Raw genomic sequence first — 231,386 nt, 5'->3', positions numbered from 1 at the left:
GTATGATTTGGGTAGAGGGTCTGTGAGTCGGTGGTCATGGTGACCCCTGCTGGAGTTACCTTTCCCCTAGTTTCTTCAGTAGTTGGCACCGTACACAAAGCATCCTCAAAACATTCTGATTAAATGTTCTCTTCAAGGTTTAATTGGACAAATATCCTTGGTTAAAGGATACTAAATGTTCGTTCTTCTGATTAGAGGTGGCTAAGTGCACAGAGAACATCTTGACAATACAATCTTAGCTAAGTTTCAGAGTTAGTCTTCAACAGTATCAATATGTGTATTACCTGTCACTTTTCCTTCTAAAAAGCCCTTCTAAGCTATTTCATTCTGTAGTTTCTTGAACAGATCTGCGTATTTGATCATTCTTTGTGTGATGCAAGTATGCTTTATGGAAGTCCTTTTATGAACAAACTCAAGTTTTCTTATACCCATGACAACTTTGGTTTAAGTCTGAGGGTATTTTGCCTTTGAAAGGTAGGAAGGGGGGTCTGGCTTAGGAAATAAATACTTTGGCAGAGCAGTAGCTGCAGCTTCTGTTACATTCCATGCCGTGTCTGATATATAGAACACGGAGGTGATTCCAGTTGGACACAGACTACCCTAATTAGTTATAACAACCCATCTGCATGTATAGAGATAAAAATACAAAAGTATTCTTTTACACATTAGGAAGGTACAGTGAAGGTGAATTAGGTTATTTAATCAAGGTTACGTCATGGAGCTTGGAGGATCGTTACATGTTCCTCCTCCTCAGCCTTATATTTAAATCTAAACCTTGACTACAAAATCTGTTGTAAAGCCACACAAATGTCTAATTGCTTAAACTGGCACTCAAAAGCAGATCGCTGAATTAGGCAGTTCTACTAATTCTTTGATCTCGTGGTAAAAATTAAAACAAACATGTTTATCAGACAGCCTCCGGATTTTAGAATAAAATCAATCCAAATTCGGTGCAAGTGAAGCTCAATTTGATGCATCCTTTGGATTATCACAGCAGCTCCCAAAGCTTCACAACTGACAATTTGTTGATGGACATGATGTGAGATCAGATTTTTTAACCCTGGGGTAGAGGAATACCTTACTGAATTGGCTGCTCCAGGCCAAATTCCACTAATTTTACCCTCTGTGGAATCTTTTTAAATCAATGTATTTTTTCAAAATGCATGTTAGAAAACAATTTTCTGAGCAAGTGTTTTTAAAGTAATTGCCCTTTGCTCCTGAGATGTCAGTAACAACGTTTGAGTAGATACAGAGCCACTGCAGTGGAGCAGCAAGTAAATTTGGACACAGCCATTTGCAAGGTGGTGTTTTGGAGTCAAGTGCTTGATGGTGCAAAGTCCACTTACTGTATGGACAATTTATCACAAGTATTGGCAAGGTTTCATCAAGAGCAATTTCAAATTTAGTTGATCTTTTGTAGTGAGTAAAATTCAGCAAAGAGGTTATGCAAACAGGAAGCAGTCCTTATCAGCGGCCCAGCTTTGTTTTAAAGATGGATTAAAAGAATTTTCATAGACATAAAGATCAAGAAGTGGATGAAAGGTTACAAGCAGGTCCTGCGAGAAGGATTAATTCACAAAACATTTTTTTTTTCCACAGAAAAGCTTGTGAGTTCAGGTTTTGAAGATCCTTAGAAGTAGGAAGCAAAATAATACGGCAAGTGAAAGTATTTGCACAGAAGATTTCAGAGTAGAATCATAGAATCATAGAACAGTTTGGATTGGAAAGGACCTTTAAAGGTCATCTAGTCGCAAGAAGCAGGGACATCTCCAACCAGATCAGGTTGCTCAGAGCCCCATCCAGCCTGGCCTTGAACGTTTCCAGTGATGTAGAATAACAACTAAAGAAACTAAAGCTATTTTACAAGCAAAGAGAGTAGGGCCCAACAAATAAAGCTGCTAAACATGACTGTATTTCCTCCTCAGCCCCTGGGCAGCTGAGTAAATTCAAGAACCATGAAGGACCACCAAGTACAGTAACATTTTATCTGCAGCTGTTGAAACCGAGTGGTCTATCAGCCAGCTCTTTCCACCGGCTGACACCAAACAGGCGCACCCAGCGTGCAGCAGCAGATGGCAGCCGTGTTCCACGTAAAACCTGAGAGCGCTCAGTTCTAGGAAAAAATTCCCCAACTACCCCTATTTTTTTTTTCCTAACCCGACATCACTTCAATGAATCAAATAATGAAAGTTGCTTGGTATGTAACTTTTAGGCTGTACGCTGCAGTCACTTCTCTCAGCTTAGCTCACAATCATGCCCCTCGTTAGCATTAGAATAGGTGGTTGAGATGCTTACAGCAGTATCTCCGCATCCTTCCTTGCTAGTCCACTGAGCTCTGTTCTGTTACAAACACGTCCCTCATTTCCTCAGCCTGATGCCTGACAGCTGCCTTAGGTGTGAGCTGGGCTGGTAACCATCACTGCGGTGGTGATACACAAATCTCGACAAACCCCTTGCTGGTCAGCAGAAACAGTTAGCGGGAAGACTTGAGTCCAAGTATTTAAAGAAGTTGTAAAAAGAGCTTTTCTACCAGAGAAAGATTGTGAGCCATTCCCTCACGTGCAAGTTCAGGTAGCTTAAAACACTGAAGATACTCAGGGACTGCAGTAAACTTTTTTTCTGTCTTTTACTTATTGAGCCACTCATTAGGCTTCATGCTATCAAGATTTTCTTCTACAACAATGAATGCTTATTGACAAATAGAAAAATAGAGATGTTCCCAGATGAAATTTCCATACAGTCATAAAGCTGTATGAGTTGAAGCTTTAAGAAATGCACTTAGCGTCCCAAGGTTCCTGATAAGATTGCAGAACTGGCAACAGTGAAAACAATTGAAAGTAACTGAGGGGGTTGTAGGAATGAATGCAAAGGGAAAAGGCTCCCCTCATATGGGGAAAGTGAGGGTTGTGGAAGTTGGAAGAAAAAGGCAGTTAGCACAGCAACTTTTCTGGAAGTTTAAAAGAACAAAAGAAGCAAGAGGAGGGAAAGACGCTGGAGCAGACAAAGATCTAGATGGGGAGATTTGGAAAGAAGCATGAGGGGGAAAAGGATATGAAGGAAGAACAGCACACATTCTTCACCATGCTCACAAGACAAGGGCTCCAAGGACAGCCCTTGGAAATATCCATCCCCAACGACATATCCACGTTGCTCCACCACCACGTTGCTCCATCAGTTTTTGCTGACTGCCATTTATGTGCACCATGCCATAAGTCGGTAGGCCGATTCCTCATGTAATTACTGTTACATGATCAGCTGCATTCCTACACAATGGCCGCCACGAGTCTCTATTTACCTCCCCCTTTGTACTTAAATATCACTTAAAATGTTTTGTGTATTCATAGATTTACCACTTTGTAAAGACTGGCAGTTGAGTGCCTCATAACAAAATATTGCCCTCTCTATACTGAACACAAAGGCTACTTCTGGTTGTCTATAGGGACAGACTTAGTCTAACATTTTGGGACAACTTGTAGAAATAAGGTTTTTATTTCAGTTTAATCATTTCTGCTGCTTGTGAGAGTTCTGGTCTAAAGCTTACAGGAATTGCATTAGTTTATATACTTTTGACATCTCCTTTGGATTCTTGTATATGCAAATTTCTTTACATTATTTTTTTTTCTTACACACATAATTGAAGCATATTGGACTTCACTCTTACAAACTTATTTGTCCTGCTTATCAGTGAAGAGTTTACAGTGTATCTCCAATCTCTCATTCCTTCATATTATCCTGTAGTTAAATAATAAGGCCTTAAAGTAGAGATGAAGTTTAGCATCCATTTTAAACCCGGTATCTGTAGCGATGTATTTTAGTCCATTCTGTCAATTCCATCAGCACTACTATAAACAAAATTGAAAATGCGGATTAGTCTAGAATCATTTTTCTCCCTCTGCTGGACACTGATAGCCATAATACATGAAAAAAAAACCCCAGAATTTGGACAGAGTTATGTTAAATGCACATATGTTTTAAATTTCATCTCTATAAAATTGGAACGGCCTTTTTGATCTTGGATCTTGTTTACACTAGTTCGAGTGCCTAAATCAAGCCTGTGGCACCTGTCATATGCTGTTTGTCACTCATAAAAAATTGCATTTATATTTGCAACTAATAAAGTTGGCAAATTCTTGGATGCTGAAGTTATGGTTACACCTAGAGGCTAATGATATATAACTATAAAAACATGTAATGAAGAGAGGGTTGTAATTGCAACAAATTTACAGCTAACTGCTTGTTACAAGTTTTTGTTGTTATGAAAACCAGAGCGGGAACAGGACAATACTGACTGTGATTATATGCAAACCATCTGGTGCTAAAGATGTGTATGTACAACGTTTGAGAAACAAGTGAACAAGGTATGCGTACTTCTGATAGCAAAGGGAGTATTATCTTGGTTTTTAAAAAATCCTTTGAATTATTATCTCCTGATAAAACATTAAAATTCAAGAGCTTCTAAATGTCTAACCACTCACTTCAAAGAGTTAACAGATTAAAAGATATTTTTCACTTTATAGAAATGTGGGCAATTTGTGTTTGTTATTCAACAGCATTTTTTTTTCTTAGTTTAGGGCCCAACCTCACTCCCAGCCAAATCAATAGAAAAACTTGAATTTGGAACAGACATGGCACTAATAATGAAGCAAGCCTCACAAGTCAGTAATGCTAAGTGGAATATCATGCTTCTTCCGTCTCCTTTCAGTCCATGACTTCCTTCTGCACTTGACAAACACGGGTTGTTCTAGAGAACAACAGAGACATATTGTTCTTGCTTCCTGTAAGGTGATGTAACTGCAATGCTGAATGGATTAACACTGAATCTGCATTTTGTGGAAAACGACGTTATTTAGAAAACACTGATTGCCATTCAGACTGTAGCAAGAAACAATAACCTACTGTATCTGGCAGATTAGCAAATATTAACTTTTCCCTGTAAATTAGCCTTTAGTTTGCTCGTCGTCTTCCCACCCCATTTACCCATTTCTTATCAGCAGAAGCAAATGCCAGGCATATCTCGTCGAAAAAGAGGACTGCTCAACGCAAAAGCAAACAGAGCTACTGGAGGTACTGCAGTGACTAATTTTTCTAATTATTCCAGAATTGATCCTTGGTCTACAGAAGTAATGGAAAACAATGATACAGGAGCAGGCTTCATGCCAACAAGTTGATTAGTCTTAACGAGATCAGTTTTAACAGGAGGGACCTGTTGAGATGACATATAAATGTAACTATAAATATGTAGAGTACTATTTTTCCTCCTTTTCTCCTGTACCTATTTAACAGAGACCCCTAATAAAATTTAAAAATTGAATAAATCATCCAGTTTCACAGTATTTCTGTTCAAAAACTGACCTCAGAAGTTTCAAGTCAATTCTGAATTCCTTAGAGATTCCCTCTTAGCCTGCAAATAATCTGAAAGTTTGGGGCGCTCTCCCTTTACATTATGTGTTATTTCAAATGTCCAAGGATCTTTTCCTCGACTTGGTGGCCTACCACCGAAAGTTAGCACAGCTTTTGGCTGTGCGCTAGTTATTCCAACTATTTGCTTTTCCATGAAGAAATACTTCTGTTCATTATCAAGTGCTCGAACGTTCTTGACGGGCAAATTCCTACATGTGAGAAACCCGACCTATTTAATGAAAACACAGGGGTAGCTCCTCCGTTTCCAGGCACACCGCTTGAAAAACCTGCGGCTTTTTCCGCCGGGCGGAAAAGCCCCACGGGGACGAGGCGAGACTCGTCCACCGCCGCAGCTCCCACTCGGGACAGGAAGCGACCGGAGCACCGGCGCGGAGGGGAGGGCGGGGGGGTTGGAGTTCGGTGATTTCTGCCCGGAGGCGGGGCCGCAGCCGGCGGGAGGCGCCCGGCGCTGGGGCCGCCTCGGCCCGCACTCGCGAGTGGCTTCGCCGCTGCCGCTGGGCTGTGAGGCGGGGGCGCCCGGGAGCGATCCCACAAGTGGTTGGCTCCCCGCGGCCGAGCAATTTCTTCGCCCGGAGGACAGAGTCAGGTCCCGGGGGCGGCAGGAGAAGGAGGCCGGGCTGCCGGGGATTCCCGCAGGTGCGGGGGAGAAGAAGGGAGCGGCGCGCCATGGTGCTGGCGGCAGACACCCAAGGAGGCTGTGCTCGTCTCCCCGCCTCCGGCAGCCTTCGCTAGCGCCCGAGAGGGAGCCCCTCGCTTCAGCCCGGCCGCTTCTCCCCTCCAGCAGCTCGGCGGGACCGTTCCGGGGCGGGCGGCGCAGCATGGCATCCGCCTAACGCCGGCCAGCGCAGCAGAGCCCGGGACGCGCCGCGGAGGCGGTGGCGGCTGCTCCTCCGCCGCCGGGATGAGCGACAGCAGCGAGGGGATCATCAGCTTGCCTGTGCCCAGCCCTCCCGGCGGTGCCCCCCCCTGCGAGGAGGTGCTGGGCAGGCGAGCGCAAGGGGCCGACTTGGCCGCGCCGCCGGCCGGGACCCTCTGGGCTGAGGACGGCGCCGCTGCCGCCGCCACCGCCGCCGGCGGGCCGGGCATCCAGGCGCGGGCCAAGGGTGGCGGCCGGCGAACGGCCGTCACCTACGTGATCAACGAGGCGAGCCAGGGGCCGCTGCTGGCGGCGGAGAGCGGCGCCCTGCAGAGCCTGCGGGAGGCGTGCGAGGCGGTGGGGGCCGCGCTGGAGACCCTGCACTTCGGCAAGCTGGACTTCGGCGAGACGGCGGTGCTGGACCGCTTCTATAACGCAGGTGAGAGCGACCCGCCGGGGCTGATGGCCGCCGCGGGAGCGGAGCGGGCCCGGGTTCGCCGTCACCTCCCCTCCCCGGGGGCCGGCCCGGGTTCGCGGCGGGGCCCCGGGGAGCCCCCGCGCCTTCGGTGACAGCCGTCGGGCGGCCACGGCTGTTCCGTTGAGAGGCGAGGGCGCGTCAGAGGCTGTTTTTGTGGTGTTCCCCCCTCCCCACTTAGCGTGTTTTGGGGAAGAAACTCCCTGTCAGCAAGCATGCCGTGAATCAGCGGCCTGTCAGCACCTTGTGACTGCTTACCTGTGGGTTAAACATGACCTGGCTGTTTTCTGCCTCCCAGCAAAGTGCAGGGATGCAAGTTTTTACCGACTCGCCGAGCCCTGGCTCGAGCAGGCGGGAGCTACGAGGCCCCGGGGGCTCTGAAGAGCAGGTTTGGCACCGGCCCTGTAGCCTGGCAGTTCCCTTGGTGCTGACACAGTTGGTTGTTGGAACTTTGTGCTTCAGATATTGGTTGCATAAAATATTTATGATGGATGGGCTCGAACAAAGAGTCGCGCGTGCCGGTGCGGTTAGTTGGCGTGGGTGCCCTGTGCTGCATCCTCTCACCCTACTTTGCCGGCTTTCCCGGCCCTGGTACTGTAATGCCTTCATTGGAAGGTCTGGTGACCCGAGGTTGTGTGTTGTGATTTACCTGGCCCCGTTTTTAAAAATACTAACAAAAAAAATTCTCCTTGTCCTTTTTAAAAATTTATTTTATTAACAGGTATATCGTGTGAATGCTGCATTAGAAAAAAAAAACCCGCTTAATAGATTTGTAAAGACTTCATACAACTAAAATTACAGTACTGAATTAATGTGCCTTTGCTTTAAAAAATTGGAAGCAGGAAATTGACCTGACCTACAGTTTCAAGCTGATCGCATGCCATGGTTTTTGCGATGTGAAATACATGCAAAAAATCAGCATTTAAAAACTTTTGGCTGATATTGTAGTTTTCCCCTCTCCTGAGGATGAGGGGAAAAAAAAAAAGAAACCTCTGGCAAGATTTTAGCCAGTTTCCAACAAACACTCTACAGGATGGATGTACGTACGCGGGTCATCTCTTTGAAACTCCACAAGCTTTTCCTCCTGGACTGCTACTTTCAGTTTGGTGGGGTGGGCGATTCTGCAGCGTGCAGTAGCAGCTTATTCCTTCTTGGCAGAGCTGTGTCTTTAGTGGTAACTCCTCGGAAGTCAGAGGAGCTGTCCTCGCAGGTGGAAATAGGAAGGCTGTAGAGTTTCATTATAAATCCTATACTCTCCACGTAGAGATAAGAGAGACTTTCAGATTTCAAGCACCCTGACACCTCTTCATTCCAGGGCAGGTGAAACCTTTTGGTTCTGTTGTGGAAGCAGCCTCGTAGTGAGGTACTCGAAACTGAATTATCTGTGGTGGTTTTGTGCCTCTTACGTTGGTTAATTTCTAGACTCTGAGCTGCGCAATAGGCAGGCTCTCAGTAGTTCACGGAGGCTTTTCTTGTAATGGGAGATTTGACTTGAAGTGGGCCCCTTTTAATTCTGGCAGTAGGCGTCTGGCATATAGTGCTACATAACTGCACAATTATGTAATGTAATTTGCTTATTTCAATGGCTTTTGAGCAAACTATCTAAATGTGAAAACATTACTTTTTCTTTCAGTACTGTGTGGCTGTGGGAATTTAGTCAAAGTATTGCAAAACAGGAAAAATACTTCATCATTCTGCTTTAGTAGCAAAGCCCATGGACGTGCAAAGAGCCAGAAGAGAAATATCCAGCTCCTGGACTGAAGAGAGCAGGGTGTAAAAGTTTGTGTCTGCTCCACATATACTCTGTACTGTCTGAGCTGCACAGTCATAAACCAGCTGCGGTCCCAAAACTGCATTGTGCTGCTGACTCTAAGGCTGAACTTAGGTCTAGAAGGATCTGTGAGTTTTCGTACTTGTTTCTTTATTCCAGTTGCATTTTATACGCGTGCTCTCTCTCTCTCTCTCTCTCTCTATTTTTTAAGAACTAGTTGTTCTCCAGAAACTTTAAGCTAGTGAAAAAATGGCTCTCAGGTTAGGAACAGAGCAGTGTTAAAGACCAGAAGGTGTCAAAGGTGAGGAATGCAAATGGGGAGCAGTGTAGGCAGCAAAACGAAGACCCTCATTGAGGGTGTAGCTATTGCACAGATTTTTAGTCTTTTTTTTTTAACTGCTTTAACAGAGTGGTAGAGGGGAGCATTCATAGGTGATCTAAACTCCTTCCTTTTCCCCTTTCTTGTCCTCTCTTTTGCTGTGTGCGTTCAGTGATCAAAGATGGTATTAGTAATATCGATGAAGAATGTCTGAACACCCCATTATTTAAATAATGGGGTGTATGAAAATAGTACAGCATGACCGAATGTCAAATAAGAACTTAGCAGTAAAAGTATTTTCAAGTAATGGTTAATTGTTCTTACTGGTATCAGGTCTTACTGGACCCAGTGTAAAGGCCAGCTACATTACGAAAATAAGTAGTGATGTGATTTCATTAAGGTTTGGAAAAGCTAGCTTTTAACTGTGTTGGAATGAAATAAAACAATAAATCTCTCAACTCTTGTAATGCATATAAATCAACTGTGATTTGGGGGGGGGGGGGGAGAGCTAAGTATAGCATATCTGTCTGTCATCAAGCCTTCCCTTTTTAATATCTTCTTTCCACTTTGTATCACATACTCTGAACTCCTGGTGATCTCTGATGTAGGTTCGCTCCATGCCTTTCACTGCTTCAAAGAGAACTTCAAGGAGTGTTAAATAAAATCTAATCTCGGCTGTAAATACCCATCATCCGCTCTAAATGTAGATTAGCCTACTAATAATCTTCTTCTGCTATCTTCAGTCAACTGATGGGCCTTAAATGCTGAGACATAATTAGCAATGCATATGATTAGTGAGTGGGTCTCAGCTATGTATAATTGAACTATTCAAGCACCAAATATTAAGAATGAGCCTACTGTAGCATTTCTGCTTACATGGTTTGAATTCCGCTTGATTTCAGCAAAAAAAAAACCAAACCCATAATTGCTTCTTAAGAAGCAAGTGTCAAATCAGCTCTAGAAATTGTTAGTAAAGTGTCTGACAAAAATAGAAATTTCAACGTTTGTCACATTTTCCTCCACTGAAAAAGATAGTAGGGTGAGGAGAGGAAAATATAGTCCAATGTCTTGCAAAATTTGATGTTTGCTGAGCTGTCTCAAGGATTTTTCCTTCATGAAGAGAATACTTAGAGTCTTTATCTTTCTTCCCCCTGCCTCTAGTTGTATTTAGCTGCTGCAGGTGAATTGCAGATTCTATTTCAGCTTGATTTCTAAACAGTTCAGGAATGTTCAAGAGTCAGGCAATTAGAGACATGCCAAAGTACAGCAGGAAAACTTTTCTGCAGTGCAGTAGATAGTAATGGTGTTTTAAAAGTTACTGTAACCATTGACATTTGTAATTAAATGCTCTTTTCTGTACATTATAATGACCAGATCTGCATATCCTTTTGTGTGGTTTTTTTTTTGTTGTTGTTGTTGTTCTTTAATTGCTCAACTCCTTTTAAAAATTGAGCCGTAAATAAATATGAATTACTTTGAGTTTGTTTGGCTTAGGTAGGTGTTTGTTTTTTTTTTTTTTTTAATTAGGATGGTTTGCTTTCTGTGCAGATCTTTATGCAGTCATTTTGTATTGCACAAATGCACCAAGGACTAGCTGAACAGAGAGTTTCAGAAAATAAAAAAGGTAAAAGTACTGTAAAAGGGGAAAAATAGGATGAATCGTTAATCTGGATCAGCTCTTCATGGGAGGGAGGTCCTCTAAGACAAGGAAAGTTATTCACACAGGCTTTTAGGATTAGGCAGGTTTTTGTTGGTTAAAGAGATGTCTTGTTTGACTTGTAATCTGGCACTTACTTTTAAATTGTATTGATTTTTAAAGAGCAGAGTAAGTTAGGGATGAGCGTTCAGTTGACTGGCAAGACAAGTGGTGTACAAGTGTCAAAACTGGGATAACTAATGAAGCAATAGTTTTGGAATGACCTGTGGAGTACGATACTGTAAAGGTGAAAGTTGTGCTTTTTCTTCTTCAGGTTAGTAATCTCATATTTTGGGGGAGAGACACCTTAAGGAGTTAGAGGGAAACCTTATCGGAAATCTGTCTTATTCTGCAGTACCTTCTCTTTTGGAGAATCTCGCGTTCACTGGATAGAGGGATCACTTGTTTAGTATTTTCAGATGTGTGTTCCTCCTGCTTGTCTGTCTTGCAAGATTAAGCTACAGAACATCTTCATCTTGTGAACATGTAACATTAGGTTTTTTTTTTTTTTTGGAGAATGGTAATTTGTCAGAAGCACAGTATCAAGCATTCTGACTTCTGTGTACAATCTCAGAGGGACTGATGGAAGATAAAGATCACACAGTCAGTGACTGAGGAGGATCTGAGTTTTCTAATCAGTACAGTCATATATTTTAGGATGGTTCTTTAATGTTGTCTTATATTGGAGAATTTCCTTTTCTTCAGCTTCTTATGCTCAAGTTTCATGAATCGGTGGGCCTTCATTATAGTGTTTTGTACTAACACTGTTATGTGGGGCTATTGAGATAATTTCCCAGAACAGCAATGATTGACTAAAATAGAGTTCATCAAATAACAGATAATAAAGTAGGTTGAGTCTCTTATCTTTGTTTCTGGAGCTCAGCATCATTGCTTTTAGCATTCATGTAGGCTTGAGCTGGAAATTGTCAGCATTGGCTTACTGGGCTTAGAAACCTACTGTGCAGTGTGCTTGGGGAGAATCTTGGTATGCAAAACAACAAAATCTTCAGCGGGCCAGTACATTCATTTGTGTGAAAGTGAACTTTGCTTGGAAGGTGTTCTACACCTAAATTGTGTTTGCAGACTTTTCAGAACATTTGTGGATTGTGAATTCATAAACATTTACAGACACACAGAAATACAGTAAAGCAGTACCATGGCTTAACTACATTCTTGCGGTTTCATACTATTTTTCTCTAAATATGTGAAATTCTGTGATGCTAAATTGGTTTTTTTTTGAGGTGATTTATGCCTTTATGTAAGTTTCCTGGAAGTTCTGTGATTGTGACACACTAATGCGGACTCTCCTCTTAAATCCAAGAGAGGTGATGTTCTTTTCAAAACTGATATTCTTGATTCTGGTGGCTGAGGTAACTTTTTTCCCTGGTAAAAAAAGGCATTCTTCCTACCACATTAGCTGTTTGGAGGAGCAAAAACCCACTACCAGAGAGAGAGTAACTGCAAGCTTTATTCTACTCCCCCTTATCTCTCAGAACAATTAAGTTTATTTCACCACTTTTTTTTTTTTCCTACTTCCTGATCATTTTTTTTTTCATTTCACTAACACAGTTTTGTCAGACACTTGAAATACTATACATGCTTTCTGTGATTATACTGCACTTGTATCCATCACTTCTTTTACTTTTTTTGACATTACGCTGTCATAGCAGTTTGGAGCTCAGCTGTGCAGCAAGAGCTTCCTCTGATCTCTCCCCCAGCTGAGAGGCTTGCAGAGCATCTATCGTGGGTGCCCTGGGCACAGAAGCTGACGTACCAGTGTGAATTTCCAGCCACTTCTGTAACGTAAATAATATTAAGGGCATGCTCACAGTGATATCAGTGACGCACCTGGATAGATAGTACACATCCAGACTTTTATTGGTTTATTAGAAGTTACAGACTTTTGAAAGGTTACCTTCTCTTTTAAGTTCATCAGAGTGTTTTTCAAATATTATGTGCTGCATAGTATTTGAGGTGATGTGAGAAATGCAGGTTATGAAATTATTAGGGTCTCTTAAACTACAATAAAGATGTAAAACTCATCGTGAGGTGTCCATATGAGCAGTCATCATGAAAGTATATTTCCGAGTGGAGAAAAGGCTGAATGGAGCTACATAATGAAACTAATGGGTGACATGGTGAAGGGAAGAGATGTCGTCCAGAGGGACCTTGACAGGCTGGAGAGGGGGGCCCGTGCAAACCTCATGAAGTTCAACAAGGCCAAGTGCAAGGCCCTGCACGTGGGTTGGGGCAATGCCAAGCACAAATACAGGCTGAGCAGAGAAGAGTCACCATCCCTGGAAGTATTTAAAAGATGTGTAGATGTGGTGCTTAGGGACATGGTTTAGTTGGTGGACTTGGCTGTTGGTTTACAGTTGGGCTTGATGATCTCGAAGGTCTTTTCCAACCTAAATAATTGTATGAAATTGTAAGAGAAGGGATCAAGAGCAGCCCTGAGGAGAAAGACTTGGGGATGTTGGTGGATGAGAAGCTCAACATGAGATGACAATGTGCACTTGCAGCCCAGAAAGCCAGCTGCATCCTGGGCTGCATCAAAAGAAGCGTGGCCAGCGGGTCGAGGGAGGTGATTCTTCCCCCTCTACTCTGCTCTTGTGAGACCCCACCTGGAGTAGTGCGTCCAGCTCTGGAGCCCCCAACATAAGAAGGACATGGACCTGTTGGAGCGAGTCCAGAGGAAGGCCACGAAGATGATCAGAGGGCTGGAGCACCTCTCCTATGAGGACAGTCTGAGAGAGTTGGGGCTGTTCAGCCTGGAGAAGAGGAGGCTCCGGGGAGACCTTATAGCAGTCTTCCAGTACCTGAAGGGGACTTGTAAGAAAGATGGGGAGAAACACTTTAGCAGAGCTTGTTGTGATAGGACAAAGGGTAATGGTTTTAAAATAGAGGGAGGTAGATTCAAACTGGACATAAGGAATAATTTTTTTACACTGGGGGTGGTGGAACACTGGAACAGGTTGCCCAGAGAAGTGGTAGATGCCCCACCCCTGGAAACATTCAGGGTTTGACTGGATGGGGCTCTGGGCAACCTGATCTAGTTGAAGATGTCCCTGCCCGACCCAAACTGTTCTATGATTCTATGAAATGCTTTTTGAGAGTAATGCAGAAGAAACCCTGTGACTGATTTTTCTGCAGTTTGCATTTCTGTAGCTCTGAACAGGATATGACTCCTGAAGTTACCATGATAAGAATTTGACTTCTCTTTTAATTTGCCTTCTAAAGTAGAGAAGCACAGTACAAATGCTGTGTATGTAGCAAGTGACAACAGCATGAAACAAATTGTGTTAAAGCCTAAAGGATCGAATGAAAAATAAAAGAGGCCTTACTATGTCATTTAGCACCATTATGCTCATTAAATTTTCCTGTCTGTTTTGGTCTTAAAAAAAATTATGTTAGGCAAGTGAAAGTTTCTGGTTTATGTCAGTTCATTTTTTTTAATCTCTCAGTAGAGAAGTGCTGAGTTTAAGCGTACCCTGCAGTGCTAGTTGTTTAAAACTTGTTCCTTTTTTTTCCCCCAGCCGTCTGGAACAGTTGCTGTTTAGAACTGCTGTATTTGCATGCATGGGTAACCTGCAAGCTGTGCCTTACTCCCGAAGAAACAAAAAAACCCAAACCTCAGTGCCTCAACAATAATAGGAGTTTTGCACATTTGTGGTTAATAAAATGAAAGTCATTTCTGGGATTCCCATCTTTCATTGTAGGCTCCCTGCTGTATATAGTCCCCAAACACCCACTGCCCAGAGTAGTCTCCTACCACTTATTTTGTATGGTGCCTCTGGGGGTTTACATTCAGCCATACAGACACACTCTGAAGTACAGCATTTGTTAGGATGAGATAGGCACACGAAGCAGTCAGTGAAGTCATCTTGTACAGCAGGATGTGTGAGACAAATGACAGCAGAATCTGTTCTGACAATTGGGGGATTTTCTGGTAATCACTGATGGGTGGATTTCTGTAAGAAGTTTTGTAATTGTTTGCATTCCAAGAGAAAATGAACCTCAGGCTGAGCTTGACACACAGGCACAGGCGGCTTCTTTTTAATGTATATTACTTTTTTTTTTTCCTCTGAGACCAAGTTTGATCCTTAACTGAAGCAGATATAATACCACTTCCAGTTGTGAAGAGCTGCTGATCAACTACTAACAATGGCATGCCAGAGCTGAATTCTCTTCTAAATCATGTTCACTTTTATTCATAACCTTTGGGATGCATTTCATTGCAGTATGGAGCTTAGAGGTTTCCCACAGGCTGACTCATTTGAAGTCAGTGGGAATCAGCACTCTTTCAAATCTCACAAGAAACGTACATTTTGATTTAGGAACTAGATATCCTTGTAAAAAATTGGCTCTGCATTTCTCCCTTGCTATAATAAAGTAAATGAGTTGCTCTGGGAATGGCTTGCTCATGGCATCATTGATGTCTCTTGCTGAGAGTGCACTCTGGGTGAGTAAGCAGCTGGAGGTTTCAGTGGTGAAGACAGCTTTTCAGTGATGTCTTCACAGAAGAGTTATCTGCAGCTCTTGCAGAGAGTTTTATCTAATCTTCTTCGCCTTTACACAATACCTATCTGATACAGGTATAATGCTGCTTTCAGTACAATCTTTCTGGCTTACTAGGGGCTATAAACTGAAACCTGCACTCTGTGAAGCGTGAAGATGCAGGTTAAATAATTGTCAGGAGCTGAATGTCTTCCAGCATCTTCACGTGGAGTTATATGCTTCCAACAGGAGTGTATTCTGCAGTGTGCAAGAGTGCCCAAGTTGGTTGTCTGGCCGTAGCACAGAAAGCCCTGGGTGTGAACAAAGACTCAGTGATGTATCAAAAGGAAAGAAACACTTGTACTGCTGTAGGAATTCATTTATGGTTCTGAAGTGGGGCCCCTCTGCTTGGGATAAATTTATCCAGTTATGTTGACACAGTAGCAAAGTGCTTCATTTAGCTCCACCATGGAGGCACACCCATAAGATTAAAAGCTCCTAGTTCCACTGCTCCACCTTCAATATGAATTTTTTACAGTTGCAAATGCTTTTAAAAGCACAACAGTACTGTTTTTTCTCTCTAGAAGAGTATCTCTGAGGGGAAACATGCTAGATGTACGCCATAATTTTTTGTTTTATTGGTTTATTACTGCCTTTCAATGCAGTATCTAAGATAAGGTTCCTAGGGGAAGGCTGAGAAACCTTACAGGTGATTCATACAAAAATGGATTGACTTTAATCTGAACGTGTGTGTGCTGACCACTGTTTCTGCTTCCATGTGCTGGCAGGAACATGGCGTGCTGGTGAAACCCAGGTTTTTGGTTGTGTGCTGTATCCTATCTTCACTTGCTCCTTGCCACTTGTGCCATCGGTGGAAGTGATGTGCGGCGTGGTGAAGGGCAGAAGCTGTTTGCCTCCTGAACGCAACCTTGTCTTCCAGATCACAGTTGGAAATGAGAAGTCTTTGCCAGGCGGTTGGTGTGAAGAACTGGGATTCCTTCCAAGTCTCCTTGGGAGTGGGATTTGGTCAGTTCCGAACACTATCAGCATTCCTGGGTCAAGTGCAATTGCAAAAGGCTCAGTGATACTGTCCAAATCACTTTCACTAGAAAAGAAGTGGTTGTTACCTATGTAAATAAACAGAAGTCCTGTTTATTTGTGTTCTCTATTTCCCTGAGGTCAGTTTCAATTTTTGTTTTCTGTAGAGCTGAACTCCACTGGTACTTGGAGTCCTTTAACATGTAGTCTCTTACAGGGGTTTTCAGTGACCTTGCAAATCATGCAAACTGCTGTGCAGAAACTACTTTCTTTGCTCATGATGATGAAACTTATTTCGGGAGATAAATGTCCCTGATCAGTTCATTCAATATTTGTGTATTATTTCAAGACTGTATTAGCATGAGAAGCCCATATGACTTCCATAACTGTTCTTTATGAGTATATGTTAATTAGGAGAGGAACAGAACTTCTTAGAGATTTTTTTTTTATTTTTAAAATTTTTTAGTTTGAGACTGCATAGTTCAGAAGCTTGGTGGTTCTAGTTTCATTTCATTTCTACTGGAGTTTGTTTTTTTTTTTTTTTTACTCTTTTTATGTCTTTCAGAGTTGTCATTGAGAATTTTGCTGATTTATTAACCAGGAGCAACAACTCAGCGTATAGTGTGTGTTGCATGTATGATGCGTAGGATAGATTGCAGAGCAAACCAGAAAAAAAGTGGCACTTCCAAAGTGTACAATCTTGTACAATAGCTGTAGAAAGCAGGATTTTTTTTTTTTTTTTTTTTTTTTGTGAAAAGGGTGCCTGTGGAGGGAGAAAAGAGCATGTACCCTAGAGCTGTAAAGGCAGGAGGGGAGGAAAGGCATGATTACTCTTGTGGTGCGAGCAGGCTGATGCAGCCAGTGCTGTTATCTTTGAGGAAGCGCTGGGATCTTGCAGCACTGCCTGCTTCTGGTTCATTCTTGAGGGATTATGTTCTTTCCTATCGCTGGATCAGTGAGCAGAGGACTATTTGTTCCTCTTCCTCTTGCTCTCACAGACCAAGGGCAGCACAGAGGTACCCTGACTTCCTACAGCCATAGGTGGCCATCTCTGGCAGCAGAGTCTGAACTTCACTGGCATTGCTGAGTCCAGGTTACAGTAACAGAGAAGAAAGTACTTCCTGAACCCCTCAGTGTGAGGAAGGAAGGCCTCTGGCCTGGGTTAGACCTAATGGGTGGTGTACACTGGGGTCTGGACAAGCCTTCTCCTGGGATGGACCCCGTATGGGTGACACTGCCCAGGACTAAGACTACATGATGCAGCCCAGCCCAGCCGTGCTGACAGCTTTTTCCTGGACTGGTCTCGGGGTGTGTGGCAGAACTCTGTTTGCAGATGAGTTGTCAAGTGTCTCATGGGCTGGATTTAGCTGCCTCTCAAAGAGCTTGTATTGAAGCTTTTACTCAGGTACGTTTATTTCTTTGAGGCTTGAGAACAACGGAAGTTCATGGAGGTCATTAAGCATGAAGCAGTTTTAACGTGGTTTAAATACCTCAACACACTTGGGTTTATTTCACAATTTTGAGGAAAATGGAGAAAGTGTTAAAAGTATGCATTCTAAAAGTGTTCCACAAAAGAAGCAAAAAAGTAAGGATACTTGCCAGTAATTCTGTTACCAGAACCCATGATCTCCCTTTTCCAGCTGATGCAAAACAGCCAAAATGCAATAAAAGTGCTAGGAAAATGGACTAATCTGAAGCAAGGGCTTCTGTAACAAACACTGCCAGATGGGTGTGTAACTGGAAAACTTCCAGTACCTTTTGTTGCTTAAGTGCCTGCATTTTGGTCTGTTTTCTGCAGTGTCCCAGAAGTGTCTCTGCCTTGCATGATCAGTGTGTTGACAACCTGATATTTTGTCTCTATTTATTCTCTGTTGAAGTACTTTAATAGTAGCTCCAGTGGAAAAATTTCCCGGTAGGCAGACTTCCCAAGCCTTGGTGGATTTCAGTTTATGCTGCATCTGGTTGCAAACTGGCAGGTGCCTGTCTTCAGGATTTAATTCAGTTCATAGGAAGTTATTTATTCCTTATCTGTTACAAATTGAAGCTATTGATTTAGAGCTACTGCTGTAGTAACTTCTAGCCGTGCTTGTGCAGTAGAAATGTCTGTTTTCCGATGCTAAAAGGCCCAGTTGACACGGCATGTTTTCAAATAATCTTTAATGCTGATAGATAAAGTAAGGTTACAATCACTGCAGTATGCACATCAATATCAGAAAAGAGAAATATCCTCCTGCTGCCTCCCTCTAGCTGCAGTGCTAAGTGGGGAAAGAACATCATAAAATCCATTTCTGCATGCAGTTACTGTCAATAAGCAAGACTGCTGCAGGAGTTGAGTATATTGTATCCCTTTGAGGTGCAATCCCATGGCAGCTGAAGTGGATGAAAAACTGGACTAACACACTTCTCCCTGGCACTGCCTTCGGCGTTCGGATAGTTTTGTGATGAGGTAGGTCAGGGAGCCGACCTGATTGCTGACTCAGCGCTTTATTTCTTTCTGGTTAGCTTTCTGTTGAGTAAGCTCTTGGAGCTGAGCACGCGTTCCAGGGAACAGACCCAGAGCAGGACTGTAGCAACCTGGGTTGAGATTGCCTAAAGGTGTGGTTGCATGTTATTCTTGATCTTGTCTCGTTGGGTTGCCTCATATCCTTTCCTCTTCCGGCAACGGTGGCTAAGGAGGGTATTTCACGTTGGCTTTTGGCTGTGCCAGCTGGTTGTAGTCTCAGCCTGATGTTTTTCAGAAACTTTCAGTTTACAGGAAAGTTTTAAAACATTGCTTGAGTTTTGCTCTGAATTGGAAAAAAACTTCAGGGCGTTCCATCAGCTGAAAGTTCAAAGGTTCTGCCACTCAATTTGAAATTTGCGACCACATCTCTGCTAGCAAATGAGAGCATTCATGAGTACCACAGCTCAGTTGCCTGTGCTGCTAAGGTGTTAAGCTTCTGGCAAGCTTTTGGCCTGGGCCAATGAGTGGAGTCTTAGTAGCATTCCCAGTGGCCAGTCTGAAGGCAGCAACCTGAGGCTAGGAGAATTTATGGATGTAAGCCATTGCATGCCACTTGGTCGTCATGCAGAAGTGAGGTCTGGGGCATGTTTAATCATTCAGCATTGCTTTACTTGTTTCCTATTTTAGGTGTAGCAAGTGTGCTCCTTTGAAGAGCCTTGAAGCTTAGATTGACAGCTGAGGACGTGCAGAGTTATGGGAGGTGGGTTAAAGATATTGCATCTGTGAGTGCACAGTTCCAGCAGCTATCTTAGCTTCCAAATTCACAGTCTGTCTTGGAGCACTTAAACTGAGCGAAGGGCAGTGGGTAGCTATTGCAAGTCTTAAGCCTCCATAGTCATCAAGCAAATAATCTGCTAATATGTGCTGACTGTTGAAAAGGAATCTTTCCAAAAAAGACTTTATAGAACAAGATTGCAAGTAGCCCATTTCCATGTCTTTACCAGCATGGATCACTAGTTCCTTTGTATCTGCACGTAACATCCAAAAAGTCACGGCTGAACATGATGTAAAAATTTTATTTTTCATTTTAGTACATTTGGACTTTCAGTCCAGCTGTAAGGCGTAACTGAAAGAGCACCTCTCAGTTCCTCTCTTGTTAAAAAAAAATATTATTCAGGGATTCATTTCAGCATAATTTAACTGCTCTGTGTTACTGCAGTTATACTGAAGAGCTGTCGAAGTGGAAAAGGAAGCAGCTCTGCTGCGAAAGAAAGAAACGAAGTTTCAGGAGCTTAATTTGGACTCATGTTACTGTAAATGATTTGTTAAACGCTGGCAAAATTGGTTCCTAGGTTTCATAATTTAATGTGCTGGCCTTTGTATCTAGATGTTTTTGGACAAATCTCAGTATTCTGCAAAGTAAATGGGTGGTTGCTCTGCTCAAAATGAATGTGTGAGTAGGTGGTGGCTGTTGTCACCTTTTTTTGTTGTTGTTTTTACAGTGTCTCTAATGTTTCTTAATCCTGAATTATTCTCTTTCTCCTCTTTTGAAGTTGAAGAAGAGGCTGAATCATGAGAATTCAAGTGTTAATACTGTACAAATGCAAACCAAGATGCGTTTCTTACCAGCTGTAAGAAGGTTATTTAGTTTGTGTAAAGCTGAATAGCTATTTCACTGGCAATTATTCAAAGACTTGCATCTGTATAGCTTTCCTATTCACATCAGTAATTGTTGTAGGAAAAAAAGAATTCTATTTTTAGTATAAGTGGCTGTTATCTTAGCAGTTCATCACTTCAGCTTGAATGGAGCTTGAAGCCTAAGTTGGATCATGCAGTTAGATCTTGCATACAGAGTTATTCTAGTTAATTGGTAGTGGGCCACTTGGAATACTAATTGAATTCCAGAAATTATTTGAAATGAAAACATTTTTACCCATACATAGAATACAGAAGGCGTAGAAATGGAAGATTAAATAAATCACCTGTTAAGTACGCAAATGGTCATTCCTCTGATTTTGGCTCAAACGTCATCAAACATTCTCTTGGACCACCAATTTAGCCAGTTGGAATTGATTAATTCATAAGCTTATTCTAGTATCATATCCTTGTTTCAGTTGTGGTCTAGTTAGTGTGGGTTTATGCTGTGGTTCAAGAAATCTAGGTGATGGATTAGTTTGTGATCTGTTTTCTCAAATAAAATATTTGACTCTGTTTCTATGCTTTTGGTGCTTGTTCTTACTCAAAAATATAATGCCATGCAAGACTTAACATGTATAACTTCATTTGTAGCTATGGTGCTAGTTCTGTTTCAGAAACTACTACTGGAATAAAAGGTTTTGCGTTTGGGGTTGGTTGGTTTTTTTTGGGTTTTTTTTTGGTTTTTTTTTTAGACATGGAGTTTGGCACTGCGAGGTTGGTGGATGTCCGTATGTAAAGTGACTTGCCTGAGGTTTGGCACTGGACTGTAGCTAGAGCTGAGGAGAGAACTCAGGTTTCCAGAGTTTGTGAGCTGCTGGCTAGGTCAGATGTGCTGCTGCTGTGATCCTTGGTAACTTGGATATGACTCATTTCTGTTAAGACAAGAACTTCCATGATCCTTAACATCAAATCAGAATAAAAGTTTTAAAAACTCTTACAGAGTGATTGGATATTTGATTGTACTACAGTAATTCTAAATCAGTGTTGTGGCAAAATAAAAGCAGCTTTTGGTACTGGAATTGTATGCAAAGGCAGTTTGCCTTTGGAAATAAAGTTTGAGCATTTGTGCATTCATGTAGAGAGTGACAAAGCAGCAGTAAGCCAAGGCTATTCTTCTTGCTGTAAACCTGAATTGAATGAGAATGAAATCATAGCTATCGCGGGCCACCTGGAGTTACCATTGACAAAGCCAAACGCAGACTTGCTTATCAGACCTGTTTAATCTCATTTTGCAGCAATTAGCAGCCACCATGTCAAGCGTTAAGAATTTGACTCGAATGAGTCATATCCGTTTTCTGGTGTGGGATGCAAGAGTGCAGCTACTGGTGAGGCCGGGCAGTCGGTGCTGCCCTAGTGGTGCATGGTGTGAGCAGTAGTAATTTTTAGGTATATATTATTTTCTGTATTGGTTTGCAAGTTAAGAGTTGTTCCTCAGGAAGCTTGAGTGGGAAAATCCAGGAACTTAAATGCTGAGTAACTTCTTACATGCACTCACAGAGTTATTTTGGTACAGCAACTAGTGTAAAGTTTTGTCTTGCTCTTACCCTGACAGGCTTGAAACATGAGGGGTAGCTAAGTGATCTGTGGATCTATACGCCGCTTGGCTAAAGCAGGGGGGTCATTGCTCAGATTCTGAAATTGATTTCAAACCTGATCTGTGTAAAAAGGAAGATGAACTTAAGCTGAATAAAGCAGCCTGGGTGAATCTATGTCTGTCTGAACTTAAAGATGTTCTGGGTCTAATAAAGCTGCTATGCCACCAGTTCCAAACATCTGGTGATGGTGCACCATGTGCTTAAATTAAGAAGCTGGATCTGAATCACAACTTGCACGAAAAACTACTATACTTCAGCTTCGAGTACATCTTCTAAATTAATTTCAATTTTGTAAGTCTAACTTTCTCAAAATCTTAGGTTTTCCAGTTTTTCCTAGATGAGGGCTTGATTTTATTTTATTTTATCCAAAACTTGTATAATTATTGTCCTTGGAAACCGGTGAGAGATGAGGTTTACAAACAGGCATTCCAAACGCCCTTGTAGCTAGCAATACTACGTGCTCTGTCGTCAAACTCATACAGCTGCAACTGTGTGCAAGGCTGCATCTTTACTTCTTTCTGCTGGAAACAAACTCCTCATCCCTGTTAGCTTTTAACAAGGCCCTTTAATTTTTTAGAAGGATTCAAGGCTTTTGTGTCGCAGGGCAGGATTACTTAAGTCCACACTGTGGAGCGCTTTGCAAAGTGGGACACTGGTTCTGGCTAGATCTTCTGTGAGTTGTTGCGAGAGAAGTAAGTGATAATGCTGTGTACCATGTTAGTGACATGTGTCAAGTTCTGATCGAGGGTTGGATTTTTAATTTCTGAATACTCCAAATTATAGTCTCATTTTTAAATTTGAGAATTTATTTCCGGTATGAAGTAGGTAGGTTTATACAGTGGTCTTGGTGGAGCCTAGGGGATCTTTCAAATTGAGTTTAATCAAGTCTGCAGTGTTTACTCTGCACTTTCCCTGTGTTGACTGAGGTAAATTGATTTGTGTGGCTGAGTGCTGCCGGTGGCACAAAGGATTCAGATTTTTCCCTTCTAGATTGCAAGGAGGGCAGCAAGCAAAACTTGTGCTTACAACTTATAGATCAATAAGGTTTGACCAAACCCTGGGAGGATTGTCCTGCCTGCTTTCAAGTAATGTTTGACTTGTGAAGCATTACTGCTGATGTTAAGTGAAAAAAGCACCTTAACTGTCATTCTATAGCTTGCTTTTGCTGATGAAAGTAAGTGGTGGTGGTTTCTCTTCCCCCCCCCCCCCCCCCCGTTTTTATTTTTTCTTTTTAAAAAGACGAGCTAGAAGTGGATAAAGTATATGAGATGTGGGAGCAAGACTGGTATATCCTTCCGTTTTTCAAGGGGTTTTTTGAAATGGGACATAATAGGCTTTGTAAGGTGCAGATGAGTAGGAAAAATTAGAAATAATCTTTTGATTTTAAACAATATTTAGGATATTGCATGTAGACAATAAATCATAATAAATTCATGTGCTAGAGATGGTGAATTTATGGTTGTGCCTGTAGGGAAAGAATGTGCTTGGCTACCTGGAAACCTGTGAGCAATGAGACAATTAGTAAAGTGGTGTTTTTATGGGTTTATTTTGAGGAATATTGGTCAGTGTGGTCACTAGACCGATTTTAAAAGCAGATGAATAGACAGAGACACAAAAGGACTAAATGCTGCTGGGCATGCTTATTTTCTAATCTTTTAGGATGCCTGACAGAGGTTAGAGCTATTGTGAATAGATTTCTGAAAACCTCATGAGAGTAATAAATAAATAAAAATGTCAGGAGTTATTAGGAAAGAAATAGAGGAAGAACTAGAAAAGTCACTTGCTGTATAATCCCTGGAAACATTCCAGACCAGGTTGGATGAGGCTCTGAGCAACCTGATTTAGTCGAGGATGTCCCTGCTCCTTGCAGGGGGGCTGGACTAGATGAAGGTCCCTTTCAACCCTAACCATTCTATGATTCTGTGATTCTATACCTTTATTATTGCATGCATCTCTGCTCGTCTCATTTAAAAATTGAATTTGTAACTTGATGGAAGACACAGACAAGGGAAAAAAGGATTATCAGAAGCATTCATGGAGTTGTTTCCATTTGGATGGAAACTGAATAGATATAGTGTCTTCAGAAAGAAAACAAAGGGAAAGGTGATGTAATTTAAAATCAGGAATGAGAAGGAAAGAATGATTAAGGGACAATTACTCACTTTTAATTTTTGTCCTTCTACCTCTTATCTGGAAGCAACTTTAGAAGAAGCTAAAGGAAGCACTCTTCCATACAAAGACAAAATTAAATAGTCTTCAAAAGGATTGAAATTTGTGAGGGATGGCATTGCTGAGACCCATTATGCATGGTGGACACATGAAATGACTTAGGAGCTCTTCAGGCAGTTCAGTTTCCAGAGCTGTAAGGGTGTACCAGGTGGCTCTGCAGTTGCTCTGTTTCTTTTCTTTTCCCTGATAACTGCTGTTGGCAGTGGTAGAGATGAGATACTGGACTAGATGGACTTTTTTGATCTGAGTTAATGCTGCTGCCCTTAAGACCAAGCTGACGCAGTTCATTGACAGATGATATAAATTTTCTAACAAATTTTCTAGACAAATGGAATTGTAAATGTTTTCCAGAAGTAGAGGCAAATGATGACGATGAACAAGGCTGACATGCTTAATGCCAGGTGGAGGCAGATACCAGCTAATATAACCTGATTCACAGAAGCACACTAGTTTACACTGGGTGAGGACTTGGAAGGTCTGGCATCTGAAATAGCAGGAAGACTGTCCCTAAGTGTAGTGCCAGATGGGCTTTGGGATGTTTCCTGTGCACTGTTGCGTGGCCACCTGGCTGGCCTCCTTCACTTCATCACGGTGGAGCTCCAGGAGTTCTCCTGTCAGGATGCTTTTCTCTGGCAGTAGCTCTGCATCTTTAATTTTTGGGTCACTTTCAAAGTGAAGCCAGGGAATTCAGTGTTTAAACTCATGGTTTTTTTAAGCATTAATTCCAGCAACCTGGAACTGAGGCCTGTAGAATCAGGAGGAGGGGAGCTAGAATCTCCTGAAGAGTGTGTCTGAGAGGACTTCCCTAGGATGCACTGAGACCTTGTAGGTACTTCAGGCAACCTGGGTTCCTGTGAAATTAAGCTCATCTTTGCTTAACTTCTTCCTGGTAACTATGCTCTGTAATGATGGAGATATCCTTAGGGATGCTTTAGCACACTCTTTTCACAGTCCAGTTTCTGACAACTATGTTTTTCTCTTTGTGGTTAAAGTGGTGCTTGTAGATATGTTGGAGGTGGGTACAAGCAGTGGATAAATGATTTCTGTTGGTGTAGCTGTTGTTAGTAAAGGATACAAATTAATCATGGCTCTTTGAATGGCATTAGAGTCATAGAATGGTTTCGCTTGGAAAGGACCTTAAAGATCATCCAGTTCCAACCTCTCTGCCCCAGGCAGGAACATCTTCCACCAGACCAGGTTGCTGAAAGCCCCATCCAGCCTGGCCTTGAACACTGCCAGGAATGGGGCATCCACAGCTTCTCTGGGCAACCTGTTCCAGTGCCTCACCACCCTCACAGTAGATCTCTGGATATTTTGCCTTCAGACAACTTTCTGCCTATGGGAAGGGGGTTGTTTGTTTTTTGAAAGTATCAGTAACTTAATGGCTTTTCCCTTCAGTAAGTACCTTTGACTTAAGTGGAAGAAGGTTTGGTTAATATGGAGTACTTCTGAAGGCAACATCCTTCCTTATACCTCCTACAGTGTAACTGTCTTGTAACTCGGACACATGAGGAAGGTTTTGTAGAAGGTTCTTCTCAGAACTTCTTTTAGTTGATATGTGTGTGGAGGGGTATTATGCAACCCTTAATTTGTGCAAAAACACAAAGTACATCACAGACATCTAGAACGTGCTGGAGTAAAAGGAGCACTTTCCGTGGGATATCTTGTTTTACTCTTGAGCAATTTGCTTTCTGTGCTGACACAAATGACAGTGCGGTTGAGTGTGGTTTGAGCAAATTTTCCATTTTGTCTTTTCATTTCACAGAAATTTCAAAGGGGAGTTTTCTGCCTGTTTTCATCCATTTGATCCAGCTAAGAGCATTTTCTTGTAAAAAGTAAATAAAATGAGGTCTCAGGCTGCTGGACCTGTTTGTTGTCTGCTTCTTTATTGTAAATATTAATTTTGATATTTAATGGAAGTTGCTCTGATATAATCAAAATGTGTTAGATCAGATCTGTGTACGCACACTGTTTGGAATACCTGCAGTGTAGATATTGGCATAAAAGCATTCCTATTTTATTTGATTTAAGCATCATTAAATTGTTATGAATGCATTTTAAACACAAAGAAAACCAACAAAGTTAGCATCCTAATCGTGTGAAGTCAGAAGCAGCAGTGCAGTATGGTTTTTGTTACATGAGAGTAGTGTGGCTTGCAAATACAAAAAGGGCAATGCAAATCACAGAAGAATATAGAAATTGGCAGGGAGTCCATGGAGTCACTAATCCACCTTGCGCTCTAGGGATGGATCAGGTCTTGATGCCCCCACCTCACCATAAGAAATCCAATCTGTTATTGGAAATTTCCAGTAGGAAGGAGTCTTCAACCTCCCCTAAACCCTGCATGGACACAGTTGCTTTAAAAGACAGACTGTCACCAAAATCTGTTCTAGGTCTCCTCTACTTTGGAAGCAAATGTCTTCTAAGAGATGTTTTTTTTTTTAAAAAAAAAAACTACAATGTTATCTTACGTTTTAATTTAAAGTAAATTTTTATTTAGTGTTACTCTTCTTTTATTGTTCACAAACACAGGGAAATTTAATTGCTCTTCTCCTTGGCAGCAACTTTATATGCAGTGAGGAATTATCATATGACATATCCAGCAATAGTTTATTTTTTTTCTCATAGATGAAACAACTCTAGTATGTTCAGTCATTCCTCCTTAATCATGTGTCTTTAAATCTCTTCTCACGGTTTGTTCCTTTCTTCTGGATACTTTGTCAGTTTGACTTTCTTCCTTCAGTTATGCCCCAGATTGTGCACAGTACTTCATTTGATGCCTCGTAAGTGCTCAGCAGAGGAGAATAATGATGTCTTGTGTTTTTCGTGTGAAACTCTCCTACACAATGTGTGGGGTTTTTGCGGTCGCCTACAGTGCTGGCTCATTTGTTCTATGACTGTTAGTACATGCAAAAAAAAGCCCCAAAAAACCTTTGTGTGTGTTTATATATATATATATATATATATATATATATATATATAATTTTTCTTCTTCTTTCCTCTATGCTGTCTAGACAGTTTTACATTTTATTTCAGGATGCCTAAGCATAGAGAATAACGAATACTCATGTTTACTGAGTAGTGTCAGTCTCACTTAAGAACAAGTTCCCCTCCTGTCCCTCAGAGTGCTTCCCAAATGGCTGCTGTAGACAAATTCTAGCCATATGAACATACAAGTCAGGAATGCAAGTATGACTTTGCACAATTTCTTGTGATATTGCATTGCAGTTTGACAATCAATCATGAGTAAATGCTCTCATCCTATAAGGAAAAATCATGTGATTTTTACAGAACTTGGATACATTTAAGAGCGAACTATAAAAAGTAGGAGCGAGCAGTTTCCTGAGTCCTGGATCCATGGGCCTTAAGTTTAAGCAGCACAGCACATTGCCAACTTGATAGTTGTGATCAGATACTTTAGATGAGACTTCTCATGTCAGTTTTTTAATGGAATAGGAATTGTTACAATTATTTTGCAGCAGAGCTGCTACAAATGTACTCCTTTCTGGATCAAGCCTAATGGATAAAGACTTGTGTGCTTTTTAAGAGATGATGGTGTTTTCTATCGGAGAACGTAGTACGTGAGACTCGTAAGCCCTTGAGCATTTAGTTTTCTCAGTGTCTTTCTGTTCCTGAGAAAACAGGGGACACAGCAGTGAAAGTGCTACAATGCAAAGATTTCTGTGGAAAAGGTGGTGAGAACCAAGGATGGTTAGATGTATTTTGTGCCTTTGGTTATGATGAGACTTGGGCCCTAAAATTCTCAGATACTGTATTATTTATGAAAGATATTTTCTTCTTACAATAGGAATATTTTCTTGACTAAGCGAAGACATTTAAGGAATGTGTTTGTTTACATATCTTAGAATGCTTCTGCTTCTAAATTTTCAGAAGCCTGGGAAGATCCTCATTTTGTCCAGGCATTCCAGCTTCTGTTCATCATATTCCTGAAATACTTTGTATTTATTTTTCAGTCTGTGCTCTCTGCTTGTGAATATTCTATGTTTAAACCATTTTTGGTATCATTTGGTCTTATGGTACCAGACAAATGGGCAGGTAAGGACAGCTGAAGTTCAGTGATGGTGAATGCAAAGTAATATAATATGAAGAAAAGCAGCTCTAATTATTAATACAACATTAAGTGCTGAATTAGTTGTTACTATTCAGCTTTCTTATTAGCTCAAGAGTTTTCTGAAAATGTCTCTGGATTGCTGACTGAGAAAGATCAGACATTATTTGACCCATTCTTATGATATCTGCAACATTCACTGCTAGCTTCTGGCAGAGAGGAGATACAGAGCTGAACAGAGCTTTGATCTGATCCCTCTAACTGCTGCAATGAAACCCAGTTTCATTGGTTGGCTGATTTTGGAAGCTTGGAGGTGGATCTCCCTAGCCATTCTTGTCACAGGGAGCTGCTCAAAGAAGCCAAATACATAACCATGTTATAAATGAAAATAGTCAGATTATATTAGAATAAAAAATAAAATACTTCTCTTCTTAGGTGGAGAAAACTTTAAGTCACTAAGACAGAAATAAACAGAACAGAATACACAGAAATAAAAAGAACTTTCGACCAACTTTTCCCCTGTTCATCCTGACCTTGACGTGGATTGTTGTTTCCTGCCTTGGTTTTAATGAATTAAGCATCTTTGGAGCTGTAGCAAACTCTCTTCCTTTAGACTTTAGGAAATCTTTCCATCACCTCTGAGGCCTGTCTTGTCGCTTTTTGTGGGACTCTCCTTTCTTCTCTGAGCTCTTCTGTCAGCATACCCGTGGTCCCACAGGTACTTTCTTCTTGGGTAGTTTCAGTCACCTCTTTGGAGAATGAGTAATCACTCCTTCATCTCATGTCTTAAAGGCACGTAACTTGGAAACGTAAACCAAATAATCATACAGATACTACTGCATCTCTTAAGGGTTTTATTTGTTAGAGGTTTTTTTTATCTGCTTAAGATCTTGTCCAGGCCAAAGGAGGCTTGGTCTTCATTGAAAATAATTTGCAGTGATGTAGAGCCTCTGGACAAAACTTCTAAATGTCGAAGTACTGAGTTGCTACAGCTTGCCATGTTTTCCTTGACTTTTTCTGTTGTGTTTGTAGATTGTTTAAAGACACGTTAATACTTGGTAGAGGTCCTAGCAGTTCCTAGCCCTGCAATGTGCTCAAGCCTTCAACTGAGCCTCGGTAGTTACCTCTTTTAGCTCTGAGTATTTTTTCTCTGATGCAAAGTTTGGAGTTGAGTTAATATTTAGTATTTGGTGTTCTTGGCACTAGGGAGCCTGTTTCACTGGGACTGATACAGATGCAGTGAGCCTGAAAGTATTGAGGTTATTTTTAAATAAATGGCTCTTTGTTTGCTTGTCATCTCTTATTCTTGCCTGATCCTGAGTTCCTCCCACATGCATCAAGCAGAGAGTGGGTTTTTTCCAATTGTTGGGGGTTGGAATCATGTGATAACATCACAGTCCTTTGTCTTGGACCAAGAGAGAGTGGATTTTTTGAATCATAGAATGGTTAGAGTTGGAAGGGACCTTCAAAGGTCATCTAGTCCAACCCCCCTGCAAGGAGCAGGGACATCCCCCACTAGATCAGGTTGCTCAGAGCCGCATCCAACCTGGCCTTGAACATTTCCAGGGACGGGGCATCCACCACCTCTCTGGGCCACCTGTTCCAGTGTTCCACTACCCTCATTGTAAAGATTTCTTCCTAATATCTAATCTAAATCTATCTCCCTCTATTTTGAAACCATTACCCCTTGTCCTGTCACAACAGGCCCTACTGAACAGCCTCTCCCCATCTTTCTTGTAGGCCACCTTGAGGTATGGGAAGAATGTCAAGCTTTCTTCTTTTCATTTCAGCAGAAAGCCTTTATATGTTGTTCCAGTTGTCTTCAGATCATTGATATAATCATTTAGATTTTGCCATGTAGTTTGCTGTGTTAATTCCTACACACTCCCTGTTTATGTTTGTCATCTACCTTTTTCACACCTCTCACTCCTTTTCTAACACCTGTATGAACTTTCTTTGTGCTACCAGTTGGTTGCCAGCTTCTGCTGTTTTATTTCAGTAAGTCCGCTTTGCTTTGCTCCCATTAGCCATGGATTACAGAAACAAGAGGTTCTTTTCCCTTCACATCCTTGAAGCATAGTGCCATCAACAAGGCCAGGGTTTCACTCGGAGGCTCTCAGTCTAGGATACTGTGGGATCAGTTGTGTTGGTTTTTTTTTCTCCTCTTTGTTTCGATGGTTCTTCTTGGTGAAGTCTTGCACTCGCTTTCATGAGAATGTGAGCAAATTAGTTGCAAAAGTTGTCAGGAATCTAAGAAGCACCTCGATAACATCGTGGAAGAGTGCAAGTTTCTCAGTGCTCCTTTGTGACAGCGGAGCAAACAGCACGAATCAGTTAAATGTTTGAGTAGGTGCTCCAGAACATCGTGATTTGTAGGTTATACATTTTATTGTGATTTCTGGTTTAAATTTATACAGGGGCAGCTTCTATTTGCTCTTGTGCCACCCTGTCATCCTTTAGCTTAAGTAGTTCTTCTTTCTTACCTTATCTATCAAGAAATCAGCAACTATCAGTGTTTTAGAAGGATGAAAGGTTGCTTTTTAAGTGATTAGCTAATTTATTTTTGTTATGGAACAGATTCCCAGAAATCTAAATTGAGTCACTTACAGAATCTGTCAGTATGGGTACAGATGCTTAATTTTAGGTACCTGTAATAAGGTGGATTGCGGGGAGGAGGTTGTTGTGTATGTGTGTCTGTTTATTTTCTATATTGTGCTTCAAGGAACTCTTTCTCCTGTGATATGTTCTGTTTGGGGTTCCTGAAAAAGTGGATGTTGCATCCATGTCCATATGGAGGATAACATTTCCTTACCCACTGGACAATACGTGACTCTCAACCTTTAGCAGAATTCACGAGGTGTTCAATCTCATTCCTGCAGATATTGTGGTGTCTGGTGCCTTCTTTTCGATCTGCTGGGAATGTGTGCTCAGAAGTTCCCCTTTGAGAAGATTGCAGGACTGGCTCTGGTTTGTAGTTCAGTGATGCAGGATCTCTGCTTCCATTTCATAACAATGAGACTGCTTGAGCCAGGATTATTATAAGGATCCAGAACCATAATCTTTACGCTACATAAGAACTAGCACGTGTCCGTCGTGTGGCTCTGTCTTAGTGCCCTTGAGCATACTTTGCACATCAGTTGGAGCTTCTACACATACTGTGCTTTTCTTCTAATGTGTGGCATATTTAACTTGCCTATATGGTCATTACCCACTTTTGTTTCCCCATATTCAAGTCTAGGCCCCTTTATAAAGTTATTTTTCTGGCTAGCCTCTCCCAACAGACTGGCTTGGCAGGATGAGTTTCCTGGGAGGTCAGCCTGTGTTTAGGTGTTCTCACCTCAGTCGCTCCTATCAATTGTTTCCGGTCTTGGAGACGTATGAGATGCTCTTGACAGGAAATGTCTGATTCCAGTGATGCTGACAAGTTGGTGACGCTGTGGTTTGCATGATTGAACCAGAAATACCAAGCTGTACTGACATAGTGCTGGGATTTCCAAAGCAGGTTTCCTACCTTCTGGAGGCAGTCTCTGGGCAAAGAGGAAGATGTCTGTGCCGAGCATAGAGTAGAAGTTGAAGTAGATAAGGATGTTGTTTGCTTGTTTCTGAAAGCCTACCCGCTAGCAAATGTCACCATAGTTTGTTAAAACCATTGTTCTAATGCTGAATGGAGAGCTGCTGCTACACTGTGAAAAACATTTAGTGTTCAGACTTGCACTAAAGTAAATTTTGTCGCAAGTCCTCCTCCTATATCTCTGTCAAAAGAGTATCTTACTGTGTCTTTAGACCCCCAAGTGGAAAAGAACCCTAAATATTGGTCTGTCTCAGAAGTTGCCATTATCAGCTTTCCTTTTGCCCTGATTAATTGTCAGACAATGAATGGAAGGCAACGGCTATGTGTATAATATGGATTAATCAGAAGATAATAGCAAACATAAACATTCATTAATTGTATATCTGCTCTGTTTGTATTATTTTTCCTGGCAGCACTGTAGTAAGCAGGTAGTATCAAAAAGTAGGGCGTATGTGTATAATATCTCAGAGCATGTTTAAACATTCTTCTTTGCCTTGTTAATATTTTAAACAAGATGTAGGAGATGAACTTTGACCACTGCATTTCGTTTATCGCTTTCTTGGTGACTAAAAGCATTGGTAGCAGCTGAGAGCAAACAGCTTTATATCCACCAGTGGACACTTAGTTTTCTTGACCGTGTTATTGTGTATAATTTTAAGTTTTTACCATTTCTTAAGAAAGGTTAATTAGTAGAGATTTTATATTTGAAGTTCTCAGTCTTTGTACAGATAGCTTAAAAAGAGCTAAGTGGATTTAGACTACAGGTGAGAATTGTTGGTAACACAGTTGTAATATATGCCAAGCTTCACAGAGATGTGTCCTTTCCCACTGCTTCTCAGGCAAGAAGGGTTGAGTCGGCTGGTTCCAATTCCATCTTGTGAATCTGGTTTCCCAGGATAATAAGAAGCCAATTCCCAATGTAGTAGTATTTTGTTCTCTTGAATGTGTGACGTGTGTTTCAGGCTATTGTTTGTATAGATGTTCATTAGCCTAATAACAAAAGTGTGACTGCTCGGTGTGTGGCTATCCAAGCGAATCTGTAGGTAAGCAGCTTCATTACAGGCAGCTTGGTTGCTGTCAGCAGCAGGTGGAGCTTGGGATGGTTTAGAAAATGGACACCAAGAGCTTACTGAGCTGCCTGCTGCTGCATTTATGCTGCTTCTGCTACCCAAGCCAAAGCTAAGCTCTAATCTCATGCTTATGTTACTTTTCAGTCGCATCTGTGTAGGCATGCCAGTTGTTTAAGGAGGTGGGAGAGGTTATGGCTAGACTTATTTTATTGTTCATAAATGAGCAAGACACAATAACTTACTGTGAGATTTATTACAAAACTTTTTACCTGTAAGGTCAAAGACGCCTAGCAAAGGCAAAGACCATACTGTCCCTCTTTTCTTTAAATATTATCAGTGGTGTGTAACCAAGTCCATTTTCATGAGGTAGAGAAAGCTAAATTTAATCTTGTGCTCAAGACCAAGGGATAAAATTTATTCTTTCCAACAGCCTGTGGGACTGCAAGAATGACAGTTCTTCCCTTCCCTGTCTCTTGCTCCTGTTCTGCGCAGTGTATTTCCATACCCACCATGCTCATTAGTCTGCTGGAGCCTGAGCAGACTTTCTTTGCTGCAACATGGAAGATGTGTGAGAGCATTTAGAGTGAATTGTCAGTCCCTGGTCTTCAGAGTGCTTCACCCTGAGGGCTTAGGTCTTGAGAGGGCTCCACTGATTCCGGTGCTTCCTCAATTAGTGTTTTACTTGCCCTGAAACTGCAAATACTTGATAAGTAGGTTTTATTCCAGTGTAACTGTAGAGATAGTTCTTCCACCTTTATTGAGATATAATTTTGCCACTTGTGAAATTATATTTTCCAGTTAATGGAAAATATATCTTCCACTGCAGGTGGCTATTAGACTATTTCATCTGCGGGAAATTAGAGTGAGAGCCTAATAAATGGAATTCTGGCAGTTTGTGTTGATGACCAAACAGGTTTTTTGGGCTTAGCTAAATCCTGGTCCTTTCAAACTACTGCGAGTTTTCATGTGTGTTTACTTGAGTTAGATTTGACTTGAAAACCATCAGACTTGCTCAGCTTTGCTAAACTTCTAATCACACTTTATACAACTGAATACAGCATTTAGCTGCTTTATAATGCACTTAACAGTACATTTCAGGTGCTTTGTAGGAATGATTACCACTTCTCTTTTTTTATGAGCTTGCATTTGCTGCTTTGTATTTGACTTTGAACTTCTGACCAGTGCTCCATGCACTGATCTCTCCTTTGGTCAGAGGAATTTCTCTCCTGATATTGTGAAAGCAGGTTGTCAGAAATGTGTCTGTCAGAAGAACTGGTTTAGAGTATAGGTATTGGGTAGACACCTGGTCCAAAAGTGCACATGCTTTTTGTGGTTTGTTGGAATTGCAGGTAAGAATTGGGCTGCTCGGAGGGCTAACCTGGACTTTAGAAAACTGGTGTCTTTGTTATGAATGACAACTTCATCGTAAAAAAAAAAAAAGTAACTGCTAGAGGGAGAAGGAAAACTTCACAGAAACTGAACCTATTCTAAGGAAGTTACTGCTTTATCAAATGAGATTATCCAGAAGATCTGGATTTCGCAGAAGTCTTAACATGTAAAGGAAAGAGATCCTCCTAAGTTACCTAAGAAATACAAATAATGCATAAGTAATCAGTAGTATATAAGTAATCATATATAAGAAATATAAGTGTCATGACAAAGTTTATACCAGTGTAATTTTTCTTATGAATGTTTTCTTATTCATGTGGTCCTTCCCTCCTCTGTTTAAGTAACTCAAGAATTTTGGTTTTGTTTGGGTTTCTTTGTATTGCTATATAGGAATATGTAGCAAGGACCCAAGAATGTTCCATACAGTGTGGCCCTGAGTCTGATTGGTTTTAACAATTATGTTAAATGGATCTGACCAGCTGATCTTGACAGTAATATATATACACGTATGCACATATATGTATTTTAAAGAGTTATTCTTTCCTTTTTCATGATCCTGGGAACTTGCCATTTTAACATAGGATTTCTCAAGTATTTTCTGTATTCTGAGTTTGATCAGATTCTATCACTTTATTTTTCTTTTTAAAGTAATATTTCTCTTTAAATCTTCACTTTGCAACTGTAGTGAGAACATATTATCTTGCAAGATTTGAGAATTAAGTCAGGACAAGCTGTGCAAACTTTTCTACTCAATGTAACAGAAGTGTATCATAGACTTATAGTTGGTCAAGATTAGACTTTTGTATGAATAAGAGTAGTTAAAAATAGAGCTTATATTATGGCAACTCCCTAAAGAAAATAAACAAACAAGCCCTAATCTCACTCAAACAAAATATAGTAGCAATATTGTCATTTTTGTTTGGCTTTTGTGATGTCTCAGTTTCCTAAAATTAATGAAAGTCAGTGTATATATGGTTTTAGCAATGCACTGACTTTTTTACTTCAATAAATGTGTTTGATGAAATGCACACTGCAAACATTTGTTTGAAATTGGACAGAGGGGGACTCTTAAAACACAAATTATGACACTTTTAGAAAGCATAATTTAATATTTGGTTTTTGAGGGTAAAAAAAAATTCCTTTTTAGTACCATGGTAGTCTGCTGTCTTTTAATCTTGTTTCCTGAAGAGCCTAAGCTTGTATAGGTAAATGTTATCTATTCATCCCTCTGTGTTTATCTATCCTTTCTTCAGCTTTTTAGTGACTTCTAAGCCTGTAGGCCAGTTACAGTAAAGTATTACTGAAGAGTAGATGTTTCAAAGATCTTACTTCTCAACATGTTGGAGAGACTGCCTTGCTGCCCTCCCAGTTGAGAGCATGGCCACAAGGCTTATCTTTTATTCAATATCTTCATTGCAGTTTTGATAATCTAAGGAAAGAGGCAAGGTGGAAGTTGTGGTTAGAGGGAAAAGCTCTTATTAGATCAGTTAGAGCAGAGAAACTTCAGGGTACGTAAGCTTTTGGCCTACAGAGCTTGTCTTGCTACCTCTCTACTGGAAACCAGGCAGCTTTTTTTTTTTTTTTTTCCTTTTCTCCTTGTTCTATTCTTCACAGAACTACATTTCTTTGAATACTTTTTTTTTTTTTTTTCCCTGAAAGAAAAAACTTAATTGGGTGAATAGACAGAAGGGTGCTTGCAGGAGAGGTGGAGATGAGTAATTTTTCTTGTTTTGCTTTCTTGATCCCACAAGCCTTTTGCAGTGGAAGTATGCTGCCTGTTATAACGGAAGCCATAGGTATTTCTGCTGACACTTCGTAATTGCCTCCTGTTTTACTTTTACATTGGTGTGGATCTGGGCAAGTGAAACACACGTTTTAAGATAAATTGTGGACTACATTCCTTGCTCTGTTAGCATTTGTGCATATGCTTGATTTTATTCACGCAGGTAAAATTTATTATGAAAGAATTTGCCACACAATAAAGTTCTTATGTATATGGGAGTTTCTATGGGTTTGACGCCCTCTTTCCTTCTCTTCTGTTGTACCTTGTCCTTTTCTCTCTGTGAATCAAAATAGATCTGAATGGCAGTTTACATTGGAACTTTACTTTTTCCTTTATTTCAATTTACAGCTATTTTCTTCCAAAGTTCTAGTATAGAATCTGTATAGTATGTTCTGCAGTGATGTACATATATTGCATTAATTTCTATTGCAGCTTGCACAGAGGGTGAAAATGTGCATCAAATGTAATTTTTTTTTTCTTTTTTTCCATAAGGTCGTCAATTAACCGAACAGGTTTTATTCTCTAAGGCATCAAACAAACTTTTTGCCTTTTCTTGATTAATGATGTTTTACCCATTTTTACCTGAGGAAATGAAGGTCTCATTTAAAAACAAAAGGAGGGGGAGGAAGAAAGAAAAGAAAAAAAAAATTAAACCACATCCTGCTGATTATATTCAAAATTCAGACAGAAGGGCTAAAATGGGGAAATCCCTCTAGATCTCTTCGGTTCTTCTTATCTAAGCAAACTATGTGAAGAGACATGGCCTAGAAACGTTTGACATAAGTGTGTGGCATTGACAATGAATTTTTCATTTCTTTCTGCAGATATTGCTGTTGTAGAGATGAGTGATGCCTTCCGTCAGCCTTCCCTCTTCTACCACCTGGGAGTCAGGGAAAGCTTCAGCATGGCTAACAATATTATCCTCTACTGTGATACAAACGTGGAGTCTCTGCAGTCACTGAAGGTAACTTTGAATGGAAAAAGGGATGTGGTGCTGGGGAAGCCACAGTTGGTCCAGCTCTTGAAATGAGTTCTCTGTTTCCATAGGAAATACAGACTCCACTTGTGGTTCACAGAAGAGTTGTAAAAATATTCTGAGGCCTGGAAAACATGGCGACAGTGAAATGCTGAAAATCTCAGCAGTTTAGTTTTCCCAAGAGAAAGATTTAGCTGACTTTATCATAGTCAGTTAAATACCGAGGTGTGAAATGGCTTTTTACAGAAATAGAAGTTTGACAAATTTCAGATGAGAAATAAAATACATAGTTTTGTCATTCAAGGGAATTACTGGTGTTTGGGGTAAATTATTACAGTAATAACAGTTGGGTGAGGATGATAGAGTGTAGGGGGCAGCAAAATTCTTAAGTTTTAGCTCCTGTATAAAGTAGCAGTTTTCTGGCCAAACCTATTGGGGCCACAGATGGCGTCTGGTATTCAAGGCAGCCCTGAGGAGAAAGACTTGAGGGTACTAGTGGACGAGAAGTTCAACATGAGCTAGCGATGTGCGCTTGCAGACCAGAAAGCCAGCTGCATCCTGGGCTACATCAAAAGAAGTGTAGCCAGCATGTCAAGTCAGGTGATTCTGCCCCTCTACTCTGCTCTCGTGAGACAGCGCCTGCAGTGCTGTGTCCAGCTCTGAAGCCCCCAACATAAGAAGCATATGGACCAGTTGGAATGGGTCCAGAGGAGGGCTACAAAGACAATCAGAGGGCTGGAGCACCTCTCCTGTGAGGACAGGCTGAGAGAGTTTGGGGTTGTTTAGCCTGGAGAAGAGAACGTTCCAGGGAGACCTTATAGCAGCCTTCCAGTACCTAAAGGGGGCTTACAAGAAAACTGAAGAGGGACTTTTGACAAGGGCATGTAGTGATGGGACAAAGGATAACGATTTTAAACTGGAAGAGGGTAGACTTAGATTAGACATAAGGAAGAAAGTCTTCACGGTGAGAGTGGTGGAACACTGGACCAGGTTGCCCAGAGAGGTGGTAGATGCCCCATCCCTGGAAACATTCAAGGTCAGGTTGGATAAGGCTCTGAGCAACCTGATCTAGTTGAAGGTGTCCCTGCTCACTGCAGAGGGAGTTGGACTAGATGACCTTTAAAAGTCCCTTCCAACCCAAACCATTCTGTGATTCTGTGTCTTGCCGTTTACATCAGATACCTGCAGGATTGCTGTTCTGGAGATTACCAGCAGTGTAGCAGAGTTAGTAAAAACAGAACTTATGCCTCGTTCTCAGAGCCACAGTTCACAGTACGGTAGGATGATTTAAGTCAAGATGGTGGTTTAAGATAATCTATGGGGCTATGAATTGTGCAAGTTGATACTTGCTTCCTCCTGCTAACTCTGCTAAAGGTTTAGTAACTTCCATGGGGATGGGGGAGGCAACTTGCATGGCAGTGTTTTCAGTTACTTCCCCTCCCTCAGATTCATTGGCTCTGATCAGGAGGTGGTTTATGCTATTGCACTTCCATTCTAGGCATTGCTGAAAAGAAGCATTTTAGTAAGCAGCTGGTGAGTCAGACTGCAATCTGGGCACTGCTGCCTCTCATAAAGGGTTTGCTTCCACTGATTCTGGCTGGTGCAGGATATTTGCTTTTGATTATGTCCCATTATTTGCAGCTTGGCCCTCTATTGGGAGGGACATACCTTGAGTAACTCAGTTTCTTCCCCTTGCTCTTCCCTCCAGACTTTCTTGGCCAACTGGATTGGTTGCAATCCAATTATTTTCTTTCTTTTTTGCAACACTAAGCGTATACAGATAAAAGCCTTAAAAATAAAACTGCTAATGACAAAACACCTATCTGTGGATATAATTCAATTATGCAAGTTGAATGATCTACAGTATAAGCAGAGCAGAATTTAATTGTACTGGGTAAGGAGCCAAATACCCAACTCCCACTGAAAATCACTTGGAGTGAGGCACCAGGCTGCCACGGGCACTTGGGAGGAATTTCTACTAGTTTAAGAGCCAGGCTTTGCAAGCAGGTCATGTGCAGGGTTCCCACTGATATCAGTAGAAGCCCAGTTCTGCGCAGGGAGACTTGGATGTCCCAGTTGCCACTGGTACAGTGCCCACTGAAAAACTCTTTGGTTTCCTTTAGCTTTGAGCTGGGCCTGTGTTTCTGCTTTTGATTGTTTGCCAGGAAGTGGTCAGAGAGCAAGACCCTTTCCGTAGTATTTAGTAACTGCCTGAAAAGGAGTAGTTATGGGCATGCCTGGGCACCTTCTGAGGCAATGTTTGTTCCTGTATTTGTTCCGGCCAGCAGATAGAGTAGAAGCAATGCAGGAGAGTGTGTGTAGTTTTAATCTTGTATAGAAGGTGGTGAATTCAAAAACTGAAATTGATAATGAAAATGTAGGAAATGCAAAACTGCAGCACGTGATTTAACTAGGGTACAAAACAACATAGGTAAACTTTTGCTGGTGGAATGTTCCTCTATGTGAACGTTCAGGTCATGCTGGATGACACTTTGAGCAACCTAATCTAGGGAAATATGTCCCTGCCCGTGCCGGGGTAGGGGGAGGGGATTGACTAAATATTTGTGTCCCACATGTCAAAAGCTAGCAACAGCTATATGTGAAACATGGCCCCTCAACAGCAGGAAGAACAGTCTTATGGAAGCCTGACTTAGACAAAACGGAAAGTACGAGGTGCCTTGATTTTGATGCTGTGTTTGTTTTTAACGGTGTGACGTAGGTGAAGTTGCTCAGCAGTCCCAGTGGCAGAGGTGTAGCGTAGCTGTCTGATCAATCTGGCAGGGTTATCAGTTGCTGAGATCAGAACTTGCTGACAAATCTTTCTGAGAGTAAGGTCACTGTCCACAAGTAGTTCATGCTTGGGCTGTACCACCTGGATTGGTGTACCAGAACCAGCTCTCTCCATCCATGTGTGCCCTGGCTTCTTATAATCTGAAACTTTAAATTTAAAATGTGAAGATGACTTACTAGAGCAACATGAATTTCAACCGATTTTGGAATATTTTAAAACCTTATAGAAATACTGCTCTTACTATTCTTTAGTTTCTTCTGCTGGCAGCAAAATGTTACTTGCTCTATTTAACTTCTTAAATATGTGTAGATGGATATTAATAGCCAACTTTTGAACAGCATCCCTCTAGGAAGATTTATATAGGGAGAGGTATGTACATGTGGTGCAGGTGTATGTGTGTATGTACAGATGTATATAAGATGTATGTATCTCCTTGGTTCCATAGTCATTTTTTTCTCTCCTGAGACAATACTTGATTTATGTTAATTTGACAGGTATAGAGAACATCTACCAACCAGCCTTTTCCTGTCATGTGTCTGTAAAGGCTAGGATTAGCAAGTCATGCTGATCAGATATCTTTCCTAGTAGTTGTTCAGTGCTATCAACATTATTCTTTTTCTTTTTTATTCCAGGAAATTATTTGCCAGAAGAATAATGTAAGTATGATTTCTGGATGCCAGTTGAATTCTAGGCATTTTAAACTTCTGTTCCATTTAATGTTGTTTATCTTATGTTTTCCACTTGAATCATTTAACACTCCCCTACTATATTTTACAGAGTTAAATGCAGAACTTTTGGAAATCCTAGCAGCAAATCTGTGTATATCACTTTGTTGCTAGGTACCAGGCTCACTTCTTACCTTGCCTCCATGTATCAGTGGTATTTTCCTCGCTGCCTTTACTTGTCTGTCATATTTCTTCACACGCCATTTACATCTGTCATTTTGTGATTTTTCTTTTTCTGTTGCCTTTTTCTGTATAGTGTTCTTCAGTGTTTTTTAAAAAATACCTATTGAAAAGGAGAGTTATTTGGAAACTGATGCTTATTTTAGAAACCCATGGCTGCACCTATGAAAATATATATATTTATAAAGAGAGAGAGTGTGTGTGTGTATTTATTTCTGGAAGTTGCGTCCTGGAGCCTGTTATTCCTAGTGCAGTGCAGATCCTGGCAGTCTGTCTGTGACTGCCAGTCATTTAAACTGTAGGTTTCTGCACCTTGGCATCCCTCTGGTTTCTGAGGTTGGCCTTGCAAATCCCCCTTCCCGTTTTCCCTCCCAAGTTCAAGGGAGGCAGAGCTGTGGCTGGAAGAACACTGCTTTCTCAGTGTGGTTTGTTCCGGAGTAGCGGGGCCAGTCATGTCAGAATAGATATCTGGCACGTTGAGTTGTTCTTGGCTTCACTTCAGGACTCACTGGTAGCCATATATACTAAGATAATAATTTTATAGCGGTTAGTCAGTGGTATGCAGGTATCTTGAGGTGCGATGTGTATGCTGTACAATTCCATATATTTGAATAAACTTTTCTTAGGGGCATATGGAGTATTTAATTTTAGAAGCTGGCCAGGTTTTATTTCCCACAGTGTTAAAACTGCCATAAAACCTACGGTATTCCTGGTTTTACTTTTTTATTTAACACTGAAATTCATAGATTAAGAATGGACTTCTGCCAGAATGAAACAGGATTCTTTGAAAAGGATGCAGGTATCTACTATGGCTGATGGAGTTTCTAAAGCTGGTTTTAAAACCAGTGCAAGCTTTGCCCTAATGCTGCATTTTAAATTACATACTATTTTTTTTACTTTAAAAAACAAGCAAAGGTTCTATACAGATTTTCTGTATAACACTTAACCAAAAAGTGCTTTTCAGAGACCCAGAGAATGCTGTGAATGACGTGTTAGACTAAAAATCTCTCGCCTTTCTCTAGTGAAAAGTGGGGTAAATGATCATTTAGGCCTTTACACAAAATGAAAGAGAACAGTAAGGCCTTTCTTGTAAATGAATGTATTGCATTCTGTATTTTTATTCTGGTGGCCCGGGATCTAGGGAAAATGATGTGTGACTAATGTAGTGTTCCTGGGAGGATAGAGGGAAGAGCTCTGCTAGCAGGAAACCAGCAGGACATGGCTGGTACAGTAGAATAAAGGGAGGGATGTTGTTGTCTTGTTCTATTTTTAAATTACAGCCCCGGAAACTCAAGGAGAGTACGATAACTTGGCCTTCATCTACTTGAGAAAGGATTGTTCTGATTCCCATTTAAATTTGGATAGGTGGCTGTGAAACTGTCATTTATCACTTTTAGAAATGTTTTGATGTATGCCACAAAAAGAATGTGTTCCTTGAGAGTCTCAGATGTTTTCAAGCACACCCACATAACATCTTTTCTGGGAGGAAGTATTTTCCCAGGGATTAGAACAGGGAAGTCTGTAAAACTGGCTTGGCAACTCTGCAAGTGATTTACTAATTTTCTTTTTTATTCTCCTTTTTCCTTCTTTGTTGGCATGGTGTCAGCCAAATTACCTGGAAGTAGACTTATCAAAATGTTGATGCCTGACTGACTATTGAATGTAGTTCTTACTTCGTGAAAATCATGTTTATTCACAAATCGTAAGACTCTTGGATAACCTGGTATGACAAAGGTGCTGTTCATGATGCTATAATTGTGATTCCCACCCTTACCAAAAATAGTCATGCGAATGATTATGTGAGGTTGCATATACAAGAAAAATGAAATTCACTTATGAATAAACCAGGAGTTTAGTCCTGCTGTTCTAGAACATGTTTTTTAATAGCACACAAACATCAGCCGTAGCAAGACAATAGTATCCCTGGCACCAGGGGATTAAAAAGACTGGAAAACAAGCAGGCGCGTGTGTGTATCTATATATATCTGTCTAACTGAAATGCCTTGTGTTTGCTTTTCCTGAACCTTGTATCCCTAAAACTAGTGGAGAGGGGAAAAAAAAAAAAAACCAACCCATTGCCAGCTGTTTTGTTCTTTGTTCTGACTGGATTTTTTTGCTTCCTAATAATAGTCAATACGATGTTGCATAGCTAGGATCAGCTGCCTGGAGCCTGTCAGGGCAGAGCAGTGCAAGATAACATAGGCTCATTTCCTGTTATATGTGGTTTTATAGCTATTTAGTTGGACCTTTTACAAATGTTGCAGTAATACCAAAACCATGCCTTTTTACAGGGAGTGGTATTTCGACAGGAGGCAGTTACTTTGATATTTGGAAGCTCAAGTTTAGTTTTCGCAGTTATCTGATTTTTGAGGTCAACCAAGCAGCAGAGGCATTCTAGAAATTACTAGTAAAGAGTTTCAGTCACAAGGAGATGTTGGTATAAAGGTTACAGTTCATAGCTGTACTTTGCTTGTTTTAGCTTACCAGTTTTTATTTCATCCTAATTCTGCCTGGCTTGAATCTTAACTAACTTTGGAGAAAAGCTGCAGGTCAAGTTCCAAATGGCCATTTATTCAATTTTTAAAAAAATTTCACTTGTTGAATCGGAGGAAGTTTAATGCGCACGCATTATACATACAGTTTGCAACCAGTAGCAGTAGGTAACCCCTTGACACAGCGCTCACCTTTCAGTTCAGGCTGCTTGCTTGCACCGGGTTGGAGCGATGGGTGGCCTCAGGAGCTGCGGGGCTGTGAGACCGCAGTACAGCCCATGGCCTTTTGTTAGTGTCTGCTTTTTCTGACACTTGGAGGGATCAGAGATTGTAGATTTTACCAGTTTTTCCACAACCCCTCCTAACTGCCTCCTGTTTAAGGTGTAGCTTGGGAAGCAGCTTGCTGTGGTGCTCCTTCAGCGGGAGCATGAGTGACCCTGGATGAGGCATGCCAGAGGCGTCTACAAGCTTGGAGCCTCCGTATAGGTACTGCTAGAAGACTGTAGATCCCATAGGATATGTTTAGCTATTGGTCTCTTTCACTGTGGAAATAGGGGGAAATATTTTTAATACTCCTCACCCAGCTGACAAATGATTTGGGGGCAGTTTGATTTTTGGTATCCAAGTATGTAAAAATGCTATCTGGTAACCTTCAGTAAATATTTTGTTGATAATTACAACTGTAGTATTTATTGTTATTTATGATACATCACTATCTCTTGCTTGTTCTTTCATTTTTTTAAAATTCTTTGACTAATATATTTGGCACATACTTTCCCTGGAAAAAGTTAGAATTTTTTTCCCTATGTGAATATAATGCAAGGACCATATAGAGTGTAGGCTGATTTTTAACAAGCATTTAGGATGTGGCATGGCTGCAATATAGTGTTATTAGTGGCCATATAAAGAATATATTCCCAAAGAAAATGGGAAGTATTTAAAAGAATAGACCCAGTCTCTGTCCTTCAGTTCGTTTGAGGTGTGAGGCTTACTTATTTTCCTTTTCAAAATGACAGCAAGGCTGCCATTCATGTGAGTGGGATTTGAAGTAAACCCAAACTGAGTCTGTATTCATTAAAACATCAGCACATGTTCTGTGTGTCTGGGGGGTGGAGGGAATAGATTTAATAACTTGATTTAGGATTTTGCCATCTGCTACGTGCAACACCATGTGCAGTCAGAGAATTACCTTTAAGAAAAATCTAATCAGAAGTATTGATATGAGAGCAGATATTTCTCGAAAGAGCTAGTAGGAGAAATGCAAAAAAAAGCTGATCTTAATTAGAGGAGAGTCAGCCAGAAGAACAGTTCCTACTGTGAGAGATGCTGTCTTTTTTTATTATCTCTGCTGGTTTTATTTATGTAAAAAAAAAAAAAAAAAAGTTACATTGGTGGGTGCTGACCTGAAGCTTAGGCAAGTAGATGGGATTCTGCCAGCTTCTCCCATCCATAAGTAAAATGTAAAGGTTTTGTTTTGTTTGTTTGTTTTTTTTTTTTTTCTTTGACACTTTTTGTCTTTGAAGGCAGCTCTCTTCTGTTTGTGGCTATTTGACTGTTAAATGATTCCAACAGGCAGTAAAGAGCCTCAGGGAATTAAGAGAACTGTACACATTTGACTCCCTGGGATTTAGCAGATTTTCTCCCTCCTTTTGAAGTAAATTCAAGATCTGAGAATTAATTGGGCAGAATTCAAATGCTCACGTGTCTTCTTTATCTGTACAACTTTTCAGAGAAAAAGCTTCTGTACTATGTCAAATGCATTTGTGGGGGAGAAAATAGTGTTTGCCTTATTGCATGATGTTCTTTCTGATAAGACATGGTCTCCAAATTGAATTTCCAAAAGCCTGCCCCTTTCAAAAGCAACAGTTCTGTATTAGAGAGGGGTATTGAAAGAAGGGCTGTTTTATATTCTTACTGCGATCATTAAGATATAACTATATGCTATGCATTTTTATTATCTCTTAAATGCAAATAGATGCTATATTAATTTATTTTCAGAAGCTGGGAAACAATATAAAACAAGAAGGAAGCGCTTAATATTCTAGTAGGTCTAGCTAGGAGCAACATAGTCTTAAATTCTGTAACTGTAGAGCTATTAAAACAGTCTTATGGCTGTATTTAAACTGAAATACCATGCACTCTAGAATTGTTTAATTTTGCACAGTAAGTGAGGAAGGGACATTAGAAAAATGTAAACCAATTAAAACACTTGCAAAAATTAATTACAGATTCTGTAACTTTGTGGTAAGCATTTATGCATGTGCAGCTGGCTCTAGCCAGTACTTCTGCCGCCTGATTAGTCTGGCTGATCTGGTGAAATGGGGTATGACACAGTCTTTCAGAAGGTGGCCTGATGTTGCCAGGTGCTGAGTGTGCTGGCCTAAAGCCTTCAAAGATACATATGTTCTTATCTCCTAGACATAACTAGTTCAGCTGATCTGAGAGCTCTGCCAAATTTAGCTTATCTAATGCCCTGAGTTCTTGTGCATCGGGCTGAACCATAGTAACTATCTGTGTGCACACTTGTGCCCTGTCCCAGCCCCTGATGTTTTCAGTAATGCCTTTCAGCTTACAACTCAGGTGACCTGCAATCACTTCGTAACTTTCATTAGTGCCATTTGAGCTTTTGAACCTTAAATAATGAGGCATTTATAAAGAAAGAGGGTTGGAAAATGAAACTTCTAGTACCTATTGTTCGTTGGGGGGACGGGGGGGAGAATCTATTCCCACCCACTTTTGAAGCCCCTTTATGCTACTCACAGTTTTAAAAGGTATTGATGTAACTGAGAATACTGCAATTGGAGTTAAGGTGTTGTTCCTTCAAAAATTGCCCATTTTTATTGAATAGCTTGATTCTCTTGCTTTCATTGTATGTGGAGTAGCAAGTCAGAGGAATGGATCAAAGGAAAACAACAATTTTGTCTTGGGTGCTCAGCAAACCTAGAATATAGAGTGAAGTTAGTTAGGATTAGGAAAGAATATCAGAGTTGAGATGGAGTGTTACAGGGCAGATGTTAATAGGGTAAGTGGAATATATGTAAACTTCCAAGTGGAATAGTGTGCGCTATGTCAAAATGTAAAGCAATATGTGAGCAGATAGGAAGTGTGTCTCAGGAAGACCACCTGATCCTTTCTGACCTCAGTTAGTGTAGCTTATATTTTGACAAAGAAAGTTGGGAAAGGAAGTAAAAGTGGCTAGACAGAGGTTGCACAGCCTAGGGATGAGGAAAGAAGCAAGTAATGCACTGTGCTTGAGGGAAGAAGGTGTAGAGCTGTCTGGCATTGGAACAGCTCCTGAGCTGCTGTGCCCACAGCCTGGTCCTCTCAGGCTCCCATCCCAATTGTTGCCCAAATGCAGTCAGGGTTAGGCTTTTTGTAGTTAGAAGCAGTGATGATGACAAAATATTTCTCCATAGTGGGAGACCGTAGACTTGATTATACAAGAGCAGTCTTGCCGTCACTGTTATCTTTCTTCCACCACCACCTTTAGTAAATAATATGTCTTTTGATTCTCTTTTTTTCTTCTTTCCTTGGTCACCAGAGCTACCGCATGTCTACCTTTGTCAGGTTCAGCTGTTAAATATCTAATATATTCTTTAGCTAGGAGAGTGAAACTGACATCAGTATTCCTTTTATTTCTTGACTTTACTGCATGTGGTTTTTTCTAGCTTTTTTTTTTAAAAACCTGTTTGCTAAGGAAATGAAACTTAAGAGCTTAATCTGTTTTCTTTTATCCTCCACCCTCTTTCTGTGTCTGCCTGTTTGTCTATCTGATGAATTTCAGGCAAATTTGAGAGATTTCAGAGATACAGAGATCCCCACAAAACATAACTGTCTAGGTTAAGTTAACGAACAAATTAATGCCCTGGCTGAGAGAAAGGCCATTGTGTTGCCACACTACTTGCCACCAAGGATTAAGGTGAGAGTCTACCTTAAGAAAAGTCCCTGAGAAACCTAGGGCCCCTCTGAACAACTGTAAATTGATTTTATTTTCTTCTGTTTCCTTCCCACCTAGTGGTTTCTGCTGTTTTTTACTGTTAGGTTCTTCCTTGTCCACTGCTTCCAAATATAGCTGGGTCTGCGTGTCTTCTATAGCAGGCTCTATAATATAACCAGCTTTGTTTTCTTCCCCCGTTAGGTAACAGGAAAGATGTATGTAAACTAATTTTTGTTGGCTCTCTTGTTCTACTGAAAATAGATCCCTGCTTCCTACAGAATGTGCACTTGGGATCACTCTGTAAGAGCTCTTGCTCAGTAATGGACTCGAGCCCTTGGCCTCTGCAGGAAGAATCGTTTTCCTGCGTGTAGGATTATTTATGAAGATTCTAGTACTGTCTCTGTAGGTGGGCTGACCGTTATGCCAGGATAAACTTTGAGTTCTGTGGATTTCAAAAGCTGGAAACATCCTTTTTCAGAGTTGATTTTTATTTAAGACTTTGGAAACTGCATGCCAGAGGTCAGAGAAGGCCTTACTGCAAGCAGTCTTGAATTTATTTTTAATGGACTGAATAAACATTAGGAAGTAAAATGTTTGCCCTAGGATATCTGTAGCTACTTCACCCTTTCTTTTGGCTCTGACTTCCCAAACTTTCTGCTTTATTTACAAAAAAAGGAAGGTTGGAGAATAGTGTGCCTGTGCTTAATAGTAGTTCCTGTGCCAATCACTGTCCACCCTTGTCCTGTAATTGCTGAAACCACTTCCAGCAAATTCATAATTTCCTCTCTACTTTTTACTGTGGGATTTGTTAGGTTTTAGAAGGGTCAAGGGTGTGTCCCTTCACTCTTCAGAGTGTGCAGTCGCCTTACATGTTAGCATATTCTTGAGCAGGACTGTCCATTCAGTTCTCTGTTGTAAAGAGGAGCAGTTTGGGTTCCGGCATCGTGCTACTTAGTTGCTTGTTAAAAATATTGTCATACACTTCCCAGTTCTCAAGTTTCCTTTGGAATTGCTGTGCTCATACATGGTGAAATGTGTCCTGGCTATTCTGCTGTAATAGTTTGCTGTTGTTGAAGGAGGAAGACCAAATTCATCCCGGTGCATGTGTGTGTATGCAGTAATCTCCAACCAAGTTCTGGGTTAGTTGAGCTCAGTGGGCCTCAGATAAATGCCTGCATCAATTAATTTTAAATTTTACAGAGTTTGGCTGTATCACTCGGAAGTGAGGATGGAGTTACCTTTTATAGCGAGGTCTTACAGTTTCATAGCATAATAGACATAATTCTTTAAAAAAAAAAAAATCCTGCCTTCTTCATAGCTGATCTCCGATCTGTACACAAACATATGTTTGCTGACATATCTGTATACATAAATTTATACAAACTAGGGTACCTCAATCCTTCCATGTTTTTAAAATCTAATAATGCATGTTAAAATGCATGTTTTAAGCACACAATTGGTAATGAGCATTTGAAAATTATTCAGTCACTGCTGTCAGGATGCATGGAGCTCAGCTTGCCAGAAGGGTCTCTGAAATGATGTCCTCATTGCTGTAGTGACTTCTGGGAGAGCAGAAGCAGCTGACCAGAAAGTAATTAACCTTGGAAGTAAATTAGGAGTACCAAAATGAAGAAGAGTCTCAAGAGTTGCTTCTTTAAGGCTTTTCTTGTTGGGCTGCTAGCTGCTTCAGTAGTGGAGTCTGAGCTTCAAGAACCAAATAGTAGAACTCCTTCTGATTTTGATAGTCTCATAGTTAAGAACCTTCAAAACCACAAATATTCAGCAAGCTTTCTATGTGCGTAAATCTGTACTTACACGCATACCACAGGCATCAGACAGCGTGCTTCCCTTTTTCCTGGAAGATAAACCTGAGTGATTTTTAATTTTTTTTTTTTTTTTATTTACAAAGTATCTGTCATACATTGATATATAGAAATAAATAAAGTTTAGCAATGCTAAGATGTTCCGTAAGGGATTATTCTGAAATATATGTGGTTTAAGTCCCACTGGCCAGGAAGGTTTGCTACATAGCAGGGAATTTAATTTGTCATTGTTACACTAAACTATTTGAGTCATTTTGCAGTTCACATGAGAATGTTTTCTCTACAGTTTTCCTGTTGAGACAACTAGCTTGTGTTATTGTTTTCAACATCTGTGAGCCTAACTATACTAAATTGCAGAGTGCTTACTCTCTTTTGAATATCAGTCGCCTTGAAAAGAGTGTACATCAGCTTCGCTTGGGTCTGCCTGCCGCTTCGGGGTGACTGGGGTGTGCCTTCAGAATTGTTTTGCTATTGAGCCAATCTTCTGAGTATTTTGAGGTCAATGTAATGCTTCTGAAAAGACTCATCTTACAGGAAGCAGTTCAGAGATGTGAAAGAATACATTTTGGGTGTATACTATTTGAGATTAAAATTGAGTTTATGTAATCCTAGCTTTCATAGATAAAAGCTTGGTCTTGCTGAAGTAAGCAGCAGATCTATCTCCCTTTGACTTTAACAGGTAAATTCTACAGGTAGTAGGATGCAGCTGTTTTACACTTAAGCTTGTCAAAACGTAACTGCCCTAAATATCGCACCTTGTTTCCCTACAGATGTGCACTGGTAACTACACATTTGTTCCTTACATGATAACTCCACATAACAAGGTGTACTGCTGTGACAGCAGTTTTATGAAGGGGCTGACGGAACTGATGCAGCCCAGTTTTGAGTCGCTGCTGGGGCCCATATGCTTACCTCTGGTAGATCGCTTCATTCAGCTCTTGAAGGTGGCACAGGCCAGTTCAAGGTGAGTTGTCTTTTTGTACCCCTCTGTAAAATTCATATATTCCTGCTGGCAATATGAATGCCACACTCTTGCCTTTTGTTGAGGCAAATTGATAATGAATAATTTAGTTGCACCAAATCCCTTCATTGACACTGCTCTATCAGTAAATGTTCCACATATACACTGGGGGAGGGCTGCAGGGCCAGAAAAACAAATGCAAGGGACCTGTCCCAAATTGCTGATGTGAAGTTGCTCCTCTCCAGCCAATATTTCCGGGAATCCATTCTGAATGACATCAGGAAGGCCCGTACGCTCTACACGGGCAAAGAGCTTGCAGCAGAGCTGGCGAGGATTCGACAGCGAGTGGATAATGTTGAAGTCTTGTCTGCTGACATTGTAATAAACCTGCTGCTGTCCTACAGAGACATCCAGGTATGAATCCTATGCTCTAAGATAATCTAAAACATAGTAAATTAAATTACATTCTCAGTGAAGTTTTTAGTGTCTTTTGCAGAGATGTGATAACACACTGTATGAATAAAGTGCACTAGTAAAAATCTTTTATAATATCTTCACTGATGCTTTTTACTTTTTTGTAGTTACGCTCTTTACAGTCTGCCTTTACATAGGAAAAAAGTGTTTTTATTTTATAACAGTTCCTAAAAAGTACACAACATATTGTAACTCTTCCCCACCTCAGCATTACTATGTGATGAACAGCCCGTAGTGTGCCCTACTGAAAGGCTGTTGTAGCATTCTGCTATTGATACGTATCATGTATTCTTTGCCACCGTGCTTGTGACATTTTTTATGGAAACATAAGATGTTCATATGCATTTCAGCTTCTGGAATGGTGCTAGTAATTGCTAACTTGACTACACACAATTTCAACCATTGCTCCTTAAACATTTTGAGATGGTTTGGTTTTGGTTTTGTTTGTGTCTTTTGTTTTCTTTAAATATGTCAGCAATCAAGCTACTTTAAAAACAAGTATTGAAATATTCTTTTATTTTGGTTTTGTGGCTCATACTTCCATCAGAGTTTTGGGATGCCTTAATTCAGATGCAGTTAGCCTTGTAATGTCTGTAGCATATGAACTCGGATATGTGTTCAGTCCCTGAAGCTAACTTTAATCATGAAATAGGTGTACTAAAATTTCCACAGGTCCATGCTGAAGCAGTACAGGAAACCAAATTGTGTTTCCCTGCTAAATATTGTGAATATTCACATTTCCGGTAAGTGCCAGCCTATTTGCAGTTTGAGATGAAGAAACTGAGATCCATTAAACTTACAGTGAATTAAAAGTACCTCTGAGTATGAAATGAGATGTGCTTAGTTCAAAGAGGAGTTTATATAGGCATATCTCAGTACAGTGACTTAAAACTTTGTTATTCCCTTGTTTTGGAAGGATTATGATTCCATTGTGAAACTGGTGAAAACTTTAGAAAAACTGCCTACTTTTGACTTGGCTTCCCACCACCATGTGAGGCTTCATTATGCATTTGCGCTGAGCAGGTAAGAATCTGCCCTTCCTTCCCTTGTTGAACAGTAAATCAGAACTGCAAACTTCACAGAGGGTTGGTAATCCTGCATGAAGTTCCCTACTGGAATCTTCATATGCAGATCCGGGCTTTTCACTGAAGCAACTTTGGGAATTCTGAGCTTTGTGATCAATCTAAGTTTCTTTTCCTCTCATGCTGTCAAATTCCATTCCTTTAGTGTGAATGTTTGATTTGTCTTTCCACAGGTTTGCATCATGTTTTTGTTTCAGTACCTAAATCGGAGCAAATAAATACCTAGCAGTGTTTTACATCTGTAAAATGTACTTTTTAACATTGCTGTATGAGTGGCAGTGCTGCAACGTTTGTCCTGACTTAGACATCACCTCATTCAAGTCTGAGTTCTGGTAGTGGTAGGAGACAGGAGGAGAAATTTAATCAAATGTCCAACAAAAGGTTTTATTGTATTATAATAACAAACTTATTTTCTTGTTCTCTAATAACATGCACAAAATGTGCCACGTGGAGCAGCATGTGCTGCTTTCTTTGGTTAAATGAGAGCCAAGCCTATATATTTATTTTTTTTTCTAGGATACTAGCAATTGGGCAAGGCACTAGAAGGGGAGTTTTTCAGAGGAAATGATAGAGATTTCTGCTCCCTTACAGAAAGAATTAATGTTTTGCTATTGACATTTAGAGGAGTAGACTTAGGTGTAGGCAGGCATTGAAATTCTCAAATACAGAAAATGTCTACACGTCTTTGTGCTTCTCACAGATTTGAATATTGTAATTCAGGTTCACTGAGGAGTCTCAAAACTGCATCTCATGTCAAAGTGATGTCAAAATGTGTCACGAGTAATTAGTTGAAAAAATAAACCTGTTTTTGAAACAAACAAACAATCAAAAAACCAAAATAAAAATAAAAACAACTATATGACATATTGTCTGAATAAAATGCCCAGATCTTTTGTTCCTTTATACCAGGTATATGAAGGTATAAATATTGCGCCCCTTTTGTTGCTGCTTTGCCATAAATATGCAGAGCTTTGCAGATTAAATAATCCGGCATTTATCTGCCACTTCTACATACCCTTCACCAAGGTCACTAGGTGTACCTTGGAGTTTTAACAAGTTATTCAGACATCAAGATCACCATTTTCTAAAACAAAGTCACCTTTGAAAACAAGACTTGACTAGTTTACTGGGGCGCTAAAAATCCTGTGAAACTGCAGTGTAGTCTTTTCAGGCGATCCTTATACTTCATTGGTTCTGTTGGGACTTCTTGCAGACTGAAAAGTCTGTTTTTATAGATTTGACTCTAAGATGTAGCCTTTGAGGGTATCTGTCATACAAAGAATCTACACAGCACCTCTAGAGGAGTTCAGATCAGATTTTTCTCTCCCTCCCTTCTCCAGATTGTACGTTCTACTGGAATCCATGACGGGCATGAAAACATTCATGCTTTGGTGTATGCCAAGAAGGAATTACTTGGGCTAGTTGTAGCTTTCTCCTTATTGGGAGAGGATGTTTCCTGAGCTAAGGCATGCCTGGAATACTCTGCATGTCTGAATGTTTGCCATGGAAGAAGCTGTCTCTCTTGCTTCTAATCCAGGTCACTAGTACAGAAGGATGGAGTGGCTCAATTAGTCAGGATTAGTCTGACCTAAATCAAGAAGGTGTATAAGGGCACTGATGATGGAAGAGTAAGCAGAAAGACAAATAGAGACCTCCGTCTCTGGAGACCAGCAAAATGTAAATGGCTCGTACTACAAAACACTGTTGTGCCTTCCTGGTTTTATTCTTGTTAAGTTTTGATCAGGATTAGTGACAGTTGATACAAGATGTGGAAGTGACCACCTGAAACTCCATTTTGGAAATTACCCTTCTGTAATGAAAGTCAGCTGGAACACATAAAGAAGCTGCAGGCTTACCCTTGTTGCTTTACTTGAGTGGTCACTATGAGATGAGAAAACAAAAGGAAGCGAAGCTTCGACAACTAGGCAAGTGATCATTTGGCAAGGGAACCAAAATAACACAGACCTGAAGGAGACTGCTACTTGCTTAGTCAGGAGCACTTGGTTTCTCTCCCTAGGGCCTGAGATTGGGAGCAGGCCCTAGGGAGAGAATTAGGATTGTCTATCTCAAATGAGTACCTCAGCCTTGCTGTGCCACTCTAGAAATACCTGGGGAGCCTACTGCAGCTCTGTAGTCTGAGGGGGCTTTTCCTCATTTGTTAGAATTTGGTCTGAAGTTTGGGAAGAGATAGCACTGGGCTTCGTTTGTCTTTCTCACCAAGTTAAGACATCAGTAGAGGTTGGGCCAGCATGTAGACTTGTTGGTTTTTTGCTCAGGAAAGCAGTTTTTCTCTGTTTTCTTAATTATTTTTGTTACGATTTAAGTACTCATTCATCTGCTGTTACACCTTCTGCTTGAGACAAACCTCTTCTCCCACATTACTCCCTTCTGGAGCTGAAAACCTGAGCTCAGAGCTCAGGTTCCCAGGTGTCACTGAGAATACACATGCTCTGATCTCTCAGGTTTGACATTGGCACTGCCTGTGCAGATACATCAAAACTTTGATATATTCTTGTAGAGGGGGATGAAAAAAATCCATTACTGAACCTCTGATCAAGTAGTATCCGCTTTAAGATGGCTGTGGCTTTTGATGTATTTCTTTTTTCTTTCTGAGGTAGCTTTCTTTTGCAAGCTTCTTCAATGCAAAGCTTGCAAGACAGACATAAAACCACTTTTATATATTGTCCCCAATTAAAGTTGTAGCCACTCAGATATTACAAGCCTTTTCTCCAAAAGAGTGTAATACTCTACCCAAACCCCTGAAGAATAGTTCTTGCTGAGAAAGGAGTAATTTTCTTGTTCAGTACACAAATACATTAAAAATTCTGAACTCTTGATATTGAACAATGTAGGTATCCAAAACATGAGTCAGCAGGAAGTGTCTAATGCTTGCAGTTATGTGGTTTATTTCTCTGAAGTACTTTCGCTAATATTACCTTATTGGCTTCACTTCCAGATCTTCCCTGTCATGGGAATTCAGTCTGGTTTGTGCTTTTTGGTTTTTTTTTTTTCTTCCCATTCAAAATGTATATTAAAAAAAAAATCACAAACATAAGATGGAGTATTTTTTTCCTTTAAAGCACAAATTACTATGAAAGAAATATTAGATATGAAACTGATGTTAATATCTTTCTATTCTGTAAGAAAGTAACATGATTTTTCTATGAACTGCTCTTAAGACTTGTGTTGTTGTCAGTGCTTTGCACTAGCTGATGCTTCATGAGAGAGAGGAAGTGTGTTTGGGGGCTTTTATAAAGGTGTCCCATAAAATTAAGAAAAGGAGGGGGGGAAAAAAAAAGAGGAAGAAAGGAAGAGAAAAAAATTGTCTATCTATAATACAGTCCCATTGTGTTTAGAAGTGCATTTTACATGGATGGAAGTAATATATATTCAAACATGATAATGAAAAAGTATTTCTTGTTAACTTTATTGGTTTTTAAATAAAAATTTTTATTTTTTTTAATAGGCGAAATCTCCCTGGAGACAGAGAGAAAGCGCTAGAAATTATGATTCCCCTGGTAGAACAGGAAGACCAAGTAGCTTCAGATATGTACTGCTTGGTTGGTCGAATTTACAAGGACATGTTTTTGGAATCTGGGTTCATAAATATAGAAAGTAGGGACAAAGGGACGTTCTGGTGAGTACTGTTGTCCTGATCTATGTCCTTTTGTGAGCTTTGGGAAAATATTCCTTAAACGAGAAGATGTTTCAGCAGTTTTTCATTCCAAATTTTTGTCATCCTTAAGAGATACACTGAAACTTCTAATCTTCTTTGCTTATTTGTTAAGAATAAGAGATTTATGTTGTTCACAGACCTGGTTATGCGAAGTTCCTGAAGTGCCTCAGAGACTTGGAAGTTTAGGTTGCTCTCATCAGAGTGTATTTTCTCCTTTTTTTTACTGAATATGAAATCTCCTATTTACTATATTACTCTTAGGAATTGAGCCAGACAATAATCAGCTGTGAATCAATTGGCGAAACTGCAGTCTGATACATATTAGTTAGCTAGGCTTAAAGATGCTGAGGTTTAAGTCTGCACTGATGTGCAGGCTTAGGAGGTACCACTCTGTACCATTCTGTCTTTGGCTTCCATGCTCACAAGCAATATGGGTGTTCCGAACTCATGCTGGCAAAAGTTCTATCACCCCATCGTCACCATATAATATATGCATAATTATAGTCGACTACACTACCATTGATAGTCAAAGCAACACACATTAGACAAGACTGATTCTTAATCTTAATTTTAGAGGCAAGAATCATGGGAGTATTTTAATTGCTTTTGAAATGCACTAAAACACTATCAGGTAGAGTAGGTTAAAAAAAAAAATATTTTCTTCTGTTTAATCTGTCAGGCTTTTAATTCCCAAATGTGACATACTTGAAATGGAGGCACTGGACGCCATTGTAGACTTCTGTCAGGATGAGCTGCTTTTCTCCATTGGGATTGAGGATACAGACAATCTGTGCTTCTGTATCTTCCACATCAGATCCTAGTTCTGGTCTTGTGCTCATCAGCTGCCTGTTGAAGTAAATGCTTAAAATGGAAAGCTTTTTTCTTGTTTATCACTTGTTTTCATTAAACTTCAGATTAGAACTGTCTTTAGTAGAAGATAAGATACAGTTGTTTACCATTTATGGCCTCAGAATACAAGTATGGTTTACAATTGTTGGTCATCCTTTACGGTCTTGTAATGCTTACCGGACTTTTAAAAGATGTTGAAATAACAGGAATGTAACATACTGTTCCACCCCCCCCCCCTTTATTTTCACTAAGTCAAAGTGCATAAGAAACTTTCATGATTCTATTTATAAACAAGAATGTTTTGCTAGTGTCATGAACTGATAGAAAAAGAAAACTATAGTCCTGTATACAAATACTAGAGCATTTCCACAAGCCAAATAGAATAATTAGAACTGACATTTGCTATTGTACATGTTCCTTTTTCCTCATTCGTACTGCCTTGTGAACAGATAAACTTCGAGATTTTTCAAACGTAATTAAACTTAGAACAATTATTTGTATAATAGGAGCAATTACTTGCTAGGATATTTCATGTAGCCATTTTAACACACTTTTAATAGATGCTTCTTAGCAATCATGATATTCATAAATCTCGTGAGGTGCGGTGGTTGTAATCAGGCACACCAGCTTGGCAAAGGACGGCAGGATCGGCAGCTCCTGCAGCAGAGTAGGATGCTGGCCAGCCAGCCCCTAAGTAATCTCTGAAGTCTCTGGCAATAAGGCCCAATACAGAGCACTCCATGCGCTGGCTGCCATAGAACAAGGTGATCTCTGTCAAGCCAGGCTGGAGCTTGGCCCCAAGCTGTACTGGGTGGGCCAGTTGCTTTTGGTTTGTATTTGATGCTGGATATTTATTTGAATTCTAGTGTCAGTCATATAGCAGGCTTGATGGGGCTGAGGAGTTGACTCATAACTCAGTGGAACACTCTGGAGAAGGAGCAGAGCTATTGTAGTGCTACAGCAGGCCACAACGGGGGAAGGTGTGTGCAGCAACAATGCCTCCATGATAGTGTTAATTTATGTTGAGATAAAGGTTGTTATCTCAGTCTTGGAGAAATGAGGATGTGGGAGAAGTATAGTTGTCGTGGTTTTGTTTAGTAGGGGGGGGCCTAAGGTGGTACCTTCTGTAGGAAACTGCTAGAAGTCGCTCCCCTTTGTTCAGTGGACTCGGCCGGGCCTAGGGCAGACCCGCTGCTGGCCAAGGCCAAGCCGATTGGTAGCAGGATGTTCCGTGATAACGCCTCTGCGATAACGTATTTAAGAAGGGGGAAACAGAAAAAAAAAAGAGAGAAGAGAAGATGTGAAGAAGCTGAGCGGGGGCAGAGGCGCAGAGGGGGAGGCGCAGGCCTCATGGGCCTTGCAGGCCTCACCCTCTGGCCTCTCACCAGGCAGCCAACTGGGCCCGACTCGGTTCGGCCCAGCTGCAAGAAGTGGAGAGGAGATGAGAAGTGAATAAGATGTAAAAAAAAAAGATCCTGAGAGACATCTACCAGCCTGTTGTGAGGAACGGCTGCAGACGCCAAGGTCAGTTCAGAAGTGAGGGGGAGGAGTAATGCGGCTCCTGGCCAAGATTCCCCTGCAGCCTGTGGTGATGACCATGGTGGAGCAGGTTGTCCCCCTGCAGCCCATGGAGGTCCACGGAGGAGCAGAGATCCACTTGGAGCCCGTGAAGGACCCCGTACCGGGGGAGGTGGATGCCTGAAGGCAGCTGTGGCCCGTGGAGGGCCCGCTGGGACAGCTGTTCTGAAGGGACTGAACTCTGTGGAAGAGATGACCCACGCCAGAGCAGTTCCATGAAGGACTGTGGCGTAGGGGTGGGACCCCACAACGGAGCAGGGGAGGAATGTGAGGAGTTCTTCCCCCGACCATGAAGCAGCGGTGTGAAACAACATGTGATGAACTAACCGCAACCCCCATTCCCTCTTCCCCCCTGTGCCACTCAGGAGGGGAAGGTAGTAGAGATAATGTTAAGCTTGGGAAGAGGAAGGGGTGGGGGGAGGTTATCTTGTTCTGTCTCATTATCCTGCTGTTTGTAGTAATAAATGAATAGTTTTCCCCAAGTCGAGTCTGTTTTGCCCATGATGGTAACTTTAAGGATTTCTCCCTGTCCTTATCTCAAACCTTGAGCTGTTTTTTCTTATATCATCTCCCCCTATTCTCTCAGAGGGTGGGGGGAGTGAGAGAGAGACTGTGTAGTCTGGTCCTGATCAGGGCTGAACTACGACAATAGTGAAATGCATAAGATAATGAGAGTTTGGCATCAGAACCAAAGCGTTGGGTTTGCAACAACTAGTAATGTAAAGGTACTTTGGCTTATTAAAAAAAAAAAAAGGAAAAAAAAAAAAGAAAAAAAAAACACGCGGCAGGCACTGTGCTTTCCTGACAATTAAAAAGCAGAATAGAAGACATCTTTTATGTAAATATGAGATAGGAGATGAAAGATTAATTATTAACTGTCACTTTCTTTTTGCATACTGACAGTGTAAATCAGACTTACCAAAGCTATCAAGTTGTTATTCAGATTTTTTCACTGCTACCTCCCTAATTCAGTATCTGCACTGCAACATTTTCCCAAATGTCAGCTTTCAGTTTCTTGATAGCATTTATAATTGCATCAACTAAACCAGCCTATACTTTATAGGGAGTCTTTTAAACCTTGCCATCTTTCTAAGGTGCTGCACGGGTTCCTCCAGTGATATTTAGGGTATGACAGTGTTACAGCAATTGCATCAGTTGAATTTAAATCAGCTCAGTCAACAAGTGTGACTTGTGAGTTCTTTGGGAAACTGTGAATATTTTTATTTGTTCAAAATTAATTATTACAGGTTATTTTTTTACTTTTTGTCTGTAAATTTTTGCTGTCCAAGCTATGTCGGTATAAGGGAGGTTTAAGAATGTCAGCACAGGATCGCCCAAAATATAAAATTATGCTTTTGTTTGTAATTATTTAGGAGAGGTAAATAGGACTAGGACTACAGAGGTTTAAGATGCTAGTATTTCTTGATGCGAATAGCCCGTAAAGGTGGCTGAAAAGCTGAGATTCTGCTGTGGGGAAGGGAGGTCTGGAAGAAACTTGGAAAGAAAAGGCAGAACCCAGGAACAGAAATTCCTAGGATATCCCTTCTGGTTTACTGAGTGTAGGTGACAAGGAGTTGGTAGCGGGGTGGTGTCTCTGACAAGAGAGGTCAGACACAGCTGGTTCCAGCCAGCTCCAATGGACTCATTACTGACTAAAACTGAGCACATCAGCACAATGCTAGTGGTACCTCTGTGATAACATGTTTAAGAAAGACTTTTTTTTTTTTTATGGGCCTCTTCACCAATTATTTCCATGGGCAGAAACTATTTTTCAAACTTAAGCTCATATCCACGACCTTTGCGTGTATGATTAACATTGTTTACAGCACAAGTATGCCCACGTGTTGATACACGAGGGATGCTTATTTTATCTTTAAATTTTGAAGTTTTGTATTTGTCTGTCCAAGAACTAGACAAAATGGGTAGTCATGACAGAAATTAGGCATTTGAGGGCAAAACAAAAAAGTGAAAGTATTAACTCTTTTATATTGGAACAAAAAATACTTACTGACAAGGTTTTTTGTTCTTCTGTCAATCTTTCCTCTCTCCTTTTCCTGATACTGTATGAGGATTACAGCATGGAAGATCTCTAGGGCACAAAAGGGAGTCCAGTTCCCAACATTTCTACACCTCCAAACAGATTACACCAGCTGATGGGTCTCTCCTAGCTTTACATGCTTAGAATCAAGGAGAGCATCATCCTGTTTGGTTGGCGGGTTTTTATGGAGTGGGATTTTTTGGAGTTAGGGTTTTTTTTGGTGTGGGTGAATTTGTTTTTTGGTTTTTTTTTTTTTTTTTAGTGAGCAAAGATGTTTTGTATGTACTTTCCTCCTTCTTTTGTTGTAACTCACAGTAGAAGAGGAACGGCAGATGATAAAAGAAAAGAAGAAATTGAGTCTTCTCTGCTCATCATGCTTTTCTTAGAGGACTAGACCCTTGTCTAATGATTAAGTTCTTTGGAGATGGGCAACTGGAGTATAGAAAGAGTATGTATGTAGCAGATTGAAGAGAAGCCTGTCTTCTAGTTTTGGAAACAGAGCTTAGACTAAAGGATGCAAAGTCTTGAACCATTAGAGCAGGAAAAACAACAAACCAAATTTAAAAAAAAAATTAAAAGCAACTGTAATCTTGGCCTACTAAAATCAAAATGCCTTTGCTTTGCTTATGTGTCAAAACATGATCTGGAAGGCAAATCCTTAGTTTTTGCCTAGATTATTTTTCTTTTCTTCCTTATCTACTAATCTTCCAGCCTGCTTCACATTTTTGTTTAATCCATTTGTTTGCTTGGATTTTTCCCATCCCTTTTAAAGGATTTCAAAACTCCATTACTTTCATTGTAGCGGAGCTGTGTTGACTGAATCTCTTGTGCTCCTTAACTCACATATGATAGTCTTGTTTGCCTTCTCCGTAGAAGGGAGTGTCTGTGCATATATATGTGCGTGTGTGTATATATGTGTATATATATATATACACACACGCATGCACATGCAAACATGTTCTTATTCTGTAGAACAAGTTTAAAGCACTGTAGATTTGCTGTCACTGTTGTCACCACTACTTGCATTGCTAGCATGAGGACAGTGTGTGCTGTGTTTGTGTGAAGCCCTTGGACTTCTGTAAAGACAATATTTTGGCTAGATGAATGCCACTGCCATTCCTCTTGCTTGCTCGCTTCCTCTTGAGGAGAATAAAATCTGGTGTAGTCCTTTTTTATGTTAATAGACACATAAGGACAATGTCAATGAGACACATAGTAAAGAAAAAAATCTGGAGTAGCGGAAGTCATAGCTAAATGTGAAGTGAGTTCCTGTATCCCTCGCTTTTGTGCTTATGTGTTTTGATGTGCTGGTACATCACTGTAGCAGATCCACAATAGAATCTAAGGTTTCAAGTCAACGAAAATTCATATATTTAAGAGTAAATTAATGAGCTTATTAATAAATATAACTGTGAAACAAGTCTCTTACAAGCTGACTTTTAAAAAATTCTTTAATCTCAAAGAAAATCGGAAAGCCAGTAAGATACTATAACTTTGCTGCAGTAGATGAGTAGGGTCTATGCTTATTGTGTGAGGGAAAATGAAATGGGAGGAGGATGTATAAATAACAGACTCCCAAAAATAACCACAAAGCATTTTTGGAAAACAGTAAAATATTTTTGCTTCCTTGGATTCTTACTGTGTAAACAGAGGATAAGCACTTAAAGTACCTAAAAGTATAATTATGTCCCTATTAGATCACATTATTTAGAAAGTAAACTTACATATTTGGTTTTTTCTAGGTTCAAGAAGGCATTTGAGTCGGAGCCAACATTACAGTCAGGAATTAATTATGCAGTACTCCTCCTGGCAGCTGGACATTGCTTTGATACTTCTTTTGAGCTGCGGAAAGTTGGTAATTATAGCTTGCAAATTCACAGTGAAATCGCTTTCTAGTGGAAGTATGACACCACCCACTGTCATGGGGTGGGGGGGAATATCTGATTGTTGTATATGAATGCTTTGAGAGTGAGCATGTAAATATTTAAGTTGGTCTCCCCCCATCACTGCTGATCACACCTGATTGCAGATGAGTGCTGTCATGGATACCTGTTTTCAGTCTCAAGGTCTTCACTGTTCAGTGATGCAGTGGCATCATTTGTGTGAAAGAGAGGAACACCGGAAGGGGAAATCCAGTTCCAGCTAGCATTCTTTAAAACAAACAAAACCTCCTGTAGAACTGTAGGAAATATGGACAAAAAGCCCATCCTAAGAGTGGGGAACATGCATTTTATTTGAGCTTGGGATGGGTTGAGAGAAGAATGCTTCTCATCAGATGTTTTCTTTGAGGTTTCCTGGATCTCTGTATTCATAGAATCATAGAATCACAGCGTGGACCTACAGTGGCACTGTGTGTCTGGAAGTAATTTTCTAGATAGAGAAGTTTGAGTGTGAAGCTCAGAGTGAGACGGTTAATTTCACATAGATAATGGATTCTCTGGTGTGAATGAAGGTGTTCATTTAGGCAGGATAGGCTGCATAAAGTTGCCTCAACTACTGTGTTTGGCCTTCTGTGAGTGGGTGAGATTTTGCTTCTTGAATTGGATAGAATGCTTAAATCTTCTACACTGAAATGTGAATTCTTATGCCAGTGCAGGAATAAAAATATATATGTTTTGGTTTCTAGGTAGGTTTTGAAAATATTCACTCAGCTGGCCTAATTTTAAATTAGATAGTTTAGTGAAGCTGGGCTGTAGTTGTGTCGTTTAATTTGAATCCTTCTATTTTAAAGAAACTTTTCAATTGCACAGAGGCTACAGCTAACTAGATTTGGACAAATTAACTGTACTGATGAAATCTGTGTGTTATTTGCAGTGATCAGATTTTTGGTATCATCTTCTCTTGAGTTTGTCCAGTGTTGTCTTCCCTATTGTTTGTAAGGAGAACACTACAGAAATTAAGATTCCTTCTTACTTAAGGTTCCATTCATGGCTCATGAATGATTTAGTGGAGAAACATTAGATTGGACATCAGGAAGAATTTTTTTACAATGAGGATGGTGAAATACTGGAACAGGTTGCCCAGAGAGGTGGTAGATACCCTGTCCTTGGAAACATTCAAGGCCAGGCTGGACTGGGCTCTGAGCAACCTGATCTGCTTGGAGATGTCCCTGCTTCTTGCAGGGGGGTTGGACTAGGTGACCTCTAAAGGTCCCTTCCAATCCTAACTATCCTATGATTCTATAGTTCTATATCCAGTAGCTATTTGCCGGAAGAGTCTTCTTTGAGCTGTTGGCATGCCTCGCTCTTATGTACACATTTACTCGGTGTCTGCTGAAAAGCCTTGATGTAGCAACCCCTCCTTTTATCTACTAGTCTCTATATTATTTTGTTATGGAAAATATTGTCAGCCTTAGACTGACTTAGCTATTTTAAAACAAGATTTCAAATGCATATATAGTATAGACCCTGTATGTGCCATTGGGTATTGATTTCTTGGTGATAAAACTGTGGTCACTGTTGATACAATGAGGTTGTCAGCTGGCTTTAGTTATGCTAGATTTTGAGGATAATTTCTTATTTTCTTTGTTATGGGCTGATGTTAATGTTTTAAAAATAAGCAAAACCACAGAGACTGTATGGGAAAATGTTGGTTTGTTTTTTTTTTTCCTGTCCAAAGCATCTCTTACGTGTGTGCCATTCTGTGGATGCCACTTGTTTATATGTGTGTGTACAAGACCATTTGTTAGCAGTAGTTAGGTTTGCCTGGCAGTGCTTCCAGTTTGGTATCCACCTGCAGCATTATCTGTAGCACGTGGTAATTAGAGGAAGTCTGTTTTCTCGTAAGAGATGAGAAGAGAGGTGAGAGCAAGCTGGTTGAAGTTCAGTCCAGGTTATGTGGAAATGATTGGTAGATTGTGAAAGGCTATAAGAAAGGATATGGTCCCTAACAGCAAACTTCAGAGAGTGTATGAGTCTGTAATTAGAAGATGCATATCTGATTACATTGGCAATAATGTAATACCTCCAGTAAAACTAAGAACAAGTCCAGTATCCAAAAGAATTTTTACCAACCTGCATCAGATCAGAAAATTTACCTTCTAAAAGTGTCTATCTCTACTTGCCAGAATAATAGTTCACAACTGGATGATCATGTGAAGCATTAATGAAAACCTTCCTTGTATTTTCTGAATAGTACTGCTTTTTTTAACTGTACAAAATTGCAGAGCTTTGAGACCAAAACAGAAATGCGGTGCTTTGCATTGACAGTAATGATTTCTGCAGGCTGTGCAACTGTGACACACAGAGGACCCAGTAATATGAATTGGTCTGTCAATATTTGAGCAAGGAAAGCAATTTATTTATAAACCCTTCATAGTAATATTTAACTGGTAGTATCTAGTTACTGTATCTTATTTTCTTCATAAGCTGTGGGTATATTCTTGGCTTTATAAAGACAATGGCTTTCTTGGGGTTAATGGTCCCTCTATTTTGTCTCATTTATTTTTAAGGCAAAATATTTTTGATAAAATATATTGGAATTCAGCTGCTGCTTTTTTTTTTTTTTTCTTTCCATGTGAATGCCAAGTTTGTCATCGAAGAAGAGAATGTCTTGACTTTGCCTGGATTTTCTCAAAACACTTTTAAAGACAGTGAAATCAAAATAAACTAGAGAAAAGAAATTATATGAGAAAACCACAAACTCAGACTGAAATTCATTAGGGTCTTCTCATTGCACATTTGCATAGAAAGGTGTGGTGTCCCCCACTCCCAGCCGCGCACACACACACACAAAAAAATCCAAACGCACTGGAAAACAAACCAACATGAAACAAAAAACTCCCACCTCTATAAGTTAGTTATACTCTTTTGAACCTATTGCTAATGTCTCTGTACTGCAACTGCATTTCTCCAACTTGCCTTTCAGGGATAAGTAGGTTTGTAGAGGAGCTTTGCAGAGGAAGATTAGCAAATTAGAGTGAGTTTTAGCACTGAGGACCTTGAATCTCTTGGAAGAATATGACGAGAGGCTGATGTTGTCTTCTCTAACGTAATAGGAGTCACTTCACAAGATACTTGGGTAAAACTTCCAGTTCATCCAGGCTACATAAGAGTAATGCTTACTGTCGCACAAGGTAGAGGAAACTTCACTTAGGATTTCCAGACTTGGTGACCTCGGATATCCTTAATGCTACACATCCATCCTTTCTTCCTCCGTCTTCCTACAGCTCTCCCTTATGCCATGGGCTGGGACTCCAAATCCTCACTATCACCAGTCTTAACCTCCTAACAAACGCTGCTCCCTGCCATGCCAGTGTCCTAGTCCATCCTCATGTGAGTTACACTGTTCATTAAAACCACACGCTCAGTTCGTACCTTGCTTTGGCTCTGTTGCCATGTCTGGGGCACTGGAGAGTTGTGATGGCTGGGCTCTTGCAGGTGCAGTGAAGCATTGCCGAGTGCGTATGCTTGTAAACCAGAGGCCGGTGCTGCTTACTGTGACAAATAGCTTCTGATAGCTTGTCAGCGGTCACCGCAGCTGTGAGTGCCATCACACCGAACTCAGCGAAGGCCCTCTGCACAGCTGAATTGCTCCCTTTTCCCTTCCTCCCAACCAAGGTGTACCCGTCTAAAATGATTCATGTATCCCTGGTGATACCAGTTCCTTTCTTCCCCTGTGATAAGGTCACATTCAAAGCCTATGGGAGTTAGTAGCTGTCTGTCTGCTCTTGTACATTGCTGTCATGTGGGTGTTAAGTGTTTTAGACATTCTAGAAGAGCCCTTCAGCCTTTGAGGATATTGCTGAGTAGAATTAGTCTGGAGTTCTGGGGAAGACTGTTTTCTTTTTATTATTTTTTTTTTCCCTCTGTTTACTGTGTTGTGTGGATAGCATGTAGGCTTTGGTTCCCAGAAACCAGCTGAAGTAAACACATTTAACAAAAATTCCCCCTTCCTGTCCTGCACCAATTGCATCATGAGACACAATATCTTCGAGCAGTCTCTTGACAATGCGTGTGTATATAGCACCCTGGCTTAAAGCCTTGCAGAGCTGATACACGTAGAGATGGTCACTGCTGTATGTTGTGGGGTTGATGGAGGTGATGTACATTCCATCATGTCTCAGGTAGATCTGAGAGGTTTTGTACAATCTGTTACATTATTTCTCTTAAGGAATAAATAAACAAACTTATTTTCCCAAGACGCAAACAAATGATGTTTTCTATTATTTAAGTGTTTGTATATTCTGTATGTTACTCCAGCATGACAACTTCTTGTTAGCAAGAGAACACAAAGTGTGAAATATGGACATGAAATACAGAAATACAGACCATTTGGATACACTTTCACATTTTAAATACATTTATTGTCTGATGTTGATAACTTAAAAATGTAAGCAATGTGAGAAAACAAGATTAATTTTGTAGACTGAAATGTAGTTAATGTAATGATATCCATTTTGATAAGATTCATTGCTGGTTCCAGAATGAGGCTAGTCTGCTAGCTACTTAAGGAAGGTTAAGGAAAAAATAATGATCAACAGTTGCATTGAAATTTCTTGTGAATACTCAGCCTTAATATCAAGGGGAGGGAAATGGTCATAGTTGAGTAGTGTGGGAAAAGTGAATGCAAGGCCATGGTGGTGAAGAGGCTCATCTTGTAAGCTGCAAATTTGCGGAGGATGTTGTAGCCTGCCTCACATTAGCTGTAAATATGTAGCAGCTTGCATGAACTAGAAATCTTCCTGAAGGCCACAGGGAAACTTGTAGTTCTCAGAAAACTTAGCAAGTCAAAATAAAACCTGAGGCTCTCCATAGTCTTGAGTTGCTGAGGGACGTATGAATATTAATAGATGTCTTTCATTGGGGTAGGACTTGCGGCAATTAAAAGAACATCACTGCTGGAAGAAGCCCAGTGGATCATCTGTTCCTTCTGCATGGGACCTTGTCTATAAAGGTAAGTTTGGGGCTTGGGGCTTGTAAATCAAAAAAAAACAAAGCAGAAAAAAACATAATAGGTGCCTTATTCAGCATCTGTTAAGTTTTTACAGCTATGTTATGTAGCCTAAGGCCCCAATTTACCTTTACAGATGAGGTCCATGCAAGAACATAGGTAATCTGACAGTGGCCTTGTCCTGACAGTGATGTCTTAAAGTTCCTTTCTTGAGGAGCCTTTGTAGGAAGAGGGGGAGGGTAAAAAAAAAAAAATTCTACTACGACTTAGGGTCTTTGGAAGGCATGTAACACTAACTGGTAAGTATGATTTCCATCTTACGTCATTGAAATGTAGAGGCTACAGAAATTTAAGCAATTAGTAGATTTTAAATCAGGGAAATGGTTATTATAAAACTGCATTAATACATTCCTGTGACCTATTATTCTTTTTACTACAGGAGTAAAGATCAGCAGCCTGCTTGGTAAAAAGGGGAGCTTGGAGAAACTGCAGAGCTATTGGGAAGTGGGATCTTTCTTGGGGGCCAGTATGTTGGCTAATGACCATGTCAGAGTGATCCAGGCTTCAGAAAAGCTGTTTAAGCTAAAGACACCGGCATGGTAAGGTCATAAAAGAGATCATGCACATTGCTACGTATTAAAACATTTAATTCCTTCAGCTTTCACGTTTGGCATTGTATTTAGCTGACAGGAAACTGGTTTTGTTTTTTTAACAGATTTTGCTGTTTGTGTATTGTTTCACTGCACTTTTACCCAGACAAGGGACTCTCTTCCCTTTTTGCCCTTACTCAGGAATAAATTTGATATAGGATCTTTCATTTGTTGTCTGAGAAGGGCAGATTCACCATTGGCTCCAGGCTCTTCTGAGGGCAAAAGGGAAAGGAGGAGTTGCTTGTAGGCACCATACTTCAGCAATTACATTCCTGAAGAGAAGTGAGTTTAGTCGTAACTGCGTGAAAGTTGTTGGAGATGCAGACAGCTTGGCTAGAGAGGCATGGATACACCTTGGAACACTGTGATGATTATTGCACATACCAGCTGTCTTAGGAACCAGCTGTATGGTGCAAGTATCGTCTGATTATGGTTGAGAAGAATGCAGATTAAAGTCCAATTAACAGAAGAGTTATAAATCTAGGGTTTAAGAAAACCCTGTAGGCTCAGCATCTGCTGTGCAAAGGCTGAGATGTGTGCTCTGACAGCAAGCTCCTGGCACCTGTTCTGCTTTGGATATAGGCAGCAAGTGAGGACCAGTCACCTACTCAGCAAGGGCTGGGATCCTGTTAGCTAAGGAGAACCAAGGCTCCTTTCTGATTAAAAAAGTTGTCACTCTTCCAATTGAAAGAGTGCATATGTCAAAGCCTGTATATTTTTTGTCTTTTTCTAAAAGCTAGAAAGTGTCTCCAAAAGCTGGTCAGAGGGGAATGTGTGTATGTGTGCTAAAATATGGAAATACTAAATTTCTTTATTGACATAGCATAGGAAACTGTCAAAATTCAGAAGTCTAATTTTCTGACCAAGTATTTCATAAATTCTGCTTACATTGTGTTTATCTGTAAGGTTTTCCATTTTTACTACGTGCATATTTTACTGAGAAGCTGGACAGCACTCTCTAGAAGTCTCCTAGTGGAGTTTTCTGGAGTTTAGGAGTGCCTGGTTGTCAGGATTTTATGTACCAGTGCCTTTGGGGTTTAAGTTTGTGGATTAAACTCTGAAAATACAACACACTCACTTGTGCTTCAGGAAGGATTTCTCCTGTGAGCAATTCCTTCTCAATTTGTTGCCTGTTGTTCAGCAGAGCCCACTTGGTGCAAAGTGGAGTAGATACCTTAAGCCAAACATCCCCATGGCCTAAGAACGATGACTGGAAAATGCACAGCTATGGAACTGTTTCCAAAAGGGCCTCTGAGTTTACATTATACCTTCTTGTCGTAAGCCTGGAAACAAAGTTTCCATTAATAGTCTAACTGCAATAAGGTGATAGCTGTGATAGATCCTCTTTAAGCGTATATATCTCATTACTGTAATAAAAATGGCATAAGATTATGTTTATGATTTTTTTATCGAAAATGCCAAGAGAAAGCTGTGTTATGAGGAGCCCCATGAATCAGACCCAGAAAGCAGAACAGTGGAGAGAGGGATGAGCTGTATTTAGGGGAGGCATTCAGCCCTGCTCTTGTCCTTTCCTAGCAATATCAAAAGGCCGCTTAGCACAGCTGTTGTCGTCTTTATGGGATAATCAATTCCAGAAGCATCATGTTTTAGAAATCTGCATTAAACAACTGCCAATGCCGATAAAATACAGAAGACAGAACAGTGTAGAAAGTTAAACTAGTGGACTTTTCACCTGAGTTTTTATTTGAGGTTGGTCACTACTGAAAAAAGTTTGATATGGGCTCATTTTGGTCCGTAGGTGGAGGACTTAGCTGTTTCATGAAGCTTTTGTGATTTAGGATAGGATATGGTATATGGCATCAGGAATATATCCAGGAAGGAGTGTCCCAGAACTCCATTTCTATTTGAGGTTACTAATGTAGCAGCTATGTTTCCAGTTCTAAATGGGGAATTGCTACTGTTAAAAGCAATCCTAGAGAACCAAAATCTTACCGGCTGCATTGATGTTATAATGATGAATTCTTCAGTTGTGGTTAAACGTAGAGACATTATTATTTACAAACTGTGTTAAATTTACTATCTCTGTATGCTTGGATGATCACAGGTACCTGAAGTCTATCGTGGAGACTATTTTGATATATCAGCATTTTAAGAAAATTACTCCGGAACAACATACGGCCAAACAGGAACTTGTGGACTTCTGGATGGACTTCCTTGTTGAAGCCACAAAGACAGATGTGTCTGTAGTTCGATTTCCAGTAAGTGGTTGTTTTGTTGTTGTGGTTGGGTTTTTTTTTTGTTGTGGTTTTTTTTTGTGTGTGTGTGGTTTTGTGTTTTTTGGGGGTTTTTTTTTTGGTTTTTTTTTTGTTTTTTTTTTTTAATAAATGGTGACATTGTGACATGGAGGAAATGAGCACAAAAACACTGCTTGTTTACCAGACACTAAACTGCTTGTCCAGAAGAAATGCATTGGGCCTGCACATTAGATCGGTTTTAATTGATTACACATGGCTACAATGAGATGGCACAGTGTGTTTCATATGAAAGTAATGAGGAAAAAAGTAAAGATAGAACTTTGCTGTTTAGTGTTGATACTGATGGGTATGCATCTAAAGCAAACCTTTGCAGTGTATTCCACGTGATACTATATTAAATGTGTTATGTTTTGAAGAAAATATACTTAATTTCAGTCTCTTGCTAGCTCAGTGGGCTTTGCAGACACTACTGCCAGATAAGTCTGTGCTCTGTTAGAGGTTAAAAATCAACCCAAGCAGTCAGAAATCTATTGTTCCAGCTACTAGACAATGTATTCCAACAACATTGCACTATAAATGTATATATATTTTTCTAATTTTTTCCACAAACATTTTGCTGAAAATTTTTATTAGACATCCTGGTGTTGTATAATGTCCTGAAAGTATACTGTAAAAAGATATTTTTTCCCCTGTATAAATTAACTATATATGTACAGGAAATAATGTCTTGGGTACTCCTTTTAGCTAACCATTAGCAAATATTGCTTTTCATTTTAAATAGCAGTTGCTATTGCCTTCCAGATACTTAAAGTGCATACTGGTTGTTTTATACTGTTCTTTTGGCTTCTGTGTGTAGGTAGGATAATAAACCATAAGGAAGACTCTAGTGTTGAACAGAAACAGCTCAAGGCAGTAAAGTGAAAGCAATGTGAGACTCTCTAGGGAGTCTGGTTCTCCTTCTCCAAGGAGAATGGGCATAAAGGTTTGCAGGGAAACAAAAAATATTTTGAGTCCTCTGGTTTTTGTAAAAGACAAGGGGAAGATGATCAGAGGGCTGGAGCACTTCTGCTGTGAGCACAGGCTGAAAGAATTGGGGCTGTTCAGCCTGGAGAAGGGAAGGCTCCGGGGAGACCTTAGAGTGGCCTTCCAGTACCTCGAGGGGGCCTACAGGAAAGATGGGGAGAAACTCTTTAGCAGGGCCTGTTGTGATAGGACAAGGGGTAATGATTTTAAAACAGAAGGAAGTAGATTCAGATTAGACATCAGGAAAAATCTTTTTACAATGCGAGTTGTAGAACACTGTGGCACAGGTTGCCCAGAGAGGTGGTGGAAGCCCCATCCCTGGAAACATTCAAGGCCAGATTGGAGGCGGCTCTGAGCAACCTGATCTAGTTGGAGATGTCCCTGCTTCTTGCAGGGGGGTTGGACTAGATGACCTTTGAAAGTCCCTTCCAACCCAAACCATTCTATGATTCTGTGCTCTTTTTAGATTCTTGATGATGAAATGATGCAATTAAATATTTGAAATAGGCTCTGACTTATGAAACTGTCCAAGTCAAATGGTTTGGATTTTTATTAAGAGACAAACAGAAACTGATGATTGCGATAGCATGAGCCAGAAGATAAACCCAGTGACCACATTATTTGATTGTGTTGTACGGGAAACTGTTCTGGTGTTGCAGACTGATATACATGATCTCTCGTAATACAGAAATTCTGTTTGTACCAATTCAGAAGGTAAATCACACCGTTCAACAAGTCAACAAAATGAACTTTCTTTTACCTCCCTTCTCCCAGATTCTTGCAAGTAATTTATTCTAAAATAAGTTTTTTTTGCAGATTTCTGTATTGTGAATTGTTCTCAGAGCTTGAACTTAAGGACTTCATCATCCATGGGTACTAGCTTAGCTCTCAGTAACTCTCTTAACTAATAGCATCAGTGTCATCATCCTCTTTTTGATCTTTAGAGGAAGAAATGACACAGCTTGTGAGTAATTTGCTATAGGATAAAGACCCTGGTTTGTGAAATGGTCTAAACCAGATTTTAGAAGTGACGCATTTGAAATCCCACTGGTTATCATTTACTAGGTACTCTTCAAAATTTGGCCTTGCACTTCTTCCAGTGTATCTGTGTGGTCATTGACTCTGTAGGAGGTGACGTGGCTTTGATCTGACTCTAAGCCACGGCTCTTTACAAAACTTTTTGCTTAAGTGTTTATGTGGGGTTTTTTAATAGATTTAGACTAAGTTGCCCCAGTCAATCATTTTTTTTCTTAAACCATTTCTTTAAACTCACAGAATTTCTCATTTGAAAATTTTTTATATTGAATATTTTGAAGATGATGTTTGACTGGAGCTTTTATGGGAGAGAGAAGGGCAGAACAAAGGAAGGAGATCATCAGTTTGTTAACAGTCTTCAATTTGGTCCTATTTTATAAATGTCTTTCAGCTAAACACTGAGGGCTAGAAATCTTCCTATGCATGCTGCAGTGGAAAAGAGTATATTTTTCTTGAATTAATAACAATACTTTACATTCTGAAGACTGAGAATACCTTCAGTACAGGCAATATAGATTTGGTGATTTAGACATCAGATTTTAACCCCTGCAAATCTAAAATAAATAAGTAGCTCTAATGAGAAACCACACTTGTTCAAATAGCCAAACTTTGTTGATTTTTTTTTTTTCCTTTAAAGCATGTTGGAAGCTTTAAAGGTCTGGAATTCTGACAGAACATTGTAAGTGTCAGAGTGGCTGACTTCATTTACTAAGTGGTTATGTTAGACTAAATCTTACTACATTGCATCTCATCTCTGGTTCTTGGTTTTGTTCCACTTGTTCCAGGAAGTTTTCTATAATCTTTAGCTGACAGCCTCTTGCAGTGGTGGTGTTGCTTTTGAGAAAATAATTTGGTCTGGTGACCACAGTTCATAGTGGTCTAAATCAAGAGCATTTCAGTCTAGCTCTGGGTTGATGTGTTGTTCTCATTTGCCCAAATGCACTTCTACCAAAAGATCATAAAGGTATACTATGAATACTGTCCACATTGGAGATGAACACTCTTGAATGATTGCAAGAGTTGTGACAGAAAGATTTTGAAATCTGTTAGTTGTCAGAGAAATCATTTAGAAAATTATATTATGTGCTATCAATTGCACATAATAGCCTTACCTAAAAAACTAAATTAAAATTTACTTTTTAAATCTTAAGTTACTGTGAGCCATACTAAACCAGCCCAGTACCTAAAATTTTACCTTTTGTTCTGTTTTCCCTGTTTTTCCTCCTATGGTATGACTACAGAAATAGTTTTAATAGATTTAAATACTTTTTTTAAGTTCTACTAGTTTGCACTAACTCTTAAAAATTCTTTTTTCTACAAGGTTTTAATATTAGAACCAACAAAAATCTATCAGCCCTCCTATCTTTCCATCAACAGTGAAGCTGAGGAGAAGACTGTATCTATCTGGCATGTGCTGCCTGATGACAAGGTATACTATGTTGTTTTCTGTAGTTATAACTTTTTTCACAGCTGGAAAGTATGCATGGTACGTAAGGCATATGACGTGTAAAAAGTTGCATCTCATGATGATAGATTCTGCAAAAGAGAAAAGAGTTTTATTAATGCACCGGATGATGCTATGGACATATGTTCTGTGCTTTTTTTTTTTTTTTCTTTTAATTTGGCATTCTTATTTTTTTTTCTTGAAGTTTGTCCTGTTGTGCAATGGATCTTTTGTCCCCATTTTTAAAAATAACTTGCAGCTTCTTTTGTGTTGTTTTAAAACCAGTGTATAATATACAACAAGCCTGTTACTTAAGATTTCATAAGTAATTTACAATATATTGTCATACGGATGATGTAGCATTTTTAATTTACTTATACAGACAGAACTGTCTCCTTCCTGTACTTGCAGTATTGCTTGTCAGCTGTGGTAAATACTCCTTCAATGTGAAAGTAATAGAGACTACTATTTTAAAATAAAAGCAGAATTGATCAAAAGCCAAAGAAGTACTTGGCAGAAGGATAGATAGATGCTCAGAAGGTCGAGAAATTGAAAAAGCTGGGAAGTCCGTATGTCAAGGTGTGAGATAGCCAGACATATTTGGAAAGCAGCTTAGAAAAACTGGAGATGCAAGGGGGGAGGCCAACCTAGAATGGTTGTTGCATTCTGGGATGCTTAGGAAGCAAAATGTTGGTAAGAGTGAAGACAGGGAGAGCGTCATAGAAGCTCAGAGAAGGATGGGAGCACAGAAACATTGGGGGAGTATATGAAGAGTGAATGGAGGCTGAGTCAGCTGGAGGCACAACTCTGGAGATGGTGCGATTTGCAAGAACTAGCACTGTTCGTTCCTCCGTGGCAGCATTTTGTTTGCCTGCAGGATAGGACAGTGAAGACCTGTTTTTCAGGTAATCTATCCTTCAGTTTTTGTACTTGTAGTCTGTTAAAGAAGAAACATTTTTTGCATGCCGAATGTATGAGGCCTTACTACTTAGAATTTTTGTTATGCGTTCATGAAAAAATGTAAATGGACAGTGGCTGAAATAGCATTTTTAGAGCACAAACTGAAATGTTTGCCTAGACCAATGAATTTCTGTTTATTTTTGGTTTATTCTGACTGATGTTTTTCCAAGTAGGTTCAGCCTCTGAGAAGAATATAAAAAATAAATTCATGAAATTCTTGGACAAAACCAAAATGTACCACGCAGTAAATAAGGTTTTGTCAGTACTACAGAGTAAACCTTGCTATTGTAAAATACCTGTTCTGAAAGTATTTCTGTATTTAGAATTTAGTCTATTTAGAAACTACTTGTACGTGAGTTTTTTTGCTTGATACTTTCAGCAATGGCCTTTTTCATAACTGTGTCACTTTACTGCTCCATCATCCTGTGACTAGGAGAAGGATTTGGATGTATTAGTCTGTACCTGTTTGGTGTTCAGTAGATAGGTATTTGGGCTTCGCAGATTTTGTAACTTTTGCTTTGTAGTGTTTTCTGTTATTGTAATTCTATTATTCCATTTTAAAAATCTCTTTATAAGGTAGTCTGTTCTACCTTCTCCCCCCACCTCCCCTTCCTGATTTGAGGGCGTGTATTTTTTGCAGATTACTGTGGTTTTTTGTTTGTGAGGGTTTTTTTGTTTGTTTTGTTTTGCTGCTATAGTGTTAATTAGTAGCATTAGACAAGTTCAGTTTTAAGTGCGTTTCCCTAGTATTTTTGCTCTGGACAAAATCCTTACTGTGGTGAGTTTATTCAGTAGCCCAGGATCTGACTGATACTCAGTGCAGGTATCCTTGCCCTGTGAGCCGTAATACCCATCAAAAGAGTGCCATGGGCAATTTGGTAGTTCCCCTTTCAGCTGTACAATTACAGTCTGTTGTTGCAAGTTTCTCAAAATCCTTAGAATCCATCAAGAACCTTACAGGGAGAAAAGGGACTAGAAAAGTTTGGAGAGACCAGCTTCCCTTTCAGTTGAATATAACCAGTATAACATTTGTCTTTGATAAGAGATTTTGTGAAAGATATAGATGTATGATCTCTCAGCCCGCTGCAGAGAGGAAAACTCTTACTTTGATCCTTACTAGGCTGAAAACAGGCATTTTAGGGGCTAATTAACAAGCAAAGACCCCCTGTCCCTAGTGCAAGGACAGGTTAGATAGCTGGGATCCAATTTCAATCTATCTGCTGTAGGTCTGTCAGAGCTCTACCAGCTCATGCTTCAGATTTCAGTTCATTTTGGTGCATAAATTAATGATTTTACTTGCTTTCCAAAATTCCATCAATGCTCTAAGCATAAGAATTGGGAGTTACGAAGTGTATGAACTTCCTTTCATGCACAAAGAAACTGAGTTTCTGTTTCACATTGAAACTGGAACTCAGTGGAGCCTGCAGCCAGCAGTTTTGTAATAAATAGGCAAATGACAGTCCATACCAGGATAAGTAATGTGGCCTCTTCCTTTTCCGTGGCTTTTTTAGCAGCGTATCTTAGCAATTTATGCCTTTAATAATACCAAGTTTAACATAAACAGATGCCTATGAAAATGAGATAGCGTTACGCTTTGTAGAATGCACATTACCTTTGCCTTGCAGTTCCCTAATTTTAGCAGCCCTTTCCGCATGGGGTTAGAGGAATGCAGCAGTGCTGTTTGCAAGTTTGAAATAGAACAGCCTGTCTCTGTTTTGCCTTGGCTTCTGAGTCCATTTTGAGTTTTGTTTTGGGTGGTTGGTGTTTTTTTTGCCTAACCAAAGAACAGATGCTGAATCTGGATAGCACGCCTGATCTGTTTACTCCAACGTATTCAAAACTTGGCAAGATCATGAGGGACATAACTTTTATATTATTTCATTGCCTGAGATCATCATGTGGTCAATGAAAGATGTATAAATCTTTGAGAGATTAGTTGCATGTAGGTAATAGGTAAAACTCACAATACTTGTGCTTCTTGTTATGTTTCTTGAGCATTGCTGCCTGTCAGGATGTATATTTCAACTTAGTTAGATTTTAGATTATTCTCAAAAGTGGGAATTGGACAAGTACCAATAGCTGATATCTGAAGAGAGTTTCCAAGAATGGAAAATTGGAAAGTGGCAGAGGTGATGTATGGAGGGAGGAGTAAAAGACAGTGCAGGTACACCCTCCCTATTGGCAGAAGGATTGAGTTGGTGATCTTTCTTCGTGCAAGAGAATCAGGCAACTCGAATACTAGTTTCACAAACACTTCATACTAGCATCCATTGCTACCTCCACTTCAAGATGCAATCCCACCTTTTCTTAATATCAGGCTGTTCTCCTGTCCATATACCCCACTGGAGAAACCTTTCCCCCCGTTTAACACTGAAAAGATACTGGAGTTACCGCTTTGTACTTTACAATTATAATAGTGCGATGCTTGTGCTTCAAGAAAGATGTTTGCTTGTATTTTTTTATGTTATATTAGGCATTTTATATTAGCATCACAACCTTTAATGTGATTTGAGCAGGAAGGAAAGCATTACAAAGGAGGAACAAATTGGTGTAGGAAGCCTTAAAGAAAGCCATTACAGCTGGGAGAATAATTTCCTCCATCATTTGCTGCACATTGTGCAAGTATTTTGACAGTGTATCTGTTCTGGCTTCTGTGTATTTCACTATTTATGAAATGTTTTATAAGCTACACATTTTCTGTCTTCTTTTGGAATGCATTTGATTTATGGTTGTGTTTGACACTGTGCCTTTATACTGTAAATTACCTCTCAGCAAGAAATGTCTCTGTGCCTTTTAATTGCTCCAGTCACTGAAATGCCAAATGATCTAGAAAGCAGAGTTTCTTCAAATACATTGCTCATTGTGATGGGGTCCCAAGGTTGCCAGGACTCTGAGGTGGTGTAGTTCCACCTTTTCCTGAAAGGAGAATGTTTTCATGAGAAGATACAAAAGGCTTCTGTTTCCTAGAGTAAAGTTTTAGTAGAATATAAACATAGAGCAATATGACTGTCCACAGAGAGAACTCAGTTCTGCTGAATGTGGCAGATGTAAATTTTAAAGATCTGAAAGTAAGTGAGGCCTGGCCCTTTTGTGTTTTCATAGGCTGGCTTCTTTCTTCCAGCCTTGTTTATGACTCCAGCAGCTCTTTAGTGGTTTTAGTACATTTTTACTGCTCTCTTTTGGATTCCTAGGGAAATAGTCTCCTTTCTGTTTCTTTGGACGCTTGGCCTTCAGATTTGCTCCTTTCCAGAGCAATTCCTTCTGCTTTTCAAGAATTTCCCACTTCGCTCTGCAGTGTCGGGCTTCCTGCTTGTAGCGCTCTCGGCCTGCCCTTCCCACAGGCCAGGGCACTGAGCATACAGAGCAGGTTCTTGTTATTCTCAGAGGTGGAATTTTTTTTTCCCCTACTTTCCAGAGGTTCATGCGTGACCCCAGGTTCAGCAGCCAGGCCAGGCTGTGCTGACAGCCCTTCTGATCTGTCGCTTTGCAGTTTCTGAAATAGTATATTGCATTTGTGGAGTAAACAGTGAAGAAACAAGCAACCCAAAACTACTGTCTAGAACTTCTGTCTCTTTGGTTTTGGGTTGGGGAAAAAAAAAAATGGCCTGAAGAATAACCGTTAAAAGTTATAATAAGAACTGTTGTAATTCAAGTGTTTCTCTTTCTATCTCTTGAGGTCTGGACTAGAAGATATACCTATTGGTGCTTCATTATTAAAAATGAATGTTTTATTTATTTATTTTCTTCTACATGTTACAGAAAGGTATCCATGAGTGGAACTTCAGTGCTGCTTCTATCAGAGGAGTGAGGTAAGTCACTTCCCTTTTCATGTTTTGAAACTAAAAGAGTAATTGTATTAAGCTGCTGTTGTGGACTGTGGTGGAGTAACAGACACAGAATTGGAGCAGAGTACTGCAGGTACTTTCACAGGTGCCCTGCTCTAAATGAAGCCCCAGGAGTCTTATTCCAGATTCAGAAATGACCACTTGCAGAACTCGTTATGTAAAAATTAGCAAACATAGCCTGTTAAATTAAAGAACCAATATTTTCAAAAAGTTGGAAGCCATTTACTTTATACTAACCAAGATTGAATTAAAATAACTGCCAATGTTTCATGTCATTTTACCTGAGTTCTGTCACAGCCAGGAGCTGCTTGGTGAATAGAATATATAAGTCAAGAAATAACATGTGGATCCAGAGCAGGAGGATATGAGGAACTGACAAGATCTGGGTGTCTTGCAGTATCCTAATTGCTTACCTGTTATTGGGTTTTGGTGTAGGTGTGTACATTTGAGTGTTTTGGTTTTTCTTTTTTCTGTATCTGTTCATGGGTTCAGTAGCAAAACTGTTTCAGAGAAGGCCCATAAGGAGAGGAGTCTGTCAAAGCAGGGTAACGGATAAGACCACAAAGTTAAAACTTGGAGATTGTTTGAGAGAACAGAAAAGGGAGTCAATAGAAGAAGAAGGAAAGAAAAAAAAAATCAACCCCACACCTCGGTTTGTGGTAGAATAGGTTAACATAGATTAATAAGTCATAGGATCACAGAACGTGTGCAAGACTGGCTCGACTGGATTAGAAGAGAACGATGTTACACGTTCAGGGCCACTTTTCTTTTCTTCAGCATGCTTCACTCTTTGGGATAGGGCTTGTTAGATAAGGACAAAGGAGGAGACTTTGCCATCTGTTTGCTTGGTTTCAGCAAAATGTTTTCTGTCTACTTGGGAGACGTCTTCTAGGGAGAGTTCTTTACTGGAGAGGGGGTTAGTCTGGATTGTGTGCCATATCGTCAGTAGAGAACAGCTGAATCTGAGCTACTGGGTCTGCTCTGCCCAGGTGGGACGTAGTGTGCGCCCTGTTTGACAAGGTCCAGCCTTACAATTTCTGTCTTCTGATTCTAAGAAAGTAGTGTTCTGCCACTACTGTGACCTCTTTGGATCAATTCTTTGTCTTTGTCTCGTGGTTTGTTTTTTTTTTTTTTTACTAGGATTTATCTATACTTTGTCATTCTGCAACTTTGCACTTTGGTGTTTGCTTTTACTGTAATTTAAAAAACAAAAAGTGTCCAGAAATCTTACATTCTTTTAAAATAGTCTTTGCTCTGTTCTAATAATAACTGTTCCATACACACAAAGCTGCTGCTATGTCTGCAGTACTTTTTTGCACAGATGGATGATTCTTTTTCCTTCCAAAAAGTAACTTAAACCAAACTATCAGTAGGCACAGAAATTCAGTCCTGTGGGATTCAGCTTATTTTAGGCAAAAATTGCAATGATATGCTTATTTCAGTCTGGTTTGGCTTTTGGTTACAGTATGTTTTTGTGTGCTTCTAAAAAAAAAAAAAAGAAAAAAAAAGTATTTATTTGTTGTCTCCCCCTCCCCCCGCCCTTACTAAACCATTCTGTGGTTAGTACTATTTCTGGTATACTCTCCTACATTTGTTATTTAAACTGTCAATTGTCATTTAATTTGTCAATTAAATTTCAAACCTGTTCATTTGGATGGATGTCCAGAACAACTCAGAAGAGCCAAGAGTTGCTGTGAATTCTTAAAGTCTTAGAAAACTCTCTGGCTGCCTCCATGAGGAGCTACAGGTGGAAATCTTTGTCTTATGCAAGTATAAAATGGAATAAGACTTTTTTTTTTTTTGACAAATATATGCAAGTTTCTGATTGCTTAATTTTTCAGTGTTTTTTAGGTTTTTTCCTAGTTTTATGAAGGCAGATATTCTTTGGAGTGGGACAGCCTTCAGAATTAGTCCTGTTTCTAATCTTTTTTTATATCCAGACTATTTTTTGCTCCTTTGAAGCTCCTAGACTTAAAGCAGTCTAGGAAGGGGGAGTTCCCAGCTTTATGAGGATTCTCAACCTTTCTAGCCTAGTAAGAGCCAGCTTTAGAGGCTGGCTTTTGCAGCCTTAACATAGAAGACAGGTCTTTGTACATCTTGGAGGCTGTTTCAGCGTCTTATTTCATAAGTAAGAGTTCAACTCTCAAAAATTGCTCTCTGAGCAGCACAGTGCTAAATCACACTATGCAGGGAGCCATAGTGGTTGGATTTAGCTTAACAAACTCATTGATTAGTGGTTTGTGTGCCGATTATAGAGAACTCTGCTTTCATCATATGCCTTCTTGACCTGTTAAACAGAAGTGTTTGTTATTGGATCAGGCCAGAAGGTACTGTTAAGGCTTCATCAGAGCTTTTGGAATATGGCTACTACCCCGAGTTGCTTTGCATCTTAGGTTATCCAGAAAAGTCCATAGTGTTCTGCAGAGCCAACATCATATTAGCAAGAAGACACCACCTTTATTTTTTCAGTTTAAAAATAAAAAATAAAGTAGCAGACTGAAGTTGCTAGACTACAAGTTGTTTTTTTTTCCTCAGTGTTTGGAACAAGCCCTGGATTACGAAATAACTGCTACTTGTGGTGTTTCCATGGGAGAGTGCCTCAGAGGTCATGCTGATGAATGTAGTGTTAGAAACAGTGAAAAAGTTGAATTCAGATCTACATCCAGTTTTCTTCATGGCTTAAGAATTGGCAACAAGGATGTTCATCTTCCATCTTGAGTTCTTGGAATCTGGTCAGACTACTTAATTACAACAGTGGGAGGTGTCTGTTCTGCTGCAGTTCTAGAAAACAGACAAAAAGTTCCACGGAGCTGCTTTTCTGTGGTTGCTGCCAATGCTCAACTGTTTTATCTGATGCTTCATCTGGATGTATTAGTTACAGTATTTGCAGTGTTTCTCATCAACTAAGGGGAATTCTGGATGCACACAGACATGCTGCGTCATGCTTCCCTGTTTGTCCTCAGGGTTTCGCAAATTCATCGCCAGTTCTGCTGTTGTAGAAGTCAGTGGATGCTACACGTGCTCGGGAACTGCCAGAATGAGGCATTTCCTGAGCAAATCAGCCTGTCTCTTTGTATAACTTGGTATTTTTTTTCACTTTTAACAATTTTTTTTTCAGGGAGGAAAGCAACATATAAGCAATGTAAACACCAACTTAAAGGCCTTAAATATTTGTGAATTTTCCTACCCTCTGTGTACACTCCACATTCTTGCCCTTTTATTCACTGCTGTGTTAGTCAGTGTCTTCTGTGCACGTCAGGTTTAAACTGACAGTTTAATCAGTAAAATGTTGAAACTCACATGGAGCTTGAAATGAATGAGTAATCCTGTTAATATCAGTGACTCCAGATCTGAAGAGTTTACCTATATGCTTGGAAAACTTGAATTAAAAGTTAGTTTATAACTGGAGACTGTGACTATCCAGATGTGTACACTACTTGGCACTTAGAAATTTTTCCTAACACAAAAATAAGTGAGTCACCACACCCAAAGGCAAATGTTCTTATAATGAAGCTCGCTCTTCTTGTAAGTAGCTTTATGAAAGGCAGGCCCCCCAGCTTGCCTAAAGAGCCATTTGTTTATCGAAAGTTACAGGGCTCTACAATAGAGAAGTCATAGAAGGAAGCAAGAATCAGACAACCTTGCACACCTGTTAAAGGTTGAAAATTACAAGTATTTCCTGATCTTTAAAGAAAAACTTACATTAATCCCATCATCAATCCTTTGGCACTACATAGAGAATACCATTCTACTTTTTTATGCTGTAAATTAATTAAAAATGTGATGGCTGTCTTGATCCAGGTAAAATAGATTGATTTCACTAGGACTGTGGGTTCTGTCCAGTATCTTAAGAATGTTCATAAGGAGACTTAATTTGTCTTGGTTTCTCAAATAATGTGTTATATTCCCTTCTAACACCTCTAGCCATCTTTTTTTTTTTTTTTTTTTTTGCCTTTTCTAATATTTCTAATATAGTAACAATAAATTATACTGCATCAGCTTGACACCTGGCACTCAGCATGTGACAAAGTTACAGAAAGCGCTATTTCAAATAACATTTAATATGTTCTATAAGGAACACAGTAATGACATGTATAAAACACTTCTGGTGAATGAATATCTTTGTAAGAGCTGCAGCTTACTTGGGGTAGAAAACTGACGACTGTACCAGAGTTTGTACCTCTTCTACTCTTCTGTTGAGACATCTATGCATCCATAAGAAAATGGCATATGTACTACTTCATTATCTTTGTGCCTTCGTTATAACAGATAAAACCAAAAGTGAAAAAAGGCATCAGTGGGCAAGGGTGGTAGAGTGATTTACCTCATTTTCTTTGATGCTTACTTAATTTCAAAATATTTTCCCAACATACTATCAATGTACCAATTCACAAGGAACCGACCAGAAGTGTTTGTGTTCAGGATTGAGCTGTGGCTGATTTCTAAAGCAGGAAGAACACATGATTTGAGTTCAAAGTCCAGCTTTCTGATGTGATCCTGAAAGGATGTTTCATCTTCACTGCAGGAGTGGAAATTAAGGGGCTTACCTAAATGCACTGAAGACAAAAATGTCTCGGGTCAATGGAAATAATCCTGTTAACTTCATTGCTTCTGCTCTTTCTTGGGCAATGTGTAGGGGCAAACTGAATGATAGCAAACAGCAGAATGTGAACTTTGGAGGATTGTAATTTTACAATAATGAAAATCTGTGACTTCTTAAGTTTAATCTGATGCTTTCCCGTATTAAATGGGTTGATCTGTATGGTTTGACATAGTCAGCGCAAGTCCAAGTGTGTCTTTCCAATAACATGTTCTGCTTGACTGTTCTTTCAGCATTTCAAAGTTTGAAGAACGATGCTGTTTCCTATATGTTCTACACAACTCAGATGACTTTCAGATCTATTTCTGCACAGAACTTCACTGCAGAAGGTGCGTCACTTGTTATTTCAGAAAAAAAAAACGTGGCCTGTGATGAGGAAGATGGTGTCTGTGTGCACAACAGGAACTAGCTGTTTCAGAACTATGGGGAAAGTTGATCTGAGCATCCTCAGTGATCGCCATCTTTAATGCAAAAGCTTAGTACTACATTACTCTGGAGATGTATGAGATTTGAAGGGTCAAAGTGCAACCTCAGACAAACTTTAGAAAAAAATATGATTACAAATTTAGAGTTGTTTTAGTTTGTTTTTTTTTTTTTTCCCCACACTTTGTGGGATTGTTTTTCTAATACTTATCATATTAAGGCTTACTACAAGTGTTTGTTGCACCCAATCCAAAAAAGCATCCTAAACTTAGAATGGACTTTCTGAAGTGAGAACACTTTGGGTAACAAGGTCTGGTCAAGATTTCTCTTTTACTGTAACTAAAACTTTGTTTACAATTACAAAGAAGCACACTTAATTTCCTTTACATCAGCATCATGTTTACATAGGTAAGATTGTAGCAGTACTCCTACAGGAAACTTGACAAGGGTTTGTTGTACAAAATTAGGGATGTCTCAGTTTCTCTAAGCTGTGTTTCTACTCCATAAGCTTAAAGGTTATGGTCTTGAATTGATCTAGAAGGCATTCCCAGACGAAATTCCATGTCTTTTTGTGCTAGAAAATGCTGCAACTTTACAAAAAATGACTGCAGCGCTCCTTATTAATGACTGTGGCCATTGCGCAGCCCAGTCCCTAGCTTGTTCTCTCATCCATTTTAGTTCATATAGGTTCATTTACCATGTTCATTCCCCTTCATGTCTGAGTGCTTGTTAGAAGAAGAGTAAGCAATGCCTTAGCATGCCACAGTATTTGTACTTGTATTCTTTCAAAAGGGTAGAATTCATATTTAATAATATATGTTTTTAATGGGAAGTTGTAAAATAGACTCAAGCAAAAGCTTGAAGCTAACCTTCCTGCACATAAAAACTCCTCCGAATATAGGCAAGACTTCTAGGCACGTGATACTTCAATGCTTTGATTAGACATGAAGAAATGGTAGTATAGGATGAAAATTTCACTCAATACATAGATTTTGAAATATGAATTCCATTAACAATTTCAGACATTATGGAAGTCTTGCACATTTAAAAGGAGTATGTAAAAGAAGTAGGAAAACTGCAGATTCTGACTGTTAATTCTCCATGTAAAGAAATGTGTTTTTTTTTCATTTTGCCAACAAACAAACTTTTACACTGAGTTTATACTTACTGTACTTAAGTCCTCTTTTGGTTCGTGCATTACTTTAGATAGAAGTGTTCTCTTTGTCCCCATACTGTCTCAAGTGTGTATTTGCTTTGCTTTTCTTCCTTTTGACAGGTTTTTTGACATGGTGAACAGTATCACTGAAGAAATAGGGAAGACTACAGAGGAAGGGGAGTGTGATGGAGACTCTCTAGAGGTATTTTTACTTTCTTTTTTCCCTAACATACGAAGAATTTTGGGCTTCTAGTGTAGCATTTCAGTTTTGCTGAAGGGAGTAAATTACTCATCCATTCTCTGGAAGAAGTTAGACAAGTTATTTTTTACAGAATTTTATCCTCTACTGTTTATAAATTAATGATACTTTTTAATGATTCTCATGTAGCTTTTTTAACCAGCATAGCTAAATCTCTCTTATTTCAGTTACCATAGTTGCTTGAGAAGGTACTCAACTCTGGAATGCTCCAGTTGTGCTTATTACAGAGTGACTTTTGTAACAGTTACTTCAGAGGGTAATCATAGTCAGGCATTAGCATCTGTTTAAATTTTAAAGACTGTTTGTTGTCTGTTTCATGCATCACTGGAATTGTGTGTACTTACATTATTGGCAGGTCATCTGCACAACAAGTAAGGATATAATTGTGGCAGGCGAAGGCTTGCCCGTGCTAGTCACCATCTGTAGGCAAGCATGGCGATGAACAGCAAACTCAGATGGTGTTGATGCTGCTGAGAGTCTGTTTATACCCTTAGCCCACTAACTCATGCTGAAGCTTAGGATGCCCTATTTCTGCTGCCACCCATTAGCTAAATTATAGCTTGGCTGGGAGGGTATGCCATTACGCACTGTATTCTCGCCTTGGGTTTCTGTCTGAACATACGCATAGTTAAAAGTGAGTACAGGGCCATTGAGTGCAATGCAGTACTTAAGGTGTTTAGGCTTTCTTTTAGGTGGCAGGCGACAGGGTAGAATACCTAAGCCAGTGTCCTATCACATGAAAATCTGGTGTTCCAAAGCTCTAGAGACATCCAGAACTAAATGAGAGAGTCAGTACCGAATAGTGAATACAGCCCTCTGTCCCAGTTTTGATGTTGACATTTTATCATACGTCTGAAGTCAGAGATAAGACAAACAGAAACCACGAGAGTGACTTGTGGGATAGAAAAATACCCTATAATGAGAACCTTAGGGTGCCTAGTTTATTTTAGCAAAAATAAAAGCAGTGGGTGACTTGATTACAGTGGGTTAGTATTTTTACAGGGAAAATTACCATGTGCTAATGATCTCTTTAATCTGTTGAGGAAAAATGAAATGAAATACAGTGACGCCAAAGAAATTTGAATTAAGAGGCATGACTTCACCATGAAAGTAATTAGTTGTTGGAACAAAGTAGTAAAAGAAGTAGTGAATTCTCTCTCTTATTAAAAAGATAATAACCTTTACTTGGAGGAGAAGAAAAAATGTTTTATCTATGTATGAGCTACTAGCCTTAGTGTGGGAGTGAGCGTCTGAAATTACACATCTGTGTTACACAAGAGGACACGTCAGGTCATCTATCTAATGACCATTTCTGGCCTGGCCTTAAACTCTTTGAAATTCAAATTCAGCCGAAATCACGCTTAATACACTACAGTCCTGGCTAACCTCCATTGGCACACTGCTGGCTGACCTGGCACTGGCAAAATTGAGGTTGTGCTGTTTTTGGAAGATGCAGTCAGGTCAGGAGAGAATCTGGGACAAATTAAGCGTATCCTGCCTTGCTTTCTATGTCTGTGTGGGAGCTGAAGTTCTCAGTTTGGGGCAGGGGGCCCTCTGTCGTCTTCTCTTATTTTTACAGCACCTGCCAGCAGAATTGCAGAAGCTGTTAAATAAGACCTGTAATTGTAACTGCACGGAACAGATGAAGGCTAGCTCAGCTTTACACTCTTACCTGAAACGGCTGCCTTAGAAGCCAGTGCTTCCTGTACAGTCAGTGGAGAAATATAGGTGTGTCTGCACAGTATCTGAATTGTCACCTTGAAGTGTTTTTTCTTTCCTTCTTCATAATCTGCAGAAAGCAACTAGTGTGCTAGATGCTTAGTTACCAGCACTGTGTCAGATGGAATAAATCTTATCCCTCTGTTTCATTTCATGTTGTTTGCTTGCTTTGCAGTATGATTATGAATATGATGAAAATGGCGAGCGAGTCATTCTGGGGAAAGGAACTTACGGCATTGTATATGCAGGACGAGATTTGAGCAATCAAGTCAGAATTGCTATTAAAGAAATCCCAGAGAGAGACAGCAGGTATAGTAACTGTGGCTGGTTCCAAATTTAGTGTATTACATAATTTCAGCAGTTACTAATTTCATCAGTAGCGTGATCACCAGTTTGCTGATCAAGCAGTACCTCTTCTATAAAGCTGCCAAGAAATTACCTGCCTGTGGTATGTAATGGTATTCCCTGTCTTTGTAACTAGATGTTTCCAAGTTGTGGAATAGATTGTGATCACTGAGAATTTAGATGTTTACTGCACTTTTTCTTTCCAAAAGAAATGTTGCTGAAGTGCAGAATCTCACTCAAAAACCTAGTCATAAGCCCTGTCTACTTAGACATGCTCAGGCATGTCCTTATAAGAGAACTATTGCATGATTTGTGGAGTCCTTTAAAATTCTGAGCCTGAATTGCTGATAAAGACATTTTCCTTTGCAGTTTGTGCATCATTTATTATGAAACCTCTTCATGTTAGAATAAATCATGTGGAATGATATTTTTGTCCACATTTTTTTAATGTGGGGTCTCTTTATGTATGCATTGCTCTCTCTCATTTATAAAGGTTGCCATGTAAAGACCAGATACTTCATGTCTTTAGTGCTTGTATATCTGGAGGCTTCCAGTGTATCCTATTTTGAATACATAGATTTCCATGAATATTGCAATAAAAGTGATAGCAAGTCTAAAGATAAGATTTTTCAAATGAAACTAACTGTATTAAACTGCCAAGTTATTATTAAATTCTACATTAGCCCTTGGTTTTTGTAGTCAAGTGTTGTACAAGCTGCTTCTTAACAGGTGACTTGAGTGCCTGGATCTTTAAAATGCCTCTCACACAGATTGTGAAATATTATCAAAGACTGTAACTGCGGCTTATGTTCAGGAAATCTATGAAGTGTAGGAAGTAGTCATTGCCATCATTGGTAACAGAAAGATAAATTGTTTTTTTTCCTAGTGGTTAAAGACAAAATTTTTTATGAAGGAAGCTCTTCTGATAAAGACAGTGCCCTACTTGGTAGCATGAGGAATCACATATTAAATGAATGTAGGTGAAATATCGAGTGTACCAACTGGTGAATTTTTGTCCATCATTTCAGTCAGGAATGGAATCTGTATTTCCAAGTTTCTTGTCTTTTTTGGTTTGCTACTATGACCTAATGGATAGCTTGTCCTTCAGCAGGATTTCACGTATTTTGACATGCTGTATTTCCTCTGTAGGAGGAAATAATTGTATCCTTGTTTGCGCAATGTTCACTCTACAACTGATATCAGGAAGGAAGCCGGTTTTACCCATCAGTCATCTTAAAAGAGAGTGCTAGTATTCAAAACAGTAAATACAAGAGGCTATGCTAACCCACCACAGCGGTTGTTATTCTTCTCGCTTTTATCTAGAATATATGTTCCTGGGGGTAAAATCACCATTTGTGGAAAATTAGCTTTATTCTCTACAACCTATCCAGCATAAAGTACTGTAATTTAAATTCTGTTGGAGCCTAGATGTTGACAGGAGACTGTGTAATAACTCTTATAAAGTTTTCTTTGTGTAATTTCCAGACTGCAAGGTCAGTAATGCCACCTGGTGTCCTAGGTCAGTTTATTTTTCATGGGTCTCTCTTGTGGGCCTTCCTTCAGTTATTCTGTCCTCACTTAGTTGTTCTTTTTCTTGACGTTTAAAAAAATTAATCCTTCTAAATCTTTTTGAATCCATGTGTATATTGACTGTTCTGTATGCATATGTGTGTGGTCTAATAATTTTTCCATACTTGGGATATTTTAAAGATACTAGAACTTAGATTATGGAAGGGGGAATCCTTCCATCCTGTATTTGTTACAGTAAATTTAACTTCAAGACATGTTAGAATTTCTCAGAAAGTGTGGCCTTATTCCATAAACAAATCTCTTGACTCAAAATAGAGTTGCAAATTTGTATGTGCAAAGAAGAAATTTGTTGTTTGTAACAACTGACGTTAATAGAAAGATAGGGTGAATAGAGCAGTAACTACCTTAAAGGAAAAAAAAAAAGCAGATTTTTCTTTTCTGATAGACATTGTAAAAGAATTTTCCGTGGAAAAAGTTTCAGGTTCAATGTTAAAGCATACTGGAAAAGAGATTATTAAGCAGATGTTAGTCTTTCATCTAGACTTTCAAAAATGCTTACAGGCTTCCAGGACAAATTTCAAGTATTATTATTTTAATGGGAAAGTAAGGAAAATTTATTCATTAACTTCTGATTAATTATAACCTGATGTTTCAGCACTTTGAAAGAAATCTGTTGAAAGAAGAGGATTAATCACTGAAGTTAATTCTTACCATTTTCAAAATAAAAATGACCATCTTGTGGATTTGTAAGAAATAATTAAGGTCTGAGTCAGAGCATCGCCAGAAGTGCAATGATTTCTGTGCAAAAAGCAGTAAGTCTTTGATACTGCTATATGTTAAATATAAGCTACTGAATAATTTACTTAATTGTCAGGAAATTTTAGGCAACAGAGACACATTCTGAAAGAAAATGAAACATTTCTGCAATGCTGTTACCCTCAAATTTATTTCCAGTGCTACAGAATAGTACCAGTGGCCATATCAACTTTCCAAGTTAAAGTAAAATCATGTTAGGTAGATAATAAGAATTAGCTTTCTAACATTTAGATTTTTTTCTTTCTTTGTACCTTCATCCCACTGGAGAATTTTCTTATGGCTTTATTTTATTTGCTAAATTATTTTAGTTGCTCAAGACTCAATTAACAGTGCAGTTTGAACGTGTAGGGAGAAGAATTAGAGGGGTCTTGTTGTTGCTCTGAATGAATATCCCATTAATGGAACTCAGGAATATAATCTCTGATTATCTTGCATTTCTGAATGACTAACAGTGTAGTCAGAGTCTTTATAGTCATGTGTGGAGAGGCAAGCCCAAACTCAAATTAGTTTTTAGTAAATAGACTCAGAGTTGCATAATCACACTTTTCATTAACCAAATACTTTCCTTGTTTTCTGCAACAGTTGTTTTCCAGAGGGATTTTCAGATGCCTTTTTTTTTTTTTTTTCTTTTCCCTCCACTTTTTGAAGAGTTCAGCTGCCACTTGTAGCTTGATGCCGTTGTTAGGGTGAGCTAATAACCACCTGTCCCAAAAGTGAGCGGAGCTCACAGGCACTTTTCCCCTAACAACCTGAATTGCATTTGTGTTTTGATTGCGTTCCTGGCACTGGCACTCTGCTGGGTCCAGGGACAGCTAACCCCTGGCTCAAGGCAGCAGGAAACTACCCCTCCTCCCAATAAATAAACAAAACAAAAGTCTTTGCCAATTCTTTAGGGGCCGAGAATGTACCAATGTGGATGCGAAGTCTATGCTGAGAGCAACCTGCTGAAGGTAAAAGTGGCAGTAAAACTATTTCTTTTGGTGGCAAGTAGCTGCAAGGTTAAGTTTGCAGTTGTGTTTAGTAGTCCCTCGGTATAAGCATCTGAGTATGTCTTCCGCATGCTCAAGACTCTGCAGCTCCTTCCTTGTCTACGTTTTGCCAGATAATGCATAGAATTTGGCAGCTGACCTGCTGCCGACTCACCTGTGGCTGGAAGAAGTGGATTAGGGCTGGTCCAGGGAGCACTTCAGCTGCTGAGCTTTGCTGGTGTTCCACACCAGAGGAGGATCGGACTCCAGAAACCTTATTGGCAAAAACACTACTGAAAAGCTTACATCTCTGAAAAATACTTTACCTTGGACTAAATTACGTTTGATGGAATTGCTTTGATCGGTTCTTACGAATATCTCCCATGAAATTATTCCTGTTTTCTTACTCTGATGGCTATCCACTCTTGCTTTTAGATAAGACTCCTACTTTAATCAAAATTTAAATCATTATTTGCTTTCATTATTGAGGTAGTTTCAATTAATACACTAACTTTATGGTTTACTGGTTCACTTTGGCACTGGTCTGAATCCAACCACTTGCCCAGCTGTTTATTCTCTTTGAGTTAAGCTGAAGAGGAGTTCACTTTTCACAAATTTTGTTTTGCTCAGTCTATCTACATACATTTATAACATTTCATGTGTGTATGTATACACAGTATTATATACTTTTTATATGTTATGTGTATTTATATATGACTGCGTAATTTTTTAGTATGTGGTGGTCATAACCACTGTTGTTAAATGCATCTAACACATAGTTATTTTCAGTGTAAATGTATTTCATGGGACCTATAATAGAACTTCAGCTACTACAGTAAACACAAGACTTTCCTCCCAAAGGTCAATATTGAATAAACTGCTTCTTTTCTTTCCAGGTACTCCCAGCCTCTGCATGAAGAAATAGCTTTGCATAAGCATCTCAAACATAAGAACATCGTCCAATATTTAGGTTCTCTTAGCGAGAATGGCTTCATTAAGATATTTATGGAACAGGTGCCAGGTGGTAAGTTGTGGGGGAGACTGGTTTGGTGATTGGTTGGTTTGGTTTTTTTACATTTTAAAAGTATAAAAACATAGAGTACTGCAACAAGATATATTTCAGGCAAATGTATTATTCTTTAATATCTCTTTCATAAATTAATGGGGAAAAACTCTGTCTTCAAACTGCTTACGTCCTTTCGTTCAGTATTTAGATAGGATGTGCTACAGATACAGCTCAGGTGATTGCTGTGGCAGGTGAGCTCCTTTTACCTACAGATCAGAGATGGTTTGTGGTCATCCTACTAGAAAGACTGTAGCTAGCCTCAGGTGGCTGAGCTCATCTCAGGTACTTAACACAAGAGAAAGGTGATGGTTGATTCTGTTTGAGACCAATAAACTCACAGCAGCCAGACACAACAAAAATCACACTTCTTTAGCTTAGGTTTTCGAGAAACTGTGGAGTTGGTGTATGTACAAAAACATGCATATGCACATCCATCTTTTTTCACTCTTTTACATCATTCCTCTGGGGCAACTTCCCTCCAGGCATAGGAGAGAGGTCAGCACATTGATTAGATGTGTTCTGATCTGCCTGCTTGAGGAAGCGTATGCTTCTCTGCTGCAGCTAAGGCCAGTGGAGATACTGAGATTCTCTTTTTAATTACTCAGACTGATGATGATGCAAGTAAGCATTTGCCTGGAGAGGCCTTTGGTTATAGAAGATGTGCCTACACTTGATTTGGGAATGATGTTTGTTGTTACTTGTTTTTTTTCTTTTTAGGAGAAGGTAGAATTTAATTAGATTTTTACTCTTACTTTTTTGTTCTGCAAATTATAGGTAGCCTTTCTGCTCTTCTACGATCAAAATGGGGACCATTAAAAAATAATGAGCAGACAATTGGCTTTTACACCAAGCAGATTCTTGAAGGATTAAAATACCTCCATGATAATCAAATAGTGCATCGAGACATAAAGGTAAGAATTTGCAGAGAATTAAGCCTGATAGTGTTATGTAACTGCATAACCATTTATTTGTCCTGTAATTTAAAAACTTTTTTTTTCTGAAAGTTGTTCTTTGTCACATACCTTCTCTGCTATTCTGAACTGTGGGTTACCTATGTGAACCATTGTCGATTTGAATTTACACCAACAAAATATGTTTGGTTGGTTTTTTTTTTAATTTTAGAAGAATTGACATATAGCCACTTAAGATGTGATAAAGTGGATATTTTAATTTCTGTTTTCAATGACATGATCAAACTTTCATAAAAGCTTATTAGAAGTGAAGAAGATTGTGGATGGGATATTAGCAGGTTTTTTTCCAAGAAGATTGCAAATGAAAAAGTTCCCCTTAAAAAAAAAAAAAAATTTTTTTTTTTTTTTTTTTTTTTTTTTTAAATATTCTTTAATTGAATTCCTGTAGTAGAGGAAGTTCACTTTGAGATTAAGTTTCTGATAATGGGGTTACATAAGGCAGGAACACTATTGATTCTTCTTTCATCTCCCCTCTTAAGAGCCTTAGGAACTAATTGTTACTGAAGAGTGCATTGTAGAAACAGGCTATGCAAGAAGTCTTAGATGAAGAGTCAGCAGAGAAAAATCATTGCTCTGAACGTTCTCTTCCTCAGGGTGATAACGTGCTTATCAACACATACAGTGGAGTGTTAAAGATTTCAGACTTTGGAACTTCAAAGAGACTTGCAGGAATCAACCCATGTACTGAAACTTTCACTGGTATGTTCCCAGAGAAGAGTCTTTCGTCACTTGAACTGTGCATGTAGGGTCAGAATCCACAGCTGCTGAACTTTTATTGACTTCAAATCAATATAAAAGATTGCTGCAAAAATAACTTTTTGTATATTTCATGTATACCTAATCTTAAGCTATACACTGTACTTGTATGCACTGCTGAAAGTGAGTGCTGTTTTGGAAGTACTTGAGACATGAAAGTCCTCTACAACAGAAGAGCTGTGTCTTTCCCATGTTGTATTTAAGTCTGTCTCTTCTGTGCACATGGCTTCTTCATCTTGCTGATTGAAGGCTTTCATGACTAGCTTCATCTCCAGAGTTGCTTATCTACAGAGCCTACCATGGACTTGATCCTCATTCTGCTTGATAATTTGATCTAGATGTTAAAGCATGCAGTGGCACTCACTGCATTAAATAATTATGCAAAATGAGAACTGGCTGTTACTTTAATACCATCCTCTGTTTTTCCATTTCTGGACCAGAATGCAGAATGATGTCTCACATTGATTCCCTTACTTCAGCAAAAGTGTTCATATCATCTGCTGTTTTAGGTTCAGGTTTCACTTCCTTTTCCTCCCTGAATGCCATTCAGAATGATCTTCCTTATTTTAATCCTAATCTGTAATACAGTAAATGAAAATTATGTCTGATCCAAAGCTCATTTAAATCTCTTAATAATTATCATTGACTTTGAAAAGCGATATCATCAGATCACTAGATGATGTCAGATGCTTTTGGCAAGTAATGTTTTGAATAGGATTCTGAGTTTTATGTAGAATGCATATGGAAATTTCTGAATTTTGAATAATGAAAAGTATTCTTTTTAAGTCTCCCCATATTGCTCACTCCTCAGTGATTTTGTTCCTCTTGTCCTTTACCTGTCTATTTGCATCATTAGTGCATCTAAGTTAAAAAAATGGATGTTTTAAACAGGTACCCTTCAGTATATGGCACCAGAAATCATAGACAAAGGGCCACGTGGCTATGGGAAGGCTGCAGACATCTGGTCTTTAGGATGCACAATCATCGAGATGGCTACAGGGAAGCCCCCATTTTATGAACTGGGAGAACCCCAAGCAGCTATGTTTAAGGTCAGACATCTTCCTTGTACCACTCAGATCAGTACTTATAAACACAGGAAATCTTGTGACTGTTTTGGAGAAGGGAGAATTAGAGATTGCAGGAAAAGAAGATAAAGGAAATGCTTGGTAAGTGAGGATGTTGAGAAGAACGAGCTGATTCAGCTGGGTGGGAGTGTTGTGTAGTTTTGAAGAGAGTAATGGAGCTATAGCAGCTATTCAGCAGCCTGTGTGTTTAAAATTAAAAAAACTGAGAAAAGAAGAAATTTCCTGCTTTGCAAGAGCCTCTACTTGCAGTAGTGGTTTTAAAAAATGTAATCATTTATACAATTTTAAAGTTTTTTTTCCTCTCTGAATTAATAAACTAGTTACAGAAATATAATATCAAAACTTCAGAACAGTATACCACTTTTACTATCTAAACACTTTTTTGATGCTGTTTAGTGTTTTGGCAAAGAGCAGTGTATGACATTGTTTCTCCCTTTATTTGTCTCAGGTGGGAATGTTTAAAATACACCCAGAGATTCCTGAATCCATGTCTGCAGAAGCCAAAGCTTTCATATTGCGTTGCTTTGAACCAGATCCTGATAAACGAGCTTTTGCTCATGAGCTACTTGTAGATGAATTCTTGAAGGTTTCAAGCAAAAAAAGAAAGTCCTCATCAAAACTCTCAGGTAAGCATTGTTAAACTCCATCTGGAATTTTTCTCTTGTTGCTGATGCTGTTTTCTGAAACTGCTGATTTAGTCTTTTAAGACAAACACAGCAGATCTCCATCCCAGGTGAACATTCAGTAGTAACCTTCTGTTCCAGCAGCCTGCTGCAGAAACACTGTTGTAGCAGAATTCTGTTACCATGTTGTCACAGAGGTAATCTATATAAAAATTCCTAATAAGGTTTCTAGAAGTCCTTTTCTTAAAAATTTGCATACATTTTCATTCAAATAATGTTTGCATAGAGTACACTTTGTATAAGGTTAGAACATGCTGTTGAAACTCAGGAGAGTTTTCTATATGAGCAAAATATTCTTTGTCCCATAGCAAAAGTGCATGTACTGCATTATTTTTGTTTTACATACTCATTTTCTGTAGTGTTCTATATTACAGAAAGTAACAAAGGAGATTTCAGAGTACGAATTACATATTCTATTTATGTGCATAAATACATATGAAAATATCTTCTGTATATTTTTAGCATGATACCTAAAAGAAATAAAAATACCAGGTAAAGGAGACTGCATTGGATGATCACTTTTAATGTGATTTCCACCCCCTCAGATTAAAATTAACTTTAAACTGCAATAAATTACGCTTTTAGGGATTGCAGACAGGACAGTCCAGATAGTCCATAAAAATGGGAAGAGAGTTATCCTTTAGACTGTGCTTATTTTCTCATTTAATTTCAGCACATTTAACTTTAATTTTCCTTTGCTTTTCTCCCACAGTTCTTTCAGCTAACACAAATGGTGAGTTTTAGCATACTTCTCTATCGAAACACAACTCATGTAGGTACTGTGGTTATCACTTATTCTGGTATAATTTGTCACGCTAAAATGCTGCAAAGAGAAGTGGGCACGATTATGAAAATAAGTGACCTTTCTCTGTTAGGAAGCTCTAATTCATTGTGCAAATTTAAACTACTGTTTATAATCCTACCAGACTATGACTTAATTGTCTAGGCACGTGGGTAATACAGGCTTGAAGAGCTGCATCGCTGCTATAAGGCCATTAGGTGGAAATCTGAACAGGAACCAAATGGCTGTTTTATAGTAGCAATACAGTCAAGGTTTGATGAGAAAGATAACATAGATTTTTATTAGGCTAAATTCTATAATGGATAAAAGCAGAATGCATTTGAGACTCCTTTTCAGGCCTGGGTACAGGATATTCATCTCTTTCAGGAAATGAACCAGGAGAGTTGGGGAGGGGGGAACTGAACAAACACATAGCTACCGTCATGCTGAGTTGCTATCAAAGTACATTTTGAAATGTGCACATTTGAAACATGTATAAATTGCAGCAGTAATGTGTGCTCTTGATTTAAAAATAGAAGTTCTGACTTAACATGCGTATTTATTAGTAATCAAAGACTATGAACTAATTAAACTTGTGCAAAAATAGTCTGATAAAGGAATGTATCTTATATGCATTATACTATATATACTTACATGTATTGTATACATAAATGTATGTATTTATATACACACATAAAATTAAGATATTGGAAGATGCTTGGATGACTTTTCCTGCAGAAACATTTTGCCACTGCTGAAAGAGCATACTGATAATATAAGACACACGTTCACTTCAGTGGTAAAGTTCTGTAAGTGAACTTGCAAAGAGCCCAGAATTTCCGTATCTCAGGAAGCTTTTGAATAAAACCAACTGAAAGATAACTCTTTTCCAGAAAAATAAGTTTTAGGAGTTTGTTGTCAATTATGTTTTAATATTTTGTATTGTGTGGGGAAAGACTGAAGTCTTTCTGTTTCCTCTGAAAGAATAACCTTTTGACTTCAGAACTGTGATGGCATTATTAAATTCTAATTTCTGATTATTCCTATATGAATAGAGTATCTTCGGAGTATATCCTTACCTGTCCCTGTTCTGGTGGAAGATACAAGTAGCAGCAGTGAATATGGTTCTGTCTCACCTGATACAGAATTAAAAATTGATCCATTCTCTTTCAAAACAAGAGCCAAATCCTGTGGAGAAAAAGATGGGAAGGGAATCCGGTCTCTTTTTCTGAGGTAAAGAGCTATCTGGTATTCACGTTATACAGTAGATCAGGAATTTGTGTGTTGGGGTGTTTTTTATAAAGTTTCTTTTCACTGAGTGTCTTTCATTCAGCATCCCAGATGAAAATTTTGAGGATCATAGTGCACCTCCTTCACCTGAAGAGAAAGATTCTGGGTTTTTCATGCTGAAGAAGGATAGTGAAAGGAGAGCCACCCTTCACAGGATATTAACTGAGGACCAAGAGAAGGTGGTGAGGAACTTGATGGAAGCCTTGACTCAGGTAAAATGATTTCAGAAGGCAGCAAAAAAAGTTATGGAATTTGAAGACTTACCTACAGTTACCTGGAACTTTTGAAATGACATATAGTAAAACAATAAAAAAAATAAAGTTTGATTGAACTAGAAAGCATAGACCATGTAAACTTTCACAGTCTATTGATTTATTTGGGCTATTAAAAATAGCCTTTAAAATTGTTGATGCTGCATTACATATGCTTTTTGTGTTGTTTGTAAATACTATATGTATACTCGAATATTAGTGCTGGCCAGAAAACAGAAAACGTGTTTTCCTGGTATTATATTTTGCCAGGGATTTTCAAATGGAACTAACTGAAGCTGTCTGGTCAACTCGTGTAAGACAGATCATCCCCAGGTGGCAGTTACCTTTTAGAGTTCTACTGTCTGGCTGACTGGTTTGACAGAGGGAGGTTTAGGTCTTTTGGTCTGCTCTGGCCTTTTGTTAGGTTATTGCTTAGAAAAAAAATGGGGCTGACTGGTACACCATTGCCTTCTAGCCAACAGCCATAAAAGGGGAAAGAGCAGGCTAGGGAGAAAATAAATGGCAGTTATTCTTCACAGCAGTTGGGAGCACATATGGAGGGGAGGGAAGATGCAGTAACAGTGGGAGCTACAGCAAACAACAAAATAATTGCAGAATGACCTTTTCGCACTTCTTTGTGGGGATGATTCATGATGATGTATCAGGTCAGGATGACACTGAATAAATTACAGGTCATGACCGCACTGCTAAATGTTGCAACACCGTAATTGGATGACATGATTTTGTTGTTCTTATTCGTAATATGTGTATTAGGAGTTAATTGACTCACTTCAGTCTCAAGGCTAAGTATTGCTGGTCTAAAACATGCTTGTATAAAAATGTGACAACTCATCTTCTAAAGATAGTACTGTTTAGAAACTGATGCAAACTAATATGATTCTTATGCACATACTAAAATTAAGGTAGTTGGAGACTGCTGCCATACAAATAAAAAGAGCTTCTAACTCTTGGCTGGGGGAAGGAGGAACTCGCAGTTGTCCTGGTAACTACAGAAAGTGTTAAAATAGAGGCAGTAAGAGAGCTGCCCATCATCTGTGCTTTGCTAGAGTGTTGCTGTAACAGACACAGTTGTTAGCATGTGTATGAAAGGAATAATCAGTGATTGAGAGAGGCTGAAACTGAATCACACAATCCAGAAAGGGTGCTTGGTGTTTCATACCTTCCTCAGCTGGGGCTGGAACAGCCCAAGAGAGAAGCAGAAAGACCCAGAGCTGTAGATCCAAAGAGTTTAAAGCACGCATGTGTGGGACTGTCTGCCCTTCAAGAGGATGCAAAACTCTGACTCCCAAACACCATTTTCTCCCTTGGGAGAGGGACCCTGGTCAAAGAGTAGGAATCTTACTCAAACCACCAGTTTGCAGTTGAGGGGAAGTTAAGGAGTTGGCTGCTTGTTTATGTGCTCCTTAAATGCAGGAAGTTACCAACAGGTGGAAACCTGACTTGCTTGTTAGGCCTTATCAGGATTTAGGCTTTGATAGCACTTTTCCCTTCACAAAAAGTTTTCATAAGAACAATTTGAACAAAGTCATTGGGTGTGAGGGCTAGGGGACAAGTATGGCTCTCCCAAAAGAGGTCACTGTTTCTTATTAGGGAGCCATACTGGTTGCTCTGTCCCAGTATGCCTTGATGGACTTTGATCTTCTAGTCCAGGGTTACAGTGTGCTGGTTGTCCACCTATCTGCCCTAATGGCTTTTTAATTTTTTACACAAAAAGGAGATCAGCTACTGCAGAACAGAGTGAGGAATCTGCTTCAGTATTGCCAGTCATCAGGTGAATTCTCCAAATCAAAGCGGATCATGGTCAGAGGCTAGGTTCTTTTACCTCAGAGATGGGTGCTTTAGTCAGTAGAATGCTTGACTGCTCTAGAGCTTTTTTGTATTTTTTTACTTTGTTACTCAGATAATCAAATTATCCTTGTTTCATCCTGATCGGAGTTAATTAACTATAGTCAAAACCTCAATGTTGCTGGCAAACAGAGTTCTTGATATTCGGCCAGCTGTAACATTCATGGCATGAAACTGGCAAATGCAACAGAACCAAACACCATATGTCCTTCTGTTATGCAAATCAATGTTAGGTATCTTTAGTCTATATAAGTAATTATTTCCTTCAGAATGAGCATCTAATACTTCATGTTGAACATCTAGTATGGTTTTCTATCTCTGGCTTAATTTTAAGATTTAGAATTGAAATTTATATTCAGTTGGCATAACTGTACTTTAGAGAGTAAATACAGTCCTCTGCATCCTAGTTACTTAGGCTGGTTGTTCTGATGAATGCTTTTGAGCTTGTAGCTACTTTGGTAGCTCATGTAAAAACACAAAAGCTTTTAAAATAGGCATATGAATATTTATAATAGAAAGGTAAGAGATTTGTAGACCTGCTCTAAGGACAGGTTAAGCGTAGAAGTTCCGTGTCAATGGAAATTATGTAGGAAAGAACTAGGCTCTTTCTGAGTCTTCTGCATAACTTTGACTAATCCCTTTTTTTAAATGATACTGTGGGACTTCGCATGTTGTCTCTCAGAGGCACACTGAAATTAGAGGTGCTGCAAAGTACATGTTTGTTTGCAATTAAGAGTAATTTGTAGTATTCAGTGCACAGTGTATTCATTAATTTCTTTTCACCCCTGTGAAACAAGACATACAGACTATACTGTACACAAAGTCAGCTACTTGCTTGTCAAGTAATCTGCATTACCAAGGCGCTCAGCAGTAGAGCTCTGTGCTGCTGTAGTTACGCTGCTACCATTATCTGACCTGCAGCTGCATCTTTCCCTTAACCATAGCAGTAGAGTTTCTGAAAATCCTTATTGCCATTTGATGTTACTGGCTAATGTCCTTCTGGGTGTACGTTTCAAAAGATGGCTATCAAAACTTGTTCTTTTTCTCTCTCTCTCTCCTAGCAGGGAGACGAAGAACCTAAGTTAAAATGGGAACATATCACGACGCTCGTTTCCAGCCTCAGAGAGTTTGTACGGTCCACTGATCGTAAAATCATTGCAACCACTCTTTCGAAATTGAAACTGGAGTTAGACTTTGACAGCCACGGTATCAGTCAAGTGCAGCTCGTGCTGTTTGGTTTTCAAGATGCTGTAAGTTGTCATTTTTACTAAGAACTTTGTGCACCAAAACTGCCAAAAAAAAAACCCCTAGAAGCTAGAAGCAAACAGAACTTCATTAACTTCCATCCAGAGTTACTGAAACACTAATATTTGAGAGCTTTGAACCTGTAATAGCAAAAACTCAGCCCACAGCCGTGACTTGGTTGGGTTGCCATGTGATCCTTTGGCAGGACAGAGACCCTGAACACCACTGTTGAGATTTTGCTGATTAAAGATCTAGAAGGTTCAGCACAGTTGTGTAAACATTACGTCATAACACTAAAGCACGAAAGCCTTTTAAAAAAATCTTATTCTGGAGAGTTTTCCGGTAAATAAGACCAACACTGAATGTCATGTTTATCCTACATAAATTTAGATCTCTTGAACTTGACTTCTCTTATGAACTAATACATTAAACCACTCTATGCCTCCAGTAGTAGTCTGTGTACCTTATAATATTGTACTGAGTTCTTATTCTAGTATTTTTTGTTAGCAGCAGATTTCTGCCAAACTAGACATTTTAATTTAAATTTGTAATAACCAGGATAAGAAGGAAGAAAAATGAGTTACTTTTCTGTCAATAATTAATGCAAAATTTATTATTTCCTAAAGTGAACAACCAAACACACACGTGGATACCCTTTAAATAGCTCGTATATTGAAAACAATTTTTTTTTTCTTCTGAAGCTACATATTTAAATGTTAGTTCACAAGCAATTAGGCTTAACACTTAAGATGAATAACCAACATGGGAGGGTGCAGCTGTGCTGGGCATCGCTTGTCCAGACTGAAGTCATGTAGTAAAAATGAAATGACAATCCAAGTAGGCATTTGAGGTGGATGATTCTGTTAGTGTTTAAACCTGGGCACAAGTGAAAGAGCTGTTAGGAAGGATTGCATAGCATGTGAACTGTTTGTTGCATAGACTACACTAACAAGAATTAGATGCTGTTTATGAAATATCCTAATGTGTGAAATGAATCTGTAAAAGAGAGGTTTCCACAAATGAAAGCTTTTCTCTTTGAGTCTTTGCTTCGAGTACACTTCAGCTCTCCATTCTACTTAGCCTGTACTTAGCCTCTACATTCTACACACTACGTTCTACTTAGCGTATTACTACTGTTTTGACGCTTGGAAAAAAACCCCAAACACACAAAGTGAAAAAAAAAATTGAGGAAGGGAAAAGCACAAATAGCTGGGTTGATTGCCTGATAGAAAGGTTGCTGGGTGTCAGTTGTTTGATGGTAATTGTCTGAGTCATGTTCTTTTCAATGAAAATTTTACCCTCTTCTGTTAACTCAGTCATTACAAGTTGTTGGGGTTTAACTGGTAAATTTCTCTTTCACTACTATCTTGCTATCACTTAACTAAGATAAGTCACAGAAAGTTCAAATCAAAACTTGGCTTTATATGTGCCTAGTCTTAATATTTTTTTTTATATACGTTAGATTTCTATAGTAGTACACTGAAATCCAGATCAGTATCAAGATCTCAGATAGCTGCAGACACTGGGATATTGCTAAAAATGAGGGAAAGTCGTTCACTTTTCTCATGACTTGATAAGGTAATCTCAGGTAACAAGGTTTCATGATCAAAATACCCTAAACAAGCAACCAAGAAAAACTAGTTTTGCGCTGTAATGTATATAGCTAAATCCACATTATGTGGATTGTTGTGTTCTCTGACTAAGTTACATTGTGATGCTTCAGTACTTAAGTAGGCTACTTAGCTGAGTAGACTTAGCTAAACGTGTGTCAGCGTCTTGGTAGCAGTCAGTATGGGAAGGTGCAAAGAGCTGGCAAACTGGAGTTGCGCTGCTTTGGAGGGCCGTGGGCGAGCCCTTGGGACCCTTGGGCACCTGCTGCCCAGGTGTCAGGCACAGGGCAGGCTCCCCTGGGGCTGCTGACGGCTCTCCAAGTCCAAGCACAGTGTCCAAGTGCCATCTTGTGGCCACTGGCAACAGAACTGAGGAGACAGGTACTGCGGCGGGTTGACCTTGGCTGACAGGTACGGGAAAGCCCTGACCCTGTCACTCGTTCACTCCCTCCCAGTGGGATGGGGGAGAGAATCAGAAGGGCAAAAAGTGAGAAAACTTGTGGGTCGAAATAAAGACTGTTTAAAAAGTGAAGGGGGAAAGAAAACAAAACAAAACAAACCCACAAACCCCACAAGTGATGCAAAAGCAATCACTCGCCAGCAGTAGACTGATGCTCAGCCAGTCCCTGAGTGACAGCTCCTCTGGAAAAAACCCTCCTCTAGTTTTATTGCTGAGCATGATGCTATACAGCAGGGAATATCTCTTCAGTCAGCTTAAGTCAGCTGTCCTGGCTGTATCCCCTTCCAGCCTTTAGTCCAGCCCCAGCCTACTCGCTGGTGGGGCAGCATAAGGAACAGAGAAGGCCCGGAGGCTGCGTAAGCTCTGCTCAGCAGCAGCTAAAACATGGGTGTGTTATCAAGGCTGTTTTAGTCACCAGTCTGAAACATAGCACTATACAGGCTGCTGTGAGGAAGATTAACTCCATCCCAGCCAAACTCACTACAGGTACCTACGTAAATTACTGTGTTACTGAATACTGCTGTTTTGGGGCAGTGATAATAATGTGATAACATTTATTAACTCTTATACATCTTCTGAAGGCATCATTTCTGTAACTTCAGTCATTTTTTTACAGAGAGGTTATGACAATGTGGAAGAACTGAATTAATACCTTTTTAGGAAGACCTGAGTGAACTGTTTTCTTGCCACACTTTTTAGTAAACAGTAGTTGCTACTTTTTTAATAAGGCTTTGAATAACTTCATAATTTCTAAATATAGTTACATTTCTATCTCCCTGCAACTTCTGGAGTTCTGCTCCTACAAAGTCTGTTGGTTTGGACTGCTTCCATGCCTGGAAAACGGCACGGAGTCTGTTTTGTGCTATTGCCATTTACTGTGGCTAGGCGTTTCCTGGTAGCACTGTCACCCCACCTGCTTCTTCCCTGTCACTTGGGAGTTGGAAAACAATTCCCCCAGGGTAGAGGTGTTCTCACAACTGGCAGGGAGCATCCGTAGAGGCACCTGGGAACATGGCTAAAAGTGGTTTGAAAGCAGGCTTGTGGGGAATTAGGAGTAACCCAGTGTAGAAAACTATCTCACTGTACAAAGTAAAAAGTAGAAGGAAAGAGAAACTAACACAGCATACAACTGAAATCCCCTGACTGTTTAAACTAATGTTAATTAACTATTTTCTAAACCAAGAAGGAGCAGCATTACATTAGTTCTTTGATATTTTCTACAATTGTACTTTAAAATAGATAAGTACTGCTCAGAGCAAGCAGTGAAAATGATGCCAAAAAAATAACAAGATAAATTAGCTTCAGTTACAACCCTTTCATTATATAGTCCTTAGTATTCATCTTGCTCGCATTCTTTTTAAGTTTATTTCCACACCCGTGAAGGTTAAATAAACTTTACTATCACAGTCATCAAAAATACCCTAACACAGGAATTACTACTTGATGAAAAATACTAAATATTGCATGACTTGTAATAAAATGGTGGAAGTTGGCAATGTTGCTATTTTCTTCATTTAATGACAACATGAAATAGTTTTAATCACCTGCTTTTGATACAGCATCTGTAAGTTCAAACACTTTATATAATGCTGATATATATTATACTTTTAAGCTGAGTGGGATATAATATCTGAAATGAATTCTCTGTTGCAAGGTCAATAAAGTTCTCCGAAATCATAACATCAAGCCACATTGGATGTTTGCATTGGATAGCATAATCAGAAAAGCTGTGCAGACTGCTATTACTATTCTGGTTCCAGGTGAGTCATGTTATACTCAGCAAATATTTATTAGCTAATCTCTTTAAATGTCCTTTAGAGCTGTGATTATGATGCTTCGCTTAAGATTTTGAAACCAGCAGTGGCCTTCTTCCTGTTCCTTGTTTTGCAACTCAAAAACTAATCAGTGTATTGTCCAAGTTATTTCGGAAAGCACCTTTTCAAGATGCGTCATCTGAACAATTCTGCAACACAGTGAGCTGTAGTAGGCTGAGGTGCTCTGAGGCCTGATTTTTTCGAGGTGCACAATGCTGCCTCTTGAAATCCAAAGGACAGACCACATGCCAGTTTTGGAAGGTGTTTTACAAAGTGCAGATTAATGATAAGCATTTTCAAGCACTCAGAAGTCTCTCTGGCTCCTGGTCAGATGATGTCTAAAGAAAAAAAAAAAGAGGGGAAAAAAAAAACCCACACACACAAAAAACAAACAAGCAAACTGCAGTGCCTGCAGTTTGAATATTGTATTTTGGATGCACAGTTTAGCTGAGGGAAGGAGTCTGTGTAGAAGAAACTGTAGCCCATTGTGTTATTAGTCTACCTATTTCCAGAGTTAGTTTCTCTGCTGCTTCTTAACCTCTAAGCTTGTGATTCTACCATTCTCTGCAGTGAAATTAATGATGAAATTTTCAAATATATCATTTAGTGCTTTAAGTCTGAAGTCAAAATACTTATGTTCCTGTTTTCTGCAGTGGGTTATGTCTTAAATTATCAACAAGGGGATCTAAAAATTCCAACAAAAGTTACAGCTCTTCCTGTTCTCCTTGGTATTTTCCATGTCCCCGGCACAACCAGGAAGGCATAAATAGGGTTTCTGTGTTACTTTCAAGTCATAAGGAAAACCTGTCTTTTGATTGGAATGCCAAACACCTTTAATAGGCATGTACTTTACTGTTGTATAACAGGAGTACTGTAGAATTCCTCCTTAATAGACTCTTCTTCCCCATACAGTTCAGTATCGGCATTAATTGCACATGGTCAAACTTAAACAAGCCTCTGTGCCCTACTAGCTTTTAGGCACCGATCATCTGCATCTTCCCTACTTTCCTTACCCTACTTCTGGTTCCTTCCCCTTCCCTTTGATATTTTTTTTCTCTTTTTTTTTCTTTTTTTTTTTCCTATGAATGATATGAGGATTTATCTGTGTCCTTAACACTTCTGAAAGTTATGAGACATTCTAGGAGTGGTAAGAGGCAGATGTTGTATAGTTATGCTTCCTGGTGGTGACAATGGCAAAATGAATTTCTGCTCTTATTGGTGTGATGCAGAAGTTCAAAGCAAATTCAGACATGTTTGCCTAGCAATATTTGGGTAACTGCTATATAATAAATCTGCTTTCTTTAGCTTAGAGGAAGCACAACTCTGTTGATCTTAGTATGCTCAGCCTTGAAAAAGGTATGTAGTATAGAAATGAAGAGGTGAAATCTATCAAGGAACGGATATCCCTATTTTAAAGAAGAGAAATGTACTTGCTCATTCTTCAGCAGAAAGGACAAAACCCAAGTGTGATTCATAAATAAAGTATGTTTTGGTGAGGAGGCTAAAGGGAGTGCTCAGCAGTAAGAAACCACAATTGAAGGAAGGAAGGAAGACAGATTTATATTAAATAGTTAGAATTAACAAACAGATGTTGTTGCAATAATAGGTTGTGTAGGAGTGTAAAATCTTGTGTACTTATCTTGCATACCTGGTAAGCTCTGATAAGTAAACAGGGAATAACAGAAACCAGAGTACTTGTATAGCTTTGCATCTGCCATTTTGTGGTGGTACCTCATGACAAAATAGGCAGTGGTTTTTTTTCTTGTAAGTAGAAGGGAAGTGTGCTACTTTTAATTGTTAGGAAAGGGGTCTGTCTGTTTTTTTCCACTCTATATTTTTGGATACGATTTTTTTTGTAAACATGGTATTCTTACAATAAATATGCCAGAATAGCAACAACAGAAATAGTTGGATATAAGAGAAATAACAGTTGTTTGTTTAATAAAACATTTCAAATCAGACACATAAGAAATTACAAACCAGTGAGAATGGAATAAAGCAAAAGAAAGTACTTCTGCTGCATATGGTACTTCAGCACAATTTCACATGAAATGCTAGCCAAATCTGAAATCCTAATCATCCAGATTTTTGGTTTAGAGGTTTTGAACATTTGTTAGGCATGAAGTAAGATGTTGTTACAATCTGAGTGGTCTTAAATTGCTACAAAACATGATCTGTACTCTTGCTGCAGAAATTTCAGATCTAGTTTAACCAAAGCTGTAGGATGATCTCTAAATAGCCACTTAGGTCTGCTTTTGTTTTCATGTTTAGCATCTTTAATGTTTTTTTTTTTTTTCTTTTGCTTGTATTTTAATGTTACTAATAGAATTGAGGCCACATTTTAGTCTTGCATCTGAAAGTGATACAGCAGATCAAGATGATATAGAAGCTGAAGAAGATCAAGATGAACAGCCTCAGAATCAAACTATCCAACAGCCTTGCATTGTCATGGAAGATGCAGTAGCTACCTCAGGTGTAAGCACACTCAGCTCTACCGTGTCCCATGACTCCCAGGCTGCTCACAGATCACTGAGTGTCCAGCTGGGCAGGCTAAAATTAGAGACAAACAGGTATGTCTGGACATCAGGAGACGCTAGCCTACTTGTGACAGGACGTATTGTTTTGCTTTTAAAATATATATGCTAGAATACTTGTGACAGTATCAAAATTCCGTAGTACTATAAATTGTTCACTTAAATGATAGTCATTGTTTAGCTGCGGCTGGTCCCTTCCATTAGTCTTATTCATTTCAGAACAAAAGTGATGCGAGTTAAGGTCAGTCTTGATTTCAAGTGCCCTTTCAAGGGAGGTCTGAAAAAATTGAGCTTGCTGCCAAGCTTCTGCTTTTTCTCTCCTTCATATGCTGTGTATGGCTGATGAATAGTGTTATGTTTTGTTTCCATTAAGGCAGAACTTGCTGTTCTTTTCTATCGTTATTCTTGGGGAATGAACTCAGGCTAGTCAACAGCCACACATGAACTCCACAAGGAAACTGCTCCAGACTTGTTTTGTGCACAGAATTCACTGCAGCACAATCTGTGCTTACCAGCAAGCATTACCATTTTATTAAATAAATTTCGTTCATCAGAGAAAGATGGGACAGATAGGTGTGCTCTTTAAAAGAAGTACTAAGCCAGAAATTTGGATATTGGTTTTTTTCAGAAATAATACATTAGTACTTTAAACCTGAGAAGTCATTCTTTTGGGTTTTTTATTTGTTTAAGAAATGTCAGAGACAAATCTCTATCTCCATTATTTTATCAAAATAATTTTCTATATTTTCTTTTCATTAGAAGTCTGATTAAAGTAGGTATTTTAAAGTTGCAAGTATCTGATTTATGACATAGGATTTCTAACTGATCTCAGTAAATTTTAAATATCACCTTGCTAGAAAGACATTTCTTCAATAAGAGAGTCATTACGCTGCTAGAACATTCTTTGTACTTACTGTTCCAATTTAAATTGCACTTTACTTTTTAAATGTGTCCAGTAATTTTGCCATAGAGTAATTCATTAGACTGTACTGTTTTTAATAAAGTATTGTTATTTTTGAGTTCTTATGTCAACAGTTCATTTTTTTTGCTTGTGATAGCCACTGACAAATATTTTGGTTTCTTTATTGATACACTTAAATAAACAAAAACATCAATAATTTAGATTGACTCCCTTTACTTCCCTAGTTTATGACAGGAAGTAGCATCAGAAGTGATCAATTTGTAGAGGTACTGTTTTCCAGCACTTAGCTTTTGTAAATTTCTCAAAACAAAGCCTCTGTCAGATAATCCCATCCTGTCATTTATGCAGAAATTTTGAGGTAAATAATATGGACAGTTGTTTAAGTATTAATTGAAGCTTTATTGTCATAAGTAGCAAGCAGTTATCAAGAGAAAATAGTTGATTATTTTATTAGCCCGAAGGCCTTCTCAACCAGAATAGATAGAGGAGGAATAAATTAACTGAAAGGTGACTGCATGCCTGTCTGGACAGAATATCAGTCTGCACTGAGATTAACCAAGCTGTGGGTTTGTGTAGAGGCACAGAGAGCTCTGTTGACATGCAGGGTGGACTTGTTAAGAATTGTTAGCTCAGGTCTGGAAGCACTCAAATGCAACCATGCTGCTGGTCGGCCTGCATACAAGCTGAAAGTAGAGCTAGACGTTTTTAAAAAGCAATCATATGAGATGCTGTTTACTTCTGTGCAAAGACAGGTAAGATGCTTTTGTGACACATTCTCTAGCTGAATTCCGGAATGTCCCTATCTTTCAGTGTCCAGAAAAAAAAGTTGTCATGCTCAACTGGTATAAATAAATAAAACTGGGAAAAAACAAAACAAAACAAAACACTGCAGGGAAACAAAATCATACTAAAATGGAACAGTTTTTGCATAGTTCTTCGGCTGACAAAGGCTTCAAGGAAGGGATGAAGGTTCTGCAATTCTTTCAAGGCAGAACTTCATAAGATTCAGAAGTCAGTGATAGGTTTATGAGTGTGTTCTCTGTATCCAACTTCTCTGACCAAGTTCCTGAATAAATATTGTTCACAAGTCCTCGTTTTTACTAAAATACTTTTCTAAAATAACAAATTGCAGCGGTTTCACGTACTCATTTTTCCATTGTATTCTGATTATTTTCCTTTGATCAGTTTGAAAGGTGATGACCACTGAATCTTTCTGGGTTTCTCTCTGGGTTTGTGTTTTGAAGGAAGTAAAACATTATTTCCAATTTGTTTCTGCTTAATGTTGTCAGAAGTAATTGCTTAGGAGAGAACACAAGGTATTTGCCTCCTCTTTTCTCACTCTTCATATAGCATAGGAGGGTAGGCACAAAGTGCCTAGTATGTGAGGAAGGGACAGTCCTTGTGTGGATGAGAACGCATTTTCCCCGTTTAAGAAATGCAACCATAAGTCTTTACCAGATTTTCATCAGAGCTCCACCCTTGCCACACCTTTGAAAATATCTGCTGGAGAGATGTGAACTGGCATTTTTCCTTACAAAGGATTATGTCACAAAGTTTAGCCTTTGGTTTATGAAGCACTTTGATATTTGTTCTTCTCAGTTACACAGTTTTGTTTAAAACAGAATGCTGGCTGTAGGAATTTCACTGAAATTTTGTACCATACCACCTGTTTAGTGGGTGGATGTGTATATGGAGGCTGGTGTGTTTGGGGCTGTTTTTCTTAAAGAGCTGTAGCTTTAGGAACCAGTGGATGTTTATGTCTTGATATAGGACATAATAAATCTGTAATGAGAAGCTGTTCCTATGAAAGCTGAAGAAATCTGTCCTTGCCTCTGTCAAGAAGGTTTTCAATTGAAGTGTAGTAAGATCTCTGCTTTCCTGAAAACTTGGAACTACTTAAGGAAATATGTGCTTCCTTCCCATTACTTCACAGGTTATTGGAGGAGTTGGTTCAAAAGGAGAGAGAATTTCAAGTCCTCTTACATCAAGCTATAGAAGAAAAAGATCAAGAGATCAGAAACTTACGGCTTAGGTCACATCCAATAGGTGAGTGAGAAGAGTTTCCAGAGAAAAGTTTCATACTGGCTACAGATGAAGACAGTGGCAGCTAAACTTCTGTTCTTTTTATTGAGCAAATCCCAGCAAAGATGCTTTCTTATGCTGCTTCTGGTAGGGTTTGCTTTGAAGTAAGAATGTACGTTGTGGAAACAAATTACTGAATTTGTTAGTCACACTGCAAGGAATGGTATGATGTAAATGTTTTTTATTGTGATTATATGGAGGAGTACAAGGCTCATATCCTACAGAATAAACATTCTTTATAAATAGGATAATCTAGTATGTTTAGATACGTGTTCTTTGCATTACAGACTGTTCCAATTGTTACACTGAAAGTTTAAGAGGATTTAATTGATGAGATGTAAATTACAACTTAAAGCTTACTGAGGGAAGCTGAGTTTGATATGTATCTGCCCTGAAGAAGGCGGAAGCGCTAATGCAGTTTGATGTTTTGGTGTATTATGCCTCAAAGAAGTGTTGCTTTCCAAAAGCAGCTGATCCTCAGTCTAAGGCATTGCCTACGCACCAATTGTATGAGTTACACTGAACAGTTCAGCTAAATTAATGCAACAACCTGAGTGTAGAAACAGTAACAGTGAAACTGATGTGCCTTGTGCTAGGAAAGTCATTTCCCAAAGAGGACAGAAAATGTATCGGTATCAATGTTGACACTACTTTAACGGTACTCCTCACTGTTTTAACTGTAGAGTAATTGGTGTATAACTGTCTATAAATTGTAATTGTTTGCGTGCTCTGGCAATTGACATTTATTTAAGGGGATACTGGTATTCTAAGCTTGTAGGAAAGGCTCACTGAAGAAAGCGCTTCAGCAGTCAAAAATGACAAGAGGTTGCTTTGGCAACACAAAACCTTTTCTCAAAAATGCTTGTTCTAGATATTCCTGGATTGTCTGTCTGTCATCGTCATTCCACTGGCACAGAGACCGAAGACCCTGATCTCATAAACTGGCTGACCGTTCAAGGAGCTGATGAGGCCACAATAAATAAGGTAGCAATGGTTCTGTTCCCTGTCTTGACACCGTTGCAGTACTGTTGTGTGACTCAATGGAAGAAGATACCAAACCTTTTCAATTACTTTAGCACATTTCGAGAGATGAATTTGTTTTCAGAGGATAGGAAAAAGCGATTAATAGGAAGACCTTCATAAAGATACAGTATTGCTAATAATTCCTAGATCTGATTAGGAATAAGGGAATAAAATGTCCTGGTAAATTGACAATATTGCTTTGCTTCATAATTTTTCAGTGTCTTCACATATTGCAGCAGTTTCTGCTGACTATACCCTGAATAAAGGTGCATATACACCCTTAGCTAACTGTGTTGAAGTGAAATCTCCTGAAGTAGCTTGGTCTGCTCTGCAGCAAATTAAATAATTTTAGAGGTGTTGAGCATCTCAATTTCAGCTGACTTGGGAAAAGCTGCATGTAGTTATCACTCCTACAGATCAGATCAAAGGTTACTCAAAATTCAAGTACATCAAATTTAGATGCTATTTTTGAAAAGGTAGGTCTTAACTTGTTTTTAATTTCCTCATGGGTGAAATGTGGTATTAATTATGCTCTAATCTGTGTTCAGTGAAGTCTGTCACTCTAACGTATCAATGATGGCAATACAAATGCCAGCTGACAAAAGTTTTGAGTAGCTGTAAAAGCATTACACCTTTCAAGTTGTGCTTGGTATGCCAATGTAGAATATACAGTATAAAAATGAAGTTCCACTGTATTTCTAGAAACTGTGTGGATTAATCTGTTACATGTACCACATTTTGGCCCCATTTTAGGTTTCTTCTAGACTTAAACCTTATTTTTAAGGGCAGATGGTATATAAAAGTTAAAAAGTTAGATTATATTTCTGACAAAATGTTCATTTAAACTTCTTTTTGTAGTTCCTGGCTGAAGACTACACATTAATGGATGTTCTCTGCTATGTTACACGAGATGATCTGAAATGTTTGAGACTGAGGTAATGCTTCAGTTAAATGAACTGTGCTGAGCAGGCATGTATTTTATTACAAGAGAAAATAATGAATACTAAGCCTCTGTTTATTGGATTGTGCCGTGTTAATTTAAATTAAGTAACATTTTCCAGTATGTCTTTGTCTACTGATGCATTCCTGATAAACAGCTGATACTGTTTAAATTTTAAAATAAGCTTTTTTATTAAAGGAAAGCAAAAGTAAATTTTTGAAGTAAAGCTTTTAGGTTACCCCTGGAGACGTTGGATAGCCCATTAGAACCTTGCTTTTATTTTAAAAGGTAGAAATTGTAAAACTTTCTGTAGTTTATTATCATCATCAAACATTCTGTGTGTGCCCAGTCAGTTTAAAAATAAATAACTAACTATAAATAATTTAAAAGTATGGCAGGTGTTAAGATTTTTTCATAATCGACACTTTCATAATGTTAGAAGTCTGCCGTGGGTTATGCAGGTTCTTCAGACCAGAAGTCTGAATTCCAGAAAGCAGGTGTCTGAAAAGTGGGAAGATTGCCCTGTACCATAATCAGAAAAGGACTCTGCTCTCTATTTGAATATTGCATGTTGAATTTCACCTTTGATCAGCCTTCCCACTGAATTTCACTGGTCAAAAACAGAGCAAGAAAATCAGAAGGCACCTAAATTGGAATGCTTTCAAGTTGGAGAGTATCTTTGTACCTGAGCATCTTTATGATTTTTCTTTACAGAGGAGGAATGCTATGCACGCTCTGGAAGGCCATCACTGACTTCCGAGAGAAGCACGCCTGACACTGAAATTTTTCTTCGCTTCTCTGCAGAAAGGGAGATCTCCTTTCAGCATAAAGCAGGTGTGCTGTCAGAAGGACTGTTGCACTTTAATCCAGTATTTGTTTACCAATGTTAAAAACACTGCAGCTTCCTGACTGCTTTTACTCCTGTAATCCATAAGGAATCGGTAAATGACCTGCAACATTATTTTACTTTAAGTGTTTTTACATGCAAGTTTTTCAAAAAATAAAAAAAAAGCCAACAACGCAACCCATTAAACTCACCAAATATTGTAGTTAAAGTAACCAGATGTTAATTTCATTTAAAACCGTTCTAAGATTTCATGTGACTGTACATCACTGGAACAAAACCAAAATGTGACAACAACTTCTCAAGTTTATTTTTTCTTTGTAATATGTCTCAATAATCTGTAGTAGAACTTCATAATTTCAATCACAATTAGATATTTTTCTTTTAGTGTGCAAGACCTGAAGGTAATTGTTTTTACATACTGCTCTACACAGTCTAATATTGTTTATTTTTGGTAATTTAAGTTCTATGGTGCATTTGTTTGAGTTGTTTATGTACTACTGAACTGTACCAGTTGCATACACCTGAACCACAGTAATGTTAGCTTGTTCTAAAGCTATCTCTGACATACACAGTTAAAAATAAAAAGAACCTAAGACTTACTTTTTCCTATATTTTTGGACTTTTAAAATAATAAAGGTGTAGAATTGGAAAGTATTGGAATAAAAAAGAGGAAAAAATCATACTGAGTATCAAGGGAACCTTTCTGACACATGTTAAAGTTACTGTGATTGGAGTTTGATAATCATAGCATTGCGTATTTTCTTGGTTTTCCTGTTCAGTCTAATTCCCGTGGTGACAAGCCAGGGCCAAACAAAATTCTTCTCTGGGTACACTACTTGACTTGAGAAATGAATGTCCTGCCTCCGTGCACTGAGTAGTCATTGTGGCCTGTTGTTTTCTTCTGTTTTTGTTTATGTAGTATCTCTTTTCTCACATACAGTGAAAAAAGATGGTGGATATTCCCAGTCCATCCACTCTCATTGTCACTCCAGCATTCTAGCACGGGGCATCACCAGATTCTTATAAGGCAGCTGCAAAAAAATTCCATTGTGAGTAAGACTTGCCTGGACAGAAGCTGCTTCTTTCTTCATAAGTCTTGGTAATCGGTGAACAGCTTATGCCCTGAATTTTTCAGGTCTATCAAGTATTTTCAAAGAAAATTACATATTTTTTTTCTAAACATAAACATGTTCTCCTAACCTGTGTAGTAATTTTTGCTGACTGAAACCCAACAAAATTATGTATTAAAGAATGGTAAACAAGAGTAAATGAAATAATTTTAGTTAATTTTTTTTTTTACTCAGAAGATGGTTCCACTGATGTTTGAGCACAGACAGATTCAACTCCTTCCAAAAATGTAACTACATTTCAAGAGAAACATAGCTGATGTTTAACAGTTTCTACAGCAGAAAACAGTATAATTTCAAGGTAGTTCTAAGCACTGGAAAGACCAGTGGTGGAGGTTGACTTGCAAAACCCAATGCAATGAAAAAAACTCTATGTGTGGAAAAGTGACCCTAGGACAATGAACTTCCCTAATTTCATTTTTGTGTGAAACATGATGCTGTATCAGTCCATGATTACAGTTTGAAAACCTCTGATTTCCTCCAGCATGAATAGATCAGAGTGTAACTACAGTGCTTTATGCGTGTGTTGATACTGTGAAGGCATGCAGCCTGTTCTCTATGAGTCTATGACTCAGGGTGCTCAGTAATGCCAGCTATGTCTAAGAGAAGAGGGTGTGATCAAGGAATCATTTTAATGTCTCTACAAGACCTAGCCTAGCACTAACTAGGAATTAATTCCTATAGTTCACTGCTGGCCTCACCAGACTCAAGGTGAGGGTCTGCAGAGCTGCTCAGCTGTCAGTTCTGTATTCTCCACTGTAAGACTGTATCAAGTCTGGTGTGTGCCTAGGGTGGGCCATGTGCACTTATGCTACTTGAGAGAGCAAGAACTCCTCTGAATGTGGTTCCCTGAACAGCGGAGCTTACCTATATACCAGATCTGTGCACAAAAGCTTGTGTAATATCTCCACTTCAGGCTACTGCATGTAGGTTGTACCAGACTTTTAATATCTTTGAACAGAACCTGAAGAAACATTTTGGGACAGACTGCATCAGGCAGGTTAGCTTGGGACTCCTCAGCCTGGTTCCCTAAGTATGCTGGTGGATGCTTAAATGGATCACAACTGAGGGACATGAGATCATGTTGTAAGGACATGTTATGTTTTAGTGCAGGATTTTGCCAACAGCAACCTTTTGACTACAGGACATACCACTCCCTTTGAGCTTGGATAGCCTCTTAGTCCTTGACTAGTGTTATTGTAATCTAGGACTCAGAGACCTTTCCACCTCTGTTAAGAGAGCCAGGCAGATCACAGAAGTGAAAACTTGACCAAGGCAGTGCTGGTTTTTTAGTGTCTTGCACCTTTCAGTGTAGAGCCCAGCCTCTTCTTGTAGCACACACGCTCTCCTGCCCACAAACCACAGGGCACATTTATCACCCAAGCCCTAGCTCCTTCTGCTTTAGACCACAAACGTCTCCTGGTGCAAGAAGACATTCATCCTTCTTTCCCGTAGAAGACCTCATGCCCTGAACTTAGTTGTTTGCGGAAGGAGGATGTTCTGCACGGTGGTGGAAGTTTGCTTTGTCCAGTGTGCCAGACTGGGGCAGCTGCACCTCCATCCGCTTGCCTAGATGCACATCACAACTGCGTACCACAAGTTCCCTGGTTCATTCACCCTTCTTCAACCGTAGCTGTGACGACTGGTACTACCTAAATGCAGATGCAAAATGAAACAATTTTTTAATCCAGACCTAGAACACTTTTACGAGAAACACTCTTATAACCCTGGAAAACGGCTTAGGGCAAATTTAGGCGAACTCTTAGGAAAGGTAACAAGACCATGACCTTTACAGAAAGGACTTACACACTGCCAGCTCTTCACAGAGCCATTTTTTGGAAGCCAGGTGTTGTAGGCAGGTTTGGGTACGTACCTGGCTGTTTAACAGCCCCTGCCGTAATAACGAGGCTACAGCAGTACAGTTCTTTGCCAAAGGATGTGGCGCATCGCCTGCGCTTGTGAGGTGGCCACCACTCCTCCCACCTGCTGTCGAGTCACCGGGGGGAAACTGATACTCGTTCCAAAATCCTGCTGTTTCTCTCCGCGCCGGTACCTAATGAGTTGTGGCAAGGCGGCGGGAACCCTTCTGGGGGGAAAAAAACAAAAAAGAACAAAAAAGAAAAAAAGACCTGGGCAAACAGCGGTGTACCGACTAGAGCAGTGCCGCCGGGGCAGCCGGCTGTGCGGGCAGGCTGGTGGCCGCCCGCACCCCAACAACAGCCGCTGAGGGTGGCGGGGTCCCGGCCCCCTGGGGGGTGGCCGGTACCCGCCCTCACCTGCTGCCGGGCAGCTCCCGCCGCTGCCGCCGCCGGCGGGGGGAGACGTGGCGCTCTCACCTGCCCGGGGCCGCGGATCCGCGGGGCGGAGCAGCCGCGTTCGGCTCGGAGGAGACATGGCGGAGGCCGCGGGCAGGAGCGGCGGGTGCGGGCGCCCCGCAGGTGAGGCGGCGCCGGCGGTTGGGGGTCAGAAGCGGGGAGGGGAGCGTGTGCGGCTCGCCTCGGGGGCTGCGAGCGGCCCTACGCACCCGTCCGACTGCGGGCGGCCGTGAGGAGAGGGAGCGCAGCGGGGCCCGGCGGCGGCCTCCTCTCGCAACAGGTGCGGGGCCGCCCCGCGGCTGCCCGTGCCCGCCGTGCGCTGGGTCGTGAGGGGCTCGTCCTCCCTTCGCCCACCCCGAACCGGAGCCCGCCGGAGGGACGGCCCCACGCAGGGGCGCTGCGGCCCGGCCCGGCTGGCGGCCAGAGCCGTGCGGTGCCGGTGGGGGCGGTGCGTCCGGCCCGGCCCCCGCCGAAAAGCCGAGCCCCCCCCGGGACCCTACCCAGCCCCCCATCCCGGCCTTGGCCGGCAGGGAAGGGGCATGAGGGGGGTACGGGTGCCGGGCTGCGGTGGTGGACAGTGGGTTTTGAAGGGGGCTTGAGGTAGCGGCGAGTTCCCGTAGTGAGGGTGAATACCCACACATCCAGCTTACGGGAGGGGCCCCCCCCCGGCGACGGAGAAGGGGTATCTCGGTGGGGTTGGGGTATCTGGTACCGAGGTCGGGGGCCTGCGCCCCGCAGCAGGAGGCGGTCTAGGGGGGAGCCGGGGGTTCAGTTGCGCCTTAAAAGCGTGGGAGCGACGGGCTTCAGCAAGCCCGTACTTCCTGTGAGGACAGCGGGGAAGTGTCTGCATCCCCTCTGATGAGGGATGCAGGCTGCAAGAGCACTTTTAAAACCCTTTTATTTTGTCCTAAGGGCGAGGAGGGTGCAGGGAGGAGATTTTGGCTTACGCAAGCGGATCGAGCGCCGTACCGCTGTTGTCGGCGCAGATGCTGTTTGCTTTTGCGGGCAGTGGAGGGGTCGCCTCTGGCACGTTCACTGGGAGCGCTGCTTGCTGGACTGTGAAGTTCTCTTCTATTTTTCCTTTTTTTTTTTTCTTTACCCCTCCTTCCACGGTACAATTCCACTCACCCTTTGCCAGTCCTTCGTTTCTCTAACATACGTCCCGAGTTTATCTCTGAATCACAGAGCGAGGGTTTTTGGTTTTTTTTTTTGTCAAAACAACATACGAATAGGCCATACGGCTGCTGGTCAATTAGCTGTGTTTCTGCAGCATAATATTTTTAATACATATTTTCTATAACATAGGCATGCAGTCACAAGCAGCAGCAGCTATGAGCAGGCCCATCTAAATGCTGTCTTTAATAGCGTTAGAAGTATAGTGCTTTTGTTCAGAAGTCCTCTTAGCGAATCACTCCCAGCCATGGCTCTGAAGTTCAGCTTCAGAAAGGATGTGCATGTTACCCTATGTGTTACCCTATGTGTTTCAGAGTTTGTGACCACATTAACTTCACTTTCCACAGGAAGAACTGGATGTCAGTGTATTTTAAAGCCATATTTAACAAACTCTTCTCAAGTTCTCTACTTTACCTTGTTAATGTGAATTTTGAATTTTTTTTTTTGTAAACTGTGTTATCAATATTTTAAATCACTTACCAAACTGGAGATGAGCCGCAAGATGATGTGTATTTTACATATGTATAGTTTTAAAAGGACTTGACAAATATTTACTCTGAGTTTGCTTTGTAGTTTCATGTTACTGTGTTGAATTTTATTCATTAGGACATATTTGTAGACAGGAGGTGGATCTACTGGCATGAATTGTGGAATACTTTGAGTTTAAAATGGTTTGTGCTGTCAAAGTTCATTCAGAGCTTCTTCATGTGTGAAATGCCAGAGTTAAACAACTTCTGTGAAGCTGTTTGTTGTCTGTTGAGGTTCTTTTAGGTCTCCATGTTATCACAGGGGCTGCTTTCCAGGCGTTCACAAACAGGAACACCCTGGTAGCATGTCAGGGAGCTGCTCCGTGACTGTTTGGTCTGTCCATGAGCGGGCAGACGTGTGTGCCTAGGGAGGGCCGTGCGAATGGCTTCGGCCGCGGTCTGCTTCGCAAGCGGAACGCCTGTATCTGGATCCGGCTCCTCTGGAAGGTCAACCTCCCATCCTGGTTTGATGAAATTGCCTACTGGTTGACTTATTACTCCTGTTTAAAAAACAAAACAAACCAGCTATGTGTGTTAAACAAACAAATAGCTGTGTGTGTTTGGTATGTATTTTTTCCCCTCCTGTGGCTAGACAGACAAACTTTCAGAGCTAATCCTGGGGAAAGCTTTAACAGCACCACGAGGACTTTGCAGAGAGATGTTATGAGTGGATCCCCTTATTGTCGGGCAGGTGGTCTGCTGCACTTAACTAGCTTTCTTCAGGTAAATGGCTTAATTACCAGGGTGAGGGTTTCTTTTTTTACCCTGCCATTCATAAATACATAGCTGGCGAAATGAGTACAGTGCTAACGGGATACACTAACTTACACCAGTTAGAATTTTTAAAATCATAGTTACTTGAGGAACTTACAGTGCTAACAAGCTTTTCAGTGATTCCCGGGATGAGAGGAGCCCTCTTGTGGGGAATGCCGAACAGAGAAATTGCTAAGGCACCTCGTTTCATGGCTGCCCACCCACAAACACAGGCATGCCTCTGCCTGTGAGACATCCCCACGTACGCTCTGGGCCACCTTGGCCAAATCTGGGCACAGGTAACAGTTTGCTCAGGTGCTAGCAGATCAGAGAGAGCAATGTGCTTGGGTTGTTGCAAAAAGACTTTAATGATTTTTGCATACTTTCCTAGTTAGTGTCCTCTTCTAAGTGAGTTTAATGCTATCCTGTTATTTTTGCAGCAAAGCGAGTCTGCAGTTGAGATGATATCAGTGCCAGGTAGCTTGTTAAAGCCAGACACTGAGGTGTTCTCCCTGTAAGAGCTGGTGAGAGCTTTCTTCTATCACTTGTTTCTGCTTGTATTTTCTCTATCTGAGAATAAATCAAGTTTTAGCTTATTGTGTTATCTTTTTTTTTTTTTTTTTTTTTTTTTTTCTTAAGAGACTGCTGCATTACAGAGGAAAACACAAAGGTACAGGAGGAAAACAGTAGGTGGGAGCTTCAAGTGCTGCCCGGTTCCCCATGGCTCCTTCCCGGGTGTTTGTATGGAGTGGATTTCACAAGCAGGGTTTCTCTCTGCTGGGCACAGAGGGGCCCGGTTGCTCCCGAGGGATGCTGCTGCTGGGAGTGGGTGTCCCTCGGCTCCCGTTCCTCACTGACACCTTGACTATCCGAGAGCGAGGCAGCATGAAGGGAATGGCAATGTGAAGAAACACATCGTATTCCCCTGATAGTGTATGCTTACAAATGCTAGAAGTGTGGAAAGGGTGTATGTTGTTAAGGTACCCTAATTTCCATCCATAATTATTTAAACCTTACCCCTATTGTGAATATTTCCTGTATTTTAGTATATAAATTAAGTTGAGGATTTGTAATTCTTTGGTTGCCACCCCACTTTGATTAAAACCTATTCAAACTTCGAAATTCTGTACCTGATCTTACAATTACTTAATTGGTCCTGCATTAATAATTTCCTGAGTCAGTACTCTGTATGCATAGAGATTGTGATTTATCAGTAGCTTGCAGAATGAAAATGATACAACTAAATTATTTATTGAAATGTGGATGAGAGTGTTAAAATCCTTATAGAAGCCATCCCTCAGCTTCAGAAAGTTGCTGAAGCACTGTCTCTTGGTAGCTTTCATTAGTCGAGTTACGTTTGTGCAAGGACTCCACACTGTGGAAAAGTTTGAACAAGCCTTTTGTATGCATATTCTGCAACGTGAGTCAGGCTGTTTTTCCCCACCCACTTACTCCCAGCACTGCTAGTCTAAAAAAAAAAAAAAAAAGGAGGTAGGGAGAGGAAACAAACCTCAAACAACAAATACAAAACCAACACCAACAACAACAACAAAAAAAAACCAACACAAAAATAGAAACCAAAAAAAAAACCACACCACCCCAAAAACAAACAGTGGCACAAAAAACCTCCAGAGTTCATGAAAACTCAGGCCTGTGAAATGATGCTGGAGCAGCTGGATTATGTGCTACTTCCCTTACAGGAAGAGAGCTTCTACCAAGCTAAAGTAGTGTGCATTGTCATTTTACTTGGGCTTTGTTTTGAAAGGTATGTGCTATTTGTATGTGCTATTTCAAAGTGTAAAAATCATAAATTTACAGTAATCTGCGATGGCTACCGTTCTATTTGTATGATGGCTGATTTATTACTATCATAGATAAACAAGTTTAATACTTTATAGCTAAAATATATACTAATAGCTAAAATTATACTTTATAGCTAAAAATTATTTGTGATATTAAAGGTAATTAAATAAGATCAGTGGAATAATTATGTAAATACTGTATAATCTTGCAACAGCATATTTTCTTTTCCACTTGAAAAAATGTTTGTAAGTCTAGACCCATGGTACAAGCCACAGCGTGCTGCCAATGTTGTGGTAACTCTTTGCACACCCACCTTTCCTCCAGGAACAAGATCCCCTGTATGTGATTTCTGTTAAACAAATGCAGTGGCCTGCTAGGAACTGTGGCAGAACAGACTATGTGCGTATTGTATGTGTTTAAGGTGAAAAAGACTATGAGAAGATGGTGCATTTATTAAACTGGTCCAGATTTAATTCTGCAACTGTTCCTGAGTATTGATTCTGGAGTCATGCCATATTTGCTTTAATTAAAATCAACCTTTGTTCTCATTAAAATAAGTAGAAAGTATATTTATACCCTTTGTGGCTTTGGAGAAAAATATTGAAAATATGTATCCTAGGAGATCAGTCTGAGTTCAAGGAAAACGACCCTAAGTTGTCTGTTAAGATGACATATGGGGGGTAGGCTGCCTCACAATTCTAATGGATGGAGTTAGCAACCTTGACTCCTGTTGACTTTGACATTCTTCGGAGATGTAAGTGATGGCGTGATTTATGCTCCGGATAGCCACTGTGAGACTAGATTATGGAGGGGAGAAATAAAACAGTGATGTCTTCCAGATATTTCTCATGTCTGTGTCTGATACTCTAATGTGTTCTCCCTTAAAGTTAATGGAATCCAAAAGTCCAGGTTTCTTGGTCACCTTCTAAGAAACATGCTGGGAAATAAGATGTCAGGAAAGCATGGGCAATTAACATAGCATGAAGCAGTTCACTGGATTCCATCCATCGGATACTGTCAGTAATACTACAGTGGAGAAAATTTTACTTTGGTCTTGGCATATTGCCTTTTCTTTCAAGTATGTTCACGTTTGTATGAAAAAGCTCAGTGCCTTTCCTTTGATGTTCACATTTCTACCAAAAAGCTTAGTACGTGCCTAAGTGACCTTAATTTTGAGTGCTTTACGAGTGCTTAGCTCTCTTGATATGTAAACAAACTAGGTGTTTGAAAAATAAGCTCTTTTTACAGACAATGGCAACACTGCCCAGGCTGTTAGTTAGTAGGATAATTGGCATTAATTACTTCTGTCCTACTGAATTGCTGTCTCCTATTGCCTTCTGAGGTCTCTATTCCTTGCTGCCTTATTTAACTGAGCATTGGTTGAAGTTAAATATGTCTACTGTAGGGCCTGATTCATTATAATTCAGTTATATGCATATAAAAAGTGTTTTCTAAGAAGGATCTAACGTGGTTTTATTCATCATGATATGCATTGTGCAATTTTTATAATTAGTCATGCTGTGCAAATCCATTTAAAAGATGTAACAAGACTTTTTAATGAACATCTTGTATTTGATTGTTTTATTGGTGTGTATATGTTCAAAGTGTTTGAGGATGATGAGACTCTTGCCTCCGTGTTCGCCTGTCTTTTGCTCAGAGTGAGTTTGAGTCAGAACAGGGCAGGGCTCCCAGCCACCCGCTCCTTGATTTTTCTATGCATGGGAACGCACACAGGTTTGGTTTTAATTGACAGAAAATGGGAAAATTATTAACGCTTAACCTTCTGTCTAGTCGCTTCTGAGGAGCTCTTAACATCCCTTAGTTCCATGTGCAGCACTGCGGACGTCAGAGGGACAGCTGAAATTGGGAAGAGGTCACCTCCAAGAGAAGCCTTCCATTCCGGAGCATGGGTATGGAGGCACGTTTCTTGGTGGAGCTGCCTCCTGCTCCAGGGTCTCACAGCCAGTGCTGCTGCTGGCTCAGCTGCCTGCCTGTCATTCACCAGGACTGTGGTGGGTAGGGATGAAGTGGGGACTGGAGGAGCAAGTCTCCCACGGCACGTTGAGAGGATTGCTGTGGCTGCTCTTAGCACCTACAGTTCTGCGGCTGGAGAATGTCATCTCACTGTTTTGATCACAGCAGTTTCTAGAATGTGCACAGGCTTTGCAAGACATATGATGGGACCCATAAGAAGATGGCTAAGCTAAAGGAGCTAAAATAGTCAGGATACTTGATAGAAAAATAAAGATCTGGTGTCTACTTTTAATTTCCAGACTTAGCTTATGTAAAATTCATTGTCTCTTGAGCAGATACGGATAATAATTCTGAATTAAATTTATTGGAAAGGAAGATACTGATACTCCCCTCATGTTTGCTCAGGAAGGCTGAACGGTTCTGCTCTTTCTTGAGTCAAAGCACCTAATTCAATGGATGAATGAAGAATAAGTTCATGAAACTGCTGTAATTTTATGGCCTTGACTTTTAGAAGTGAGTTGACTCATTGCTTATTTAAAACTATTCAGAGTGCATCTATACTCTTGACAGCAGCATTCTCATTAGTCAAAAAGATGAAGGTTTCCCTTCTTATTCTCTAGCACTTTATATTCAATCTTACTGATTAATGTAAGGGGACATTTTCCTTCCAAGAAGGTAGAAAGAAGAAATCAATTATTATATCCTATGTTTATATACTAAATACTGAAGTTGGTTAAAAGAAAATAATGTACTGCTCTAAAAATAATCTGCCAGTCCTTAGTTATCTTCTATATAGAAGTGAGGCCTTAGAGATATCTTATGAGAGAGACTTTAGAAACCTCTGTAAAGATGAGATTATTCTCTGTCCTTTTTTGACAATAAGAGGTAGAAGGAGGAGAGAATACAAAAGCAGCAGTAGAAAAAAATCAGGTGTGCGTGGTGCTTGAGGCAGTGATTGGCTTAATGGAAGCAAGTGGTTTTTTCTGATATAATGGCTATTTCTAACTTACCTTTTTCTTTCCTTTTTTTTTTTTTTTTTAATTAAAAAAAAAAAAAAAACCAAAAAACAAACCCCCAACTTGGAGGAGGGGGAAATCCCGTCTGTCTTTTTAAGGCTATTTTGCTCTGTCCTAGATTTACATGGCATTGAAAAGAAGGCTTCCAGTCCTTTGATGCTGAGTAAATAGCTGTTTTCTCACGGAAGGAAAAGGAAAAGGCTCTGCTTTCTTGGTTCTTTTGGCCTGATTTTAAAACCTTGTAAAGTAGAAAGTAAATGCAGAGAAATGAGTCTTCTGAAGGAAATTAGGGAGAGATTGTGTTTGGATTTTAGTGTCCATATATTCCAACATTGTCCTGTGAAGAGTACAGAGTTGGACTTGATCGTTATGAATTCCTTCCAGCTATGATTCTATGATCTATCAGTGTCTATATTATGTACTTTAAAATGAGTTCTTAAAAAAAGCTTTTGACATAGATTATTAATGTTGAAAATGTCCATACATACAAAACATGATTGTGTGTTTTGATGGGTAGGTAGATTGGAATCTTTCGGTGTACATTTTTTGCAGAACAGGATGGAGCTTTTAACTGTACCTTGATCTTCCTGATCTTTCTTCCCAAAAAAACATTTGGAACCCAATTCCCAGTGGAACCTTATTGTTTCATGCTGGGAAAACATGTCTATAAATGCAAAATGCCATATCCTTTCTTGATGCTGCTATGTAAGATAGACACTACCTTGTTGTTAACCTCTCAGTACTGAGAAAACCAGAAATAATTTGATGAAGTATTGGCAATCTGGAAAGGAGCGTATGTTAAAACAATAAATTGACTTGAGCTAATTCTTGGTATAGAACAGACTGAAGTTGAGGGGAAGCTTTCCTTTTATGTTAAAAGGTTTTGAATTGGCATCCAAGAACAGAAATAGAACAGCGTTGATTTTGCTCTACAAATAGTGTCCCAGACCTGTCTCAACTTGGTGGTGTTTTTTTTGGTTGTTGGTGGGTTTTTTTGATACTCTACAAGGAAATAGTCTTCGGCTGTTAACAGTTTTAGATAAAACTGAAGAACAAGGTAAGAAAAGGATTGTGGATAAAGCTCTAAAAGCACTAAAGTACATGTGTGGCTTCTCTGTTCAGCTTGTGGTTTTCACAGTCCAAACTTTTATTCGTTTTATTCAGGAGTTGAATAGTTGCTGAGTAGCTCTTATAAAAGTAATGTCATACAAAGTATTTTAAAAGAGAAAAGTACTTTATAACAATAAGAGTTCTTTCAGAAGAATTATTCTAAAGGTTTTTTTTCCATTTTATAACTGGAGAAACTGAGGCTAAAGGTTAGAACTTAAATCAGGCTTCAGAAGGCTTAAGTGTCAGAAAGAAGAGCAATAGTGAGCAGGCTGGCCTGGCTTTTGAAACTGGCGTGATGCGTCTGTGCCATCAACTTTTTTTTTTTTTTTTTTTTTTTTAAATCCCTCTGGCTGGCAGTGGGGAGGAAGGGGAGCTTGAAAGCCGGAGGTTAACTACGGGTCTACTCAATGGATGGTCATGTCTAGTTTCACAGTAATGGTAGACAATACTTTTTTGTGTGTGTGTTAAGATTGAGAGCTTATTAGACCTGGAAGTGTTGGAGTTGTTTGTTTGTATTTTTTTCTTTTTTGGTTTTCTGGGGGGGAGCGGATGGGGAGCAGGTTCCCCCATCAAACCCTGACTTCTTGGTTGCTTGTTCTTTGGGTATGGTGTTCTTTTAAACCAGTATTTAAACTGCTCTTATCCTAAATAAGTAACAGGAGAAAGACGTTAAATTCCTATAAAATGTAGCCTGATGAACATACAACGGGTATCTTATGGAGTGGGAGGAAAAAATCTGCATATTGTGATTCAGGAGTGTCTTATGAGTGCTTCTGTTTGCAGAGCTTTTCATAGGCAATTTGTCTATAAATTTCTTTTGCCCCTTTTGCAATAGAATATGATCCTGCGTTCAGTTGGCTTGATTTTCTGTAATGTAACGTGACAAGCCTGATGATAGCTTGCAGTTAGTGTTACATCAAGTGTTTTTTTTCCTTGAAAACATACACAGTCCTAGTAATCACAGCCTACCAATTCTTGTGAAAGATACAAATTGTCTTGTCTTCACAAGGTTTTTCCTTTCTGTTATCTAACTAGCATTGAATACTGCCTTTTGTCTTCCCTCTCCCCTAGGAAGAGCAAAAAGGTTCCCTTCAGTCGGTTCAGCCTGGCAGTGTGCTTCACAAGGCAGTGGCTGTAGCACATGAACTTATCCTGTGCGACTCATTATACTCTAAATCACAGTAATGAGCTTCATGTAGTGTTTGGATAGTTTACAGGGACTGAAACAACCGTGTGAATGAAAGAAGATAGCAAATCTAGATTTCAGCCATTGAAAATTATCAGGTTACCCACAGTAGGCTGCACATAGGTATCACGGTGACAGTTCTGGTGACTGGCTTCAACTTGCTTTTCATTTCATAGTGGAGAGATCAAGCTTTAATACCTGATGTTAAAGCAGAAACATCAATTAGCACATTGTTATAAATATTTACATTTCCCAGATCACAATATAATTATCCTAATAGTTTTTGTTCAAACTGCTATTTAAGACCGTTACCTATCAGATAATGTATTGTGCAGGTAATTACGCCTGTAGAATCCAATGAGTGAAAGTGGGTGTGTTTCAGTGTAGTGGTTTAACTGATAACGAGTTTGAAGGTGTTGTAAAAAGGAATAAAAAACCAGAAAAAATATCCAGTGCCCTCAATATACACAGTTGCCCCCATTCCATTTCTTGAGAGAATCTCACCCCATCAGTAAGAGCTCAACGGTGGTTGTATTGGTACGCAGTACGACTAATGGTTACGGGGGGGGGGATCACTAATAGGGGCTGTGTAAACAAATGGTTACATTGTTTTTTCTAAAAAGAATTTAACAGCCTTGCTACTGAAATTATCCAGTGCTTTGTTTCCTCAAGGGAATGTTGCTTTTATCCCAGTTTTCATATCGAAGCTGCCCCATAACTGAAACAAAGGTGAAATAAGCAAACCTTTCCTGCTAGGGATACCTCAGGAATTTCTTTCTGCCCTAAACCAATGGATGGAGGGAGAAGATTTGTCAGTACAGTCTGATTTTATGCAGCATTGGTACCTTTTTCTGCGTGTTTAATAGTGTTATTAGGAAGGTTGTTTTTTTTTTTTTTTACAAAAACCCAAGTGTCTAAAGTTATGTGGTATCTTCTATTTTAACAGGTGTCTTTTATTTGTAATACATTGCGGGTGGCTAAGGTGCCATTTTACTAGGCATAGTTGTGTGCTGGCATAGTTTTTAACCACAGGGACCTTGAAATAAAATCATGCCGCATAAGGTGAATGTGCTGTTGATCCTTTTCCTCTGTCAGAATTCACCTCTGCATTAGTAAGTCAATAGGAAGAACTATGCACCAATGCCCCAGCTGCTAGTGTGTCACAGCCCAAACCCATCTTCACCAGCCCCTGAAACATCAACCTTAGTCATTACTATGTTTTGTACTCAGAGCAAGTCACTCTTACGCGTGCAGGGGGTCCTGCAAGGACCAAGGAAGGCGTTCTCAGTCTCTTTGCTGTTCTCCATGGCTCCTCAAACAGGAGCCAATGGAGACGCTGGAACAGTTATACCTGTAAGCTTGAAAGCCCCTTGGGAAGCTTCTCCAGTCAGGTGTATTTTTGTGTGTTAGATACTTCTTACATGTTTTTAAATGCCTGTTTAAGTAGTTTAGAAATTAAAGGTGATTGAGTGAACAGAATGTTTAAAAGGGCAAGAATCCTTTCTTAGTGACTTAAAACAATGAAAGAGAGTGGACAGATACTTAACTAAGCTGCCATATAAAAGTTGGTTTCTGTTACTTTTGTTCTGTTGGCAACAGTCTTGGGCATGTATTAAAAGCAGTCATGGTACTACCTACCATCCTTTTTTTTTTTTTTTTTTTTTGTGGCTGTGTGTGTACTGTTACGTAGTATTTGTGGTAGGTATTAAGTGGATGGGATTTGAGGAATGGAGCTGTTCCTCTTACAGGACAAAGTGGTAACCTCTATAAACCTCAAAAGGCAAATTGCCGAGCTAAAAGAACAGCTTGTGTTAGAGCTTTTTTTCTTACTCTTTAACTTTTAACTCTTACTCCCAAAAGCCATCATGTATAGTTTCCGTGTACACCCAGAGAGTCCAAGGTGTAGCCAAGCCACCAGGACATAGTCAGGAGGAAATACCTACTGGAGGTGAGCTGTGGGCTTGGTTCAGAACTGGTGCCCTCCTGCAGAATACTTCTGGTTTTGTTGGGTGTTTTGTGTGTATGCTGGAGAAGAAGGAAGAATGGTTCAGTTGAGCCTTCAGGTGGTGCTGTGTTCTTCCCCATCCACTGGGGTCCTGGCTGATGAGCTTTAGGTGTATGACAAGAGTCGTCCTGCCAGCTGAGCACGATTGATCCAGGACTCCTCTGAAAAGAGCATCCCAGGCCACTCTGATACATATCATGTTGATTGTCATAAACTCTGACCCTTCTTCTTCACTATTGCTACCCGTGTCGTTGAGGTGATCAAATACATCTGTATAATCTCGCATTTTCAGTATGAGCCACCTGCACACTTGTCATCTAACGTACGCGCCATCTTGTGGCGGTTGATCACGTTACATCAAGTTTCTCTCAAAAAAAGAAAAAAAAAGAATCTGAAGTGGGGAAAATCCTGTAATTTTAACATTATAGATGTGTTGTAGCTTGCAGTTTTTCTTCAGTCGCATTTTGAAATGGTGAGTGCACATTGAATTAGAGAGGTGGAAGTGGATGAAGATGAAGGTCTCACAGGTAAAACGTCCAGCATGTTGCATAGCTGTGAAGGATGGAACATGCAGATTGCGAAATTTGTGATCAACTGTTTTGCTGTAAATGGCTAAAGAATATCCAGAATGCCAACATATCAAGAAAGTCTAACTAATTGAAACCACCCAGGCTGTTTGTATTTTGTTCATTTTGCAAAGTGAATATTAATGGTCGGTGCTGTAAAACTAATGGTGCAGTAGAGAATATTCACTCGAAAAGTCCTTTTGTTGTCCTGTGTTGTCTGTACTAGCTAGAAATCCTAATTTTTGAGTTTTCACACGTGGAAAAGAATCTTCCAACACCTGCCTGTAATTGTGGGTGTATGCATTCCTAATGCAAAAGGTATGCATTGCATAGGAAGGTGATTAAGTTAAGGTGTGGGGGTTGGGGGAGCACCCAACACATGCATATATGGAAGAAGACTCATCCTCATTGTTTTAGTTTAGATTAGGCTAAAATTTCTAAACATGAATAAACAGAGCAGCTGGCAAAATGCAGTTTCACGCCTGGAGCCTTCCAGGCTTCTCTTCCCTCTGCGCTCATCCGCTTGTGCAAGCACAGCTCCATCCTCCTGCCGCCCTGCGAGGAGGAAGGAGCAGCCACTGCTGCCGAGGTGCTTCCAGCTCTCCGCAAGTGCGTGGGAGACAGCGTTCCCGAGGCCGGCTTCCTGCAGCTGAGGAGACGACACTCATAGACCCCCTTTGATTGGGATGTGTCAGTGTTGTCAGGGCAACTGTTAACAGCGGCGTATCATATTTTCTCCTCTTGCGTTGCATGCTGAATATTTTAGTGCGCTGGAGCTGGAAGAGGGTTGCAGAGAAAAAGGTGCTGCAGCAAGGAACCCAGAGCTGTGGGCTGGGATCTGATTGAACAGGTTAAGACAGCGACCGGCAGCATCCAGACCAATGTGCCTTTGATTAGGGCTTTTCATCAAGGTGGGGAAGGACTGCAAGCCTTTTGCTGCCGACTGGATGTTGGTATTTGTCAGCTGTTTGCATACTGCTTATCCATAGGGGATCTATTACAAGTGCTCAAATGAACAGACAGTGTTGCAGCTAGTGGCTAAGCAGGGGCTGCGGTTTCTTACTTTTTTTTTAATAACCAAGAGGCAACAGCAACATGCCTGGTTCAGTTACTGCCCTCCGACAAGAGAGATTGAAGAAAAGTGCCAGGCCAAATCCTCTGGGTTTGTTCACCATTAATGAAGAGGATGAGCAGCAAAAGAATGGGAATTCCAAAAGATTGAAAGGTATGTCCCGGTTCTGCAGCACGACTGGGGCTGCGTGCGGAATACGCTGCGCAGGAGGCACAGCTCTTCTGTGTGCTGTGGGGAGTCTGGAAGTGACTGGTGCGGTTTGGCAGTGCATATTGGCACCCACAAATGCACTGTGCTTGATAGGTGTCTGTATTTAAATCCTCTGGATTGTTATGCAATAATCTATTTGGGATATGAAGAAAAAAATACTTTTTAGTTATTAACCCCATTTTTTCTGGTAGAGATAAGGGTCCTGCATCAGAAATATATCAGTGAATTTCTGTGTGTTTTCTTTCATTTCTGTGCACTGTCTGGATAAATACCTATTTAAAAATGTGGTTGTAGCCTTGGAGAATACAGAATGCAATATCAGCCCGTTATAGAAGGCAGCTTTGCCAAAGACAGTGTAAAATTAGCAATACTTCCGTTTGTGTGCATAAGGGGCAGTGTGCCTTTGGCAGAGTATAGAAAAATATACATTGTTTGAGAAGTCTGACCAAAAAAAAAAAAAAAAACAAACAAAAAACCCTCAACAAATTGTAACTGGCAAAGAAAAATATTTATGGTGTTTAAAGTAGGTGAGTGGTGGTGGAGGGATGCTAATGGCCATTGATTTATAACAGAGGTCTGTCAAGCCTGTGTAGCCACTGTCTATCTTGTATCATGTAATTAATGTTTTCCACATGGATCCTAGCATTTAAATTCTGTTGGTCTGGCAGGGATCCTGCACCTTACAATTGTGACTGGAATTTTAAGTTCGATCATTAGAATTTTTATTCTTCTTTTTTTGTGATCGAGTGATTCCATTTATATGAGCACTCCTTTTTGTGGTCTTATTTGGAAGGGAAAAATTGTACCAGATTTTGTATTTTACAAAACAATTGTTAGTTTGTAGCCCCAAGACAGTGTTTCAAATTTCAGACCTTACCATTCTGTCATGTAACAGGAGAGGCTAGCAAGCATTTAAATAGCAAATTTATAGTATGTATATTTATTAGAGCTGAATCATTTACAGCTAACAGGTTATTTTCTTTTTCTTGAAGGAAAAAGGTAGCTTGGTAGTTGTTACAAAGTCTGAACTCAAGATTTTTTGAGTTTCCAGCTTCTACTTCTCCCCCCCCCCCACCCCGAACAGTAAAGAACTTGACAGATTTGAGTGTCGTGATAAAATGTGTGTTGCTAGTCATTGTTAATGTGCCTAATGTATTAGGGTCTTGTGTACATAGTTACTTGCTTTTCTGTATATTTGAATCTGCCCATATAAAATGGAGATACAAACTCTAGTGTAAGGTTATTGAGTTTTTAATGTTTTAAGAAGCATATTACTGTCCTTTATCACCCACCAGCTGACTTCCAGAATCAACAGTCCACACAGCTGAGAATCAATATTTTTCCTGGTTTTGTTCAATGGCACTGATAGTTTCCCAGGCTGAAAGTTCTTATTGACATAGGATGTGCTTATCCTTTGCCTCTCTTGTTGTAAGTGATATTCCATTTTTTTATTTTTCTTTTTTTTTTTTTTTCTCTTGCTGCTGTGAAATGTAAGTAGACAAATGTGCTCAGGAGCACAGACAGCAACCTAACAAGTGCGTGTGATTTTAATAAGATAAAAATTTGATGGCTTACCTTAAGTGCTCCTAGTGAGAAATAATGTAGGAGGCTGTACAAAATATTTTGGAAATGTACTTGTTTGTTTTTCTGTTACTAAATACTTACAATGGCTCGCACTGTCTCTAGAACACCATTTGCACATCAATACCTTTAGTTATTTATCCTTCTGTACATTTGAATGTATTGTCAGTGGTTTGGTGGGTTAGAGCCGGAATGCTTGGTCATGGAGAATGCCTGTATTCAGGGTGGTGTTCTCCTTTCCTTACTTGGTACCATGCAAAGTCATTCCAGCGCAGCTCTTGGCGGAAACATAAGATATGTGATGGACCCAAGACTTCCTTGAGTCTTCAGAGTCTGTTGTTCTGTTGGTACTTTATAGTGTTTGCTTTGTCTTAGTTCTTTACCTGTCCTGTTTGCTCAGCAAGCACCTGCAGCTGCCAAGATGTTTCTTTCTCCTCTCCCCCCTTCTAGCACATACTAAGGCAGTGCCATCTTCATGGGAGGTGGGCTACATGTCTTCGCCTGCGGTTTCTATAATCATGCTGGACCTGTCTCTGTACAGCAATTCAAAACCCAAGAGGCCTTTAATGGATCTGACACTCCAAAGTAATAAAGCAGCTCGTTCCTCCATTAAGGGTATTTGAATATCATCACAAGTTTTAAAATAATCATCATTTTGGTACTTAAGGTCTTCTCAGAATACTAAGACTTGATTAGAGTTTGTATGAGTGTTGTTTTTGTCATCTGGGAAGCAAATATTCATATGGGTCATAAAGTGGCTAATGTTTGTGAGGTTTTCTGTAAATTGATTTTGATATAAGCCATTTTTTTCTTGTCTTTGTCTGTTTGCATTGTAATCTGAGAAGTCTGGTAGGCAACTAGTTTGTTCCTCCAGTGTAAACAAATAATGAAATGAAAAGGTTTGTCAAAGATTTTTTTTTTTTTTTTTAATCTGGAGATATTGAAAGCCTGCAGTGATCTTTGTAGCCATGTGCTTCTGTTGCTTCCTTTCCTTTCATGTGAATTGTATTCACTGCTTTTTCAACAAATATTTTAACTTCCTTTCCTCCTCTTGTCTTTGGGACAAGGCCTGCATTTTTGTTACGTGGCTGTATAGCAGCCACTGTTGCAGGGTCTTGAGATCCAACTGTTGTGTAGCAGAACAGCACAAAGAAAAATTACCTTGAATTGCCTTTTTTACTTTTATTAACAGCCTCTATTCTCCTTTCCCCTTATAACATACAAGAACTTTGATACATAGTGCACTCTTCAAATACAATTTGTATGGGTTTACAGAAGCTTATTTCGCACTTGAATTGTTTTTGCTTTTCATCACCAACAGTTCTGTCACTATATCCACAAAGAAACCAGACAAACCAGGCACAGAACCTGTGACTGAAGACAGTATGTGAATGTGGTTCTTTATGTAAATCACAAAGATACATCCAGGTGGATTAGTGTTTAATTAAAGATCCCCATCCTGTGTGTGTGAACTTTGGCCTCAGCCATTCTTTGAATTCAGGCACAAGACATTCAATTCACCTTAGTATTTCCCTCCTCTGCCCTGTTGATTTTGTGCATCTTTGATGTAGTCTTAATAACTCTTACTCATTTTTATGAAATTTTTAAGTGATGCCTCCTCTTTTGTAGAAGGGGAAATACTTTCTCAGACTATTGATAATGTTGCGTTTCTGAAATTATCATTTGAAGGGCATAGAAAAGTAATGCTCATATTTCTCAATTATAAATTTTAATAACTAGTAACTGAAATAGCTACCTCTATGAGATTTATGGCAAATGAATAAAACGAAGTCTCAACTAACCTAACAAGGGAAATCCTCCACCTGCCTGCTTATTTAAAACTGTTCAAGGGAATGTACCTCTAATCTGCTGAGTGAGTATTGCTGCTTATATAAAACTAGACATACTGTTCAGAGACCTAAAGTATGTAACATTGATTCTTTGTCATCTTGAAAAAAAGAAAAGGGCTTTTTCCAGTCCTTTGGTGCACGGCAGTGATGTCTGTGATTACCAGCAGATTTTGCTGCTGTTGTGTGGATGGTAATGTTTTTGTGTAACGCTCATTTCAGATGTAAGGTTTGTTTATCCAAAGAGATGAGGAGATTTCTTCTAACATGACTGTTTATGTGCTTAGTCTGTGTTCTGTGTGTGTTGAGGAAATACATATTCCTTGTTAAACTCAGATTGGCTAACTTTTAATTTCGTTGTTATTTTGTTGCTGTGTGTCTATACCCAAACGCAAACTTAAGATACCTGAAAGAGGAGGGAATTTGGCGTCTTCAAGGGCATTAAACTGATAGTCCTGGAAACTGAAACTGTACACCCACAGAACAGGTACTGCATAGGGTGTGGAAGTGTAATCTTATGCCACACTGCGGAGTCTGTGCCTCAGGCTGGATCCAGAATGACAGCTTGGTCTCTGGCTTCCACCACATTTTAAATCAGCAAAACTGACTGGGACGGTGGTTCTCCCAGTGGGGCTTCTTAACACTAGTCAGTAGGCTGACCTCCAGTTTGGTTTGGGCAGAACAAGTGAGCAGCTGTTTAAGTTTGGTGAACTTGGCTCACCAAAATCAAGTATCGGAGGTTTTCATCATAGTTGGTAGCTTTATCTTGCCCATCTATCTACACTTGAGGCAAAGTTAAGGGAAGGAGTGGGTGGAAGGAAGGAAAGGTACCAGTTCTCATTACAATGCTGGTTGTGTAAAGGGGTAGGGCTGAGAACCTGGACAATGTGGTTTGTCGTCCTGCACCTTCCAGTGACTTCTGCTAATGTTTCTCTACGCTTTCTCTTTCTTTCTGCTAGCCAAGGCCAGAAGAAGAGGGATCCAAAAGTATCTGTGATTTTTATGGACATTTATTTAAAAACAACTCTTCAAGTATCTGGGAGGTACTTTCTTTAAAAACCCCTATATTCATTACCTAAATTGCAGCTGTTAGGGTTGCAGAAAGAAGTTGGGTATTTTTTTTGGGAAGCGACTACAAAGCCATTCACCATTCATAGCTGTAGCTGCTGGGTAGCATGAAACAATTTATTTGTAATAAAGACAAAGAGATCCTAACAGAAAGTAATTTATTTGCAGTAAAGCAAAGAGACTGTGCCGGAGGTCTCGGGGATAGCAGGGAATACATCTGCAGACCAGTGGAGCCAATCTGGTTTGTTCAGTCCCTCTGGCTTTCAGAGTGAAAGTCCCAGGTCTGAGGACTTGGCTTGTGGTGTAACACAGTCTTTTCATCAAAGTGTGTACTGAGAGTTTGTCTTTGCTGGGTAAGAGTCATTTTACACTTCTAGTTCAGCTCTGTAAGGAGAGGCTTCCACTGCTGATTCTGGAGGTTGTGGTCACATATTTTGTCAACTGTTTTTGTGGGGGGAAACAGCCTGTGATCTATTCATGTGTTCAGGGAGCTTACTTGATATTGAATATGTGGATGGCAAAAGTCCCAAAAAGTACAACAAAGTCTTTAACGTTTATGATATTTGCTAAGAGGAATTCAGGTTAACTTGGCATGTGAACTGACGATAATTGTAATTAGGGAAAAGACTGAATTTTGCAAAGTAAATTTTGTAAGTAAACAGGGTTATTTCAACCAAGATGTAAATGATAACATAGTATTCATAGAGCTGTCCATGTGAGAACAGGGTGCAGTATCTGGTTACTGTATTTGCATGGCAGAATGCTTGTTGAAGTTGCAAAAACATTGGAGTTCAAGTAATTTAGACAATTCTCAAGAAAGCTCTATATAATAAGAAACACTGGTCGTGAAAGATTGATGGTGAGCACTGGAATTTCTTCTTTATTCACTGTTACAACTGTAAAAGTAGTGGCTTTAAAAACCTTGAATTGGGAATACAATTCCAGCTGTAGGGAAAAAGCATGTAAAAAGAATGTGGGTTTATGGTTATTTCTTGTGGGAGAGAAAAACATGGAAAGTGGTAGATCTATCCAAGGATCTTGACATTCTCTGAGATCTTGTTGCATTCTTCTTTTTTTTTTTTTTCCCTGAAAATATGCAAATAATACCATTCCAAGGGGTTTATGCAGTAGCATGCCTTGGAATAAGATGACAGCAAGAAGAAATGGACCTCTATGCCCCATCTGTACCACTTTACACATGCATGGGTAGTACCATGTTTTTATTTTGCAATGGAGAAATGAGGCAATAGCTAAGCACCTATTTCTAAAAGAAGTATGTTGCAGTTAGATCCCCTGATGTTTTTGTGATTGTAGTGTTGTCAAGAGTCTTGGCACTCTTGCTGTTTGCAAGCTTGCTCAGAAACTACTCTATCCATTCACTCCTTCAAAGTTGCCTTTGTATCCAGGTACGCAGAAGTTTGGCTTTATTTTTAAGAGAAAATGTTTTGCTTGTCATATCGAACTCCAGATAAATTAATGAGCAATGACCTAGAGTGTTGCTTCTGGCCATGAACAAGTGATGATGGAACTCTGCTCATTACTGGGCTCAGCTGAATCAGTGGGAGTACATAATTTTTTCTCCTGCAAAAACTCACACATGTACATTCTTTGCTTACTCAGCTACTCACAGAGTACTTTTTGTGCTTTTTTGTTTCCTGCTTCTTTAAATTCACTCTGTACTTCACAACTGAAGAACTTGTTTTTCTGGTATTTGAGAATTAAGGGTTCTAAGTGAAAGCATCTCAAAAGAGTTTTGTATTATTATCAGAAGTCTCTTCAGAAGTGATTTGTGGTTTTTAAGCCTTGTTAAGGAATTATTTAACCCAGGCTACCCAACCTCAGGCCACAACAGTAATGTGCCAGTGGAACAAATGACACAATGATTGATGCAGTTTGCTCTATTTTAATTAGCTACCTTCACTCACTGAAGGTGCATCTCACAGTGCACAGTTTTTGCAGCCAAGCACTACTTGAAACTCGTATGCATGAGTTTCATCTGCATTGAGTTGAAACATGGTATGAGTAAATGCTGGTGTCTGTGGGTCAGATCTGTATAATGAAGGTGAGGGAGGCTATGGGCAATGTTTAATAAGCAAATAAAAATGCAGATGAAACATCAGAAATGAAGTTAGGGAGTACTCTAAAACTTGAACTTTGACATTTTGTTCCTTGAAGCAAGGTATTTTTCAGAGGAGTGGAATCATGTTTACTAAATTCTACACAAAACTCTCATCTCATTGATTTATAGGTTTGACTATGACAGCCATTGAATATCCAAATTGTCCCAAACCCCATCTTAGTGATTTGTATGTACAGAGGTAGTGTAACTGCTTAGTCAACCTCAAGGTAAGAATGAGTACGGATAGCATGCAGATTGTTCAAATTTTCTTTTTATATTAGCAATTTCAGAGGAGAAGCGCTTGAATGTTAGCTTCACTTTCTCCCATGAATGATTGACTTACTGATAATTGCTAGAATAAACAAAGTTCCAGTAGGCAAGTCACTGCAGCTTAACCTGGATGTAGGTTTCTTCAGAAAGTAGAATTTGTGTCCCTGTGCTAGAAGGAGTTTGGGGCAGGCTATGCTGGTGGAAAGCTGGACTGCTGTCAGTACTGACACAGACCTGTAGCTACCCTCTGTGTGTGTTTGTGCTGGGGAACTGTTGAATTGTTTTGAACTAGAATAATACCTTATGGAGCTTCAATGGGATGATGGCACAAGATTCTATCTAATTGTTTGCCAGATTAAAAGTCCATTGAAGTTTTTGTTCCCTTTTATTAACACTGGGTGAATAGATTATCTTCTAGTTGTTTCAGATCTGTTGAAGCCTAGTTTTGCTCTTCAGCTCTGTAGAGGCAACACAGTTTTTCTCAGGGATTAGCTATGCTTCTGTAGATTTGAGTTCATGTCTAATTTATAGAGGTTATCTGCAAATGTCAACAAGGGGAAACTGAGTTTTGAACAAATCAAGCACTGGTATCTGCTGAGACTGATGGGAAGCAAAATGTGGAAAGTAGCAGAGAATCCAAATCACAGAAATCTTCTAGTTGATGTCCTTCACTTAGGAATAAAATTTTGTTTAGCTGAAGCACTGTTCCTTTTCTGGTCCTATTGTCTATACAGCTGGCTTCAGGGAAAGCAGGAGTTTCCTGTTAGAAGTCATAGTTGTGGATTTACAATTGGTCCTTAATCTCAGTAAGTGGTTTTTAGCAGTGTGTCTTGGAGGCCAGATCTACAATCAACTTGGAAGAGGAGGCAAAGAGTCAGTTTGCTGTGGAGTTGAGCTACCCAAAAACCTCAGCAACCCAGGAGGAATACTTAAGGTACTGCAAGTCCCAGAAGGGACTCGATGTACTTAGAGACTGAATTTGTAGTTTGGTTGCTGGTCACCTGCTCTTGAGACTTTATTTCTCTTGTTTAGTACTACTACAGTCTGAATCTCCAGTCATACCTACTAATTGGCCTAGTCCTTCACATGGAGGTTGATTTTTCACAGCTAACTTTCTTTTGGGTCTTCCTCTTACATCCGAAGCAGACCTAAGAACAACTGTCCTTCCACAGACTGGCATGCCGGGATCTATTCTGTGATCTGCTGCTGATTTTTGTTTAGCACTGGAGGGTTGTGGAACGAGGCTGGTGCCCCTGCACACCCCTGCAGCTAGGAAATACTCTAGCTGGTGGAGTTTTGTCTCAGAAAAGCCTTGCTGCATCCCAGTGCCGTAGCCACCTCCTATCACACGGTAGGCTGTGCTAGAAACGTGCTCTCTTTCCTTACCAGGAATGGGGATGCTTCCTGAAGGATCTGAGGAGAGTGGATGACACAGAAAACATTACAAAGAATTTTTGTTGTCTGTGTGCTGGGAGGCAATGAGGAAAATGAGTGAGGAAGTAACATACAATTTCCAAAATAACATTTCTGCAGGATGCCTGCATTCTAATTTAATTGATGGGAATATGATCATAGTGCTGATGTCTTGGGCAGAGACAGTCTTACTAGTTGAAAGTTCAGTGAAAAATCCTGGACCTAAAAATCTCCTAACATCCTAAAACATACTGTTACATGTGCTGAAGATGCTTGGCTTTTTCATTCTTGAATTCCAGATATTTTTCAGCTTTGTTTTAAACTCCCACACAGGCAATGTTTATTAGAGAAGTGCTGACAGAACTTGATTCACACTGTTGTATCTTAGTGTACAAAGCTATCTTGTTTCTCAATTCTGCTTCAGAGAGCTTTTCAGAAAGGTGTTTTGGAAATGCAGGTTTATCCAGTTACCCGCCCTTGACATAAGTCATCATCTTTTTACACAGCCAATTTTAGCTTTGTTTTTTTTTCCCTTTTCAAAGTCAGTTTCCCCATTGCCTTCATGCTGACTAATGCACTCATTACAATACTAAATTTTGGCTTGTATGCTAAGACACCATGAATGACATCAAATGTGTTTGAGTTGTTTTTGAAGACAAAGCTGTTATGTCAGTGGAGTTCACACTTGTTTATGCTTCTGAGTGCAGCAGCAGCAGTAAGGTGGAAAACAAACCACTGAACCTTTTGGCTGTTTTATTGAGGAACATGCACCCCATCTTGGTCACTCTACACAAACTCTAGTCAATACTCCTTTCACATTTTGTGTGCATTCCCTTTCACTAGAAAAACCAAAACGTGTTTACCTCACTTTCTCATTTCCTGCAGCAAAGGAAGAAAAAGTAGTTTGTGTTTAAAAAAAACAAAAACAAACCCAAACCAACCTTCTCCAGCCATCTAGCTATGTTGAACTGCTGTGTTTAGTTGCAATTTGAACTGCAAAGTAAGAGAGTAAAGGGGTAAAGAAAAAGCAGATGGCAGTTGCCATCCGTAAACCAGAAAAGGGCAGCAACAACCAGCTGCTGAGTGAGGTATTGGCAATAAAACGAGGCTGCAGACCAAGCAGCTTGTGTTTGTCATTGTGCCTGGGTTATCAGCATTTTGGTGTGTTCTTACATTTCAAATCTGTCCCTTCTGAAATATTCCATAATGTATTTACTTCTTAGCTAGGATTTTTCGTCACCAGGTTATTCTCAAGTTTAAGAAACACAACTGTCAACTAGTTTGTGTTCAGGGAGTTTTTGTGAGCCTCACTATCCCTGTGAGGTACCTGGATTGCTGCTTCAAACCACATCTCAAATGCTCAGTGTCACTGAAGATTGTATGCCAACTAGTTTGGCTTTTCACTGCAATGTGTTTAACATAAATCTTTCTAGTCAATAACTGATGCAGAGCATATGAAAGCAGTATAGTTGAAGCCTGGGATGCTTATGGATACCTCCTTTTTCTGTTAGATTCTTGTTTAATGACTATCCTAACAAATTTCACTTGTTTGTAGCATCTGCATGATAAGCAGTGTTCCAAGGCTGAAATATTTAAGATAACAATGTGATGGTTTGATCCTCCTCTTCTGAGAAATGAAAACAGCATCTCCATGATTACAGTGCTTTGGAGTTCTGAATAGACTCCTGATCCCAAGGTTTTCAGAGGTGATTTGTGCTTATCTGTTTCCCTCTCTGAGGAGAGGTAACTTGTTTTTGCAGGACATCCTGACAATAGTGATTATAATGAGAGCTTTCCCATTTGACTCAAATATTTGAGACTGTGTAGAGATTATTGAATATTACTCTGTGAAAAAGAGCCAGACAGTGAGGCTCTAATTGCTTGTGACTGAGCAACAGTGCACCTACTTCTTGTTCTCTGCACAGTATTGTCTCCGTCTCTCTTGTCCCAACTTATTTGATTGACCTTTTGCTTGAATGTTTTTAAAATTAAAACAGCATTAATTATGTACTCCAAAAGGGTTTCATATGTAGTATAACATATATATGCTTGTGATATAGATATATATATCTATATCTGTATATCACAAAATTATTTTTCACTAAGTGAGAAAAAAAATGTTTTGACTGTAAACATTTTGAGAAGACCTTGCTACTTGCAGGTATAGAAAGATGTTGTGAAATCACTATTTGCATGTGCTTAAACTTTCACTCTCTGTTGCTCTGTTGGATCTTTAAATGGGAAAATCCAATGAGATCTGGCTTTCCTCTTAGATAACACACTGCTGTGTGATTCTAAGTGCTGAAGCCACCTTCCAAATACCTTTATTTTGTGCTGCTGTGAAGTAGTGCAATGCTGGATTGTGTTTTATGCTTTGCTTTTTAAAGGACGAAAAATAAAATGAGGAAAATAAGGAGGAGTATGTTGGTGTCCTGCATGCCTTCAAGATTAATTGAGACTTTCTGTTGAACGAGAAATTAATTTGTGTTGAATAAAAGTCACTGCTGACTAAGTGGAGTATTTAGGCTTATGTTAATCAGCAGTCTGTGTTTTCCTCCATGCTGTACCCTGTTACCTGGCTGGGAAGAGCTAGCATGGGTCGTAGCTGGTCGGAGCTGCTCTGGCACTGATCCTTGCAGAGTAGGGTTCTTTTAATGGGCCACTTGCATAGCATGTTGGCTGTCATCCACTGAGCTCTGCCTTGTGTGTGCCAGTAGGGCCAAAAGCTGTGTGTGCTGAGATGCTGGTGGCCAAGCAGATGGCAATGGAGATTGCCTGCCAGGGTGATCTGCTGAGCAGGTCTGCTGCCACTGCGCTGGATTGCTGATTCATGGACTTGATGAGATGCAGATACCGCAGTTATAGTCTTTTAAGTAGTTTGAATTTATTTTGGTAAATGTAGATACAGTGCTGCCCAGTCAGCCTAGGAAATCACAAATAGCAGATCACAAATTTTAAAGAATTTCCATTCCCTGTCCCACCCAGGTAAGGCATTATAACATATTACGATGTGTTTTGTGATTTTGGTGAAGCATAGGGGCTAGACTTTTTTCATCAGTGGCATCTATGTAAGTGTTCCAGCTGTCTGAGGGTATGTTTTGGGGCCAATCCCAAAGCTTTCTACAAGCAAGGATTGCTACTGCACCAGTGTTTCTAATCACAGCCTCTGTGACAAAGTAGAAAGCAGTGCTGTGCTGAAGTGCTTAGGGTGAAAGTAGGGTGAAAGTTGACTTTTTTTGACACGAAGAGAAATCTTTTTCCCTGCATCTACCCTGATGTAGGTAGAGTACTACCCTTCACCCCCATGCTATAATAGAGATGTATTGCAAGGCATCACTGACAAATATTCCAGTACTTGAAATCTGAGAGGGAAAGTAAGTAAGTATTGCTAAGGCATTTCCCCCATCCTCAGGTAAACAAAGTAGAAACACTTCTCTATGGGGGAGATGGCAGTCTTTTTTTTTTTTTTTTTTTTTTTTTTTTTTTAACAAAGAGCCATTGTCTCTAAACAAATACAGATGTATTTGGCAGATTACTAATGCCAGCTGGAGTGTGGGAAGAGGTTACACTATAGATTACATCACAAGCTTTGACAGAATGAAACACAAAGCTTGCAGACAGTGATTCTAGATCCTGTTCTTGCTCTGTTAAGTCAAGTAGTTTCCTTCTAAGAGGGCGGGAAAAGCCCTGCTAGACTGTTGCCTGCAGTAGTTAACTCTACAAATAAGGGAACACTGCATTTTGTAGTCTGCTGTCACAACTGGGAAGATGTCTCTTGGTATCAGTTGGAGCCCACCTATTAAAGGACTTAAGTACTTCAGTTTATGAGCACTGAAAAGCTAGACTTCATGTGTGCTTTTTTCCCATATTCTTTGAAACCTCTTAACCTCTTTTAATAAAGCCCTCTCTGAAGAGGAGTTAAAACTGAGAATTTAAAAAGTGTATGAGGAAAAAACAAGGCTTACTGGCCTTGAAGTATTTAAAATATTGCATGGATAGTTGCAACTGAATGGATTGCTCTTTTCAGAGCTGCAGATGTTTTTGCACAACTGTAATCCTGTCCTATGTAGCTGTAGCTCATGGGTAGTGCAGAGCTAAGTTTGTCATAAGAAGAGGTGCTATGTGTGGGGATTGTTAAAGAAGTCTGTTTGAAAAGATGATGCATGGTAAGACCTGTGCAAAACTGTTAAAAAGGTCCCCGTTGTAATTCTTCTGGAGTGAAGTAAATTGAAAAAGAAGTTAATTTGACCTGAAGTTTTCAGGCTTAGAGCACTTATCTTTTTCTCTTAGTAATGGACTGAAAGCACTTATTGCCCTCTTCTGGATCTCTCTGGCTTTGTTGAACAGAAGCACATTTTGCAACCAAACACTTAGTGGTCTAATTCTTACTTGAAAGAAATAACCATCCCGTATCCATTTAAAAGAACGAGACAGCTTCCAGGGACAAGTGTAGCTGTAGTACCTGAAGCTGCCTTGAAGAAATTGGTGCAAGTTTCTCATCAGCCTTTGAATCTCAGATCTGTTTATCTTCTGAATTAGTGATAGATCTGTACATCCTGCTGTCACATTCAGCCATATCTCAAAATAGCAGAACTATAAAAAGCTTTATAATTTTGCACTGGACCAATTATTTTTATCTTTTAAAAAATCTTTTATTGGAAAATGGGGAATGATTATGTTGTTAGGCAAGTTGCAGAAAGGTAGTTTGGAGCAGGGCACTTGTAAAATGGTCTGAATCATCCCTCGGCTGAGTCAGGGCTGAGGCATGCTGGCAGGACTGCAGGCAGTGCTGCTTCTGCACAGCCTGGTATCGTTTGTATGGGAAAACAAAGGGCTTCAGTCCAGAAGCACCCAGCCTGCTACTCCTCAGAGAACAGGGAGCTGTAGGATTTAATGGGAAGATAGGTTAAGAGCATCTGGCACAGGGAAGAAAGGCATTATGAAGAAGTACTTATTTCTACATTATTTATATATTTTTTTTATTCCTGAAATTTTGCTTTTTCACACTTCGTATTTCTTTGTTGACATGATTACTTACCTGGGCTTCCCAGAAGATTGCACTGTCTGTTTGCTTGGAGTAGTGTCTATTTGTGTGCCACTAGCTCTTCTGATGTTTCTTGTGCTTCAGAGTTTCCCAAAGATCAAAGCTGCACTTATGAGAACTGGAGAGACATTGTGCTGGGCTAGGTCTACATTCCTTGAGTTTGTTCTTATGCTATCAACAGTAAATGCTTAGATTGTTTTGCAGCCGTAGTATCAATTTGCTGCACTGCTTAAGCTGTGGGGACCTTGCACTGGATTCAACTGTGGTGCATTTATTTTATTGCAAGCAATGCATCATGAGTCAGAGAAAGAGAAGTGTTAAAATGATGGATTGTGAATGTCACCCAGTATGTATAAAGTCAGCACTTTCAAACACAGAAGCCAGAAGTGACTATACTGATGCAGTTAGCCTGTGCCCTAGAGATGGTATCACCAAAAACTTAAGTGGTATACTCAGTTCTTTCATGTGTAGTCTCTGAAGCCTGAATTATTTAATAGTGAACTGGTCCCAAAAGTTATTGGCTAGCTTTGGAGGCTTCTTTGTGTTTTTTTTTCTCTTTTTGACTTGGGCAAATGAGGCTGCTACTTTAAGAGGAGGCTTTGGCTGCAGCTTACTAACTGCCTGAAATAACACTTTGGGGAGTAATGAGGCTACCTACTCTCGCTACTGAATCAAATACTAAATTGCTACATGGTTGCTCAGGCTCTATTCACTATTCCCGTAATTGCTGTCTTTGATATTGTGGCTCTGTTTTCTAAATCTTCACCAAATTCCTCAGTTCAGAGCTGTTTCCTCAAAGAGCTGCTAAACATACAGCGTAGCTAAATGCAGACGGGACTGTTCTTTCCACAGCATTTTGTTCCCTAGAAGAAAGGGGAATAACTTGGAGGAAAGGTGCACCAGCACGCAAGGCGCAATTCCTGACGGTTCTCGCAGAAAATATCTGTAGGTGTGTACTCACATCTAGATGCAGATGTGCTTATTACAACAGTGAATGGATAGTGTTTCAAAAGGGTACATATATACCATGAATACTGTACAGTAATTACACATATAACATTTTGTGACAGTACACTAAAACACTATTTTGGAAAATATGTGCATTTCCTAAGGAAAATGGCCTACCCACTGAACTGTTAGCTCAAGTTCCCGTGTCTTTCCAGTAGTAACATCCTAGTGAAACCAACTTTAGCTGCTGTAGCCTACATTTGTAAGAACTCCAAAATGATGGTAATACCTATAAATATTTTTCTTTTCTTAACATTACTTAACTGTCAGTTCTGGCGCTTCAAACTTCTGGATTCTACCCCTGTTTTCATTCTTGTTAATGAAGCCTACAGACACTACTGCTTAATGCTAACTTCCTGTAACTGAAGCTGGCCTATTTTTGCTCAACGGTGGAAGCTGTTACTCTCTTGACAGCCTTCTACTGAAAGGTGTATCAGACATCAGGTACTTAAATGTGTAGAATAACTCTCTTAAGTTCTCTCCTCCTCTAGCACACTGGGTAGGAGGGAAGCAAATCTTGGACTTGAGTGAATTCCCTCATAACCATATTATTAATCAAAATAGCTGACTTTCTTAAATAATATTGAGTCTCTGGATACAGGCCTATCTGAAATCCAAATGTATACAATTATATAGCACTTTACTGTAGAAATGCTTGAAACACAAATGGCATCCTAAGGCTTATAACAGCATAGTTGAAGCAGGTTCCTTCGCTAGAACTGTGTAATCAAATGTGTAATTATAGGTTAAAAAATACTATTCTGCACATTTGTATCCCATTGTTGGGCACAGAGGGCTTTCTTCAGCATCTAATGAAACTTCTCAGACTGCCTGGGTTATTTACAGGCCTTGTTCCCGGCAAACAGCTCACGAGGACTCAAAGAAAGATGTGTTGTTCCTCTTCCTGGAAGGGGAACCGCAGAGCACTTCTGGTATCCCATCGGCTGCCGGCCAGTTACCCTACTGTTCTCTTCTTCTGGCTGTACTTTGCCTTTGCAGGTTGTTCCAGGACAGCCATGGAGCTGATTGAACTTTCAAAAAGGACAGAAGGGATCTTTACGTTGTTCATCTTGGTCTTAAGCTGTTGCACTCAATTGTGCATTGCCCTGTGCATGCAGTTACAGGCCTGCGTGATACACGGAAAGGAGACTTTTACCAAAGCATTAAAAATCCAAACGTCTACTAAGATTCACAAAGCCTTTTCCTTTTTTTTTTTTTTCCTTTCTTAAGAAACAAAAAATAAACTGTTTTTTTTTAGGGAATAAGGTAAAGGAAGGACGAAGCTCACACAGTGCGCCAGGAGCAAAGCTGACAGTACAGGCAAGGAGCCCTGACTTTCACTTATTCTAACGCCACAGCGAATATTGACTTCTACAGAAAAAAAAAATTAGGTTGTGTTATTATTGCTATGGGTGGGGGAGAAAAGGAAGTAACTACTTGTTCAGATTTTCAAGAGCTTTTTCTGTTAATATGCTAAAAGAATGTCATGAGGACATTGAATCTACAGGGGAAGCATGTGTCTTGTCAGCAGAGTTTTCAGTTCCATAAATGTGATTGGTCCTGATCACCAAAAAGAAAGCGATGAAAAATATGCATTTATATTTTGATGTGAAAGAATGGGAAAAAACTTAATAACTCTGTACATGTATGTTAAGTAACTGATGAGCTTGTTTAATATGGAGACATTTATAGAGGCAACGGAAAGAGTGACACTTCTATTTGCAGTTAATTCCACAGGATTATAGAGTTCTCGCAAATGTAAGCATTATAGACTCAGAGGCTGGGGGACCAAGTTCCTAAATAGTAAGCTATATATAGTAGCTATATATATGTATATATCGGTGTCTTCTGATTTAGTACTAGTAGACTGAAATATGATGAAAATGTCACATGGACAGTATCCTACATTTACAATGTTTTTAAGATACTGGTTTTAGATCCTTTTATAGTCTTTTAAAAGGAAATGGAGTGAAAGTCTTTGTTAAGACTTGGAAAAACTCTTGTAGCAGTGTATTTTTCTTTTAATATTTAAATTTAGGGTTATAGTACCTGACAATGGTCAACATAATGAAAGCCACAATGCAGCAGAGGTAATCCATAGAATATAGCTGATGATGATATCTCCTCGAAACCTATTTTTCTACTGCTATTTGACAGCACTGACTGAATTACATTCTTTTCAGGCAATTTTAATGATATTAAGTGCCAGCCTGCTTAAGTTTTCCTCCTTAGGCTAGGCAGCAGAGTATATCCTTGAATTTTTCAGAGGTTCTTTGGTTTTCTGGCACTTGCATTTTTCCCCAAGCCCTCTCCCTCTTTGTGAAGACAGCTTAGTGTAGAAAAAGCTTGTTGCTTTTACATATGTGGTCCCCTAGGCGTACAATAGCCTTGTCAGAAATGCAGAATGACAAGAGCACCAAGTCTTGCCTGCCACTTGAATGATTCCCCTTTCTTTTTCTTTTCTGTTCCATGCTTTCTGTGCTGAACCTTCGTAGAAATAGATCTAGAAAGTTAAGCATCAAGCTGTATCAGTGGCTTGCTGACTAAACACTGTACTGCTGTCACGTTACTCACGTTATAAGGACTGTGATGATGTAGGCTGTTTACACTTTAAAGGTTGATGACTGAAGTCTAACATGTGGGACTCCAAGACTGTCTTGGAGGGCTGAAAAGAAGTCTTCATCCCTTCTGCTACCCATTGCATTGATCTCAGGGGAGAGCAAGGGTGTAGTCTTGAGTGGTAAGAGCAAGCTAGTAGCATGTGTGCTATTTTAAATGCCGGGTGGTTCACAGGCAGTGTAGCTAGGCCCACCTGCAGACTCAAGCTAGTTAGGAGTGCAGGGCGTGGGTGGAGATTGCTCTTCTTTTTCTACTGCTCATCTGTCTAAAGGTGAAGCCTTGCCTGCCCGTGTAGGGCAATCCTCTGCTAATCTGTGGAAATCCATTTTGTCTCGGTCAGTTGATACAGGCAAGGATCTCTTACTCAGACTGAGCTTTCTTCAGAGGTAACTTGGAGGATAGCGTTAGAAAGACAGACCACTGTCCTCTTCACTGCAGAGATTAAAATGTATTAGCTCTGGTCACACTCAGTATTTTACTGAGAAACATATGCTTGTCATTGTTCTAGTATATCAAAAATCTGTTGAAAGGAAATGGCTGAAGTTTTACGAAGATGACTCTCAGATGTCACTAGCTTGTTCATTCATTTAACACCTTCCATTACCTGCTGCCACCTACTTGATAATGGATAAGTGTGGTTTGTGATTGTTATTGCAGTGCTATAACGTTCATCTCCTTTAGTTCAAGATGCTGCCTTCTAACATACTGAATGGAGTGTTGGGATGGTGGAGAAAGATAAATTGTGAACTAGCTTGAAATTTGATGAGGGATTTGAGGGGGTCTGTCTGGCACACTGAGCTGTGATCAATCTTTGATCTCTCTAAATACTTAGCACTGTGATCTTTACTTGTTTAGCTCTTCCAGCTTCTAGTATTTTACCTGATCTAGAAAAAAACATAACTGTTAGCTTTTCCTTATCTCTGCAGAAAGAGAGCAGGAAAAAAAAATCCATTTAAGAGATAATTGAGAAACTTAATAGGGAAAACATCTATCAATGTTTGGGACTGTACTCTTGTAAAGTCAACTCTGTAAATATATCAGGGTTTTTCTTTACCTGAACTTTTGATAGAAAACCTGTACCAAGTATTTTATTACACCCTTTTCCCATTATGTTTTATATATATAAACTTGCATTCTAGCTCTGCATGGAAATAGCCTTCAGATGACTCTTCGTTTTAAACTCAGCTAAGTCATGTTTATTAAAAAGTAACTTCAAGAATGGGAATTCGGCGTGCTCTCTCTTTTCAGTTCTGGCCTGTTGCGAAGGTTAGTGCCTAACCCTTCCTTGTGGCTGGGCTGCTCAGTCTCTGTGGCCTGAATGTATCTAGGGCATCCTGCGGCAGCTCGAGCACACTGCGTGGCTATTTTTGGCAATGTAGCTTTTGTCTGGCCGTGCTAGGGAAGGATGGCATATGCTCAGTGTATACATGCTGTGCATGTGACTGATTTAAGGGTGAATGCTGTGGTTTGATTTTTTAAAAAAGCACATGTATTATCAGTATTTAAAATAAAAACTTTGTATAATGTTACAGCCCATACAAATTTAATATGCTTGACTGCATGAGTTTTCATTTTCCTTTTTTATGTAATTGCATGCTCAGTGGACTGTGCATTAGAAAATGAATTAGGAAGTTAATTTACCCTACATGTTGGTGACAGAATAGCTTTTACTTCCTCAGGCTGTGAGATCTGCACTGCAATGTGAGTGTATGAGAATACATAAACATCGCTGCTTATTTTTAGAACCATTGTAGCGGGGTGGGGGGGTTAGTTTAATGTGTTCTCTGCTTAGGATTTCGATTCTGTTTTACAGTCAGTATCAATGGGGTGGTTATGGACATGTTCTGAATGAGGTTGGTTTTGGTTTTGTTTGTATATTTTCAATACTTTACGTGCTGTATCTCAAGGGGACCACTTGCAGAGCAAGTTACCTGCTCATCATCTGAACAAGGATGATAGAATTAATTAATGATAATTAATCTTTAGTATTCATAATCAAAGATAATTAATGTTTACACTCTGTTTTCAGTTTGCATTTCAACCTACAGTGTTTAGTAATCTGCCTCCCTAATATTCCATAAAAAGTAGTTGCTTCAGGCTCAGAATTTCACAGGAAGAGCTGGAGAGCCTTAGCTACTGTTTCTACCACAGGGTATCCAGATCCCCCAGCAAAACTTTGGGCCCAGGTGTACCAGTTGTGGGGCTGCATCAGAACCAGTAATTTGAATAAATTAGATGCTAAAAAGAGCTGAGAATATAAATGTTTTCATCAAAAAGACGCAGATCTAAGTTGTGAGAGTGGGGTTAGCGCTTCTGGGGTCATTGCTGCAGTGATGTGAGAAGGCTGTGGCAGGACCAGATGCTCAATTCCGCTCTCCCAGGCTCCCTGGCCGTATCGTAGCCACAAGGCTGCTTTTCGTGTTGCAGCCCAGGTTTGACAGTGGTGACAGGACAGCATTTTTACTTCTGTGGGCCTTTTAAAGGTCATGAGGATTGGCCAGCATGCAGAGTGGGTGGGAGATGACCTTGGGCCACAGATGATTAGAGTGGTTGCTATGGCTTAACAAATGGTTATTGTAGAACCAAAGTGTTTATAAGCTGTTGGTATTGAAATGGGAGGTCTAACGGTGGCATGATCTTCTTGTTCTGACAAATCTGATTTTAATTATTTTGTAATGAAATTTATAATGAGGGTATTTAAGAGGAGAATTATCTTTGGTCATGTTACATAGATATGTTTTATGTCTTACAGTACAAAGTAAAATGATATAGGAAACGTAACACTAGCACAGGTATTTCTTAAAGTCTGGATCAAATGCGCTATTAGCATTTTTTTTTTGAGAATGAGGGAAGTAATATAGCATTGCTGTTAAGCTGCTGGTAACTGAGTTGCCATAATATTGGGCAAAGTGTTGACATGAATGACTGCTATGCTTGTTGAACAGGCTCATTTGTTATTAAGCCAATAGAAACATGTCAAGGATTATCTGATATCCAAGAAATGCTAAAATGCCAAATAGTATGCCCAATACTAAAATCTTAAAAATACCTAAGAAAACAGTCTGCTTATGTACATATGCAAAAATCCTGCACTAAACCCAAGGTCTCATCTCAGTTTAGTTTTTTTTATCTTGAAATATGTGTTGGGTTTTCTAGTATTGCTGTAACTGATCTTTACACTAAGCTGTTTGAAAGGGTGGGGAGTGGTATTTAAAACTATTGAAGGACTGTCCAAGGCAAACATGGAGACTCCACTGTCCTACTTCTCCATTTTATTTGGAGACAGGTTGGAGCTGAGTGACCAAGGCCTCCCTCCCAGGCAGCGTGTTTGGAAATAGGAAGTGGGGCAGTGTGGTAGACAGCTGCCAGCACCAATAACCGGTGGCTTGAGCTGCTTAACAGAGGCTAAGCCCAAATCTATTGACGCAGAGCACGGGGGAGCGCCCGGCAGACTTCTCCCCCTCCCTATCCTTGCATATAATCTCATGATGCCGTGGATCTGACAAACTCCATTTTGATCAGACGTTGGGCCAGAAATGGTGAGAGCGCGTCAGGTTTAACCTCAAAAGGATATTTTCATGGCATGCATTTCTGACACTTTCTGAAGCTGTGTCTTTTCCTTCTGTGGCACCTTTTGCTTTCTACTCAAGGTTTGCATAATTGCTGGCCTGAATTTTTTAACTGTAGGATGGGAGACTGAAGTAATGCATATGGGGTGATATGGATCATGTTATGGATTCACAGTAGACCTCTGCAGTGTAAATGAGTGTACAGTACTGAATATAATGGATGAAATAGGTAAGCACCTCACTCTTTGTATTTCCAGAAATAATATTTTTAAATAGTTTCCCAGTTAAAATTTGTAAATGGAAAGCACTATTATCTCTAGCTGTGGGATACATGTAGTGTTTCTCCTTTGTATTTGCTCTTTCTTATTAATTGTAAGGAGTCCAACATGATGCAAGGGGTTGCAGAAGAGTAATCCGTGAGTACTCTGATCTCTTGGTTTGATTTTTTTAAGATACATTACCAAATTGAAGGTTTTATCTTTCTTTAATATCTGCTGTTTATAACTGAGTATTTCACTACTGATTTTTTTTTTCCCAAAACACTATATTTCTTATTTAAGTTGACTTCTTGGTTGTAAGTAGCCGTACTCTTGATAGATAGTGTAGTTATCTACTTGCTCACAACATCATTCAGTCTAATTAGTTTTAACTTCAAATTTGCGAGACTGATGGAAACTGAGGATGGTAATATACAGAACAGGAAGGGGCCTGTTTGTCTGTAATTAAGTCTTTTAGATAAGATAGAGACTGCAGTTGCTAAAACAGCTACTGCTTTGGGGATTGGGATGTTTTGTTGCAGCAACTTTGGTAGTGGAATACTTCTTTTTCTTCGTCCACCTTAGGCTGGACAACTGGAGAAAGATGTTCTGCGTTGTCAAAGTTCTGCATGAGGAGTTATTCCCTGAATGGGGAATTAACAGAGCTTTTTGTAACACTTAATCTCTTTATTTATTCAAGTTTGTACATGGAGAGTATTAAAACAAGAGTGTTATTTTGTGTTTTCCCTTCTGTCTCCACTTAGTTTATTTTCTGGTGACTAAATCCAGCAAAAATTACTTTAGAAAAAAATAAGATCTGTCTGATGAAGATGCTTTTTTACTGTTTCATTTTGTCGTTCAGCAACTCTCTTTTCCTTTTTAGTGGTTGCCTACTGTTTTTACTCCGTAACCTTTGGATTATGCAGTGTGGGTGTCCTTTTTGTTTGCTGTGAACTATCTCTGAAGTAATAAATGAATTGCTTTCTTCCTTTGCTCTGAATGCTACTTAACATACGTGGAAGTAGCCAGATACTGAATAGTAGCTTGATGCTATCGTGTCTTCTATGTGCAACACCCTCACCTGACCCTTTTTTCCCCTTATGACATTGGCAGCTCACAGTCCCTGTACGAAAGATGGAGAAAAGCCACATCTCTGTATCCCAGGTGCCAGCTCCAGCATGTTGTTTTGGGGTTTTTTTTTGAGAATTGGTGTCTGCCATGTTGGACTCTAGAGCTAATGTGGAGGAAGCCAGCATATATCCCAGAAACTGAGGGGCCAGCGCCTCCAGATGTTGCCTTATGTTGTGGTGCCTGCCCTGACACACAGCAGCGAACAATAGGTGCTTGCCCATCGTACGGTCCAACTCCCGAGAGCACAGCCTCAGCGCAGGTTGCGTATGCGCTGCACTCATTGCATATTTAGAGGTCCTAGCACACGTTGCCTGATTTGATGTCTGCAACTTTCATTTGCTTAATTAATGTCATATTGGGGTTGTTCTGCAAGTGGGTTGTGTGGAAAGTTCTTCAGTCTCCAAATCATGTTGTGAAGTCATGACAATGAATTATCTTGAGTTTTTTTTTAACGTATTAGTTAAGTGGGGCAAGTGAAACTTAGTGCTTCTGGAAATAAAGGTTTGCTAGCTCTGTCTGATAGCTTACTGCTGTACATGCACACTTAACTGTTTTCCGTGATGGTTACAGGAATTTATCCTTTTTTCTATTATTGAGCTTAGATTGCAGGCTTTTTTTCTTGGGAGTGGATGATTTAGGGAGAGGAAGGAAGGGGATGCTGAGCTGTGGAGTAATTGTGAAGGAAACAAGCAGTGGAAGTAAGCTGAGACCACCTACCTCACTTCAATTTCAAACATAATTGGGAACTTCAGATGTGAAAGGCTCTTGGTTTAATCTGTTGTATCATTGCCAAAATCTTAGGAAATTGAACTCATCTGAATTATTAATATTGGTTGCAAAAGCAGTGGCATTCCACAGATATCAGATAATGAAAGTAGAAATGGAAGTATAATATAATAAGAAAAACATTACTGGAGGATGTGAACAGAGAACATTTCGTTATAAGGCCTTGATGGAATGAATTGATAGAAAACAAGGCAAACCTTTAGGCTGGTATAACTCATGTTGATATAAATTCTTTAATTGGTTATTTTTTAAAATAAACAAATATACTGATGGAATTACCAAACAGGAAATTCCTATATTTTAAGACTATTTTAGTATTAAAAAAATACACGGCTGATATCAAATTCTTCAGTACTTATAATGAGGAAAATACTACAAAGTGAGCTTTTCAGACTTCTCTTGCTATTATCCAGTGCTGTCCTGTACTTGTAAGTAGTGTTACAAAATCAGAGCTGCTACAGTTTTCTAAATGTATGTACAGCGATCAACATTTGTGAATGGGAAACAAAAGCAGAGGCCCAGGCTGTGTAAAATTATGCAAGGGGAGGGGGCGGGAGGCTTGGAGTAGCTTTTGCGTGTAGAGATGTGCCTGTGAGTGTATCTCCGAAGTACTTGTCTCCCCTGCCCCCCTAGCCTAGTTGCACAGCAGATCTGTATGAACAGAAAGCTGGCAACTGGAGGTGCCATTCCTCTGAAATAGAAGGTTTGGCTCTTTTTCATGATTTTTCAAAGCTAGGGGGTCATGCAATGAAGTATGACTTTGCTTGTGTTGTTCCTGCTTCTGGTCAGGGAGATGTGGTATTACTAGGATGAGAAGCCCATCGTACATTCCTGTATGATCAAATAGGTTGTTCAGTTATTGGGAATTATAATGCTCCTTTCCTTTGGTTTCTTTCTAGCCTACAAAAATGTGTACAGATTCCTTAGTCAAAAAGAAAAAGAAAATCCATAGATCAGAGTAGTCACTGACTTGCTGCTTGTTCTGCCTATGGCAATAGGATGGAAACAATATTTTTCTGAGCAAGTCTCAGCTCAGACAGAAAGCAGATCTCTTTCAGGTATATGAAGCAAAAGAACCACAATTACCATGTTTTTTTTTTTTTTTCTAAGCAGTAAAAGATTTGAAATAGTCATGTTGCCCAGCAACAAAACATGTTGGAAAAAGGCATTTATTCGCCTGCGTGAAATGAGTAAGTAGCTTGTTCTTTGAAAGCATACAGTAAATATGTGAAGTAAAATGAGACTTTCAGATTTGGTAACAAGTGTTCTTTGGTAAACTTCAGCATTATGTTGTCCAAAAAAAAAAAAAAAAAGCTTAGTGTTTTAAGTTGTACCATTTTGGAAATTATAATTATGCTATTAAATGAAAGCCCGAGGGTAGATGAGACTTACCTAATGACTATACATGCTTCCTCTACTAATGAAAAACAAACATGGAGATCTTAATAAATGATTGCTACTTTTACGTCTACATTTACAGTATTATCTTTTGTGGGTTTTTAAGATGTCAGAGGACATCAATAGGCATAGCAGATTTACAAGGTCATGTAGCTTTGACTTTCAAGCTTAGGTGATATTTTTAACACAAGATAGCTGAAAAAGCATCTGAAATGACTCTCTGCTATTTTTAATGTGTCTAGCACTTAAAAAAAAAAATCCATATAATCCTCTTTAAACAGATGGCTACAGTGAGTTAAAATCCCATGCTAGGATTTGGGCTTTTACCTGGTGCTGAAACCAATGTCATGACACAGGGATGCATCACTGAATTTGGAGGTGAAAACCGATTTCAGAGCTATGCTTTGGTTTTGTTTGGTGTGGGTTTTTTTTTTGTTGGTTTGTTTGTTTGTTTTTTTAAATAAAGCTGCAGGCAACTGTGTAGTCCTTCGGGATATTGAGCTGTCTGTTTTAATTCTTTCAGTTTATGCATTGTATCACATCTTTTCCCAGGCTTTATTGGAATATGGATGTTGGTGTTAACGAACTAACTGTTCCCAAACTTTTCTTCCAGAAGGGAAGAAAGATAGGAAGCTAGATTCTTTAACTTCAAATCCTGTTAATACCTGAGCTGCCTGACTGAAGGTGGGATTCAAATTGAAGTTTTTATTTTAACTGTAAGGACACTTTGGGGGACAGGACTGAGGTGAGGAGGACAATGTTGGTATTTGTCTTACCTAGAACTAAAGCATACTTGCTTTTTTTTTTTTTTTCATTTGTTTGTTTGTTTCAGCAGGGCAGCTGGCTTTTTTATCTATAGAACTACAGTAGTGTCCTTAGAGATGGTGACAAAGCATTGGTGTTCTTGTCCAAATAACTGGAAATAATTTAATATAGCTGGTGATTAATGGAAGAAAGGCATACTATTACAGTGTGTTTGTCTCCGGCATTTTTTTTAATGGTAAGAGGAGGCAAATGAGTGGAAGGTTAAAGTGCTGACTCATGTTTAAATTTCTACAGTTAAGTAATTCAGTAGCTAAAATTTATCCCTAGTCAATTCTAGCAGTTAAGCAGAGATTAATTTGAGCCAACTAGAGGCAGAAGTAACGGTCTTTCCTCAGGTTAACATCCCGTTTGCACCAAAATGTATTTAAACTTAGCAAATACAAAACCTGTTCTGACTCTTCTACTGTCTGTTTATAAAATATGTACATTTCAAGGGAATATATTCTGTTCAGCAGTGGCAGGAAGAGTGCAGCCCAAGCGTAGCCTCAGTGGGTACTGCCCACCTACTCTGAGGATGCACATGTGCCACTGTTGTTCTCTTCCGTCAGTTCTCCGTGGGAGTACTCAGGCATTTGCCCCTGCCTTCTCCCTCCAGTTTGTTAGCAACTGCAGCACTCGAGGGGCTGAAATTATGTAAGTACTGACAGATAGAGAAATCTTAAGTAGCTTGGTAGCAGGTAAAGAAAGGACCTGAACTGTGGGGCTGTGAAGCCTGGCTTTTAGACATAAAATTTTAATTTGGTCTGTTCAGATGCATTCCAAACTTGTTTATGCTTCCTTAGTTACCATACTCAGTGTAGTTCCTTCTTAGCAAGTTGAAGGACAAAATATATACTAGAATATGTAAGATTTTCAAGAGATGTCAGAGAGATTCTTCACTGAAAGCTGAAGAAGTCCTTGAAGCTGGTAGCTCACAGTATCTGGTGTTTCTGAGGCTCTTACTGCAAAGTCTACTTTAATGTTCTTAGTTTATTGCTCTAAAACCTGCAAATAGCACTTGGAAAAGATAGCAAGTGTATAAATAACTAGTTTATTGATGACACGTTAAAATCTGGCGTCTTCTTAGTGAGACCATCTGCATATGAAAATATGTCTTAGTATTCTGGGAGTGATTCTGCTTCCTGACAAAATTTAGGATAACTCTGGGCGATTTTTAAGAGGGCATGTAGGAGGTGAGAGCTGATCTTGAAGATGCAGTCACTCAAGAAGTTGAGTTTCTCTGGACTTCAGTGACACGCTGCTGTTGGGCATGTTGGCACATGCTAGATTTAATCTTTAAAAAGCTGGGGAAGTGACAGTCAGATTTTGCACCGCACTCTACTCACTTTACTGAGAGAGCTGTTCAGCTTGGTGACATACCCCTATTCTGTTTCTCAACGCAGCCAGACTACTGCATCGAACTGCAGAGCAAGCAAAGAGCGCATTAAGAGGGATATTGGGACAAGGAGTAGGAGGTGTTACGTCCATTAGGAGTGTCCTGAACAAGCAGTATTGCTGCTGGACCTGCCAGATGAGTAGTTCAGAAACTAGGTTATTGTGAAATAACTCGGTTCTGTTGCAGCCACAGATTATTTGTATGCTTTTAGCTGAGGAAAATGCAGTGTATTTGTGCTCAAGTGTGCTATTGTTTTTGTGCCATGATAAATACAATGTCTCTGCTGCTTTAATCTAAACTTACACAAAGGCAGAGGGGTACTGGTAGTCTTACAAGGACGGATTTGGAGGGGATACTTTTAACAACTTTGTCTAATTAAGTCATAACCAAGTCTTTCCCTCAGCTGTACAAAATGCATATGTAGCTCTTAATCCTGCAGACTTTAGTAGCCTGAATGCATACATGGAAGCAAATATGATATTTCATAGGACTACAGCAGACCAAAATGATGTACCAAAACACGACCTGTAAATGAGGCTGTGGCACTCCAGGTGATCAGTGAGTCTTGGACCCTTTCTGTACTTCCTGCAGCTTTCACGCAGGGGCCAAGTGCGGCCTGGTTGCCCAAGCCTTGCAGGCAGTGTTAGCAAACTCTTTTTGCTTGATGAAGCTGTGCCTCCAGACTCCCAGGGGCTTGCCAACTTGTGCATGATGGAGAGCCTTCTGTGTGCTAGTGTGACCTCGTTCAGTTTGTCCGCCTCCAGCGAGCCGTGTACCCATGATTTATGAAGCCTGTTTATCTGTCCTAGAAAAAGGACATTTTACCTATTCTGTCTAGTCATGGTGAAATATGTAGGTTTGCAACAATAGAAGCATCTGTAAAATAAAAATAAGACAGGGAAAGAGAGGTTGTGTTTATTGGGATCTCTCCTCACGGCTTCAGCCTTGCAACTGGCCGGTACAATGGCCACAGAGCCTCTTAGGGCTGGTGTAGTGTGTGTTAGCATCAACGTCTGCCCTTTTTTTGTTAAAGGCTGCTACTCCTGTCTCCTGGGCATGGAGAAAGATGTGGAAAGGGTGAGGACAGGAAACAGCACAAAGAAATTTGACCCTCTCTTTTCCCCTTCCCAAGCCTGAGCTCTGCTTTCTACTTGTTTTTCCCTTGAAGGCTTTCCCTCACCATGCCATGACTGGGCCCCAGGCTCCGCATGCAAATACAGAGGGATTGCGTGATTTCCTTTCCCTTCTCCAGCTCTCTTAATTAACATTTACATTGCTTAATCTACACAGCTCTGCCTGCCTACATGCCTTCTCTTGTTACAGCCTCTGAAATAAATGATTTAAGAATTTGATAATTATATACCTTGAACAACTCGTTTGTATAATCATCTTGCTGGATTCAAAGCTGTCTTACTCGCTCTCTAGTTAGTTTTGTGGAAAGACAGCATATGATATTATTGATGGCAAAACTAGGGATGGATTCAGTGGTAGCTTTTGGGACTTCAGAGACCGTTAGAGATTGCTAGAGCTGAAACCTTCACAGTAGATTTTCTCTACCTTGTGAAAACAAGGAGCATCACTCCTGAGTAGGAGAATGACATACTTGGTTGGTTGTTTGAAATTTTTTAATTTCCTGATTTAACTCAGTGTTATCTTACTGTGTTTTCACTGGGTTTAATCTTCAGCTAGTCCACAATCAACATATCATGAAACACTTCTGGAAAACATATACTGTAGGTTTGCCTACACTTCAACCCTAAACAACTACAGCAATAATGTAACAAAATAATGTCAAAGGAAGTATTGAAATCTTATTTCTAAAATGTAATCTCGGATTAAACCACTTTGGGATGGTTACTGTTTGTTACATCTCTGGCCTCATACTCGGCAGCGTACTGACATCAGTAAGTGAGAGAAGATGCGGTTAGACATCTCCACAAACAAAATTGTAAAGGCAAGTACACTGTTGCAGATGGTTTTATGAAGACTAAGGGGGAAAAAAAATCAACCGAAACAAACAAACAAGTAAAAAACCCCAACCACAGATGAGAGAGCTGCCAACTGTTATGTGAATATAGAGAAATCCTTAGAAATCTGCACTAAGATGTCTACATTTTTAATACACCATTAGGCGCTTAGCCTTGGGGAGCAAAGCCCACACAAGGCTTTTCCTCCATCTTCGGAGTTAGTAGTTCAGCAACTGTTTCTCAGCTGGTCCATTTAAGCCCTAGCACATGTAGTGAAAAGAACTCTGTCTTGGTTTGTGTGTGGTTCATTAAGGTGCCTGCTCAAAAACAGGAGTGTTTAGTATTATACGTCATGTCACCCTTTGCTTTTACCGCAACTGACCTTTCAGCTCTGCAGAAGAGAACACATACAGCAATTAATCAGCCCACGCTTATTATTTCAGGTCGCTTGCATAGCTTACACAAAAGGAGGGAGAGGAATATAAATACAAATATTTCCAACCATTTGCTTTTAAGGGTAGGATGGAGCATGACAATCTGGGCTGTCTGCTATGTTAGAGTGAGTTTCAGTGGTATGTTGCATTTTGGTGATGTTGAATTAAATGCAAGTTGGTCGGTGGACCACCTCTTAGAAGGAACAGTCAGAGCTGCCTCTGGCTACTGCAGCTGTAGGGGAAGGGGCTGTGATATCTTCATGGTAGGATTAGGGACATCCTGAGGTAGGGGATGGGATGGAATAACTTGGGCACTTCTTTGTGTTTTGTGGTAGGAATTGTTACTAGTTCATGATCCGTGGAATGCAGTGAGCTTCAGATCTCATCAGGCATGCAAAGTATCCATTAAAAACAATACAAGATACTTTTGAAAGTAATTTTATGAATAAATATGAAAAATGCACGTTACCCTGTAGTTGATTGTTTGTCCAGCATTTCATATGCTTAGAAAACTAAGTTCTCATAAGACTTGATTTAAAAGTTTTTGTGGGGAAAAACAGTAACTGATCCTATAGTAGCACTTTGACAGAGGTGAATTTGGGACATATTCAAGACTTTCTGGATGATATTGAAATTGAAGAGGCATTTTGTTTCCATGCGCTGCTATAGTTCAGAGGAGGCTGCAGTTGTTACCTGTTCTGTCTGTCCCTGTGACTTACCTTACTTTCCTGTTTTGTCAGACAGACCTAGAATAAGAGTCTGTTCTGTAGCAGTTGTGGATTCCACAGTGAGTTCAGATCCAGCTCTGATGAAGAGTCTGAATGTGCCTGAGTTTATATATAATGGTCGCTTGGCTTCAAGAAGGGCCACCCATCAAAGCTTATGTATAGGATGAAGTGCTTGCAGAGTAGGAGCTTTGCTGCTACTATGCAGAGATGTTTTCAACATATGTGAATATATATATATTTAGCTTCCTACGGAATATGTCGTATAGCCTGACTCACAGTAGCACTGCATGACGCATGGACTACTTGGAGTATGGTGTCCTTCTCCCAAGTTGCTTACAGTCTCTTAATCACTACAATATCTAATCCTAGATTAGAATTTAAGGAAGAAGAACGGTTTCCAGAGCCATAGTGTTCATTAGCTCCTAACCAGATGACTCACTAACACGTCTTTAAGAGATTTTCTTGGAATATACATAGAAGATTATTGTTCTAGCACAGATCTGAGAGCATCACAGACAAATTCATGTCATCTAAATATAACACTAATTCTTCCAAGGTGAGTATCATGTAAATCCTTAGAATGTATTTTATTTTACAATATTAGAGGAGTTACCTTCTCAAATAGTCATATTCACTGGCACATGTAACTCGGGATACTACCTGAATTTCTTCTAGACAAGGAATTGACAAGTGGTCTGCCCTCTTCACTAGAACTTCCATTCTTCTGAGGTGGTATGATACTGTTTTGCTCTCTGTCGCTGACTTTTGGAACATCAAAAGTGGAGGGTAATTCAGCCCTTTCTCTCTGGCTTAGCATGGTGGCACTGATGTGGCCTTATCTGGAATCCAATACTGTTGTTCAAGGCGACATAGAAGTGCCAAGCAAAGATCTCCGTGTCCAAAGATCTGATAGTTTTTAAAGCTGTGTGAATGTTCAATGATGAGCAAAGGATTGTGTTTCTCTTGGTAAATAATTTATAAAGTATTCTGTTGGAGAGCTGTGGTCATTAGAATACTTCATATTCTTCACGGGCAACATAATTCCAGTCCAAAATAGTCTGTATTGTGTGAGAGCACTGAAAATAATTATAATGAAAATCAGGAGATGAGTTCAGTGTATTCCAGAACTATTCTTGATGCAGGTGATCAATGAACTGACTGGGGGACAGGCTCTGCTGGACCTGCTTCTCACAGACGAGAACTGGTGGATGATTTAAAGGTTGAGGGCACCTTTAAACTGCTGTCTTGCAAACCTTGGTTTTGCAGAGTGTTTGTCTCTAGTTGCATCAGCTTCTGGCATTGATGTTCTATTAAAAGCAAGAGAAATGCTTGTTGGAAATAAAAAGTGGTGATGAGTTTGTTTTGGTGTTTGGGTTTTAATTGCAAAGCTGGCAGAGCAGTAGGTAAGCACAAATGAAAGTAAGTTAGCTGGCACTACAGTTCTTGGAACTAATGTTTTAAAGTGTCCTGGACAGAAACAGAGTGTATCTTGTTATTGTGTCCTCTATTGTATAGCTCTGATTTGCCTGGCTGTGCTGATTTAGGGGCTGTGGAGCAAGGTCATCTCTTTTACACTGCAGCACCCTGTGTGACTGTTTCAAAGTGATTGACTTTGAAACATCCATTGTGTGAATGAAGACAAACCAGTAAGGTGGACGTGTATTATGTTGTTTTAGTCACTCCATAGAGCTTTAATCTTTCTATGGCCTAGAACCCCGCTAGTGGTGAGCTACTGACTGCCCAGACCTGTGGAAAATACTGCACTCTCAGGGGTGAAATGGATGAGATGTAGGTTTACCAAGAAGGGATGTCCTGAGATAAAGTGGCAACATATGATGTCTGCTTTGAAAGAAATAATGTTTTACTTGCAACACAAGTGTCCAAGTCTGATTGGATAGTGCAACAGGTATGCATACAGAGTTTGACTGAAAGACAGGCAGGTACAGGATATGAGCAACTACAACCCGATGGTCATCTGGATCAACAGGAAGACAGGGACTGTGTAAGTAGATTTATGGAGCATGGTTGCAAGGAACTAATTCTTTGCTCTCCAGTGAAACTCAATATAGCAAATTATTCTAGCCTTGGTTCACTGTGGAAGACTGGCAGAATGATGGAAAGCACTAATACCCTGGTCTGGACCTGTTTGTAATTGGTGAGACTCTATTAACTGCAGAAGCCTTGTCTGAGATTCTAGTGAGAGTCTGCTGGTGTTTAATCTCAGCAAGTTGGTCATTTTGAGTCTGTAATGCAGTCCTTTGTGATAAAAAAATACTTTAAGAAGGATTGAAGCAGGCTTGATGAGTCTCTGTCTCCCTGTAGAATAGCAATCAAAAGGGCAAGCCTCAAATAATAGCTTTGTAGGTAAGGTCATTTGCATCCTTAAAAATAATTTCCACCATTTCAATACAGGGAGCCCAAGAAGCAGTTAGTAGCTGGCCTGATGCCAGCAGTAACTGATCTACATGGCCCCAAGTTTTGTGTAACCAGACCTGGTGTCTGTCTCCCATATAAGCAAAACTTTATAGTCAAGCCAGGAAGTTGTCTGTTTGGGGCTACTGAAGGTAATTTGTGAGAACCATTGCGTTATTGGTGTGGAGCCAGTCCCATTCAGTGGCTGCACACAAGAAAACGTAATGGCTCTGGCAATCAGCCTCTCAACCACTGTCTCTGTGAGCAAAGGGAAGAGCTGGAGGACAGCACTTGAGTGACTTGCCTGAAGGTGAAGTAGGCTGGAACACTTTTCCACCCCCACCTTCCCTATTAAGGGCAAATAGGGGAAGCCCGGTCACCCTGTCTGAAGTTACTGTCACCACTGGCTACCAGGAATCAGCGCAGGCTGCCTGGGCTTTCAGAAGTATGATTCAAAATTGGTGAACGATGCATTGCTGTGTGGAGTCAGATACTATGATTTCAGCTTTATGTTGCTCTTCTCTTTTATAATTTTTTGCACCATTTATGTAGTGTATATATTTTTATATGATGCTTCTTTTTTCTGTGCTGATGTGGAATATTTAATGCACATTTCAGAGTGACAGATTGGATTTTTGAAGTATTGCGGTGACATAGTTGACACTTGCAATAAACATTCTTTTTTGACAGTCTGGTTTTTCTCTATTTTTGTTGACCGAACAAAAGAATCAGCACCAAGAACATGTTCTATAAAAAGTTCTAGAGGTATACATGGTGTACTATAGTTTAGTCTAGCAATCCTTGTAAAACATTTAATCTTTAAAGACAAGGACCCAACTACTATCTAAAATATTGTTAACATGTTCTCATTGTTTCTGGGGGCAAATTCAGACACCTTTCATGAAATTAAATGTTTAGTTCTGTTGTCACTGAGAGTGGTGTTTGTTTCATTTTTGTTGGTACCAGTCTGTCATGGTTAGGCTGCTACAATGGAGTTACGTGGCTTAGAGGTCTAAATTCTTTGTTTTCTCCATCCACAATAAAGAGGAAGCCACTGTAAATTAAAGGGCTGTAATTCCACTAAGCATTCCAGTGATGATGTTGTAAAACCAAGTTGTTTTGCACAATAAAATAACCCCAAGTGAGAATTTTATCCTACTCATGCTTCATTTGAATTTTAGAAGGCAGATGGCAAATAATTAAGGTTGCATAACATTTCCCTTTAAAAGAGCCTTGTTTTGGTCTTTTTATAACTTTACTAGATTTAAATGGTTTGGCCTCTGTTTCTCTTTCCAAGTTCTCTCCCTCCTTTTAAATCTTGTTCATCTTTAGCAAATGGACCAATTGCTGAAGAATGAGACATAGGAAAGTAATGGGGACTTTTGCTTCTTGAAAAAAATGGTAATAGCAATCTCATAAGGATGGCTTAAAGCCACCATGCTTTGAGGAAAAATTTGAAACTGGGAACAGTATGAATTTGACTTTAGAGGTACATCTCCTGTCCGTAGGAAAAGGCATCCAAACTAGCTACGTAAAAAGTCACAGTTAGCTCATGCGTAATAGGAACGCATTCAGCATGCGAGTGCTATATTTCTCTCCAGGTTTTTTGGCTGAACTGAGGCAGCAGCCTTTCCTCTCAGGCACTTTGGGCTCAGCAGCATTCACATGATTCACCGTCCCCATGCAGTGAGTGAGCACGCTCCTCCCTGGAGCTCCCAGGGCTAAGTGGGACTTTTTCCTGGGCTGCTTCCAGTCTCTGCAGGCTGCTTTTGCACCAGGCGCACTGACTATGAGCACAGAGGCTCACTCTTCTCCAGTACTGCCCAGGTACCTGCTGCTGGGTGTGCAGGAAAAGTGATCTGATGCCATTAGAGAGAGATGGGGAGGAAGAAGTGTTTGTATTGGAGCAAGGCTAGCCAGAAAACTAGAAGAATGAAAAGAAGAAAGGCAGGAGAAGAGAGTTGCAGGGTAGCAGGTTCAGGAGCAAGAGAAGAAGGTTGAGGCAGTGACTGAGGAGGTGTGGAGGGGGATGTAAGGTCAGGAAAGGAGCAAAGGATGTGGTTCAGTAGGAAAAGGGGAGCAGGAATGAAGCTGGCGGAAAAGAATGGAAAATACTGTCAAAACATATTGTTCTTCCCATCTAGTGGCAGGGTGGTAAGTCTGCCAAATCGATTTCTGTTATCTCAGAGAATACAGCATCCGGATTTCCTGACCTGATTTGATAATTTGAGGGGGAGGCAGGGGCAGGTAGAGGGTGATGGTGCTATGTAAAGTTTACCTTTTGTTTATGTTTGTATATATTTAATTTTAGGTCACTGATACATGTCAGTACATAATGCAAGCTTCTTGTTAACTTTTAAGGTCCCAAGTTCAAGCACTGAAAAGTTAGGAAACCTCAGAGTGAAACTTGCCCATGCAACTTGGTTTAATATCAACTATGCATGTTACATACTGTTGAATAATTAAGCATGTGATTGTGCTCTTGGAAGTTAATAGCCCTCTCATCAGTAAAGCGAAACAATGGTGAATGAAGTTAGGCTTTGATTTATCTCAGCAGTACTGCACACCTAAAGTTGTGGAGATACAAATTCATGGGAACTCCACTGCAACTTTTAATCTAGGTCAGTGTCTAAAAACCTTCTGGGATTTGAAACAGCTTGTAGTTTAGTTACTAGAAGCACCAGTCCAAATAAAAAGAGCTGTGCAAGTCTTAGTATCAGGAATGAGATACATTTGTTGCAAAATACTGAACAGTTAGGGTTTTGGTTTAAAATAACTTCTTGGTTTGTTTTTTATTCTTAAAACTTGATGTTAAATATATTTCTTTTGATTACAGCATGATGCAGTCCTTAGATGTTTTACATTACATATTCTGTCATGTCATCCATATAAAATGATAAAAAACTAGATCTGAAGAACAAAGCAACAAGTTTAACACTTATACTATGGTTTGTTCTGTTAGACACAATCCAATCTGGGGTGGATTTTCCCCAGGTAAGTAAGGCATCAAATACAATGGCAATAATACTTTTTGATTTGGTGGATAGACAAGCTACCTATGTATATCAGACTAAAAACAATGGGATGACGTAATGTAAGATTTTTATTGCTCCTGTAAAGAAAGTAGTCTAAGAAATGTTAGTTTTGATTTATTTTCTGTAGCAACCCATTTTTACATATGTTATTTCTCTAGAAGACTTCATTTTCAGGGGTTGGTAAAACCTGAATACAACTGCATCTTCACAGACTGGTTTTGAAATCGTGGAACATGCTTAAAATAAAAGGTAGTCAGAGACAAAAAGGTTTCCCAGAGGGGGTGGGCAGCAGCATATAAAGATAAGCTCCAGTTTTTAGTGGTGTGACACTCAGCCCAAGATCTCAGAAAGAACCTGGGGAAAAAATATGCTTTGGATTTGCTAGCCTACCTGAAGTGATGAATTATTCTTATAACACAAAGGCCAAGGAGCCCTAGTAACCGTTTTATGTGTTCATATTAAAGAGACTTTAAAAGTAAATATTAGTGTTATTTAAAGATCGTATGTGAGATATTTTCTGTTCAAATATATAACTTTGCCTTTCTAAACACATATTCTTTTATGTAGTTTTTCCAAAGACGTGGCACTCAGAAATAATTACGTTTGTTTGTGCAGCCTCAGTTCTGTGTATGCAGAATTGTAATTATCTGTTAGTCTGCTGCCCTTGTGTCACACAATACCTTACTCCTCAGGAAGTCCTGTTTCCTGGCAGGTGGATATCAGTAAAGACCACAACAAGGATTACAGTAGAGAACTGGTCCTTGAATTGGAAGTAGAATTTTCCAGTTTCCTATGATGTTCGTTTTGAAAGAGAAGTTTTCCAGTAAATGGTATATTGAGAATTGAGTTGAGCTCTTGGCTGGTAGTAGCTATATTTGTCTTGCCCCTCCTTAAATATGACAGTGTAGTCCTGGCACAGTTTTTATTTTTGACAGTGATTGAAGTGATTAAGGATAAGTCATGCAACAGAAATGTATTTTCTGAAGTCAGTGTTTCAGCTTTGTTCGCTGTCCAGCAATGGTAGGAAACATTCCAGTTTGCTTCACTGTTTCTGAATATATGCATTTTGCACCACATTAAATGCTTGTTCTATTTAGCTTACAGTAATAGGATATATCTTTTTATATAAAGAACAGGAGAATTAGAAAATGGAGTGTTGCACTTGCTCTGAGTAGTTACAGCATCCCTTCTAGCGAGGTAGAGGCAGGCTAGCAGAAAACTGCCTGTTTTCCTCAGGCAAGTGTACTCTTGATTAGAGTAATGGCTTGAATATGTGCATCCAGGAACTTTAACTGCTAAATAACAGCATGCAGTCTTTGTAGTTTTAACTGTTTCAGAAATAATTGTCTGCACAGAGTAGGTTATATAAACAAAGTGCAGCTTCTGTGAATCTTCCTGCTGTCTGTAGTTGAGAGGTGGTTGTTGCTATAGTGACTGGCAGGCATTGTTCATGTTTTGTTTTCCTAAGGCTGGAAGGAGGACTTTGAACATCCCTGCAAAATTTGTGAGCTGTGGAGCTTTGCCCAGGAAACTCTGCAGCGGTGCAATGGTTACCTAAGTTACTTGTATTGGTCCAACTCATTTGTAGGTGGTCTAGAATTTACCTCTCTTGGGAAGAGAAATCCCAGCAGATGTCCCAGGCATTAATCTAAGTGGCTTAATGTGGTGTTGTGTGAAGATAATTAGGAACCAGGAGCAGGGTAGCTATCTCAGTGTAATGTTTAACTTGGGTTTTCAGCCAAGATGATCTGCTGTGTTGGAGTCTAGGGTTGACAAGGCTCTCCTACTTCCAGTACCTGAGTTACCTCAGGGTGATGTATCAGGAGATGAAACATGCATTTCTTTAGTAAACAAGGTCATGGTACTTCATTATTTAAGAAGCTGCGCCTTGGAGACATCTCTGCAGCTTCTATAGCCAATTATAGTCAATTTTACCCCATGCTTTTTTGCATGGAGCACTAAATGTCTTGGACTGTTAGTGTTAAATAAAACTACTACTTCCCCACCCCCACCCCCCTCCTCTTTTCTTGCATTTTGAATATCCTTATTTTTACAAATTCCTTGGTAAAAGACTTTTTAAGATATCCCTAGAGGCAGTTGTCAGGGCCTGTGCAGAGCAGTTTCTTTGGGAGTAAAACATTTTCAATCTCAAGTCACTTGTCTGTTTTTGCAAATGTATTTCTGTTATTGTGAACTGTAAGATAAAAATAGCCACTTGATCTATAGGCTAGCTTGAAATTATCCTGTTGCTTTTCTTGCAGTGGGCTCCCATTTATTATTTTCCAAATGAGGTAATTCAACAGAGTTTCTCTTGTAAGCCAGTTTTCTTCATAGAAGTTAAAGGGTGAGACTGAAGGTGGTTTAAAGCAATTACGGGATGAAGGCCAAGAATCCACTTTGTTCAGTGGATACAGTGATTCTGAGTTTAAAGTAATTGAAAGCAGAGGAGAGGAAATCTTGGATAATGGAAATCTCTTAAGCTTTAATGTAGGTGTCTTTTAATAGGGGTGAGAAGTGAGGGAATTGTCCTTCGTGTGGCAGGCTAGTAACCTGGAATCCGGTGAGAGCTGCTGTACTCTACTGGTAGAAGCTCTGTGGAGAGAAAGTGGTTGGAGGTACTCAGAAGGTCAGGGAGCTGGTGAATGTCTTCTAAAGGTAATGCAGTGGGAGAGCTGTGGTGTTGTAAGTCTCGCTTGCACAGTTGTGTAAGGTGACAATGCAAAGTAACCTAACTAGAATGAAGGCTTTGAAAGGGAATAGTCCTATGTTTGAACTAACTTCTGCTTACAAAGTTCATATAACTTCATTTTTTGCAATGTTTTATACATCTTTAAAACATCTGCAGCTCTTCTTTTGTGTGGGAGGTGAAATGCTGGAAGCGCCCTAGTATTTAGAGTATGCCTGCGGTTCCACATACAGCAGAGGAAGATCATTAAAGCAGAAAAATAAGCTGCTGAAATTTGTCTCTTCTGTATAATGTCAAAAAAGCCAGTACCTGTCTGAATTTGCTCCCTACAGAAAAAAAGCAGTTCCAAAACTTCACCTTGCTTCCATGGTCTAAACCTTGCCTGCCAAGAGCAAAGCTCAGCAGGCTGAGGTGTCAGTGAGGAGAACAAGCATTTGTTTTTACACAGGACATACTTGGCCTGCAGCTGAGTATGGTGTGCGTATGCGGGCATGTCCCCATACGGCAACAGAATCACTCTGTTACTGTAGAAAGGGATTAATTACTGTGAGACAGAAAAACAGTTGTGCCTTGCATTTGAATTATCCGTATGTTGCCGTGGCAGAAGTACCACCGTTACAGGCCTGCTCTGTATCTTAAACGTGCAGTCAAAGGGATGGTAGCTGTGAACCTCGGTGCACATGGCCCATTGGACTAGTGCAGCCTGAACAAATCTGGGAAGAGCTGAAAGCACAGAGAAGAGTATGGATATGCGCTGAGTTCAGTAGGAATGTGATGGCTTGTGTATGTCAGTGGGCTGGAAAGAAGCATTGTGTCAGTCTGAGAGCTTGTGGGTGTCTCCTAAATTAATCAGTAGATATTGTTCATTTTGTGACATATTCATTTCAGTTACAAATATATACTGCATCAAAAGAGTGTGTTATTTTATTTTACTGACTTTTGAAGGGAGAAATCATTACCTTCTTGTGTTGCAAAGCTGAGACCAAAGAGATTGCCTTGTTTTTTAAATAGTTTAGATCTCAAGATCAAATTGCTTAATAGAGCAATGGATAGCAAAGTATCCATTTTCCCCTTCTTTCCATCCTCATATTCACTTTACTGTACTGCAATTTCTAGCTGTGTTTTTGTTGAACTCAAAGGCTGCAATATGCTTTGATCATTGTGCCCTATGAACAAGGATATCAAATAATGAACACTCAAGTTGCTCTCCCCAGCTCAAGCAGTCTGACCTTGGGATCAGTGTGATATTGAAAGCAGGCTGGTCTGTACTAATTCTCCAGTTCTCAGCAGTAGGTGTAAGCTTCTTTGTGACTTGGAAACACTCACAGGAATTACCTCATAGTTTGGAGCAAGCTCTCTAGTTGAAGTCCAGAAAAGATTTTCATCTAGAAAAATGCACAGGTGCTCCATTTCATAATCTTTGAGGTGACCTTCCATGTATAACTATTACAACAAAATACACTGACACGGATCCTGGATGTGAGCATCTGTCTGACATCATGGTAGCAAATGCTGCCTGCAGCAGTCAGAAATCTGAGGAGGAGAGGCAGCTGGTACTCTTGCACCTTGGCTGCAGGTATTTTCCCCTTGAGCAGCAGGGTCAAAAATAAATCACTGCCGGTCATATATCACCCAGTCTTGGTGTCTGAAGAGCACACGGCCTAAGACAGACTGCACAGCACAGAATGCTGAGTGTCTGGAACTAAGGTTGCCCAACATGCCCTCAGGTGGTCACATTTCAGCTTTTATTTTGGTGATGTGTAATTAAAAAGCTTCCATTTGTGTATCTTCTCTGTATCTTGCCAAGCTTGCCAGCCTTCCAATCAGCTGCAGAACTTCATAGCTTTTTCAGCAGATAATAGGGACCTTTTTTCCAGTGGTCCTTTTTAATTAATACTGTTGTTTTATATTGCAGTAAAATGAGGCAATATAATTATCCAGAGGAAATAACATGAGTATCAGCTTTTTTTTTTTTTGTAAATGCTGGAACAGTTATTGTGTTTCTTTTGTCATCTTTAAGAGGCTCTAAACAGCATAAGGGCTCTCCCTACCAAGGCACTCAGATTGCTGTATTCTCCTACATTATTTAATATTTTAGGATGCAATGTTTTTTAAAGCCAACATAGTCAGACAAAAGCAATCTTTTATAACTGTGCATCTCCCAATAGAGTAGTTACACAATTTTAATCTAAAAAGAAAAAAAAAATGTTCTTTTTTTCTGTAGTTATTTGTGTCATCCAATTTTATGTCTGTGGATTGTTTCCAAAGAAATCTATTTATGCTTCTATTTTTAGTGTTTTACAATTTAGTGCTGAATTAGCTGTGGCAGTTTTAAATCATCTGTTCATCTTCCTAGTCTACAGTATGATGAAAACAATGGCAACTCTTATACTGTTTCTTGAGTAGTAAACACTAATGTTGATGAGTTTTCGTTTCTGCTTAGCTCAGCCAGGACACCAGAGATGAAGAACATGAGTAACAGTGCTTTGTGTGGCAACTCTGGTGGTAGACTTCTGTGGTAAGAGCCAGAGCAAAAAGAACTGGAATGGTCACTGCAGCTTGGTGTCTTTTAATTTATTTATATTTGCAAACCAGGCCCTTAAGTTCCACGGTGTTGGAAGTATGAAAAGATGTACTTCAGCTTCAAGCTTGTAAGAATTGTAAATATTTTAATGTAAAATTAATTCATAGGTGTGTTTAAACAAGGCATGAACTTTGCTTTGCTTTACCGTTTCAGTGAGTAGAAACAAAATACTGTCATTCTTCTGAGTCAAACCTCTAACTTGAAAATATACTTTGTAAGAACTACTGTTTAGACTTTAAAATAATAGGTATTTTCCATTTGCTAATGATGGAAATTTCAAAAATTTGTATCTGAAATTGTGAAGACTTGTATTACTTGTACTAAAAATAACAGACCAGTCTATAGTCTGCAAGTACTCTTTGCTTCACCCTAGTTCCCTCAACAGTTCCTTCAACCTACTTCCATTAAGAAGGGAATCTAAGTGTTGACATCTAACCAAAATTAGACACATCCCTTTATTCTTTCAAAATGGAAGTCTGTATTTTAGTTTTAAATCACTGGAGTGCATTAGATCTAAGCCTTTTAGAGATTTCACATACCTCTCAGTTCTTACTGCCTCACTGCTGTAGTAAGGGGCATAACCTTATAAATCTTTTTTAAAAAATAATTTTATCAGTGTTGCTAATTAGAACATTTTGTTACAAAAGCATTTTGATTGGAGCTCTAATGGTGTGTATAATCATACCTATTCTGCTAACGGTTTTCTGAAACATTTAAATTAAGAAGCCTGAGGATGTTGGTTTGGATATGTTTCTATTTTTCTTCTGAAGTGGTAGGTCTGTTAGGGAAATCTTTCTAGTGTCTCTTTATGAACCATCTACACCAAGGCCTTTAAGAGGGTTTGGGTTTTTTTTTGGGTGGAGTGCAGGGGTCTTGACAGTAAGTGTGCAGAGTGTAAGCTTTCCATCCTGATGCTTCAGTTCTGTTCTGTGTCCTCTTCCCCAAAGGATTAACCTGAAAGCAAGCCTGTGCAGCATCAGTGTCTTGGTTCCCCTCTTTCCTAAAAAGCTCACATCGCTTGTGACCAAGCTACTGCAAAATGCACATTGATGTCACGCAGACCTCCCTTCCTATACGAGTCCTCTGATTCTCTCCTTGTCCTTCCTGCAACATTGCTCAGTCCTACGGTCCTCCCATCCTGTTGTGCTTAAAAATCTTGATTTCTGTGCTCACCCCCAGCACTGCTCTGAGTCTCCCAGCTGAACTGATCTCTGAGCCTTCCTGGAGACACCAGGAAGCTCTTTGTCCATAGTGATGGAGAGCAGTGATGACTGCTGTTTTGCTCCTGTCCTCAACTACTGCTCAGGGAGCATCTGCTGGGTAGCAGGACAGGACAGCTGCTGCATAGGAAAGGCTCTGCAGCAAGATTATTAAGTAATTAAATTTAGTTCAGAATGGTCTGTGGATAGGAGCTGACTGCTGCCAGGTTACTTGCTCTTTGGAGGCCAGCAGCAACCCACAAGCCACCATTTATTGCATCCTGCAGGGAAGGGAAGTTTTATGTTGTTGCAAGGGAGGAGAAAAGGAGGAGGTGTTTTATATTAATAAAATGCTGATTCTTGGTTCCTGTGTTCCTGCACAGTTCAAGTGTCAGAGTAAATATCTTGGACACAGCTGTTCTGAACAGTATGTACGGATGCATTTCAGGGATGAGAAAAGGAGATGGTTTGGGTTTGGGCTCAAGCTTTTGTGTTTGGGTCTCTGCTTGATCCATCTCCATGCTTCTCAGCAGGGTCTTATTAGTTGAAAGTAAGAATATTCTTGCTATCTTATTTTGAAGGACTTGACTTTGATAACTGTTATGTATGTGTGCATGAGAGCTTACAAAAGCAAAGCTAGCACTGGTTGCAGTGTAATTTTGGTTCACTCAAAGAATTGTTTTATAATAATCTTACAAAAAAGCACATCACGTTCTGAACAAGATTAGAGCTCTCCAGAGTGTGCTTACACAGTGAATAAATGAAAGCAAGGAGTAGCCTTGGCTCAGTGTTCAGCTCAGACACAGCTGACAGAAGCAGCAGCAGCAGGAAGCCTGTCTGTCCAAGGTCAGCCCACCTTCCAGCACCCTTGCAGCTATACCACAACACATTGTCTCCAGCTGTGCCGGAACAGACTGCCAGGCCACTGCTGCCGAAACCCTTCTTGAGGGGTACTTTCAGAGTTGTTATTGACAAGTGGATTTTATGAAAACTATAGTCTTTATCAAGTGTGCATGTGGGGAGGTTTTTTTTGTGTATTTTTAAAGACTTACTGCCTCCCACACTTCTGAAGAGGAGAAGCAGATCATAACTTTGTCCTGACTTACTCTGAAGATTTTAATATTAGACATCCAGCTGCTTTCTTTTTATGTTTTTATCTATCAGCTGAGCTGCAAGCATCTTGGTATTTTTTGGCCAGCCATAGGACTTTCAGACCTATTTAACTCTGGGGAGATTACTATCCTTTGTTCCCAAGCTTCCAATTTTAAAATACAAGTAAAAGATAAGTATGGAGTGCAAGTATGGAATGAATGCAGTACTTAACGCAATAAATGACACTAAAATATTTCTTAGTATATTGTTTGTCTAAGTGTATATACAGACACTATTGATAATACAAAGAATAAGAAATGCCAATTACTTGGAAGATATTTTTACTGTTAATTTGGCAAGTAGCTTTTATATGTGTACATATTACCAGTCTTATTCATAAGCTGTGGATATAGATCTAAGAACAGCCCAAAGTCACAAGCAGTGGGAAAGCTTTTATTCATGTTGAACTTTTGTTTTCCCTGTATCCAGCCCTTAGATCATAGCTCACATCAGTTTGTTAGTAGGATAAACCTTCCAGTTTTGCCATTAGAGAGAATGTCACATCCAGACTTACTCTTTAGTCTTAAATTCAGTGCTGTTGCTTTGGAATAGACCAACCATTTGCTGAATGCTAAGACTCATATTCTCAATCAGGTATTCAGACTTTTGGTCTTAATGTGGTTCTGCGTTTAAGCTAATAAATCTTGTCAGTTCTGACCTGTATCTGCACTTTCAACATACTCAGCCCCGTACAGTAATATCTCTGATTTTTGATTGATGTGCTAGCCAGCCACTGTTCCCAGTGGCTCGATAAAACTGCCTGAAGTAACCCAACTTCTTCTTTCTTGCTTACGTAGTCCTAGGAGGCTCTGTTCTCTGCTTAACGCTGACTAGTTCAAACTATGCATTTTTACATTGTGCCTGTCAGGCATAAGATGCAATGTAAAGTAAGCATGTGAATTAACATGTTTTTTGTTTGTTTTTGGAGCAATGTTCATAAGGAATTAATTGGATGTAGCAGAATTGGATGCTAAGAAGTAAAGAATATAGAAATTCTTGGTTAACTCAGTTCTAAATTTCCTAGTTTAATGCTGGATTTCCTCTGCTATGTTCTGGCAACACTTTTTGACAATGATGCACTAGTTTGTTCCAGTTGTCACTTCTGATGCCTTCTCTGTCTCCCGACACGCACCCCCTTGGCACTCTTTGGCAGTTAAGTAGCTGTTCTGTGTAACTGGGGGATTAGCTGCTGAGTGGCAGGGACAGAATAGGTGGGTTTTTCCTTTTTTCCCTTTAGTCCCTCCTCCTCTGTTCTAGCAATTTATTTTTTTTTCCTTCCTGGCTATTTTTCAGTACTTCTGTGTCTTACTTGTGGAATTAGAGTAAGAAACTAGAAGGCTGTATTTCCTCCTCACTGCCCTGATGTGTATCTGAACTGTCAGGCACGCGTAGCCGTCTGCACGCGTGCCTCGGGCTTACCTGGGCCTGTGCTCTCAGCTGCGGCTGTGCAGCCCTCCTACAGTTCCCCTTTTCAGACATTTGCTAGAGTGCAGTTCTGTGGGGCCTGCTGTGCATGTGCTGACCCCAACAGGGGTCTAAGCACCACATCTTGCTTGTTGTCCCCAAATGTTCCTTCCCCTTGCATTGTACGTGTTAAAGATTCCACTTCTGGAAGTGGAGACCTGGTACTACAGCTGCGGTCTCAGTTGAACAGAGCTTTAACAGCAGCTTTTTAGGTCTCCAGCCTTGCTGGGGGGGCTCTAGTTTACCATTCACCTTACTGGGGATAGCTGGTTCATGTTGTGCAAACCTGCACTTGATTAGCCATGGTCTGCAAAGCAAATACTTGTAATCTGCACAGCTCTTGTGTTTTTTTAAAAAGCCTGTCAAAATGCCAATGCAACACTTAGCAGCTCAGTGTTTCCTTGAAGTTCTGTGGTTCTTCCAGTGTCTGAGTGAATGTTCTCCCTGCTTTCCAGGACACCCTCCCTTTGCAGTCAGGCTTTTCCTCTTAGATGTGCTGTCTTGCTTAGTTTCAGAGGTCAGTTTCCTTTGACCAGGGCTGTATCGGTCATCAGATGGTGAGAAATTCTACATTTGTATATTTTGTAATACTTATTTTTTTGTTATTATCATTAATATATATTATTATTATTATTATTATTATATTTTCCTTTGCTGTCCTAGTAAATTATTTTTGTCTTAACCCACGAGTTTTCCTTTCTTCCTGATTCTCTCCTGTATCCCCTCAGAGAGGGGGAGGATGAGCGAGCGACTCTGTGGTACTTGGTTGCTGACTGCAGTTAAACCATGAGACAAGAATAACTGAAGTAAGATGGATAATCCAGCTCAATTTCAAAATTACTCATAACTTTAAGCCTTATACTTTAAAAAATGGGAGCAAGGAGGGGTTTCCAGCCACAATAATGCACAGTGTTGTGTTAATGTATTTAGAAAGAAAACAAGATTTTGATTCTGTTAGTCCTTCAGCCAGTGAGTGATTTCTAGGCAGTCTCTGAAATCTATGTGCTGGATAGGTAGGTAAAGTTGCATATTTTTAAGCACTTGTAGACCCTGCTTAGGCAAAGCTTTTCATCTGACTTTCATTTCTGAAAGTGTTATCCAAGAGGATGTATGTTAGATAACATCTCACCTGGGGAGGAAGGCCCAAGAGAAAAGTTTAATTACTGACCAGAGCATCCTGATTGGGAGAGTTCATTTGCGAATGGCTGTTGGAAGACTGTTGACTGAAAGAGGTCCTTGCAAAATGAAGGTGGGGTGGTGCAGCTCTTTACAACTTTTCCCATCAGGGGAAGGTCAGGGTGGAGTAGTTATCCATATGATCTCTCCTTCAGTAGGTATGGGTGGGCACTGTGGTTCTTGTGTGGCTCTGGGCAAATCACTGAATGTTTCGGTTCAACATCAAAAATTCTAGAAAGAAAAAAATAATATCAGAAGAGCAAAATATCAGAAAATACCTCATGGGATGGAATAAGAGACAGAGGCAAACTCTTCTTTTTTGTGGCATACAATGACAAGACATGAGGTGATGAGCACAAAACTGAAATACAGGAAATACTGTTCAGATATAAGAAAATCTCGTCTGTTGTGAAGAGTGGTCGAAGACTGGTACAGGTTGCTTAGAGCGATTGTGGAGTCTCCGTCCTTAGAGATATTCAAAACCCAACCCAACTGGGCATGGCCTGCTCAAGGCAACCCCCCTTTGAGCAGAGGGGATGGACCTGATGGTCTCCAGATCCTTTCCAGCCTCAATAACTCAGATTCTGTGATTGTTTTCCCCAATATATCTACACTATTGCCCAGACTGTTTTAAGCCTTTTAAGTTTCTAGAAGAAACTTCACAGAAAAATATCCTCTTATTTCTAACATTTCTTTATGCAACTTTTATTCCCTCAAGATAAAGATAGTGGTTCAAGATAAACAGCAGAGCAAGCATTAGGTAGTTGAATGATGTTACTCCTGGCATGTGTTAGGTTATTGAGTCTTACTGAAACCAGTGTTGTCAATATTTAGGCTTGAATTTTAGATGTTTAGTTGTGTAATTAATCTGTTTGTATCTTAGAGCAAGAGGTGTTTGGTGTGGGAGCACACCTACACTAGTTGCTAAGTATTTGTGCCAATTCTTATTTGATATCTAGCATTATTAACATTCATGATTGTGCCATCTGTTCTTTTCTTCATCACCTGTCATATGAGTGGTCATATGAGTATGTACTCAAACTGTGTCACAAAATATTCTAAGGAGATGTTAAAGGGGGAATATGGAAAAAGATACTGCGTATCTAGGCTCTGTAATGAGTGTATTATCTGCATGACAGTTTTGATGTTAATGGAGTATTGCATAATCCCGTGGCACAATGCTTGAAGAAAATAATGCATACGCACTATGTGAGAGATGCAAAGAAACTTGTGCTGAAGCTATTAGAACATCAGTGCTCTCACTAACGCTCAAACAATACTTTTGCTGTTTTATAACAGTCTCCCCTTCTGTATGGTGCCCTACGCCAGGCTGATGTGAATCATGATGTAGGTTCTCCATGCATTACAGTGGGACTTTTTCTGAGAAAGTTCAAAATAGCTGCTTCAGGCAGGAGGAAACTGTTTTACTCCACACCAAGCTAAGGTAGTAGTACGTTGTAAAGAGTTTGTAAGATCTAAAGAGTTTAAATGCATTTACTCTGGTGAATAAAATAGTTTTTTCCCAGGCTTAGTACGACCCATTTGGATCATTGAGAGGAAGAAGTATGAGGTTTGCTAATGGCAGATCCTACAAAGCCTGGAGGTGCAAGTTCTCAGTGTAGCTCAGATTATCATGCCAAAAGTCAGTCACCTACCTATAGGTCTAACTAATCCTTTGTACAAAGCCTTTTAAATGGCAAAATCGTGAAATCTTTTGTTGGGCTACCTTTAAGGTGTGACAATTCTTACTGTGATTTGGAATAAATATTTGTTAGGTTTGATGGTAGTTACTTCTATTGCTCAGGAGAGACTTAATACATTTGTTAGGGAGGGGAGTATCTTTTTTAAAAAAATTATGTAAAATTTCACACATGACTTTTTTTGGTGAGATGGTGTGATTTTTGAACACTTCTCTCAGCAAGACATTGCTCTTGAACACTAAACTTCTGATCAATGCTATTTTTCTGTTTCCCTCACCTGCCTCCCTCCTGCAAAAAGGGTACAGTAAGTGTCACATAGGCTCCTCCTGCTACCTTTTGTCCTTTATATTCGTCCTGAAACACACCTATGGAAGGAGGTAAAGGGGAAATAAAGACTTTTGTCAGGCCATGAAGGGCAAGAACTTACTGAGGCACTAAGGCCTGAGTGTATATTGTTAAAGCTGACAAGTGTAGGAAATTGTGTGGAGCCTTCTGAAAAAAAACTTTAAAAATTATGTTTTCTAAAGTGAATCTGATACAGTAATGCCTGTTTAGCTTTTAAAGCTGGACTGATCAAGGCTTTTCCAACTTTCAATTCTAGTGATATTTTAATTTAAATGAATTGGGTTTTATGTTTCCTCCCCTAAGTTTTATTGATACAATTGTCTTTTTATCCTTGCTTACTATTTTTGAGCTGTTTGTGGAAGAGTTCTTGGAATTTTTACAGTCTGTCTTTAGACTTTTCCCAGATTGCTGTGTTCTGGACTCAAATACTTCTATAGTCGAGTTGCTGGACATGAAGATGAGTAGTAAGCTGAGAAAATTATGCTATGTAATTTCCAGACTTGGCTTTTGATTATAAATAGGTGCTGAACCAAGGATATGGTTGTGATTTGAAGTATAATAATCAATCTTTTGGTTATTCTTGTTGTTGAAAGAGTATTCAGAGCCCTGGAATTATCTCTTTCTAGAGTGACATGGCCTGATCAAAAGGAGGAAAAATTAGCTGTGTGTATAGCATTAGCATAGCATGAAAAAAAAACATACACCTTATTAAAAACAATATTGTTCAAATGTAATTTTCTTGTGACTCTTTCCTCAATTTGAATGAAGATCTTGTATCGTGGCTTCAATGTTTTCTGTGTAACCTTCAGAGTTTTATTTCCTATGCAAAATGGTCTAGAATGGTATTAAAGTGATATTCTGGAATGGTCTAGTTTTAAAGGGAATTTGATGATGTTTAAGTTGCATTATAGTGGAGTGGTTGAGCTGTTGTTTAGTAATATGGTTAATTAATTGCTTTCCTTTTCTTCCTTATTTTAGCAGCTGAAGGTTCTAAAATACAAGACAAGAAAGTCACTTCAGGACAAAGCAACACTGGAACTAAACCAGGTAAGCTATGCCACGCGCTTCATGTTACAAGGCTGTTTCCTCAATGGTGTATGGGAAACAACTCCGATGTCAGCTCCTTGTCAGCCCAGTGACTGGTTTGTACTGTTAGACTCTTCTCTGTCTCCAGGCTGGATACTTTGACCTATCTCCCCAGAGAGAAGCCATTCCAGTCCTGTCTGTGTTGGGATCACACCTCACATGCTTTGCCAGGCAGCGCTGGGTCCGGCACAAAGCACAGCATGCATAGCTGCTCTCAGTCAGGAGAAGGGCAATGGGAAAAAGAGGAGAGAATGGAGATAACATTACTCACTTCCACAACAAAACCAGAACTCCTGACATTGGACAGTGTTCAGTATCCACTTTATTCTGCAGTAGTTCAATCCCAGTTTTAATTTCTCAGAGGGGTGTCCTAGCTGCTCCTGTTCGCTTCATCTATACTGGTGTGTGGAAAGGAACGTAAAATTCCTGGGGCTGGAGAGAGGGGAGGGCACAGGCACGTGTGTGGTGTTTAGCTCTGCACCCATCTGTGAGAGTCTATGTTGAAGAGAGAGTTCCTGAGAGCTGGTGGTTTGGTTTTTTGTCTGTTTGAACATTGTTATTGTTGGTTTTTTTAGACTGCATGTGAATTCTGTGTCAAACAGTGTTTTAGTTAAAAACCAACCAAAGAGTTTGGAGCAGGAGTGACAGCTGTCATTATAAACAATGTCATTATTGTCTGGAAGATGTCTACAGGCTGAACAAATACTAAGAGTCCAAGGCAACTCTGTGTGCGTAGCAGCGCAAAGGGAGCTAGACAAAGGGAAGAGAGTTTGAGATTCAAGCAATGTATCTTTTCAACAAATGCTGTGGCGTACATTTCTTTTTCCCTGCAGCACCCCTGTGAACTACTATACAAACTAGCTGCTGTTTTCCACTTGATATCCCTTTTAGTTTCTTTAGTACAAGAAATTAGCACCCTGGGAGTCAAGGGCAGAAGTGAAGCAGCTATTTGTCAGAAGAGATTGAGAGGATTATAGATGGAAATGAAGAATAGTAGTAGTCTGACTTTTGAAGTCACACTGAGTACAGCTAATAGTTACCTGAGCCACAGAAACTGGACATATGTAGTAAGTACATATGACAGTTACTAATTTAGCAAAATTACAACCTAATTTCTACAAATGTCAACTGTCCTTAAGAGTTCAGTGAGTATTAATTATATAGAAGATTTGAAAAGCTTGCATTTTCCTTTTGTTAATCTAAGTAGGGACCAAGAAAGATTGACATTTCAGTGCTGAATTTCTGCAAAATACTGTTCATGGCTTGTAAGCTCTTTTAAATGAATAGTAAATTCTTAAAAATAATTTTGAACTAACAGTAAGTGTTGCAAGCTTATAAAAAATACTGTTTTCATATGTAGTTAAGAGGCTTAATTTCCAGCAATAGGTACAAAATTAATTTCCCATTTATAGAACTATGGCTTATTTAATCTTCAAGCATTGCTCTCGGGCATAATATTAAGCATTTGTTTGTTATGTGAGTGTAGTGACATAGGTTGCTGAGTGTGAGTTCACACACATTGCATCGTCACCAGACTGCAGCTTCTACAGCAGCATGGAGTCTTCTCTGTAAGGCTTTGCATATGCCCAGTTATCAATTATTTCTGTAAGAATCAAGGAATTCTTGCAGGATTTGTTGCAAATGACCATCTCCTTATGCAGCAACTTAAAGCTATTGCCTGCTGACGGCTACAAGTGAGGGAGAGTACAAAGTACCTTGTGTATTTGTCCTGGTATTCCCACTGCATAAGAAGAAATGTCAGTCCCCCAGGTATTTGCCTGGTGGGTGCAGAGACATGAGAAATAGAATGGGGAGCAGGCCCAGTGAACTTTCTTGTTTTGCCACAGTTTGAAGCTGTTGAAGCTATATACTTGGGGGTGTCAGCAGATCAACTGGATTCAGAATGCAATTGCTGGAGGTTGGGCTTGTAGCCAAACTGTGAAGGATCATTTTCAAGGCATAGAGAAGATGTTTTAATTAACAGTATAAGATTTGCACCAGTAATATATGCTCTAGCTTCTAGCAGAGCAAAGGCTAATGCTGGTCTGCCACAAAGGTGTTATCCCCATCTTTGTGCCAATATTGATTTAGTTCTTTGTGCTCCCAAATGTATGCAGCATAGCTTGTTACTGAAGACATACTTACACTCTGCATAGCCTGCGATTTAATGTGAATTCTCTAGGATTGTTCTAACATCCTGGGGTGTTGAGAGAGGAGTTGTGTGTGAACACGATCAGGTATGTGATACAGAAAAAATAATTGGATATCTTCAAAAAGAATGACAGAGGGCAGCTTTAAAAATTTATTTTATTCCTTCCATTGCTTATAACTAGGAATTCTTAAGGGAGGCCTTTTCAGTTTGCCTGTCCATGTAACCCTCCTGCCTCTTTGAAGAATTGCTGCTTTTCCCCAATAGAGAAATTGTTCCTGTCAAGAAAGGAAAAAAAAAACCCTGGAGTGAGAATAGTACATTCTGAAAGAAGCAGGATTTTATGTTATTCCCCAGTGTCTCATCATTCTCTGTCAACTCGATGTTGCGTTGACTTTGCTGACAGCCCTTGAAGAGAATCCTTGTTTTCCAGGGGAATTGATATTGAGTGTGCATTATTGCACTAGCACTAATTACTCATGCTACAGAAATCCAGGTTTTGTGAATCTCGTGTGCCAGCCACAAGAGAGAAGGAATATTATTACCCTTTTGACCTGTGTCAGCATACTGAAGAGACTGGATGCGAGTCAGCACACTTCTTAACATCAGCCGGATGTTAATCTACACCGTACACTGGGCAAATCTATGCAATGGCATGGCTAGGCATTGTTTCATAAATGGCAGCACTGTGTGCTATTCAACCAGCGTTAAAGATTTGATCTGTAACTGGGTGATGGATTACCTTTGTCTTTGCTGGTGGCTTGTTCACTTGTTGCACCTTTCATGTGGGCTATCATGTTTGAATGCTCTTCTTCCTACCAACTATGCTATGAGTTTTCTCCTTGTAGCTCTTACTTTGCATCACTATTAATGCCATTAATTGGGACTGTAGTCTCTGGCCATTGTTGAAATGATAATTTTTCACTGATGAGAGTTCAAGAATAATTAAACTGAAGCTAGTAATCAGTGAACGCTTTAATCCAAGAAATTCTGTCATCCTGATGCAAAAACTTATATTAGAGTATGAAATACGCATTACTGATCTTCCTCACTTAAGGGTTTTGTTTTTGCCAATATCTTCAACCTCATGTGATACCCCTTGTATTGTTTTACTAGTAACTTTTTTCCTAGGTATGCAGCCTATACACAAATAGGCTGACTTTACATGTTTTTACAAATTGCTTGCTTGTGTATTCACACTGAATAGTGAAAAGGATCTGTTGTCCTGTTTTTATGTGCATTTCCATGGTGATAGTATTCTAGGTAGTTCTTTATCTTAAAATATGTAAAAACTGAGTTCCTCTCAATGCTAAAATAAGTCAGACCATCTCTTTATACCCAGAAATATTTTTCATTTTTTCTGTGGGTTTTTATGTTTACTTGTGTTTTTATTCAAAGCAGACTTTTTCAGTGCTAGTGAAAAAGCATAAAATGCACAGCTTTCCAAGTTTAACAGAACAGGCTAAAGATGAGTAGGAAATTAATTTTGGCAGCATGCTGAGATGAATTGGTAAGTTGGATTTTGTTTCCTTTTTGTCTGGAACAGCTCCACTACTGAGGCTGGGAGTAGGATGCTAGCTGTTGAGCATTTTGTTGTTTTCCAAAGAACTCACTGAGCAAGTGATGTTTTTCTAACCAAGCCTGAATTTTCATAGTCAAGCCTGGGCTCTGACACAGAATTTCCACATTATTAGTAGTAGTCTTATTGCTGTGATCCAAATAGCCAGTTGCAGATATTTTTAAAGAAATTGTGTAGCTAACTTTCAATCTACAAGGGTGAATAAGGAAAATATTCTCTTACTTTAGTGGTATTATACCAGTCCATGCATGTGATGCCCTGTCTTAATGTGTTCACTAGAGCTTTTAACACATATGCACACAAACATCTGTGGAGATCAGTATCATGCTGTCTTCAGAAGCTCAGCCAGAACTGCTGCAGTGTTTTGATCCAGCGTGTTTTGCTTGGGTACTGAGCTTCTTCAGCCTTGTGAAAGAGCGATTATTGGGTTTTTGAGGCAGTAGCTGTGGGTAGAGGGTGCTGCATTATAATAGGAGTTCCTATGGATCCATTTTGGAGAGAGGTTGTGGAAGAATACACAGTATTTTGTCAGAACACTCTGAAGCAAGCGAGTTGTTATAAGCTTGGAAACAAAACAAAAATTCTTCCTGGTTTTCACAGGCAGTGGTCTTGCTTGGAATTCAGAGATACAACTTAGTCTGTTCTTTGGGAGTGTTACATCTTGAAAATTAGAATACATTATATTTTTTTTTTAATTTTTCCATCTTTTTCAGAAGATGGATTTCTAGAAATATGATCTATTTTGAAAGTTGAATAGCTAGATTTGTTTAATGATCATTTCCCTAAAAGCTTGTTTATGGTACTATTTGATCTTATGCTGTGTGCCTAATATTTTCCCCCTCTCTCCATTTGCAGATCATCCAACAATACTAAAGGTTGATGACAGGCAACGGCTTGCTAGAGAACGGAGAGAAGAACGAGAAAAGCAGCTAGGTAAGGCCTACTGTATTTTTTTTTTTTTTTTTTTTTTATTGTCTGGGTTTCTTTTACAGACTATCATCTGCATGCAATGGTTTTCCCAGTTTGCTTTTAGGAGCATTCAGCAAACTGATTGTGCTAGATATGCAACAATGCTATTCTAGATACACTATTACATCTTTAAAGTAGATCTTTTAATTCATGCACATCTTGGAATTCATCATTGCTATACCTAATACTTACCTTTGTGAATCTGAATGAAAAATAGGTTGACTTCTGAAATCGTGCAAGGAAGCCTCACAGATGTAAATGGAATTTTCAAGTTTTAGAATATTTTACCAGTTAAGATTAGACTTTGTAATATGTTGGATGCATTCTTTATTACCATAGAATTGCAGAATACATTGCCAATATATGGTTTGAATTTTTCTACATAAACCTGGATTTTTATCAGGTAAAACCTTTAGTAGGTGTCAAATAAATGTGCTCAGTATCTCATAAAATGTCACCTGTGCATGAGCATGCTTAACACTACTCAAGTGAATGGTGAAGGTGAAGGTTACTTTAAAAGTGGCTACTGATGGGCAGCATACTAAGTGTGGTGGTGGTGGGAGAATTATGGGATTATGTGAAGCCAAATTGATGACTTTCTGAAAACTATTTATATGTTTGGCTACCACAACATTCTGTGGCAATTGGGAGGCTGCAGCACCTTATAACATTGTACTAGCCACGCGTGAATCACTAGGATTGTTTGGAGAGGAAAAACAAAACTTTAGGTTTGGCTTGCTTAAGGGGATAACATGACAGAATTTTTGCCGATCCCTAAAAAGCTGCTCCTGGAGTTGAGGATGATGGTATGCATAAGCTTAGTTTCTTTGGGTTCCAGAGCAAATGAAGGTTACTGGCATGTTTGAATTAATTTGTCATAGATGACACTTGCATGCCTTGGATTTATTCTTTTTTTCAGGTTCAATCCTTGTGTAGTAAGAACACTTTACTGAGAGAGAGATACTTTCCTTAAGTTTTTCTGAACTTTGATTTTTGTGGCTGTTGATAAATGAATATCTGTTACTGGAAGGACACAACTTCTGTTGAGAAACATGTGATTGTGTGACATATTTTAAAAGCAACATCAAGCTGTAAGGTCTTTTTAAGTTGACACAGAATCCTTCATCCCTAAATGGGAGAGTTCTGCATGTCCCCATGATATATGACTGTATTGTGTGTTCTTGCATGAAAAAATATTTTGAACTAACAAGAAAATAGAAAGTAGTGTTTTACTTTCATCTCTGTCTTCTAGCATTATGATTTAGGAGCTGTCTCTTGAGATTTGTGTTTCGGTGCAGCAAAGCAATGATTTTTACAACTGCATGCAAGCTTTGGGGTTTTTTTTTAGTGCGGAACTAGATAATCAGTCACTCATGTCATGTGAACCATAGCAAAGAAATGCCTAAGCTATCTTAAACATCAAGTTGTATAATGCCGTTACATAAATGACTCTCGCTGAAAATTAGAGTTGGATTTTGTTAATACTGGGACATCAGCCATGCAACAGTAAAGTAACTGAAGGAAGGAGTTTTCTTTTTTATAGAATTAAGTTGGATTTAAACTTAATTCCTCTCCTTTTGGTTCAGGAGATCTGTCAAGTTTAGCAAAGGCTTCTTTTTAAGCAAAGGTTGAGAATTTCAGTCATACCTCACGTGAAAATATTCTCCACTGCCAAAAAAAAAAAAAAAAGAAAGGCAGTTCTGTAAGTGTAGAGCTGGTAGTATTGTGTAACAGTTTCGTTTTGTACTTTCAGCAGTTTTGCAGGAGGTCACATTATCTGTCTTTTCATGAAAATGAAGTTGTTTGACTCTTCTGTTGAGATCATGTGGAGTATCAGTTTAATAACTATTACGTTTCTTTATTGGGCAATATTCCGATCTTACAGAAGGGTTGATTTGAGACTTTTTTTCCCCCCTTTTGTTTACTCTCAAGCTTTAATTTTTTTTTGCTTTTCAAGTTCCACTGTGCTGTGATAGATGTTGCTTTCCCTAGTATAATAGGTCAGTATGTGCTCTGTACTCTTGAGGATTTGCTTGCACCTGACAGTGGTATTTTAGCAGTCTTACCACACTTGGGTGTCTACCTCTTCTCTTTTTAAAGAGAGTTTAGAGAGTAGAAAAGATGACTGCTGTCATTTTTGTTGTCTCGATACATATAGCATATGTGTGGTGGGACTGTTGGATCTGCTGTTTCTTGAGGATCATGTTATGTTACCTAATTGAAAAGAAATAAAAGGCTTCTGCCTCGTTCACCTTATTATATTCATGTCTAATTTTGAAACTTTATTTAGAAAACATAGAAGGCACAGAGGGACATATGCCATTTTGGCTAATCAGCCCATCAAGAAGGAAGAATTCTTTTTTAGTTCCTTCACTGGGGAAAGGCATACTTTTGAAATGCGATCCCAACACTTCTGAAAGATGAATTGTTTGGCTTTTTTTTTTCTCTCTAATTCATGTTTTCCGTGACTAATAAGTTATATCAGTTTTGGAATTTTTAGCTTTATTCTCAAACTTGCCTTTTCATATGGGCAGAAATAAAGGAGTTGCTTAGCAGCCGTGCTGCAAGTTTTTTATTCCCCTGACTGTTTGGTAATGTGTGTATTACTTGTTGGTATGCACATTCAGACCTTTAAAGGATTATTAGGATAATCTTTACTTGATTCTATAAATAATGCTTCCAATGTGTCACTTGTTCTTTAGTAATCATGTCTTCATCTAGTGCTGTTTCTGCTAACACTCTTTCCCGCAGTGCCTGTGCATGAAGTTAACATCTATCCTTCAAAATACAAATATCAAATCTCTCTGTGAGAGACCAACCCTCCTGGGTTGTGCAGGATGGGAATCCCAAGAGAGACGGTGGTAGGTGAGGGTGATAGCTGTCAAATGGGGCTGTTCTTAGAAGACAGAGTGAAGGGAGCTGTCACGCTTCTGGCTCCAGCTCGTCACTGTGATTCCTTCTTCACATGTGTCAAGCTGACTAGCTGTGTTTGGCACTGGAGGCTGTGTGAGGCACACATGTCAGAACTGAGTTGTTTGTGAAGGGAAATGTGATAGATGGCCTGGTCATACTGGAAAAGTTTAATAAAAGCTTCTACTTTTTCAGTAGGGGGGCTTCACCCTTAACTCTGCCATATTGGTTGTATCTGTCCTGGCAAATTAAATAGTGCTGAAGAGCATTTCCTGGTGCTGAAACTCAATTGTTCTTGCTGTTAAACTGTTATGATGGATCCTGGCAGAGTTTTGGCTCCAGCCAACTAGCTGTCTTCTCGCAGTTGCGCAGGCAAGGTTGGGAATTGGCAAAGGAAGCCCATGAGCTTTTCCTCATGTGTTGACTGAGTTCTATCACCATTTTGGAATGTAGAAGTTCAGTAGCACAGGTGAAAGTTGTTCCATGCCAGTTGGTCTCTGGGCATGTTGCATTTGTTAGCATAGACCTGGTTCTCAATAACTGGAAAGAAAAATAAAAATGTGTTTTTCAACAGGGGAAGTTACTGGGATTTTAAAATGGGTTTCATGCTGATAACCTTACGTAGTAGCCTAGCAAAGAGGAAGAGTTGCCGGTTTCTTGTTTTTACTTCACAGTATCTCAGTCCCTGATTCTTCAGAAAACCATTTTGACTCTTATATCTGTACATGTTTTATCTGTGCTAATCCTGCTTGAAGACTGACCTTTTTGTATCACAGTTATGATCCTGACAATGACAGGCATTGCGAATAAAAGATGGTAATCCTGCCGTCTGACTTAACTCTTCATTTAAGGAAATGTGTTACTAATCTTAGTTTTTAGAATATATCTGTGTATCAGGTTGGCTAAATCCATGAAATTCTTAATACTTATAATGCATAAGCATTAAAATAATATTTTAAAGGTCACATTATGATACATATTCCTCTCCCATTTGAAAGTGATCATTGGCAAAATATCACTTAATAAAAATTACAGATTTTTTTTCTGTTAGTGAATTCCTTCTGGCTTCTTTTCTTCTCTGGAAGCTGGGGACAGAACTTTATCCAACATTTTCAGTCAGAAGCCTCACAGAAACTGTGACTCTATGGCCCTAGCATAGTAATAATTTTGAGATGTCCTCAGAGGACTTGAGTGTCAGAAGGGTTTATAAGACAAGAAAACAACTTTTAAGGAAGATTATTTTAAATTTTTTTGTGCTGAATGTCCCTCAGAGCATGGTTACTGGGGAAAGGTTGGCTTAGAGAATCTAACATTATCTTCAGCTTTAATTACAGCTCTGAAGTTCACCTTTTAATTCATTCAGTCAGTCATTTCTGTGGCCTGATGGAACATCCCCATTTTTAGGTACGATTAAAGCATCACTGATCCATTTTTCTGCTAATGCAGCAAGGAGGCAATCACAGTCTCAGACAGTGCAGAGCTGGCAGTGAGGAAAGGTGAAACAGCGGTCAGAGTAGAAAGCTATTGCTGAGGTTGGTGCTGTAAAGTCCGAAAAGATAAAGGCTGGAAAGATTTATAAAGACTGTAAGATCTTTACCCAGGTAAGCTGTCCATCCATGGCGGATGCAAAAGGCAGACTGAGAAAGTATGGTGCTAGTGATCTGCCTTTATATAGGCAGTAAACCAGAAGAAAAAGGACTAAAGTGAAAAGACATCAGAAGGGACAGCAAATGAGGAGCTGAGGGGACCTCCCTTGCTTCACATGCATAAAGAGAAAATAGAGGCTTTGAGACTTAATGCACACCCTAAAACCCCTGCAAAGAATGGCACTCTGTGTGCATGACTGGGCAAAGAAACTACAAAATTATTTCCGTAAAAGAAAAGTATATGGTTTGCAGTTAACATCTCCCACATTAAATTAGTTAATTCTAGTGTAAAATTGATTGGTTTCAAGTCTTACATGTCTCTTAATATTGGAATGTTTCTTTCTTGATTGACCTTGTTTTCTTTTGCTCCGCTATTCACTTCAGAAGTGCCAAAAATATAGCCTTAAATTATGTTGCTTTGTAATGTCATCCAGCATTACTAGCTTGCAAACAAGCAGAAGGTATTAACAGCATGTCCTGGGCTCAATTTCTAAATCTTGTTTTTATGCTCTAATTTTGTGTCCATGTATCACATGATCACATGACTGTGTTCAAATTTACAGATTGTACTAAGTAATGAGATAGAACAAGGATCAGGTTGTGACTTTGTATTTTCCAGCTTTAATTTAAATGTTCCTATGCCATTTAAGCTTTCAACATGCAGGTACTGTTTGAATGACAACCAAGCTTTCTTTGAATGATTCTTGCATGTTGTCAGTCAATGTGTGTTATTACAAGGGAGAAAAGTATCATGAAGTTCTTAAGGTTCAGCCACAAGAAAAAACCTTTTCATTCAACCGTACCTGTACTGGAGTCCAGCATTGGCTCAGCACAGAGCATACTTCTTAGCATAGCTTATAGAGGAGCCATCATAAAAGTAGGTATTTTCCATTTCCACATCCTACAAATCGATTGCTCTTCAAGTTGATTGGACCTTTTAGAGGTCTCTTCCAATTCCTGTGGGCTCGTCTGCTGATTCCTCCTATGAGTAAGGCATTTGATGTATGTGTGTCTATGAAACGCAGCATGCTGTGCTTTTAGAAGCACAGGTATGTATTCAGAATAGGGCTTAATACCCTAATTTTTGCCTAATTTTTTAACCCTTGAGTAAACTTCAATTTTGACTCTAAAATACAATTTGTTAATTTCTGTCTGGGGTAGCAGGAAAAAAAAAATTATTCAAATTAATAAATAAAGACATGAGAATGAAATAAAAAGAAACTTTTTATTTTTCCTGAAGGTATCATCATGTGTCTAAGGACACTAACTTATGTCACTGTATATACTGACATTGTAGATGGCAAAAACTGAGCCCTTAAGTTCATGCGAAATGTCGGTAGTGCATATAAGAAGCAGTGAAAACAAAGTGGGTATTCTCCTTTGATACTCTAATAAGAGAAAATGTAGGAATTAGTAATTTTAAAAGAATAAAATTTAAAAGCAGGAAAGATTATTTCCATATCTGTGGAAAAAAAAAGAAAAATTCATGAAAATAGATATTACACTTTTTCTCAGAAAATAGAGATATCATAAATCATGCTTTTATGTACTAACTAAGTATTTGATCAAAGCATAAAATTAATAGCTTCCTTGTGTTAACAGATGGGTGTATATTTTCTGCTGCCTTTTGCCTGTAAATTAAAGGTGATGGAAAGAGGAAGCTTTTATGTTGGTTTGAAATCAGATCTTTTTGTTTTGTTATAATTTATTCCAGCATAACCCTTCAGTTTGCCTTGGTTAATCCACCACTAATGTGTATTTCTGTTATTGAGCTGTCTTTCCTTATCAAAAAGCATGATTTTTATCCTCCCTTCTCCGAGGAGCAGAAAGCTCCAGATTAGTTTTCTATCCAGAGGTTTAGTGTTCTGATTGTCTTCCCAGCTGTGAAAATGTATGTAAAAGTTAACTCTTTTCCATACCAAAACATAGAAATGTTTTCAGCCTTTCTCTTCCTCAATTTAGTCTTGAAAGTTCAAATATACCATTTTCATTACTTTTTCTAAACAACACGACAGGCTGTGCATATGGAAGTTACCACAAATAATGCCCCGTGAAGGTCTAGCAATTTATATTGATGACTGAAAGAACAAACAGTCTCCATGTGTTTTATAGGCAAACTAATATTCCAGTGACATCAGTTCAGAAAGTTGTTGGGTTTTTATTCTTTGCTTTTCTTAATTTTTCATATCCTTCAGGAAGTGATTTTCTTTCAGTAGATAACCAAAGAGCTTTTTTGTGCTGGGTTGCCAGTGTAAGCAGATTCCAGGCACAAAAGATCCAGATGATCTCAGGATCTGTGGAAGTCTTTTGACTCACAGCAGTGGCTTGTCTTGATACATACGATCACTAGAGTCTGTACGATCACTAGAGTCTGTACATAAATTACTATTGAGTAAAAGCCACATGCTGCAGCTAGATGAGCTTGTATGACAGACATGCTACTTGGCTCCTTAGGTGCTCTTAGCTTTTTCAAAGAGAACGGATGTTTCAAAACTTCAGCAAAATGGTTTGATTGAATTCCAGTTTTGAACAACTGCATTGTTTGGGTTACTTAGGGTGTTCAGGCTCTATGTAACAGAGTGTGTGCACTGTGGTTTTGGTTTTTATTTTAATTTATTTATATAGCGTCGTCATGACAGGATGCTGTAAGAGTCTAGGGCATTTCCTGTGTGAAGGTGGGTCTAACTTAGATGGCAAACATATGACATTGCATAAGGGAACAGTCTAGTTCCACTTCTGAATGGTTAGCTAGGGAAGCTAAAGCTTATAACAAAGATGAAATTATGCAAATTTTGAATGCAATAAATGAAATGGAGTCCAGATTTCCTTTTAAGAAGAAGGTAGAGAATGATTATGTTTCCTCTCCCCAAGATCCATTTCTGTGGCGTCTACAGATAGTCTTAATTTCCAGTCTTTATTGTTTGTCTAATTGTTATAGCTTATGCATGTTAGAATAAAGTAAGTCTGTAAAATCCTTGTTAAAGCATTGCAAGCTCTGCATCTATATGTATCTGTGCAGTGCTATCCACAGAACTGAAACAAATGCTGTAAACATTTCTGTATCAGAAATGAAACATAACAATAGACTCGAATAGGAAACAATTTTCAAGATGAAAACTAGCAGGAGAAGCTTCACAGGAAGTAATTATACAGAAAGAACAGAAGGAGAGAGTAATACCATATCCTCCAGCAATGTAATTTAATAGTTATTTAACATTATTGCAGTCTAGCACTAATGAACAATTAGTTGAGGAAAAAGAGGACAATAAAAACCTAGTGTTGAAATGGGAAAAATGATTAAAAGTATTGTGTTGTTCATAGTGTATTATTTGTTATATTCTGTTCAAATTTGGCTTTATGAAGTAAAATATTTTACCTGTTCAGGCCCATAAACTCAAGCTCTGAGTGTCTCTTTCCTTACTCTTGTGTTCTCATGAGTAATAGGCATGATTTCCCAGCCTCATTGTGCCTTTTGGGAAACTTCTGTCTTCAGGCAGGTCCAGTATATAGTAATTGGTTCTGTCAATGAAGGAGAAAGAATTAATTTTTGGAGAAAATCTATCCTAAGCTAGGAGTATGACTTGTCAGAGAAACAGGAATGTGAGATTGCTCAAAACAGAACTGCAGCGGTCTTTGAAGATGAGACAAAAACTTTCAAATTTAATGTGTGTGGAATTAGGCAACGACTGAGCTCTTGGGGCAGAGGCTTCCATAAATCTGTGAAATACAGAGAAGCCATATTCTATAACCTTACTTTTAGGTGTGAGGGTGGGTCTGAATTAGTCTGGTGTCGTCAAGGTGAAATCAGCTTATCTGCATGTATTGCATTGACCTGCTGTCGAATTCAGCAAACTACTGAGCCCTGTCTCGCTTCAGGAGAGCACAGGAGGGCTGTGCGGCACTGCCCAGTAGCTCCATTTCTGCTCTGAGGCTTCCTCTGTTTTCAGAACCCCCTGTACCCACTCACAGAATGTCTGCTTACCCATCTGCCCAGGCTGACCAGTCTCCACTAGGACCAGCTGTAGCTAAGAGTGTTGGAAGAGAAAAGGCATAGAAGCAACCAGATTGTTTCCTTGGTCCATCTGACCTCAGTCCCCTGAGCAACATTGTCAACATGGGGAGGAGGAGTGCAAACTCAGGGCCTAGAGGAGGGCAAGTGCAGCTTCTCTTGGTGTCAGCCAGCACTTTGGTTAAAATGGCCATGAAACCTCACCAAAATGGGTAAAAGTTAATGCAATTTTTAAATGTGTCTGTTTTGAATAGGGAAATCTGAAGTGGTCCTACCCTGCAATAAGAAGTGTTGACTTTCTCTGAAATTTTCATCAAAGATTCAGGACAAGAAGGAGGTAGCATTAAATATTTGCAGTGCAGAATTAAACAATTAATTATACTCTTTATTCTTTTTCCCTTTAAGTGTACACACTTTAGAAATGTCTATTGCCAGTTTTCAGATACTATTAAAGATAATAAGTATTCTTTTCTTATTTTTTTTTTAAAAGTAGTTGATTGAAATTAACTGGGTTGCTGCTTTTAGAGAATGTTATCCGAATTTGCTGAAGAAAACAAGATAAATGCACACAGAGTAAGTGGAAAGAACAGTACTGTTCACTGATGTGGCTGCCTGTTCTTGGGCTGACCCTATTCTGCAGTCCAGCTGTGCAGAAGCTAATAGGAAGAGCAAGCTTTTGCAAAAATCACTACATTTTTGGTGACAGGCTGACAGTGGCTCTGCCCAAGGCGTTGGTTAGCGAGACTGGACTGTTAAGTAGAAGGCAAAGACAAAAAGGTAGGATGGTACCTCAGAGGTGACATGTCTTACACTTCAGTTATTCAGGATGTAACCCACATTGTTGGAAAAGATGTTGTCTTCTCTGGACTTGCACAATAGAAAGACAGCATCATGAGGGGTCATGTAGTCCCAGGAGAAAGGTAGACCATAGTGAGAGTCATCTCTCTGTCCATCCGTTCTCTTGGTGAACTGTTGGCTTCTAAGAAGGGGCAGCAGATACATGTTTCTGGTTTACAAATTAATCTTGCATTTAGAACACCAATTTTGGCTCTATTTTGTTATGTTGTAAGGCTTTAATACTGAAGAAGGAGCCTTTGCAGATTTCAGTTGGCCTGGAAGCTGCTTTTTCTGCTGTATTCTGCTGTTTTCTGCCTTAGTCTGCAGCTCACACTTCTTCAAGTCATTTAACTAAATTAGCATAGATAAGTATTTCTATAAATCTTCTGGTGGTTCTTGCGTTAGTATTTCACATTTGTAGGTGTCACTTCTCACACCTATTGTTAGTAATTATCTGAGCAACTGTACTATTCCTTGTTGTTGTAATTATTCTAGCTATGATTGTTAAAGTTCCTGCCAACATCTTGATGAACCTTCACCCATCTTGCCAAGAGAGTGTCTTATGGTTGCTTGTAGCTGCTGAACAAACATCTCTCTGCTTGTTTGCATACCATAGCAAAGCTAAACATGATTTCTTCATTTCTCAGCAAAGCATTTGACACCTGAAATGGTAGAGAGCTGTTTTCTTAAGGGAGATACTCTACTGTACATGTGAACTGGGCTATTCAGGGTAGAGATTTTTCATGAAACTGCATATGCAAGTACATAAGGTTTAGAGTGCAATCTAAGTTCTTTATTAGGTGAGGTGGGATTTGTCCAAGTTAGGCAGGAAGGTACAGAAGAACAGTTTGGTGAAGATGAGTCCTAGTGTTATAAGAAGCTGTTGCAATGTCTGCCTTGAACACCTAGAAGCATTTGGGTTTTTTGGTTTTGGTATGTGGTTGTGACAACACAAATATCTCTGCTAACTGAAGGCTGGAGTTGCTGTTCTAGAGTACATGATTATAACAACAGGCTCTTTTTTTATTATTTTTTTTCTCAGATTGAATTTAAAAAAATTACTGTCTCAGACTTAGGTAGAGAACTTTTTTACAGTGCTGGCCTTGGAGACTGAAAGTCTTTTTGAAACTTTGCTGTCCTGGTTCCCTGTTGCTGCTGTGTTACCAATGAGCTCCTTCTGAGTTTTTCTAACGCAGTTCTCAGTGATGTTTGTCTTCACGTGCATCTCTTCCTGCGGTCTCATCTGTCAGTTCAAGAAGACCCAGAGGTATCAAATGTCTGGGATTTTTGAAAAGCAAGTAATGGAGTTTTTTTAGAGCACAAAAATTTCTGGGACCTGAAGCTTTCAAGGCAGCAATGGAGAGAGGTCCAGAGTATCATATGGTTTCACATGGACTACAGTTTAAGCCTATGGTCCAGACAGTACCTTCACAAAAATTCAGACCCTGGTGGGGACCAAAATTTAACTCGTGCAGTGCTTCTTGATTTGTCTTGATTATCACTTCTGAAACGTATTGTTCAGAGCTCTGCAGCAGTGAAATTACATAACAGATTAAAGTTCAGCTTTAGGCTGACTTCTTTGGTGGGTAACTTGTTTCCTTCTGGTCAGCTGTTGATACAGCTAATAGCCCAGGTACTAGAATTGTCATCCTAGCCACTTCTATCATAAGAGATTTGTATTGATCAGTAAAGGTATATAATGGTGATAGTTTTATCTTTCTTTTTTTTTTTTTTTTTTTTTTTTTTTACAGTAAAAGACTACAGAAAATTATCACGGTTTGTACATCAGCAGTGCATTCACATACATCTGACTTAAGTATTTAGACATTTTAAATGAGAAGAAAATCCTTTCTTCCACATAGAAACTATATGCTCAATTTATTTTTGGTGGTAATTTGTAGTAAGTAAATTGAGATGAAATGAAATGAATGTGTGATCAGGGTACACAATGTTTTAATGCATGAGAAAAGATTAGAATATGATGTATGTCTTCTTAAGAAAATGAGTTCAAAAGTTGTTCCGTTTAGCTTGGTTGTTCAGATTGTATTAAAGACTTAATTACATGTAGCATGTTAATACTTTTATTTTTGATTTTTCTCATAGCTGCAAGAGAATCTATCTGGTTAGAAAGAGAGGAGAGAGCCCGGCAACACTATGAAAAACACCTAGAGGAACGTAAAAAGAAACTAGAAGAGCAGAGATTAAAGGAAGAGAGGAGGCGAGCTGCTGTAGAGGAAAAGCGAAGGCAGAGAATAGAAGAAGATAAGGTAAGAATAAATGTCATGAAAACACTTGCTTTTACCATAAGATACGGTACTATTGAACTTTTTCTTTAACTGTTGATGGAAAGAATGTAACGTAAGCCATGGTCAGTATGAGAGAGAGTGTGAAAGAGGATTTTAAGCCTTACTTCCACAGATACTGCTTCTTAAAGTGCCCTTTGTGAATCAAATGCAGCTAAGTTAAGCCTGCCAGGGTTACCATGTATGGCACTGCACATATTCATACAGAAAAGTACAAATTGGGTAGGTTTTGTATGGTTATCTGTTAATTGTTAGCTGTTCAGTATAAGAGTAGCTAAATATTAGTTGCCCTTGTTAAGAAACCTTTAAGAAAGTGACTGTGTAATGAAATATGCTCTTAGATGATCTATCTCAGTTCAGCTGGATACTACATGCAGTGTGATCCTATGTAAGTCAGCTCAGGCTTGTGATTTTTGTTTTTGTTTCTTATCTCTCCCACTGTTCTAGTATTCAGTAGATGGGAGACGCAAGGTGGGAAGTAGCCCTAGGGTGTGTTTGTGTAGTGGCTGCCATAACAAGGCCGCTGATTTTTGTCTGTAGTTCTTCAGGTGTCAAACAGATCTTGGTTTTTAAAAATTACAGTTAATATTTTAACTTCTTTATGGCTTAATTGCTGCTTAATCCTGTCCTAGTGTGTGTCTTAGCAGGCAGCACATAAGCTTGAAGACAACCACAGGATGCCTGCTAGATTTTGTCTGTGTGGAGGGTAGCAGGGTTTGATGAGAAGATTAAGTTAAAAACCCAATAGTATCCAAATGTATTATCCTGTTGTACTTAAGGAACGACATGAAGCTGTTGTACGTCGCACAATTGAAAGAAGCCAGAAGCCAAAACAAAAGCAAAACAGGTGGTCCTGGGGAGGAGCACTACATAACCGCATTAATAACACAGGTAAAGAGGGAGGCTTGATTTGCTAGCCAGTTTCCCTGCCCTGCCAGTTAACTGGAATTTGTCGTGCTTCTGTTAAAAGGAAGAATGATTCAGTGTATGCTGGTTTAAATTCTTTGCTCTTGATCTTATTATTGCTAGCAATGGCATGCTTCTGACATTCTTGTGTAGCGAAAAGATAACAAGGGGAAATCTGAACAAAAGTTAAAACTTGTTCCAGAAGTTGAGTAATTTTGTAACTCTATCTTGCTACAGCTTCTCGCTTCTGCTGCTTTGCTGTTGTTTGTCTGTGTATGTGTGGGTGTGCTTGTGCTGTGTCAATCTTGTGATATGAGCTACTGTGTGCAAATGCTAAATATCATGGCTCAAAAAAGAGGTCTGGTGGAAATGATCAAATACTGAGATTAAAGCAGACACAAGGAAGTAAAATTGTTCTTTGTAATAAGCGATCTGTACCTTGTACGGATATTTTAGAAGATGTAAGACCCTTTTTTTTCCCCTAGAAAAACTAAAAGATGGGCAAATTAAGTTTAAGTGAATTTTAGCTATATGCTTTTTTCCCCAGTTATCTTCTCAAACTTAATCTGCCAGTCATTAATGTGTATATGCCCTGATAAGTACAGCTCGAACCCAAAAACCAGAACTTGTCCTTTATTTCTTTTACCAGAAGGTGGTACTTAGAATTCTTCTCTTCCTGCTCTGATATATACATTTCAATGTGTCCAACCTTTGATCAAGGAGGAATGAGAAAAGGATGCTCTAAAATCTTTGTCATATAGAAGTTCAATAAACAGTTATTTTTCATAAAAGGTTGCTCTTTTTTTGCTTAACTGTATATAACTTATTTGATTTTTATTTTCTTTACTGTGAAAAATCATTGTCTTGCATTCTGTCCCTAGGTTATTTTTTTGAATCATCATTCACCTTTCTCGATTTAGCAGGCCTGGAGCACCACTTCAGATCTCTGGGTGGTGCTAGAAAACCTGGTACATAATTGCTGTGGTTTGTTGATTCCTTTACCCATAGCTAGTTCTCAGGAAATGAGATCATCAGTAACTAAACCACCCTCATGTAGTTGCAATGCATGCTTAACATCATGCTGATAGATTAGAACTGTTGTTAGTACCAGAGTTTTTCATTATTATTTATTTTTACTATGGAGAGTTACTACTGGCTGACTCTAAAGATTTGGCACAATTCACTGAAATGATGCACAGTATTCTATCTACTGGAATTCAAGGAGACCCAATTTGAATATTTCGGTCTTTTCTAAAAACCTTTTGGCATACTATACATATGCAGGATTTACATTGATTTTGTACGTGAACTGTCGTAGTTCAGCCCCGATCGGGACCAGACTACGCAGTCTGTCTCTCGCTCCCCCCACCCTCTGAGAGAATAGGGGGAGATGATATAAGAAAAACGGCTCAAGGTTTGAGATAAGGACGGGGAGTGAGAGACAGACTGCGTAGTATAACCAGCTGCATTGGCTGATGTGTTGCTTGCGGATAATTTTTTTTTTTTTTTTTTTTTTTTAGAACAAGGAAACCAAAAATCTTCTAGGCAATGGATTGCATTTGGCCTATTCTACATGTATACTATTCATATTGCCAACACTTACACACACATCCTCATGCTGAATTTTATTTGTTTAAATAATGTTCATAGACACAAGAGAAATGTTGGCATGCCAAATACAAGAGGTGATTTTTCGTATTGTCATTTATCATCTTCAGAAAGCTGTTTTATACGGTACATCCTTTATGCCAAATGTAGAAACCTTTTGGCTGTATTGAAACACCACACATTTTCTCAACTATAGATTAGATATAAGAGATCAAAATCCTGATCTCATTCCCATAAATATTGTTCTGACGAAGATCTGCGACACATAAAGCCCAAGTATCCTGTCTCCAGTACTGACTCGCACACCGCAGTCTTCAATATACCCCACAGATCAAAGTGGGATAATCTTGCCAGCATACAGAGGTCTTATTCTTAGCTACAGCACTTAGATTTCTCCTTTTAAAACCCATTTCTGAGTTTATCCCCCCTCCAGGTACCCAGTTTGCTGGTTGTGTACCCTCACCGAGTCATTCTAACATTAGACAAAGTGAGAAAATAATCACATGGGGAGCCCCAACCAGTGATAGTGAATCCTATAGAGTTCATAGATCTAGAGAGAGTAAAGGTATTTTTCATGCATTGTATTTCTATGAATTTTTTTTTGTACACGATGGGTATACTTTGGTCCACTAAGTCAGAACAGAACTTGTCATAAATAAACAATTGCAGATAATATTTCAGCAACATCCCTCTTAATGTTGTCAGTGTCTTGAGTTTGTATCTGCTTCCAAAACGGTATATGGACATGTTTTTGCACACATAGAATATGTTTTTGCACACACAGAATATGAATCAGCAGAACATTTAGGCATATGCTCAAGCCTCGTTACATTTCGGCATGGTTGAATGTTTTGCTGAGTAGCGCTGAGGTTCAGTACGTGCTAAAATACAAGCAAAGCAGATTTGACTCTCCCAGCATCTTACAAATGTCAGATTTCCAAATGGAAATTTTTAATGGAGGACATGTAGTTGATGCATTTAGCATTTTTTTTCTTTTTTTTTTTCTTTTTTTTTTTTTTTTTAAGAGAACAGAAAGCATATAGCTGGCCTGTTCAGCTCACAGTTCATTCCTCCTCTTCCACCACTGCTAACAACCTTCAAGTGAGACACGCATGTGCACAAAGTGTATGTGACCTATATTCTTGAAATAACCGTCATCCCCTCAGTAGGGTGCGGATGCTGAGTCTGCAGCAGTTGCACAGGCACATGATGTAATACTGCTCTAAAATGTACAGAACCTAAAAGAAAAATAAAACCTTTTAGTATTATATACCAAGCATGTGTATTACAAGCACTCTTTAGCCTTCCTCGGAGACTCATTTTCTTCACCTGCTAAGTTGTGTGCTGTTTTAGATTGGCTAACTACAACTTGATTTACGGCAGGTAGAAAATGGCTCTGTGGTGGGAAGTTTAGCACTTACACACAACTACAGGATTTTTAACTGAATCTGTTGCTTCCCTTGTGCACAAGTCTTCCCTTAATCTTTCAGCATTGTATTGTCACAATATTTACCTTCTGCCTAGTAACAGAGTCCTATCAAATGTCACCATTTATTCAGGTGCTAAGGGTTTTTTATGAATAACCTGACGTTTCCAAGCATGTTGGTCTTTCCCTGAAGCTTTCTATTGTAAGTCATGAGCAAGGTTTTTGTGAGAATTTTGACAGGAACGAGGAAATACCATCTTATCTAGTAGTATCCACTTCAGATTCTACCTTACATCCTTGGATTGCCATCTGATTGAATAGTAATCAATGAACAGAATATTTTAGACACTTGAAACTTAAATGGTTTTGTGCCCAGTCTTTGAGTCACCCGTACAACCTCTGCTGGAAAGTCCATTCTATTTTGAAAGATCTTGTGGTAGACCAGGAGTGACTTAGTCATGTTTTCCTCGTCCCACTAGTGAGCTAAGAACTTGCACTACTGCATGTGGGCTGTCAATTAGCATTATCTCCATTTGTTTTAGATCCAGACAGGCGGTCTGTTTCAACAATGAACCTTTCGAAACATGTTGATCCAGTCATTAACAAGCGGCTCTCCTCCTCATCTGCAACATTACTAAATTCTCCAGACAGAGGTACAGTTTCAAAGAAAAAAAAAAAAAGGAAGAGCAAGAAAGAATGTTCTATATTGATGTATTACTTGCACATAAAACAAGCTTCTGAAGTCATTTTCTGTACTTAATCTCAGTGGGAGTGAAAAGACTTCAAATGTGAAAAGTAAATGGTTGAACATTTTTTCCTGCAAGAAGAAATATGTATTTCTTGTTTTTCAAAACAAGAGAACTTACCTAAACAATCTTACTTTAGCAAATGATAAAAGCAGTGCTTCTGTCAGGTTTTTAGTAAATGAGGTACAACTATTGAAAGAATACATCACTCCATAGTGCATGCAATCATGTGTGACCTTTTATTTGCATTAGACCATTTTGTCATTATTTTGTTTTCCTTTCTTCTTTGGTAGTAGTTCTCAAATATGTAAGGACATGTTGCATGAAGCTTTTGAGCAGTTGTTTTTATTACCCTTTCTGATTATTTTTATTGAAGAGGTATGGACATTTTTCATATGGTCTGTTTATTGACTTTTTGTGTCTAGTTGCTTTTTAAAGATTCCTTTATTTCAGTGTGTGTTTTTGATGTTTACAACTGTGCAGAAATTATAAACAATCAGGCTTTTAAAAATTAACGTAGTTGAATTGCTGCCTGTGTTCTGAGGATTTATGAGATTGAAGCATTGAGCTTAAAGGCGTTTTGTAAAAGAATGTCTCTTGTATAACAAGCAAAGAGCTTTACAGAAAAGTTCTTTGTAGGGATTTTTCTACTGAGAATGAGAAGTTCTGTCCCATTTCAATCCAGATAAATGCTTGTTTTCAAAAACAATTTTTAGAATGGCGTTTTGGTTGTGTTGCGAAACTGGTTGGTAGACATCATTATTTGTCTTAGTTAAGTGCCATCTTTTATGTGCATGCTTGTACATGTGTTTCTGGTTGATTTGAGGAGCCATGTTAATCCTCGTGGGCTAACCTAGTTGTAGAGTCTAGTAGCCTGCAAAAAATACAGCATTATATTCAAAAACTCGAATAATTTCTTACTTAAAATGTTGAAATCCAGTCAGTTTTAATTTTATTAGCTTTCCAGCTGTGTATATTTTTGCCAGGGGATGCTTCTTTTTGGAAGGATCTCAGGCGGAGCGGAGGAACAGGAGGAACAGCGGCTGGCATTAACTATGAAGGATAGTCTCTTACAGGCTGTAACTCCTTGTGTGATAGTTTCTGCCACCAACTTCAAATTCAGGAGAAGTTAGACTGAGTAGTAGGCAGTCTAGCAGTGGGGAAAGGGAAGGAATATGGAAGAGATGGCCATATGTCAAAAAGTAAATGTTGAGGCATTATTTGCTTGACATTTTCATTAAAACAGCACAGAACTCTGCAGAAGTCTCTAACATCTTTGCAGACTCCAAGACAGAAAGCAAATCCAAGTGCTATAAATGCCCTCTTTCTTGTGCAAAGTTATATATCTAAATCTAGCTGAGCATGTATCTGGAGAAGTGCCACTTGTCTCCCCAGTGTCCTCAACATCTTAAGGCAAATGCTTAAAGGAAGGCTCTGTCTGCTCCCCATTTCACCTTCCAGAGGGCATCCAATCACACTGTCTGTAATGCATACTCCTACGTGCAAACCAGCGAGCTGGAGATGAGGATGATAAGCTTACCCTAAGTGGCTTATATCTGTCATCAAGAACACGTCTTCTGTTAAGCAGCACCTTTTTACCATTTGAAGGACAGGAGTTTCTTTTTTTTTTTTTTTTTTTTGGCCTAGCAAAAGACAAAAGTTTTGCCTAAAAGACTGGTTAATTCCTTTTCAAGTACAGTATTAGTATATAGCTCTTTATTCCAATTTTACAATTGGGCAGCTAGAACAGGCTTCTCATTATGCTTTTATGTTAGTCGTACAGATCTGAATAGTTGAAACTGTAACAAAACATGAACACACATATTGAAGTGAAGAAAGCTGCTGTTGACCAATACATTCTGGTAATTATGCTCTTTAAGGAAAGCTTAGCAAGTGGATAATACTTCAGATGAGGTATGAGTTACACACTTTCTTAGTCTTGAAAAGTAAAACTTGCACCATAGTTGTGTTCCTCCTCCTCTCTGCAGGAGAGTTTCTTTCAAACAGGTGATGGTCTTGATCACTGCACCACCTTTGTCTACCACCTTTATAGAAGAAATTAAGGGTCTTCAGTATTGTTTCCTGTTGAAAGAGAATCTAAGTGTAGAGTAGTTTTTCCCCATCTACTCCTCACCGTGTTTGTGACTCTGTATGAGCAAACATCGCTGTTACCAGTGAGAGTCTCTTCGTAGGTGCTCATCAGGAGACCTGTTAAATCTCTGCTTCCCATCTGTTCCTAGAACTAATCAGATGTTGCTGTTTGCTTACTTGCAATTTATTCTTCTGCTGCTAAGACAACTTTGCAGTGTTCAGTTTTTGTATTCTGAAGACAAATACAGATGATTGTAATCAATTCACTGTCGCCAGCTCCCTGGGACTTTGTGTGTTTTTCAGTTACAGGTTAGGCTATAAAGATCTTATTTAATCTGTTTAAACCTGCTTGTAGCTGGGGGTAGGGGTACTTGCAGGAGCGACCCTATCATAAATGTGCTTCCTGTGTGGAAACAAGGAGCAAATAGGTCTAAGAGTGATAGCCTAACACAGCATGAGAAGAAAAAAAAAATCATTTCCCCACGTCTATCACATTATTTGAATGACTAAATCTTGAAAACATTACCCTAAGGCATTAAAAACATTTAAAAAAGCAAGAAAAAACATTTGACCCCATTGTTTTAATGTTGATATTATTTTGTGATGCATTTTGCTTTGTATTCAGTTTGCTTCAGTGTGAATTGGGTACCAAAATTAAGTTAAGTTGTTTAAAGCATTTAGGTGTTAATACTCTCATACTTGGAACTCAGTGGGCAAAAGCTTATTTGGCTGTTCTAGGTTATGGTGACGCTAATGTCTGTTAGAATATGTATTGAAAGTGTTAAACATGGTGATTTCAAGGAGCTGTAGATTTGGAAAATTCAGTATGCGATTATTTTGATCCACAAACCAAGCTGGATTGGTTTAATCTAAACCCATTTTAGAGATTTAGGGAGACTTCACTCCATGCTCCTGGCTAAAACTATTTGGACGCCTCCGAATCAGGCCCATTGCTTATATAGAGAAGAGAGTTTTTGTTGGAGTCTCTTAGCTCACTGCTGGTGCCTGTCAGCTAGCTTTCTCCTAAACCCTGCCTCAGTGCTGTTAGTTGGATGCTGTGGGCGCACAGTTGCTTCCAGTAGGTCATACCTGCTGAATATAAGCTGGATACTGGTGGATATAAGCTCCCCTGCGCTAGGGGCAAAGATAAGAGTATTAAACTGTACTCACCTTTAGGGCAAATGACATGGGATAGGTAAGACATGGCAATTTAGTGGTTTAGGTCATCACTCTTTTAGCTGCGTCGTCTTGAGGCTACTTCATCTCGGGCCTCACGTGTAAGGTCTGTGCCTGGCCCACAGGGCCATATTATGTTGTTACATTTACTTACCAGCTGTTTGCAGCTGTACGGATGAACTCCAGGAAATTTGTAGTATATGTAGTACTGATTTACTGGCCTAAAATGTCAGGGATTGCTTTCTGCAGCTGTATGATCTTTGTGTTAGAAGAGTTTCTCCAGACTCATCCATACCTAGTAAAGCCGGAGACCACAAAAAAGAACCTGTTGTCTTTCAACAGTAGCTTTAAACAGTGATCATACTGAACATGGTGCCTGGAGAAGAAAGGAAGCAAAGGTTTTATGATTATTGCATCTAGTTTAATGGTAGTTCTGTGGTTTTTCTTCATTGTTAAATTACAAGCTTAATGATAATGTTTGTGCTGTAATGGAGGTCTCTGCAGGGTGTTTTGTGTCTCTGTATAATCTGTACCAGTGCAGAATGGAACCATTAATCACAAAGAGCTTTGGCAGTAGTACATTGTGTAAGGACGCTTACCCAGAGAATCTGCTGTGTTTGAGAGTCCTATATTTCTATAGTAATGCCCCTTATTGAGTTAGCAGAATTTAGGGGAGCAATTTGAGAAGAGAAAAACAGCACTGAGGGTGGATTAGGCAATTATATTTTCATAGGATGAGATTGAGATCGGCCCCTCTTTTCATGGGGCTCAGCATGGAGTAGATAAAAGACAGATTCAGAGTTTATGGCTATTAAAAGTGATGGATCTCTGCCTTTAAAAATGTAAATGAATCTCAGGTTCAATGAATGTTTTAGAGTCTGAGTGTCAGAAATTCAAGCTGCAGTTTTGTTGCCATAAACACCAAACTAAGGCAAATGAATGCAGAGATGTAAGAAGACATTATTTCACTTGCAACATCAAGATTATTGCTATGGTCTAAGCTTCTATGGGAACTAGGTGAATGTTTTGTTTTGTAATGCTCATTAAAATACAATTTGTTGCATCAGAGTATCAACGAAACATCTAGTTCAATACAAAAAAAAAATAACTTACAGGGCTCTTTTGAGCCATGATCAATGTTTAAATAATATTTAAAAAAAATAAAGAAATTTTACAAGTCAGAAGGAATACATTGACAAGCTGAACTTGCATTAGGCAATATTGGGAAAAGCAAAGCAAGGGAGTGATTGCAGTGAGGTCAATGTGTACTGTGTTTTCAAAACAAATTAACAGTGCAAAAAGTTGTCTCTTGTTACTATTCTAAATTGAAAATTATCATTAGCAGGATTTTTGACAGATAATGATCAAATATGCTTACTGTGTTCTGTGGTTTTATGTATTACTGAGACAACTGTAGCTGCTGAGCTTGGTTTCTACAGTTGAGGCACCTGTAACCTTTTGGAAGGCTTTGACAAAATCTCTTTCTTTAACACCATTCTCTGTATAGTAGCAAGCAACCTTTGGGGTTTTGGTTTGTTTTTTTTTTTTTTCTGGCTAGGCTGGTAGGTGCTTGAAAGTGTTGTAGTAATTGGTCTTTTTTGTAACTAGAAGACTGTATAACTTATGTGTAGAAAGAACTTGAGACACAAATATCTCTGTTAAAGTCTATGTGTAGGAGTGGCAGCTGCTGTCTTAGTACAGAAATGATCATATCATTCCCAATGAGGAATGTGACATATGTGCAAAATATCAGTATTCATCTCATAAAAATTTGCTGTAATGCCACAGGCAGTAACACAAATTAAAAGTTCAGATATATGTGTTCCTGTAGGAATTCCTCTACTAAAACGGAGTGAGAATAAAATGCAAAATACTGAATGATTTTATGCTTTTGATCTCTGAAAGACAGTATGTATGTAATAGTGGTATGTAATAGTGAGGAAATAATAGTAATACTTCTGCAACACATAGTTATTTGTGAAGAGTTTGTTCTAACATCTGGCTTGTATGGTGCACGTTCAGCTCGCCGCCTGCAGCTCAGTCCATGGGAGAGCAGCATCGTTAGCAGGCTTCTGACGCCCACACACTCGTTCCTGGCCCGAAGTAAAAGCACAGCTGCATTGTCTGGAGATGCAGGTAAACATATAAGAACAGAGGCTTCATGTCTCAGCCACTTATTTTTCCAGATTCCTTGTGGGATGTTCTAAAGTTACTGATCTAATTGTGAGTGTATGGTAGCATCCTAGAATGAGCTTGAATGTCTGTGATTACATTGTGTGACAGCATGAAAGCTTGCTTGTACACTTGTTCTCTGTGCCTCTTTCTCCCACCACCTCTTTCTTAATTTCTTTTGCCTTTTCATGGGTGCAATAATGAATACAACGCACACAGGGCAACAATGTCACGCTGTCTGTGGCTGTTGAAGGAAATGCCCACAATGCTGTAAAGAGCTGATTTGGCACACCCACTGCTGAGGCTGTGAGCTGCTCATTGCAAAAGATTCACTCTGGGCACTTCCCACATGGAACACGGTAGACTTGGAGAAAGATAGCTCCTGGTTGCAGTGGATTTAATAACGCATGAAGTTAAATGTGCAGGTTGAGTGAGGTTACAGTAATTGCAAAGTTCTCTGCCAACCCCAGAACAGCTCTCTGGTGTACTGCTAAGGGGAAAATTAACATGTCAAAATATTGCTAGGTTGTAACTTCAAGCCCAGGCAAAAGTGTATTCCAAAGACAACCAGGCCATATTTGCTTATCATGTGTTTAGGCAAATGACAACTGCCTCTTCTTTTATCATAGGATTTTTTTATGATCATGCACTGGGGACTTTAACATTACAATAGTACGCTGCTGACCATGCTGAATGTTTAAGTCTAATGTGGACAGAATTTTTACTCTAATGTGTGTCTTTTCTGTCTAATGTGGACAGAATTTTTACTCTAATTAAAGGATGTAGAAGGTAAGAAGGAATAGAGATCTGCTAAGATTACTTTTAAAGAAGCTTTCACGTAGGAACTCCTATAACAAATTAGGCTGCAGTACATTTCCACAAGGGTAGCACTGTAGAAGCAAAAATGTGGATGGTATTCTGCAGACAGTGGAATTAATAAGTTTCACTCTTCACAAACAACAACTTGTAAAATGAATATTAAATGTCATAGTGTCATCTACCAAGCAGGATATTGGAAATTCAGCTCTTCATTAGGGAATAGTTGAGAAAGCAGTGACTTAATTTTGTAAGTGGTTACTTTACTGGATCAAGCATGAAGATTGTTTTGTGACTACTATTGTTTATGCTGCGCAATAAGCTGTAAACTGAGCGGAGTATTGAGAAAGACTGCAGATAGCAGGAATGACTGCTTTGTCAGTCATCAGTCTGAGGTAATTCCACTGAAATGCCTTCCCTATTCTGACTGGAACTGTACCACCCGGAAGAATAATCCAACTGCTCATTGTTTTCCAGGTATTATTCTCTAGGAGCAATAACTGCCGTCTCTTCATGCAGGATGCTTCCTGGAGATTAATGAGCAGGGGGTGGTAATGGCTCACAGCTGTACTCTGAGCACTCGGCTCATCCCAGCCTGTCATTATTCCCTAGAAAATTACCCTGCCCTTTGGCTGTAAAGATGAATTACGATTAAAAAAAAAAAAAAAATTAAATATGGATTCATGTCCTTAAATTTTAAGTGAGCTGTTAGGGACATCCAGCATAAGAGTACGTCTGGATTTTTTAAAATAACCCTCCAAAACCAAAATGTTTTTAAAATAACTCTCCAGAAGCCTCTCTGAATAGATGTAATCCTGTTGGTACAGGATTCACTGGGCATGCTTCCTAGAGCGTTGTTTGGCAGCATTGCAAATGAAAATTGCGAAAACTGCTTGTCTTTTAATACTTACGATGTCATCCTTGGTGGTAACTTCAGATAATCGATGTGCAGCAAGAGAATAGATTCACAGCGGGTGGGAACCACATAAATTGTAGGCTGTTTAAAACATACGTTGTGCCACTGCGTCCTATCTGGTTTAGATACTCTCAACTAAAAAAAGAAACCCACAAACAAAACTTGTTTTCTTGTTTCTCTCTTTTTTTTTTTTTAAGTCAGTCATCTTTATAATACCTCATTAAACACAAATCCCTATAAACGATGAGGCAAGCATGAGTGCCCTTGCTGTAACGCTTACATGAGACTCTATTCATGATGTTAATCTCTCAGTGCAGGAGAATTTGCAGCCGAAGTACTATTAAGTCTCTGAGCTCTCCCAGTAACAGCAGCTGTACTGTTGTAAGACTGGAAGAATTAACTGTATGTAGAGCTGCGTTCTTTCAAGTGTGCTCAGAGAGCGATCTACAGGCAAGAAATATTGGGATTTTTTATCCGAGGGAACTGAGGATGTAATCTTCCCGAGGGAAGATACCGTATAGAAGCTCTACTTTTCCTTCAAGTAACGTGCTGAATATATTATATATTAAATGACCAGGAAAGACAAACAAGAATAGACAAATATAACTCCACAGTGATAACATTGTTTGCCTCAGTCTTCTCCTTCAGTTGAACCGAGAGACAAGAATACTTTGCTGCAAGAAGTTCCCCATGATATGTTTTGCAGTGTTAACTCTTTGAATATGTAATCAGAACACTGTATAACTGATAACCTGCCACTGGCAGGAGATCTTTTGGTAATAATCTTTGTCCTTGTACAAACCAAGGAAAACTTCCATCCTGGCTACTCATACAAATACTGATTTCCAAGTTGATTTGTTCTTGTTAGCCTGCTTTTTTTAATGTGCAAAATACTTTACTGTCAGGAACGTATTTGATTTAGCTGTTATTCTGGCATTATCAAGAAATATTAGAATTTCTTAAGTGGATGGGCTTTAAATATTTCTAAAAGATTTTTAAAAACACATCACTTGCTAAAAATTGTAGACAGCACTTTTGATGGTTTCCTAGATTAAACTGTTTGTGTTGTTACTGTGTTTTGATCTTTGTGCATATGTCTCCTTTTATTTTGCTTCACTTCCAAGACCAATTAATAGGCATTCTGATTTTAGTTTGATTGTTTTCTATTCCGAATGTAATTGAAACTCATGTCAATGCATATACTAAGCCAGTCAATCAGACCAGTTATTGTGTTCACTGCTTTTTCAGAACCACCAGTTGTATAAAAACTTAACGGAAAAAAGTTTTTGCTTTCTACTACTCAGTTACATGGCATACTTCTTAATTTATTTAAAAGAAATTAATTTACAAATGGAAAAGTACATGAGTGCCTATTGAAATTGTGTCATTACTATATATGTGGCCATCAAATGATGGTTCTGACTTGAAAATTAGTCATTCCTCTGTGTATTAATACCTTCTTTCTTCTCTGTCTTTCTCGGTTGTTTCTGTTCCTGCTGGCTTTCCTCTGTCAATTCTCCAATGCTGCTCTGTAATTAAAATTAATAAATAACAAAACCAACCAACACCGTAGTTATCCCCATTTGTCCCCGTTCAGCATCTTGCAGCCCCATCAGTCCTCTGTCCTACAAGGCCATGAACTGTAGGAATACAGGAGAACGAGCAAAACTTTATGCCTCTACTGATGCTGTCGGACGCAGGAGAACAACGCATCTTGCAGGGGTAAGCATGCCGGTTGTACGTACAAGCTAGTGTCTCATGCTGTGGCCACCCGGTTGCATTGCTTGTTAGCACAGGAGTAGTTGCAAGGATACTTGACTAAGTCTGATCCTCCTCTCTGCACCGTCCCCATCCCCTCCAATTTCTTTCATAGTTGGCTGGATTTTAACTGAAATATTATTTGGTGATGTGGCTTGATTATGTGCCAAAGAATGCGTGTGGAAAAATGCCTGTGTTTGCACAGTGGCTGCCTTAGCTTCTCATGAGGCACAGAGGCAGTCAGGGTGTGTGCCCTCTTCTCAAGTGGATCCTTTACTCCTTTTAAGGCCTAGGCTGATGATGTAGCTTTTCCCTCTGTGGAGAATCTGATTTTCCCAGCAACCTGTTTTCACAAAGCCTGGAGAACTTCATGTCTTCTGAGGCCTCTAGCAAATTCAGCTAAGCCTCTGAGATCACGAGGGGAGAAGGTGTGCACTCACTCTTGTCCATATACAGGAGCACATGGAGCACTGTCACTTCAGCTTTACCTTCTTTGGAGACCAGGCTGGTAAACTTTTCCTCGTTGAGAAGAAAGAGGTTTGTTTAGGAGCATGGTTTGTAAGCAAGGCTTCCCAGAGATCACATGTTTCTTCTGAATGATTTGGTAGCAGTACTGACTGATCTGAGCTTTCAGGGAAAATCAAAACAGTGTGATACAGGCAGACCAAATTCACATTGTGCTCCAAGCCAATGGGATGCAGTAAGCTTCAGTTCAGATATCATTTGCTGAACCTGAGCAGTTACATTTTTCCTTGTACTTCACAGCCTGAGTTTGTTTATAGTGTGAGAAGAGTCTCTGCAAACGATTGTGTAAGAGCTGCTTGCATTTTCATTTGGCCTAACGGGCAAAATATCAAGAGACAGTGCTGCTATTGACATCCTTGTTGGAAGCAGTGTTAGTGGAAGTTGCATGAATCATAGCCAGTACTTAATCTTTCCGGAAGATGGTAGTATATTGAAATTTAAGTTCAGGCACAGTATTGGGATGTATCTGTAGAGAAAACTCGTAGTATGCACAAAGTGCATTGCAGTCTCCAGGGCTATCAGTTTAGCAGCTCTTGGGGTCTTTCTCACTGCAGGTGTTTTGTGTTTTGTTTTGCTTTGTGATGGTTTGTTTTGTTTGTTTGGGTTTTGGTTCATTTTGGTGAAGGAGATAGTATAAAAATATTAATACAAAATGACTGAGTTAAGAGCTGTTTTCAGTAGACTGTGTAGTGTGGAGAATCTTTTATTCTTTTGTAAACTTTTATAGGAATTCAGTTTTTTACTGATGTTAAGAAAAAAATTTTGATGCTCTATTTTCAGGACTAATTAAGTAGATACAGTGTAGGGAGTTACTGCTAGTGAGCCAAAATTCTTATTCATTGTAATATATTTATTCTGGCTATGTATGCTTTGATAACTCAGATGATTATCATCGTATTAATCAGTAGATATCTGGTAAATTATACTGCCAAAGAGCTGGCTAATTACTCCTGAATAGTGACTTCAGGATTCAGACCATCTGTTGCTATTATTAAGTTACGGTTTTGGCCATTTAAAATAAATAATTTTAGCCATAATAACAAAAAAAAAACCTCTTGAGTTTATGAAGATAAACAGAGGGTTTATGTGCTCCTGAAGTTGTTTTCAATTTTTCTTTCCCAGTTGTTAACTTGGTTTTCAGGTCAGGTGATGAGCATTGCAGAGTGCTCAGCTGGTGATGTTCTAAAGCAGCGTGGTACGCGTGCTGCAGGGGTTGTGCACGTGCCCTCGCCAAGGTGGGGAGTTCAGCCCCTCTGCATCACGTTGGCTGCATGGCAGCTCAGTGTGCTCTCCAGTATTCACATTACTGAGACTCCCAGAGTCTGAGCTCATTATTCCAAAACCATGAAGATTTTAAGCTATGGTTAAATGGATTCTCATCTATTTCTTTAAACTAATAGTTCTATCAATACAAACCACAGCTATCACAGACGTATTTTAAAAATAGAATCCTGAGATGACAAATGAAGAAGTAAAAAGAAGAATTGCTGCCATATGTAGGAATCAATGGCAAAAAGTATATGCTGTGGAGTCATCCAGGAAAAAAAGAATAGGATAACTGTTGTACCACATTTGAGGGCGTCTGTGGTGTTCACATAAAAGCATGAAAGCAAAAAGCTTGTGCTGTGCAGGGACTGTGACTAAGTGTCAGCCTAGGGGAGTGTGTGTGGGGGAGTGTTTTGCTTTTTCTTCAAAAGAAATCCAGGGTTTATGGGGAGTGGTGGAAGGTACTGTGTGTCAATCAGCAAAGATCAAACCTTAAAAGGTAATTTTTTGCCTGTGTAAAAATAAACCTTTGAAAATTAGCCCATTAGTCTTAAGACAGCAGAGAGCGTGATTAAGAAGGATTCTTGTGGTAAAATGCATATTTACTAACAAAGATGGTAGCAGATTACAGGAGCTGTATTAATGAACTTGTTCAACAGGCTGTAGAAACTACTGACGCAACACTACTTTTTCTCAGCCTCAACCCCTCGTCCTTAACTGAGCTTGCTTTCCTTTCTTTAGCCGTGTGAACTCTGGCTTGACTTTGTCTTTTTGTTTGCTGAACTATAGACTGACAAAAAAGAAAAGGAGAGAGACCACTTGTCATCCAACTTCTCAGCCAGCTTTAAAGGAGGTCATTTTTCTTCCAACCTCAAAACTAGATCACCAGCTCCCTCTCCAGTTTGGTAAGCCAAGTACATGCTTAGCTGGAAGTTGAGCTATAGGCATCTCTGATTGTTCTGTTAATTAAATGTGAAACAGTGCAAGCTTATTTGATGATGTAGATCTTTTCTCTCTGCAACAAAGGAAAGCCAATCCTGCGTTTAGAAAAACATCGTGGGTGATGTCCCTGCTCCTTGCAGGGGGGTTGGACTAGATGACCTTTGAAGGTTCCTCCCAACCCTAACCATTCTATGATTCTGTGATTCTATTACTACTGCTTTGAGGACAGGGAAATTACCTGGTTTCTTCCCTCTTGGCTGGGCTCATGCTCACACATCTGGAAAGTTGCAAGGAGAAACATTTTGCATTAAAGATAATCGGTTGCTCCAGCAGCCCTGATCAATAGTAGAGAAATAGAGAAGTTGTTTTATTTTAGCTATTGCAGTTGTAGAAGTTATATGTAGGTGGTGTCCAGCAGAGCATGTCTGATAGTGATTGTCACTCTTTGTGGTCACACAGGCATGCGTCAAAGTCTTTGCCTTTTTTGCCTGGCACACCCAAGCAGATAACTTCCCCACCTGGTTCCTCCAAAGTTTCCTCTGCTCAGGCACGTCCTCCTTCTCCTGGCAACATCCGTCCCATCAAAAAGGAGGTCAAACCAGAGAGTGAGAAGAAAAGACCAGAAAAGGAGGCTGAAAAGGCCAATGAGGAGAGGACAGAAGAGAGTAAAGGAACTTCAGCAGGTGCTGGAGAATCCACAAGCCAGGAAGAGCTTCCTGTCCAAGCAGAGCTCACTCAAGGTAAGGAGAGATCTTCCTCTAGGTTAAGGAATGTCTGAGAGTCTCTTATGTTCTTCCCTCCCTTTCTATGAAACCACGTAGCTTTCAATAGTTTTCTATGAAGTATTAATCTAAATTCTTCAGAATGTTCCTGCAGATGTATGTTCATTATGAGGAAAGTGTAAACAGGCTGAAAGCCTCCTGCTTGTAACAGTCAAAGCAACACGTAGACCTTCCTTGCACGGTGTGGATTCACAGCCCTCTTCTCTGCCCTTTTGGAGCAGGATTTTATCCCTCACATCAGGACACAGCTTCTTTTCAAACTGTTGAAGTGCAATAATAATTATCTCAAGACTAATGGTACAGGAAGCTATCACATAATGTAGAGTGAGCAGTGAGAATGTCCAGCTCTGCTAGATGCTCAGTACAGGTGTGCTGATAAGACTACCAGCTTACCTATAATATTGCAAGAGTACCGCATCATAGGAGAGATGAGCAGGATAAAGTGGAATGCAGAGGAGAACCAAGGAGAAGAGTAAAGAGGAATTGGCAGAATTTTTCAGGGAAAACAAGTTATTTTAAAAAAAAATTATATAACAAAAAGAAAAAAAAAAACAAACCCACACCAAGCCACACAAACCCTGAAAAGCAGCAAGGTAGAATAGGATGTACACACAAAATAAAATAATGGTCACAAAGTGTAGGAAGGGCAAAAGGTAAATCTGAAAATGAAAAATGTAAGTTTGTTCTAGCAGACCTTTTAGTCCATTGTAAATATGGCATAAACTGTCTGTCTCACAGATGGGATAGAATGGCTATTATGACCACTGGGATTCCCAGGACAGGTTACTTAGGATTCTGAATTTAAAATTCATAGATTGTCCTTCAGAAAACAGATTTGAGTATTAATAATCCTGCATTTAACTGCAACACGTGTAGTTGGGTATTATTCTGTGAGAAGACCTGATGTGAATTGATTTCTTTTGTTCTAATAAGTTCTGTTACAGTAGTTCCAGTCCGATACCTGAGTCCTACCACACAAGATGCAACTCCACAAAAAGCTAGAGATTTACAAGAACAAATGGATGCATCTTTTGGCCATGGGCATGTAAAGAAGATATAATTGCCACATTAGCATGAGTTTTCACTGCTCTTTTGATAACCTTTTGCCTGTTTCCTTTTAAGGAGAAAGTTTCCTTTTAAAAGAATTTCAGGGATACCACCGAGGTACCTTTGCAAATGTGTAAACATTTGCAAAACATGTTGTAGTTCCCCAGTACAAGGTGCAGACCAGAGAAACATCGTCATGCTTGTTTGATGGTTTAGCTCAGGAGGAAGAGAGGCTCAACTTCTTTGCAGAGTCAGTCAATATTTGAGTTTGTGACAAGGTCACTTACTATTATGGAAACAGGTTATGTGTGATAAAGATATTTAAAAGTGAAGTAGTTTGTATTCACAGCAAAGAAACAAGTAGTGGAGAGGGGAAAGGTAGAAGGGTACTATAGTCAAAGTGGTGAGCAGCACTTTCAAGTAAATATCTTTTGCCAAAGCCAACCATCACCAGGAAGTGATGGTTGGGACCAAAGACTGAGACTTCTGGCTAAGCATTTTACATGCATTTTGTACTGCAGATGGAGGCCCAAACTGCCAAAACTTAGCCACTAGTTGTATGCAAAAGTCTAGAGAGGAGCAAGTGCAGTATTTGGAGCTAGAGGGACATTGGTGACGTCTCCTAGGTCTGTGTTGCAGGTGAACATAGCTGATTTCTGTTAGTTAACTGACCTGCCCTTTGACCTGTCTGGCTCAGCTACCTGCTAGCTGTGTAGTCAGCAGGTAACGATCACTGATGGAGCCATCCAAGCTTTTGCAGGCAAATCTCACAGCACTTTACTAATACCAATGAAGTTTTAAAGGTATTTGGGGTGTGCCTGTGCAATCTGTTGTCATCTTTTCTGACAGCAGGGCAGGTGTGCATTAAACAGGCCACTTGTTATACTGCCAGCTTCAGTACCTGAGGCAAGAAGTGAGCCCCAAACAGCACAAAGCTCCCTTCAGGAATGACAGCCCTGCCTTAGTCCATTTTAGTAAATTAAAAAGGGCCAAGGTGCAGAAACACTGTCATTTATACTGTTTAATGATTACAGAAGGTCTCTGGTATGTTTCTGATCCAGTTTGCAATTGCAGCCCCACATTTTCTTGCCTTCTGTCCCCAAGGCTACTAAGAGCATAACTCTGAAGAGCTGCCAAGTTTAGAGTGATCAAATTACTTACTTTTTTATATTTGACCATCCCAGAATTTTCTGAATTCTCAGCTACACCTTGGAGGTTAGCCCATGCCTGGACTGTTCCCTAGGGTTGGACTGAATACCTGTTTTGGTAATGTGAGAGAATAGTGTTCTGGCTGAGGCTAAACTGTGCCAGCTCACCTCAGGGCTAGAGAACAGGCTCTGGCACTCTTTAAATTACTGGTGTGCCATTTGAATTCAAGGTGAAAGCCCTGATGCAGTTACAGAAAGACCTGCATAGTTTTTCCTTGATAGAAGAAAAGAACGGAGAGGTCAGCAGATGTGAGCATTCAGCACAGAGAAAGCAGCTGGATTTGCGTTTGTATAGATGATGAGGTGTAGGAGGGGAGAACTGGGGAGGAAACCCCTTTTGAAAGTTGTTAGTGACATGAGGAAAGTGCTGTAACATCCCAAAGGGTGGTTAGAAATGTGGATTTAAAATAATCTTCTGGCTGTTCCTGATGACTTACTTTACATGTATCTTCCTAGGATCAGAATCTGATTCTGTTGACAGTTCAAAGTCTTCCCTATCCGTGTTTGTCTGCATTACCAGATGAGATTATACTGGGAATGCTTCCTTCAGTTAGCTTGTGCTGGTAATGGTTACTGGCCTCTAGAGAAAAAGTACAGTTAAAGCACTCTGTACCTATGCTAGAGAATGCCAGGCAAACTTACAGAAATGTGAACTAGTGTTTTACTTGAGGAAAAACCTGTAACACCCTCTCTACCAGGTGGCCAAAGCTGGTCCTGGATGAAGAATTTATATGAAGGCACTGTTAAGATTTGACCACAAGCCATAGTTCACCAGTAGTGGGTAAAGCTTCTTTAGACAGCTGTGTTCTGGTCCCATGAGTTGCATCAGGTTGGAGTAACGGCAAAATTGATAATAGTTTCTGTCCTATCCTTATTGCAGATCACTTCAGACAGTTGACATTTGAGATTACCAAGTCACCAAAAGTGACTGGGCTGCCACCAAAAAGTCTGGCCTTGCTTTTCAGATGCAGACTATCAGACAGAAGGAAATATATCACAATGTTCCACTTCTGCTCTTTGAATAGGATTAGGCAAACCTAAGAAATGTGATGGTAGGGACTTGCTGAGTCAGCATACGTCCTGTTGAGCACCTGTCAGCATTTATTCTTCTGACAGAAAAGTTGGCTTAACCTTTCAACTGCAGCTGCTTTCACATATCCTGTAAAAACAAACTTCCCTAAAGGAATATGAACCCCTAGTGTCCAGAAATTTCTTTCTCTTCTGAATCATTTATAAAACCATGTAAGTCTGAAAATATTTTGCAGAGTATTTGAAATTATTTTTTTTATTTCTTTCAAGAGAGTGTCATCTTAGCTCCTATGTCTGTGAAAACTAGTTGCCCTTCCCATCTCTTTCAGCAGCCAGCCCATCCCTTCCTCCTGCTGCACCACCTCTTTCTCCAGCCCCGACAAAGACCTCTGCAGGGACAACTGACCCTGAAGAAGCAACAAGGCTGCTGACTGAGAAAAGGCGCCTTGCCCGTGAGCAACGGGAACGGGAGGAGCAAGAAAGGAAGGAGAGAGAAGAGCTTGAAAGGTGATTCTGGACCTCTGCGGTGGAGAAGATTTGTTTTTAGCAGCCTCCTAGCAGCTTCTTGTTATATTCTGTTGTTATATTTTGGTATATGGAGCACAGTACTGAATTATCTGAGGTGAATTCTAAACTATCCAAGGTGAATCCACTTATTGAATGTAGAGTTTTATATTTTTTTGAGATAGTAAATTCAGTAAAACTATGAAAATAAGTGCAGACACATCAAGGAAGATCACAAGTATAGAACAGCTCCCATATGAAAATCTACTAAATAGGTGAGGATTCTTCAGCTGGAAAGACCATCTGCCCTCTATTTCTAAGTGGGGATATGATAAGCTATGAAGCCCTAAATAATTTGAGTAATATCAAAGGTGAAGGGGAAAGGTTATTCACTCCCATAATACAAGGACAAGAAGGCATTAAGTGAGGTTAGAAGGTAACGTTCAAAAACCAGCAGAATTAGATACCTTTTTTTTCCAATTCAGGAGTCATTGCTGCAAGATAAGGTGGGTGCCAAAAATGTATACTATTTCAAAATAAGGTAAAATGAAATTGCAGAAAAAAGTGCTTTGCAAGATGCATTGAAGTTAGTGATACTGTTTCTGATTCAGAAAATATCCAAGTTGTCGATCAGTGGAAGCCAGGCATATGCTGGAGAAGTATTGGTATTGCCCTACAAAGTTCTTATGTTCCATAGGGCTTCACCTTTGGCCCCTGCTGGAAGCAGAACAGACAGCTTGGCTTGACTCAGTTCAGTTGTTTTGATGCTGTTAGGAATGAGAGCGTGGTGCAACCTTTATCCAGCTGTTCTGCAGTGCTAGTGTCCTGGTTCAGGAATCTGGTGCTCTGGGGTTTTTTTCCTCTCTTATTTTTCTTATGCTTGTTTCATGATTGCAGGCAAAAGAAGGAGGAACTGTCTCAGAGGATAGCTGAAGAAAGAGCTCGCCGAGAAGAGGAAGAAGCTCGCAGACAAGAAGCAGAAAAAAAAAGAAAAGATGCAGAGGAGGAGCGGGAAAAGGAAGAACGGCTGCGCCGACAGGCAGAAGAGAGAGAACAGAAGGAGAAAGAAGAGATGGAGCGCATTCAGAAACAAGTATGCTCCCCTCCTGGAATTTTTGTGCCAGTCTGGCTGGCAGCGAAGTGGATGAAGCTACACCTCTTATGCAGGACCTAGATTAGAGGGATATCTAAAATTTAAGTGCTATATATCAATTATATATTCTACATTCCCTGGAATTTCTTTAGTGAGAACAAATCCTTTCCTATTCCTGATAAACCGTGATGAAAAAAATCAAGAGTTGTATTGGGGGATTTTAAGGAATGATGTTATACCAGAGTACTCTTTGTTCCCGCAGTTAAAGACAGTCTAGATGCCAAGACAACAGTGATGGACACATAGCACTACTGATTTCTAATCCTATGCCTAACATTTCTTTTGTGTGGGGCTAGTGGGAAGGGGTAGGTTTTGGTCACTTTCAACATGCCAAGGAGAACCTTTACCTGGTGCAGTCATCCAGAAATCAGAGACATAAGAGCAAATAAATCAAAATGCAATTTTTCAAGTGCTCTTATTCTTGATGGGCATAACATTGGTTTACTGGCTTCAGGTGAGACTGTGGTAAGCATCTTGAATAGGATTATTCTCTTCTTGCACATGTTCTTACTTTGTGCATGTGCTTTCTCACTCCCAAAATTCAGCACTTCAATCTGCCTTGTAGACATTAGTTTTTTCTTCTGGTGTATAATTAAATAGATGCTTCTGAAAATAAATGTTTAAAGGATTGTGTTAGTGAATATAGCTTAGAAACTGCAATTTTCTTTTTCCAGAAGATGCGTACTGCTTTCTTTGAAATGCCAAACTGAGGTACATCCTCAGTTTAGCACTCGGAGATAACACATGGCCAGGTTTTTTTTGGATGTTACAGCCTTAACAAATGAACTGTTGTAGTAGTTCCATCGTACAACACTATCACTGTCAGGGTGCAAGGCCTCTCTAGAGTGTGTTCCAGACAAGTTTTACATTTAATCAAAAAAGCAGGAATGGAAAGCTTGTGCAAATGTACCTGTGGCTGTTTGTCCTTCGTCTCATTAAGCGATGACTCTGTTAGCCAAATAAAACATTCTACTGCTTTTGTTTGACTCTCAAAACCATCCACCGCTCAAAATGTGAATCTCTAGAATACTTTCCTGACTGCTGTTGTGATGGCGAACTTTAGGAAATACATTCCTCATTTGTCATCTGGTGTGCTTTCATGCCCAGAAGAGACACAGAACCAAATATGATGTTCATTGTTTAGTTGTGCATCTCTTAATGCTATGCAAAACGTGGAGATTAATAAAGAAATTTGCAATTCAGTCTGGAAAGATTGTTGCTGACTTAAAAAGCCCAGAAGTGTCTTTTCAGAGTGTTGTAGATATGCGTAGTTAAGCAGATAGCAGTGTAAATCTGTCCTGAAATAGTAAATCGTTCCTCAGTTCTTTTTCTTTTACCATCAACTCAGAAAGAAGAGGAGGTTCGCCTGCGGGAAGAGGCAGAGCGGATTCGATTAGAACGTGAAAAGCATTTCCAAAGAGAAGAGCAAGAGCGCTTGGAAAGGAAGAAGGTAATTCAGTACATGCAGAGAAACTGTAATTCATTTTGCCTTAGCAGTTTGCTTCCACCTCAGCTGTAGAAAGTTATCCATGATATAAATGTGCCCTCAGAAAAGCTGCAGTCCTCATCTGCATAGCCTGATGTGATAGTGAAGGAAGTATTGCCAACAGTAATAAATAATTCATCTTTTTTTCAATAAACAGATGCAACTGATAAATGAAAAGCAGTCATGGTTTGGGAGAGATATTTTTACATTTCTGTCAAAAAACATTATTTTACCCCTTTACATTTCATTGTAGAGACTTGAGGAGATCATGAAGAGAACGAGGCGTGTAGAAGCCGTAGATAAGGTCAGTGCTGCTACTTAACATGTATAAATATTGGGTGTTTCACTTCTTCAGTGCCATTCTTAATTTACGAAACTATGCTTCCTTTGTAGAAACCCAATGACCAGCAAAATGGACATATATCAAAGGCAAATATGACTGGAGAAGCAGGTATTGTGTTTAAGTGTGCCCTGAGCACAACCAGTGAATAAATGCCTACTAAGCACAATGATTTGAGATGCAGTTTGGAAATTTGTCAGACTAATTGCAGTAAAGAAAACCATGAAAGGAGTATAACTGAAGTCTTAGCAAACATTATTTATTTAGCCTTTCTGTAGTTAGCCATTACTAAATGAGTCAGCTGTTTCAACAACTTTGTCACATTGGTGTTTAACAAGAGGGAGTTGCTTACCAACTTAATTATTTATAAAGTGAAAAGAAACAAATGTTTTTCTGATCACAAAAGAAACCGATTCTATAATTTCTTTTATACAGTATTACAGACATTGTTGCTGCAGACTTACTACATTTTCTTAAAGAGTTATTTCATCTCAATCATCAAAACAAACTGTTCATTATCCAAACATCTCCCTGTGATTTCTTTCTTCCACACCTGCTGATTTATTCTCTTGATCTTAATTTCTGTTTCTTTCAAAATTCAGCTCCTGCAGAAGCTTAGAGTCTCCCTGTCACACCCACACTTTTAGTCTTCCCATCTATTCTGTTCCCTCTGTCTTTTTTTTCCCTGATCATTTCAGGTAGTTTTATGTAAGATTTTAATACTTACAATGAAGGAAGCAAAACAAAATGTAGCTCATATTCAACAATCACAAAGTATGAATTAGCAGTATTTAAAGATACTGAAGTCAAGCTATTGAATGGCTTATCCTATTGTAGCGTACGTAACATGTTAAACGACATTAATATTTATTTCTCTTTTGTGTTTGAGTTGAGTAACACAGAGGACAAATAACAGCACTGGCTGCATGTACTGCTTCTTTTTTATGGTTAGAGTGGATGTTACAATTAGCACTCAGGAAACTTTTTGACACAGATTTCATTACGTGTGTTTGGAAGCTATTTGTCTACATATTATCTTGAGGGGAAAAAATAGTTTGGGAGCTGCTAATACAGAACACATCTCAGATGCCACCTTTTGCTGCAGGCACTGTTGAAGGTGCTATAAACTACTTAAATAATTCTTGAAACTATAAATGGCTCTATAACCTGTGGCTAGTGCTTTCCTGCCTGGGGTACAAGACAAGTAGTCAGTTTCCTAAGGCATACGAGAATTTGGATCTCCATTTCCCCAGGCCCAAGGGAAGGCTGGAGTCCTTGAGTGACTGGATGAAGAGAAAACTGCCCTCACCTTCAGGGCTGCTCTGCTCTTCAGCTTTGTTTTATCTAGATATGTTATTAAGTTAAAGGTATGAATGAATGAATGAATGGACATATTTCTGCCAACTTTAACTTGACATATTTATGCCCTAATAAACTTCTGACTATACACAAATGATTTTTTTTCCAGTCTTATTGTTTGGCAAAAATGAGGAGACCTTTGTGGGAATGGCCAAATCACACAGTGAAACAAAATCCATCACCTTTTTGTCATTTGTTTGGCCTCTGCTTCAAAACAGGAGATAACTCTGTCCTTCCAAAGCAGAACTTTCTTCTGCTTTTCTCTTTAAATGTGAAATCCAATGTACTTTCCTCTTGTTCCACTTGTAGAAGCACCAAAACCTATATTGATAATATTTTTTGTGTAAAAACTTGCCAAAGATCTGACTAAGACATTCAATGTAAAAGACTTCAGCCCAAGCATTTAGAGCATAGCAGAACTAGAGCAGCTGAAGGAGAGTCTCCTCAAATGAGGTTTTGGGTAACCGAAATACATGTGTCCAAGCTAGGACAATGCTAAATTGTCCTTGTGGTTGTTGTAACAGATGCTGATATGGGTAGGATGCAATTGCTTCCTTTTACTGAGCTGTATGGGTATTAGTGTGACTTTAGATACCATGCAGAAGGCTGTAGTTGTACTTTAAAAGAACATCCTGAGGCAGGCCAATAAGGTCTATCATATGGTCTTTGGATGATGCACAAGGATATGTTTTATGGCACAAATCTATGTTGCTGTCTACAACACTTCGTAGTAGTGATTTAGTCCTTGTTGAAAGAAGTATCCTTCCTGTGAAGACTTTCCTCTTGATTTCTTTTTGAGTTACAGTCAGTAATCGACATGGGAACCAAGAAATACCAGTGTATGGAATTGATGATGTCCCAGTGTTCCCTATTGCTACTTGAAAAGTATCAGCATAATATTCTGTCAGATATCAGCCTATTTTCACTGCTGGCTTATGTGTTGGAATTGTGTATATCATTGTAAAATATTTATTCTTGTCCATAAAGCTATAGTTTTAAAATCCGTGGCATTTATTTTGGAGCTGAAACAGGGCTTGTGTGCCCAAAAACTTGACAAAGGAGGTGGGGTGGGGGAGGGAGAGGTGTGGGAACTCTTTTTTTAAGACTGTAGTTTCCTTTGACTATCCTGTCTTTTGTAGGAAATGTTTTATCCTAATATGTAGGTAGATGATGTTGCTTGGTTTTATGAAAACTTGTTTTCTTTCTCTAGTCGTAACCAGCCCTGCATCTCCCTTGGAACCTGCAGAAGGACCTCAGCTTCAGCATGCAACGCAATCTCCGCATAATGGGAAACCTGTCACCTGCACGCGCGTCATTGTTTCACATCAATCCCCTGTAAATATGGACAGGTAAGAACATGGCTAAGTATCGGAGGATGTTTAAGAGGATGAGGGCTACTGGAGTAATCAGTTCTTTTCAGATCCATGTATTCATTAACTGAATAAGAGACAGCTGTTCAGTCTGCCTTATTTTGTATTTATTTTTATCTTTTCTTCTGTTCAGAAAATAACTTTATCATCTTTCACTTAGTAGTAACCCATTTTTGCCAACTGGTAGGGAAGAATTTTGTAAAAACACAGCACGTTCATTGCAGTGTTTGGAGCAATGTGTTGTTTTCCAGCAATTATTACATAAATTGAAACTTAATGAAAAGGGCAAATCCTTTCTGTTCTTTTCCATGAATTATGCTTCATAAAAACCACTCTAGATTTGCAGTGCTAGTTTTCTTGATTGGAATAATTAACACTGTGCTTTCAGCCTAGATTTTTCAGTTTCTGAACTGCTTGAAACATTAGCAAGTTTTGCTTACTAAGCAAAAGTCCCTCATGTGAGTTACATAACTACTCCTTTTGGCTTTGAATTAAAAAAAAAAAAACCACCAAAAAAAACCCCTGCTTGGTTCTCTATAAAGAGAATTCAGGGAAGCAGATATTTAACATTGGGAGCTCTCTGTAGCCACGAAGCAAGTCACTCAGCCTTTAAGAAATTGTTGAAAGTCTTGAAACCTTGGTGTTGAACCGAGTGAAATCTGTTACATAAGCATGAGCTGTCAGTTATTTCAATTTTAGTAATGCAGAAAACCAAATAATCCCTTAGTCCTTTCATGTTTTATGCAGGTAATGCCAGAATATGCGTGATAAAACTTGAATGTGGAAAGCCGTCACGCAGTCTGTAATGGGTGATATGCTTCAGGGTGTGATTGGCACTAATTGAAGGAGGAATTTGCCCTCTCTCGGTCCCTCCATATGCCTGGGGGATCTTAGCCTGCTGTCATGCTGACAAAGATGCTCCAGCTGAGAGAAGTTCTGTCAGTGACACAGAGCACTGAGCTGCATTGGATGAGCTGCACAGAGCTGCCTCGTGATTGTCTTGGGCAGTTATTAAATGTTAATCACCCTCAGCCTTATGCACCTTGATGTTTGTAATATAAAATGTGCCAGACTAATGAACGCTGTCATGTGGCATTATAATCCATGTGGAAGGAACCTCAGAATGGCCAAAGTGAAGAATGAATACATGAGATTGAAGAACAGCAACAAAAGTCAACTGTGGAAGGGGAAACTGTTATGCCAGGTTAGGGTGCAGGGGGACTCTTCTTTAAAGGTACCTCCACACTGACTGGAAAGGGAAAGGCTGAAACACTTGGTACCATCCCAGTGTAAGCTTAGTCCAGGTAGCCTGAAAAACTGTTGTAAGGAATACAAAGCAGCACAGATTTTATCACATGGTAAAAGCCACAGGTGTCAACACCACTGCTACTGCATCTCATGGGCTGCAGTTTTCTGGCATCTAGGTCTACCTGATATTGTAGCACATGCAACAGGAACAGGTAGAGATGGTCTCTTCTGTGAGCACCTCACTCCAGTCCCAAGAAAGATTTGGCTTTTGTCTGGAAAAGACTTGAGCATGGTTTAAGGGCAAGATAGCTCAGATTTCTGACGAGAACTTAAAAAGGCTTTGCCTGGGGGACTTGTGGCATGTGCGTGTGTGCACAAGAGGAGGGAGTGAAGGTGAGGAGTCTTCTTCAGGCCTACAACAGTCAGTCTTTCTCCTACAGCATAGGAGATGTGGGAAGTTTCAGTGGGTCTAGGACAGAAGTGTAAGTGTCAGTGGCTCTATTTTGTACAGCGCTGGGGTCTAGCCTGAAAGCATGTCCTTGAACGGGACTGGTGGTTGGTGTTCAGTGACCAAACTCAGAATACCTCTAGTATTTGGTGTCAGAATACCTGTAATTGGGGTCACTCCCCAAACACCGCAGGTGCTCTCTCCCTTGCACCAGTACTGCTGAAGGAGGGTGACTTGGAAAGCTACTAGAGGTTTGTGTAAAGATAAGGAGTTCTACTCTGGGGCATAGTAGGAGTTGCCTGACAGCTTACTGTGCTGAACCTTCATCCCTATTCCTCCCCATCATGCCGTCCATCCTGTGTCAGCTCTGTGGCTGGGACTCAGCTAGAAATAGCAGCTTCTATGGTCATGTGTACAATGCAACTGAGAAAAATTAAAAGAATTGTAGGGGAGCGAAGGCAACGATTTCAGTACTTCACCAATCTCTGTTGCTGCTTTTGATCAGCAATGGAGATCTTGTTGTACTGGAATTTCATTAGCTTTCCAAGACAATTGATCTTCATAAACGCTAATGAAAATGCTGTGATCTGCTGCATTATTTACCATATATCTAATGTCAACAATTATTAGTTTTGTTAATAAACATTTATTGCAGATGATAGATTGGCACTATCATCTATCCAACTTAATAGTTTGTCAAAATTTTTATTGGTATTCCTACTCCTGTTTTGTAAACAAATGAAGATTAATCAATTTTCCTTAGGCTGAAAGCTTCTTCACTTTGCATCATGGAAGAAAAAAAAACAGATCTATTTGCTTGTGAATTGAGCTGTTTTACCATGTTAGCACTCAAATAGATCTTACATGAATTCTCAGTTGATAGAAACAATTTCTTTTTTATAGTTATCTCAGTTAAAATGATGTGTCTGAACATTATTTTTGTGGTATGTAGTTTTAAGTGGTTCTGCAAAGGTTCTGATTTTGCCACCTACACTTGCTCTGATTATCTTCTCCACAAGTAAAATGGGTTAAACAATTTAATGCTTGAATCCTAATGAAGAATAGTGCATTATTATGGAGTAGGGAGGGCTGTGAGCTTATATCTGACCTACAAGTCTGTGGTGACAAGACTGACAACTGAACTTAGATGAAGACATTTCTCATCCAGGTGTAGTACAATGGAAAGGGCAACACTAAATATATTTTTAATTGGAGCCTACCATGGACATTTTCCAATTAGTAAAGTATCTAGAATTACCAAGAAAACAGGTAGTTTATGGATGCTACAGTATTATTAATGGCATGTTAACTTCTGGCTAGGTTCTGGGTTTTGGGGTGATTTTTTTCCAACAAATGGAAGAATGAATTTGAAACAGTCATTTGAAAATAAGATATAATGTTTAAAGTATTTTCAAAATTTTTATAAATTATAAAAGATTCCAACAAGATTTTTTAATGGATTGTAATTTTTTCTTGCTTTACTGAACAGTAGAATCCTGGAAGAAACACAATTATAGGAGCTGGAGTTGGATAACCAGTACAGCTGCCTAATCCATTTCCCACTTGTAGGTTATTGCTTGTTCTTTGCTTTCTAATTCTTTACCCAAGTTAGATCCTGTCTGCTACTTCTCCGAAAGTTATCTCAGTACAGTGGTTTATGTTGACAATATTTTCCTTATGATACTTATTCTTATCCTGCAATTCTTTTTTTTTTTTTTTTTTTTTTTGTGTGTGTGTGTGTGTGCTGCTTTCTATAAATGCCTCTAGTGGGCCCCAGTGAGAGCAGTTCACCTCACCTGTGTGTCTCCATCCCGTATGAAGGGACTTGAATCTGGTTAGATCACATAACCAGTTTTTAGAAATATGCAGGTAGACAAGGTGATTGCCTCAGTATCTTCTCCCTAGCAAAGAATCTTACAGAGTTCAAATTCTTATGTAGCGTTCATTGCACAGTCTGTAGGATAGCACACTTGAAATTTGCTTTAGCACCACCTTCCCTTCTATATAGGCCTCCAGCTCCTCATTGCTGGCTGATGTCAGTGCTGTTGTCTCAGTGGATTAAAAATAAACACTGCTTTATTTAAATCATTCAAAAGTCTGGGTGCCATTTTTCTGTTAGTGTCTATCTGTGACATCTCTGCCAAAATCATGTCAATAAATGAAATGACTGATATTATCTTTCAGATCAGGAATAGCAGATGCAGAAGTATTTTGGCACATTCCAAAGGCCTACAAATCCCCCCTTTTTTTTTTTTTGTTTGTTTGTTTTTTTCTTGAGTGTTGATTTCAGATGGGTGATCAGAAAGAGACATAGTAAAATTCTGAAATCCTAGTCCTTTCTTTCTTCTTTACTGTCTTCAAATTCTTTACGTATAGATTATGTCTACACAGAGCTTTGGCTAAAATTATCTATATCAGATGTAATTTTCCGTAGTTTTAAACTGTTTTTGATGTTCCAGTTCCTTAATTAAGTTAGCTGCTCTTCTCTCAGCTTCCTGTAGTCTATCTTGTTAATATTCATGTGTCTAGTTCAAAATACGAAGCTGCACAGATGCTTTTTTTCCTTTTTTTTTTTAGCTGCTATGAAGTTGTCCTTCAGATGCCTGCAAGACTGTTATGTTTGGAAATGCACTCTGAATAACTTAGGCAACTCTTTTTTTTTTTTTTTGTTTTTTTTTTTTTTTTTGTTACATAGGTGTCTTGCTACAGGCACACTTATGGAATATATTACAATGCCAAAATTATCCAGTTCTTAGAAACATATCTGCAGTATTATATGCCTGAAAAGTGTATTTCCAGTGTTGTGCTGGACACCAAGACATTGCTAAGAATGTAACCTAAGACAGTAAGAACAGGTGTAGCATTTCAAAAATCCATTACTTGTTTGTGTTCTTTGCTTTAATGGGCTGTTGCAGTCACTTAAGGAGAGAGTGTAAAGGGAAAAAAAGGTAAGGACCAGGAGATCCTCTGGTCAATGAAGGGTTACTAAGCATTGTAGTCCAAATGCAACCGTAGGCTCAAGCAGTCCCTAAGCTGCTAATTACCAGAAGCTGGAGGGCATAGCAATCTCTTAGGAATCTGTCTAATCTCCTTTTGAGCTTATGGCCTTGAAGATGTCCAGTGGAATTAATTCTACTGTTCTGTTTTTCCTTTTGTTTCTTCTAAACTTGCTCCCCTAGTAATGTGGTGAAGCAAATAGCATAAAATATGGAATATTTTATAGCATAAAATACAGAAGATTGATAGTCATGGTTTCCTCTTCTGTACCCTCCTTGTGGTAGTATAGACTCCCCTGTCTGAAAAGACATCTTTCAAGTCTGTGAATCCTGGTCTACCTCTGTATGTAATACTGGCAGAGCAAGGGCAAATAAATATGAAGAACTATTTATCTGTGAAGTCAGCTGATGAATCAGATAGAAAGATTCATATCTGTTTGCAGAAACAAGAGTCGTCTTCATTGTACCAACGCTTGTTGACGTACTGTCCTGTTTAATTTATATGAATGAGCAGTTGCTCTCTTCTTCCCTCTTTCTTACCCCATCCATCAAACTTGCCATGTTACCCTTGCTCTGGTAAGGTTATTGATAGTAGGTGGGGATGAAATGAGTAGTATGATACCTTATAGTGAATAATAACCTAATAACTATACATTATACAGCAGATTTTATTAGTCCTAAAGCATTTCACAGATTCTGCTCCTCATCTTGCAGATCTGGATCTCTGGCACAGAAGGGTGTTGTGACTTGTGACCTCTCCCAGGCAGGCAGTATTTCTGAGTTTGCTCTCAAACTCAGTGCAGTGAAGCATACTTTTCACTTTGAAATTCACTTAGCGTATCCACAGATGGAAAAAAAGGGAAATGCCTTTCTGGAAAAAAAAAAAAACAAACCAATCCAAACAAACAAACCTGGTGATGATTTAAAAAACTGGGAAAGGCTTGATAGGAAAACCAGCATGTCATTCTCACAGGAAATCTGGTCTTTGGCTAAAGTGTTGCTACTTTCAAAAGAGCTTTCTTTTGGGGAAGTATTGTAAAACAATTTTGTAATTGTTCGTGAAGAGTTGGACACCCTAGGAACCCAGCAAATTAAATTAAATCATATTTCAGTTACAAGCAGGGTTTGGTGTGGGTTTATTGGGTTTTTGTTTGTTTGTTTTTAAGACTAGTAAATGTGCTGTCAGGAGAAAACTAGACTGTGAAGCCAAGCCACCTGGTCAGAAATAGCCTGAAATTGATAGCCTAATTTAAATGTAGGAAAATTGCATCTGAGCCTTTATGGCTGAAGCATTTAAAAACAACCTGAACAGTAGTGACATGATCTGAATGACCACATGCCCTGACCCAAGATTGTCAGGATCTAACTGTTGTGAGCTTTAACAACATGTGAAATTTCACATGATTTTTGAGTGTCAGTTGAGTACCTGCTCTTTCTTGAGGAGCTTATGGTTCTGTTACTGTTACCCTGTTCACTAAAGCAGCACCTTAGTTTCTCCCCTCTGGCAAGACAGCACTTGCCATCTGCAAAGAGAGCAGGTTTTGACAATACAGGGCCTAATAAAAGGTTGGGCCCTAGTAAAAGGTTGCGAAGAGCAAGACTGTGAGACATGATCATGTATCTTCTCAGGAGAGTGTGTGTCCTTGGAGAGTGTGTCTGTGCTTGCACTGCTCCTGACCGGGGGAGATGTTCGAGAGCTTGCTCACAAGGCATCTCTGTCAAGTGGGAGATAGAAAGAGAAAGTGTAGATTGAGATGAGGGATGCTGGGAGGTGTTTCTTTTGGCTTGGGCATGATTGATGGGAGGAGTAGGTAGCACCTTGGAAATAAGCCCTAAGAACTTGTAGGGGAGGAGGGACTGAAAGGAGAACTGCATCGGTAAGGGAGTTTTTTCTATGTCTGAGTGGCAGGTAGAAGAGGCTGCTCCAAAGGAGCATCCCCCTGGAGGCGGGAGGTGATCCAAGGAACAAAAAAAATTACAACGGTCTTATCTAAGGGCAATTACGTGGATTTGCAGTAAGAGGAAGGGTGTGACAAAGGTTATGAGAGCTGAAAAAGACGTTAGAGGCTGTAAACTGCATTAGGTGGGTGGCTCAAGATAACAGAGGTGGTGCTGCAGGAGCTTTCTTAGTGCTTCCCGTTCCAGTCACTTCCCTGAACTGCGGAGTCCATAAAGCCGTAGTTCCAGGTGTAGTGTAGCCCACTGTAACAGCTATCCTGTGTGTTTGAGGGAAGGCACGTCTAGTACTTGGCTGCAAAGACACTTTTTCTAAAGCATAGTTTTGTTTTTACTGGCTAAAAGAATGCTCTGGATTAATGCAGACTTTTCTATTTGTAATACTGCTTTGGGGAGGACTAAATTTCTGTTCTAAGTGCAGCGTATGAAGAAATGCCTATGTATCTCTTTCAGCAATCTCAATCCAGAGAAAAATGCAAGCGAAAATGGGATGTCTGTGCAGAATGATAACTTTGAAGAGATCATAAACCTGCCCATTGGTTCTAAACCATCCCGGCTGGATGCCATGAACAATGACGGAAGCAGTAGTCCTGAAATTCCTTTGAATCCAATTCTAGCCTTTGAAGATAAGGGGACTCTTTTGCCTCAGGTAGATAGTGTTCAAACACATCAAACAGCAGGTAGGTTTGTCTTGGTTCATTAACACTTGCAGTGTGTTGTAATTGACAGGGGACCTAGAGCTCTTAATTGATAAAAGTTGATTAATTTAAGTATTTTTACATCTCGTCTTATTTGGGGAAAGGAGCATATCTTCTCTTTGTAAATCTATGCATGCCAAGTACATACAGATGCCGTGCAAATTATGGTGAGGCCTTACCTTTTGTTTGAGGGGGGGTTCTCAGTTACACTGCACTTTCTGCCATTTGAAGTTGCTGGAAAGCACAGGGCAAACATTCTCAACCAGAAATGGTAACAGTGACGACTACTGTTCCTAACTTACTATAAGCAATCGTGTCCCAGTTCTGCAAGTATGATATCTGATACACAAATGCAGAAGGTACACACCTTCTGTGTAAAATTCTCTATGTACTTCCTTCATCAAGTTCTTCCTGACATCAATATTGAGGGGTGGTTTGCAGCACACTGGATTTTTCTGAATTATATCACAACTTTTAAAGGATGTTAGGTCAACAAATACTCATTTAGCAAATTAATTGGACTATCATTTTATATTTCTGTGGCTAGAAAATGTAAGGAAAATAATCTTGCAATAAAATAGTTGCATAAATGCATAGCATTTTGGAATAAGCATTGTCACTCTTTGCTGACCTGTCATTTTTGATACCTTCTGTTGTAGAAGTGATCTGATTGTTTCTTCTGAAGAACCAAAGGTGATAGGAGCATCTCTGCAGTCAGTGGAATTTCTTCCATGCTATGAAGGAGTGGTTTTTTTTTTTCTCTCCAGTTTTTTAAAGATTTCTTGAATATCTTTTTTGGAAGGACTTTAGTAAAACCAGCAGAAGAAATGATGGAAATAGACTTGGATCACCTTTCTAATAGCTTTCATCACTAGAAAAATAATGCTTCACATGCGTTACTTAATACGGCTTTTTCCAACAAGCTTTTTTTTGTTAGTAAATGGATATTTCTGCATTCCTTCAGACACAAGACACTGGAATCTGAAAGCAATGGGCTGATTTGGGTGGTGGGACTGATTCTTTTTTTAAAAAAGGTGGGTGTTGGTTTAAGGCATAATTGTAAAATTGGCAAAGAATCTTTTACACTTTGTGGTTCTAATACTTGAAAAATAAATACCTCATTGCTCTACAAGTAGAGTTAATGAGGTGTTTTATTTAAACCTGTTGGTTTAAATATTATTGCAGAGAACTCTAATTATGGGGGCAAAGTATAGGCTTCTGTATCAGGTTCTTGTAAATGTAATTCCTACAGGGACATTCTGTAAATTGAGATGTCACTATGATCTTCTTGCATTTTTCTCTAAAAACACAAAACAAGGCAGGTTTTAAAATGTGAACATTTGAAAGCGTTATTTTTTCATGGACAAGAGGAAAACCTATTGTTCTCCTAGATAATGTATTTATGAATTTTGTTCAGTACAGAAATAAATCATTTAATTGAATAAATTAGAAAAATGTGGTAAAATGATACTGCAAACTTGATTTTTTTTTTTAAGTTACGTCCATGTTCACAATACTGTGAAAGATGTGTACGCATGTGCGTGCACACACACAAAAAAATACCTTGTTCTGAGTCCTGTAAATTGCTGCTGTTCCCAATGATGGAAGACTTTTCCTTTGCCTTATCAGACTATTGAAGACTGCGTGAAACCTGAAATATTTGATTTTTTTGGATGATGAAGCAGGTTTGTTTGGAGATATTTTTAGTTTTGCTCGTTTCAGAGCAAATGGAAAATGGTCATTGTTTGTGCTTTTTATGTAGCGTTTGACTTTTATAAAGCAGTACAGTTTCAGTGTTAAGAGGAGCAATGCAGGTTGCTTTCTCTTTAGTTTGATAATGATTTCTACTGTTCTTCCATCCTTCATTTTTGGTTGCTATTGGGCAGAACTGTAAAATCTTGCACCTTTTTGTGCTTTGATAAACAATGCTGTTACAGGTAGAGCTCACTCTAGGTATTTGAGTTTGAAGCACCAGCCAGGGCTTGATGCATTGCACACTAAAATCAGTGAGAAGATTCTTGGCTAGGGGAAATGGAGGTTTATGGGGTTTCAGTTTATGCTCCCGGAAAACGTACCATTAAAATTCTTGCACTTGCTTGCAGTGAGCACTGAGCTAGGCCTGTAGGAAGCTGTGCAGGAAGTTTGTGCTAGCAGAAGAAATCCTCTGAGACAAAAGCTGAAGAATTTTTGAAGAAATTACTTTCTGCTGCTGCCAAGGAGATGGGATAAAAGCAATGGAAATGCAATGAAAGAGGCTTCATCTGCCAGAATACATATGGAAAGGAAAAAACAGCCATTCAGTCAGAATGCTTTCAATAGTAGCTTGTGACACAGTGAAATGAATTGGGTTCCTTTCTTGCTTTCTTTAATTTTCCATGTACATAGCCACAATATTTTGAAGTGTCCAGAATATGTAGTTTTTCTTTAAACCTATATATAGCATGTAAGTACCAAATAAAACTTGTTTGAAATATTTATTTCTATTTATATTTTCATTTTCTTGCATAGTTGAAGCAGGAGTCGATCTGTGAAGGAAGACTCTTTTTGCTACTCCTGGTCTGCTTAAAACTTTTCTTCAGGTTTCCTGTAATCTCTTTACTAGAAAATCAGTACAGAGTCACTTGCAGTTAGAAACAGAGCAAAGAAATAGCCACTCAGATTCAGCTTCAGTTTTAAGTCTGAGGATTCATTTAGGCTCAGGTTTAAATCATGCTGATCTGTTTTTTGTGAGACTCCTGAATGCTTGCTTCACTGTTTGCGGCACAGATTAAGAGCCTGCTTCATTCCCATGTGTGTTTTGGTTTTTGGCTTTTTTAACAGGCCTTCAGTAAAAACAATTTATAATTATATTAATTACAGATATGCTTCCAATGACAGAGACAAAATTTCCTCCTTTTCAAGGGCCTGACATACAAACTAAAAGCTAAGGAATTGGGAGTAGAACTAGGTGTATGAATGAAAAAAAAAAAAAAACAATAAACAAACAAACCCTAAAAAAATGAAAAGGAATGAAATTTTAAGTCTTTGGTTAAGACCCTTTCTTTAAATGCAGGGAAAAATAATTTCTCTTCTGTTGAATGTTGGTTTTGACAATAAAATACGGTATCAAATGAGGGCCAGCTCCTTTGCCTGCTATTGCAACTGGTTTTGTTGTTTGTACTATCAGAGGCAACACTTCGCTGTTCAGTGAGGTTGAACAAGCAAGTGCAGCAGTGGCAGACAGCCATTCTGAAGGTAGGGAGTAGTGACCTTCCACAGCAGCTAGCCTGTGTGCTTTGGAAAGGCTCAGCTCCTTGCCCACGTCTTAACAGCACAACATAAATGCTTACAGGATGACATTAAATCAGTTCAGTTCGGTACGTCACAACTACTGGGTTATTCACCATGAGTTTTGCTTGTTTCACATGTCTCTCATCTCCTCATTCCTGATGAAGAATACTTCGTTATTTTCTTTCTTGCTAAGACCTTGAAACAATGTTTGCCATTAAATACCTAAGAATACAGATACAGGACAGGCTCTAATATCATTACTTAATATTACACTGATTTTCTTCTTGGAAAATGATCTGAAGTCACCCGAGGAGGTGGCCTGAAGTTTGAGATTTTCTGATTTTGTTCCTAGCTGTGTCATTCAGCTTTTTGTAGTCCTCTGTTTTAGTACGCCCAGCTGCCCACAGCTGAACACGAGTGTTTCACAGGAGATTTCAAAATAAAATTCCTGTAACACACGAATATTGAAAATGCCATACTGCTTTATCTGAAGTCTGTCTGCCCTGTTCTTTAACAGGTCTTTTTACTGTGCGTCAGAGAAGCTTTTGAGTGTTTTTTTGGTTGGGATTTTTTTAAACAGTACTATTTAAGAGAACTTGGAATCATTAACAGAAATGCCTCTTCCAAGAACCAAAAGTAAGCTTAGAGATTTAGGCCACAGTAAGATGTAATGTTGAGCTCTTAGTTGACAGAATTATTTTTTTCTTTTTTTTTTTTTTTTTTTAATCTCACTTTTATTCCATGTTTGTAGCCAGTAGCAGCTCTAAAGCTCTACAAGCATGTAGGAGTTATATCGTGGTCAGAAGTACCTGAAAAGACAGGAAACTCTTCTGAAATGTTTTCATAACAAACTATGGTATCTGGGAGCTGATGTTTGCTGTAAGAGTGGTTCCAAAATTTCTGTATTCCAGCCGTTTCAACATGAGGCTCCAGGAGGGTTCTTGTATTTAAAAAGAAGTGTATTGATCAAAGGTGGAATTGGATTACTAATAGCTGATGATTTATTATTATCGTTATCA

General features: G+C 39.5%; 2 protein-coding genes across 5 annotated transcripts; both read left to right on the top strand.

The window, feature by feature from the left end:
- Positions 1–5,944: 5,944 nt before the first annotated feature.
- MAP3K5 (mitogen-activated protein kinase kinase kinase 5) lies at positions 5,945–112,288 on the top strand. The gene is made up of 30 exons (XM_086744904.1): positions 5,945–6,716; positions 36,745–36,884; positions 40,320–40,343; positions 49,615–49,808; positions 50,051–50,219; positions 51,196–51,302; positions 54,828–54,998; positions 61,245–61,357; positions 66,833–66,992; positions 69,109–69,262; positions 72,639–72,746; positions 77,481–77,530; positions 82,400–82,495; positions 83,866–83,947; positions 85,899–86,032; positions 90,279–90,406; positions 91,223–91,359; positions 92,013–92,118; positions 93,067–93,224; positions 93,709–93,886; positions 94,656–94,676; positions 95,780–95,957; positions 96,058–96,226; positions 99,193–99,381; positions 103,101–103,206; positions 105,587–105,830; positions 108,650–108,762; positions 109,670–109,782; positions 110,680–110,756; positions 111,476–112,288. The coding sequence occupies exons 1-30, from the start codon at positions 6,323–6,325 to the stop codon at positions 111,534–111,536; spliced, it is 4,074 nt and encodes a 1,357-aa protein (XP_086601030.1). The 5' UTR covers positions 5,945–6,322; the 3' UTR covers positions 111,537–112,288.
- A 2,766-nt stretch (positions 112,289–115,054) lies between these two features.
- Positions 115,055–229,574, top strand: MAP7 (microtubule associated protein 7). Of its 4 annotated transcripts, none has more exons than XM_086743734.1 (18): positions 115,055–115,173; positions 176,616–176,684; positions 181,307–181,384; positions 192,926–193,089; positions 193,905–194,016; positions 197,608–197,718; positions 203,101–203,214; positions 206,556–206,704; positions 209,321–209,436; positions 209,933–210,213; positions 213,869–214,046; positions 214,941–215,136; positions 216,545–216,646; positions 216,936–216,986; positions 217,076–217,133; positions 219,592–219,730; positions 226,853–227,079; positions 227,757–229,574. In XM_086743734.1, the coding sequence occupies exons 1-18, from the start codon at positions 115,128–115,130 to the stop codon at positions 227,765–227,767; spliced, it is 2,202 nt and encodes a 733-aa protein (XP_086599860.1). In that variant the 5' UTR covers positions 115,055–115,127; the 3' UTR covers positions 227,768–229,574. The 4 variants fall into 4 exon arrangements, with proteins under 4 accessions (XP_086599860.1, XP_086599859.1, XP_086599858.1 ...); XM_086743733.1 differs by lacking the exon at positions 115,055–115,173 and adding an exon at positions 128,213–128,388 and having other exon boundaries at positions 206,580–206,704; XM_086743732.1 differs by lacking the exon at positions 115,055–115,173 and adding an exon at positions 128,213–128,388 and having other exon boundaries at positions 213,872–214,046.
- Positions 229,575–231,386: the final 1,812 nt, after the last annotated feature.

This window comes from Chlamydotis macqueenii, chromosome 3 (assembly GCF_036417535.1).
Source record: "Chlamydotis macqueenii isolate bChlMac1 chromosome 3, bChlMac1.mat, whole genome shotgun sequence".
In the NCBI taxonomy this organism is placed as follows: domain Eukaryota; kingdom Metazoa; phylum Chordata; class Aves; order Otidiformes; family Otididae; genus Chlamydotis; species Chlamydotis macqueenii.
This window is presented reverse-complemented; position numbering and strand designations above follow the sequence as displayed.

Coding starts and splice junctions, on each gene's coding strand:
- MAP7 (XM_086743731.1), top strand. CDS start 128,259: ATGCCTGGTTCAGTTACTGCCCTCCGACAAGAGAGATTGAAGAAAAGT. Junction 194,017..197,607: donor TAACCGCATTAATAACACAG/GTAAAGAGGGAG, acceptor CATTTGTTTTAG/ATCCAGACAGGCGGTCTGTT. Junction 206,705..209,320: donor GAACAACGCATCTTGCAGGG/GTAAGCATGCCG, acceptor GCTGAACTATAG/ACTGACAAAAAAGAAAAGGA.
- MAP3K5 (XM_086744904.1), top strand. CDS start 6,323: ATGAGCGACAGCAGCGAGGGGATCATCAGCTTGCCTGTGCCCAGCCCT. Junction 92,119..93,066: donor ATGTACTGAAACTTTCACTG/GTATGTTCCCAG, acceptor TGTTTTAAACAG/GTACCCTTCAGTATATGGCA. Junction 108,763..109,669: donor GCTTAGGTCACATCCAATAG/GTGAGTGAGAAG, acceptor TGCTTGTTCTAG/ATATTCCTGGATTGTCTGTC.